At 43.3% G+C, this 262,375-nt stretch overlaps 8 protein-coding genes across 20 annotated transcripts; 4 read left to right on the top strand and 4 right to left on the bottom strand.

The window, feature by feature from the left end:
* The first annotated feature begins 63,035 nt into the window (after nt 1-63,035).
* On the top strand, nt 63,036-80,072 carry si:dkey-12h9.6 (macoilin). Of its 2 annotated transcripts, XM_036984795.1 has the most exons (11): nt 63,037-63,259; nt 65,915-66,056; nt 66,407-66,533; nt 67,189-67,324; nt 67,607-67,785; nt 68,750-69,248; nt 69,648-69,806; nt 70,823-70,996; nt 73,608-73,734; nt 74,881-75,058; nt 78,194-80,072. In XM_036984795.1, exons 1-11 carry the CDS (start codon nt 63,183-63,185, stop codon nt 78,382-78,384), a joined length of 1,989 nt encoding a protein of 662 aa, XP_036840690.1. In that variant the 5' UTR covers nt 63,037-63,182; the 3' UTR covers nt 78,385-80,072. The 2 variants fall into 2 exon arrangements, 1 of the variants encoding a protein (XP_036840690.1); XR_005052778.1 differs by lacking the exon at nt 73,608-73,734 and having other exon boundaries at nt 63,036-63,259; nt 78,194-78,326.
* An 8,643-nt stretch (nt 80,073-88,715) lies between these two features.
* On the bottom strand, nt 88,716-105,183 carry nrbp1 (nuclear receptor binding protein 1). 2 transcript variants are annotated; one of them, XM_036984791.1, is made up of 18 exons: nt 104,626-105,183; nt 104,029-104,280; nt 103,752-103,874; nt 100,878-100,979; nt 100,686-100,775; nt 98,585-98,625; nt 98,354-98,448; nt 98,026-98,109; nt 97,872-97,930; nt 97,575-97,673; nt 94,863-94,995; nt 94,686-94,776; nt 94,400-94,450; nt 94,136-94,271; nt 93,575-93,628; nt 93,300-93,363; nt 90,652-90,707; nt 88,716-90,500 (listed from the first exon to the last, which is right to left on the bottom strand). In XM_036984791.1, exons 2-18 carry the CDS (start codon nt 104,257-104,259, stop codon nt 90,405-90,407), a joined length of 1,605 nt encoding a protein of 534 aa, XP_036840686.1. In that variant the 5' UTR covers nt 104,260-104,280; nt 104,626-105,183; the 3' UTR covers nt 88,716-90,404. The 2 variants fall into 2 exon arrangements, with proteins under 2 accessions (XP_036840686.1, XP_036840687.1); XM_036984792.1 differs by having other exon boundaries at nt 104,029-104,277.
* A 2,606-nt stretch (nt 105,184-107,789) lies between these two features.
* On the top strand, nt 107,790-145,189 carry capn3b (calpain 3b). 4 transcript variants are annotated; one of them, XM_036984788.1, is made up of 24 exons: nt 107,790-108,359; nt 115,723-115,792; nt 117,859-117,977; nt 119,573-119,706; nt 119,956-120,124; nt 120,228-120,311; nt 120,801-120,898; nt 121,074-121,151; nt 121,279-121,439; nt 121,633-121,805; nt 124,428-124,439; nt 128,546-128,754; nt 130,041-130,077; nt 133,531-133,560; nt 135,004-135,096; nt 136,258-136,335; nt 136,432-136,489; nt 136,839-136,903; nt 137,206-137,274; nt 139,049-139,127; nt 141,927-142,043; nt 144,039-144,097; nt 144,213-144,269; nt 144,340-145,189. In XM_036984788.1, the coding sequence occupies exons 1-23, from the start codon at nt 108,066-108,068 to the stop codon at nt 144,237-144,239; spliced, it is 2,313 nt and encodes a 770-aa protein (XP_036840683.1). In that variant the 5' UTR covers nt 107,790-108,065; the 3' UTR covers nt 144,240-144,269; nt 144,340-145,189. The 4 variants fall into 4 exon arrangements, with proteins under 4 accessions (XP_036840683.1, XP_036840684.1, XP_036840682.1 ...); XM_036984787.1 differs by having other exon boundaries at nt 107,791-108,359; nt 144,213-145,189; XM_036984789.1 differs by lacking the exon at nt 135,004-135,096 and having other exon boundaries at nt 144,213-145,189.
* A 1,525-nt stretch (nt 145,190-146,714) lies between these two features.
* On the bottom strand, nt 146,715-171,340 carry znf106b (zinc finger protein 106b). Of its 3 annotated transcripts, none has more exons than XM_036984783.1 (20): nt 171,197-171,340; nt 170,605-170,690; nt 170,265-170,326; nt 169,520-169,711; nt 166,901-168,412; nt 166,245-166,611; nt 166,054-166,123; nt 164,057-164,211; nt 162,862-163,868; nt 162,582-162,631; nt 162,211-162,353; nt 159,644-159,778; nt 156,024-156,140; nt 155,550-155,741; nt 155,043-155,105; nt 154,755-154,874; nt 149,626-149,697; nt 149,371-149,442; nt 149,136-149,282; nt 146,715-148,722 (listed from the first exon to the last, which is right to left on the bottom strand). In XM_036984783.1, the coding sequence occupies exons 2-20, from the start codon at nt 170,686-170,688 to the stop codon at nt 148,666-148,668; spliced, it is 4,617 nt and encodes a 1,538-aa protein (XP_036840678.1). In that variant the 5' UTR covers nt 170,689-170,690; nt 171,197-171,340; the 3' UTR covers nt 146,715-148,665. The 3 variants fall into 3 exon arrangements, with proteins under 3 accessions (XP_036840678.1, XP_036840677.1, XP_036840679.1); XM_036984782.1 differs by having other exon boundaries at nt 169,520-169,720; nt 171,197-171,335; XM_036984784.1 differs by lacking the exon at nt 166,901-168,412 and having other exon boundaries at nt 169,520-169,720; nt 171,197-171,335.
* Nucleotides 171,341-171,361: 21 nt separating this feature from the next.
* Nucleotides 171,362-174,143, top strand: churc1 (churchill domain containing 1). The gene is made up of 4 exons (XM_036984786.1): nt 171,362-171,564; nt 171,778-171,913; nt 172,126-172,196; nt 172,543-174,143. Exons 1-4 carry the CDS (start codon nt 171,526-171,528, stop codon nt 172,633-172,635), a joined length of 339 nt encoding a protein of 112 aa, XP_036840681.1. The 5' UTR covers nt 171,362-171,525; the 3' UTR covers nt 172,636-174,143.
* A 1,059-nt stretch (nt 174,144-175,202) lies between these two features.
* Nucleotides 175,203-188,855, bottom strand: LOC110529396 (tau-tubulin kinase 2). 3 transcript variants are annotated; one of them, XM_021611553.2, is made up of 15 exons: nt 188,672-188,855; nt 187,368-187,493; nt 185,250-185,397; nt 184,975-185,048; nt 184,651-184,791; nt 184,132-184,236; nt 183,829-183,894; nt 182,036-182,128; nt 181,838-181,963; nt 181,457-181,614; nt 180,589-180,805; nt 179,923-180,140; nt 177,997-178,438; nt 176,976-177,694; nt 175,203-176,722 (listed from the first exon to the last, which is right to left on the bottom strand). In XM_021611553.2, exons 2-15 carry the CDS (start codon nt 187,437-187,439, stop codon nt 176,356-176,358), a joined length of 2,946 nt encoding a protein of 981 aa, XP_021467228.2. In that variant the 5' UTR covers nt 187,440-187,493; nt 188,672-188,855; the 3' UTR covers nt 175,203-176,355. The 3 variants fall into 3 exon arrangements, with proteins under 3 accessions (XP_021467228.2, XP_021467227.2, XP_021467230.2); XM_021611552.2 differs by lacking the exon at nt 188,672-188,855 and adding an exon at nt 188,466-188,662; XM_021611555.2 differs by lacking the exon at nt 188,672-188,855 and adding an exon at nt 188,466-188,662 and having other exon boundaries at nt 175,203-176,719.
* Nucleotides 188,856-190,014: 1,159 nt separating this feature from the next.
* Nucleotides 190,015-203,444, top strand: mideasa (mitotic deacetylase associated SANT domain protein a). 4 transcript variants are annotated; one of them, XM_036984778.1, is made up of 13 exons: nt 190,015-190,457; nt 191,165-193,053; nt 195,176-195,373; nt 196,189-196,537; nt 197,394-197,463; nt 197,706-197,851; nt 199,047-199,150; nt 199,367-199,442; nt 199,610-199,698; nt 199,864-200,007; nt 200,995-201,114; nt 201,784-201,959; nt 202,437-203,444. In XM_036984778.1, exons 2-13 carry the CDS (start codon nt 191,503-191,505, stop codon nt 202,687-202,689), a joined length of 3,276 nt encoding a protein of 1,091 aa, XP_036840673.1. In that variant the 5' UTR covers nt 190,015-190,457; nt 191,165-191,502; the 3' UTR covers nt 202,690-203,444. The 4 variants fall into 4 exon arrangements, with proteins under 4 accessions (XP_036840673.1, XP_036840676.1, XP_036840675.1 ...); XM_036984780.1 differs by having other exon boundaries at nt 190,016-190,457; nt 195,179-195,373; XM_036984779.1 differs by lacking the exon at nt 190,015-190,457 and adding an exon at nt 190,782-190,899.
* A 43,048-nt stretch (nt 203,445-246,492) lies between these two features.
* LOC110529393 (potassium voltage-gated channel subfamily S member 3) lies at nt 246,493-252,955 on the bottom strand. Its single transcript, XM_021611549.2, has 2 exons — nt 252,743-252,955; nt 246,493-248,783 (listed from the first exon to the last, which is right to left on the bottom strand). Exon 2 carries the CDS (start codon nt 248,663-248,665, stop codon nt 247,148-247,150), a length of 1,518 nt encoding a protein of 505 aa, XP_021467224.2. The 5' UTR covers nt 248,666-248,783; nt 252,743-252,955; the 3' UTR covers nt 246,493-247,147.
* Between the last annotated feature and the right edge of the window lie 9,420 nt (nt 252,956-262,375).

Below are 262,375 nucleotides of genomic sequence, written 5' to 3'. Positions count from 1 at the left end.
CCATCAGTAGTCAATGTGTGATAGAACCTACCAGAGCACAGGAGAGGACTATAATGAACGTGGGTGTTCTGTACATTGTTATCATGTATTGTCCATTCCATTGTTTGCTCAGCTTGTAATTGTAGTTGGTTATGTAAACATGATCAGAACAGGCATTGAATGACAAACAAAACAAAACATGGACCGATTCAGTGATTTCTTTTTAAAAAATGTACAATTGTCACGGCCGTTAAAAGAAGAGGACCAAGGTGCAGCGTGGTGAGCGTACATACTTTTAAAAGTAGATGTCGCCAACAAAACAATAAACAATACCAAAACAAACCGTGACGCTTAAGGCTATGTGCCATCAAACAAAGTTAACTTCCCACAAAGACAGGTGATAAAAGGGCTACCTAAGTATGGTTCTCAATCAGAGACAACGATAGACAGCTGCCTCTGATTGAGAACCACACCCGGCCAAACACAAAGAAATAGAAAACATAGAAATAAAGAAACTAGAATGCCCACCCTAGTCACACCCTGGCCTAACCAAAATAGAGAATAAAAGCCTCTCTATGGCCAGGGCGTGACAACAATTTTTTCCACATCTTCACTTTATCTCAATATTAAAATATTTCTGCTTGCTCAGCCTGTACTTGGTCTGCGACACACAGCCCGGGAGTCCTCAGTCCTGTAATAATCAACTAATCATCAAACTTTGATAATTTGAATCAGCTGTATAGTGGTAGGGCAAAAAACTAAAAATTCACTCCTTGGGATCCCGGGGAACGAGTTTGAGAAATGCGGCTTTGCAATTCCCAAAGCAGTTTTGGAGACAAAACTGGTAATAAAACTAAAGCATTTGGTAATAAAACTAAGGCAATGCGGTAGGGCTAGTACTGGTAAAGCAGTTATTCACTAATTGAGCTATACTGTATAGCTTACTTCATATGGATTGACTTTACTGCTCAGTTAGCTGTAGCTAGCTAGCCAGCCAAACTTGAATAATAAGTGAGCAACTACTACTTGCTAGCTAGCTACACTGTTATACTGTTGTTATAATAATATACTGTAGCTCTTTTCTTACTCACCGTTTCACCGGCGTCAGCCCATCCAACATCTTCGAACAGTCAAAGTGTATTGCAGACAGCAGTAAACCAGTAAAGCAACAGTTGTGAACTGTAGGAACAATAGGTTGTGAACAGGAAGTAAGAAGCAAACACGTGTTAGCTCCAAGAAGTTTGTACGTGGTTCCAAATGAACTAAAGCCAGCCCTATAACTCACGTAAGTCAGAAAGAACTTGCAAGTCATTGGCACCAATTTCCACGAAGTTCCCACTTCAGATTTCCAACTTCAAGCCCAAATATATCATATTTTGACTAAAATGATGACCTATTGACTTAAATCGTTGTGCAACATCATGGGTAATCTCTGGTCATAGCTTCCTGGAGGTGTGCACCAGGAGACCAACACCACACCCCCATGTAGTAGTACTGTACATCCTAGCAATGTCACACTCTGTGCGTTGAGCCTGGTGTCCTGTACAGCAGAAGAACATTTTAGCCTAATATGCCAAAACTTAAGCAATTTAGCTTGAGGGAGCCAATGGATTTTTTCTGATCTCAGGCAAAGTTACTTAACACATGTGCTTGTTCACCGAACCACTACTTCCTGGTTAGTCATTGGTGAGTAACCATGACTGATACCTGAAGAGTTTCATTGGCTACAGGCTTTGGTTTAGCGGACTTATGTAATCTTCTGATTTGCAGAAGACTCTTGTTTGAACCCTGTCAATCATATTTGGATCAGATGGGTCTCTGTAAGAGAAAGGATGGTGAATTTTAACTGAGGTGGTCCAGTTACCACACATGCATGATGAGTTAGCCTAACCTTGCTTGAGACCTGAAGAGTTGCATTGGCTCCCCGAGTCAATGCCTAAGCTTCATCTTAGCAGGCCTATGCTTTTCTGGTGCGCAGGAGACTTGAGTTCGTACCCAGTATGTTGGTTACACTAGACTAAGATTAATGTACAGAGAGCATGACATGGCTAGGATGTACAGTGCATTTGGAAAGTATTCAGACCGCTTGACCTTTTACGTAAATGTGATATTACATGTATTTATTTATTTCTAAGAACCTGTTTTTACTTTGTCATTGTGGGCTATAGTGCGTAGATTGATAAGGGGGGAAACGATTGAATCAATTTTAGAATAAGGCTGTAACAAAATGTGAAAAAAGTCAAGGGGTCTGAATACTTTCCAAATGCACTGTACTACTCCAATCCATACTAGTACTAATGCTACCACACACCCTTTGTATCCTAACGTGAAGCTGTCTCCAAAACTGCAAGGTGTCTCTTCAGTAAAAAAGAAAGTGCTTGCTGGCCAATGTGGTACAAAATGCTGCAAAGTAATAGTAAAAAGTGCAAACTACAGTTCATGTAAAGTTGTAAGGACAAAACAATTATGTTTCAATAGCTAACTAGCTTGCTTTCAAAATTGAGAGATTGTGTGTATGTAGCTAATGCAATGAGTTCATCCCTCAATTTTGCAATTCTGTGTTTAGCAGAGTAAAATGCTGTCCCATTCAACATGCAGCAAATGCGAGTACTAATATTGCCATTTTCTCTTAGGCTACCTATCCGAGCCCCCCTCTGCTATGACTAGCCACAGAAGTAAAACCATGGTCAGACAGAGGCCTTTCTCTCCACCCAAGCAAGATATTTATTTTTATTTTTATATATTACATGTATACTAAAGTATAGTAAATACACTACAAATTCTAATAATATACTTCAAATGCAAGATGTACTTTTCTAGTATATCTTAAGTATACTATAAATATACTATCATCACACTTCAAAACAATTATTAAAATGTTATTAATTAGTAGTGTTTCCAGACTATTAGTATGCAATTAATATAGTAATTGTTTTTGTTTTTCAGTCTGCATACTCACCAGACATGTCACCCATTGAGCATGTTTGGGATGCGCTGGATCGACGTGCACCAGTGGCGACCCATCATTCAGGGCACATTCAGCCCCACATTTTTAGCAACAAAAATGCTAAATATTTTTTGGTTTGTTTGTTTTTTTGCGGGGGGGGGGGGGGCTTGCCTGTTTTGCATGTTATTAAGGCATTAATACATGTCACATATCAGTTTACAAACAATGTAAAATAATATATACAGTGGGGAGAACAAGTATTTGATACACTGCCGATGTTGCATGTTTTCCTACTTACAAAGCATGTAGAGGTCTGTAATTTTTTATCATAGGTACACTTCAACTGTGAGAGACGGAATCTAAAACAAAAATCCAGAAAATCACACTGTATGAATACAGTGTATCAAATATTTGTTCTCCCCACTGTATATCATTGAGTTAATAAAGCCACATACAAACATGGTCTATTTTTTGTTTTCTTGAGTAATGGAGCTCCAAAATGCAGGTGTTTCAGCCTAGCTCAGTGCTTTCTGTGGTGGTGGGGCAAGCCAGCAGAAAATACGAAGCGTTGCACCATGATTGGCTCAGTCTTCTGTCACTCATGGGGACACCGCCTCACCGCCAAGTCTAAGGGTAGAGCTCGAATATTCAAGCCCGTTGGGTGCTGCCATAGAGTTAGATTAGAAGTGCCCATCCAAGAAGGCTCAAGGTCAAATCAAGTTATTTCTACAGTAGCTTTGATTGGACTGATCATGTCAACATCAAACTTTCCAAATCTTAATTAGCAGTCATCAACATGAATCAAGTCGACAATCTACTGGAAAATCCTTTTTAATCCCTGTCATATGAAGAGAAATAATGAAGAGAAATTATAGATCATCGGCCATTGGACATAAATCGCAAATTCAACAATGAGTGATTTGGAAGGAGTCAGTGGCTAACTGCAAGCATTGCAAAGCAATCATTAGCCTGCTATTCAGCGGAGTGGCTGTGTGGTCCCAAGTCTAAGATTAAGGGTCTCTTTTCCTAGATTAAAATTATGACATTCAACATTGGCCATACTGTCAATGAAGCATGAGTTGTGCCACGCTCAAAACAACTATTAAATCGGAACTGCAAAATCTGACTTTAGTGAGTTCAAGACATTGTAAAAAAAAAACTTGAATTGTAAATCGGAAACTCGGGCCACTTTCTAGAGCTACGACCTGAAGATCACTGACGTCATCACGATTCAAACTTTTATTCAGAAATCCCAGTTGTCTTGAAAGCACCATAAATCCAGAGAATGCCAGACTTTGATGACAAAGTTTGAGGACAAAATTTGCCCACGAAGGACCGCCGCCCCACCTTCCTGTTCAAGTGAGCACAGCACAACAAGGTGAGTCCAAAAATGTCTTGTATGCTGCTGCATAAATGATGTAATATGTCAGGGAGATATGTATACTGTAGCTAGTAAAGTAATACTAAATGTATGTTGTGTAGTAAGCTGTTAGTAGCCCATGTGCCTCACCATAATAATTTGGTCTATTTTCCGCTCTTAATTTTGACTACTGTTCTGACTTGGTGGTGCACATGGTGCATGAGACAAATGGTGGTCACACCAGATACAGTGCCTTGTGAAAGTATTTGGCCCCCTTGAACTTTGCGACCTTTTGCCACATTTCAGGCTTCAAACATAAAGATATAAAACTGTATTTTTTTGTGAAGAATCAACAACAAGTGGGACACAATCATGAAGTGGAACGACATTTATTGGATATTTCAAACTTTTTTAACAAATCAAAAACTGAAAAATTGGGCGTGCAAAATTATTCAGCCCCTTTACTTTCAGTGCAGCAAACTCTCTCCAGAAGTTCAATGAGGATCTCTGAATGATCCAATGTTGACCTAAATGACTAATGATGATAAAAACAATCCACCTGTGTGTAATCAAGTCTCCGTATAAATGCACCTGCACTGTGATAGTCTCAGAGGTCCGTCAAAAGCGCAAAGAGCATCATGAAGAACAAGGAACACACCAGGCAGGTCCGAGATACTGTTGTGAAGAAGTTTAAAGCCGGATTTGGATACAAAAAGATTTCCCAAGCTTTAAACATCCCAAGGAGCACTGTGCAAGCGATAATATTGAAATGGAAGGAGTATCAGACCACTGCAAATCTACCAAGACCTGGCCGTCCCTCTAAACTTTCAGCTCATACAAGGAGAAGACTGATCAGAGATGCAGCCAAGAGGCCCATGATCACTCTGGATGAACTGCAGAGATCTACAGCTGAGGTGGGAGACTCTGTCCATAGGACAACAATCAGTCGTATATTGCACAAATCTGGCCTTTATGGAAGAGTGGCAAGAAGAAAGCCATTTCTTAAAGATATCCATAAAAAGTGTTGTTTAAAGTTTGCCACAAGCCACCTGGGAGACACACCAAACATGTGGAAGAAGGTGCTCTGGTCAGATGAAACCAAAATTGAACTTTTTTGGCAACAATGCAAAACGTTATGTTTGGCGTAAAAGCAACACAGCTCATCACCCTGAACACACAATCCCCACTGTCAAACATGGTGGTGGCAGCATCATGGTTTGGGCCGGCTTTTCTTCAGCAGGGACAGGGAAGATGGTTAAAATTGATGGGAAGATGGATGGAGCCAAATACAGGACCATTCTGGAAGAAAACCTGATGGAGTCTGCAAAAGACCTGAGACTGGGACGGAGATTTGTCTTCCAACAAGACAATGATCCAAAACATAAAGCAAAATCTACAATGGAATGGTTCAAAAATAAACATATCCAGGTGTTAGAATGGCCAAGTCAAAGTCCAGACCTGAATCCAATCGAGAATCTGTGGAAAGAACTGAAAACTGCTGTTCACAAATGCTCTCCATCCAACCTCACTGAGCTCGAGCTGTTTTGCAAGGAGGAATGGGAAAAAATGTCAGTCTCTCGATGTGCAAAACTGATAGAGACATACCCCAAGCGACTTACAGCTGTAATCGCAGCAAAAGGTGGCGCTACAAAGTATTAACTTAAGGGGGCTGAATAATTTTGCACGCCCAATTTTTCAGTTTTTGATTTGTTAAAAAAGTTTGAAATATCCAATAAATGTCGTTCCACTTCATGATTGTGTCCCACTTGTTGTTGATTCTTCACAAAAAAATACAGTTTTATATCTTTATGTTTGAAGCCTGAAATGTGGCAAAAGGTCGCAAAGTTCAAGGGGGCCAAATACTTTCGCAAGGCACTGTACTAACCTACAGTATCTTTTAAGGTATCTGTGACCAACATGTGAAATCCATAGATTAAGGCCTAATACATTTATTTAAAATGACTGATTTCTTTATATGAACTGTAACTTAGTAAAATCTTTGAAATTGATTCTTTCAACAACAAGGAAATTTCGAAGTGACTCCAAACTTTTGAACGCTAGTATATATTCTACCAACGGGACATTAAAAACTGTAATATCTTATGTTTCACCGAGTCGTGGCTGAACGGCGACATTAAGAACATATACAGCTGGTGAGCTATACACTCCATCGGCAGAACAGAACAGCAGCCACTGGTAAGACACGGGCGTTGATCTATGCATATATGTGAACAACAGCTGGAGCTCGATATCTAAGGAAGTCTTGAGATTTTGCCTGAGGTAGAGTATCTCATGATAAGCTGTAGACCACATTATCTACCTAGAGAGTTTTCATCTGTATTTTTCATAGCTGTCTACATACCACCACAGACCGATGCTGTAACTAGAACCGCGTTCAACATAAGCAAACAGGAAAACGCTCATCCAGGGGCAGCGCTCCTAGTGCCCGAGGACTTTAATGCAGGGAAACTTAAATCAGTTTTACCTAATTTCTATCAGCATGTTAAATGTGCAGCCAGAGGGAAAAATGCTTTACTCCATACAAAGAGACACGTACATAGCTTTCCCTAGCCCTCCATTTGGCAAATCTGACCATAATTATTTTCTCCTGATTCCTGCTTACAAGCAAAAATTAAAGCAGGAAGAACCAGTGACTCAGTCAGTAAAAAAGTGGTCAGATGTAGCAGATGCTAAACTACAGGACTGCTTTTCTATCACAGACTGGAATATGTTCCGGGACTCTTCCGATGGCATTGAGGAGTACACCACTTCAGTCACTGGCTTTTTCAATAAGTGCATCGCAGGCGTCGTCCCCACAATGACTGTACGTACATACCCCAACCAGAAGCCATGGATTACAGGCAACATTCGCACTGAGCTAAAGGGTAGAGCTGCCGCTTTCAAGGAGCGGGACTCTAACCTGGAAGCTTATAAGAAATCCTGCTATGCCCTTCGACGAACCATCAGACAAGAAAAGTGTCAATAGAGGACTAAGATCGAATCGTACAACACTGGCTCCGACGCTCGTCAGATGTGGCAGGGCTTGCAAACTATTACAGACTACGAAGGGAAGCACAGCTGAGAGCTGCCCAGTGACACGAGCCTACCAGTCGAGCTAAATAACTTCTTTGCTTCTTTGCTACCTTCGAGGCAAGTAACACTGACACATGCATGAGAGCATCAGCTGTTCTGGATGATTGTGTGATCACACTCTCCGCAGCCGATGTGAGTAAGACCTTCAAAAGGTCAACATTCACAAGGCAACAGGGCCAGATGGATTACCAGGACGTGTACTGCGAGCATGCGCTGACCAACTGGAACGTGTCTTCACTGACATTTTCAACCTCTCCCTGTCTGAGTCTATAATGCCAACATGTTTCAAGCAGACCACCATAGTCCCTGTGCACAAGAACACTAAGGTAACCTGCCTAAATGGGAGATAGCAGATAGCCTAGTGCTTAGAGCGTTGGCCCAGTAACCGAAAGTTTGCTGGATCAATTCCCAGAGCTGACAAGGTAGAACTCTGTCATTCTGCCCCTGAACAAGGCAGTTAACCCACTGTTCCCTGGTAGGCCATAATTGTAAATAAGAATTTGTTCATAACTGACTTGCCTAGTTAAATTAAGGTTACATTTAAAAAAATAACGAACAGTAGCACTCACGTCTGCATCCATGAAATGGTGTGAAAGACTGGTCATGGCTCACATCAACAACATTATCCCAGAAACCCTAGACCCACTCCAATTTGCATACCGCACCAACAGATCCACAGATGATACAATCTCTATTGCACTCCACACTGCCCTTTCACACCTGAATAAAAGGAACACTTATGTGAGAACGCTATTCATTAACTACAGCTCAGCGTTCAACACCATAGTGCCCTCAAAGCTCATCACTAAGAAGGGCCCTGGGACTAAACACCTCCCTCTGCAACTTGATCCTAGACTTCCTGTTGGGCCGCCCCCAGGTGGTAAGGGTAGGCAACAACACATCCGCCACGCTGATCCTCAACACGGGGCCCCTCAGGGGTGCGTGCTCAGCCCCCTCCTGTACTCCCTGTTCACTCGTGACTGCACGGCCCGGCACGACTCCAACACCATCATTAAGTTTGCTGATGGCACAACAATGGTAGGCCTGATCACCGAAAACGATGAGACAGCCTATAGGGCAGAGGTCAGAGACCTGACCATGCGGTGCAAGGACAACAACAACTCAACGTGATCAAGACAAAGGAGATGATTGTGGACTACAGGACAAGGAGGACCGAGGATGCCCCCATTCTCATCAAAGGGGCTGTAGTGTAGCAGGTTGAGAGCTTCAAGTTCCTTGGCGTCCACATCACCAACAAACTAACATGGTCCAAGCACACCAAGAAAGTTGTGAAGAAGGCACAACAAAACCTATTCCCCCTCAGGAGACTGAAAGGATTTGGCATGGGTCCTCAGATCCTAAAAAGGTTTTACAGCTGCACCATCGAGAGCATCACTGCCTGGTATGGCAACTGTTTGACAAGGCACTACAAAGGGTAATGCGTGCGGTCCAGTACGTCACCGGGGCCAAGCTTCCTGCCATCCAGGAACTCTATACCAGGCGGTGTCAGAGGAAGGCCCTAACAATTGTCAAAGACTCCAGCCACCCTAGTCATAGACCGCACGGCAAGCGGTCCCGGAGCACCAAGTCTATGGTCCAAGAAGCTCCTAAATAGGTTCTACCCCCAAGCCATAAGACTCCTGAACAATTACCTCCACACCGGTGCCCCCGTACATTGACATTGACTCTGTACCGGTACCCCTTGTATATAGCACCGCTATTGTTATTTACTGCTACTCTTTAATTATGTGTTATTCTTATCTGCATTGTTGTTTAAGGTCGTATATGTAAGCTTTTCACTGCAAGGTCTACACCTGTTGTATTCGGCGCATGTGACAAATGCAATTTGATTAGATTTCTTTTAGTTGAATTGACAATCCCTCCTCAACCCACCTCTGACCCACATTGAATCCTGCCTCTCTGCAATAAAAACATGGATGCAACAAAACTTCCTAAAGCTCAACAGTGAGAAAATGGAACTCCTCCTCTTAGGCATTAAATCCACCCTCGCCATTGACATCACCACTGTCTCACCCTCCCCCCACGTACGCAACCTTGGCGTCATCCTGGACTCCACCCTCTCCTTTGACCCCCACATAGCACAGACCGTAAAATCCTCATTCTTCCACCTCCGCAACATTGCCAAAGTCAGGTCCTCCCTCTCCCGTCCTGCTGCTGAAACCCTCATACATGCATTCATCCTTCTCCCTTCTCCCTTCTTGACTACTGCAACTCAAGCTCTTTCCGTGAGCTCCAAATGGTTCAGAACTTTGCAGCCTGACTTCTCACTAGGGTTCCAAAGGGTCAGAAACTTTTCAGGAATTTTCAGGAATTTTGCAGGAAATTTTCCATGGGCAGTTATGCCAGGGAACTTTGGGCAATTTCTTAAATTCATCAAAAAAAGTTAGTTTACAACAGTGACCCTTTTTTGTGGGATACACATAAGGCAATTCTAGGTGTTGTGGCATATTTTGGTTAAACTATCCCCAATTCAATGGAATTGCAACACTCTGCACACACATTCTTCCATCACATGTGCAGTGCACTCTTCCATCACATGTACAGCTGATTCTCAAGATCTTGTAAGCTAATGAGATGCTATTGAGCCCACACTACTACACTGTCTGAACCAAGGACTACAAGTTTTGATGTCAATACTGGGTGGGTTAATATGTTTAATATGACATACATTAGTTTTTTGTTAACTAGTAAAGTGTGTTTAAATAATTTCTAACTTGTTGACAATTTCTGCTAGTTAGTTGTTGCTACCATGTGGGTTTTAGCTTGTTTGAGCCTGGGAAACTGAGGAGTGTTAATTCACCTGTTTCCATACATGTTTCATTTTAAAACATGTATCTTACAAAGGATTTGTTTAATCTAACTTTTTAACTATTTAACTGTACATGGAATTGTATTTGTTGTTTTTTTACTTATATTTTTCTAATGTTTACAGGAAAATGCCACGGGCACTATCTGATGTGTGGAGACATTTCACTGCAGCTAGTGTGGAAGGAAAAGCTGTCTACATTTGCAAATACTGTGCCAAATCATATGTGAAGAATGCAACAAAGATGTGGAATCATCTGGCCAAGTGCATAATGTTCCCTCAGCACTCACAACGAGCAACCTCTGACAAAAGTCCCCCTACTTCTATTCGAGGTGAAAATAATGAATCAGACACCTTATCGATAGCAACAGCTCATGGTCCTCCTTGAATCAGAAGTTTTTCTGACTCAATGGGGGAACGTAGTCAGAAAAATGCTGATGAAAGTCTTGCTCGAGCTGTGAATGCAACTGGTTCACCTCTGATGCTCACAGGCAATGTGTATTGGAAGAGATTTCTGAATGTTCTTCGCTCAGCATACCCCCCTCCAACCAGACATGCTTTATCTACTCATTTGCTGGATGCAGAGTTCAACCGAGTTCAAGTGAAGGTTAAGCAAATCATAGAGAAAGCAGACTGTATTGCAATCATCTCTGATGGGTGGTCGAATGTTTGTGGGCAAGGAATAATTAACTACATAATCTCCACTCCTCAACCAGTATTCTACAAGAGCACAGACACAAGGGACAACAGACACACTGGTCTCTACATTGCAGATGAGCTGAAGGCTGTCATCAATTACCTTAGACCACAGAAGGTATTTGCACTGGTGACAGACAATGCTGCGAACATGAAGGCTGCTTGGTCTAAAGCAAGCAGCTGACCAATACAAGGGTTGAAAAATTGGTGGCCATCCGGGCAAATTTGAGGCTTTTGAGCCTGACAACGAGCCATCCTCGTGGGGCGGCAGGGTAGCCTAGTGGTTAGAGCATTGGGCTAGTAACCGGAAGGTTGCAAGTTCAAATCCCCGAGCTGACAAGGTACAAATCTGTCGTTCTGCCCCTGAACAGGCAGTTAACCCACTGTTCCTAGGCCGTCATTGAAAATAAGAATTTGTTCTTAACTGACTTGCCTAGTTAAATAAAGGTAAAATAAAAAAATAAAAAATCCTCAACAAGGTTGGAAAGTGACAGTGAAGATGAGGCCTCAGAGTCTGATGTTCAAGAAGTGAACATTGAGGAGGTCCAGGGAGAAGACATGGAAGCCTGACAGGCAACAACCAAAGCTTTAGTTTACTATCATTTTACAGATGTATGTTGAAAAACGTTTTTGGGAGATGCGATGGATAATTGGGGATCATTCAATATTCCCTTTCTTTTGTTGTTCATTGAAATAATCCCATATGAAGAGTCAACTCATTTAATTATAGTTCAATTTGTAACTAAATAGTTTTTAAACATTTCTATTGGAAGGATTTAATCATTTGCAATTATGTCACTTATGATAAGGTGAAAGGTTTATGTTTCTGTCTCCATATGATATGGTAAATATATCCAATGCAAAAAACATCTACATTTAAATGGTATTAATATTCATTTGCATATATTCCCATATATTCCCGTTAATTCCCATATATTCCTATTAATTCCTATGTTTCCACCTCTGAAGTCGTGGCAGCACATCACCCGTGTCTTCTGTGAACTCCTTCCTCAGCTTGCCCCCCCCCCCCCCCCCCACCTCTCAGACCTTATTCTCCCATACGTTCACTACATTCCACCACAGCAGGCCACCTTGTCATCCCCAGTTTGAAGCTCCAGAGCTTCAGTGACAGGGCCTTCTCCAGGGTTCCTCCTGGGCTCTAGCACTCCCTTCATCAAGAAATTCATGACTCTGAGTCCATCACTATCTTTCAGTCCCTCCTAAAGCCCCACCTCTTTGACAAGCCTACCCCCACCGCCGCCACCCAAAAGACATACACACACACACATGTAAAGCAATACACTACAAAGACACTCCTCTCTCCACCATACTGAGCACCACTTAACCCTTACCCTACCCATTACCCTAAGCCGGGTTTGTATCCTAAACCCAATCCCTTCCCTTACCAATAAACCGGGTTTGTATCCTAACCCCGACCCTACCCTCCCCATACACTGATACATTGATACATCACTCTCTCTCCCTTCCTTGAGCCCACCCCTGTCTATGTTCATGTTTTTGTTTAGTCTGATGATTTGTTTTGACTCCATAATTGTAAAGCGACTTTGGGTTCTTGACAAGCTATTTAAGTCCAATGTATTATTATTATTATTATTATTTTATTAGAACTTATTAGCCTATTTTTTGCTCCTGCTGAAGTAGGCGCCGTTTAACGTTAGCTTCTTACTTCATCCTTCTAGCTGGCTAAATAATAATAGCCAGAGTCCTTCAATGTTACTGTAATAGAAGTCTCTGCAAGCAACTAGCCATCTGACTGACAGACATGTCTATTTTGTGCACTCCTTCTCTAAAACCAAAGCAAAACAAAGGAGTTGATTGCTGACTTCAGGAAGCAGAGGAGGGAACATGAACCGATCCATATCAACGGGATTGGAGTAGAGAGAGTCAGCAGTTTTTAAGTTCCTCAGCGTCCACATCACCGAGGACTTGACATGCACCAACAACACCACCACTCTTGTCAAGAGGGCACAAAAGAGTCTCTACTTCATAAGGTGTATGAAGAAATTTGGCATGCCACCCTGAGTACTCTACAGATACTACTGCTGCACCATCGAGAGCATCCTGACCAGTTGTATCACAGCCTGGTACGGGAACTGCGCGGTTCACGACTGCAAGGCCCTCCAGTGGGTGGTGAAGACGGCCCAGTACATCACTGGGACCGTGCTCCCACCCATCCAGGACAGCTTCTCAGAAGCAGTGCCTGAGGAAGGTCTGCAGCATCATCACGGACCCCAAACACCCCAGCCACGAGATGTTCACTCCCTTACCGTCGGGCAGACGATATCGGAGCATGAGCTCTGATACCAACAGGATCAGAGATAGTTTCTATCTACAAGCCATGAGACTGTTGAACACTTTAACTGGACTGACCACTTGCTCTGATTTTCCACACCGTAGCACACATTCACTCACTCACTCACACACACACACACACACACACACACACACACACACACACACACACACACACACACACACACACACACACACACACACACACACACACACACACACACACACACACACACACGCACACACACACACACACACACACACACACACACACACATTCACACACACACACACACACACACACACACACACACACAGACACAGACACACATCACAACTTTTGCTACCAGACTCTTTTTATGATTGCTAAATGCTGCACAATTTAAACACTTGTCCCCCAATCCTCTCTTCCCCAAAACATGTGTAAATATTGGACTATAAATTGTACCTTGTGTATTCTACTTATGCTAAAAAAAAATATATATTCTACTGAGCTATTTACTTTATGTTCGTATTCTTATCTTTTATTATTTGTTATTGATGTTGCATTGTCGAGAAGGAACCTACAAGTAAGCATTTCATTGGATGGTGTATACTATGTGTATCCTATACGTAAGACCAATACATCTTGAAACGTAGTGATGCGGAGCTGAAGTAAGAAGCTAAATATTAGCTAGACATTAGGCCATTTAGTTGCTAAATATTAGAGCTGTAGGCTAATTATGTCAAGTGCAAGAAAACAAAGTTAAAGTGACACTCCAGTTTCCTTTTCACTTCATTTAACACCTGATTTACTTAACAAAAGGTACATCTCCATAGGTGGTCCAGGTACGTCATCACCAAGTACGTCATCACATAGTGGGACGGGGGAGGGGCTTTCCTCTCTTGTTCTCTATTTCTCCTCTATTGTTCCTCAAGCAAGGGGAGAGGCTGATGACATCACAGATTTCTATCAGACCAGCTCGTTGACTGCCCTACTCCTTGAACTTTGCAGATGGGGCTAAAAAACATTCTTTTTTTGCTCATAACAGATTTTGTGACATTTTAGTGTGTGTACTTACTGTATTTATCCTTGTGTCACTTTTCAACAGTAACATTTCCAAAATCACTGGAAGACGTCTTTAACAGATTATGAAATGTCAGATCTGTGGGTTCCTCCAGTCTGTGCTCTGTGGTCCTCGGGCAATGCACAGCTCCACTATTGATTAGGTCTAGGCCTACGTTTTTAGACAGGTAAAGTATTCTACACTGCATGACCAAAAGTATGTGGAGCATCTCATTCCAAAATGATGGGCATTATTATAGATATGGTCCCCCATTTGCTGCTATAACAGTCTTCACTCTTCTGGGAAAACATTACACTAGATGTTGGAACATTGCTGCGGGGACTTGCTTCCATTAAGCCACAAGAGCGTTAGTGGGGTTGGGCACTGATGTTGGGCGATTAGGCTTGGCTCGCAATCACCGTTCCAATTCCTCCCAAAGGTGATCGATTGGGTTGAGGTCAGGGCTCTGTTCATGCCAGTCAAGTTATTCCACAACGATCCCGACAAACCATTTCTGTATGGACCACGCTTTGTGCACGGGGGCATAATCATGCTGAAACAGGAAAGGGCCTTCCTCAAACTGTAACCACAAAGTTGGAAGCATAAAATAGTCTAGAATGTCATTGTATGCTGTAGCATTAAGTTTTCACTGGAACTAAGTGGCCTAGCCCAAACCATGAAAAACAGTCCCAGATCATTATTCCCCCTCCACCAAAGTGGACGCCTAGGACTGGCGATATTTACGTGCTACACGCATCAGCACTCTGCAGTCCCGTTCTGTAAGTGTGTGTGGCCTAACACTTCGAGGCTGAGCCATTGTTGCTCCTAGACGTTTCCGCTTCACAATAACAGCATTCAGAGTTGAGCGGGGCAACTCTAGCAGAGCTGAAATTTGACGAACTGAATTGTTGGAAAAGTGGCATCCTATGACGGTGCCAGATTGAAATTCGCTGAGCGAATGTTTGTGTATGGAGATTGTCTGGCTTGTTTGTTCGATTTTATACACCTGTCAGCAACGGGTGTGGCTGAAATAGCCGAATCCATTCATTTGAAGGGGTGTCCTCATACTTTTGTATATATAGTGTATCTGGGCTACAACAACATAGTGCAATGATTCATTTATTATTGTTATAAACAATAGGCAGGTAGCCTAGTGGTTAGAGTGTTGGACTAGTAACCGTGAAGGTTGCTAGATCAAATCCCCAAGGTAAACATCTGCTGTTCTGCCCTTGAACAAGGCAGGTAACCCATTGTTCGTAGGCTGTCATTGTAAATAAGAATTTGTTCTTAACTGACTTGTCTAGTTAAAATAAATGTTAAATACATGTTGTTTTTTTAAATCAAGTGATTACACAATTATTGTCTATAGGGTGTGTAATGCAGTGATGTATGTTCATTTGAATAGCCACTCAAACATGTTTTGCTTCATGTCAAAGTAACTGCAAACAGACTAGGTCTGATTATGCTGTCAGCAGCGTCTCTAGTTGCCTACTTGAGCCGACTCCGACTTGGGATAGTTCGTTTCACGTCTCTGACCCTCCGCATGTGCTGCAAGAGGGCGGAGTTAGCTGTTTGAGAGAGTGGTGAATGTGCTGCTAAAAAGGTAAATCCGGGGGACGTAGGCGAACAAAACGAACAAACCACTGTTCATGAGTCCACTCTTTCTCAAAGAAGCAGGCGCATTTAGAACTCAGTTAGATCAAGAATATCCACTTCATTTTTTAATGTTGCTATGGGCACAGCTAGACAACAGAAGTGAGGGATTCGACTTCTGCTTTACTTCCCTACTGCAGTGCGCCGGTGCCAAATGCGCCAGAGTAAATTACTCAAAGGAGTCCATTTATAGCGCATTGAAGTGAAGTAAACAAGTATAAGTTTAAGTGTAATTTGACATTTATTTCATTCAAGCTGGCTAACGTTAGCTAGACCTACTTGTAGTTCTGCTATTATAATAACAGTGGGACTGACCACCTCCTCTGACTCTCAACACCTTAGAACGCATGCACTCACCCACATACGCACACACATCACAACTGCTGCTACGATACTATTATTGTCATGTGTGTCCTGTACACGTGACTAATACATCTTAAAATGTAGTGATGTGGAGCCGAAGTAAGAAGCTAAATATTTGCTAGACATTAGGCCATTCATTAGCTAAATATTAGGGCTATATGCTAATTATGTCCAGTGCAAGAAAAAGTTAAAGTGGCACTCCAGTTTCCTTTTCACCTCATTTAACACCTGATTTACTTACATATCCATAGGTGGTTCAGGTACGTCATCACCAAGTACGTAATCACATAGTGGGGGGACTTTCATCTTTTGATCTCTATTTTTCCGCTATTGTTCTTCAAACAAGGGGGAGATCGATAACATCACAGATTTCTATCAGACCAACTCCTTGACTGCCCTACTCCTTGAAATTTGCAGTTGTGTCTAAAAAAACACACAATTTTTCTCATCATTTACACTTTAGTTTGTGTATTTTACTGTATTTATACTTGGGATATCGCTTTTCAACAGTAAAATAAATACAAAAAATCACAAACGGCAGATCTGTGTGTTCCTCAAATCTGTGCTCTGCTCTGCTCTGCGGTCCTTACGGCACGCAAAGCTCCACTATTGATTTGGCCTACGTTTTGGGCTACAACAACATAGTGCAATCCAATGTCTTATTGTTATCAAGTGAGTACACAATTATTATGTATAGACTGTAAACTGCAGTGATGTAGGTTAATTTGAATTACCGCTCAAACATGCTGTCAGCAGCGTCTCTAGTTGCCTACTTGAGCCGACTCCGACCTGGAAAAGTTCGTTTCACGTCTCAAGCCTGGGATAGTTCGTTTCACGTCTCAGGTCCTCGCCTATGCCGCGAGAGGGCGGAGCTATTTGAGAGAGTGGTGAACGTGCTGCTAAAAAGGTAAATCCGGGGGACGCAGGCGAACATTCCACTCGTTCGCAAAGAGCGCGATTAGAACTCAGTCAGATCAATAATATCCACCTAATTTTCTAATGTTGGTATGGGCACAGTCAAACAACGGAAGTGATTGTTCGACTTTCACTTTACTTCCCAACTGCAATGTGCCAGTGGCAAACCACAAATACGATGACATTGCTACAGTAGGTGTACACTGAGTATACAAAACATATGAATCTATGGGGAAAGTTATGATCCCGTATGGATGTCACTTGTTAAATTCAATTCAATCAGTATAGATGAAGGGGAGGATATGGGTTAAAGAAGGATTTTTAAGTCTTGAGACAATTGAGACATGGGTTGTATGTATTCCATTCAGAGGGTGAATGAGCAAGACAAAAAATGTAAGTGCCTTTGAATGCGATATGGTAGTAGGTGTAAGGTGCGTCGGTTTGTGTCTAGAACTGCAGCGCTGCTGGGTTTTTCACGCTCAACAGTTTCCCATGCGTATCAAGAATGGTCCACCACTCAAAGGACATCCAGGCAACTTGACACAACTGTGGGAAGCATTTGAGTCATCATGGGCCAATATCCCTGTGGAACACTTCTGACACTTTGTAGAGTCCCTCCCACCGACAAATCTAGGCTGTTCTGAAATTTCACTACATTTCATCAGCCAGTGATTGTCAAGCAAATAACTATCCTCTCATGGTAATTGACCGTTAATTAACATAAACACATTTAGAATCTCCTGGCTTCCAAACATAGCCTACAAGCCACTGATGCAGACCTTTGGAACATTTTAAAATGTCTAATACATCCATGTAATATAGCCTACACCTTCACAATAAATCCATTATTTATTTTAGACAGGTCTAAAGAAACATGATATGAAGATAATGTTGTCCGTATCAGAAGAACAGAATAGCATACTCTTTGTTGTCCTTTTGTTAGGTCCTGATGTGGCTATGCCATTTCACTGTGGGCTACACTAGTTAATTTAGCAGACAAGTTTTTCTTAGAATTCCGTGGCATTGTTTTATATTAGTTTATAGTATGAAGAATACAATTGAACAAAGCTGAATAAAAATAATATAAATTATATTCTCTAAATTATTTGAGGGAGTGCGCACGTCCCTATTCTGTGTTGAGCAGTTAACAAAGAAATAGTTACTTCTATAAGCATAATTTAGAGTTATTAATGTAACTTTAGTTGTTCTACAAATGTTGGGCTATATGTTTTGATTTTATGTACATTGTAAGGCTGCATGATGCGACTCTAATGATGATTTGAAAAAAACAGCTTGAAAGGCATGAGCTCTGCTTTGTTTTTTTGCACAGGCTGTACACACTTCATCAGTCTCTCATTCACAATTTGTCAAGCACTTGATAATGCCTTGAATTTCTCGGCGGCATCCCCTTTGTGTGGACTTAATGCACCCCGAAAAAATCCATCACTTTTGTGATCAGTTGCCGTTGTGCCCTTGGCCCAGAGTGCTGCGTTGTGCCCTTCTCCTTGAGTGCTGCGTGCTCCGAAGCACCTCTCACTCGCATGGCTCCCCATCACGTGAACGGATCTTTCTCACAGGATACAAGTGAAGACAGACACATTGGGGACGCAAATGCACTCGTACTTATCCAATTCCGAGGTGCATATGGAAGATATTGGAAGCACTGTCCACATTTAATTTTTGTCAGCCAACAAGATGTGTAGGCCTAACAAACAGCAAAAGCACTAGCATATGTAAATCTACTATCCCCCAAAGTACAAAAGTTGACCTATTCTATTCTGTGTGAGAAATAAATATTCCAAACATAGTCTGAGACAGTTGTGGGATGCGATAGATCCCAAATTAATACAACCACTAGTATCCCAAAACTTTTTGAAGCAATGTGGCTAACGCAACAGATCAGAACGATAAACTATCAGGCTATTTCATCACATTATAAGCACAGCAATGCACTTTCGGCAGTAGGCTATAAGTGCCAATATTCCATTAGCTTTATCAAAAGTTACCACAAATGCTATCTATCACAAAATTTAGTTGTGATAGAAACCTTATCAAAACATATAGGACTATGGGCTAGGCTACATGAGGTGTGCGACTATTATTCGGAAAAGGTCATGTGTCTTGCCTTATTCTGGGCATTATTCACAAGTGATAATATATCATTCTCAAGTGACAGGCTAATATTGTCACCTATCCGACTATTCTTGATTTAATCTCATCTTTACATCTACTAAATAATATATGTGTGAAATTTGTTTTGATTTAGAATGGACCATTATCATGCATCTGTCTGGAAACCGGGGCAGAGGGGAAACAAATACATGTCATCAATGCACTTAAAGCGAATGGAGGACGCTTTTCCCGTGGTTCATTTTCATGCCAGCCAGGTAGGCAATACTCCTGTTGTAAAGATAAGCAATGTGCTTAATATTAGTAAAGTTGAGAAATAAATATAGTAGGCCTAGCCTATAGAAAGCTGATGGGAACCTTCTCTTGTTAATAGAGGCCATCACTCTGTTTTCTCATGCAATTGCATAGCCTATAGAAATGTTGCGCAACACGAGCTCATAGGCTCTCATGAAGTGTTTGATAAGATTTCACATCGACTCTGTACTGGTATCCCTTGTTTATAGCCAAGTTATTGTTACTCATTATGTATCTATTACTACTTTTATTATTACGAGTTTTACTTTTCTATTATTTCTCTTGTCTTTCTCTCTGCATTGTTGGGAAGGACCCGTAAGTACGCTTTTCACTATTAGTCCACACCTGTTGTTTACGAAGCGTGACAAATAAAATGTGAATTGATTTTATCCACAGTTTCCTCATTTCGTTTCTGTGTTTTAAAAGCGTTTGAAAATGAGGTGGGTAAGTGTTCAATGCTTTGATCAATGCTGGGGGCAATATTTAGACATTGACCCCTAATTGATTTTCTGTACAAATATAGGGGTACCATCTTTTTTAATGGCCCTGTTACAGGTACTCTTATGCTTGAAACAACTTTGGAACCAATTTTCCACAGTTGCTAACAGTTAACAGTAGCTACCTGGCTGGCTAGCTAGCAAGCTTTATTGGTCCAAGGAGTAGGTTAACTAGCCTCTAGCTTTACCGGTAAAACTCCAGTATTACCACTCAACTCTATTAATCTTTGATCATTCAATTCCATTGCAGAAGAGGGAGGAGGAGATTGGATGGTCCTCCGCTGTGCTGTTCTCCGTAGCGATTAGGAATGGATGGAAATGTACATAAGGGGTACCTGGAGGAAAATGAGGGAGTGTCATGCTTTTTTCAAGTTCAGTCAAGGGAAAGGTTTAGCATGTTTAAAATCTAGTCCAAGGAAGGGTCATGCAATTTGTAGTTGATGAATTTAAATATTTCTCAATATTTCTCACATTTTAGAATTAGTTGCTTATTAGGCTGTATATTGATGTGTGCCCGATGCCACCATGTGCCCAATGCCGCTGTGTGCCCGATGCCACCATGTGCCCGATGCCGCTGTGTGCCCAATGCAGCTGTGTGCCCGATGCCGCTGTGTGCCCAATGCCGCTGTGTGCCCGATGCAGCTGTGTGCCCGATGCCACCATGTGCCCAATGCCGCTGTGTGCCCGATGCCACCATGTGCACAATGCCGCTGTGTGCCCGATGCCACCATGTGCCCGATGCCGCTGTGTGCCCGATGCCACCATGTGCCCGATGCCACCATGTGCCCGATGCCACCATGTGCACAATGCCGCTGTGTGCCCGATGCCACCATGTGCCCGATGCCGCTGTGTGCCCGATGCCACCATGTGCCCGATGCCACCATGTGCCCAATGCCGCTGTGTGCCCGGTGCCACCATGTGCCCGATGCCACCATGTGCCCAATGCCGCTGTGTGCCCGATGCCACCATGTGCCCGATGCCGCCATATGCCCGATGCCACCATGTGCCCGATGCCACCATGTGCCCGATGCAGCTGTGTGCCCGATGCCACCATGTGCCCAATGCCGCTGTGTGCCCGATGCCACCATGTGCACAATGCCGCTGTGTGCCCGATTCCACCATGTGCCCAATGCCGCTGTGTGCCCGATGCCGCTGTGTGCCCGATGCCACCATGTGCCCGATGCCACCATGTGCCCGATGCCACCATGTGCCCGATGCCACTGTGTGCCCAATGCCAACATGTGCCCGATGCCACCATGTGCCCGATGCCACCATGTGCCCAATGCCGCTGTGTGCCCGATGCCGCTCCTCATCCATTGTAAACAAGACATACTGATTTGACATGGAGAAATATGATAAGATTAACACACAGGCTTATCTCTCTGTCCATTCTTAGCCTGTCATTTCTGTAATTTGTGTGGTTTTAAAAAAGATTTTGCTAATATGTAAAATTACTTGCATAAAATGTTTAGAAAATGTTTTTTTTTTAATCTGATCTGCAAATACAATAATAGATTAATGCAATCCTTTTAGAATAAAGGATATCTTTCCACCCCTACTCTTGTCTACGGCAGTCTGCGAACCCACAACCTTCTGGCCCGCAGCCCTGTGCGCTATCGATATTCCTGCATTGCTATGTAATGCCCGCAGGACTAAAACTGCATATCTAAGGCTCTGGTCTGTCCAAGAGGGTAAACCGTAGTCATGTTCTCTGCTATCCACTTCATGTTTTTATTATTATTTTAGTTATAGGGGAGGGTCACTTGTTTTTTTCCCCAAGTGTTCAGGGAGGGTTTAGGTAAAATATATTTTGTTGAAGGGAGGGCCATCCATTTTCATTTCAGAGAGTTCTGATTTTCTCCATGTAACCCTTATTATAAATAATGTTCACTCCCTGAGCAAAGCCCTTATTATAAATAACGGCCACTTCCTTAGTGAAGCCACCCTGACCCTGGATTGTTTGGTTTGTTTACTCTAGGAGTGTGGGATGTGCCAGAGACTGTATGGGCTGTGAACATGGAGGAAAGTGTAGATGTGCATGCCCGGTTAATCAATATTAATAATAAAAAATATATATAGATATGTTATTTAACCTTTATTTAACTAGGCAAGTTAGTTAAGAACAAATTCTTATTTACAATGACGGCCTACCAGAAGGCAAAAGGCCTCCTGCGGGGCTAGGATTAAAAATAAAATATGAAATAAAAATACAAGACAAAAAACACATCACGACAAGGGAGACACCACAACACTACAGTAAGAGAGACCTAAGAGAACAACATAGCATGGTAGCGTCACAACATGACAACAACATGGTAGCAACACAACATGGCAGCAGTACAACATGGTTCAAACATTATTGGGCACAGACAACAGCACAAAGGGCAAGAAGGTAGAGACAACAATACATCACGCAAGGCAACCCCAACTGTCAGTAAGAGTGTCCATGATTGAGTCTTTGAATGAAGAGATGGAGATAAAACGGTTCAGTTTGAGTGTTTTTGCAGCTCGTTCCAGTCGCTAGCTGCAGCGTACTGAAAAGGGGAGCGACCCAGGGATGTGTGTACTTTGGGGACCTTTAACAGAATGTGACTGTCAGAACGGGTGTTGTATGTGGAGAATAAGGGCTGCAGTAGGTATCTCAGAGAGGGTGGAGTGAGGCCTAAGAGGGTTTTATAAATAAGCATCAACCAGTGGGTCTTGCGACAGGTTTACAGAGATGATCAGTTTACAGAGGAGTATAGAGCACAGTGATGTGTCCTATAAGGAGCATTGCCGGCAAGTCTGATGGCCCGAATGGTAAAGAACATCTAGCCGCTCGAGAGCACCCTTACTTGCCGATCTATAAATTACGTCTCCGTAATCTAGTATGGGTAAGATGGTCATTTGAAACAGGGAGAGTTTGGCAGCTGGGGTGAAAGAGGAGCGATTACAATAGAGGAAACCAGGTCTAGATTTAACATTAGCCTGCAGCTTTGATATGTGCTGAGAGAAGGACGGTGTACCGTCTAGTCATACTCCCAAGTACATGTATGAGGTGATGAGGTGACCTTAATCTCTAAACCCTCAGAGGTAGTAATCACACCGGTGGGGAGAGGGGCATTCTTCTTACCAAACCACATTACCTTTGTTTGGGAGGTGTTCGGAACAGGGTTAAGGGCAGCGAAAGCTTGTTGGTCTCTAACAAAGCTTTTTTGTAGAGCGTTTAACACAAAATCCAGGGAGGGGCCAGCTGAGTATTAGACTATCATCTGCATATAAATGGATGAGAGAGCTTCCGACTGCCTGAGCTATGTTAGTCATGTAAATTGAGAAAAGCATGGGGCCTAGAATCGAGCCTTGTAGTACTCCCTTGGTGACAGGCAGGGGTTGAGACTTTATGTTCTGACTTTATACACTGCACTATATGAGAGAGGTAGTTAGCAAACTAGACCAAAGACTCCTCAGAGACACCAATACTCCTTAGCCGCCCCACAAGAATGGAATGCTCTACCCTACCAAAAGCTTTGGCCAAGTCAATAAAAAGCACAACATTGATTAGAAGCAAGGGCAATGGTGACATAATTTAAGACCTTTAAGGTTGCAATGACACATCCATAACTTGAGCAGAAACCAGATTGCAAACCTGAGAGAATACTATAGACATCAAGAAAGGCAGTTAGTTGAATATTGCCAAGTTTTTCCAACACTTTTGATAAACAGGGCGAAATAGAAATTGGCCTATAACAGTTAGAATCAGCTTGATCTCCCCCTTTAAATAAAGGATGAACCGTGGCTGCCTTCCAAGCAATGGGAAACTCCCCAGAGAGGAGAGACAGGTTAAAAAGGTCAGAGATAGGCTTGGTGATGATAGGGACAGCAACCTTAAAGTAGAAAGGGTCTAAACAATCTGAAACCAATGTTTTTTGGGGGTCAAATTTAAGGAGATCCTTTAGCACCTTGGACTCAGAGACCGCCTGCAGGGAGAAACTTTGTAGCGGGGCAGGGGAAAAAGAGGGAGGAGCATTGGGGATAGTTGCATTAGAAGGGGTGGGAGATGTGGAAATGTTGGACGGGCAAGGAGGCATGGAGTCAAATAGGACTCCTGACTTAATGAAGTGGTGATTAAAGGGCTCAGCCATGTGCTCCTTGTCAGTAACAACCACATCTTCAACATTAAGGGACATGGGCAGCTGTGAGGAGGAGGGTTTATTCTCCAGGTCTTTGAGCCTTTTCTGGAACTTCTTGGGGTTAGACCCACAGAGAGAAAACTTCACCTTAAAGTAAATAACTTTGGCCTTCTGGATAGCCTGAGTGCAGTTATTTCTAATTTGCCTAAATGAAAGCCAGTCAGCCTGAGTATGCGTGTGCCGAGTGAATTTACCAAATGGAATTCTTGAGGTGGAGTAACTCTGCCAAGTCACGGTCGAACCAGGGCTGAATGTTTTTGTTAACGGTACCACTGAAAATATCAAAAAAGAAGGTCCAAGTGTCTTCGACAGAGGGGATCAAGCTGATTTTAGAAGCCAGATTATGAAGGAAGGCTTGTTCATGAAAGTTTTTTAGCAACCGTCTATGACAGGTTGTTTCACTGAGCAGCTATTACAAACACAGGCTGTAAAACAGTGATCACTAAGATCATTACAGAAAACACCAGACGGATACCTATCAGGATTATTTGTAAGGATAACATCAAGGAGAGTAGCCTTTTCTGGGTGTTTGGAGTCATACCCTGTGGAATTGGTAATAATCTGAGAAAGATTTAGGGAGTCCCATTGCTTTAGGACCTGGTCAGGTGGTTTAAACATGTCCCAGTTTAAGTCTCCTAGCAGGAAAAATTCAGACTTAGTGTATGGGGCCAGGAGAGAGCATAGGGCATTTAGGGTACAAGCCGGTGCTGATGGTGGCCAATAACACCCAGCAACAGTCAACAAAGAGTTATTTGAAAGTTTAATGCGTAAAACCAGAAAATCAAATTGTTTTGGGACAGACTTGGTGGAGACAACCGAGCACTGAAGGTGTTCCTTGTTAAATATTGCCACTCCACCACCTTCGGAAGATCTGTTTTGCAGAAAAAGGTTATAACTAGAAAGGTCAACATCAGTGTTCAAAACACTCTTTCTTAACCATGTCTCAGTAATGACCAGCACATCTGGATTGGAGCTGTGAATCCACACTTTCAATTGATCCATTTTAGGTAATAAGCTTCTAGTGTTAACGTGCAGAAAACCCAGCCTTTTATGAGAGCGGAAGTCAGTGAAGCAGATATCAGAGCACAAATCACAATTGGGGTTAGCAACAATAGATGGGCCAGGGTGTACAAGCACATTTCCAGATATAATCAGCAGTAATACAATCAGGGCACGGCAGAGGACAGGGAGAGCTCTGCAGTGTTGATTTATAACATTTTAATGTGCATTAGATGGCAACAAGATCATATTGTACAGCAATTTCATCAGGTAACATGAATACAAAGCCAGCAAGTGTCACGCCCTGACCTTAGTTATCTATGTTTTCTGTATTATTTTGGTCAGGTCAGGGTGTGACGAGGGTCGGTATGTGTGTTTTTGTCTTGTCTAGGGTTTTTGTATATCTATGGGGTTTTGGTACGTCTAGGTAAATGTAGGTCTATGGTGGCCTGAATTGGTTCCCAATCAGAGGCAGCTGTTTATCGTTGTCTCTGATTGGGGATCCTATTTAGGTTGCCATTTTCCATTTTGGTTTTGTGAGTTATTGTCTATGTGTAGTTGCCTGTCAGCACTCGGTTTATATAGCGGCACGGTTGTTTTGTTATCTTGTTAGTTTGTTTAGTGTTCTTTCTTTATTAAAGGAAGTTTGTATTCATATCACGCTGCGCCTTGGTGTCATCAATACGACGAACGTGACAGCAAGACGTAGTTAGAATAGGATGGGAGGCCAAGAGTCCGTGTAACCAATATAGAGTCAGAGTCCCAAGTGTGGGAACAAACATAGACTGTCCCACGGTTTGGTAAACAAACAAGTTCATAGTCAACAAAGCATGAGGCAAATAGCATAAAGCCCAAGCAAAAAATATAACAACTTGGGGCTAGCCATTGTAAGGTCAGAGTCACTCGCCTCAACAGTACATGTGCGAAAGCTTGTAAGAGAGAGGGGAGTGTGGTGGTAAGGAGCCATACACCTGTGTTCGGAGGGTGAAACTAAACATGCATTTCTACACTGTATAAGAATTATGCCGAAATATTGGTGTTACTCCCTCTGGAGGGGCCCGTTAACATTCTGCAAACACGCGTCATACAGCAATTAGCTGCTACACACTAGCTCAGCGCCGGAATCAAAAACGAGTTCAGTTTCATGTCAAGTCAAACAGCAGCTCGAGTGCCTTCAGAAAGTATTCATACTCCTTGACTTATTCCACATTTTGTGTTACAGTCTGAACTCAACATGGATTGAATAAAAAACCCATCTACACACAATACACCATAATGACAAAGTGAAAACATATTTTTCAATTCTTTTGCAAATGTATTGAAAATTAAATACAGAAATGTCTCATTTATACACCCCTGAGTCAATATTTTGTAGAAGTACCTTTGGCAGCAATTCCAGCTGTGAGTCTTTTTGGGTAAGTCTCTAAGAACTTTGTACACCTATATTTTACAATATTTGCCCATTTATTATTAATACAATTCTACAAGCTCTGTCAAGTTGATTGTTGATCATTGCTAGACAGACATTTTCAAGTCTTGCCATAGATTCTTTGATCAAAACTGTAACTAGGCCACTCAGGAACATTACATGTTGTCTTGATTGTAGATTTGGCCTTGTGTTTTAGGTTATTGTCCTGCTGAAAGGTGAATTCGTCTCCCAGTGTCTGTTGGAAAACAGGCTGAACCAGTTTTCCTCTAGGATTTTGCCTTTGCTTCGCTCTTCTGTTTTCTTTTTATCCTGAAAAACTCCCTAGTCCTTGACAAGCATACGCATAACATGATACAGCCACCACCATGCTTGAAAATATGCGGAGTGTACTCAATGGTGTTGTGTTGGATTTGCCCCAAACATAACACTTTGTATTCAGGTCAAACAGTTAATTTCTTGGCCACATTGTTTCCAGTATTACTTAAGTGCCTTGTACATGCTTTCTTATTTTCACTCATTTAGGTTAGTATTGTGGAGCTACTACAATGTTGTTGATACATCCTCAGTTTTCTCCTATCACAATCATTGAACTCTGTAACTGCTTTAAAATCACCATTGGCCTCATGGTGAAATCCCTAAGCAGTTTCATTCCTTTCCAGCAATTGAGTTAGGAAGGACCCCTGTATCTTTGTAGTGACTGGGTGTATTGATAAACCATCCAAAGCCTAATGAATAACTTCACCATGTTCAAAGGGATATTCAGCATCTACCAATTGGCGCCCTTATTGCAAGGCATTGAAAAACCTCCCTGGCTTTTATGTTTGAATCTGTGCTTGTAATTCACTACTTGATTGAGGGACCTTACAGATAACTGTATGAGTGGGGCACAGAGATGGGGTAGTCATTCAAAAATCATGTTAACCACTATTATTGAACCACTATTATTGAACACTGAATGCAACAACAAAAAAATACGAACAAAATTCCAATTTGACATAATGGGGTATTTATTGTGTGTAGATCAGTGACACAACATCTCCATTTAATACATTTTACATTCAGGCTGTAACACAACAAAATGTGAAGGGGTGTGAATACTTTCTTAAGGCGCTGTATATTCAAACTCTGCCAGCAATACATTTCTGTTAGTCTTGGAGCTCAACCCAGTGGACCTATTCCCAGACCTATTGGGAATCGCTTCCACATGTTGAGGGATATTATAACCCCCTTCTAAACGTTCTATCCATTAAGTACTTCTATGGTTGGAGAACAGGCTGAGAGAGCAGCCATATTAGTTTCCACCAGCTTGTTAGAGTAATGTGCCACATGGGGGGAAAAAAGGTGCTGAATTATGATGTTAAGAAATGGGTGGTGAACATAAATGGACACACATTAAAAACATTTTGTTTAAGCGTTATCTTTTATTTGAAGTGTATACGGAAATATAATTAGTGACTTTGAAATATTATCATATGCATTCATTATAATGATCATACCTTGGTTACCTGCCACCTGATAGGTGGACAGAAACTGTAAAGGTTCATGTTGATTCAAATAAAATCAAATCAAACGTTATTTGTCACATACACATGGTTAGCAGATGTTAATGCGAGTGTAGCAAAATGCTTGTGCTTCTAGTTCCGACAATGCAGTAATAACCAACGAGTAATCTAACTAACAATTCCAAAACTACTACCTTATACACACAAGTGTAAAGGGATAAAGAATATGTACATAAAGATATGTGAATGAGTGATGGTACAGAACGGCATAGGCAAGATGCAGTAGATGGTATCGAGTACAGTATATACATATGAGATGAGTATGTAAACAAAGTGGCATAGTTAAAGTGGCTAGTGATACATGTATTACATAAAGATGCAGTAGATGATATAGAGTATAGTATATACGTAGACATATGAGATGAATAATGTAGGGTATGTAAACATTATATTAAGTAGCATTGTTTAAAGTGGCTAGTGATATATTTGACATCAATTCCCATTATTAAAGTGGCTGGAGTTGAGTCAGTGTGTTGGCAGCAGCCACTCAATGTTAGTGGTGGCTGTTTAACAGTCTGATGGCCTTGAGATAGAAGCTGTTTTTCAGTCTCTCGGTCCCAGCTTTGATGCACCTGTACTGACCTCGCCTTCTGGATGATAGCGGGGTGAACAGGCAGTGGCTCGGGTGGTTGTTGTCCTTGATGATCTTTATGGCCTTCCTGTGCCATCGGGTGGTGTAGGTGTCCTGGAGGGCAGGTAGTTTGCCCCCGGTGATGCGTTGTGCGGACCTCACTACCCTCTGGAGAGCCTTACGATTGTGGGCGGAGCAGTTGCCGTACCAGGCGGTGATACAGCCCGACAGGATGCTCTCGATTGTGCATCTGTAGAAGTTTGTGAGTGCTTTTGGTGACAAGACAAATTTCTTCAGCCTCCTGAGGTTGAAGAGGCGCTGCTGCGCCTTCTTCACGATGCTGTCTGTGTGGGTGGACCAATTCAGTTTGTCTGTGATGTGTACACCGAGGAACTTAAAACTTAATACCCTCTCCACTGCTGTTCCATCGATGTGGATAGGGGGGTGTTCCCTCTGCTGTTTCCTGAAGTCCACAATCATCTCCTTAGTTTTGTTGACGTTGAGTGTGAGGTTATTTTCCTGACACCACACTCCGAGGGCCCTCACCTCCTCCCTGTAGGCCGTCTCGTCGTTGTTGGTAATCAAGCCTACCACTGTTGTGTCGTCCGCAAATTTGATGATTGAGTTGGAGGCGTGCGTGGCCACGCAGTTGTGGGTGAACAGGGAGTACAGGAGAGGGCTCAGAACGCACCATTGTGGGGCCCCAATGTTGAGGATCAGCGGGGTGGAGATGTTGTTACCTACCCTCACCACCTGGGGGCGGCCCGTCAGGAAGTCCAGTACCTAGTTGCACAGGGCGGAGTCGAGGCCCAGGGTCTCGAGCTTGATGACGAGTTTGGAGGGTACTATGGTGTTAAATGCTGAGCTGTAGTCGATGAACAGCATTCTCACATAGGTATTCCTCTTGAACTCAGTCAGTTACATGCCACCTCACTGTTATTTGTATAAATATGTGTCTTGCCTTTGAACTGCCTTGGCTTTCACACAAAAATAATATATTTGCTTGATCAATAAAGTAGTTGCTTGACTTTCTTTTGGAGCTGTAAGACATCTCAGGTCACAAGTGTGGAATTCCCGTTTCACCACAAACAGAAACAGACAGAAACTGAAATACTGTATACATAATGATTAGAATATGAACAATAGAGATTTAGCTGAGTAAGTAGCTGATTTGTCATGTGTCATCTCAGTGCTTGGAAAGTGAACAGGATGGTGCTGTGTTGAAATGTGGGATGATTCAGTTTAGAATTTTTTTGGTTAAAAGCAGTTTGTGGAAATCAACCAAGGAGTGCAAATAGATTTCAAATAGATTGCAACAGAAGGGAAAATGTACAAATCCCACTGAAAGGTGACTTTCAAGCTGTGTGTTTTTAAGAATGCAACTGTTTTTGCCACAATAACAGGTTGTACTTTTTATTTTGAAAAAGCAGATTTTAGAGTGGACTGGGTCAATCAGATCACTTTAGGGGTTATTATTTCTAAAAATCTATAAGAATCGGAATATGTAATTTGAGTTTGGCCAAATATACTGTATCATAGGTTTAGTAGCAGAGCTTGTACAAGAAATTAGATAATCAAAAAACTATAGAGTAGTCAGGTTCATTTCCCATCACCCTTTAAGAGAAGATAGTTAGCTGTGTTTTCTATTTCTCACGTAAAAAGTTTGTAAATATCGCTCTATTGCTACTAAAAGCAGTGAAATACTATGTTCCATGTAAACTTTATTCTTGCACTAAGTCGGAATTCTGTTGTTTAAAATATATCTTTGTACATAAACTCAATGGAATGTTCACCGTAATCTTGAGCAGGAGCTGTCAATGGGGTTTTTAGCATTCTATGCTAGCTAGCTAGCTATGCAGCTTTGCTGTTAGCTAGCATTGTAGCTGTTATTTGGTTTTGAGATGGTATACAGCTCCGGACAGAAGTCACTTTTCATAGGAGGTTTGAAGAATTAGGAAACGGAGTGGCTGCGCATCCAACTTTTTACAAAGGTCCCAAGATGTTCTACTTTACGCACAGTTTCTGCTCTACTTGTAGAGAACAGGCTATTCTGACTGATTTAATAAAATTTACATTTTAGAATGATTGAGATCATATCGTCATATTTTTCTCTAGTGTGGCCAAAACAGAACAGCGTGCGCCACTTGGCAAAATATGTACTTTGATTAAAACTAAACACAGGTAGGCTATGTTACAGTTTGTTAACAATCTGCTCTGAAATTCGCTTACGGTCCATAATTCAAAACAACACTGTAGGCTACTTTGAAACGTTAGTCTATAACTGAAGAAGATCTAAATGCGTATACCATTGAAACTGATTCAGATCAAGTGGTTGGTATGCAGATGTTGCATGGAACTTTCACCTGTAAAACTTGAAGAATCATCATTCACGATTGACAGTGAGAAAGGCACAAGGGAAGGTTCTCCACAAGAGGAGTCGAGACTGTGTGTTAAGTTGAAAATCCTGCACATGCTCAGAAGATACTGGGGGGGGGGGGGGGGGGGGGGATTACTACTAGATCAAAGTAGATCCTAGATCTACTAAATCATATTTTGGTTGGGGTGGCAACAATTTAGCCTAAATTAATATAGGGGAAACACTGTTAAAATGAATATTTTAATGTTAGTGTAAATTATGTTACTTCTCTTGTCTTCTGCTCCCGTTGGAGAAAGATGTCCTGTTGTAATTCAATGTGACATACATGTTGCGTTTATATTTTTGTTCAGATATGTTCAGACCCTGATAGAAGTTGTGATGTCATCTTTACTCAAAACATCACGACTCAGAGTGTCACCTGTTACATTTATATCCAAACACACTGGCCCACACATATGGGCTGTATATGGGGTCTTAAAGGGTCAACACACTTTCAACTCAAACTTGAATTTATTAATGAAATGTCTTTTCAACACCATGCAAGCCTCTGCACTGATAACACAAGAAAATGCCATTCTTCTTGCACTGTTTTGATCAGTAGCTGGAAGAGTGTTTGTAGTCAGACTGTTTAATGAGTGTTCATGTATTCACTTTTCACTGTGGAGACTCTCTTGTACCCCACTTTAATTATGTGGTTGTTTCTTCTCCAAACACATTTTTTTCCCCATTTTTGAATCAAGTCCCCGTGGGGCAGCCATTGGTGGCTGGAAGCTGTAGTTGTCAAGGGTCATGGATCCGGCTGTGATTGGCTGGATACAGGGTGTGTCTGTGGTTGGCCAGATCCTCATCCTGAGAAGAGCAGGTGTCTGGCACCGTAAGGTAAAACCAAGCTGTCCTGAGATTCAATCAAGTTACGGTGGCCCCAATGGGACAACACTGCAAATGGTATTGTATCGCCATTAACACTGATTCCACTAAACGGTAGTACTACGCACTATTAGTCTTTAAAAACCTCTGTAGAATGTACTATGTATCATGGAAATGGTTTAGTCTATTACCTTGACTGGAGAAAAATCTGCCACATCAAAGTCTCAAGTCGGCACAAAAAAGGCCCACACAAAAACAGCTGGTTATTTTTATCAGGACCAATCACTATCTGAATCTAGCCTGTCTGTGAACTCCACATTCCAGGAAAGCCATTAAGCAATTTATCTTCGTTCAGTCACAAGCCACCATAAAAGGCAGATTTGTGGAAAATATACAAGTCCTTGGCCCCAAAAGGCGTTCCTTTGTCTCGGAGCCCCACGTGCTGTCACCTTACGCAACTTACACTGCATAGACATCTCCAATGATTTTACTATTGAAGCCTGTTAAGTTGATATTCCTAGTTTACTCAGTACTGTATATCTTTCTAGGAATGATAGCTTGGCCTGGGAGAATGATAGTGGTTTGAGGGGAGATGATAAGGGGAACGTATCAGAGAAAAGAGGGAGGATGATGATGGTCTTTCATGGGATTCAGAGTGGCGCAGCGGTCTAAGGCATTGCATTGCACTACTAGAGGCATCACTACAGACCCTGGTTCGATTCCAGGCTATATCAAAACCGGCTGTGATGCGGCCTCCCGGGTGGCGCAGTGGTTAAGGGCGCTGTACTGCAGCGCCAGCTGTGCCATCAGAGTCCGTGGGTTCGTGCCCAGGCTCTGTCGTAACCGGCCGCGACCGGGAGGTCCGTAGGGCGACGCACAATTGGCCTAGCGTCGTCCGGGTTAGGGAGGGATTGGTCAGTAGGGATCTCCTTGTCTCATCGCGCACCAGCGACTCCTGTGGCAGGCCGGGCGCAGTGCGCGCTAGCCAAGGTTGCCAGGGGCACGGTGTAGCCTCCGACACATTGGTGACACATTGGTGCAGCTGGCTTCCGGTTTGGATGCGTGCTGTGTTAAGAAGCAGTAAGGCTTGGTTGGGTTGTGTATCGGAGGACGCATGACATTCAGCCTTCGTCTCTCCCGAGCCCGTACGGGAGTTGTAGCAATGAGACAAGATAGTAGCTACTACAACAATTGGATACCACGAAATTGGGGAGAAAAAGGGATAAAATTCAAAAAATAAATAAAAATTAAAAAAACGGCTGTGATTGGGAGTCCCAAAGGGCAGCGCACAATTGGCCCAGCATCGTTAGGGTTTGGCCGGTGTAGGCTGTCACTGTAAATAAGAATCTGTTCTTAACTGACTTGCCTAGTTAAGTAAAATAGAAATTAACAATTACCCTAATTAACTATATTCTACAGGGCCATGACATACATTTACAGCCGTGATGGGCTCTCAACTAAAAGGGATCACCTGGGATCTTTGTTATTTTACAGTTCCCAAAATCAATGTCTTTTTACAGAAATCTACAGATTCCAATGTGTTTGTTTACTACCAACTGTTTGCTACCAACTGTTGTTATCTATTGTCCTCCGCTGTAGATTATCAGTAGTCCCAAAACAATGGGTTATGTGGCTGAACATGTTCAGTGCACTAACATGCTTTGAGGCAGGTAAACTGGGGACATCTTGATCCATAATTGTGGGCGAGATGTAACTTGTAATGCATGGTGGGTGGTGGTCTTAATTGTGTTTTCCACATTTGTATAGTGTTATTGTAAAGATAAACAACATGCTCGACTCCACTTTATATAAACTTAAATCGGGTGCTGCTGGATCCTCGTATATAATCCAAAGAACACAAATAGGACAGCACTCCGGTAGATAAACGTACATTTACATATTAAGTTGATTTACCAAAGTGCTGTCCTATTTATGTTCTATAGTGGTATTGTATGGAAGCATCATTTCTGACATGGTTTGTTTATGTTGAAGAAACAATGTGCTCTTTATTAAACGGTGTGTCACATATTCGTCAGGTCTAGATACTAGACGGCTTCATCATACGGCTTCATCACCAGCGGGATCATCTGCGACCAGCTACCCGGACAGCTGATGAAACTGTGGGTTTGCACAACCAAATCATTTCTGCACAAACTGTCAGGGAAGCTCATCTGTGTGCTCGTCATCCTCTCCAGGGCCTTGACTTGACAGCAGCTAGGCGTATTAACCGACTTCAGTGGATAAACGCTCACCTTCGATGGCCACTGGCACGCTGGAGGAATGTGTTCTTCACGGATGAATCCCGGTTTTAACTGTACTGGTCAGATGGCAGACATGTGGGCGAGCAATTTGCTGATCTTAACGTTGTGAACAGTGTACCCCATGGTGGCGGTGGGGTTATGATATGGGCAGGCATAAGCTACAGACAACGAACACAATTGCATTTCACCTATGACCATTTGAATGCACAGAGATACTGTGATGAGATCCTAAGGCCCATTGTCGGCCATTCATCCACTGCCATCACTTCATGTTTCAGCATGATAATGCACATTGCAAGGATCACAATTCCTGGAAGCTGAAAATGTCCCAGTTCGTCCAGGGCCTGCATACTCACCAGACAGACCACCCATTGAGCATGTTTGGTATGCTCTGGATCGACAAGTACGACAACGTGTTCCAGTTCCCGCCAATGTTCAGCAATTTCGGACGGCCATTGAAGAGGAGTGGGACAACATTCGACAGGCCACAACCAACAGCCTGATCAACGCTATGCGAAGTAAATGTATTGCACTGCATGAGGCAAACGGTGGTCACACCAGAAACTGATTGCTTTTCTGATCCACGACCCTACCTTTTTTGTTTTAGGTATCGGTGTCCAACATATGCATATCTGTATTCCCAGTCCATTGATTAGGGCCTAATTAAATAATTTAAATTGACTGATTTCCATATATGAACTGTAACTCATTAAAATATTTGAAATTGTTGCATGTTACGTTTATATTTTAGTTCAGTTTAGTTATATTTTGTCAAACAAGCTGTCCAGTTTACTGAACACCCCCTTAATATCTGTGTTCACAGCTGCCTTCCTTTCTCATGATGACTTATATCTATTACTTACCACTTAAAGCACCAATTTCTTATCTCCCCCACTAAAAGCCTGGTACAGTTGTTTCCCCCCCACTGGACGATACAGTCTCGGCGCTCCTTTACGGACCAGATGCCTATTACATGAATGTCCGATGATCACCCCCCCCCCCCAACATTCCAGGGTTTTCCAATAATCTTGAACAGGATTCCCGGAGTGTTCTGTGCAGTGATCGGAATGCACAGCTTTGGTGACCCTTCGCAGTGTTGATTAATTATTTTAATTGCCAATGTCTCACTGCCAGTATTAACTGGGGGTTATTGTGCAGAGTGTTGCTTGGTGGAACCTGAGATCCTGTGCTTCTAGATCTGCATTTCTTGTTTTATGGAGTTTTATGTTGGGTTTCTGTATGAGCACTTTGTGACATCTGCTAAACAAATTAGTTTGGATTTGTTACAATGATGGAAAAAGACCAGGCCCCATCTCCTTCCCACAGTAACCTCTGCCTGACATTATTTCCCCCCCCCCCGTGTTGAGTAACCCTGTGTGATTCACAGGCCGCATGTCTGGTGGTTGTGATTCACAAGTCACACACCCCCGACCCACCTCACTCCACCCTACGCCTCAGAGCACTGTGCTTTAGTTGGTAGAGGTTCTGTTTACACTAGCGGTGTGTTGGGAGTCTTCTGACTTGGGGAAAGTGCACAGAAGGTCAGTCTAGATTGCCATTAGAGTGAGGCTGCAGGGGTCTATGATTTGCACCAGTGAAATATTATGACTACTTTTATGCTGTTATTGAGTTCTTCTGCTTCAGCTGCTGCTCATATTACTTTTGATTCTACCACCGTGGATACCACTGTAGAATTATTATCATGGCCTAAAGACCCTTACAATTACTCCCAATAGGATTACTGCTATACAGCATATCATGGTGCTGATATAACTGTTATGAAGATTTGACTGAGGAGTGAAGTAGAGGAGTGGAGAACTGTGCAGCCCCATTAACAAGCACACTGTGCATCTATCTATGTAGCTTCGTGATGGAGTTTAGGCTTAGTGGCTGGGGTTAATAAAGCTTGTAGTGTGAAGGAAGAAGGAGAATGTCACGAAGATGGCCCATTGCAGCTGCCGTAGGCTGAGGAGACAATGGACAGACAGAAGGGGTTTCATAACTTAGAAATTTCTGAGGCTGGACATTTAAAATAGAATGCATGATTGACGTTCCACATTATTGACAGTATACTTGATCATTTAAACTGATAAGAACTGTGTAGATTTGTTTCCTTCAATGTAGGGATTAGAGTGATACGAGTAGGTTGAAGATAATTACCACTTAGACATTTCTTGCAATGTCTCTTATGTACATACAGTACCATTTCAAACTAAAGCGTAAAGCAAACTGGAGTATTCCTTTCATGCATGTGTAACCATGGGGACTGTAGTATTTACCCAGGGGTCTCTGAGGGGTCACCATCACTCATATACTGCTACGTCCCAAATGACAAAAATGGGGTCCTCCCAACCTTGAGCTCTGATCTGCAGTGCATCTGTTGCCCATCTGTAAGGGGATCCGCTTTGACCCACTCCCGGAGAGCAACCCCAAGTCTATCCATCACAAACCAGGCCTTCTCTTGCACTCTCAGCCTGCAGCTGCTCCACAGAGTTACCTTTCCAGCAACCGGCCCAGTGATGAAACTACTTTCAGCTTGGATATGAGCAAGGACTACAGCTATGTGACTATGCCTGAAAATGAATGTGTATGGTAGGCTTATATGTGTGCTTGAAGGTATGTCGGCACCCTTCTGTTTCACATGGTTTCCATCTTTAGAATTTAGGCCGCTTTGCAATGACAGGTGTTGTATAATGTATGGTTTTGGGAAAAGCTGTCTATAGTTTGATGGTGGTGAGGGCTACAGTTTGTACTCCACAGACGCATGGAGTACATGTTGTCCATAACATGGATTGCCAAGAGTATGCAAAGCTGTCATCAAGGCAAAGGGTGGCTACTTTGAAGAATCTCAAATATAAATATATTTGGATATGTTTAACACTTTCTTGGTTACTACATGATTGTGTTATTGATGTGTTATTTCATAGTTTTGATGTCTTCACTATTATTCTACAATGTAGAAAATAGTAAAAATAAAGAAACACCTGGAATGAGTAAGTGTGTCCAAACTTTTGACTGGTACTGTATGTTATATGATGCCAAGTGACCTTCTCTCTAGTTTAGACACCTTCAACCAATGGAATGGGTGAAAATATTGTCACAAATGATGAACATGATCATCTAGTCTATTCTGTGAACACCTAAACCCCACAGTCTCCCAGGAAATGCATTGCCTTGCTGCTGGAGGGGCCCTCTCCTTTCCTAGAAATACTATAAAAAGTAATGCATAACCCGTGGGGGATGGGAATGGACAGGGAGGTAGCCTGGCCCCGGCACGTTTTCATGGACATTTCTGTGATGGAATGGCAGAATGGTGTGCCTGGCGGGCAGTGGTGTAAAGTACTTAAGCAAAAATACTTTAAAGTACTACTTTAGTAGTTTTTTGGGGTATCTGAACTTTACTTCACTATTGATATTTTTTTACAACTTTTACTTTTACTACATTCCTAAAGAAAATAATGAACTTTTTACTCCATACAATTTCCCTGGCACCCAAAGTACTCTTTACGTTTTGAATGCTTAGCAGGACAGGAAAATGGTCCAATTCACACACTTATCAAGAAGAACATCCCTGGGTATCCTTACTGCCTCTGATCTGGAGGACTCACTAAACACAAATTATGTCTGGCTATCCGTAAATAAAAAAAACAAGAAAATAGTGGTTTCTTGTTTGTTTAATAAGCAATTTGAAATTATTTGTACTTTTACTTTTGATACTTAAGTATATTTCTGCAATTACATTAACTTTTTATACTTAAGTATATTTTAAACCAAATATTTTTTTAAACTTTTACTCAAGTAGTATTTTACTGGGTAACTTTCACTTTTACTTGAGTCATTTTCTATTAAGGTATCTTTAATTTTACTACAGTATGACGGTTTGGTACTTTTTCCACCTCTGCCGGCGGGAGCAGGTGGTCGGAATGAGGAGGACAAACTGGCGTGCCTCAGAGCATAATAATTCCGCCTGCTGTCCCCTCACTGTCCACACACACACACACGACCCCACCCCCCTTAAAAGTCACCCCACCCTTAGTTTCCTGTGGCCCACGCAGGAGGAGAACAGTTGTGCACCCTGATAAGGGGGCTAAGAGGAAGGCCTATGCAGCCGGGCAATCAGCATGTTAGACGTTGGTAATCAAGAACAATCGCAAGCCAGGATCTTGTTTATATAGCGTTGGACCTACATGCTATTTAAGTGAGATACACACACAATGTGTATAACATTCTATAGTGCACCATAGAATGTGACTCCATAGCACCTAGTCAAGTATACCCCAGGCACGTATTAACAGCTGGAGGGAATTCGAGCCCAATCCGACCCGAGTCACATACACTATTAAACTACTGTCCAAGACAATACTCGAGCAATGGCAGTTCTTATGTGGTAACACAGAACCAGTATATCTCATGTCATTGAAGCAATTCGTCTGACTCACCATTGGAATCCAGTTGAAGTTAAATGATTGCATTAAATTCCATTGTATGATTTATCTGTGCATACTCTTTGTATTGATGGTGGTTCTTGCATTCCCTCATTTGTTAGTACCCACAACGCATTCCCATACTGTATTACCTACATCTGTTCCTCTCTATGCACATGTTTGGTTGCGCAGATCCGACCTGGGTTATAATAGTATTTGTTTTCTTTCAAATACCTTGAGCAGAACCTGCCTGGAGTGCCTGATGGGCAGTAGATTGAACCTGCCTGGAGTGCCTGGTGGGCAGTAGATTGAACCTGCCTGGAGTGCCTGGTTGGCAGTATATTGAACCTGCCTGGAGTGCCTGGTGGGCAGTAGATTGAACCTGCCTGGAGTGCCTGATGGGCAGTAGATTGAACCTGCCTGGAGTGCCTGATGGGCAGTAGATTGAACCTGCCTGGAGTGCCTGGTGGGCAGTAGATTGAACCTGCCTGGAGTGCCTGATGGGCAGTAGATTGAACCTGCCTGGAGTGCCTGGTGGGCAGTAGATTGAACCTGCCTGGAGTGCCTGGTGGGCAGTAGATTGAACCTGCCTGGAGTGCCAGATGGGCAGTAGATTGAACCTGCCCGGAGTGCCAGATGGGTATGCTCTTTTAGGACTATTCCAAGGGTTCATTACACCAGGAAAGCTCAATGAAATGCAGGTAAAGTATTTGAATGAAAACGAATACTACTTGACCCCCTGGATCTGGTGTAGCTCACCCTGGAAGTCACACGGAGTTTCATATGGGCTGACTGCTTGAAGAAAGCCGGGACTACCTGCATATTTGACAAGTGAGACTTAGTACCGTGTTTATAGCGTGACCCGCTGTGTGTGCAACATACTGGTTATGATGACAGATCAGAGCGGGGAGCTACAAATGTAACTTTCCCCGTAACACTCCTTGAAATGATTTTATTTTAACACCCATAGGTTTGGTTAAGAAACAAAATGACTGCTAGGCCTATGAGTATTATACTTCAGATCCCCAATTGAGGTTTGATGAGTAATGATATGTACTATTTCTATTTTGTTTTAGGTGAATGCTCAGTAGGCAGGTTTCCATTTACCCAGGGTTATTCCACTAAAGCAATGTTGCAAACAAAATCTTTGCGATATTTGTAATGGAAACGGCAGATATAGGCTAGGAGAAATGTTTATATAGATCGACAACATTTTTGTCCATTCGACAGGGGTGGATTTTAATTTTGTCTAACTTTCTTTATTGTGACAAATGATGATGGAAACTGTGTTTAAAAAAAACAAAAAATGATTACCGAATCATTTTGAAGGCAAGAGATGTCAACGCGTAGCTATAAAGCTCCTCTGCACATTTAATTCTAAATGCCTACTAATTGCAAAATAAAAAAATTCAACTACAAAAATAAAGTTTCTTTACAGGACAAGGATTGTCCTGACTTTCAAGAACAACACCCGTGCCAATATATCCTCCAAACACCGGCTTCGTGGGCGTTATCACTTAACTATACATGCTGGCTTTCGCAGGCTACCTGAGACATGAAGCATATATGGGAGGGTATACAGACTGCCGCCAATGTATTATTGCGTCATTCGCCTAAATGACTAATGGAAACAGTTCAACCACTATATTTTTATTCAACGCTAGTTTTTTGCTTTTTTGTGTGTATTTTTATTGACACAGGATAGTTACATTTAAACGCAAACTAGCTGGAAATTATCACATCTATTTTCAATGCGAACTTTATTCAATGTCGAGAAAAAAAATCAAGTTAAAGGAAACACAGCTACTGACGTCAGAGGTTTGCGAAACCTCTGAGGAACAAATCGTTGCCATTTGGAACCTAAGTGAAAAGAAAGGGGTTGTGGGAGGTTGGGATAGAAAAAGGAGAGAAAACACTAATTTGGTCATTAGCTGATGACATATCAGTTAAAGACTTTGGCTCTGTGAAGACATACTGTACTTCCCTGTCATACAGAGCCAGCCTCAATGGTTAGAAAGTGATAATATGTGGCCCGAGGACAGCCTGTAGGCTTACATGTAGTTTGACAGTCAGGTGGAGGAGGGGGACTTAGTTCAGTTACACTACGCAGGAGGAGGGGGACTTAGTTCAGTTACACTATGCAGGAGGAGGGGGACTTAGTTCAGTTACACTATGCAGGAGGAGGGGGACTTAGTTCAGTTACACTACACAGGAGGAGGGGGACTTAGTTCAGTTACACTATGCAGGAGGAGGGGGACTTAGTTCAGTTACACTACGCAGGAGGAGGGGGACTTAGTTCAGTTACACTACGCAGGAGGAGGGGGACTTAGTTCAGTTACACTACGCAGGAGGAGGGGGACTTAGTTCAGTTACACTACGCAGGAGGAGGGGGACTTAGTTCAGTTACACTACGCAGGAGGAGGGGGACTTAGTTCAGTTACACTACGCAGGAGGAGGGGGACTTAGTTCAGTTACACTACGCAGGAGGAGGGGGACTTAGTTCAGTTACACTACGCAGGAGGAGGGGGACTTAGTTCAGTTACACTACGCAGGAGGAGGGGGACTTAGTTCAGTTACACTGCGCAGGAGGAGGGGACTTAGTTCAGTTACACTGCGCAGGAGGAGGGGACTTAGTTCAGTTACACTACGCAGGAGGAGGGGGACTTAGTTCAGTTACACTACGCAGGAGGAGGGGGGCTTAGTTCAGTTACACTACGCAGGAGGAGGGGGACTTAGTTCAGTTACACTACGCAGGAGGAGGGGGGCTTAGTTCAGTTAAACTACGCAGGAGGAGGGGGACTTAGTTCAGTTACACTACACAGGAGGAGGGGGACTTAGTTCAGTTACACTACACAGGAGGAGGGGGGCTTAGTTCAGTTACACTACGCAGGAGGAGGGGGACTTAGTTCAGTTACACTACACAGGAGGAGGGGGGCTTAGTTCAGTTACACTACACAGGATGAGGGGACTTAGTTCAGTTACACTATGCAGTGTCTAGGGACCCTTCTAATTGCTCACACACCGAGATAAAGCATATTTTGCTTTCTAGTTTCCTCAATTACAAAGATAATGAAAGCAAAATCTCAGAGTCTCAGTCTGTTGCATGAAATGTAAGCGATAAGCTCCAATTCTCCTTACTTTGAATTGTGGACTAGTGGTAAACTACAGTATTTGGGGGCAGCACATTGTAATACTACTGTGTGTTGAGTTGAGTTAAAAGATTAATCCTTGCTTTATCAATTTTTATTCAACTAGAAATTATCTAATTTCCTTCTCTTTATTCTAAAAGTTGACTGTCAGATTCAAAATCTACTCCAACAAACAGGAAAAAAATCCATATAATTCTTGGATCAAAGATCACGACTTCCTCTGTTGTGGATGCTGATGCTGAGCTGCCTTTTATACAGAGGGCCTCCCTGCAACAATGCTCTAATTGATTTATCTTACCCAGGCTGCTTTAAAAGAGGGCTAATTGATGGTCCCCCACCCTTTTCTCATGCGGCTCCATGCCGCAATCAACCTGCGACCCGGCTGCCTTATCGGCACATCTTAGTAAAAAATCAAATGATTGGGCCGCAACCCAGCACTTCCCATAGAAATCGGAAAGCCAGGGATAAAATAAGAATGAAAAAACATCCTGACTTGAAGAACATGGGGAGTGGGCTTTCAATGCACAGGATGTAGAGAGACTGGTTAGAGAATCATGTCGGTAGAACCAAGAGGATAAAAAGGGCAGAGTGAGTTGTCACGCGAGCAGTATGATAATCCGTATATCTAAGGGAGAAAATTCATGTGCGAATATGTTTCAATGTCATAATTAATGAGTCGTGTTAGCTAAGCCTCCAACCAGAGTATGTACAACAATGTCACTTTGGAATGCGGTTTTAACCAATCAGCATTCATGATTTAAACCACCCGTTGTATAATACATCATAATACAGAGTAAGCCCTCTTCACACAGAAATTATAGTAATTCCAACTATCAATTGATCAGTTGAATAATGTAGGTTAATTCCCAGCTGAATGTAGAAATTGCAGAAAACGTGCCTCTTTTTTTAGGGGCCAGACATAAACCATTTGTGTAAATGTTTTTCCACATGTAAGGGATTACGGGGTTTGCTAATTGCTAAATGAGGCAGCACCCAGATGTACAGTATACATATGGGCCCTTTGTGATTGCATGCATATGGATGGAGGGCCATAATGCTCGCTGCTTTGCTTAAAATCTTCTCACCGAAATCTCACGACTGTCAAAATGGCCCTAGCCTTGCATACAAAGCTGCTGAGAAAAACCTTAGCATCAGTCTGAACCACAGGAGGCTGCTGAGGGGAGGACAGGACTTAATAAGGGCCGGAACGGAGCTAATGGAATGGCATCAAATACATGGAAACCATATTTGATACCATTCCACCTATTCCGCTCCAGCCATTACCACAAGCCCGTCCTCCCCAATTAAGGTGCACCAACCTCCTGTGGTCTGAACATGGGAAATTAATGGATCATCTCAAACTCAAAGTCCCAAGATAGTTTGGAGGCATTGTTGATTGCTGTGAATTGGTAGATGGCAATTGTTTGTTATGCGAAAACACAAGATAAATTAGCTTTACAGAAAACTCCCACATTCCAGTTGTCAAGTCTCAGCGGTTTACAGTGGTGTTGTAATTACTGTATATCTGGTGACAGAACCATAAATGATAGAACAATGTAACAGTATCCCACAACAACAACTTGTTTAAATGTGTTTACTGTGATGCAGGGAGCAGTGGAAGGATTTCCCCACAATGCAAAACTCTATGTGTTATGTAGTTTCAAATCTATTCTAGAAATGACAGAGCAAACATTTGAGTACATGTTTATTGTTTACCAGAGTGTGCATACATTCCTAACCTGGTCCTAGAGATCTGTTTGTGTTGTCTTGCCAACTCCAATGGTCATTGTCAGGAGTTGGCAGGACAGCACAAACAGATCTGGCACCAGGCTATCAATTTCTGCTCTAACGTTCAGAGTGATACTCTTTGAGCTAGTCTTCCAGATGGGGCCCCACCCTGAAAACATATCCCCACATCACAGGAGGTTGGTGGCACCTTAATTGGTGAGGACGGGCTCATGGTAATGGTTGGAGCGGAATTCGTGGAACGGTATCAAATACATCAAACACATGGTTTTCATGTGTTTTGATGCCATTCCATTTGCGCCATTCCAGCCATTATTATGAGCCGTCCCCCCCTCAGCAGCCTCCATTGCCCCACATCAAACACCACGGTTTCCAGAATGCAGTGTCTGCCGTGCTGTCGAGATACGATGGCATGAGGGATTGACCTGTGCTTGACCAAGCCATTCCTGAGTGAAGCGTATGCATTTAGTTCCTAGGCCAGAAGGACACAGCGTAATGGCAAACAGATGAAAACAGGAATGTTAGCCCCCTCCCCTTCCTAAAATGTTTTACACGACTGTCAGGCCTGGCGAGCGTCTGCGTCAGATTACCCAGAGAGCCTCAGATAAGCCAATGTAAAGTCAGGGACTATTTATTATTGAGGGGGGAGCTCTGTAGTGAGAGCGCCGGCGCGAGAGAAAAATAACCCACTCTCATGCGATATTTGGATGGCATTAGGCATCTCTCAGGCCTGACATGTATATTTGTGAATTTTGCCCCGTCATGCACTTTCCACATGTTTTCCGAGCGTAGCGATTTGCACTCATTCGCAGAATCTGAATGTTGAGGTAGGAGTTTGCATGAAAAACAAACTGCTTCTGAGGAATGGGCTTTTACAACTTAAGCCATCGACAGGCCTATTCCTCGCATGTAAGGGGAGAAACAGGTCTCTGAGGACCACAGGAGAAGTTCCAGGCTTTCACTGTATGGTTGAGTAATGAAGCCAATGAAATGATTCTGATCACAAAGATAAAGGACACAGCTTTGAACATGATAATGCGTTGACGAGTGACTTGTTCATCAAAACGACATGCACGCTAAATTGAAAACCGGTAATTAAGTCCTGACTCAATGCTGGTAATGCACTGTTGAAATGCTAGCAATGCCAACAAAACAACAAATCAAAAAAAGAAGAGAGTACAAATACGAATGATATCCAGTTCATCGTTAGTGACAGAAACAGACTCTAATGAGAGCTTTCTCCCCCACCAACAATGCCAAGAATTTTTGCTTCACTCGGTTATGCTCAGGGATAGGGGGGAATGCATTGCAATGCATTGTGTTTAGATTCACTCCCTCTGTTTTTGAATTGGGACAAGGGTTACGCCCAACAATGGGCGTGATGGGCAGTCTTTTTAAAGGGTCCATCTCGTCGTGAAATGGAAACATTGTTTTCATGTGAGCCCCTGATGGTGTTAATGCTTTATTGAGAAACCACTACCCTAAACCAGAGGCCTTAACTGAAATCTTAGTGACATCCACAACTCTTGTTGCTGAATCGTCCTATTTCTTCTATCTTGGGGCCAAATGTTAAGCTCAAATTCATTTGTATTTATTATGGCAAAATTAAGGCAGTTATACAATCTCTCTCAACCAAATGTGGGGCCAAAGATCTACCCCCACGTCCACTCTTGGGAAGTACAGGTCAACAACGATGAAACAGGGGCCCCAGATATACTGTACAGGCCAAAGGGTTTGAGATACCCCGGATAGGACAATGTAGGGAAGCGTAGTGTTGACATCGAGTGACCTTCCGCTCCCTGACATAAGGCGTAGGACATGGCAGGCGGCTGTTATTCGAGAGACGTAGTATACGTGAAGCCCAATGTATACCTCTATCACATTTTAAGGAAGACCCAGATGCAGACAGTGTCGATGTAACAAAAATGTATTACTAGAACGTGGGGATGCAAAACGACAAGTCAAGGGCAGGCAGAGGTCGGTAATCCAGATCAGAGTTCCAAAGGGATAGAACGGCAGGCAGTCTCAGGGTCAGGACAGGCAGAGGTCAGTAATCCAGATCAGTTCCAAAGGGACAGAACTGCAGGCAGTCTCAGGGTCAGGCAGAGCTCTGATCTGGATTACTGACCTCTGCCTGTCTTGACCCTGAGACTGCCTGCCGTTCTGTCCCTTTGGAACTCTGATCTGGATTACTGACTTCCAAAGGGACAGAACGGCAGGCAGCTTTAGGGCCAGGACAGGTAGAGGTCAGTAATCCAGTGTGACGTGACAAGGTACAGAACGGCAGGCAGACAGGGTCATGGCAGGCAGAATGGTCAAAACCGGGAAAACTAGAAAGCAGAAACAGAAACAGCAACAAGGGGTAAAACGCTGGTAGTCTTGACGAACAAAACGAACTGGCAACAGACTACACAGGTATAAATACACTGGGCATGATGGGCGACACCTGGAGTGGGGTGGAGACAAGCACAAAGACAGGTGAAACAGATCAAGGTGTTACAACCTCAGTGAGCAATGAGAGCTTTAGAACCCAGAGAGGGTGTCAGTTATGATATTTGAACCTTTATTTAACTAGGAAAGTCAGTTAAGAACAAATTCTTATTTACAATGAAGGCCTACCCCGGCCAAACCTGGACAACGCTGGGCCAATTGTGCACCGCCCTATGGGACTCCCAATCACGGCCGGATGTGATACAGCCTGGATTCAAACCAGGGACTGTAGTGATACCTCTTGCACTGAGAATCAGTGCCTTAGACCACAGCGCAACTCGGGAGCCACACCTACAATCTCAGACCAATGGATGAAAGGAAGCTAGCAGCGCTGTTGCCACTCTATGCTTCAGTTGGAAACTGACTTGGGCTCCATTAACGAATGAGAACCTATGGAATGAGTGTTTGTGAAGGGATCTACTCTGATTTTGATTATGGGAAATGGTATATAATTTCTCCTCTGAGAGTCAAATCAAACACTGAGTACAAAATACAATGTAAACAAGTGCTGAAGTATCTAACTGAATTTGTTTTTACTTTATTTGAAGTTAGGCTCAAACTGTTCGATCGAGTTCAAATCAATTGTCCTGCCTTTTGCATCCTGCATTCTAACTCAATCTCCACCAAGTTAGGAAAACCTGCTTTTAGTTTTTTTTGCGCCTCTCATGTGGAATGATCTCCAGAGTCCTTAAAATTGATGCCTCAGGTAATTCAGGCGGATGTTGGAGGGCCTTTTTACTGAAGAATGTGTATGTTTCGGATGATTGCGTTTTGCTTTTCATGTTTTGTGTTTGCTTTTAATGTAATTGATGTGTACATAGATATGTATAATGTAATTGATGTGTACATAGATATGTATAATGTAATTGATGTTAATTGATATGTTCATGCAGGGCTCATCTGCGAAAGAGACTGTGGTCTCTGCTTCCCAAACCTTTTTGCATCTATTACTTTTGGTTTTCTAGACCTGTTTCAAACAGCTGGAAATACAATATTTTGGGTTATGGAAAAGATATTTCACAGTGGTTCGGCTTGTTTTGACATAGGAACTGAAATTAAGAAAATAATAGAATTTTAGCAACCAGGAAATGGCGGAGCGATTTTTGCATAGTACACTTTTAAATTAAGATGATATATACATTTCCAGTCAAACGTTTGGACACACCTACTCATTTCAGGGTTTTTCTTTATTTTTACTATTTTTTACATTGTAGAATAGAAGACATCAACACTATGAAATAACACATATGGAACCATGTAGTAACCAAAAAAGTGTTAAACAACACTACTGAGTTGTGACTATAGTAGGTAGGGGTGGTATACAGAAGATAGCCCTATTTGGTAAAAGACCAAGTCGATATTATGGCAAGAACAGCTCAAATAAGCAAAGCGAAAAGACAGTCCATCATTACTTTAAGACATGAAATTCAGTCAATGCGGAACATTTCAAGAATTTTGAAAGTTTCTTCAAGTGCAGTTGCAAAAACCATTAAGTGCTATGATGAAAGCAGGCTCTCATGAGGACCGCCACAGGAAAGGAAGACCCAGAGTTACCTTTGCTGCAGAGGGTAAGTTCATTAGAATTAACTGCCTTGCAGACCAAATAAATGCTTCACAGAGTTCAAGTAACAGGCACATCTCAACATCAACTGTTCAGAGGAGACTATGTGACTGTGCTGCAAAGAAACAACTACTAAAGTAAACCAATAATAAGAAAAGACTTGCTTGGGCCAAGAAACACGAGCAATGGACATTAGACTGGTGGAAATCTGTCCTTTGGTCTGATCAGTCCAAATGTTTGATTTTTGGTTCCAACCGCCATGTCTTTTCGAGATGCAGAGTAGGTGAATGGATGATCTGCACGTGTCACGAACGTCGTCAGGGAAATGACCAGACCATGGTGCAGCATGGTGAGAGTACATTTATTTTATTTATGAATGTCGCCAACTAGAAACAACAAACCGACCGTGACGCTTACTAAGGCTATACAGGCCACTAACAAAGTCAACTACCCACAACTAAGGTGGCAAAACAGGCAGCCTAAGTATGATTCCCAATCAGAGACAACGATAGACAGCTGTCCCTGATTGAGAACCATACCCGGACAAAACATAGAAACAGAAAACATAGAAATAAAGAAACTAGAATGCCCACCCTAGTCACACCCTGGCCTAACCAAAATAGAGAATAAAAGCCTCTCTATGGCCAGGGCGTGACAACATGTGTGGTTCCAACCGTGAAGCATGGAGGAGGAGGTGTGATGGTGTGGGTGTGCTTTGCTGGTGACACTGTCAGTGATTTTTTTAGAATTCAAGGCAGACTTAACCAGCATGGCTACCACAGCATTCTGCAGCAATACGCCATCCCATCTGGTTTGCGCTTAGTGGGACTATTAATTCGTTTTTCAACAGAACAATGACCCAACACACCTCCAGGCTGTGTAAGGGCTATTTGACCAAAAAGGAGAGAGATAGAGTGCTTCATCAGATGACCTGGCCTCCACAATCAACCCAATTGAGATGGTTTGGGATGAGTTGGACCGCATATGTGTTATTTCATAGTTTTGATGTCTTCACTATTATTTTACAATGTAACATGAAACTCCATGACAGTAATCTCACTCTGACAGAAATTCATGATTTGTGACACATTTCAGCCATTAGCGGCACTACTAACGGTTTCCTGGGCAGTTTCAAACAGATAATGCCGCCAGTCTGTTTCCTTTAGCTTCCTGTCTTCCTGTCGTAGTGAGATGATGCGTTGCGATAACAACATAGACTAAATGAACTGCCTGTCCATAGTCTGGACAAAAACTCAGATATTTCTCCCACTGTCTAAGATGTATCTTTATCTCACACACATCACATTCCCCTACTCTCTCTGTCTCTCTGTCTCTCTTTCTCTCTCTCTCTCTCTCTCTCTCTCTCTCTCTCTCTGTCTCTCTCTTTTTTTCTCTCTCTCTCTTTTTCTTTCTGTCTCTCTTTCTGTCTGTCTATCTCTCCCTCTCTCTATTTTCTTCTCAGAATTGTTTTGATTTGCTGTAAGACTAACTGTCGAGGTGCACTGGTACACGTGATAAGGCCCACAGGATGGCATAGCTGGGCTTATCATGTGTGGCCGAGCCCAGTGCCCCCACTCCTATCGCTCGGACCATTGGCACAGGAAAGACTCATCCCCCTTATCTTCCCCAGCTGATGAAATAACACTTGACTCCTGCCCTCTCTGTAGCTTCCTGCTCGGATGGGCCATGTTTCTCTCCTACTCAGAATATTTTTTTTTACTTCATAGGGATTGGGTTCTGAAACATCTCAGGCAGTCTGATATTTGAGTCTCAAAAATTTGCTGTTTGTTAATCTGTAAACATTTGTTCTAAAATATCAGCTGTTTTTGGTCATACATTTTAGTCTCTAACAGTCTCCAAAATCACTTGGATTGATTAATGATTAGCATAGTATTAGTCGGCATAGTCAGCGATCTTTCACTTTGTTTTGGCTACCAGATGACTGTGTTCTATGGTTGGGACAATGCTCGGGGAAAAGGCCAAAAAAACTATACAGACAATGCCTTCATCAAACAACACTGTTTCACGACGCATCAGTTACATGGCAGGAGATGTTTTGAAACAATTACTGCTTTGCATACAAGCCAGTGAATTATATGCGTGAGGCGGGCCTGGCACAGCTCCTGGTATATGTCTGTTATGTTTATGGGGGGTCAAATAAGGAAGACATCCTCTTCTGCAAACCACTGGAAACCAGGACAACAGGAGAGGATATTTTTAAATTACTGGACAGCTTTGTGACATCAAATGGACTTTGGTGGTCAAGATGTGTTGGTATCTGTACTGATGGTGCAAAAGCCATGACAGGGAGACATAGTGAAGTGGGAACGTGCGTGCAAGCAGTTGCTCCCGATGCCACTTGGGTAGTACACTGCAGCATCCACCGAGAGACTCTTGCTGCCAAGGGAATGCCTGACAGTTTGAAAGATGTTTTGGACACTACAGTGAAAATGGTTAACTTTGTTAAAGCAAGGCCCCTGAACTCTCGTGTATTTTCTGCACTATGCAATGTGGGCAGTGGCCATATAAGGCTTTTATAACATAAAGAAGTGCACTGGTTATCAAGGGGCAAAGTATTGACACATTTTTTTAAATTGAGAGACAAGCTTAAAGTTTTCTTTACTGACCATAGTTTTCACTTGTCTGATCGCTTGCACGATGACGAGTTTCTCACACGACTGGCTTATCTGGGTGATGTTTTTTCTCACCTGACTGATCTGAATCTAGGATTACATGGACTCTCCGCAACTATATTCAATGTGCGGGACAAAATTAAGACTATGATTAAGAAGTTGGAGCTCTTCTCTGTCTGCGATAAGAAGGACAACACACAGATCTTTCCATCACTGTATGATTTTTTTGTGTGCAAATGAACTCAAGCTTAAGGACAATGTCAAATGTGATATAACGAAGCACCTGAGTGAGTTGGGTGCGAAATTACAGATGACACAAACAACTGGATTCGTAATCCCTTTCATGCTCTGCCACCAGTCCACTTACCGATGTCTGAACAAGAGATCCTCATCGAAATTGCAACAAGCAGTTCTGTGAAAATGTCATTTAATCAGAAGCCAGTGCCAGATTTCTGGTTTGGGCTGCGTTCAGAGTATCCTGCCTTGGCAAATTGCACTAAGACACTGATGCCCTTTGCAACCACGTACCTATGTGAGAGTAGATTCTTGGCCCTCACTAGCATGAAAACTAAATACAGGCACAGATTGTTTACGGAAAATTATTTAAGACTGAGACTCTCTCTAATACAACCCAACATTGCAGAGTTATGAGCATCCTTTTAAGCACACTCTTCTCATTAACCTGTGGTGAGTTATTCACAATTTTCGATGAACAAATAAGGTTTAATATATAAGATGGTTAAATAAAGAGCAAAATGATTGATTATTATATTATTATTATTGCCCGGGTCCTATAATAATTCTTTGTCACTTCCCATGAGCCGGGTTGTGACAAAAACTCACACTCATTCTTATGTTTAATAAACGTATCGTATAGTGTGTGTGTGGCAGGCTTACATTATCATGCTGAAATATGAGGTGATGACGGCAGATTAATGGCACGACTATGGGCCTTAGGATCTCATCAAGGTATCTCTGTGCATTAAAATTGCCATCAATAAAATGCAATTGTGTTTGTTGTCAGTAGCTTATGCCTGCCCATACCATAACCTCACCGCCACCGTGGGGCACTCTGTTCACAACTTTGACATCATCAAACTGCTTGCACACACAATGCCATACACATGGTTTACGGTTTTGATGCCGATTGGACGTACTGCCAAATTCTCTAAAACGAAGTTGGAGGCGGCTTATGGTAGAGTAGTGAACACTCTGGCAACAGCTCTGGTGGACATTCCTGCACTCAGCATGCCAATTGCACGCTCCCTCAAAACTTGGGATATCTGTGGCATTGTGTTGTGTGACAAAACTGCACATTTTAGATGGAATTGTTATTGTCCACAGCACAAGGTGCACCTGTGTAATGATCATGCTATTTAATCAGCTTCTTGATATGTCACACCTGTCAGGTGGATGGATTATCTTGGCAAAGGATAAATGCTCACTAACAAGAATGTAAACTAATTTTTGCACAACATTTTAGAGAAATAAGCTTTTTGTGCGTATGGAAAACTTCAGGGATCTTTTATTTCAGCTCATGAAACATGGGACCAACACTTTACATGTTGTGTTTATATATTTGTTCAGTGTATATCCAACCCAACTCTATTTGTTGCCACTATCATGTGTCCCAGTGGTTTTCCATAACCCCCAAAAAAGGAGTGGCATAACATTTGCGACCCCCGAGCACGCATATGGACATAGACGTAAACACACGCGAGCATGTTGGAAAGTATACACAAACGCAGTTTATTGGAAAGTATTCAGACCCCTTGACTTTTTCCATATTTTGTTACATTATTAAAAAATGGATGAAAAAAAAATGCCCTCATAAATCTACACACAATACCCAATAATGACAAAGCAAAAACAGGTTTTTAGACGTTTTTGCAAATGTATATATATGTTTTTTTAAATATCAGATTTACAGAAGTATTCAGACCCTTTACTCAGTACTTTGTTGAAGCACCTTTGGCAGCGATTACAGCCTTGCGTCTTCTTGGGTATGACCCTACAAGCTCGGCACACCTGTACTTGGTGCAGATCCACTCAAGCTCTGTCAGGTTGGATGGGGAGTGTCGCTGCACAGCTATTTTCAGATCTCTCCAGAGATGTTCGATCAGGTTCAAGTCTGGGCTCTGGCTGGGCCACTCATGGACATTCAGAGACTTGTCCCGAAGCCACTTCTGTGTTGTCTTGGCTGTGTGCTTAGGGTCGTTGGCCTGAAGGAAAGGTGAATCTTCGCCCCCCAGTCTGAAGTCCTGAGCACTCTGGAGCAGGTTTTCATCAAGGACCTCTCTGTACTTTGCTCCGTTCATCTTTCCATCGATCCTGACTTGTCTCCCAGTTCCTGCCACTGAAAAACATCCCCACAGCATGATGCTGCCACAACCATGCTTCACCGTAGGGATGCTGCTAGGTTTCATCCAGGTGTGACGCTTGGCATTCAGGCCAAAGATGGAAGACTGTGTCTGTCCCCTTTTCAAAGCACATGGAGGCAGAGCGGAGGGACGGAGAGTCGGGTGAGAGGCAGCGTTACCTCTGCTCTCTTCATCCCTGACCATCAGATGCAGGCCATCAATCCAATAAAATGACATGTGGGGGGTGAGCATGGAGGAGTAAGACACCCAAGTAGAGCCTCATTCAAAGGGGATCAGTGAGTCTGGATTCTGTCTACTTCAAACTTCAAACATCTGCGGCCAAGCTCCTCACTTGAAGAGTTCTGACCTTGAGGAGTTACGTGAGAGCTCTGAATGCCTCAATTAAGTCCTCACCTCAGCAGACAGGAAGTCCTCTCTCCAGCTTCCTGTGTTACTGAGACACTTCCTATGTTACTCCTCGTATCCTGCACTTCACTGTCAATTACACTCATCTAGTCTGCTTTGCCTTGTTTTCACTGGGAAGGGAGTCATGTAGTTTTACAAGAAGAGGGTGGGAAGTTCCACTGACACATTTATACCTACTTTGCAGAAATGTTCAAACTAATATACCTTGTTAAATTTCATCTGACTTTGAGTCAGGGCCACGGTCAGAAGGTCAACATTGTGGAAAGTTCCAGATAGACATATTTGTTCTTTTATTTAGCGGATGCAAAGTCCCTGAACCAAGCGGTTGCTTCCGGTCCTACTGTGTTAAGCCCAGACTGATGGGATGCGCCAAAGGGTGTGAATAGAGAGGGGTCATCCTTTCTTTTTCTTTTTTTGTTGTTGAATTTTACCCCGTTTTCTCCCCAATTTCGTGGTATCCAATTGTTTAGTAGCTACTATCTTGTCTCATCGCTACAACTCCCGTACGTGCTCGGGAGAGACGAAGGTTGAAAGTCATGCGTCCTCCGATACACAACCCAACCAAGCCTTACTGCTTCTTAACACAGCACGCATCCAACCCGGAAACCAGCAGGACCAATGTGTCGGAGGAAACACCGTGCACCTGGCAACCTTGGTTAGCGTGCACTGCGCCCGGCCCGCCACAGGAGTCGCTGGTGCGCGATGAGACAAGGATATCCCTACCGGTCAACCCCTCCCTAACCCGGACGACGCTAGGCCAATTGTGCGACGCCCCACGGTCGCAACCGGTTACGACAGAGCCTGGGCGCGAACCCAGAGTCTCTGGTGGCACAGCTGGCGCTGCAGTACAGCGCCCTTAACCACTGCGCCACCCGGGAGGCCCCCGGGGGTCATCCTTTCTGACGTTGGGCTCTGTTGGGGTGGCTCCATTGTATGTGAAGTTTTACTTTTCCGTGTTGGACCCTACCAAAAGTAGATCTCTATCAGTTGGTTCATCCCTCCCCCTCACCTAACACCTCAGATGAAGTCATCAGTTTTGTCCCTGTGCGTACTGTTTTGCCAAGATCATTGGGGTGCCAGGGGAGAATTTACCATAGGTTCTTTGCCCTACGTCACCTGAGAACAGTTTAGAAATTGCTTTCATTATACGACTGGCAGAGAAGCAGCCACAAACCTGAAAGGGAAAGAGTAAGTATTGTCCCTTAATTGCATTTTACAACTTAACCAAAGGATGATTATTTATTGCAGGACGGAGGACACCTTAGTCATGACCAGGTTTATTAGGAGATTGTTGTTGTCTATCAGGATGATTGTTGTTATCTATCAGGATGATTGTTGTTGTCTATCAGGATGATTTTTGTTGTCTATCAGGATGATTGTTGTTGTCTATCAGGATGATTTTTGTTGTCTATCAGGATGATTGTTGTTGTCTATCAGGATGATTGTTGTTGTCTACCAGGATGATTGTTGTTGTCTATCAGGATGATTGTTGTTGTCTATCAGGATGATTGGTCAGAACATGTCTCTGGCTGATCAGACCGTCTGATGAGTCCTGCAGGAGACAGGACACCAGGAGGTGACATGACTGTTGCTGCAGCCCCGGCTGCTTGGCCGTGTCAGCACAGTTAGTGTACTTATCAGCATAGAGGCAGGGGCTGGCTATGAGAAGGGAGGGACAGAGAGTAAGAGAGAGAAACAAATAGATTGTGAGAAACAAAATAAATGGCTTAGATTAACTTTATTGTCTGTCATTAGCAGAAAAAGCAATGTGTTACAAAAAGAACAAAATAGATAAAGTTGCAAATGGAATTTGAATCATATAATTCTGGCAAAGGTAATTGAGTTCAATAACAAATGTGAGTTTGATTGTGTTGCTTTTTTCACAGGCACCAGGACAGTCTCCAGAGGTGCATCATGACTTGTAGGGGTGATTGTTGTAGTTTCCACTGTAATAGGTCTGAGCATAAAACATTAAAACATGGTTAACACACACACACACATTATCGGAACCATAACATGCCACAGTATAGCAGGGATAAACAGTACTGGAGAGCCACAAAATGTATAGAGACTGAGAAGGACAATGCCATGTGAATGGGTGGCTCATGTACAGTATACATGAAATATCTTATATGGTATGATCCTGTTGAGAAGAACAGTAGTGATTGACATAGAAGTCCTTGTAGTAGGAGCAGGGTATCACAGTACAGCCGATCTGGATGGTCATGAGAGCAGAAACAAAACACAGGCTCTTACAAGAGCGTGTCGATAGTATGATCATGACGCTCTGTGAGAAGCCTACAAATTGTTGTGATACCCTGAACAGTATGTTTTGTTTGTAATAGAGTGAAATATGTATACTGAATCAATATGATAAAGGCAAATGTTTTTTCAAATGGTGGGTGGTGGATGATAGGTGAGTTAGCCTTTCAGAATGGAAAGCATTATGAGACCTTGGTGAAAAGAGCTACATAAAATGCTATTCATTGCTATAATATGTTTATATACAGTACACAGATGCACCTTCACCTCGTCAGTCCAGGAGTGGATGATATTACTCCAGGAGCTATTGTAGCTGGCCTTACACAGGTTATCTCCACAACTGCTGGCTGGTTGAAAATAGAGAAACGGTAAAGGGGGGAGGATGGTGTCAGTATTAGGTGAGCCATATGGTAAAGCAATAAGATTCTTCCCTCACTTGAGGATTAGGCATCAAGGGAAACACGTCCCTCCTGTGCACAGTGACTGGATCTGTCTTTGTGAAGGCAGGAAATTGAAGAAACCCTCCTACCTTTCCCCTGGGGTCAGATGATTACTTTAACTCAGCCTAATATCTGTAAAGCATCTGAAATATGGTATATTCTCTAAGTCGTCCATTCATACCTTCTCTACGATTTACAAATTAGACCTTACAAGTCTCAGAGTCTGGTCTCCCACAAAACTGACAACCACAAGTATTTACAGTTCTGCTCATAAGTTATTCATGTGTCTCTGATCTGATGATCATGTAGACAATGGAATCTGTCTATTCAAATACTTTAGCTACGCTTGACTCAATCAAAATCTTAACATATTTGAAAGAAAACAAATACTATTAGAACCTGTCTGTCTGTCTGTCTGGCTGGCTGTGACTATTATAGGAGTAGAAGGAGCTGTTTTCAGGTGATGTTGCCAGTGCTTCAGATGTGCCATGTCTGTGCAGTATGTGGCTCTGAGAGGGGTGGTGGAGGAGGAGGGAGTGTACTGCTGATCTCTCTTTGGTTCCAGGGGCTGTGGTTCATGGAGCAGGTACTATCTTGGGCTTCCTTGTTCCTGCTCTGAGGGAGAGAGAAAGACGCCAGGGGAACAGTGAGACTAGTCCCAGCACAGACAGCTAACAACAACCTCAGTAAGCCAATTATGCCAGTTTCCAGATTACCCACTGTTGATTGAAGAACTGCTTATCATGATGTAGCTAAGAAAAATTGTTGGGAAAAGCATTACAAGCATTAGAAGTGCTTTCCATTTTGTAGGTTTATCTTCACCACCATCTGAACAAATAATAATCCGCCTGGACCACGAGGTCAAGAGGGAGCTGGATGTAAGGTAAGGTGGCTGTCTCCTGGGTACGTGCATTCAAAACCTGGTCACACATGCTTACCTCTCACATTTGTGAACACATCAAATCAGGTTCTAGACCATGTAGCTAGGCCTTAGACCACTAGACAGAACGAGTCAGGTTCCAGACCATGTAACTAGGCCTCAGACTGCTAGACAGAACGAGTCAGGTTCCAGACCATGTAACTAGGCCTCAGACTGCTAGACAGAACGAGTCAGGTTCCAGACCATGTAACTAGGCCTTAGAACCCTTAGACAGAACAAGTGCAGCAAAATCAGTAGGCTAGTTACTGGTTTCATAACAATTGCCAGTAAAATCTTATCATTGATGTTCATTATCAAATGTATTATATGATATACAACCAGCTCAATATGATAAAAGTGGTATGAAAATGTAGTAATATTAATATTAAGGCAACTGATTTATTTTCAACATGTTGCTGGTCGTAAATTGGACTCCTCTCCTCAGGTCGTTATGCTTATTGACCGCTCTGAGGCTCTGATGAGATATAAAATAAACAAGAGACCAGTTAGTTACTAGCTACTAAGACAAAAATAAAGGCTTCTTGGATGACAGAGAAAATGACTAGATATGGTCCTACACTCATCATCCTTCAGGTCAAGATAGACAATATAGAAAAGTCAATAGATTTCATCCAGACATCAGCAATCTAAATGTTATATACTACTGACTGACCATATAAACTGAGTGTACAAAAAATTAAGAATACCTTCCTAATATTGAGTTGCACCCACTTTTACCCTTAGAACAGCCTCAGTTCGTCAGGGCATGGACTCAATAAGGTGTTGAAAGCATTCCATAGAGATGCTGGCCCATGTCGACTCCAATGCTTCCCACAGTTGTGTCCTGTTGGATGGATGACCTTTGGGTGGTCAATCTCTGAATGGAACACATACACAATCCATGTCTCAATTGTCTCAAGACTTAAAAATCCTTCTATAACCTGTCTCCTCCCCTTTATCTACACTGATTGAAGTGGATTTAACAAGTCACATCACTAAGGGATCATAGCTTTAACCTGGATTCACCTGATCAGTCTGTGTCATGGAAAAAGCAGGTGTCCTTAATGTTTTGTACACTCAGTGTATATTCAGCATAGAGTGAACATTTTTTGCTCCATTACTTGATGTAGGCTAGATGTAGTGATGAGATAGATATCGATATTCATGTTATACAAAACATAAATATTGAGGTGATTCTAAAGCACTGCCTGGGCTATAGAATACCCACAGAACAACCCACTTACAGTTGAAGAGTCCTCTACATTATCCGCCCAGGTAGCTGCCACCTCTAGAACAGCAAGGAGACCCAAACACACAGGAAGGTGAGAGTGGACATGACAGCATTGGGAACAGTCCTCAGTGTGTTGGACATTCTGTTATATACCCCCCAGCTCCCGCTGACACGTGGATTAACCACACAACACAAGTAGATTTAACAGAAATGGAAGGACAGATTTAAGATAGTCTATTTCAATTCCCTCCGTTGTCATCACGTCCTTGAAAGGTTTGTGGAAAAGTCTCATAACACATACAATATGTATGGTTTGTGTCTGTGCATGTTTATTTTACCTTTATTTAACTAGGCAAGTAAGTTAAGAACAAATTCTTATTTTCAATGACGGCCTAGGAGGCCTGTTCAGGGGCAGAACGACAGATTTGTACCTCGTCAGCTCGGGGGTTTGAACTTGCAACCATCCAGTTACTAGTCTAACCACTAGGCTACCCTGCCGCCCCCGTGTGTGTGCGCATATAGTGTTGTTTTGGCATACACTACATTACCAAAAGAATGTGGACACCTGCTTGACGAAAATCGAATTCCAAAATCATGAGCATTAATACGGAGTTGGTCCCGACTTTGTTGCTATAACGTCCTCCACTCTTCTGGGAAGGCTTTCCCCCAAGATGTTGGAATATAGCTGCGGGGACTTACTTCGATTCAGCCACACGAGCATTAGTGAGGTCGGGTACTGATGTTGGGCGATTAGGCCTGGCTTGCAGTCAGCATTCCAATTCATCCCAAAGATGTTCAATGGGGTCCGGGGTCTGTGCAGCCAGTCAAGTTGTTCCACACCGATCTCGACAAACCATTTCTGTGTGGACCTCGCATTGTGCACGGGGACATTGTCATGCCGAAACAGTAAAGGGCCTTCCCCAAACTGTTGCCACAAAGTTGGAAGCACAGAATTGCCTAGAATGTTATTGTATGCTGTAGAGTTAAGATTTCCTTTCACTGGAACTAAGGGGCCTAGCCCAAACCATGAAAAACAGCCTCAGACCATTATTCCTCCTCCACCAAACTTTACATTTGGCACTATGCATCCAGGCAGGTAGTGTTCTCCTGGCATGCGCCAAACCCAGATTAATCCGTCGGACTGCCAGATGGTGAAGCGTGATTCATCATGGGGAATAGTTACAGGGGAGAGGAGGGGGATGAATGAGCCAATTGTAAACTGGGGATTATTAGGTGACCATAATGGTTTGATGGGCAGATTGGGAATTTATCCAGGACACCGGGGTTAACACTCCTACTCTTACGATAAGTGTCATGGGATCTTTAATGACCACAGAGAGTCAGGAGACCCGTTTAACGTCCCATCCGAAAGACGGCACCCTACACAGAGCAGTGTCCCCAATCAGTGCCTCCTAATGGCCCTCCAACACCACTTCCAGCAGCATCTGGTCTCCCATCCAGGGACTGACCAGGACTAACCCTGCTTAGCTTCAGAAGCAAGCAAGCAGTGGTATGCAGGGTGGTATGCTGCTTCATGAAGCTCCAGACAAACAGTCCTTGTGCTGACATTGCTTCCAGAGGCAGTTTGGAACTCGGTAGTGAGTGTTGCAACCGAGGACAGACAATTTTTACTCGCTTCAGCACTCAACAGTCCCATACTGTGAGCTTGTGTGGCTTACCACTTTGCAGCTGAGCCATTGTTGCTCCTAGAGGTTTCCACTTCACAATAACAACATTTACAGTTGACCAGGTTAACTCTAGGGGCAGAAACTTGACATCCAATGACTGTGCCATATTGAAAATCACAGAGCTCTTTTTTTTTAACTAGGCAAGTCAGTTAAGAACAAATTCTTATTTTCAATGACGGCCTAGGAACAGTGGGTTAACTGCCTTGTTCAGGGCCAGAGCAACAGATTTTTACCTTGTCAGCTCAAGGATTCATCCAACGCTCTAACCACTAGGCTACCTGCTGCCCCAGGCTACCTGCCGCACCTAGCTCTTCTTTAAGGCCATTATACTGCCAATGTTTGCCTATGTAGATTGCATGGCTGTGTGTTCGATTTTATACACCTGTCAGCAATAGGTGTGGCTGAAATAGCCGAATCCACTCATTTGAATGGGTGTCCACATACTTTTGAATATATAGTGTAGCCCGATGATCTTTCAGACTGATCACTTATGCCTGGATAATCCATATATGTGGAATTGTTTCCATTTGGAAGGAAGAGATTGGAAATGTACCTATCAAGTACATATCATGTAGTCCCAAGTCCACAGTACTGTTCAGCAAGAGAATCACTCAACCCAGTCACCCAATAGCTACAGTATACTTTAAACTAACTTTCTACACCATTGATGAACACAGTGATTGGCTGGTAGTAGAAAGTGTATAATGTATAGAGGAAGGTCACAACGAACCCCGCTATGTAAACGACACATCACTTAATTTGGTTGTCCTTGAATGTCATGCTATAACTACTCAAGTCATGCTATAACTACTCAAGTTAGCTCTATACAATATTGACCTCTCTGGGCCAATGAACAACACTGCACCCTTTTATTTTAAAGGCACAGTCTGGGATAAGTAATGCTGCTCAATGGTAATTCTTGGAGAATATGACCTTTAAATGTCCCATGAGCTTAGAACCCCATCATAATGCAAAGGTTGTATCACTAAATGTTTAATGTTTTGAGTTTTTGTAAACATTGTATCGCCTCCAAATATGTTTAGAACTATCACGTTGATCAGTTGAGTGGTTACATTCCTCCATGCCCTTCCTTCAGCTGTATACCAAACCAAGTTGTTTTATCAACACATAGCTCAGTGGCCTTGTTAAGTGGCTGCACTTGTGTCTTTGCATAACATTGCAAACTCTTATCATGTCCTTGATACATATATATATATTTTTTTAAATCTTGAGTGAAGTTGTAAAAATAAGTGTACTTGTAGTTTGATGCTTGAGTCAAAATGTAAACTACAAGTCATTATGATACACATGGCCGTCCAGCAAACCAGTCCCCCAACAGTCAAACTTGAAATGTTCCTAGTCTAATTTGTTCTGTAGAGAGGATAGAAAGGGCTAAAATACAAACGTACAGCTTACAGCTATATTAAATAAAGTGAAGTTGATTCATTAAGTTGACAGGTGAGCCTATCATCTCATGGTGTCTCAGGGCAGGCGATCAGTTGGTGCACTTGGACGCAGGACGCCAGGTGGCAACTTGAGGGTGGTTCAGCTCCACTTCTTTGCCAGGCTAGAGCAGTTGGAGTACTTATTCCTGTAAGCGCAGGAAGTGGTGGAAGTGGCTGTAGAGAGAGGAGACTGCACAGGGAAATTGTATTTTTTGCTGAGAATGTTTTTGTTGATGGGGGGCCTGAACAAATCTTTTTGCCCGCACTGACACTGCACTATATCCGTCCAGTAATACAGTTTACATTTTTGATTTATTACAAATTTTTACTTTGATTTACACCCTCAGCACCCCTACTTCCCGCGGCTATGCATAGCATACACAAAAAGTATAACAAATGAAATGAGTGGCTGTAACGTGTACGCTGGGAGTTGGGAAGCAAGTCCAGGGAGTGTATTTAATGAATAAATGAACATAGAACAAAACAAGAGACACAGGTAGTGTACAGACATGAACACTGGAACAGAAACAATAACGCCTGGGGAAAGAACCAAAGGGAGTGACATCAGGCAGGTGATGGAGCCCGGGTGAGTCTGATGAGTGGCTGGTGCGCATAACGATGGTGATAGGTGTGTGTAATAATGAGCAGCCTGGTGACCTCGAGTGCCGGAGAGGGAGTATGTGTGACAGTACTCTAGGGCAGATAGTCTAGGGCAGGTAGCAATGTTGATTGTAAGGACAAAAGATGACACAAGCACACAAAGCATGTTTTTCAAATATGGTTGGATAGTTGCACAGATCAAACAATAAAATTGAATTCACCATGGTTCCAGTTCACCAGATAACCATGTCTGTGTGTGAAAGTGTCTGTGATGACGTTGAATCAACATGGAAAACACATTGGATTTGTAAAAAGTAATCAACATAAGAGCATTTTGTATTTTCTTTTTAACCCAACTTTTAACCTAAATCTAATGGCATGGTGAAATGTTTGATTGATTTCACGTTGAATTCACCTTAGTTGATAACTCAACCAAATGTAAATCAAAACTAGACGTTGAACTGAGTTTGTGCTGAGTGGGTATGCCCTAGTGCACTATTTTGACCAAAGCAATGGGCCCTGGTCAAAAGCAGTTCACTATATGGAATAGCATGCCATTTCAGACACATCAATTATTCTCCCATGAGATGGGGAGGGACATAAGTGAATAGTAACTACCTAAAGACTTTATGAATATGTTGAATATATCTTTTGCACGTTTATGATCTATGCACTTACAGCTGAGGCTGACATGTTTGAAGTTAAGCCTAAATGTACTTCCAGAAAAGACCGAATTGAAATGGAATTGATCCCAGCCTTGATGAGCATACCCCTGATAAAGGCTCCAGATCAGGTTTAAGTACCTACTAATGTAAATTGATGTTTAGGGCTATTTAGTAGGTCTACATGTGACCTACACAGCTGTTCTCTACTTTCCTCTATTTCAAAAAAGTATACTCCTTACATGAAAACGAGTCATCCGAATAGGGCTATGACGAGACACATATAGGCCTAGAAGACACCTAACCTATGACCTGGAATAATCCCTTTAACTCAAACTGTATCAGTGAGAGAGCTGATAGCAAGATTCCGTACCTGAGCTGAAAGGGGAATATTTTGTCGTCCTTGTCCAGCTCCTCGACTATTGGGCCGTTTCTCTTTGCTTTCCAACATTTTTCATAGCCTAAGTACTATGATTCTCCCCTCAGCTCGATGTAGCCACTAGTTTATAATAAAAGGATGTGGCCACAGAAGGGTCCGTGCTATCCGGAATCCTAGGGTTTGGGGTAGCGACATCCCAATGATCCCGTATAGCACTCATGTGAGTGTTGTCTCCATCGCGCGCTTGAGACGTCGAAGTACTGCACATGCGCACAGTAGCATCCGTGGTGGAGTTTCATTCATACACAAAGACTCAAAATATCAGGTTGTTTTCTAACAAGGCCATCCATATTCGTTTTTTCCTACATTGATTGCCGCTTTTTGCGGTTTATTAGAGCACAAGGAATAGAAGCCATACAATGAAGAAACGTTATGTGGACGCAAGCAAGCTACGGAAAATGAAAAAGATAAAAATTACGGAGGAGATATCTGAAAGGTATAGTGAGGTGACGCATCGACCGGATGCCGTTGCTTTTGTTGTTGCTAGGCTTTGTGTAATGCGCATCTTCGTCATTCTCACCTGATGTCTATTTTTATCACAATAATTGCTTCTTCCCTTTAGCCTACTCTTGGACGCTGTATGATATGGAAAATGACATTGTGGTTGCTAAATAGGCCTACAAACATTATAGTGGAGTCAACTTGAAAAATAAGCCTTTGCAACTTGATGTGGGTAGTTTTTACAGTACATGATTCAGGCTATCTTCTCTCATTTGAAGGCTAACCATTCAATTATGCTACAATAATCAAACATCGTGTAGGCTATCATTATTATTATTATATGCTCTGACCTTAATAGATATAGGCCTACTTAAACCTATTCGTACAATGTCAGCTTACTACCAGGTAAGCATTTCAGGCATTTAGTTACAGACAGCGTGTCTAGACCAATAGAGAATTCGCGATGTCCGCTTTGTGACGAGACAAAGCGCTGAGGTATGTTCAGTGTATGAATGCACGAACTGGAAGTTGCTCTGGAAAAGCGCGTCTGGTAAAAAGGACTAGAATATACATTTCAATTGAGATCATCTCCTCTTTAATTTCCTTTGTGTGTGTGTGTGGGGGGGTTGGTACCCAGTATCGCGGATGAAACGTTGTCATGGTTACCAAACAAAAAAGGGGTTGATGTAATAACAGTACGCTATGTAGGTGTCGAGCGCACGAACAAAGGAGTTGTTGAAAACAAGACGGGAGTGTAGTCTATAATGAGAGAATGTAGGCATTATCTTATCCAAGTGTCTATTTTCTCCAAGATGATAGCCTATATAAAACTAGGTTGGGTTCCCAAATGTAAAATAATGTAATGAATCATGATTTAGTGATTACATTATTTGCCTAATGAGATGAATCCCTATATGAGTCTATGGATCACCTAATTTAATGAAGCTTTATATGCATAAGTCCGTTTATTATATTTAATGAAGCAAGACTTCAAAATGTTTTGCACACCTTTTACATAAAAGTAACAGTATCTTTCACAGTTTGCCAATATTCCTGCCAAATGCATGATAATAACGGGCTCAGGCCTATATCGTGAGAAATAAGCTACATTTAGCTCTTCCAGTAGATTTAGAAGTTTTTTTAACCTTCAATCACAGATCATCAGCATGACATTTTTACCATTATTCCATAAAATTATAACACACACATTTTACATCAGAAGAGTTTATTTACAAAAAGCTATATCCACCAATTTTCACACTTGTGTTTTTTCATCAGAAATGAATGCTTATGGGTACCAGTATGTAAAATATTACAGTCCTCTTAGATGTATATTGTAATTGGTTTTGTTGCAAAACACTAGACTGCTCTTTCCATGACATAGATTAACTAGGTGAATCCAGGTGAAAGCTATGATACCTTATTGATGTCACTTGGTAAATCCACTTCCATCAGTGTAGATGAAGGGTAGGAGACAAATTAATTGATTTTCAAGCTTTGAGAAAATTGAGACATGGATTGTGTATGTGTTCCATTCAGAGAATGACTGGGCAAGACAAAATATTTAAGTGCCTTGGAATGGGGTATGGTAGCTCACCGGTTTGAGTCAAGAACTGTTAACAGTTTCCGGTGTATATCAAGAACGGTCCACCACCCACCATCTCATATTACTGTACTGATTCATTTTAAAATATATATATTTTAAAATTATGATGTCACAAATGTATCATTTGTACAGCTCGTTACAAAAAAATGTTATTATTTGTATCATTAGACGGTGTAAAACCTTGCAATGCTAACTTTTTATATCTGGGGGTTTTTCAACAACATGTGATTGTTTCATTTCATAGAGACAAACTATCTAGTGATATGTTTCAAACAAATACATGTCTGTCATTGAACAACCCACTGCCATGATTAGATAGTGAAAAAACACACCAGTCTCTTTCCTATGTTCGGTGGTGGTTAATTTCTTTACTATCAAATGAGAAGAGATAAACTTATCACACAAGTCAGAATTATACTTAAACATCTTTAAACACTTATTAATAAGGGAGCAGGTCAATACAACACACACATATAATGTGAATAGATGTAATGCTCTACGATAATGATGGCTGCTCATGGCCGGTCGAAGATTCACGCTCAGATGATTCGTTGAGAGCCCCGAGACAAAAGTACAAAGGACTTTTATAGCTAAGATACACCCCTTTCAACCTACATGACGAACAACAGATATATAGAATGGGTCACAAGGTTAAGATCTGTATGAAAGATACCTATAATACATAGCAGACAGCATCTGCTGTGTCAACAGTTTTCATTGTGTAGAGAGACCAGTGTCTGGCCCCGTGTAGAACTCATGCTCTGGAATGCTCTTTAGGTTCTATCACCCAAAAGACATCGTAAATCTCCTGTCAGGGTTATTTCCCATCCTCAGTAGAACACACATGCAATAGTTAACAAAATACTCTATTCTGTTGGGTAAAACAACCATTTGATGCAATAAAAGTATTATAACATGATCTTGACATTTTTCCACTATAGTTCTTTAAACAAAAAAAACCTAATTTACCAACATTTCTGAAAATGGATATATAGCGTTTTGGAATTAAACTCTTCATATCCTCCTCTTATGCCTGTTTTGCAGCGCTTACACCTTTCTGAAGTTTATGATCGTGTGGACTCTGGTGCTCCTGGCAGATTTTATACTGGAGTTTCGATTGGAATACCTGTGGCCCTGTTGGCTATTCTTCAGGAGCGTCTACACCACTTTCCACTGCCATGGGCTGGTGAGGACTTTATCAGTTATCTTGTGTCCCAAATGGCACCCTATTCCCTATAATATAGTGCACTACTTTTGACCAGAACCCTACTTTTGAAAGTAGTGCACTATATCACAGGGAATAGGGTTCCATTTGGGATGCAACCCTACCTTAATGGTCTACTAGATGGAAGTCAATAACAGTAAAGTATTGAGATCAAAATATTGTTGAAAATAGTTTTAGGCCTTGCAACCTGTTATATAAATGTTATAAACCTGTTATATACCACAGCCATTGTCATCTTGTTCGAAACTCAAGCAGACAGAATAAAATGTAGCTGTCCAACACAGCACCAACATAATGTCTCTCTATTGCAGGTGATTTGTGTGGTGTTTGTGTGTGCGGCGTTCACCCTGGACATCTTTTGTTTCATTTTTGTCCCCCTCCACTGGTTGTTCTTCGCAGCCAGCACCTATGTCTTATTCAATTACATTTGGCACACAGGTAAGTATATCAAGCCTGTTTTACAGCTTAACAATATGTATTGTATTGCCTAGCTGTGGAATGCCTTAGATAAGGATAATGTGGAATGTTATTTAATTGATGTCTAACAAGTCACACGTTTCTGTAAAGAGGTGAAACAAACCATTCCGGTAACAGATGAAACTTTCCATTATGTAAACTTTTACAATTATGAAATCTGACATAATATAAATGATGAAATTTGACGTAATATAAATTATGAAATCTGACATAATATAAATGATGAAATCTGACATAATATAAATGATGAAATCTGACATAATATAAATGATGAAATCTGACATAATATAAATGATGAAATTTGACGTAATATAAATTATGAAATCTGACATAATATAAATGATGAAATCTGACATAATATAAATGATGAAATCTGACATAATATAAATGATGAAATCTGACATAATATAAATGATGAAATCTGACATAATATAAATGATGAAATTTGACGTAATTGAATGTTTCAACCTGTTACATAGAAATGGAACCACATTATGCTGTTTTGTTTGTAAAAGCACAGTTCTGGTGGTAGCTACACTAGCTATGAACATAAGCTTAGTATTTTCTCTTGGTAAGTTGATGATGTTTTTTATAATAATTGATTTATTATTCTCAGAGAAAGGCATCTGTATGTCAACGGTGTCCCTGTGGGTGTCCCTGTGGGTGATGCTGGTGTACACGGATGCTTCGTTGAGGCTCAAAGATCTGAACAACTCCCACGCCAACCTGTCTCATCTCTTCGCCGCGCACTGGTAGGTCGATTGAAACACAAAGCACTTCTCACCAAATATTCACCCTCGAGCAGAATCTTCCAAACAAACCCAGTTTATACGCTGTAGATACTTTCTAAATGCCAAGGATTTTCACAACCGCTTGAATTGAGTGGGTTTAAGCTAACGTCTTAAAATCGCAATGAATCACAAGTGGCGTACTCTGCTCATGCACGTGTTTGTCATCATGACACACAATAATGTAGGCCATTATTTAATATTTATTTTCTCTCTCCTGCTCCCCCCCCCCCCCCTTCCCCCCAGCATTGGCTACCCTGTTGTCTATCTGGGGTTCGACGCCACATGTTACTTCACCAGCATCTTCAAACTGCGGACGCAGAAAGCTGTGCAGAGCGAAAACAACTTCCATATGCACCTCCTGGAACAGTCCCTACCTCTGGGCCTGCAGCTTTACCCCAAGAGCATCACAGACGACAATGGCAGTAAGTACAGCTTTACCCCAAGAGCATCACAGACATCAACGGCAGTAAGTACAGCTGCAAAGGCAGTAAGTACAGCGGAGATTGTGCCTACTGCTCACCCAATGGTAGTACTACTTTGTTTGGTAAGTCAGTTGTTTCCAGGTTAAACCCATTAGATGGGCCCTGGTAAGTCAGTTGTTTTCAGGTTAGACCCTTTGGATGGGCCCTGCCAAGGCAGTTGTTTTCAGGTTAAACCCATTAGATGGGCCCTGGTAAGGCAGTTGTTTTCAGGTTAAGCCCTTTAGATGGGCCCTGGTAGATGGTCCCTGGTTTTCAGGTTAAACCCTTTAGATGGGCCTTGCTAAGGCAGTTGTTTTCAGGTTAAACCCTTTAGATGGGCCTTGCTAAGGCAGTTGTTTTCAGGTTAAGCCCTTTGGATGGGCCCTGCTAAGGCAGTTGTTTTCAGGTTAAACCCTTTAGATGGGCCTTGCTAAGGCAGTTGTTTTCAGGTTAAACCCTTTAGATGGGCCCTGCTAAGGCAGTTGTTTTCAGGTTAAACCCTTTAGATGGGCCTTGCTAAGGCAGTTGTTTTCAGGTTAAACCCTTTAGATGAGCCTTGCTAAGGCAGTTGTTTTCAGGTTAAACCCTTTGGATGGGCCCTGCTAAGGCAGTTGTTTTCAGGTTAAACCCTTTAGATGGGCCCTGCTAAGGCTGTTGTTTTCAGGTTAAAGCCTTTAGATGGGCCCTGGTAAGGCAGTTGTTTTCAGGTTAAACCCTTGAGATGGGCCCTGGTCAAAGTAGTTCAGTACATAGAGAAAGTGGAGCCATTTGGAACTCATATAATGCCAAAGGAGGACATTTTTAGTTAATGCTCCACTTTAATATCTCTATGCGTGTAGGAAGCAGATAAATGTTACATCTCACTGTGAGTCCAATACTCTGTAGCTATATATTGTCTTTGAAATATAGCTCTTTCCCCCTGCAGACTCAAAGTGGAGGCCTAAACCTGAGTCCAGTCAGTACCAGTGTCAGAACGGTGCTGTGGCGTCTGACGAGAGACTCACCATGGACTGCCTCCAGATCCACAGTGGAGTGGAGCAGGGAGGGACCGAGAGGGGTGTGGAGGCAACAACGCTGGGAGACTCAAATCCCCAGCCACCCCCGTCCTCCAAACCCAGAGATCCCCCCACCGACGGTGGAACAGGAGGAAGGTCGACAGGAGGAGGGTCGACTGAGTCTTCGGCCACCACCGAAAATCTACCTCAGGAGGAGCAAGGCGGCAAAGTCCCCCGTGCTGCCAAAAGCTCATCCTCCTCCCCCAAAGCACGCAGGATGTCCCCTGGCGCCGCTAACATCCCTTCGCCTCCTCCCACTGGCAGGTCTGAAAGGAAGCAGAAGAACGGGTCCAAAACGGTCAGCCCCAATCGGCACGCCACAGACAAGGGCCCCGTCGCGCCAAATCCTCACGCTGACCAAATCACTAAGTAGGGATACTCCGCCGCCATTCACTTTGATTTCATTGGCTTTGGAGACACACAGAGAGATGTCTCTTCTTATTCTTTACCTCTCTCTCTATCTCTACCTCCCTCTCTCTCTACCTCCCTATCTCTCTACCTCCCTCTCTCTCCACCTCCCTCTTTCTCCACCTCCCTCTCTCTCCACCTCCCTCTCTCTCTACCTCCCTCCACCTCCCTCTCTCTCCACCTCCCTATCTCTCTACCTCCCTATCTCTCCACCTCCCTCTCTCTCTACCTCCCTCTCTCTCTACCTCCCTATCTCTCCACCTCCCTCTCTCTCCACCTCCCTCTCTCTCCACCTCCCTCTATCTATTTCCCCCTCTCTCTCTACACCCCTTCTCCCTCCCCCTCTCCCCCATTTCCCAGGCTGGAGCAGGAGATGAGGAGGCTGAAGGGTGAGCTGCAGGCCAGCAGACAAGGTGAGCAGGAGCTGCGCAGCCACGTCTGCAACCTGACCAACAGCGAGCACAGCCTGAGGCCCGAGGTGTCTTTGCTCAGGCAGAACAATGATCTGCTCCAGAGCAAGTGAGTGATAACATTGCATTTTATGGTCTATTTTGTTTTGCCTCACATAGTGACCCTAGTGCCCTGTCTGTCTGCCATACACTGTTTTTGGCTCCCCCTGCTGGTTACTAGGCAGGTAGCCTAGTGGGTAGAGCATTGGGCCAGTAAACGAAAGGTCGCTGGTTTGAATACCCGAGCCGAAAAGGTGAAAGATCTGTAGATGTGCCCTTGAGCAAGTCACTTGCTATGGCTGACCCTGTAAAACAACACATTCCATGCACCTCTCTAGTGGATGTGACAATAAAACATTTACTGTTTATAATTATCATATGCACTGACACTCTGTTTGAAATGTTATGTCATGTCCCCCCTCTACCCCACCACCCTCCACATATGGCACTATTACACTGAGTATTGTACTCAAGCCAGGTTAGCACAAGTAAGCAAAGTGGTGCAGTACCTTGATGCAATAATGTGATTATACTAAAATGAAATAACTATGTTAAAGATGCAGTCTGGGATCTTAAGCACTTACAAATTCATAACATATTTTACACATTGGAATTCAAAACATTTCATACAAATTGCCCAAAAAAACAGGACGGAACATGAAATGAATTACGTAGTACCCAATTGTGCAACATTTTCAGGGACCCGTTTTGGCTCGTGAGCACTTCTTTCAAAACTACTGGCTGAAATTATACTTTAGCTTTGGAGAATCACATGAGTGCTACTGAAATCTTTTTCACATTTTGAACCTTCTAACCAATTTAGTGAGAATGGAATGTATTGATTCACATACACCAATGCTGCATGCAAAATGCACCTTATTGGGCCCATAGGGTTCTGGGTACCATGTAGGTTACAGACCAAATAGTCTAGAACAGGGATGGGCAACTTTGATGGGGGTGAGGGCCACCACTAGGCCGCAGTGGCTCATGAGTCTGCGTACCCACAGGCCTCAGGCCTACAAAAGGGGGAATGCGACAGTTGCCCATCCCTGGTCTAGAACATTGTGGTTTGACTCTGTGTTTCAGGATCTTGTCTCTGACCAAGACCAAGCAGAAAGACAAGCAGATCAGCGCCGTGCTAGAGAAGAAGACCAGAGCAGAGACAGAGGCCAGGCTCTCCATAGAGAAACAGCTGGCCGAACTCCAGGCTCACAAACTAGAGGAGGCGGCCATCTTAGCCCGTAGTAGTCTACCAAACAGGTATGGCACTCACTCTCTCACCTTCCGCCATTATATTGTATTCAAATGCATATAAATGTATGACTTGCATGTAACGCAACAACCTTTACCCTCAGATGCTATTGAGGCTGCGTACCAAATGGCACCCTATTCCCTATGTAGTTCACTATTTTTGACCAGGGCCCATAGTACTATGGTCAAAAGTAGTGCACACTATATACAGTGCCTTCAGAAAGTATTTATACCCCTTGACTTATTCCACATTTTGTTGTGTTACAACCTGAATTCAAAATGGATTCAATATTCTTTTCTCACTCATCTACACATAATACCCCATAATGACAAAGTGAAAACATGTTTTTTGAAATTTTTGCAAATTTATTGAAAAAGAAATAGAGAAATCTAATTTACATACTGTAAGTATTCACACCCCTGAGTCAATGCTTTGTAGAAGCACCTTTGACAGTGATTACAGTCTTTCTGGGTAAGTCTCTAAGAGCTTTCCATACCTGGATTGTGAAACATTTGCCCATTATTATTATACACATTCTTTAGCTATGTCAAATTGGTTTTTGATTATTGCTAGACAACCATTTTCAGGTCTTGCCATATATTTAAGTAGATTTAAGTCAAAACTGTCACTCGGCCACTCAGGAACATTCACTGTCTTCTTGCTAAGCAACTCCAGTGTAGATTTGGCCTTGTGTTTTAGGTTATTGTCCTGCTGAAAGGTGAATTCATCTCACAGTGTCTGGTGGAAAGCAGATTGAAACAGGTTTTCCTCTAGGATTTTGCCATGATCATTGCTCTATTCCATTTATTTTTTTATCCTGAAAACTCCCCAGCCCTTAACAATTACAAGCACACCCATGGCATGATGCAGCCACCACTATACTTGAAAATAGGGAGAGTGGTACTCAGTAATGTGTTATTTTGGATTTTTCCGAACATAACACTTTGTATTCAGGATAAAAAGCTAATTGCTTTGCCACATTTCTTTGCTGTATTACTTTAGTGCCTTGTTGCTAACAGGATGCATGTTTTGGAATATTTTTATTCTGTTCAGGCTTCCTTCTTTTCACTCTCTCATTTAGCTTAGTATTGTGGAGTAATTACAATGTTGTTGATCCATCCTCAGTTTTCTTCTATCACAGCCAAACTCTGTAAGAGTTTTAAAGTCACCACTGGTTTCATGGTGAAATCCCTGAGCGGTTTCCTTCCTCTCCGGTAACTGAGTTAGGAAGGACGCCTGTATCTTTGTAGTGCCTGGGTGTATACCCATCCACACTTCACCATGCTCAAAGGGATATTCATTGTCTGTTTTTACATTTTTACCCCTCTACCAATAGGCGTCGTTCTTTGCAAGCATTGGATAACCTACCTGGTCTTTGTGGTTGAATCTGTGTTTGAAATTCACTGCTCGACTGAGGGACCTTACAGATAATTGTACGTGTGGGGTACAGAGATGAGGTAGTTATTTAAAAAATAATGTTCAACACTATTATTGTACACAGAGTGAGTCCATTCAACTTATTATGTGACTTGTTAAGGACATGTTTACTCCAGAAATGATTTAGACTTGACATAACAAAGGGGTTGAATACTTATGGAGCCAAGACATTTCAGCTTTTCATTTTGTATTAATTTGTCAAACTTTTATCTCAACTTAATACATTTTAAATTCAGGCTGTAACACAACACATTTTGGAAATAGAGTGAATAATCTGAAGGCAGTCAATGTTCCAGATCAGGGGTTCTCAAACTTCTCAAACTTTTTGGAGTCTGAGAAAATTCATCAGGGACCCTCATAATCAAAACACAAAAAATAGCATACAAAGAGTTTTACTATGACTTCGGTAGTGCAAGGCCAGACTAACCAAGTTTCAGGCCCTGGGAAGGAACATTTTAAAGGCCTGCCTCTTGGCATCGGAGCGAAAATGTTGGAGTTTTCAAGCTGAAATTACAGTGCATTTATGTATGGAGAATTATTCAATACAAGACCTTGAAAAAATATAATTGGTGGAGTACTGTGGATACCAATAACATTGTGACCCTCCCAGGCCCATGTTGCCCAGGGTTAAGAACATACGTTGTAGATTAATAATATTGCATTGTATTGTATAGAGCACCCTCTAAAGTTATTTGGATCGCTTGGCCAAAATGAATTTCATCTCTTGTTGTTAGTAATATTCATTAAAAAAACATTTGAGATCTGACAGCGGACCCCCTGCAGTACCTCCAGGGATCCCTGAGAACCCCTGCTCCAGAACCTAATTTCACCAACACTTGCTTTTCTTTCTTTTATTTGCTGTACTATTAACTTTCTTTTTATTGCAGCCGGTAACAACAATCATAGTAAAAAAAGCATAATATTTAGTGAAGTATAATATTTGTTTTACGCAAACAAAATGCCCCCCCCCCCCCCCCCCCCCCAAAAAAAAAATCACAAGATCGCTTGCTGTTGATGTTGTCCTGTTTCTTTTGTCTTTGGACTACCCCACCTCCCCAACCACCTCCCAACCACCTCCCCAACCACCTCCCCAACCACCTCCCAAATCCCACAAATAAGCAGCACCTCTCTGACCACCTGAAACAAAGCATGTACTATTCTCTCTATCTTCCACCACACTAGGCAGGAACACTCTGTGACCCTAATGTTAAGGAAAAAAGAAAAAGATCTAGAGACAGAGTACAAACAACTACAGCTGGAGAGTCAAGGGAAAGAGGGCCGTCTAATAGCTCTAGTGAATGAAGTGGAGGTAAAAACAAAAAAAGTACTACTCTTTCACACGAGTGGGTTCCGTACGAATGTACGTGTCGAGTTTGTGAGTTTTCACGTCTTGCTCGTTGTTGAAGTGATACTCCGTTGTCTTGTGTTTTTGGATATGCCGTTTTGTAGACTTGTGGCTTGTTGCGTGTGACTATCTGTGTCATTATTTGTGTTTGTGGATTTGAGTAGCAGGAAATGGTGTTTGGGCCGGTGCTTTGAGGACTTTCAGATCTTCAGTTTTGTTTGTGTTGGCCTGAACTCAACGTACTGTAATGTGGGAACTTTGTATTTGCATTCATCGATACTGTATGCTAACTGTATTCGTTTCACATATATTTAATATCTTGTTGTTTGTGATTATTGTTTTCTTGTGGTGACATATACATCATGAAGCATGCAGACATTGCAGAGGCAGAAGCCAAGTCTTTCATAAAACATTGTACATCTTAAAGTGAATTCATCATAGGTTACTAGTTAGTTATTTAGTAATACAACCCAATACAACTGTTACTACTTCCACTTAACTTGTGAATATCTAAAAACCTCTTTTACAAAAAACAAAGAAAGAATCATGTCCTTAGAGCGTTTAAAAAAATATTCAGCTCACATTGTTTTTTGAATGGCTGGCCATCCACCAATCCACCATCACTGTTGGAAATAGATATTGTGGTCATGTGGTGCATTGGTTCCCGAACTGGGGAAATTGGCTTTCTAATGAGGGCGTTGCAATTCTTCAGCACTCAAAAAAAATGCATTCTACAAGTTTGGGGAACCAAAGCACATCCTGTTAAAAGCACCTCAGAATGACTGCTAAACCACCAGGGTCATGTTCAGTAGGACACACGTTTAAAACGGAAAACGAAACCAATCGTTTCTTTTTGGACAACTCCAGGCACAACCACCACCTTACACTCAATTCCAAACCGTGATCTCCTGTATCGTACCTACTGAACACGGCCCTGTTAGTCCACGCTCCTTTGTTAGCCTGACATCCAAACTGAATTCGCTACGTTTCACCATCGCTTCGCTTTACAACAACAGTGAAATGTAGCTTAATCCATTTGGGTGCCAACCAGTCTGCTTCTATGTAGCCCTGGGGCTATTGCGAGTGTCTCTCTCCCTGATCCCATCCCAGGCCTTGGGGAAGTATCGTTATGTGGAACAGGAGGAGCAGGATGTGCTGCTCTCTGCCCTGTCAGCCCTGCAGGACAAGGCTCAGCACCTGGAGTACAACCTGAGCGCAGAGACGCGTATCAAACTGGACCTGTTCTCAGCCCTGGGAGACACCCGCAGGCAGCTGGAGATAACACAAGGTCCCCCTCCCCATTTATGTTAAAGCGCTATATAATCATTTTATAGCTTTATAGAATTATGTTATAGCTCTAGACTTATGTTATAGCTTTGTAGAATTGTGTCATAGCTTTATAGAATTATGTTATAGGTCTATAGAATTATGTCATAGCTTTATAGAATTATGTTATAGCTTTATAGAATTATGTTATAGCTCTATAGAATTATGTTATAGCTTTATAGAATTATGTTATAGCTTTATAGAATTATGTTATAGCTCTATAGAATTATGTTATAGCTTTGTAGAATTATGTTATAGCTCTATAGAATTATGTTATAGCTTTGTAGAATTGTCATAGCTTCATAGAATTATGTCATAGCTTTGTAGAATTATGTCATAGCTTTATAGAATTATGTTATAGGTCTATAGAGTTATGTCATAGCTTTGTAGAATTATGTCATAGCTTTATAGAATTATGTTATAGGTCTATACAATTATGTTATAGCTTTATAGAATTATGTTATAGCTTTATAGAATTATGTTATAGCTTCATAGAATTATGTTATAGCTCTGTAGAATTATGTTATAGTTCTATATAATAATGTTATTGGTCTATAGAAATATGTCATAGCTTTATAGAATTGTTTTATAGCTTTGTAGAATTGTCATAGCTTCATAAAATGATGTTATAGCCTTACAGAATTATGTTATAGCTCCATAGAATTATGTTATAGCTTTGTAGAATTATGTCATAGCTTTATAGAGTTATGTTATAGGTCTATAGAATTGTGTTTTTAGCTCTGTAGAATTATGTCATATCTTTCTAGAATTATGTTATAGGTCTATAGAAATATGTCATAGCTTTATAGAATTATGTTATAGATTTATAGAATTATGTTATAGCTCTGTAGAATTATGTCATGGCTTTATAGAATTATGTTATACGTCTATAGAATTATGTTATAGATTTATAGAATTATGTTATAGCTCTGTAGAATTATGTCATGGCTTTATAGAATTATGTTATAGATTTATAGAATTATGTTATAGCTCTGTAGAATTATGTCATGGCTTTATAGAATTATGTTATACGTCTATAGAATTATGTCATAGCTTTATAGAATTATGTTATAACTTTATAGAATTATGTTATAGGTCTATACAATTATGTTATAGCTTTATAGAATAATGTTATAGCTTTATAGAATTATGTTATAGCTTTGTAGAATTATGTCATAGCTTTATAGAATTATGTTATAGCTCTGTAGAATTATGTTATAGGTCTATATAATTATGTTATAGCTTTGTAGAATTATGTCATAGCTTTATATAATTATGTTATAGCTTTGTAGAATTGTTTTATAGCTCTGGAATTATGTCCAAGCTCTATATAATTATGTCATATAAATATGTTATGGCTCTATAGAATTCCATCATAGCTTTATATAATTATGCTATAGCTCTATAGAATTATGTCATAGCATTATAGAATTATGTTATAGCTCTATAGAATTATGTTATAGCTTTATAGAATTGTGTCATAGCTCTGTAGAATTATGTCATAGCTTTATAGAATTATGTTATAGCTTTATAGAATTATGTTATAGCTTTATAGAATTATGTTATAGCTCTGTAGAATTATGTCATAGCTTTATAGAATTATGTTATAGATTTATAGAATTATGTTATAGCTTTATAGAATTATATTATAGCTTTGTAGAATTATGTCATAGCTTTATAGAATTATGTTATAGCTCTGTAGAATTATGTTATAGTTCTATATAATTATGTTATTTGTCTATAGAACTATGTCATAGCCTCATAAAATTATGTTATAGCTCTGTAGAATTATGTCTTAGCTTTATAGAATTATGTTATAGGTCTATAGAATTATGTCATAGCTTTATAGAATTATGTCATAGCTTTATAGAATTGTGTTATAGCTCTGTAGAATTATGTTATAGTTCTATAGAATTATGTCATAGCTTTATAGAATTATGTTATAGCTTTATAGAATTATGTTATAACTTTATAGAATTATGTTATAGGTCTATACAATTATGTTATAGCTTTATAGAATCATGTTATAGCTTTATAGAATTATGTCATAGCTTTATAGAATTATGTTATAACTTTATAGAATTATGTTATAGGTCTATACAATTATGTTATAGCTTTATAGAATAATGTTATAGCTTTATAGAATTATGTCATAGCTTTATAAAATTATGTTATAGGTCTATAGAATTATGTTATAGCTTTATATAATTATGTCATAGCTTTATAGAATTATGTTATAGCTTGGTAGAATTGTCATAGCTACATAGAATTATGTCATAGCTTTGTAGAATTATGTCATAGCTTTATAGAGTTATGTTATTGGTCTATAGAATTATGTTATAGCTTTATAGAATTATGTTATAGCTTTATAGAATTATGTTATAGCTTTATATAATTATGTTATAGGTCTATAGAATTATGTTATAGCTTTATAGAATTATGTTATAGCTTTGTAGAATTATGTCATAGCTTTATAGAATTATGTTATTGGTCTATAGAATTATGTTATAGCTTTATAGAATTATGTTATAGCTTTATATAATTATGTTATAGCTTCATAGAATTATGTTATAGCTTTATAGAATTATGTTATAGCTTTGTAGAATTTAGTCATAGCTTTATAGAATTGTTATAGCTTCATAGAATTATGTTATAGCTTTGTGCAATTATGTTATAGCTCTATAGAATTATTTCATAGCTTTATAGAATTGTGTTATAGCTTTGTAGAATTATGTTATAGCTCTGTAGAATTATGTTGTCTGTCTATAGAATTGTTAAAGGTTTATAGAATTATGTCATAGCTTTATAGAATTGTGTTATAGCTCTGTAGAATTATGCCATAGTTCTATATAGCATTTATTTGGCCGATTGCCAATTTGAGATATGCACGTGTAGCTTGAACTTGAATTTAAATCTTGCATTGATATCAATGGAAGATTTGCTTGAATATTCCAGTTATACTGTATGCCCGATTATTATGTGAGGATTTGACACTGTAAGGAGAGTTCAGATACAGTAATTCAGTGACTTCATAAATTATATTTTTAATCTATAACTCCATCGCTTATCGTGACTCTACTGTACCTCTGTCCCACAGGAAAAGTACTCAAGCAGGATAAGGAGATTGGCGAGATGAAACGCAAGATCGCCGAGGTCATGGCTGTCAGTCCTGGCATGTCCTTCATGACGCCGCGGCCCGCCGTACCGCAGTACCTCACCAAGTTCCTCAACTCAGAGCGCTATGTGCTCAACCCACGGGCGCTGATGTACCAGTGTCTTAAGAAATAAGAATCCACCACGACTTGTTGAAAACATGCGGTAGACCATCTTAAGCCTTCTCTTGAGCAGGGCTCCGCCTGTGCGGTCACTTGTAACACGTCTATCTCCTAGAAACGGGAGAGCACCCAAGAGACTTCCTGGTTGTGGCGATGATGTCACAGTGCTCAACAACATTCTCAGTCTCAAGGATTTGTATACGGTAGTTCTCACCAAACATAAACTGTCTGAGATGATTACCTTCTCAGTAACATTCCAGAAATCATTGACGAGGTGGGAAACAAAAAAGCCTTTGGCTGCTTCACAGGTGCTTAATTCACAAAGCAAATATTCCTCAGTCTTTCCTCTGAATAAGTATTAGAGTTTAGAGGACTTGTGAGATTACTGACGCCTACGGCGATGTGTTAATGTAACATTGAGCTCCCTTGGCTACAGTAAATATGACATTTCATAGATGCTTGTCCGTTTGGACACTGTTGGCTTTTCAATTCAGAATCCTGACACAATGTACCGTGTAATGTGATTTGGGTTGAGCAAGATTAGGTTGGAAGAGAATTGGGCTGTCTGAGCTCACTCTTAGCAACTCTGTCCTTATGTCGTTGTTTTCGGTTTCTCTCTCTTATTCATTTGCCTTATATTGATGGGCAACGTTTATTCAATGCATGTATTGCCAGTGGACAAACCCCTGGCCTTGATTATAAAACTTTTGGGTCCTTTGGACAGTGTCACTTCAAGTTAAAGGATGATCAGGTCGTACCAGACCTGGGTTCAAATACTATTTGAAATCAATACTTCCTTGAGCTTGTCTGGAACAATTGAACCAATAGCTTAGTTGCAAGAGTTCAAACCCAGACCATCTGGGTTTGAACTCTTCGAGACAGACTAAAGCAAACACTACAGTATTTCAAAGATTTCAAATAGTATTTGAACCCAGATGTGGTTGACACCACTGTACCATTTACCAGTCATGTTAAGTAATCTGAAAATTGATATCGTCTATAAAAGTTGGGCAGCGTTGTGAATAACATGGATATAACATGGAATTTTGTGGACCAAAAATTGTGTAGCGATGTGCAAAATTACCCGTAAATTGAATGTGCCTATACACATTACTTTCTAAATATGAGGTAAAACACTATTTAATGTGAGACAGTAATGTGTTTGAATTGAAGTGATATGTAATGTTTTTGTAGTCTTTTTTACACACACACACACACACACACAAACACACACACACACACACACACACACACACACACACACACACACACACACACACACACACACACACACACACACACACACACACACACACACACACACACACACACACACACACACACAAAATGTAAAGAATTTGAAAACACACCCCGAATTGTTTTTCAAATTGATGAATACTAATGAAATTGATCTTACCATTTTTTGGTCTCTTTTTGTTAGAATTCATGTTTCCCGTTTTCTATCGAAACAATACTTTTTAGGCTTGATGTACTTTTCACATGGAAGTTTGCTGCTTTAATTTAGTAAATCAATGTTTCTGTCAGCATGACACTGGTGTGTGTAATACAGTACTAGTTGTTTGGGCACAATGTCATTGGTGACTAAAGATTGTGCAGTACATAAATATTATAGTTCAAGGGCTCCAGCTATTCTTACTATTCTGATGAAACAGTTGATAATAAAAATGTACACATTAACCAGTTACCACAGAACCTGATTTTTCTTAAGTTTGAAATTCACTGCTTGACTGATGGACCTTACAGATAATTGTATGTGTGGTGTACAGAGATGAGGTAGTCATTCAAAATCATGTCAAACACTATTATTGTACACAGAGTGAGTCCATGCAACTTATTATGTGACTTGTTAAGCCCATTTTTACTCCTGAAATGATTTAGACTTGACATAACAAAGGGGTTGAATACTTATTGAGCCAAGACATTTCAGCTTTTCATTTTGTATTAATTTGTCAAACTTTTATCTCAACTTAATACATTTTAAATTCAGGCTGTAACACAACACATTTTGGAAAAAGCGTGAATAATCTGAAGGCAGTCAATGTTCCAGATCAGGGGTTCTCAAACTTTTTGGAGTCGGAGAAAATTCATCAGGGACCCTCATAATCAAAACACAAAAATAGCATACAAAGAGTTTTACTATGACTTCGGTAGTGCAAGGCCAGACTAACCAAGTTTCAGGCCCTGGGAAGGAACATTTTAAAGGCCTGCCTCTTGGCATCGGAGCGAAAATGTTGTAGTTTTCAAGCTGAAATTACAGTGCATTTATGTATTGAGAATTATTCAATACAAGACCTTGAAAAAATATAATTGGTGGAGTACTGTGGATACCAATAACGTTGTGACCCTCCCAGGCCCATGTTGCCCAGGGTTAAGAACATACGTAGTAGATTAATAATATTGCATTGTATTGTATAGAGCACCCTCTAAAGTTATTTGGATCGCTTGGCCAAAATTAATTTAATCTCTTGTTGTTCATATTCATATTTTTTTAATGAGATCTGACAGCGGACCCCCTGCAGTACCTCCGGGGATCCCTGAGAACCCCTGTCCTTAGAGCGTTTAAAAAAATATTCAGCTCACATTGTTTTTTGAATGGCTGGCCATCCACCAATCCACCATCACTGTTGGAAATAGATATTGTGGTCATGTGGTGCATTGGTTCGCGAACTGGGGAAATTGGCTTTCTAATGAGGGCGTTGCAATTCTTCAGCACACAAAAACGAGTATTAAAAAAAATGCATTCTACAAGTTTGGGGAACCAAAGCACATCCTGTTAAAAGCACCTCAGAATGACTGCTAAACCACCAGGGTCATGTTCAGTAGGACACACGGTTTAAAACGGAAAACGAAACCAATCGTTTCTTTTTGGACAACTCCAGGCACAACCACCACCTTACACTCAATTCCAAACCGTGATCTCCTGTATCGTACCTACTGAACACGGCCCTGTTAGTCCACGCTCCTTTGTTAGCCTGACATCCAAACTGAATTCGCTACGTTTCACCATCGCTTCGCTTTACAACAACAGTGAAATGTAGCTTAATCCATTTGGGTGCCAACCAGTCTGCTTCTATGTAGCCCTGGGGCTATTGCGAGTGTCTCTCTCCCTGATCCCATCCCAGGCCTTGGGGAAGTATCGTTATGTGGAACAGGAGGAGCAGGATGTGCTGCTCTCTGCCCTGTCAGCCCTGCAGGACAAGGCTCAGCACCTGGAGTACAACCTGAGCGCAGAGACGCGTATCAAACTGGACCTGTTCTCAGCCCTGGGAGACACCCACAGGCAGCTGGAGATAACACAAGGTCCCCCTCCCCATTTATGTTAAAGCGCTATATAATCATTTTATAGCTTTATAGAATTATGTTATAGCTCTATAGAATTACAGTACCAGTCAAAAGTTTGGATATACCTACTCTTTCCAAGTTCTTTATTTTTACTATTTTCTACATTGTGGAATAATAGTGAAGACATCAAAACGATGAAATAACACAGAATCCTGTAGTAACCAAAAAAGTGTTAAACAAATCTAAATATATTTTATGTTTGAGATTCTTCAAAGTAGCCACCCTTTGCCTTGATGACAGCTTTGCACACTCTTGGCATCCTCTCAACCAGCTTCATGATGTGCCTTGGTGTGCCTTGTTAAAAATGTATTTGTGGAATTTCATTCCTTCTTAATGCGTTTGAGACAATCAGTTGTGTTGTGAAGAGTTAGGGGTGGTATACAGAAGATATACCTATTTGGTAACAGACCAAGTCCATATTATGGCAAGAACAGCTCAAAGAAAAATAAAGAGAAACGACAGTCCATCATTAGTTTAAGACATGAAGGTTAGTCAATAGGCAACATTTCAAGAACTTTAAACGTTTCTTCAAGTGTTGTCGGCAAAAACCATCAAGTTTTGTGATGAAACAGGCTCTCATGTGGACAGCCACAGGAAAGAAATACCCAGAGTTACCTCTGCTGCAGAGGATAAGTTCATTAGAGTTACCAGCCTCGGAAATTGCAGCCCAAATAAATGCAGTATAGAGTTCAAGTAACAGACACATCTCAACATCAACTGTTCAGAGGAGACTGTGTGAATCAGGACTTCATGGTCGAATTGCTGCAAAAAAACACTACTAAAGCACACCAATAATAAGAAGAGACTTGCTTGGGCCAAGAAACAGGAGCAATGGACGTTAGACCAGTGGAAATCTGACCTTTGATCTGATGAGTCCAAATTTGAGATTTCTGGTTCCAACCTCTGTGTCTTTGTGTGACACAGAGTAGGTGAACGGATGATCTCCGCATGTGTGGTTCTCACCGTGAAGCATGGAGGAGGAGATGTGATGGTGTTTTGCTGGTGACACTGTCAGTGATTTATTTATAATTCAAGGCACACTTAACCAGCATGGCTACCACAGCATTCTGCAGCAATACACCATCACATCTGGTTTGCGCTGAGTGGGACTATAATTTGTTTTTCAACAGGACAATGACCCAACACACCTCCAGGCTGTGTAAGGGCTATTTGACCAAGAAGGAGAGTGATGGAGTGCTGCATCAGATGACCTGGCCTCCACAATCACACGACCTCAACCCAATTGAGATGGTTTGGGATATGTTGGACCGCAGAGGGAAGGAAAGGCAGCCAACAAGTGCTCAGCATATGTGGGAACTCCTTCAAGACTGTTGGAAAATAATTCCAGGTGAAGCTGGTAGAGAGAATGCCAAGAGTGTGCAAAGCTGTCATCAAGGCAAAGGATGGCTACTTTGAAGAATCTCAAATATTAAATATACATTGATTTGTTTAACACTTTTGGTTACTACATGATTCCATATGTGTTATTTCATAGTTTTGATGTCTTCACTATTATACTACAATGTAAAAAATAGGAGAAATAAAGAAAAACCCTTGAATGAGTTGGTGGGTCCAAACTTTTGACTGGCACTGTGTCATAGTTTTATAGAATTATGTTATAGGTCTACAGAATTATGTTATAGCTCTATATAATTATGTCATAGCTTTATATAGTTATGTCATAGCTTTATAGAATTATGTTATAGGTCTATAGAATTATGTCATAGCTTTGTAGAATTATGTCATAGCTTTATAGAATTATGTCATAGCTTTATAGAATTATGTTATAGGTCTATAGAATTATGTTATAGCTTTATATTATTATGTTATAGCTTTGTAGAATTGTCATAGCTTCATATAATTATGTTATAGGTCTATAGAGTTATGTCATAGCTTTCTAGAATGATGTTATAAGTCTATAGAATTATGTTATAGCTCTGTAGAGAGGTTGGAATCAAGTATGATGCCAAGGTACTTAAAATCAGATACCACCTGGAGCTTCTCCCCTGACATATAGACATCTGGCTCAGTAGCATCTGTTGCCCTCTTTGTGAAGAACATGCAAACAGTTTTTTTCACATTGAGATGCAAACACGAGTCACTGAGCCACTTTGTAACCTGGACCATTACAGTAGTGAGTTCTTGTGCAGCTTGTTGTTTGCTCTTTGCATGCACATATACGTATCACTGTATCATCTGCATACATTTGAACTTCAGACCCAGTACAGACAGAAGGCAGATCATTAATGTACAGGCTGAACAGCAGGGGCCCCAGTATTGACCCTTGGGGCACGCCCACATCATAGCTAAGAGTGGGCGACAGCTCATTGCTCACTCTGACACACTGAGTTCTGCCTTCAGGGTATGATTTCATCCATCTCAAGGCATCAGGGGAAAAGTTGAACTTGGACAATTTTGTGATGAGAATCTCATGGTTAACAGTATCAAAAGCCTTCCTTAGGTCCAGAAACACAGCCCCAACAACGCCCCCTTTGTCCATCTTGGACTTCACATTTTCCAGAAGAAAGCAGTTGGCCGTTTCTGTGGAGTGTTTCGCTCTGAAGCCAAACTGCATGGAGTGTAATGTGAAGGGGCTGTTGTTGAGGTGGGCAATCAGTTGTTCTGCTACACACTTTTCAACAACCTTTGACACCACAGGTAGTATACTAATGGGCCTGTAGTTACTCAGGTCGGCAGGGTTGCCTGATTTAAAGATGGCCGTTATTATGACCGACTTCCATACCCTTGGAAACATCCCGAGACCAATAGATGTGTTGGTGACCTTAGTAATGGGGCCAATGAGTGACTCTTTGTAGTTTTTAAGAAAGGTAGAGTCCAGCCCAAACACATCTTTGGCTTTAGAGTTCTTTAGTGAGCTAATCACCTTGTTCACCTTTGACTCAGAAACCTCCCTTATGATGAAGACAGGTTGAGCGTCATTCACTAGCACTGAGCCCAAGAATCTAGTGGAGGGGTTCTGTGTCAGTACCCTGACAGAGTCAATAAAGCAGGAATTGAAGGCGATTGCTATTTCGACTGCATCCTGTGTTAGATTGTTATTCACCATGATTTCTAATCTTTTTGCAGTGTTACTATGGTCTTTCCCTGTTAACTTCTTTAGATTCTCCCAGATCAGTTTAGAATTTCCCTTTGCTTCACCAATTATGTTAATAAAAAAGTTGGCCTGTCTGATTTCTTTCATCACCTTATTTCTCAACATGGTAAACCTACGTCTGTCATGCTCTGATTTGGATTTTAGGGCTATTTTTAGAGCATAATCTTGTTCTTTCATCAATTTCCAGATTTCTCCATTTAGCCAAGGAAGAGTGCTCTTTTGGCCAGGTTTGGATTTGATTTTCTTTAGGAAACCATTTATTGTAGTCTGGATTGTGGATAGAAAAACTTGACTATCAGCTTCCACGTCTGTATAGGACAAGAGATCATTCCAGTTAATTCCCTTAATTGCGTTTTCAAAATAGCTTAATTCACTCTTAGGTATTCTTAGTTGATCCGGCTTTCTAACAGTAGAAAGGTTAAACCTGCTCTTAGACAGCTTTCTGGCTATAAGTGTCAGATTATGATCAGATAGCCCAGTAACCATATTGAATGATTTAGTCACTCTCTCTGGTTTATTACTGAACACCAAATCAATCTGTGTTTTAGAACAACAAGTCACCCTGGTTGGCCCTTTAACTAGCTGTGTAAGGTCAAAGGTATTAGTGATCCGTTTGAGGGTTTTCCTACAAGACTTGTCTTCATAATTAATGTTAAAGTCTCCCATTAAGTTTACCTCTTTCCCAAAGTCACATTCCCTAAGCATGTTATTAAACCGATCAAAAAACACACTTTTGGTGGAAGGTGGCCTATACATTCCAATAAGGGTAAAAGACATTTGGGGAGACAGCGTAACGTTCAGGCCAATACATTCTAGTTCATTATCACATGACCACTCAATTTGTTTACATCGGATATGTTCTTTAACGTAAATCATCAGACCCCCTCCTCTTCCTTCAGTCCTGTCTCTCCTGAAGACATTGTAGCCAATCACAATCAAAGCAGCATATGGAGAGTTTTTATGGAGCCATGTCTCTGAGAGGCAGAGGAAGTCAAGGTTGGAGTCCGTGAGTAGATGTTGAATTTGATCACTTTTTGGAATGACACTACGAATGTTCAAGTGCCCCCCTAGTAGTCCCTTGGGTTTAGCTCGTGGGTCCCAGATGACTCGAGAGTGATTGACACATTGAAAAAAGTAAAATTTTCTGTGTTTTCTGACGGCTGGGTTTAGCTCATTTTGTTTCGTTAGCATTGTCATAGCTTCATAGAATTATGTCATAGCTTTGTAGAATTATGTCATAGCTTTGTAGAATTATGTCATAGCTTTATAGAATTATGTTATTGGTCTATATAATTATGTTATAGCTTTATAGAATTACGTTATAGCTTCATAGAATTATGTTATAGCTTTGTAGAATTATGTTATAGGTCTACAGAATTATGTCATAGCTTTATAGAATTATGTTATAGCTTTGTAGAATTACGTTATAGGTCTATAGAATTATGTTATAGCTTTATAGAATTATGTTATAGGTCTGTAGAATTATGTTATAGCTTTGTAGAATTATGTTATAGTTCTATATAGCATTGATTTAGCCGATTGCCAATTTGAGATATGCACGTGTAGCTTGAACTTTCACTTAAATCTTGCATTGATATCAATGGAAGATTTGCTTGAATATTCCAGTTATACTGTATGCCCGATTATTATGTGAGGATTTGACACTGTAAGGAGAGTTCAGATACAGTAATTCAGTGACTTCATAAATTATATTTTTAATCTATAACTCCATCGCTTATCGTGACTCTACTGTACCTCTGTCCCACAGGAAAAGTACTCAAGCAGGATAAGGAGATTGGCGAGATGAAACGCAAGATCGCCGAGGTCATGGCTGTCAGTCCTGGCATGTCCTTCATGACGCCGCGGCCCGCCGTATCTCACCAAGTTCCTCAACTCAGAGCGCTATGTGCTCAACCCAAGGGCGCTGATGTACCAGTGTCTTAAGAAATAAGAATCCACCATGACCTGTTGAAAACATGCGGTAGACCATCTTAAGCCTTCTCTTGAGCAGGGCTCCGCCTGTGCAGTCACTTGTAACACGTCTATCTCTTAGAAACGGGAGAGCACCCAAGAGACTTCCTGGTTGTGGCGATGATGTCACAGTGCTCAACAACATTCTCAGTCTCAAGGATTTGTATACGGTAGTTCTCACCAAACAAAAACTGTCTGAGATGATTACCTTCTCAGTAACATTCCATAAATCATTGACGAGGTGGGAAACAAAAAAGCCTTTGGCTGCTTCACAGGTGCTTAATTCACAAAGCAAATATTCCTCAGTCTTTCCTCTGAATAAGTATTTGAGTTTAGAGGACTTGTGAGATTACTGACGCCTACGGCGATGTGTTAATGTAACATTGAGCTCCCTTGGCTACAGTAAATATGACATTTCATAGATGCTCGTCCGTTTGGACACTGTTGGCTTTTCAATTCAGAATCCTGACACAATGTACCGTGTAATGTGATTTGGGTTGAGCAAGATTAGGTTGGAAGAGAATTGGGCTGTCTGAGCTCACTCTTAGCAACTCTGTCCTTATGTCGTTGTTTTCGGTTTCTCTCTCTTATTCATTTGCCTTATATTGATGGGCAACGTTTATTCAATGCATGTATTGCCAGTGGACAAACCCCTGGCCTTGATTATCAACCTTTTGGGTCCTTTGGACAGTGTCACTTCAAGTTAAAGGATGATCAGGTCGTACCAGACCTGGGTTCAAATACTATTTGAAATCAATACTTCCTTGAGCTTGTCTGGAACAATGGAACCAATAGCTTAGTTGCAAGAGTTCAAACCCAGACCATCTGAGTCTTCGAGACAGACTAAAGCAAACGCTACAGTATTTCAAAGATTTCAAATAGTATTTGAACCCAGATGTGGTTGACACCACTGTACCATTTACCAGTCATGTTAAGTCATCTGACAATTGATATTGTCTGTAAAAGTTGGTCAGCGTTGTGAATAACATGGAATTTTGTGGACCAAAAATTGTGTAGCGATGTGCAAAATTACCCGTAAATTGAATGTGCACACATTACTTTCAAAATAGGAGGTAAAACACTATGTAATGTGAGACAGTAATGTGTTTGAATTGAAGTGATATGTAATGTTTTTGTAGTCTTTTTTTACACACACACAAAATGTAAAGATTTTGAAAACACACCCTGAAATGTTTTTCAAATTGATGAATACTAATGAAATTGATCTTGCCATTTTTTGGTCTCTATGTTAGAATTCATGTTTCCAGTTTTCTACTGAAACAATACTTTAGGCTTGATGTATTGCTTTAAATTTAGTAAATCAATATTTCTGTCAGCATGACACTGGTGTGTGTAATACAGTACTAGTTGTTTAGTCACCAATGACATTGTGCCCAAAGATTGTGCAGTACATACATACTCCAACTGTTCTTACTATTCTGATGAAACAGTTGATAATAAAAATGTACACATTAACCAGTTACCACAGAACCTGATTTTTCTTAAGTTTGAAATGAGCTTTGCAGAAAAAAAAACCTTCATTCAGGTTATTGAGACCAAAACGTTGGTTATAAGATCAATTCCATCAGTGGCGCATCATCAGTTACCTGGAGTTCTCATTTGAGCATACCGTTTTTCTGCATGCACCTGGTAATGATAGGTATGCAAGCAGGGCTGGGGTCAATTACATTCCCGAAGTAAACTGAAATTCCAATACCAAATTCTATGAAAAAATGTGAAATTTGAATTTCAGTTTACTGACTGAACCGACCCTAACCCTGTGCAAGACATCAGTTTATCTATTCTTCAGCAGACAAACATTCAAAAGGAAAACACTATTACATAAAATACAAAACAGACAATCAACAGAAACCAGAAGGGAGTCAAACAAGTCATTGAAGTGCTAGGTGTCGTGTTTATTTCAGGAAGTGAAATTTAAAAAGGAGAAAGGTGTTGCAGAGCCAGATACAGCAGAGGCATCCCTGTTCCTGGAGTGCATTGACATTCTGTTCCAACTAGGCACCACACCTGACCAACGGAGCTAATTGATCAGTTCGGTGATGGCAAATATTCAACACACCTGGCCCTCCAGGACCAGGGTTGCCTACCCGAGACACAACATTATGTCCAGCATGACACACTATAGAAGAAAAATACCAACCCATGTATCCCGCTTACCAAACCCACACCCCTCCCTCCCCCTAACACATGCAAATCGTTACGTTGCTGGTTAAAACCATACCTAAGCAGTAGTAGTTATTGTATTTGAAAAGACGAGTTAAAACAACCAAAACAGTACATTAGTGCAAACTAGCAGCAAGTGGACTCGACAGATACTAGGAAAGTGGGTGTTTGTGACTTCTTTGTATATTCTGTGCTGCATCTGATTTCAAGCAGAACATGTGCTTTCAGAGGATCAGCGATACAGTCCTGTAACTCCCACACTGATACTGTATGTCTTATGACAATACGTTATTCTCAGTTTAACATACAGGCCTTCGCCCACACCACATTCCTCACTTTAGTTTCTGTAAAGAAAAAATATCTTCCCTTCACAATGGTTGATTGAATAGGAATGTAGTGTTAATTAGGGAGTGATAATTGTTAACTTGCAGCCAGTTTAGTTTAAGGTATAAAGAGTGCATGCATGTATTCACTACACGTTATGAGTCAATTTATTTGTTAAGGAATGTGACTATTGAGGTAAGCCAATAGTCTTAAAGTGTAAACCAGAGGTCTTTACGTGAATACTGTTTCACTGCGTCTGAAATGGCACCAAAACATACATTGGAAAAAACACATGACCACTTTAACATTTGCAAAATAAAACTTTAAAGAGTAAGAAACAGTCGAGTGACAAAGTTCCTTCTCATAGAATAATTCAAATTGAAACGTTTGTATGTGGACCCCGGGAAGAGTAGCTGCTGCATGGGCAACAACTACTGGGGATCCTAATGAACTAAACATTCACGAAAAGAACCAACCGGCTCCGTGCTGAAAGTTCATGATAGACCATATTGATAAATAACTTATTAATAATCCCAACATTTGGACTGCAATCAGCTCTCCCACTCCCCACCTGAGCTCAGGTAAAGGTGTCGTCATAACTACAGCTACATCTCATTCTGATAATACAAAAGGAAGTTGGGGGGGGGCGCATCACACTCACATCAAAGGAAGATGCCCACACACAGCACCATGCATAAGTACATCGGAACGCGAGACCGAAGATATTTTCGCTCACAGACCGAAAATTCTGATAGTTGTGTGTAAAAACTCCTTAAAAATGTTCAAAATATAGCTCATAATACTGACTAAAGTGACAACGAGTCGTTTTTCTTTTAAAACAGAAGCAAATGGCTACACAAAATATACTAGAAGCATAAGTACAAAAAAAATACTAAAACACCTAGGGGGGTGGGGGTGGGGGGTGGGACAGGGACAGGCCAAGACCTTCCCCTGTGTCCCTGCAAAGCTTTCCCAATTTTTTTTGTGAATGACAGCAAAGTCCTGTGTGAGAGGATGAGGACAGGGGGGGGGGGGGGGGGGTGTGTGTTGAGGACAGAGGGGGTGAGGCTCCTCTGCTATGAGGAGACGGTGACCGGATTCAAGAATCCGTTCCGGCTGTAGAACTTAGAGAAGGCCTCTTCCAGAACCGAAGCGAGTCGTGGCTGGTCGCCCTGGACGAGAGAAAAGAGAATTCAGGACCCCATTTGAAAGGCAAAGTGTCAGAATGCCTCATCCTCAGCCCTCTGTATCCTGCTGGAGTGTTTTGAGCCTGGGGCTGCAGGCATGCTGTGGGGTCACAGGGATTGTGATCCCTTGTCTTACCTCGCTGATGAATCCCAGCTGAACGAGCTCCACAGCCAGCTCCTGCACATTCTCATCTGTACACAAAACACACAGGTCAAAAACCCTGTGACCTGGCTGGTCTAGTGATAATGTTACACCCTCCGGCAAACATATCTACAGTGTTGGTAAAGGTTTGAATCTGGCCTTCTGCCCTCAAACAAAATCCATCTCTCACCACAGTCACTATTTCTACCTGTTCAAGAAAAATCTGAAAATACATTTAAAAGGTAAAGTACAACTCTTGATGTGTCCATTTCTTTTGTATTTAACCTTTATTTTGACAGGGAAGACAGAGACCTAGGTCTCTTTTCAAAATGCACCCTGTATAATAAAATACACACAATCATGGTATGCACAAATATAACATCACAAATCACCCTGAAAAACAGTTATATTTATCCACAAATAAATCCCCAATCAATACTTTAAATTGCCCAGACGGCCCCAGAACATCAAGATGAACTCTATTTCAAATTTTGTTCCAGCAATAAGGTGCATTAAAACTAAAAGCAGATATAGAGTGGGGAGAACAAGTATTTGATACACTGCCGATTTTCCTACTTACAAACCCAGGTCTGTCATTTTTATCATGGGAACACTTCAACTGTGAGAGACGGAATCTAAAACAAAAATCCAGATAATTACATTGTATGATTTTTAAATAATTAATTAGCATTTTATTGCATGACATAAGTATTTGATACATCAGAAAAGCAGAACTTAATATTTGGTACAGAAACCTTTGTTTGCAATTACAGAGAGCATACGTTTCCTGTAGTTCTTGACCAGGTTTGCACACACTGCAGCAGGGATTTTGGCCCACTTCCTCCATACAGACCTTCTCCAGATCCTTCAGGTTTCGGGGCTGTCGCTGGGCAATACAGACTTTCAGCTCGCTCCAAAGATTTTCTATTGGGTTCAGGTCTGGAGACTGGCTAGGCCCTCCAGGACCTTGAGATGCTTCTTACGGAGCCACTCCTTAGTTGCCCTGGCTGTGTGTTTCGGGTCGTTGTCATGTTGGAAGACCCAGCCACGACCCATCTTCAATGCTCTTACTGAGGGAAGGAGGTTGTTGGCCAAGATCCCCCGATACAGGGCCCCATCTATCCTCCCCTCAATACGGTGCAGTCGTCCTGTCCCCGTTGCAGAAAAGCATCCCCAAAGAATGATGTTTCCACCTCCATGCTTCACGGTTGGGGTGGTGTTCTTGGGGTTGTACTCATCCTTCTTCCTCCAAACACAGCAAGTGGAGTTTAGACCAAAAAGCCCTATTTTTGTCTCATCAGACCACATGACCTTCTCCCATTCCTCCTCTGGATCATCCAGATGGTCATTGGCAAACTTCAGACGGGTCTGGACATGCGCTGGCTTGAGCAGTGAGACCTTGCGTGCACTGCAGGATTTTAATCCATGACGGCATAGTGTGTTACTAATGGTTTTCTTTGAGACTGTGGTCCCAGCTCTCTTCAGGTCATTGACCAGGTCCTGCCGTGTAGTTCTGGGCTGATCCCTCACCTTCCTCATGATCATTGATGCCCCACGAGGTGAGATCTTGCATGGAGCCCCAGACCGAGGGTGATTGACCGTCATCTTGAACTTCTTCCATTTTCGAATAATTGCGCCAACAATTGTTGCCTTCTCACCAAGCTGCTTGCCTATTGTCCTGTAGCCCATCCCAGCCTTGTGCAGGTCTACAATTGTATCCCTGATGTCCTTACACAGCTCTCTGGTCTTGGCCATTGTGGAGAGTCTGTTTGATTGAGTGTGTGGACAGATGTCTTTTATACAGGTAACGAGTTCAAACAGGTGCAGTTAATACAGGTAATGAATGGAGAACAGGAGGGCTTCTTAAAGAAAAACTAACAGGTCTGTGAGAGCCGGAATTCTTACTGGTTGGTAGGTGATCAAATACTTATGTCATGCAATAAAATGCAAATTAATTACTTAAAAATCATACGTGATTTTCTGGATTTTTGTTTTAGATTGCGTCTCTCACAGTTGAAGTGTACCTATTGATACAAATTACAGACCTCTACATGCTTTGTAAGTAGGGAAAACCTGCAAAATCGGCAGTGTATCAAATACTTGTTCTCCCCATTGTACCTAGTTTGGTGGAGACCCTAGGAACCTCAAGAGTTTACCAACCCTGTGAACGTGTTAGGCAACTCAGATGTCTATACTTTAGCAGCAAAGTTAGATAAGACAGAAGTTTCTGAAGTACGGCCTTGTAAACAAAGAGTAATGTAGAGATCTACATGTCTTTAGCGAAGTCCAGCCAACCTTTTGATACAGGATACAGTGATGGGTATCAAAACTGTCGTCTAACAAAACGAAGGGCACTATGATAGATGGCATCCAAAGGTTTAAGAGTAGTAGCAGCTGCACTTTGATAAATAATAACACCATAATCAAGAACAGACAAAAAGGTTAATTGAATAATCTGCTTCCTACTGCTTAGAGAAATACACGATTTGTTTTGGAAAAGGCAACTTTAAATCTCAGCTTCTTAAGCAGCTCATGTATAGGTTTGTTTTTTAAATCCATGTCAATCCAAATGCCTAAGTATTTATAAATACAGCACGCTCTGTACACCCCCAAATCAACCCTAAAGACGTGTGGATACTTACTTGGTAACAAATCACAACTTAAGTGCCTGTTCAACTTGTCCTCAAGTTTCAGCAACAGCGTAAGCTGGAAAAAGACGTAAAATAGAGATGTGTGTGTATATAGATTATCTATTTTTTTTAAAGGTTTGAAATCTGAACAGGACAGGCTTTACCCCGGGCTGTATTCACAAAGCGTCCCAGAGTTGGAGTGCTTTTAAATCATAATGAATAAGATTACATGGACGGATGGGACCTGATCCTAGATCAGCATCGATGAATAGTCATGAGAAACTTACGTGATGTTTGGCGCCCTCATCAACAGGCTCGATGTTGCACTGCATCTGTAGGACCTGGGCAGAAAGATTTTTGTAGTCCAAAGCCAATTCAAACCAGTAGATAACACATATTTGGACAAAAATATATCTCTCCCTTTTAAAAAACACACACGGATCTATTTCATTTATATGTACTACATTTGTCTCTTGTATCTACTACCTACACTTGTTGATTTTCTATATTATGCCTATGGAGTTCAGCCTGTATTCACTGCAATGTGGGTCTCAACAATACCTGAAATACTCAATTCCCCAATCAATCCCCTTTTCCTTGTCCAGTGTGCCTTTCAATCCAGCTCTGTACTTCCCCCTCCTCCTTTAGGACTTACCTTCCTGGTCTCCAGCTCTGTACTTCCCCCCTCCTCCTTTAGGACTTACCTTCCTGATCTCCAGCTCTGTACTTCCCCCTCCTCCTTTAGGACTTACCTTCCTGGTCTCCAGCTCTGTACTTCCCCCTCCTCCTTTAGGACTTACCTTCCTGATCTCCAGCTCTGTACTTCCCCCTCCTCCTTTAGGACTTACCTTCCTGGTCTCCATCTCTGCAGGCTCAGGAGTGGGGCTTTTGGTTGATGGGGGCACGATGGGGGACTTCACTGCTTCCTGCTCAGGTTGCTTGGGGCCGGGTACCCCAAAAGCTGTCAGCGGGTAGATCCCATTCCTGATACACCAGAGAGAGAGAGAGAGAGAGGGGGGGGGGGGGGGGGGGGGGAGTTAGACGCCCCACACACACACACACCTCTACAAAAACACACACCCCTCTACAAAAACACACACACATTCCCCTACCTCACATCTTCCAGGAACTTGTCCAGCTCAAGAGCAGGGAACTGGGAAAGCCTGTGGACATCAACAGATTGTGAACAGCAGACTAACCAGGAACACACTGTCCAAGGCACAACAACATCAAGCGTGTCTCAATAGGAGACTAAACAGCAGTTGGGAACCATAAGTTCCTTCCCTTCTCAGTTATGTGCTAGTGGAGATGGCTAAAAATCTGAAATTAATTTAAGATTTTAACAGAGTCATTTCAATCTTTTTGGGATTCCAAGAGATAGTTGGATCTAAGACTCACTTCATCTGAACTCCGTCCTTGACCTCCACGATCACCAGGTTGAGGTCCATGTTCTTCGTCATGTCCTCAAGAGCATTTTCTGGAATCATGTCTACATGACAAGATAGTGATAGTCCAATGAGTTTGTGTGTGTCGCAGTGTGTTTCAGTGTCTGTGTGCGTGTGTCTTGTTACTCACGCTGGTGGCTGACGATGCAGTGCGCTGCCAGCAGCTTCAGTAAGGGCACCTCAAACAGGGCCTGGTGGAACAGCAAATCTTTGGCCGTGGGCCGCTTGCTGGGGTCCTGTTCCAGACACTTCTGGATGAACTCCTACCACAAGAAAACACCGGTACTAAGAAGACAAGGTTCAGTCCTGGACAACACCGGCACTACCAAGACAAAGTTCAGTCCTGGACAACACCGGCACTACCAAGACAAGGTTCAGTCCTGGACAACACTGGCACTACCAAGACAAGGTTCAGTCCTGGACAACACCGGCACTACCAAGACAAGGTTCAGTCCTGGACAACACCGGCACTAACAAGACAAGGTTCAGTCCTGGACAACACCGGCACTATCAAGACAAGGTTCAGTCCTGGACAACACCGGCACTACCAAGACAAGGTTCAGTCCTGGACAACACCGGCACTACCAAGACAAGGTTCAGTCCTGGACAACACCGGCACTACCAAGACAAGGTTCAGTCCTGGGCAACACCGGCACTACCAAGACAAGGTTCAGTCCTGGGCAACACCGGCACTACCAAGACAAGGTTCAGTCCTGGACAACACCGGCACTACCAAGACAAGGTTCAGTCCTGGACAACACCGGCACTACCAAGACAAGGTTCAGTCCTGGACAACACCGGCACTACCAAGACAAGGTTCAGTCCTGGACAACACCGGCACTACCAAGACAAGGTTCAGTCCTGGACAACACCGGCACTACCAAGACAAGGTTCAGTCCTGGACAACACAAGGTTCAGTCCTGGACAACACCGGCATTAAAGAGCAATGACATGTCTGGATGAATTCCTGCCACAGGTAAACACACACATACAGGCAATAAAGAGAAATGTAAATAATAAAATCAAAGTTTCTCAAATGTTTTCAGAGATCAAAAATGGTCTGGTGACATGTTGATTTTGGAGTGAACTATCCCTTTAAGAACACTACGGGCTATAGTGGGTTGTTTAGCGGGATGGCTTAAATTTGAAGGATTACGGACAACAAGTCAACTCTATTTAGTCTCCAAATGTTTATTGAAAAAATACAGTCGCACAATAAGCACTTGTCTCTCAAATACCTTGTTGGTTAGGTAGCTAGTGTCTCTCAAATACCTTGTTGGTTAGGTAGCTAGTGTCTCTCAAATACCTTGTTGGTTAGGTAGCTAGTGTCTCTCAAATACCTTGTTGGTTAGGTAGCTAGTGTCTCTCAAATACCTTGTTGGTTAGGTAGCTAGTGTCTCTCAAATACCTTGTTGGTTAGGTAGCTAGTGTCTCTCAAATACCTTGTTGGTTAGGTAGCTAGTGTCTCTCAAATACCTTGTTGGTTAGGTAGCTAGTGTCTCTCAAATACCTTGTTGGTTAGGTAGCTAGTGTCTCTCAAATACCTTGTTGGTTAGGTAGCTAGTGTCTCTCAAATACCTTGTTGGTTAGGTAGCTAGTGTCTCTCAAATACCTTGTTGGTTAGGTAGCTAGTGTCTCTCAAATACCTTGTTGGTTAGGTAGCTAGTGTCTCTCAAATACCTTGTTGGTTAGGTAGCTAGTGTCTCTCAAATACCTTGTTGGTTAGGTAGCTAGTGTCTCTCAAATACCTTGTTGGTTAGGTAGCTAGTGTCTCTCAAATACCTTGTTGGTTAGGTAGCTAGTGTCTCTCAAATACCTTGTTGGTTAGGTAGCTAGTGTCTCTCAAATACCTTGTTGGTTAGGTAGCTAGTGTCTCTCAAATACCTTGTTGGTTAGGTAGCTAGTGTCTCTCAAATACCTTGTTGGTTAGGTAGCTAGTGTCTCTCAAATACCTTGTTGGTTAGGTAGCTAGTGTCTCTCAAATACCTTGTTGGTTAGGTAGCTAGTGTCTCTCAAATACCTTGTTGGTTAGGTAGCTAGTGTCTCTCAAATACCTTGTTGGTTAGGTAGCTAGTGTCTCTCAAATACCTTGTTGGTTAGGTAGCTAGTGTCTCTCAAATACCTTGTTGGTTAGGTAGCTAGTGTCTCTCAAATACCTTGTTGGTTAGGTAGCTAGTGTCTCTCAAATACCTTGTTGGTTAGGTAGCTAGTGTCTCTCAAATACCTTGTTGGTTAGGTAGCTAGTGTCTCTCAAATACCTTGTTGGTTAGGTAGCTAGTGTCTCTCAAATACCTTGTTGGTTAGGTAGCTAGTGTCTCTCAAATACCTTGTTGGTTAGGTAGCTAGTGTCTCTCAAATACCTTGTTGGTTAGGTAGCTAGTGTCTCTCAAATACCTTGTTGGTTAGGTAGCTAGTGTCTCTCAAATACCTTGTTGGTTAGGTAGCTAGTGTCTCTCAAATACCTTGTTGGTTAGGTAGCTAGTGTCTCTCAAATACCTTGTTGGTTAGGTAGCTAGTGAATGTTTGCCATATAAGCATAGACAGTCAAAACACTTCAAAAGCAAGACATGGTGTAAAGAACAAGATACGAGCTGGAATGAGCAACCTACGATTCCCTACATGGCTGCTACTTGTCATTGTTGCTGGCCATCTGTCCGTTCAGAATCATAACACAGCCTTTTACCCCTGCGATGCGAGCGCATCGTTTTCGTGACGTTGTCAGGCAACCTGTCTATGCAGACTATAGTTATGTTATGGCTGGACTGGGTAATACCCTTCAGGACAGACCCATTTCAGCAACAAGCAGCGGGTGTTAGCTGCTAGGCCAGGGTCCCCGACTCACCCTCTGCAGTGGATCCTCCAGGAACTGAATGGCACTGTTGATGGCTTCTTGGGACACATACGACGACTCGCCGTTGCTCTGGATCTCCAGTACAGCCATCTGAAGAGACGAGGAGAATGTGGGGAATAGAAGATTTGAAACAGGATAAGAAGTACACAACAAAACTGTTGGACTACAAAACTTCCAGTTTCCATTGAGCAAGGCTAGTCATCGACTTCATGATTAAGTTGATTTGCATCTCATTTCTTTCAGTTGTCCGTCATACGAGTGTGAGAATAACAAAACCACTTCACTCACCTCTAAGGCACACATTCCAAAGGAATAAATGTCCACTGCAGTGGTGACGTCTGCAACAGCTAGAAAAAGACGTCAATCAATGTCAGTAGAAAAACAGCTCAACTACATGGTTTCTCAAAAGGGACCATTTGTCTAAGGTCAAAAGGTTATCTACCTCCATACTCAGGAGCAAAGAAATGCAGGCTCTTCTGCTCCTCCCGACAGGTCTTGACGTGGTTGTTGATGGTGTCTGGGGCCACTAACAGATGAGTCACAAATTAGTCCGAAGAGAATGGGGAACGTTAGGTTGCAAGGGCCACCTGGGGTATGTTCAGTAGGGTGCACCGTAGCAAAACATTTCTGCAATGGATAATGAAATCTGTGTTCAGCTACTCCATTTCAAAATGTTTCCTCCCTACTGAACAAGGCCCCGGTTTTAACCCTTCAGACCAACACCTCTGAAAAGGTTGACATTTAGCGTGATTGACAGATCTGAGACCCACCTGAGCCAATCTTAATGAGACCATTATGCTGGATGAAGATGGTGTCACAGGTCAGGTTGCCGTGGATGATGGGAGGGTCACAGGAATGCAGGTAGCTGGGGAGAGGAGAGAAAGGTTACAGGAAGCTTCAAGAGAAGTGTGAAATTTGTAGAATTTAGCGTTTGGAAAAACAGAACTGGCTCTGTCCAATATGGATATATGTACTGCTGTGTGTGAGAGAGAGAGACTGACCTGAGAGCAGACAGTATCTGTGTACACCAGCGCTTCCAGGCCTGATAGACAGACAGACAGCAGAGATGATATTCAAACCTAATTGAAATGTGATTACCATGTGGTTCTTGAAGTGTTACTTCTGTCAAATGACCAGAATTGGCTGCAATTAATTGCAAAAAATGTATAAATTGCAACAGCGGGAAAGTTCTGCATTAACAGTGGGCTTTTGTAGGTTCGGTTAAAAATAGGGCTGTCACAAGATGAAATAAAATGGGACACTGCCCAGCCTGCAGCCAAGAGGGGGATTTTTACTGAGCTACTGGGAAACCAGGAAGAGCATACAGGTGACATACATTCTGCATACAGCTTTTTCTGTGTCAGTCCTGTTTCCTGGTTTCATTTTTGTTTGTTAATTTCAATTTAAAACCAGTTCTTTAAAAGGGCACGGCTCAAACAATAGCAAAGCGGCCACCCAGCCACTTCTTCAGTAAAAATCTGTGTATGCGACCAATAAACTTTGACTTGGGTGGAGCTGGAGAAATGGAACCACTCAGTCATATACAAAGCTATAGATGCAAGGACTGCCCATCAATGACATCAACATTTTACACCATGTCTAGAGGCTATACAGTGTTTACACTTACATTTCTAACAAACAATATTGTAAAAACAAATAAAAAATGTATTTGTCACATACACATGGTTAGCAGATGTTAATGCAAGTGTAGCTAAATGCTTGTGCTTCTAGTTCCGACCATGCAGTAATATCTAACAAGTAATCTAACAATTTCACAACAACTACCTTATACACACACACAAGTGTAAAGGAATGAATAAGAATATGCACATACAAATATATGGATGAGCGATAGCCGAACGGCATAGGCAAGATGCAGTAGATGGTATAGAGTACAGTATTTACAGTGGGGCAAAAAAGTATTTAGTCAGCTACCAATTGTGCAAGTTCTCCCACTTAAAAAGATGAGAGAGGCCTGTAATTTTCATCATAGGTACACGTCAACTATGACAGACAAAATGAGAAAAAAAATCCAGAAAATCACATTGTAGGATTTTTTATGAATTTATTTGCAAATCATGCTGTTGGGGAGTTTTTCAGCAGCAGGGACTTGAACCCGATCGAACATCACTGGCGAGACCAGAAAATAGCTGTGCAGCAACGCTCCCCATCCAACCTGACAGAGCTTGAGAGGATCTGCAGCGAGGAATGGGAGAAACTCCCCAAATACAGGTGTGCCAAGCTTGTAGCTTTATACCCAAGAAGGCTTGAGGCTAATCGCTGGCAAAGGTGCTTCAACAATGTACTGAGTAAAGAGTCTGAATAGTTAAGAGTACCAGTCAATTTAATCATAGAGCTTGATGGTTTTTGCGACTACACTTAAAGATGCTTTCAAAGTTCTTAAAACGTTCCGGACTGACCTTCATGTCTTAAAGTAATGGACTGTCATGTCTTCACTTGTTTGAGCTGTTCTTGCCATAATATGGACTTGGTATTTTACCAAATAGGGCTAGCTTCTGTATACCACCTCTACCTTCTCACAACACAACTGATTGGCTCAAACGCATTAAGGAAAGACATTCCACAAATTCACTTTTAACAAGCCACACCTGCTAATTGAAATGCATTCCAGGTGACTACCTCATGTAGCTGGTTGAGAGAATTCCAAGAGTGTGCAAAGCTGGCTACTTTGAAGAATCAACAATATTTTGATTTGTTTAACACTTTTGGTTACTACATGATTCCATATGTGTACATAGTTTGTCTTCACTATTATTCTACAACGTAGAAAAAAGTTAAAATAAAGAGAAACCCTGGAATGAGTAGGTGTCCAAACTTTTGACTTTTACTGTATGTAACTGTTTTAGATTTTTTTTAAATAAATATTATCAGAAATTTCTAAACCTGTTTTTGCTTTGTTATTGTGTGTGTAAAAACATGAATCAATTTTAGAATAAGGCTGTAACGTGATGAAATGTGGAAAGAGTGAAAGGGTCTGAATACTTCCCGAATGCACTGTATCATTCATTTAAGTTGTTTTTTAAATGATGTAGCAATAACAGCCCTTTTAAGATCCAAACAGACGAATAATCCACCCCGTACCTTCTCATTCATTGTCTTGTGGTTTTTCTTGGTCTTTTTCAGAAACTGCTTCAGGCTTCCTGAAGACATGTATTCTGTGATGAAAATGACCTGCAAGTGGAAAAAAGTTGTTCATTTCCTGTGTAATACATTCCATTTATATTTCTTACTATTAAAAAAGGTAGTTATTTTACTGCATTTGAAATCTCTTACCCTGGCCCTATTTTCCTTCACATCAGCCCAGTATTTGTGAAACTTGACAATGTTCAGATGCTCCAACTGGATCAAGTTGTCAAACACCGCTTTGACTTTCTCCTGGACAGTGATAAAAATGAGAAGGGAAAATATACATATTTGCAATCAAACATACCTCAATCTTCAACTAATAAACATGATTGATGTCAATGAGCTCAACTGTTCAGTCCAAATTTACATTTTCTCATCATCCACTAAGTTAAGGCCAATTAAGACAAACTCAATATAACAAACAAAACCCCTTAACCTGGGTTAATGTCTGTTCCTGCTTTTTTTCTCCATGGGGATGTCATTTATTTAAACATTGTCTAACCCGGTCTACATTTGTTTGTGGGTGATGTGGCCACAGGATATTTTTAATAACTAGGGCTTATATGTCTGATAACAATCCTGACTTGTAAGAAATGCCAAGAATGTTCTTGCACATATTACATTGGAGGGTATTGCAACTCAGAATATGATCTGGTCTTGCTCTTGCCAAGCAAGAGGTAAAGCAAAGGTTAGTTCAGGATCTCTGCAAGTCATACTTTCCCCACAGAGTCAAACAAACATATATATTTTTAAAGTTGTCACATACACCGGATAGGTGTCGTAGTACATAGTATGTACTACAGGGGGAAATTAGGGTTAAGTGCCTTGCTCAAGGGCACATCGACAGATTTAGTTTGTCGCCTCGGGTATTCGACCACTGCGGTAACCACTAGGCTACCTGCCACCTAAACTCAGAAACGCAATATCGGGAGAATTCTGGGAACTATTAAAAATTATCAACAAAAACTAATCAAACTAAAGGGAGCTCATTCTACTCAATGCTCAGCCTGTATTCAACACACACCAACACAGCATGTTGACATGCAGAACAGAAGGCAGACTACACTGCCTGAGAGCACACTGACAAGCTCCAAACAGACTGCTCAGTGCCTAGACAGTCAGAGAGGAACACAGCCAAGGACAGGGTCTTGTTTATTCATCAAACAGAAGACGGACCACCATCTGGACTTGTCTAATAAGAAATGCTCATTTTTGTTTTGCGTTCAAAACATTTTTAAACGTTATGCGCCCTTATGACCCAGCCCACAGACAAAGGTTTAAAAACAATGTGCGAGAGGATTGTGCCTGAGGATTATGCAACAACCTCTGTGAACGGTTTTCATAACACTTTGTAAAGAGTACTTTGCTATATGTTTGGCAGCAACAGGTTGGAACACTTTGCCTAAGGCTCGCTCATGTCGCACCAAATGTGGATCTTTAGCGACCATATGCTGTAGACATCTGACTGCAGACATTTTCACGTGAATCTACATGCAAAAATAGGTGCTCCGTCGGTTCACAAATTACACCCCGCACTCTGTTCAGGAGGTGCTAAGTACTCTGGGCCAGCAAACGCCATTGGTGTGTCTGAGCACTAAGGAGCTTAGGCAAATCTTACCATAACTCTATCCTCCTGATTCCGGCTTACAAGCAAAAACTCAAGCAGGAAAAGCAGTGACACGCTCAACACCAATGATTACAGGCAACATCCACACTGCGCTAAAGGCTAGAGCTGCCACTTTCAAGGAGCGGGACACTAATCCAGACGCTTAGAAGAAATCACGCTACACACTCTGACGAACCATCAAAAAGGCAAAGCATCAATACAGGGCCCCGCAAGGGTGCATGCTTAGTCCCCTCCTGTACTCCCTGCTCACCCATTACTACATGGCTCACGACTCCAACATTAAGTTTGCCAACGACACAATGGTGGTAGGCCTGATCACATACAACGAGACAGGCTACAGTACCAGGACAACAAGCTCTCTCCCTCAACGCCAGCAAGACAAAGGAGCTGATCGTAAATTACGGGAAATGGAGGGCCGAGCACACCCCCTTTCACATCGACAGGGTTGTAATGGAGCGGGTCGAGAGCTTCAAGTTCCTCTGTGTCAACTTCACTTAGGACCTATTATGGTCCAAACACACCAACACAGTCGTGAAGAGGGCATGACAATGCCTCATCCCCCCTCAGGAGGCTGACAAGATTTGGCATGGGTCTTCAAATCCTCAAAGTTCTACAGTTGCACCATTGATAGCATCTTGACTGGCTGCATCTCCGCTTGGTATGGCAACTGCTTGTGCATCACTGGGGCCGAGCTCTCTGCTATCCTGGACCTTTACCAGGCAGTGTCAGAGGAAGGCCCTAAAAATAGTCTAAGACTCCAGCCACCCAAGTAAAAGCCTGTTCTTTCTGCTACCGCACAACAAGCGGTACCAAGCGGTACCAGAGCGCCAAGTCTGGGTCCAAAAGGCTCCTGAACAGCTTCAACCCCTAAGCCATAAGAATGCTGAACAGTTCATCACAAATCTGAAGGGGGGCACTGACTCTACACATACGCTCACAACACACACACCGGCTGCTGCTGTTTTATCATCTATCCTGATTGCCTTGCCACTTTTACCCCTACCTGCATGAACATATTACCTCAATTATCTCTTACCCCTGCACATTTCGGTACTGGTACTCCTTGTATATAAAATCGTTATTTTGTGTTACTATTCTTTTTTTTTCTTTCTACAAATTGTTCTTACTTTTTAACTCTGTCTGTAATGAACAATGCAATCTCAAAGTGTATGTTAACCAAATAAACATCAGGTAATTTAAAAATAAATAAATGCTACAACAGTAGCTTGATAAAGTCTGTTTGAGTGCTTTTTGAAGCAGATGGGCATCCGCAGTCATGAGAAGATCTGGAAGCTCATAGCTAGACGGTCAGCAGAGGTGGTGATGAATGGGTGATAACTGATCATAGAGCATGGTTCTGTTGCAGCTGAGCCCTGGTTGAGAACCCAACCCACCTCTTGCAGTTTGAAGTTCTTCCGCTCTGAGAACATGACCTCATTCCACACCACCTCCACACCCTCCTCTGTGTCCATGGCCAGGTAGGCATTGTCAATCCCAGGGACATTGCGCTGGTTCACCTAAAATTAAGAACAGTGTTGGATTACACTAATAATTCTCCATCTGATTCAAAGTAGTTGTGTAAAAAAAACAAGTTCAAAATTTGTGGGGCCAAAAGTCTAACTACACAAAGAGTAACCCTTTTCCTTTCTCCAGCACATGCTCATTGAATACCTCCTCTCTGCGTTTCTGCCAGCGTCCACACGGGCTCTCCTCCAGAATCTCTGACTCATCCTCGCTCTCCTCTTCCTCATCCTCTGTCGCCGCTGTTGCAGGGGGCTGTGTCACAGTGGACACTGGGGGGGACACGGATGACACACTCTGACCGGTGGGGGAAGCAACCATTGACTCTGGTTTCCCATCCTGGACAGAGTCCAACACCTGCTTCCCTTCTCCCTCTGACATCTTGTCAAGCTTGGACACCTACTGCAAAACCCGAACAAATTGTAGACTCAAAGGCTTCATGCATCATTGCCAGAAGAGTGAATGTATTGTGTACACACACACAGTATTGCCACCCCGGATATTACATGTATGTCAAAGCCTGAGGCACTCTTAAATTCAGTTGAATTTAGCTACGTTGCTTCACACTTGGCTGAACCTGATATTGTCCACGCACCTGATACGACGTGCTTGACTATCTGACAGCTTATTTCAGACATTGATTCAGTCAGAATAAACTAGTTAGGTAACGTTAGTTCTCCTCTCCAGCGTAACATGAAAAAGGGCCCCTCTAAAAATGGCTAACATGAAGTTAGCATAGTTACCTACCTTGTAAACTTGAATGATGTTGTCAGCTCCGTATCAGTAGACTCCAACTACAAACTTCTTTCAAATCCTTGTGGAAATACGATTTGCTAACAAGCTACTGTAGCTAGTTATATCCGCTAGTCAGCTAGCTATGTAGCCACCACCGGTTACCGTAACTATAATGTCGTGATTTGCCGCCTTGAGGATATTAGCTAACCAAAAGGCAAGATGACAGTTAGTTAACTAACCTCCCCAACTACTTAACACGCCGAATTGCTGTTAAAACAAAAATGACAGATTATGCTAGATTTTTGCTAACCTTGTCCCTAGCTGGATGGCCAGTCAGTCAGTCAGCCAAACTAGCGAAAAACAGTTAGCTAGCTAGATACTATAGTACTGCGGTTGTTGCAAAAATATCAAAGTCCTATGTTGGAGAAAAAAAAACAATCGAAATGAAATCATTTTTTTAATATCACAATTATAAAGCAATAGGTTACTATGAACCGAGGTCTACACGGTTGATAAAATAATGGCGACATACACACACCGGCTCAAATCACTACAAAAGTAATCAAAACGGAGACGGCAGTGGGCGTGGATTTTCCTTCCACGTTGGTTTATTACTCGATGATAGTCTAGATTGACATTTCATAGGCCGAATCATGGTACCAATAAGTAAAATATGCTTTTTGATTGGTCAGAGTTACTGTTGTCGTTCTAATAGGCCACTCCCACAGTAGGGGAGAAAACCAATTATTGGGCCAGACATGCATTCTGTTGTCATCGCCACTAGAGGTCAGTATAGTGCTCACTGTGGGTTAGGCCCATAGGGCCCAAGATACATCTATGGTGAGGCCAAGCTACCTTTTCACAGAGGGATTACGTTTTTTGTAGGTTCCAAAGGGAAAACACGCGGTGTAATTTACTTCGTTATACAACAAGATATCAGCTATCAAGTGCATCTCAAACCGAGATTGCGATATACAACACACTGTCCTGCAACTCTCTGCTATGAACTGACAGGTTGCAACCAGGGTAGATGAGTCAGGACTTCTGAAAACATAAAGATCAGCTGCTTGAAGTGGAATTAGTAAGCCAGTAGGGGACACTCATGCCCTTTAGCATGCCCCACGCAGAAACATTCTTATTCTACAGAATCAAATTAAGACTAGCAATTAATCCTTCAAATAAGTCATTCTGAGAGCCTGAAGAGAGAGAGAGAGAGAGCGAGAGTGTGTGTGTGTGTGTGTGTGTGAGAGAGAGAGAGAGAGAGAGAGAGTGAGAGAGAGCAGGAGTTGCCATATGACATTGGCCCTATCATAGTGTGTATTCTAAAAGTATTCAGACCCCTTGACTTTTTCCACATTTTGTTATGTTACAGCCTTATTCTAAAATTGATTACATTGTTTAGTTTTCCCCCTCATCAATCTACACACAATACCCCATAATGACAAATCAAAAAACATGTTTTTATACATTTGCCAATTTTTGAAATAAAAAACCCTGGAAATATAACATTTACATAAGTATTCATACTCAATACTTTGTTGACGCACCTTTGGCAGTGATTACAGCCTTTACAGTCTTCCTGGGTATGACGCTACAAGCTTGGCACAGCTGTATTTGGGGAGTTTCTCCCATTCCCTCTGCAGATCCTCTCAAGCTCTGTCAGGTTGGATAGGGAGCATCACTGCACAGCAATTGTCAGGTGTCTCCAGTGATGTTCGATCAGGTTCAAGTCTGGGCTTTGGCCGGGCCACTCAGAGACTTGTCCCGAAGGCACTCTCGTGTTGTCTTGGCTGTGTGCTTAGGGTCGTTGTCCTGTTGGAAGGTGAACCTTCACCCCAGTCTCTGGAGCAGGTTTTCATCAAGGATCTCTCTGTACTTTGCTCCGTTCATTTTTCCCTCGATTCTGACTCGTCTCCCAGTCCCTGCTGCTGAAAAACATCCCACAGCATGATGCTGCCACCACCATGATTCACCACAGGGATGGTGCCAGGTTTCCTCCAGATGTGACACTTGGCATTCAGGCAAAAGAGTTCAATATTGGTTTCATCAGACCAGAGAATCTTGTTCTCATGGTCTGAGAGTCCTTTAGGTGTCTTATGGCAAACTCTAAGCAGGCTGTCATGTGCCTTGTACTGAGGAGTGTCTTCCGTCTAGCCACTACCATAAAGGCCTTATTGATGGAGTGCTGCAGAGATGGTTGTCCTTCTGGAAGGTTCTCCCATCTCCACAGAGGAACTCTGGAGCGCTGTCAGAGAGACCATTGGGTTCTTGGTCACCTCCCTGATCGAGGCCCTTCTCCCCCGATTGCTCAGTTTGGCAGGGCGGCCAGCTCTAGGAAGAGTCTAGCTGCCCGGTTCCAAACTTCTTCTATTTAAGAATGATGGAGGCCACTGTGTTCTTGGGGACCTTCAATGCTGCAGACATTTTTTTGGTACTCTTCCCCAGATCTGTGCCTCGACACAATCCTGTCTTGGAGCTCTATGGACAATTCCCTCGACCTCATGGCTTGGTTTTTGCTTTGACATGACTGTCAACTGTAGGACCTTTATATATACAGGTGAGTGCCTTTCCAAATGATGAGGAAAATGTTTTATTTGATCCATTTTAGAATAAGGCTGTAATGTAACAATGTGGAAAAAGGGAAGGGGTCTGAATACTTTCTGATGGCACTGTATTATCCTATGGCTATTGTTTCCCTCAGATCAATACGGTTCATGTTTATCAATGCTCTGCCTGGGGCATACTGGTAAAGGCCACAGTGTACACCACCCAGATGGACAGACTAAACATTGGACACAGAGAACGACAGAGAGTCATGGAAAATGCTTTTGCAATCCACAGGTTCAATTCATCATCCTCATCAGCTACACTACAGGCCCACCACACATCCATTTCACAACCCAACAACTCAAATTCAATCAGCAAAATTGTTCTTGACTGTAGCTGATATCAGGGAGAGACATGGTAAAGTTAGTGTAGGTATCATTACATGGTATGTATAATATTGGTATGTGGGGCCTGCTTGCCCACGCCCAAGCCTGCTTTCCCAATCTGCCATCTCCCACCTAGTGAATTGTAGACCTACACTGTAGACTTAGAAATGTTCGGAGCGGGAGTCCTTTTCAGAGCGGCCTCCTCCCCACTTTTCAAGGGGCCTATTTATAGACCTGCAAAGGCAAAAGTATCAGTGTGTGTTTATGAGTGTGGGTTGGAGGGTGTGTTTCGTATTGTGAGTGCCCCCAGCATATAAAGGAACTGAGAGTGAGAGGAAAGCACGAGGAAGGACGAAGGGAAGTTTATCAGGGATGTTTTGCAAGTTCATGCTCTTGCATTGAAATCTGAAAAGAATCCTCACTTTCATTCATTTGGACTGACTAGCGTACATACTAAAGGGGGCAGCTCACACTGATAGGGGGAACAAGGACACGCATAAGGGGAAAAACAAAGCCAAGATGGCCCTTGTTGAGGAAACTTCAGTGAAGGTGGCGTTGGAAACTGAAGCATCACCTGATGTACCTGAGGGTAAGACTGACTACCCCTTCACGGCCAGCAACAGTATCTATACTGCCATTTTGAGCAGAAACGAGGCCGTCAAAGATGCCAAGCGCCTGAAGAACTTCTTGGAGTTGCGAGACAAATACGTACACAAGAAAGTCCTGTTTGAAGACCCTCTGTTCCCACCCAATGATTCCTCTCTTTGGTACAGCAGCAAATTTCCCATTGAATTTGAGTGGAAGCGCCCAACGGTGAGTGCCATCTGTTTTCCCACTAGCAGGGGTGAAGTACACCTTGCCTCAAGGTTGGAACTTATATTGCAATAAAGACTGGACCACAGTATCACAAAAGGAAAATAAATAGATAGTTAGATTCTACTAAAGAACATCTCTGTCCTTTTTGAGTAAGAAATGCTTTTGGTCAATGTGTCCCTGGTTTGAGCCCAATTCGGGCCAGGGATGGGACCTACTCTGTTACACCTACCACCCCAGCTCTTGATGAAGTGTGTAAAGTTTTTTTTTTAAACATATTAGGGCTGAAGGCTGCAGACAAGTAGATTAAAAAACAGCAACCCACTTGTGGTAAAGTATTATCACTCAGCCTAAGATCAAATCTCTCTTCATTAGCTGCAAAAACATTGTTATGACATCACTTCTGGTAAATAACCTGGGGGAAAGCGAGAGCAATTCTGCTGAATATTTGTAGGCTCATAGCTGCGGATCATCAGGTTCTAGAATCACAGACAGCTGAGACTCTGCAACAGGCAGGCCTCACTACAGTACCGCCAGTCACGCCACGAGGCTTACAGCGAGAGAGCAGAGGGAGATTTGGGATATTATAGTCAACCAATAATCAGTCTTGTTAGGCAGTGTGCTGTTACAAGACTCTCCGACTGGCAAAACCAGTGTATTTTTGAGTTTGCAGTCTTGGTATTCAAGTAAGTCAACAGTATGCGAATCTTATGTTGTAGTTGTTGGTGGATTCTCATTCCTAGATGAAAATAATGATAGGGTAACGTTACCTCAAAGCCTGCAAGTGTAATGCAGTTACAATGCATCATAATGCTGTTATATTGCGTAACACTTGTCGTAAGCATGCATGATCCCTTACAATGTCTTATTATCATCTCTTGATGATCCTGACTAAATACAATAACATCCATTTTGAGTCAGTTGAACATTTTACTTCAAAGAGAGATAACATATTATAAACCTCACAAGAGTCCTTGTAATAAGACATTGTGAAGGCTCATACATGGGTCTGTTTGCATTTCTATGGAACATTTTAGTCATTTAGCAAAAGCTCTAATCTGGAGTGACTCATGTTAGTGCATAAAATTGCTTAAGTCCACAGTTGGTGTTACTCAGATGTTTTCCAGTCATGGAATGTCACAGGACTAATGGTGTCTTACTGACTTGCAGTCATGATAGCTTGACCTCGATGTGACCAAGTTTAACTTAAAGCCAAAGGGTCAACATTATCCAAGGTCTAAATCAGGGGTATGAGGTTAGCCTTCCTGTGAACCCATGGGGCACCTCATGTGATGAGGTAGGTGCCAAAGAGGGGTTTACTGCTGGAGTGGACAGGCTGACCTGACATTCTATCCACCATAACTCAGATCTTTACTAACTTGATATTGAAAACTTGGTTGAAGGCCCAGATTTACTAAGCCTTTGCATCAGATGCAAACGTTGCACCTGCCTCATTCAGGGATTTAGCACCTAAAACAATGCTAAAACTCATTCTGGGATAGTCACCTCATGTAGTGTCCTGAGGTAAGAAATGCTTTTTTTGGATTATCAAGGCCGTCATTTGAACACTTGATTCCCTTTTTTTGTTCAAGCTGGTCTGAATTGTGTTACGCTTTCGTCCCATGTGTACAAAACTATACCACACCATGTCAACCATACATGTACCCATCCATAACCATGCCTTGAGAAGTTAAAAGACATGCCTTCAAAATGTTTCTTAAAAAGGGGCAATCTGCAGTTGCTACATCATTTTTTTTAACTTATAAATTAATGATATGTACCCACTGATTATTGAAGAATATTAATGCCTCAAGAGCTTAGTTAAACGTTCGTACCCCATAAGAACCTAAAGTATAAGCTTGTGTAAACAATGTATAACCTCAGAATATGGTTAAAGCTATCATTTTGATCTCTTGGCTGGTCAGTCTTAGCTCTGTCTATGTTGATTGGTTACATTTCTCCAGGCCCATCCCTCAGCTTTTTACCAAAACAGAGGCAGGGTGGCCCACTTTTGTATTGTTTTCTAATGCGGATTGCACCTTTAAATGTATTTAGATGTCTTGAAAATGTGCAATGTCTCAAACTGTCTCAATACATCTTAATTTTATGTCTCAAGATGTCTCGAGACATCTTAAGACAAAGATGATGTCTTGGTATGTACCAACAGTATATCCAACCTATTTTTCCAGATGGTGTATATAATTAGAACTACTGTACTGTATGTTATATATAACCACCCCGGGGAGCTCTGGAATTTGGTCCTGATCAGGTTACAGAAAAAAATTGATACATTTGCCATTGGGTCAAAATTGTACCTTTATAAATCCACCAGCACTGATGAAGTTGAACCATTTTAAGCCCATGCGAGTTCAACTCTCTCACAAGGTCAGCAGTAAGACTGGTCTAAGTTGGTGGTGAAGCAATCGTTCTTCGCACACTTAAAGGTGTGGAGAAATCATGTTGGTGCATATGGATCCGATCCAAGTATTTGTCAATTTGCTGACTCGTCCCCTTGAGCCATGACTGAGTCGTGAAACTCAAGCCCTTTTAATAATGACCTCCTCCAATACTGCTTTAACATATGCTTCCATAAAACAAGATGTGACCACTACACACTCCTACAAACACGGAAATATATCCACACCAATGACAGAACATTACATTTCATTCAGGCATTATTATGGACTGTCGATGGACTTTCACTTTCTCTATCGTCAATAATGAGCTCAAGACCTGGGTTCAAATAATATTAGAACAATATTTCAGCTGTGTTTGATTGAGCTTTTCTTGTGTAATGGAACCAATGGAATAGTCCCTAAAGCACAAAGCCCACCCTTCTTGCACTACAGGCAGGCCAAACTATTTGAACATGGTTGTAGTTCAACTCATTCCCCTCAATGTAGATCCTTTGGCATCCATTTGTCCAGGTTAAGTGAGAAGTCCAGAGGTATTACCAAATACATTAACCCTTGGTAGGAAAACTCTAGAGGTTGTGACCTGTGACAGCTGCTTTTAATGGCAGAGGTCATAATTCACTAAGTTGTCTCATTCATGGTTGTAACTAGTATTCTTCAACCCAACCAGAGAATAAGAGCAACCAACCAGACTCTGAAACAACCCCAGGGGTCCAGTCCTCTCCCCAGAGGTCAAGTCCTCTCCCCAGGGGTCAAGTCCTTTTCTCTCCTATATAATTTCCTGTCGCCAGACTGCTTCGGTGCAAATTCTTCCTATTTTTGTCATTTCGTTTTTAAGAAAAACCTGCACACTGCGTTTGCCAGGTGGTATCATTTGTTTATGTGCATGATCTTCCTACTTTTAATCCTGTCTTGAAATGACTGTGCAAGCAAACCTACAGTATGTTTATACTGTTAGGCCTTTACATGACAGAGTTTACATCCGGTCACCAGCTACGTTGTACTGTAAAACTGGATGTAAAGTTTAACACAATACCTCTTTGTGCCAGCCCTTCCCAGCTCTGTTGGCATCCTAGAAATACAGTAGAATAACTATTTCTATGTTTGGTATGAGAACTCCACTTTAAGGCCGCTACTGCATTTCGCTGTATCACTTAAAATAGCTGTGAGCAGATGACTTGGTCTACTGTTACTATGTTTTCCCTATGGATCTATCACTTATCACTTAGGTTGTGCAAAGAGTTTTTTGGCAGGGCCTTGCATCCCTCCTTCATATTCCACTCATGAAGACATGATTATAAAGTGAGGTTGACTCCAGTTTTGAATGCATGTGTTTTGACCAACGTTTTATGCCTGGGCAACACCTGTTAATCACTATAGGAGATTGTATAAAATAAACGTCTCTTAGTTGCTGCTAGGGTTGCAACGGATCGGAAACTTTCCCGGAAATTTCCGGAATGTTTCCGGAATTTTTCATGGTAAATTAAGCTTAAATTCATCAAAAAAGATTGCTCATAACAGTGAACTTTTATTGTGGGATACATATAAGGCAATTCTTGTCAGGGGTGCGTGAATGAGGACCCAAAAGCGAATTAACAAAACAGAGTTTCTTTAATGACGAAACACATGTAGGCTCAGATGGACAGGCAGATTCCGACAGGACAGGACAAGGTTAGATGAACTGGCAGATTCCGACAGGACAGGACAAGGTTGCAGCAAACACGACGATAGTCTGGTTCAGGCATGAGAAACACAAACGAGAATCCGACAAAGACAGAAGCAGAAACAGAGAGAGATATAGAGACCTAATCAGAGGGAAAAAGGGAACAGGTGGGAAAAGGGGTGAACGAGGTAGTTAGAGAAGACAAGGAACAGCTGGGGGAAAGAGGGGAAGAAAAGGTAACCTAATACAACCAGCAGAGGGAGACAGGGTGAAGAGAAAGAACAGGAACAAGACACAACATGACAATACATGACAATTCTAGGTGTTGTGGCATATTTTGGTTAAACTCCCCAATTCAATGGAATTGCAACCCTCTGCACACACAGTGCACTCTTCCATCACATGTACAGCTGATTCTCAAGATCTTGCACACTAATGAGATGCTACTGAGCCCACACTACTACACTGTCTGAGCCAAGGACTACATGCTTTATGGTAAGCTTTGATTACAATACTGGCTGGGGTGAATATATTTTATATGATATAAATTATTTTTTTGTTAACTAGTAAATAGTAGCATACAGAAAAGTGTGTTTAAATCATTACTAACTTGTGAACAATTTCTGCTAGTTAGTTTTTGCTACCATGTGGGTTTTAGTTTGCTTGAGTTGGCTTACTGAGGAATGTTAATTCACCTGTTTCCATACATGTTTCATTTTAAAACATTTATCTTATAAAGGAGTTGTTTAACTTCTTAACAATTTATCTGTACATGGAATTGTATTTTTTTTTTTTTTACTATTTTCTTTCTAATCTTTACAGGAAAATTCCACAGGCGCTATCTAATCTGTGGGGACATTTCACTGCAGCTAATGTAGAAGGAAAAGCTGTGTACATTTGTAAATACTGTGCCAAATCCTATATGAAGAACGCAACAAAGATGCAGAATCATCTGGCCAAGTGCATAAAGTTCCCTCAGCGCTCACAACAAGCAGCCTCTGACAAAGGTCCCTCTACTTCTATTTGAGGTGACAATGATGAATCAGACACCTTTTCGATAGAAACAGCTCAAGGTCCTCAAATCCTATGTTTTTTTGACTCAATGGAGGAACGCAGGAATGCAACTGGTTCACTTCTGATGCTCACAGGCAATGTGTATTGGAAGAGATTTCTGAATGTTCTTCACCCAGCATACACCCCTCCAAACAGACATGCTTTATTTACTCATTTGCTGGATGCAGAGTTCAACAGAGTTCAAGTGAAGGTCAAAGCAAATCATAGAGAAAGCAGATTTGCAGTATTGTAATCATCTCTGATGGGTGGTTGACTGTTCGTGGGCAAGGAAAAATTAACTACATCATCTCCACTCGTCAACCAGTATTCTACAAGAGCACAGACACAAGGGACAACAGACACACCGGTCTCTACATTGCAGATGAGCTGAAGGCAGTTATCAATGACCTTGGACCACAGAAGGTATTTGCACTTGGTGACAGACAATGCTGCGAACATGAAAGCTGCTTGGTCTAAAGTGGAGGAGTCCTACCCTCACATCACACCCATTGGCTGTGCTGCTCATGCATTGAATCTGCTCCTCAAGGACAACATGGCACTGAAAACAATGGATACACTCTACAAGAGAGCCAAGGAAATCATTAGGTATGTGAAGGTTCATCAAGTTATAGCAACAATCTATCTCACCAAGCAAAGTGAGAAGAATAAGAGCACCACATTGAAGCTGCCCAGCAACACCCGTTGGGGTGGTGTTGTCATCATGTTTGACAGTCTCCGGGAGGGGAAGGAGTCTCTCCAAGAAATGGCCATATCCCAATCTGCCGATGTGGACAGCCCCATCAAGAGGATCCTCCTGGATGATGTATTTTGGGAGAGAGGGGTAAGCAGCCTGAAACTCCTGAAACCTATTGCAGTAGCCATTGCACGGATTGAGGGAGACGATGCCATCCTGTCTGATGTTCAGACTGCTTGCAGATAGATGTAAGAGAAGAAATCTGTACTGCCCTGCCCACTTCACTGTTGCTCCAAGCAGAGGAAACTGCAGTTCTGAAATACATCAAAAAGCGTGAAGACTTCTGCCTGAAACCCATACACACCGCAGTGTACATGTTGGACCCCAAGTGTGCTGGCAAGAGCATCCTGTCTGGTGCAGAGATCAAGAAGGCCTATGGTGTCATCACTACCGTGTCTCGCCACCTTGGCCTGGATGAGGGCAAGGTTCTTGGCAGTCTGGTGAAGTACACTTCCAAGCAAGGGCTTTGGGATGCAGATCCAATATGGCAGTCGTGCCAATGTATCTCATCAGTCACCTGGTGGAAGGGACTTTGTGGGTCTGAGGCTCTTTCCCCTGTTGCCTCCATCATCCTCTAAATCCCACCAACATCTGCTGCCTCAGAGGGCAACTAGTTCTTGTTCGGGAACACACGCACCAAAGCACGCAAAAGGCTGACCAATACAAGGATTTTAAAATTGGTGGCCATCTGGGCAAATTTTAGGCTTTTTGAGCCTGACAACAAGCCATCCTCAACAAGGTTGGAAAGTGACAGTAAAGATGAGGCCTCAGAGTCTGATGTTCTGGAAGTGGACATTGAGGAGGTCCAGGGAGAAGACATGGAAGCTTGACAGGAAGACAACCAAAGCTTTAGTTCCTAGACTATCATTTTACAGATGTATGTTGAAAACGTTTTTGGGAGATCATTGGGAATCATTCAATATTCCCCTTCTTTTGTTGTTCAGTGAAATCATCCCATGGGAAGAGTCAACTCATTTAATGAAAGTTCAATTCATAACAAAAACAAAAAATATATTGGAAGGATTTAATCATTTGCAATTATGTATACTTATGATAAGGTAAAAGGTTTCTGTTTCTGTCTCCATATATGGTACATATTTCCAATGCAAAAAAACATCTACATTTAAATGGGATTAATATTAATTTGCATATATTTCAATTAATTCCCACGGAAAGTTTCCACCTCTGAATATTCCCCAAAATGTGCAACCCTAGTTTCTGCCAAAGTACACCGGACTATTTTAGGCCTTCAAGCTGTGCATAAGACAATCATTTATCCATCTAGTAGTGTAGCGTGATATCTTTGTAAGTCATGTTATTATCATGGTACAGTCAAGATATTCCCCAGAAGACATAGTACTATCTGATAATAGATTGACCCTCTCACAAGACGTTCCACACCCCGTAGCACATCCCAACAACATTACCATGGCTACATTACCATGGCTACAGCTGTTCTTCTGGTTCTTTGTTTGGCAGGAAATCTGTGACAACCCCCAGTTCATCATAGACGGAGCTAGTAGGACAGACATCTGTCAAGGAGAGCTGGGTAAGACCACAGAAATCATGCACTGTATGACATCACTGGGAAAGACCACAGAAATCATGCACTGTATGACATCACTGGGTAAGACCACAGAAATCATGAACTGTATGACATCATTGGGTAAGACCACAGAAATCATGCACTGTATGACATCACTGGGTAAGACCACAGAAATCATGAACTGTATGACATCACTGGGTAAGACCACAGAAATCATGCACTGTATGGCATCTCTGGGAAAGACCACAGAAATCATGCACTGTGTGACATCACTGGGTAAAACCACAGAAATCATGCACTGTATGACATCACTGGGTAAGACCACAGAAATCATGCACTGTATGACATCACTGGGTAAGACCACAGAAATCATGAACTGTATGACATCACTGGGTAAGACCACAGAAATCATGCACTGTATGACATCACTGGGTAAGACCACAGAAATCATGCACTGTATGACATCACTGGGTAAGACCACAGAAATCATGCACTGTATGACATCACTGGGTAAGACCACAGAAATCATGCACTGTATGGCATCACTGGGAAAGACCACAGAAATCATGCACTGTATGACATCCCTGGCTAAGACCACAGAAATCATGCACTGTATGGCATCTCTGGGAAAGACCACAGAAATCATGCACTGTGTGACATCACTGGGTAAAACCACAGAAATCATGCACTGTATGACATCACTGGGTAAGACCACAGAAATCATGCACTGTATGACATCACTGGGTAAAACCACAGAAATCATGCACTGTATGGCATCACTGGGAAAGACCACAGAAATCATGCACTGTATGACATCCCTGGCTAAGACCACAGAAATCATGCACTGTATGACATCACTGGGTAAGACCACAGAAATCATGAACTGTATGACATCACTGGGTTAGACCACAGAAATCATGCACTGTATGACATCACTGGGTAAGACCAGAGAAATCATGCACTGTATGACATCACTGGGTAAGACCACAGAAATCATGCACTGTATGACATCACTGGGTAAGACCACAGAAATCATGCACTGTATGACATCACTGGGTAAGACTCTTGTTGCTAAAAGTATGCTCATGGTCGATGGTATGAAGCAGCAACATCTGACTAATAACATCTGTAGAGTACTGTAGACAAGTACAAGTAGACAGTGAGGATTCAGCATTGAGTCATGCCAGACTTGGATGTGAGAAAATCAAAAGTTAGACAGGTGTTATCTAACAGCACAAATAGCATTCGCTAATTAGCGGCCCCTGTTCAAACTGAAGCCATAGTGTCTCGGCACAGTGAAAAAGGAGAGGGCAGACAAAGTTTACGACGCACAGACAGCTGGGGATGCAATTAAGGAGCTCTCGTGTTGACAGTGAGGATGGAAAGATGGTGTGAGAAATTAAGGCACGAGAGACAAAAAGTTACCCCCCTAGTAACCACACTGTTCACTGTAAAATACTGACACCTGCAGCAGGGTGTGTGTGTGTGTGTGCACAGCGTGTGTGTGTGTTGCGCGCGTGGCATGCACTTGTGTTTGAGTGCTGTGTAACAGAAACCCCTCTCCCATAACATCTGCTAAATGCCTGCTTGAGAACGCACTGGGGCTGCCGCAGTGCTACACCAGACCATGTTTTTGACATAGTTCAGAAAATAGCCATGCAAGTAGATACCCTTAAGCTGGGCGTAAGGAGTCAGTAGCATATAGGGATCCTGACTCAGCCATGGTACTATGTACTTACCATATGGTCTCACCCTCTTTGCTGTAGGTAGATGTAGCACTGTAGGCTACTGTTTCTGTCTGGGGGTTCATTCCCTCTAGATCACACCTCAAGGAGCAGTGTCAATAAAGAATGAACATACACATTCCATAGCGCTACATAGTCCTATTATATAGTCCTATTATATAGTCCTATTATACAGTTGATTTCAGTGCTATGATCAGGGTCATATTCATTCGGCACCAAAGGGAAGAAAGCTTACTGAAATGGGCTGGGTGTACCTGAACTTGTACAACAATAAAACGCTCATTTTTTCTTTTTCGAGGCAAAACGTTTTGTTGTTCCCTGCAGGTGACTGCTGGCTGCTTGCTGCTATTGCCTGTCTGACACTGAATGACAAGCTGCTGTACAGAGTTATCCCATCAGACCAGAGTTTCACAGAGAACTACGCTGGTATCTTCCATTTCCAGGTACTGTATGGTCATGGTCAAAATCACCTGGGAACTATTCAATCGATATATGTAGACTCAGGACCTACTAAACTCTACTAAAACCTACTAAAAAGAAATGTCCTCACACTGTCAACTGCGTTTATTTTCAGGAAACTTAACATGTGTAAATATTTGTATGAACATAACAAGATTCAACAACTGAGACATAAACTGAACAAGTTCCACAGACATGTGACTAACAGAATTTTAATAATGTGTCCCTGAACAAAGGGGGGGGGGGGGGGGGGTCAAAATCAAAAGTAACAGTCAGTATCTGGTGTGGCCACCAGCTGCATTAAGTACTGGATTGGATCTCCTCCTCATGGACTGCACCAGATTTGCCAGTTCTTGCTGTGAGATGTTACCCCACTCTTCCACCAAGGCACCTGCAAGTTCCCGGACATTTCTGGGGGGAATGGCCCTAGCCCTCACCCTCCGATCCAACAGGGCCCAGACGTGCTCAATATGGGATTGAGATCCGGGCTCTTCGCTGGCCATGGCAGAACACTGACATTCCTGCCTTGCAGGAAATCATGCACAGAACAAGCAGTATGGCTGGTAGCATTATCATGCTGGAGGGTCATGTCAGGATGAGCCTGCAGGAAGGGTACCACATGTAACGCACAGCGTTGAGATTCCCTGCAATGACAACAAGCTCAGTCCGATGATGCTGTAACACACCGCCCCAGACCATGACGGACCCTCCACCTCCAAATCGATCCCGCTCCAGAGTACAGGCCTCGGTGTAATGCTCATTCCTTTGACGATAAATGCGAATCCGACCATCACCCCTGGTGAGACAAAACTCGTCAGTGAAGAGCACTTTTGCCAGTCCTGTCTGGTCCAGCGACGGTGGGTTCATGCCCATAGGCGATGTTGTTGCCGGTGATGTCTGGTGAGGACCTGCCTTACACCAGGCTTACAAGCCCTCAGTCCAGCCTCTCTCAGCCTATTGCGGACAGTCTGAGCACTTATGGTGGGATTGTGCATTCCTGGCGTAACTCGGACAGCTGTTTTTGCCATCCTGTACCTGCCCCACAGGTATGATGTTCGGATGTACCGATCCTGTGCAGGTGTTGTTACACGTGGTCTGCCATTGCGAGGATGATCAGCTGTCCGTCCTGTCTCCCTGTAGCGCTGTCTTAGGCGTCTCACAGTACGGACATTGTGATTTATTGCCCTTGTCACATCTGCAGTCCTCATGCCTCCTTGCAGCATGCCTATGGCACCTTCACGCAGATGAGCAGGGACCCTGGGCATCTTTAATTTGGTGTTTTTCAGAGTCAGTAGAAAGGCCTCTTTAGTGTGCTAAGTTTTCATTTATTTTTTTGCTGAGTTTACATCTTATTCATGTTTGCCAAAAAATATTCCCTGTACTGAATATAAATCACTGAACCTTCAGTAGGGCACACTTAAAAAAAATGTTGCAATGGGAATATGAAACTCTGTGATCTAATTGGAAAAGTACAGGTAGAACCTCCCTGTGTCAATATTTTCTTCTCATTTTCTCCCTACTGAACACAACCCAGCTCTCACTCCCTCTCATCACCTCCCTTGCTTCCATTATCCCTCAGTTCTGGCGTTATGGCGAATGGGTGGACGTCGTGGTGGACGACCGTATCCCCACCTCCAATAACCAGCTGGTGTTCACCAAGTCCTTCAGGAAGAACGAGTTCTGGAGCGCTCTGCTGGAGAAGGCTTACGCCAAGTAAGTGTGAATGATGATGCCACAACACAAGTCTATTAATAATACACCTTGGGGAAAATAAGGGTGCTCAACAACAACAACAGCAGCAACGACAACCCAGCCTCTGCGTCACTGTTGACCTGCATAACCTGGTTCAGATTGACCAAAGTGAATTCACACCTTTGTATTCTCCACTTAATCATACAAGATGATGTACAATTTGTAAAGTTTACTACGAAATCATAAACTGTATGGTTGTCTCCTGGTCAGGTTGCACGGTTCCTACGAGGCCCTGAAAGGTGGCAACACTCTGGAGGCCATGGAGGACTTCACTGGGGGCGTGACAGAGTTCTTTGAGATGTCCGAGGCTCCAAAAGAACTCTACAAGATCATGAAGAAAGCCCTGGAGAGAGGCTCTCTGATGGGCTGTTCCATAGACGTGAGTCAGTCTGCTCCGTGCTTTCTACTGTGACTGAACCCAGGCACCACACAACCCTGTATCTCTGTTCTGATGGTCTGTCCCCATCCTATCTCTCTCGCAGGCCTTGCTGCCGAGTCACTGCGAGACTGAAACTGCGAATGGACTGGTCAGAGGCCACGCCTACTCTATCACTGCACTAGAGGAGGTATGGTTATGGTCATGGAGCCACTAGAGGAGGTACGGTTATGGTCATGGAGCCACTAGAGGAGGTACGGTTATGGTCATGGAGCCACTAGAGGAGGTACGGTTATGGTCATGGAGCCACTAGACGAGGTACGGTTATAGTCATGGAGCCACTAGAGGAGGTACGGTTATGGTCATGGAGCTACTAGAGGAGGTACGGTTATGGTCATGGAGCCACGGTCAAAGCCAAAGCCTCTGGTCAAACCTCTACCAAACTGGAACGTAGCACTTTACATTATTAGACAGATGAACAACCTGAATTAATGTTATTGTATTGTTGTTGATTGAATCTGTACATTGCACTCTGAAAATAGCATAAAATAAAACCTGGCACAAAACAAATAAATAAATAAAGAACAACAACTCTATGAATATGTAACAACACAGTATCTACTAATATGAGGTGCGGGCCGAACTGTCTTTCACTGCTGACCAGTGGTGTCTTTCTTAGTGTGACAAGCTTAAGGTTACCAAGGATACCAAGATTCGCCTAGTTCAAATGCGGAACCCCTGGGGAATGGTGCTATGGAAAGGGCCGTGGAATGCCAAGTGAGTGCAGAATCAATCAACCAACCAATCAACCCTTCAAATCAATAAACAATCCATCATTTGTATTCTTCCAGAAACTGGTTGTGCAGCAAGAGAAACATAAAATACATAACATAGTCACAACATAACAACGTGGCCTACACGTAACAAGGGGACTTTTATTTTCTCTCCGCAGGTCCAAAGAATGGTCCACCATCTCCAGCTCAGACAAGGCCAGGCTGAAGAAGAAGACGGTTGAGACGAGCGAGACTTGGTGAGCTGAACGAAGCCCTCTGATAATTGTCAATGTTTCTGACATCAGGGCTGGGCACTGTATCAAAGGATTCCTGTGCAAATGGATAAACAACAATCTATTCTATTCTACTATATTCTCCGTATAGGATATCCTTTGAGGACTTCAAAAAGAACTTCACCAAGCTGGAGATCTGTAACCTGACCCCTGACACACTTCTGGACGACAGGTCCCATAGCTGGACGGTGGCGGTCAACGAGGGCCGCTGGGTACGAGGCAGCTCCGCCGGGGGCTGCAGGAACTTCCCAGGTACAAGGTTGACTTTGGGCTGGAAAAAATAGTGTTTGAACTACACTGATTTGTAGTGGTGCACATCATGGTTATAATGCCCTCTTCATTCTGCTTCAACTACACACTTTCTCAGCTGCTTGTTAGCCAAAACTAGTACCTAGTAAGAATGAAGACATTGACCCCCACTGACCACGTCTCTGATGTCCCACAGACACGTTCTGGACCAACCCGCAGTACCGCATGCGTCTGTATGAGGAGGACGACGACCCCGACGACCCCGAGCATGTGGCGTGCACCGTCATGGTGGCCCTGATGCAGAAGGGCCGGAGGAAAGACCGCAGCAAGGGTGCCAAGCTTTACACCATCGGATTCACCATCTACGAGGTGGGTTATACCCCCTGATAAATCACAGGACCCAACTGGAGGTATTCTCCATCTACGAGGTGGGTTATACCCCCTGATAAATCACAGGACACAACTGGAGGTATTCTCCATCTACGAGGTGGGTTATACCCCCTGATAAACCACAGGACACAACTGGAGGTATTCTCCATCTACGAGGTGGGTTATACCCCCTGATAAATCACAGGACACAACTGGAGGTATTCTCCATCTACGAGGTGGGTTATACCCCCTGATAAATCACAGGACACAACTGGAGGTATTCACCATCTACGAGGTGGGTTATACCCCCTGATAAACCACAGGACACAACTGGAGGTATTCTCCATCTACGAGGTGGGTTATACCCCCTGATAAATCACAGGACACAACTGGAGGTATTCTCCATCTACGAGGTGGGTTATACCCCCTGATAAACCACAGGACACAACTGGAGGTATTCTCCATCTACGAGGTGGGTTATACCCCCTGATAAATCACAGGACACAACTGGAGGTATTCTCCATCTACGAGGTGGGTTATACCCCCTGATAAATCACAGGACACAACTGGAGGTATTCTCCATCTACGAGGTGGGTTATACCCCCTGATAAATCACAGGACACAACTGGAGGTATTCTCCATCTACGAGGTGGGTTATACCCCCTGATAAATCACAGGACACAACTGGAGGTATTCTCCATCTACGAGGTGGGTTATACCCCCTGATAAATCACAGGACACAACTGGAGGTATTCTCCATCTACGAGGTGGGTTATACCCCCTGATAAACCACAGGACACAACTGGAGGTATTCTCCATCTACGAGGTGGGTTATACCCCCTGATAAACCACAGGACACAACTGGAGGTATTCTCCATCTACGAGGTGGGTTATACCCCCTGATAAATCACAGGACACAACTGGAGGTATTCTCCATCTACGAGGTGGGTTATACCCCCTGATAAACCACAGGACACAACTGGAGGTATTCTCCATCTACGAGGTGGGTTATACCCCCTGATAAATCACAGGACACAACTGGAGGTATTCTCCATCTACGAGGTGGGTTATACCCCCTGATAAATCACAGGACACAACTGGAGGTATTCTCCATCTACGAGGTGGGTTATACCCCCTGATAAACCACAGGACACAACTGGAGGTATTCTCCATCTACGAGGTGGGTTATACCCCCTGATAAATCACAGGACACAACTGGAGGTATTCTCCATCTACGAGGTGGGTTATACCCCCTGATAAATCACAGGACACAACTGGAGGTATTCTCCATCTACGAGGTGGGTTATACCCCCTGATAAATCACAGGACACAACTGGAGGTATTCTCCATCTACGAGGTGGGTTATACCCCCTGATAAATCACAGGACACAACTGGAGGTATTCTCCATCTACGAGGTGGGTTATACCCCCTGATAAATCACAGGACACAACTGGAGGTATTCTCCATCTACGAGGTGGGTTATACCCCCTGATAAACCACAGGACACAACTGGAGGTATTCTCCATCTACGAGGTGGATTATACCCCCTGATAAATCACAGGACACAACTGGAGGTATTCTCCATCTACGAGGTGGGTTATACCCCCTGATAAATCACAGGACACAACTGGAGGTATTCTCCATCTACGAGGTGGGTTATACCCCCTGATAAATCACAGGACACAACTGGAGGTATTCTCCATCTACGAGGTGGGTTATACCCCCTGATAAACCACAGGACACAACTGGAGGTATTCTCCATCTACGAGGTGGGTTATACCCCCTGATAAACCACAGGACACAACTGGAGGTATTCTCCATCTACGAGGTGGGTTATACCCCCTGATAAATCACAGGACACAACTGGAGGTATTCTCCATCTACGAGGTGGGTTATACCCCCTGATAAACCACAGGACACAACTGGAGGTATTCTCCATCTACGAGGTGGGTTATACCCCCTGATAAATCACAGGACACAACTGGAGGTATTCTCCATCACCTAACCAGGATAAATGCTGGGACATTCTTCTGGGTGGTGACCAGTCGGTACAAAACAAGATACATATTTTCGAAATTGAGTGGAAGGGGGCGAAACTACTGAAGAAATATTCACATTTATTTACCATTTCAAAACATGTTGCTACGGTGTGCCCTACTGAACATGGCCCAGGTCAGGTGGTATGGTTAGGAAAACTCCTAGCTCTAGCATTTCAAATCAAATCAGTCATATATTCATCTTGGTTAACCCAGAATTAAAAGAGTGCGTAATTTGGTCAGATGCTCAATTAGGTTCTGGAGGGAAGCGTGTTAGAAATTGAGATTTCTGGTTTCCGAAGTCTCCTTCCTCGCGAAAGTAAACTCTAAGCCAAAGAGCTAATCGCTCAAAACTTAAGCCTGTTTGTATGTTCGTTCAATAAATGATCAGATCTATACATAAACTGAGTGCTCCCTTTTCTTTATTTTCCATTGGCGTGTCCTGGGGCAAGGAATGTTTTGGGGATTTTCAAGTCCCTCAGTCGAGCACCTAATTCCCGTTCTGTTCAAGCTGGTCTGGAGTGTGTTTGTGTACCATATAGGCAATGTAGTCATGGTGATAGTGACTTATGTTCTTGTCCTCAGGTGCCCAAAGAGGTATGATGGCCAAGGATTGGAGGACATTGTTGTGATGATGTCAGAGCTATCCAAGTAGTCACCTGACTGTGGTCAAAGTGCTACTTATGTGTGTCAGTCTACCTCCGCTTCAGAACGTAAAACTTGGTGTACCTCTGTCTTAACTTGTAGCTCTGTCTTGGTGTGTTCAACATGAAACCTTAGTTATAAAATTGCCGACACACAACACACCAAAAACACACAAGAGACTTTCAGATAACAACACATATTCTTTTAGCAGAACTGCGTCAAATACATATGTGAAATACTTGAAAATATTCTACCCAGGTCTACCTTAGACATTTGTTTTATTCTATTATACTGATTCAGTACTTTTTTAAATTCCTTTATCTAGTATGATAAGTCAGTGCCTGTGCATCCCTCCTCTGTCCCTCTTCTCTCTCTATCCCTCCATCCTCTGTCCCTCCTCTCTCTCTATCCCTCCATCCTCTATCCCTCTCTCTCTCTATCCCTCCATCCTCTGTCCCTCCTCTCTCTCTATCCCTCCATCCTCTATCCCTCTCTCTCTATCCCTCCATCCTCTGTCCCTCCTCTCTCTCTCTATCCCTCCATCCTCTATCCCCCTCTCTCTCTCTATCACTCCATCCTCTGTCCCTCCTCTCTCTCTATCCCTACATCCTCTATCCCCTCTCTTTCTATCCCTCCATCCTCTATCCCCCTCTCTCTATATCCCTCCATCCTATGTCCCTCCTCTCTGTCTATCCCTCCATCCTCTGTCCCTCCTCTCTCTATCCCTCCATCCTCTATCCATCCTCTCTCTCTATCCCTCCATCCTCTGTCCCTCCTCTCTCTCTATCCCTCCATCCTCTATCCCTCCTCTATCCCTCCATCCTCTATCCCTCCATCCTCTATCCCTCCATCCTCTATCCCTCCTCTCTCTCTATCCCTCCATCCTCTATCCATCCTCTCTTTCTATCCCTCCATCCTCTATCCCTCCTTTCTCTCTATCCCTCCATCCTCTATCCCCCTCTCTCTCTATTCCTACATCCTCTATCCCCTTCTCTTTCTATCCCTCCATCCTCTATCCCCCTCTCTTTCTATCCCTCCATCCTCTATCGCCCTCTCTCTTTCCCTCCATCCTCTATCCCCCTCTCTCTATATCCCTCCATCCTCTATCCATCCCCTCTCTCTATCCCTCCATCCTCTATCCCCCTCTCTCTGTCTATCCCTCCATCCTCTATCCCTCCTCTCTCTCTATCCCTCCATCCTCTATCCCCCTCTCTCTTTCTATCCCTCCATCCTCTGTCCCTCCTCTCTCTCTATCCCTCCATCCTCTATCCCTCCTCTATCCCTCCATCCTCTATCCCTCCATCCTCTATCCCTCCTCTATCCCTCCTCTATCCCTCCTCTCTCTCTATCCCTCCATCCTCTATCCATCCTCTCTTTCTATCCCTCCATCCTCTATCCCTCCTTTCTCTCTATCCCTCCATCCTCTATCCCCCTCTCTCTCTATTCCTACATCCTCTATCCCCCTCTCTTTCTATCCCTCCATCCTCTATCCCCCTCTCTTTCTATCCCTCCATCCTCTATCGCCCTCTCTCTATCCCTCCATCCTCTATCCCCCTCTCTCTATATCCCTCCATCCTCTATCCATCCCCTCTCTCTATCCCTCCATCCTCTATCCCCCTCTCTCTGTCTATCCCTCCATCCTCTATCCCTCCTCTCTCTCTATCCCTCCATCCTCTATCCCCCTCTCTCTTTCTATCCCTCCATCCCCTATCCCCCTCTCTCTTTCTATCCCTCCATCCTCTCTCCATCCTCTCTTTCTATCCCTCCATCCTCTATCCCTCCTCTCTCTCTATCCCTCCATCCTCTATCCCTCTCTCTCTCTATCCCTCCATCCTCTATCCCCCTCCCTCTATATCCCTCCATCCTCTATCCATCCCCTCTCTCTATCCCTCCATTTTCTATCCCCCACTCTCTCTCTATCCCTCCATCCTCTATCCCCCTCTCTCTTTCTATCCCTCCATCCTCTGTCCCTCCTCTCTCTCTATCCATCCATCCTCTATCCCTCCTCTCTCTATATCCCTCAATCCTCTATCCCCCTCTCTCTTTCTATCCCTCCATCCTCTGTCCCTCCTCTCTCTCTATCCCTACATCCTCTATCCCCTCTCTTTCTATCCCTCCATCCTCTATCCCCCTCTCTCTATATCCCTCCATCCTATGTCCCTCCTCTCTGTCTATCCCTCCATCCTCTGTCCCTCCTCTCTCTATCCCTCCATCCTCTATCCCTCCTCTCTCTCTATCCCTCCATCCTCTGTCCCTCCTCTCTCTCTATCCCTCCATCCTCTATCCCTCCTCTATCCCTCCATCCTCTATCCCTCCATCCTCTATCCCTCCTCTATCCCTCCTCTCTCTCTATCCCTCCATCCTCTATCCATCCTCTCTTTCTATCCCTCCATCCTCTATCCCTCCTTTCTCTCTATCCCTCCATCCTCTATCCCCCTCTCTCTCTATTCCTACATCCTCTATCCCCTTCTCTTTCTATCCCTCCATCCTCTATCCCCCTCTCTTTCTATCCCTCCATCCTCTATCGCCCTCTCTCTTTCCCTCCATCCTCTATCCCCCTCTCTCTATATCCCTCCATCCTCTATCCATCCCCTCTCTCTATCCCTCCATCCTCTATCCCCCTCTCTCTGTCTATCCCTCCATCCTCTATCCCTCCTCTCTCTCTATCCCTCCATCCTCTATCCCCCTCTCTCTTTCTATCCCTCCATCCTCTGTCCCTCCTCTCTCTCTATCCCTCCATCCTCTATCCCTCCTCTATCCCTCCATCCTCTATCCCTCCATCCTCTATCCCTCCTCTATCCCTCCTCTCTCTCTATCCCTCCATCCTCTATCCATCCTCTCTTTCTATCCCTCCATCCTCTATCCCTCCTTTCTCTCTATCCCTCCATCCTCTATCCCCCTCTCTCTCTATTCCTACATCCTCTATCCCCTTCTCTTTCTATCCCTCCATCCTCTATCCCCCTCTCTTTCTATCCCTCCATCCTCTATCGCCCTCTCTCTTTCCCTCCATCCTCTATCCCCCTCTCTCTATATCCCTCCATCCTCTATCCATCCCCTCTCTCTATCCCTCCATCCTCTATCCCCCTCTCTCTGTCTATCCCTCCATCCTCTATCCCTCCTCTCTCTCTATCCCTCCATCCTCTATCCCCCTCTCTCTTTCTATCCCTCCATCCTCTGTCCCTCCTCTCTCTCTATCCCTCCATCCTCTATCCCTCCTCTATCCCTCCATCCTCTATCCCTCCATCCTCTATCCCTCCTCTATCCCTCCTCTATCCCTCCTCTCTCTCTATCCCTCCATCCTCTATCCATCCTCTCTTTCTATCCCTCCATCCTCTATCCCTCCTTTCTCTCTATCCCTCCATCCTCTATCCCCCTCTCTCTCTATTCCTACATCCTCTATCCCCCTCTCTTTCTATCCCTCCATCCTCTATCCCCCTCTCTTTCTATCCCTCCATCCTCTATCGCCCTCTCTCTATCCCTCCATCCTCTATCCCCCTCTCTCTATATCCCTCCATCCTCTATCCATCCCCTCTCTCTATCCCTCCATCCTCTATCCCCCTCTCTCTGTCTATCCCTCCATCCTCTATCCCTCCTCTCTCTCTATCCCTCCATCCTCTATCCCCCTCTCTCTTTCTATCCCTCCATCCCCTATCCCCCTCTCTCTTTCTATCCCTCCATCCTCTCTCCATCCTCTCTTTCTATCCCTCCATCCTCTATCCCTCCTCTCTCTCTATCCCTCCATCCTCTATCCCCCTCTCTCTCTCTATCCCTCCATCCTCTATCCCCCTCCCTCTATATCCCTCCATCCTCTATCCATCCCCTCTCTCTATCCCTCCATTTTCTATCCCCCACTCTCTCTCTATCCCTCCATCCTCTATCCCCCTCTCTCTTTCTATCCCTCCATCCTCTGTCCCTCCTCTCTCTCTATCCATCCATCCTCTATCCCTCCTCTCTCTATATCCCTCAATCCTCTATCCCCCTCTCTCTTTCTATCCCTCCATCCTCTGTCCCTCCTCTCTCTCTATCCCTCCATCCTCTATCCCCCTCTCTCTCTACAGATGATTGGGAGCCAGCAGCACCTGCAGAAAGACTTCTTCCTTTACAATGCCTCCAAGGCCAAATGCAAGTCCTACATCAACCTGCGTGAGGTGAGCGAGCGATTCTGCCTGCCCCCTGGGGAGTACGTGATCATCCCTTCGACCTTTGACCCCCACGAGGAGGGAGAGTTTATCCTCAGAGTCTTCTCCGAGAAGAACAGCACCTCAGAGTGAGTGACTGGGAGTCGAGGGAGAGAGGGGCTGCTATGGTAGAAGGGTTAGGGGAGAGAGAGAGAGAGAGAGAGAGGCAGCTATGGTAGAGGGGTTAGGGGAGAGAGAGAGAGAGAGAGAGAGAGGGGCAGCTATGGTAGAGGGGTTAGGGGAGAGAGAGAGAGAGAGCGAGAGAGAGAGAGAGAGAGAGAGAGAGAGAGAGAGAGAGAGAGAGAGAGAGAGGGGCAGCTATGGTAGAGGGGTTAGGGGAGAGAGAGAGAGAGCGAGAGAGAGAGAGAGAGCGAGAGAGAGAGAGAGAGAGAGAGAGAGAGGGGCAGCTATGGTAGAGGGGTTAGGGGAGAGAGTGAGAGAATGGCAGCTATGGTAGAGGGGTTAGGGGAGAGGGAGAGGGAGAGGGGCTGCTATGGTAGAGGGGTTAGGGGAGAGAGAGAGGGGCAGCTATGGTAGAGGGGTTAGGGGAGAGAGAGAGGGGCTGCTATGGTAGAGGGGTTAGGGGAGAGAGAGAGAGGGGCAGCTATGGTAGAGGGGTTAGGGGAGAGAGTGAGAGAAGGGCTGCTATGGTAGAGGGGTTAGGGGAGAGAGAGAGGGGCTGCTATGGTAGAGGGGTTAGGGGAGAGAGAGAGAGAGGGGCTGCTATGGTAGAGGGGTTAGGGGAGAGAGAGAGGGGCAGCTATGGTAGAGGGGTTAGGGGAGAGAGAGAGGGGCTGCTATGGTAGAGGGGTTAGGGGAGAGAGAGAGGGGCTGCTATGGTAGAGGGGTTAGGGGAGGGAGAGAAAAGGGGGCTGGGTTGCTATGGTAGAGGGGTTAGGGGAGAGAGAGAGGGGTTGCTATGGTAGAGGGGTTAGGGGAGAGAGAGAGCGGCTGCTATGGTAGAGGGGTTAGGGGAGATAGAGAGGGGTTGCTATGGTAGAGGGGTTAAGGGAGATAGAGAGGGGTTGCTATGGTAGAGGGGTTAGGGGAGAGAGAGAGGGGTTGCTATGGTAGAGGGGTTAGGGGAGAGAGAGAGGGGTTGCTATGGCAGAGGGGTTAGGGGAGAGAGAGAGAGAGGGGGGCTGGGCTGCTATGGTGGCGGGGTATTTCAGTGTGTTGGTGTTTCTATGAATGAGTGTGTGGATGAATTTGTTTCTGTGGATGGCCATTTATGTGTGTGTGTGTGTGTGTGTGTGTGTGTGTGTGTGTGTGTGTGTGGCATGCCAGTCAAGGGTGACAGAAAAAAATGAAGCTTCCATGCCTTTGATCTTGTGCCTTCAATGGTGATGAGTAATGTCTGTCTGTTCTCTTTCAGGGAAACCGAAAATACAATTAGGTCAGACCATATAGAGGTTAGTAAATGGACTTGTGTCTCTCTCTCCTCTCTCTGACTTGCCACAGGCATTAAACAAAGCATGTGTGTCCATGTATACTGATAATTCAACCATAAACACATCATCAACCACAGCTAATGAAGTCACTGAATCCCTTAAAGAGTTGCAGTCTGTTTGGAATGGGTGTCCAGTAATAAACTGGTCCTGAACATCTCTAAAACTAATAGTATTGTATTTGGTACAAATCATTCCCTAAGTTCTAGACCTGAGCTGACTCTGGTAATGAATGGTGTGGCTGTTCAAGTTAAGGATACTAAATTACTTGGCGTTTCCTTAGATTGCAAACTGTCGTGGTCAAAACATATTGATTCAATGGTTGTAAAGATGGGGAGACGTCTGTCAGTAATAAAGAGATGCTCTGCTTTTTTGACACCACACTCCAAAAAGCAAGTCCTGCAGGCTCTAGTTTTGTCTTATCTTGATTATTGTCCAGTCATGTGGTCAAGCGCTGCAAAGAAAGTCCTAGTTAAGCTGCAGCTGGCCCTGAACAGAGCGTCACGTCTTGCTCTTCATTGTAATCAGAGGGCTAATATAAATACTATGCATGCCAGTCTCTCTTCGCTAAGAGTTGATGAAAGAATGACTGTGTCACTTCTTGTTTTTATAAGAAACATGAATGAGTTGGAAATTCCAAATGGTTTGCATAGTCAACTTACACACAGCAGTGACACATACACTTACCCCACCAGACATGCCACCAGGGGTCTTTTCACAGTGTCCAGGTCCAGAACACACTTACCTCACCAGGCATGCCACCAGGGGTCTTTTCACAGTGTCCAGGTCCAGAACACACTTACCCCACCAGACATGCCACCAGGGGTCTTTTCACAGTCCCCAGGTCCAGAACAAATTCAAGGAAACGTCCAGTATTATACAGAGCCATGTGGAACTCCCTTCCATCTTACAGTGCCTTGCGAAAGTATTCGGCCTCCTTGAACTTTGCGACCTTTTGCCACATTTCAGGCTTCAAACATAAAGATATAAAACTGTCTTTTTTTGTGAAGAATCAACAACAAGTGGGACACAATCATGAAGTGGAACGACATTTATTGGATATTTCAAACTTTTTTAAAACAAATCAAAACTGAAAAATTGGGCGTGCAAAATTATTCAGCCACTTTACTTTCAGTGCAGCAAACTCTCTCCAGAAGTTCAGTGAGGATCTCTGAATGATCCAATGTTGACCTAAATGACTAATGATGATAAATACAATCCACCTGTGTGTAATCAAGTCTCCGTATAAATGCACCTGCACTGTGATAGTCTCAGAGGTCCGTTAAAAGCGCAGAGAGCATCATGAAGAACAAGCAACACACCAGGCAGGTCCGAGATACTGTTGTGAAGAAGTTTAAAGCCGGATTTGGATACAAAAGATTTCCCAAGCTTTAAACATCCCAAGGAGCACTGTGCAAGCGATAATATTGAAATGGAAGGAGTATCAGACCACTGCAAATCTACCAAGACCTGGCCGTCCCTCTAAACTTTCAGCTCATACAAGGAGAAGACTGATCAGAGATGCAGCCAAGAGGCCCATGATCACTCTGGATGAACTGCAGAGATTTACAGCTGAGGTGGGAGACTCTGTCCATAGGACAACAATATGTATTAACAATTTGTATATTGCACAAATCTGGCCTTTATGGAAGAGTGGCAAGAAGAAAGCCATTTCTTAAAGATATCCATAAAAAGTGTTGTTTAAAGTTTGCCACAAGCCACCTGGGAGACACACCAAACATGTGGAAGAAGGTGCTCTGGTCAGATGAAACCAAAATTGAACTTTTTGGCAACAATGCAAAACGTTATGTTTGGCATAAAAGCAACACAGCTCATCACCCTGAACACACCATCCCCACTGTCAAACATGGTGGCGGCAGCATCATGGTTTGGGCCTGCTTTTCTTCAGCAGGGACAAGGAAGATGGTTAAAATTGATGGGAAGATGGATGGAGCCAAATACAGGACCATTCTGGAAGAAAACCTGATGGAGTCTGCAAAAGACCTGAGACTGGGACGGAGATTTGTCTTCCAACAAGACAATGATCCAAAACATAAAGCAAAATCTACAATGGAATGGTTCAAAAATAAACATATCCAGGTGTTAGAATGGCCAAGTGAAAGTCCAGACCTGAATCCAATCGAGAATCTGTGGAAAGAACTGAAAACTGCTGTTCACAAATGCTCTCCATCCAACCTCACTGAGCTCGAGCTGTTTTGCAAGGAGGAATGGGAAAAAATTCAGTCTCTCGATGTGCAAAACTGAGAGACATACCCCAAGCGACTTACAGCTGTAATCGCAGCCAAAGGTGGCGCTACAAAGTATGAACTTAAGGGGGCTGAATAATTTTGCACGCCCAATTTTTCAGTTTTTGATTTGTTAAAAAAGTTTGAAATATCCAATAAATGTCGTTCCACTTCATGATTGTGTCCCACTTGTTGTTGATTCTTCACAAAAAAATACAGTTTTATATCTTTATGTTTGAAGCCTGAAATGTGGCAAAAGGTCGCAAAGTTCACGGGGGCCGAATACTTTCGCAAGGCACTGTATATAGAGCAAGTGAACAGCAAACCTGGTTTCAAAAAACAAATAAAGCAACACTTCACGGCACAACGCCTCTTTCTCATGTGACCTACTAGTTGTGTGTATGTACTGACATGTATGTGGAACTGATAGATGCACACACACACTACATGTTCATGTTTTTAAATTGTAAAGTGTTTTGTCTGTAATGTCTTTTTCGTGTGTCGGACCCCAGTAAGACTAGCTGTTGCCATTGGCGTCGGCTGATGGGGATCCTAATAAATCAAATCAACCTGTTGTCCATATGCACCTGTTCATGTCTGTATGTCTGCGTCTTTGTCCTCCGCCTACAATTAATACATCACTCAAACTTGAATGAAAAATATAGTCCCACCACTGACAATCTCTCTCTCTCCATCTCCCCATCTCTCTCTCTCTCTTTCTCCCCTCCCCCTCCCCTCTCTCTCGCTCTCTCTCTCTCTCTCCCCTTCTCTCTCTCTCTCTCCCCTTCTTTCTCTCTCTCTCTCCCCTCTCTCTCTCTCCCCCCCCCCCTCTCTCTCTCACTCCCCTTCTCTCTCTCTCTCTCCCCTTCTCTCTCCCTCTCTCCCCCTTCTCTCTCTCTCTCTCTCCCTTTCTCTCTCTCTCTCTCCCTTTCTCTCTCTCTCTCCCCTTCTCTCTTTCTTTCTCTCTCTCTCCCCTTCTCTCTCTCTCTCTCTCTCTCTCTCCCCTTCTCTCTCTCTCTCTCCCCTTCTCTCTCTCTCTCTCTCTCTCTCTCTCTCTCTCTCTCCCTCTTTACTATTACTGACCAGGGTTTGATGGTTCATTGTTCATTTCAATGTTAACTTCTCCATTTCATTTTTATGTTTATTGTCCATTTCTTCCTCACGCCGACAGCAAGGCAAACACAGGACAAAGAAAGGAAAGGTACAGTGTGTGCATCATCATCATAGTTTCTTTTGATTTACCCAAATTATGACGAGACATTGAATATTGGATGTTTTTCATGACATCCTCTTTCACTTCTCGCAAGATTAAATAAATTACCATTGCGACCAGTGTCATTTCACATGTAGACTTGAAGCCAATTGAACATTAGCCCGGTGGCCCCTGATCTCTTCGAGCTGTGAAGCCCAACTCCTATGGCCATTACTATACCAAACACAGGAGTTGGCTATACAGCACAAACAGAAAGGGATCCAGGCTAATGGAAATGTTGTTCTACGTCCAGTGAGTTTACTGTCATTTTCTTCTTCTATTCTGTGTCTTTCCCCTCTACCACCAATCATCTCTAACCCCTGTGTCACATGTCCACCTCTACCACCAATCATCTCTAACCCCTGTGTCACATGTCTACCTCTACCACCAATCATCTCTAACCCCTGTGTCACGTCCACCTCTACCACCAATCATCTCTAACCCCTGTGTCACATGTCCACCTCTACCACCAATCATCTCTAACCCCTGTGTCACATGTCCACCTCTACCACCAATCATCTCTAACCCCTGTGTCACATGTCTACCTCTACCACCAATCATCTCTAACCCCTGTGTCACATGTCCACCTCTACCACCAATCATCTCTAACCCCTGTGTCACATGTCCACCTCTACCACCAATCATCTCTAACCCCTGTGTCACACGTCCACCTCTACCACCAATCATCTCTAACCCCTGTGCCACATGTCCACCTCTACCACCAATCATCTCTAACCCCTGTGTCACATGTCCACCTCTACCACCAATCATCTCTAACCCCTGTGTCACATGTCCACCTCTACCACCAATCATCTCTAACCCCTGTGTCACATGTCTACCTCTACCACCAATCATCTCTAACCCCTGTGTCACGTCCACCTCTACCACCAATCATCTCTAACCCCTGTGTCACATGTCCACCTCTACCACCAATCATCTCTAACCCCTGTGTCACATGTCCACCTCTACCACCAATCATCTAACCCCTGTGTCACACGTCCAACTCTACCACCAATCATCTCTAACCCCTGTGTCACATGTCCACCTCTACCACCAATCATCTAACCCCTGTGTCACACGTCCAACTATACCACCAATCATCTCTAACCCCTGTGTCACATGTCCACCTCTACCACCAATCATCTCTAACCCCTGTGTCACACGTCCACCTCTACCACCAATCATCTCTAACCCCTGTGCCACATGTCCACCTCTACCACCAATCATCTTTAACCACTGTGTGTCACTTCAACTACCCCCACCCACCACCACGTCTACCCCTTCTCCCACATTACCACCCCCCAAAACACCACCGTCCACCCCACCACTACCATCCACCCAACCATTACCACCCCACCCCCACCCCACCCCCACCATCCACCCAACCCCCAGCCCATCGTGTTTGTATCAGACAGAGCGAAGGCCAACAAGGAGATTGAGCAAGATGACATCGAGGTTCAGAAGGAGAAGAAAGAGAAAGTCAAGGTTTTTCTCCTTTGAGAGAGGAGGGGGGCAGAGGGGAGGGGTGTTCTCCTTTGAGAGAGGAGGGGGGCAGAGGGGAGGGTTGTTCTCCTTTGAGAGAGGAGGGGGGCAGAGGGGAGGGGTATTCTCCTTTGAGAGAGGAGGGGGGCAGAGAGGAGGGTTGTTCTCCTTTGAGAGAGGAGAGGGGCAGAGGGGAGGGGTATTCTCCTTTGAGAGAGGAGAGGGGCAGAGGGGAGGGGTATTCTCCTTTGAGAGAGGAGAGGGGCAGAGGGGAGGGGTATTCTCCTTTGAGAGAGGAGGGGGGCAGAGGGGAGGGGTATTCTCCTTTGAAAGAGGAGGGGGGCAGAGGGGAGGGGTATTCTCCTTTGAGAGAGGAGAGGGGCAGAGGGGAGGGGTATTCTCCTTTGAGAGAGGAGGGGGGCAGAGAGGAGGGGTGTTTGTGGTGAAACCTATTGTGAAGGCATGTGTTTGTCAAGGTGTTTGTCAAGATAGGGAGGGGATTGGGGGGCAAGTGTTTAAATTGGGCTGGAATTTGCATAATAATAAGAGTCTAGTAGCATCAGTTGTGATGTGTGTGTAGCAAGAATGTATATGTGTGTAGGTGTGTGTTTATGCGTGTGCACGCACCCAAACCATGCCAGTGAAGTTGCACTTGACACAATTCCACCTGTAGGTATTTTACACCATTTTGCCAATGTAGCCATTAGCCCAGTGTAACCTCTGACCTACTAAAATACGGGGTCAGTGACAGGGCTGAAACCAAATCTACCCCAGGCCACATAGCATCTCCTGTCCTGACCAGGGAGAGACTTCCGGACACCCCCACTGATCCACAATCAGCTCTAAAAGGTCAACCTATCTCCAGTAACAATGCACCTGTTTTCAGAACTGTGTATTTACATATTGATATCTGCCATTGTTTGGTTACCATGGATCCTCCTCTGGTGGAAAGGGGTAATGAATAAACAAATGATAGACATTTAGGGCAGATTTTACTTTTGCCATTTGTCTATGGATGTCCACAATTCAATCAAAATTAGCATGGCTTTGTGTAGTGCATGTTGGGATATACCACTTTTTAAACCAGCCTGAAACCTGATAACATCATGCCTTCACTTCCATCGATCTTCTCTAAATGTTTCTTTCTTTCACTTTCCCAATCAGCCAAAACCACAGCAACCGGATGAGGAGAGCGGAGAACACAAAATGTTCAGGGCCATTTACCAGCAGATTGCTGGGGAGGTGAGTGATGGTGTGACACCCGAGGGGGCGATAAGGATAGGTTATACTGAGGGGTCTACATGCACACAGCTCAAAGGAGATATGTTCCCTCTCTAGGACATGCAGATCTGTGCCAACGAGCTCAAGGTGGTCATGAAAAGGGTACTGGAAAAACGTGAGTGCTGTCATGATCCCTCATTTTTAATGCCAGACCCTCCCTCTTCCCTTGTGCCCACTATGTCCATCAGTGGAGGCTGCTGAGGGGAGGACGGCTCATAATAATGGCTGGAATGGAGCGAATGGAATGGCATCAAAGACAGGGAAACCATGGAAACCATGTGTTTGACATATTTTATACGATTCCACCTATTCCGCTCCAGCCATTACCACGAGTCTGTCCTCCCTCAATTAAGGTGCCACCAACCTCCTGTGATGTCCACCTGTCATGTCCTTTTTGTACACTTGTTACGTAGTGTCCACTCTGTAGTATGCACTTGTCTTCCAAATGATATTTTTCTCCACAGATAATGACATGAAGACGGACGGCTTCAGCTTAGAGAGTTGCCGGAGCATGATCGCTTTGATGGATGTATCCTCCCATATGATTAATACTGGAACTCTATTTGAACGTTTCTAATGAAATGCAGTTCTTCACACCAGAGGAGGCTGGTGGGAGGAGCTATAGGAGGACAGGCTCATTGTAATAGCTGGAATGGAATTAATGGAAGGTATCATACACATCAAACATGGAAACCACATAAATGGTCTCTGCTCCATTAATTCCATTCCCGTCAATACAATGAGCCCATCCTCCTATAGCTCCTCCCACCAGCCTCCACTACTTCACACGGTAAAATATTGGCTGGTGTTTCTTCCTTAACTACTTCTCAGACGGACGGCACAGGAAAACTGAACCTGCAGGAGTTCAAACACCTGTGGAGTAAGATCAAAGCCTGGCAGGTAGGATCCTCCTGTCCATAACTCTCCAGAGCCTGATGGTTTAGGGGAAAACTTCCCCTTAAATCGCATTTACCCTTAGTCTCCCGTTGCCATCACTACTAAGTGAAATGTTGACTTAAATGGAAGTTAGGATGAAGGAGTCTTCTGCATTTTTTTTGTTAAGAGCCCCGATGCTCGGTCTGAACATTAACATGCATCACTTGCAGTACGGTTTTGGAAGCATAAGGACATCTTTCATGTCAGCGAGAAATAATATAAAAAATATTAAAAAGTGTTAAATTGAAACCCACCTTGATAGGATTAGTGTTCCCACATGGCCATATCTCCATGTTACAGCGCTTGTTTACAGAAAACAGACGGAAGACAAGAGGTGACCACCTGTGCGAATTAGCTATCTAGCATGCTCCGAACACCTGTGCGAATTAGCTATCTAGCATGCTACGAACACCTGTGCGTAAGTGTAACTCAGGAAGAGTAGCGGAAGTGTAATTTCGTCAGATAGAGGCGCCTACTGTATAGCTGTATGGATCTTTGCTTAACTACCTTATCTTAACCTATCTGTAACTGCTACAGTGTAGTTTAGTAGGATGAAGGCTCTCTAGCTGTATGGATCTGTAACTGCTACAGTGTAGTTTAGTAGGATGAAGGCTCTATAGCTGTATGGATCTGTAACTGCTACAGTGTAGTTTAGTAGGATGAAGGCTCTATAGTTGAATGGATCTGTTACTGCTACAGTGTAGTTTAGTAGGATGAAGGCTCTATAGCTGTATGGATCTGTAACTGCTACAGTGTAGTTTAGTAGGATGAAGGCTCTATAGCTGTATGGATCTCTAACTGCTACAGTGTAGTTTAGTAGGATGGAGGCTCTATAGCTGTATGGATCTGTAACTGCTACAGTGTAGTTTAGTAGGATGAAGGCTCTATAGCTGTATGGATCTGTAACTGCTACAGTGTAGTTTAGTAGGATGAAGGCTCTATAGTTGTATGGATCTGTAACTGCTACAGTGTAGTTTAGTAGGATGGAGGCTCTATAGTTGAATGGATCTGTAACTGCTACAGTGTAGTTTAGTAGGATGGAGGCTCTATAGCTGTATGGATCTGTAACTGCTACAGTGTAGTTTAGTAGGATGAAGGCTCTATAGCTGTATGGATCTGTAACTGCTACAGTGCAATTTAGTAGGATGGAGGATCTATAGCTGTATGGATCTGTAACTTTTACAGTGTAGTTTAGTAGGATGGAGGCTCTATACCTGTATGGATCTGTAACTGCTACAGTGTAGTTTAGTAGGATGAAGGCTCTATACCTGTATGGATCTGTAACTGCTACAGTGTAGTTTAGTAGGATGAAGGCTCTATACCTGTATGGATCTGTAACTGCTACAGTGTGGTTTAGTAGGATGAAGGCTCTATACCTGTATGGATCTGTAACTGCTACAGTGTAGTTTAGTAGGATGAAGGCTCTATACCTGTATGGATCTTTAACTGCTACGGGAAGTGAATCTTTTTTATTTGAAGGATTCTTTCTTGATGATGAAAGATAAGGGCCATATGTGTTGAAAACCATATCGTAAGCAATGCTTATTAAACATTAAAACACAGCGTGGGGATTGTAGTTCACATGAGGTAGTTGTGGGCAAAGGTAATAGCTGTAGGGAGAAGGCAGAATGCCAGCTGGATTTTGAGAGAGATGGATTCACAGTGATCATCAACAGATAATTTTCAGCCCAATATTGAAATTCATTGAGATTGACCGTTATGTGTTCACTGTGTGCAGCTGATCTTCAAGAAGTATGACAAGGACAAATCAAGCACCATCAGCAGCTTTGAGATGAGGAACGCAGTCAATGACGCAGGTGAGTTCCATGGACAAACTTGTTCAGCCGTTTAGTCCCAGCAGGGCCACGTTCAGTTGCCAAACGTTTTCTAATGTTACAGATAGCAATACCATGAATCGAGCCGACGCGATTTATTATTCTACATGTCAGACGCATGTTTGTTCTACATATTTGTATCTGAACGTTCCAAAATGTTTCGTCTTGCTGAACGTGCCTCCAGGTGAATGGACTTAGAAGTCTTCCCAGAGAGCCATGAGTTGATTACTCCTTTCACACTAGAGTGCTGACCCGAACCATGGCACACAGTGTTGGCTTAGATATTTTATTTTCACATTTTCCTTTCCAGCATGGTTCCAATCCAACAGCTATAGTGGATGTTTAACCAGGCCAGTGAAGCTTGGCTTGGCTCAGTACTAGTGTAAAAAGGGTATTATGAACCACACACACAAACAGTCAGGTTGAAAGGATTGGGCATGGGCCCTCAAAAGTTCTACAGCTGCACCATTGAAAGCATCTTGACTGGCTGCATCACGGCTTAGTACGGAAACTGTACTGCCCTCGATTACATGGTGCTACAGAGGCTTGTGCAGACAGCCCAGTACATCATTGGGGCCGAGCTCTCTGCCATCCAGGACTTCTATATCAGGCGGTGTGAAAGGAAGGCTCGGACTCCAGCCACCCAAATCATAGACTGTTCTCTCTGCTTCCGAACCGCAACCACTACTGGTGATTCAAGTCTGACACCAACAGGCTCCTGAACAGCTTCTATCCCCAAGCAATAAGACTGCTAAATAGCTAATAAAATGGCTACATGGACTATCTGCAATGACCCTTCTATTTACATTTGCACTGTCTCTATGCACACGCTACACACTCACTCACACGGACACTCTAGCACACATTCATACAGACGCTACACATACACACACACACACAATCTTCATATACGCTACTGCTACTCTGTTGATCATAAACTCAGCAAAAAAAGAAACGGCCCTTTTTCAGGACCCTGTCTTTCAAAGATAATTCGTAAAAATCCAAATAACACAGATCTTCATTGTCAAGGGTTTAAACACTGTTTCCCATGATTGGTCAATGAACAATAAACAAATAATGAACATGCACCTGTGGAACGGTCGTTAAGACACTAACAGCTTACAGACGGTAGGCAATTAAGGTCACAGTTATGAAAAATTAGGACACTAAAGAGGCCTTTCTACTGACTCTGAAAAACACCAAAAGAAAGTTGCCCAGGGTCCCTGCTCATCTGCGTGAACATGACTTAGGCATGCTGCAAGGAGGCATGAGGACTGCAGATGTGACCAGGGCAATAAATTGCCATGTCTGTACTGTGAGACGCCTAAGACAGCGCTACAGGGAGACAGGACGGACAGCTGATCGTCCTCACAGTGGCAGACCACGTGTAACAACACCTGCACACCTCGGTACATCCGAACATCACACCTGCGGGACAGGTACAGGATGGTAACAACAACTGCCCGAGTTACACCAGGAACGCACTGTCCCTCCATCAGTGCTCAGACTGTCCGTAATAGGCTGAGAGAGGCTGGACTGAGGGCTTGTAGGTCTGTTGTAAGGCAGGTCCTCACCAGTTAGTCACATGTCTGTGGAACTTGTTCAGTTTATGTCTCAGTTGTTGAATCTTGTTATGTTCATACACATATTTACACATGTTAAGTTTGCTGAAAATAAAAGCAGTTGACAGTGAGAGGACGTTTCTTTTTTTGCTGAGTCGATATCCTGATGTCTCCTTACCCGTATACATATATAGCAGTATGTGGACACCCCTTCAAATGAGTGGATTCTGCTTTTTAGCCACACTCATTAATGACAGGTTCATAAAATTGAGCACACAACCATGCAATCTTCATAGACAAACGTTGGTAGTAGAATCTCAACCCCCACTAAATGCAAACTGTAAGGGCTCTTATTTACATTCAAACCTTACTGAAGATCTCCGTGATGTTCAACGTGGTACTGTCATAGGATGCCACCTTTCCAACAAGTCCGTTTGTGAAATTTCTGCCCTGCTAAAGCTGCCCCTGTCAACTGTAAGTGCTGTTATTGTGAAGCGGAAACATCTAGGAGCAACAATGCCGCAACATGGTAGGCCACACAAGCTCACAGAACGGAGCCTGGCGCGTAAAAATTGTCTGTCCATGATTTTTTACATTTTTATGCCCATACACTACATGACCAAAAGTATCCCTGCATTGTAAATATGGTACTGGCACTGACCCTGGAACTTTGACCCTGTATATAGCTTACTTTCTCTTGATCTTTCTATTCTTGTGTATTTTTGTTCTGTCGTGGAACTTCTACACAGGGACATTCAAAGTCAAACTTAACTGACAATAAAGGATGATTGATTTAACTGGAGAGGTTCCAGCAAACTTGATGCACCACAGTACACATCTGTCAGGAGCTCTGCTGGTTCATAGGGTTGGTTCCTGCATGTGTTTGGGACCGTCTCCTCTTTTAACTTATAGAACATATTCAGGGCATTCTGCCACATATCTTTACTAAGCACAGGCAGGACCAAGGATTAAGTATGACACTGAAGACAAAAATAACATTTAAGGCTGACTCTTCACACAATTTTCCATCACAGTTCTTCTTGACTTTTGTATTTTTTTGAGTACTACATACAGTGTATTGATTTATTGTATTGTTGGGAAAGAGCATGCAAGGCATTTTACTGTACTTGTGCACATGACAAAATATCTTCCACTGTGGTTACAGCAAATCCTTCATCTTGTATCCATTCCACTTCCCCCCCCCCCCCATTCCATTTAGGGTTCCGCTTAAACAACCAGCTGTATGACATCATCACGATGCGCTACGCTGATGAGCACCTCAACATCGACTTTGACAGCTTCATCTGCTGCTTCGTCAGGCTAGAAGGCATGTTCAGTAAGTACACACTGGACTTTGACACCATTTCCTGTTTCGTCAGGCTAGAGGGAATATTCAGTTAGTACACACTGGTTTGATAAATGTAAATTCCACCAGAAACATCAACAGGCATTCATCTCATTGAACAAGAGTCAGAGATAGAGAAAGAAAGATAGGTGGCGGTCACAGGAGGTTGGTGGCAACTTAATTGCAGAGGAAGGACTTGTGATATTGACCAGAGAGCTACAGTGCCTTGCGAAAGTATTCGGCCCCCTTGAACTTTGCGTCCTTTTGCCACATTTCAGGCTTCAAACATAAAGATATAAAACTGTATTTTTTTGTGAAGAATCAACAACAAGTGGGACACAATCATGAAGTGGAACGACATTTATTGGATATTTCAAAAATTTTTAACAAATGAAAAACTGAAAAATTGGGCGTGCAAAATTATTCAGCCCCTTTACTTTCAGTGCAGCAAACTCTCTCCAGAAGTTCAGTGAGGATCTCTGAATGATCCAATGTTGACCTAAATGACTAATGATGATAAATACAATCCACCTGTGTGTAATCAAGTCTCCGTATAAATGCACCTGCACTGTGATAGTCTCAGAGGTCCGTTAAAAGTGCAGAGAGCATCATGAAGAACAAGGAACACACCAGGCAGGTCCGAGATACTGTTGTGAAGAAGTTTAAAGCCGGATTTGGATACAAAAAGATTTCCCAAGCTTTAAACATCCCAAGGAGCACTGTGCAAGCGATAATATTGAAATGGAAGGAGTATCAGACCACTGCAAATCTACCAAGACCTGGCCGTCCCTCTAAACTTTCAGCTCATACAAGGAGAAGACTGGTCAGAGATGCAGCCAAAAGGCCCATGATCACTCTGGATGAACTGCAGAGATCTACAGCTGAGGTGGGAGACTCTGTCCATAGGACAACAATCAGTCGTATATTGCACAAATCTGGCCTTTATGGAAGAGTGGCAAGAAGAAAGCAATTTCTTAAAGATATCCATAAAAAGTGTTGTTTAAAGTTTGCCACAAGCCACCTGGGAGACACACCAAACATGTGGAAGAAGGTGCTCTGGTCAGATGAAACCAAAATTGAACTTTTTGGCAACAATGCAAAACGTTATGTTTGGCGTAAAAGCAACACAGCTGAACACACCATCCCCACTGTCAAACATGGTGGTGGCAGCATCATGGTTTGGGCCTACTTTTCTTCAGCAGGGACAGGGGAGATAGTTAAAATTGATGGGAAGATGGATGGAGCCAAATACAGGACCATTCTGGAAGAAAACCTGATGGAGTCTGCAAAAGACCTGAGACTGGGACGGAGATTTGTCTTCCAACAAGACAATGATCCAAAACATAAAGCAAAATCTACAATGGAATGGTTCAAAAATAAACATATCCAGGTGTTAGAATGGCCAAGTCTAAGTCCAGACCTGAATCCAATCGAGAATCTGTGGAAAGAACTGAAAACTGCTGTTCACAAATGCTCTCCATCCAACCTCACTGAGCTCGAGCTGTTTTGCAAGGAGGAATGGGAAAAAATGTCAGTCTCTCGATGTGCAAAACTGATAGAAACATACCCCAAGCGACTTACATCTGTAATCGCAGCAAAAGGTGGTGCTACAAAGTATTAACTTAAGGGGGCTGAATAATTTTGCACGCCCAATTTGTCAGTTTTTGATTTGTTAAAAAAGTTTGAAATATCCAATAAATGTCGTTCCACTTCATGATTGTGTCCCACTTGTTGTTGATTCTTCACAAAAAAATACAGTTTTATATCTTTATGTTTGAAGCCTGAAATGTGGCAAATGGTCGCAAAGTTCAAGGGGGCCGAATACTTTCGCAAGGCACTGTATTGGTGGAACGGTATCAAATACATGGTTTCCATGTGTTTATGCCATTCCATTTGCTCCATTCCGGCCATTATTATGAGCCGTCCTCCCCTCAGCAGCCTCCATTGATAGAGCTACTGTTTGATCTGTATGAGGTCTCTTTGCAGGGACGTTCCATGCCTTTGACAAAAACGGAGACGGCACAATCAAGCTCAACGTCCTCGAGGTAAAAAGGTCACGTCACGTCCATACAAAGAGGAATTCACTCCATTAACTCCTGTCCTCTTCTGCTTTCTTTCATCTCGTCTTAACCTGTTTTTGTTTTTCATCTCTTGTTACAGTGGCTCCAGTTGACCATGTATGCTTAGATCACCCAGCCATCAGAGTCCTGCTCTCTGGTCTACCCTCAGCCATGCTTCTACCAACATCGCTTAGATCACCCAGCCATCAGAGGAGTCCTGCTCTCTGGTCTACCCTCAGCCATGCTTCTACCAACATCGCTTAGATCACCCAGCCATCAGAGGAGTCCTGCTCTCTGGTCTACCCTCAGCCATGCTTCTACCAACATCGCTTAGATCATCCAGCCATCAGAGGAGTCCTGCTCTCTGGTCTACCCTCAGCCATGCTTCTACCAACATCGCTTAGATCACCCAGCCATCAGGGGAGTCCTGCTCTCTGGTCTACCCTCAGCCATGCTTCTACCAACATCGCCTTCCTCTACCTCAGCCAATTCCCCATGTTCTCTCTCTCTCAAGACATTGCCATTACTCTCATTCTAGCATAGAAAACAAATGAAATGCAATGGTGATATGTTCTGCAGTCACGCTGCACAAATGATATATCTCACAACGCCGAGAGAAGTGTGTAATGTCTCAAGAAAGTATATTAACACGATGTAGCGATCTTCTAAGACACACAGGTTGGCTGGAGAGAAAGACCACCTGGAATGTCAACTTGTGTCGACTGGTGAGAGGTATCACCCTGGCAGCACCGAGGGACTTGAATGGGGAACCCTTGCTCCAGTACATTTGGCTAGTGCTTTAAATTACAAGCCTTCAAGTGTTATTGCCTGTCCTGTAAATAACATGTTTAGCATTAGTGGATTGAATACATATCATTGCTTAGCTTTACTTCCTGAAGTGTTTCCATTCCCCTTTAAGTCATTGGTGGTAACTACATTACAAGATCAATGTTGTGTTCCTGTAAGTCTCTGTGATAATATCATGTGGATACTTAGATCTCGAGAGACAGTGATGACGTTGTTGGACTGGATTGTTTCAGAAGCATTTTTTTTTCTTCCATTAAATTCAAACTTTTACGAATGTGTCCCAGTATGTACAGTATGGGATGAGAGTTGTTGAGTCTTGAAAGCTAAACCAAATCTCTTAATGTTGAATTGTATAATGAATGTTTAGGATTTCAAATATATATGATGTAAATTAAGCATTGCCACAATTACCCGATAACTCATCTACCCAATAAGGCGGATTGGTTTTCTCCAACAGAACTGAACATTGATGTGAACAACGGTTAGATGGTCTATAATGAACAGGGCTCTAGTCTAACATTGTTCCCACACTTTTTTTTAGTTGGTGGTACCAAAAATTATTTTTTCGTGCAGTGTCACACAATAGAATACATTTGAGTAATCTTTTAAAGTCATTCACAATGCTTTAAGGATGGTATTAGAAAAATAAGTTGTTGGGTTGACAATTAGGATGCTTTTATATTTTATGGTCAAAATAGGGCTCCTGAATTTTCAGATGTTTTTGTTCAGGAGAGATGAATTTGCCTTAATCTTTATGTGCGCTAATATTATATATAGGCCTAAAGTCAATTAGTGCTAATTCACCACATGAGGAAGTGGAAACGCAAAACACATTAGCTAGATCGTCAACTCTAATCATAAACTGGATGGTTCGAGCCCTGAATGCTGATTGGCTGACAGCCGTGGTATATCAGACCGTATATCATGGGTATGACAAAACATTTATTTTTTACTGCTCTAATTACATTAGTAACCAGTTTATAATAGCAATAAGGCACTTCTGGGGTTTGTTATATATGGCCAATATACCACAGCTAAGGGCTGTGTCCAGGCACTCCGTGTTGCGCTGTGCATAAGAACAGCCCTTAGACGTGGTATATTGGCCATATACCACACCTCCTCGGGCCTTATTGCTGAAATATAACACCTAACTAGCCATGTCTTATAGTAAATGTAATGTCCCCCATTTTGTTTTTGCAACTGGGCCCAGTGCACTTGCGATGGCCGATGCACAAGGGCGAGGCTAGCATGCTTAGATGAGTGACACCTGTACAGTGTAAATGGCTAGTTAGAACAGAAACCTGCATGGGTTTGAACAGTTATGAGTGATGGACTATTCACAATGCCCATCTCTTACGCCCACCTCTTAAAATTATACATTAAACTAGTGGAAAAAGCCAGCCTACGTCACATTAGTGTCCATTTCCCCACTGTGTATCACCAAAACTCCATATCAGTCTAGTTGGTCCTAAGTAAGCTCATATAGCCCTCAAGCTCTGGACTTCAAAGCCAGTTCCACTGTGTTTCATTGTTCCCCTCGAATCAGGGACCAATTTAGACCTGGGATACCAGGTGGATGCAGTTAACTCAGGTAGAACAGAAAACCAGCTCTGGACCTCATAGGGTAAGAGTTCAATACCCCTGTCATATAGTGTTTCCATCAAATATTCAGAACTCCACTGTGGGGCATTTAAAGCTGCCATACGGTATTATTATTATGTATTTATTTCACACGCCTGAGAAACGGGTGGTCTTTTTTAGACATTTAAAAAGTACTGCAGAAATCGCGCCCCCATTTCCTGGTTGTAAAATGTTTTAATAGTTGGCCTAATTAAAGTTTGACAAAACAAGCCATGTATGATGTAGAGGATCATTGCACGATTTAAAACACTGAAATATCTTTTCAATAACCCAAAATATTGTACATTCAGATGTTTGAAGCTGGTGTACAAAACCTCAAATAAAAGACGCAAAAACGGGAAGCAAAGAAATTGCGCACATAGAACAGATCTGCTTCTAAAAACTTGCTTTCAATGAGAATGACAGATCTCACATTTCTATGTGAGAAAAATAAAAAGTGACATACTGCAGCTTTAATAGTGAGCCCCTTCCAATACAGACTGGAAAATAACATGACAAATCATGTCTAAACAGACGTGTGTGTGTTAGGAGTTGGTCTCACATCACAGCAAATCCAAAACCATAAAAAAAAAAAAACAGTGTGTCAATCATCCTTATGTCCGTGCTTTTACAGTAAGCATTGGTCTGTCTTACACCACTGAAATGGGAAATATTATCCTTCCCAACCAAATAAAATCCTATACATTTTTCTGAATTAATAAAACACGTTCCTATTGTTGCTGTACATGTGTGTGCACGCTCAGCATATCAATACATACAGGTAACTACCAACATAAAGGAGACACCAACATAAATGATCTTAATAGGGGGTTGGGCTACTATGAGCCAGAACATCTTCAATGCACCTTGGCATAGATTCTACAAGTGTCTGGAACTCAATTGGAGGAATGCTCCATTCTTCCACAAGAAATTCCACCATTTGGTGTTTCGTTGACGGTGGTGGAAAACGCTGTCTCACTCGCCACTCCAGAATCTCCCATAAGTGTTAAATTGCACTGAGATCTGGTGACTGAGACACTTCAAACCCCCTATGGTCCTTTGAGACCTCTATTTCAGTCCCAGAACTCTTCTAGCCTAGGCAGCCCAAATAACCACCATGGGATGTTAATTGCTTAATTTACTCAGGAACTACACCTGTGTGGAAGCACCTGCTTTCACTATACTTTGAATCCCTCATTGACTCAAGTGTTTCCTTTACTTTGGCAGTAACCTGTACATGCGCCATAGATGTCTGAATGTATGTATGAAATAGAAGTCCCTACACAAGACTGTGTATAGTAGTTATGTATGACCAGCCCATGTCAACAGATCAGTTACAGTGTGGTTATGCAGTGATAATCTATACGCTGTGTGTAAGTGTTAGTGTGTGTGTCCAGTATGGGCTATTTAGCAAGTGTTCCAATACAATTGCTGACGTTGAGCCACAGCCTTGTAGAACGGTGTAATCCAGGGTTCCCCAACTAGCAGCCCACTGATTTTATTTAGCCCATCCAAGTTCTGAAAATTACTATTTTAAATTGTTGACCATAAGACTGTTATAACACCAGCCAATCAGGTCCCAAGTTTTAATTTTGGAAATCTGTCCCACAATATTCCCAGGCATAATACAGAGATATATGTGATCATATACAAACATATGCCAGGTTTGAAATGATTATGTTTTAGTCAAATATATTTGTTTGGGCTTCTTGCGGTCAATTTGCAGTCAACAAATGATTTGTAATTATGTTAATCCGCTCATGAAAAATCATGCCATGGCTTAATCTAGTTGATGATCCCTGTTGTAAACCAAGGTCCATTAAAAACATGTCACAACCTTTAGTCGTACTGGTGTCCTCTTACCAGGGAAGAGCAGGGGGTTAAAGGCTGAACAAAGTGAGAAATTACTCTGAACAAGAAAACAGTTCAGTTCTATCTCCTTCCCTCGTCAACATTTGCCTACTGAATGGGGTCCCAACTCCTACTATCCAAGAAGAATGAATGCCAGAATTCCAGCCCGGCTCCATGTATGGAGCCATTGATTCTAATGGTGAGAGATCAGTGTCAACTCAGCACCACACATCCGCAGAAGTAAGAACTGGGGAAACAGCATGTCTTCTCTACTGTCATGTTTTCAGCTTGCTGTCCATCTCTACATGTGTCTGCATGTGGCTAGGCAGGTCCTGTAGAGACAAGGGGGAGACAAGGTACTGAAACATTGACAATAACCCCCCTCTCTTCCTTATATACAATTCTGCATTTCTGACAGAATAATCATCTGTAATAACAAGATCTGTAATTCAGGCAGAGAGTCTTGTAGACAGACAGGTTGACTGTTTGTCTTTGTCCATCAGTCAACCTGTCTGTCTACAAACCTGTCTGCCTGTCTCTTACCAGGTGGGAGGAGTCTCGAAATTCAGGTAAACCAAGCAGCTACTGTTGGTCTTTGTCCATTAGTCAACCTGTCTGTCTACAAACCTGTCTGCCTGTCTCTTACCAGCTGGGAGGAGTCTCGAAATTCAGGTAAACCAAGCAGCTACTGTCTGTCTTTGTCCGTCAGTCAGCCTGTCTACAAACCTGTCTGTCTGTCTCTTACCAGGTGGGAGGAGTCTTGCGTGGCGAAGGCAGCGTCGCAGTTCCTCCAGCGACACCTGAAGGTCTGCAGGTGCGGGTTGCTGTGGTCGGTGAGCAGGTGCTGCAGGAGGTGTTCCCCCATGCCAAAGATCAGCGAGCAACCGTGCCACTGCACACAAAGGTCAGGTCAGAAAATGACCTGTCAGACAAAACGATAGGAAATATTCTGAAGGTAAATCCCAGCGTGTTTCTCTTACCCAGCAGCGGGAGTTTTGCATCAAGTTGAGTTTCACGGCCTGGACGGTCCCGTCGTAGCAGCCTGTGTAGATCTAGGAGAGAAGAGTAGTTTATTGTCCACAACTTCTCTTTTCAATTTTGTCAATTCTATCAACTGTACAATGCATTCACAGTAGTCCCCTTTCCAATGTACTGGATGTAGATGTTATTCATATTGCCTCTAGGCCCACAGGCAGGAGGGTTGGCTTCTGGGCTGACTAAACAAGCTCACTTACCACGCTCTTATGGATGGCCATACACATCACCATGTCATGGTGGCCCCCGTACACCTGCAGCCGGTCGTGGGACTGTGGAGAGAAAGAAGGGTTGAGGGAGGGAGGAGAGAGAGACAGAAAGAGAGGATCGCAGGACAGAGATGGTTCACCATCTTATATTGTGTGTCTGTTCTTTTATTAAGTGTGTTGCACTTTAAAATCAAGTATGATTTGTTTCAGAGAGACAGAGGGGAGAGAGAGCGAAAGCGAGGCGGACGGACGGAGACCGAGCGAGACGGCCAGGCTGAGACACTGAGCGAGAGACAGACGGAGACCGAGAGAGACAGACGGAGACCGAGAGAGACAGACGGAGACCGAGAGAGACAGACGGAGACCGAGAGAGACAGACGGAGACCGAGAGAGACAGACGGAGACCGAGAGAGACAGACGGAGACCGAGAGAGACAGACGGAGACCGAGAGGGACAGACGGAGACCGAGAGGGACAGACGGAGACCGAGAGGGACAGACGGAGACCGAGAGGGACAGACGGAGACCGAGAGGGACAGACGGAGACCGAGAGGGACAGACGGAGACCGAGAGGGACAGACGGAGACCGAGAGGGACAGACGGAGACCGAGAGGGACAGACGGAGACCGAGAGGGACAGACGGAGACCGAGAGGGACAGACGGAGACCGAGAGGGACAGACGGAGACCGAGAGGGACAGACGGAGACCGAGAGGGACAGACGGAGACCGAGAGAGACAGACTGAGGCAGACAGAGAGAATTGGCCACTATTCTAGAAAAATCCTCAGCCCCTGGTGTTAGTCTCCACAATTCAGAGGTTAAATGTCTAATCTTCGCAGATGACCTGTGCCTGCTGTCCCCTACAGCACATGGCCTACAGCAGAACCTGCTAGAGCAGTACTGCCAGACCTGGGCCCTGGCAGTAAACTTCAAAAATACTCAAATAATTATTTTCCAGAGAAGAACCAGATCTCAGGGAACTAGGAACAAAGTTCTCAATTGGTACAAAATATATAGAGTACTACACACACTACAATTACATAGGTTTAAAAATAAGCTCAACTGGACACCTTAATGAGGCAGTGAATGAACTGAGAGAAAGTACACAGGACATTCTACACTATTAAAAAACAAATTCAAATTGAAAACACCTATTACAATTTGGCTAAAACTAATCAAATGTGTCATTGAACCAATTGCACTTTATGGCAGTGAGGTGTGGGGTACTCTTGCAAAACAAGATTTCACCAAATGGACAAATACCCCATTGAAACCCTGTATGCAGAGTTCTGTAAGATTTTCCTACATGTCCAGAGGAAAACTACAAACAATGCATGCAGGGCAGAATTGGGCCAATATCCACTAATAATAAAAACTCAAAAAAGAGCAATTAAGTTTTAGAAACATCTAAAATACAGTGACCGGCTCTCATATCATTAACAAGCCCTGCAATGTCAAGAGTTGAGCATAGAAAACAGTCCCCTCATCCAAAACCTTCTGCCCCAGCTGTGCCCTGGACACCGTATGTGAATTGATTTCCCCCCATCTTTCTTCAGAGCTCGTGCTGTTAGGTGACTTAAACTGGGACATGCTTAACACCCCGGCCATCCTACAATCTAAACTTGATGCCCTCAATCTCACACAAATTATCAATGAACCTACCAGATACAACCCCAAATCCGTAAACACAGGCACCCTCATAGATATCATCCTAACCAACCTGCCCTCCAAATACACCTCTGCCGTCTTCAACCTGGATCTCAGCGATCACTGCCTGCGTCCGTAATGGGTCTGCGGTCAAACGACCACCCCTCATTACTGTCAAACGCTCCCTAAAACACGTCTGCGAGCAGGCCTTTCTAATTGACCTGGCATCCTGGAAGGACATTGACCTCATTCCGTCAGTAGAAGATGCCTGGTTAGTCTTTAAAAGTGCTTTCCTCACCATCTTAAATAAGCATGCCCCATTCAAAAAATGTAGAACCAGGAACAGATATAGCCCGTGGTACACTCCAGACCTGACTGCCCTTAACCAACACAAAAACATCCTGTGGCGTAATACAGTAGCATCGAATAACCCCTGAGATATGCAACTTTTCAGGGAAGTTAGGAACCAATATACACAGGCAGTTGGGAAAGCAAAGGCTAGCTTTTTCAAACAGAAATTTGCATCTTGTAGCACAAACTCCAAAAAGTTCTGGGACACTAAAGTCCATGGAGAATAAGGGCACCTCCTCCCAGCTGCCCACTGCACTGAGGCTAGGAAACAGTGTCACCACCGATAAATACGCAATAATTGAGAATTTCAATAAGCATTTTTCTACAGCTGGCCATGCTTTCCACCTGGCTATCCCTACCCCGGTCAACAGCCCTGCAGCCTCCACAGCAACTTGCACATGCCTACCCCATTTCCCCTTCACCCAAATTCAGATAGCTGATGTTCTGAAAGAGCTGAAAAATCTGGACCCCTACAAATCAGCCGGGTTAGACAATCCTTACCCTCTCTTTCTAAAATGATCTGCCAAAATTGTTGCAACCCCTATTACTAGCCTGTTCAACCTCTTTCGTATTGTCTGAGTTTCCCAAAGATTGGAAAGCTGCCGCGGTCATCCCCCTCTTCAAATGGGGAGACACTCTAGACCCAAACTGCTACAGACTTATATCCATCCTGACCTGCCTTTCTAAAGTCTTTGAATGCCAAGTTAACAAACAGATCACAGACCATTTCGAATCCCACCGTACCTTCTCCGCTACGCAATCTGGCTTCCGAGCTGGTCATGGGTGCACCTCAGCCACGCTCAAGGTCCTAAACGATATCATAACCGCCATCAATAAGAGACAATACTGTGCAGCTGTATTCATCGACCTGGCCAAGGCTTTCCACTCTGTCAATCACCGCATTCTTATCGGCAGACTCAACAGCCTTGGTTTCTCAAATGACTGCCTCGCCTGGTTCACCAACTACTTCTCAGACAGAGTTCAGTGTGTCAAATCGGAGGGCCTGTTGTCCGGACCTCTGGCAGTCTATGGGGGTGCCACAGGGTTCAATTCTAGGGCCGACTCTTTTCTCTGTATACATCAATGATGTCACTCTTGCTGCTGGTGACTCTTTGATCCACCTCTATGCAGACAACACCATTCTGTATACTTCTGGCCCTTCTTTGGACACTGTGTTAACTAACCTCCAGACGAGTTTCAATGCCATACAACTCTCCTTCCGTGGCCTCCAATTGCTCTTAAATGCAAGAAAAACTAAATGCATGGTCTTCAACCGATCGCTGCCCACAACTTCCGCCCGCCTAGCATCACTACTCTGGACAGTTCTGACTTAGAATATGTGGACGACTATAAATACCTAGGTGTCTGGTTAGACTGTAAACTCTCCTTCCAGACTCACATTAAGCATCTCCAATCTAAAATGAAATCTAGAATCAGCTTCCTATTTCACAACAAAGCATCCTTCACTCATGCTGCCAAACAAACCCTCGTAAAACTTACTATCCTACGACCCTTGACTTCGGCAATGTCATTTACAAAATAGCCCCCAACACTCTGCTTAGCAAATTGGATGCGGTCTATCACAGTGCCATCCGTTTTGTCACCAAAGCCCCATGTACTACCCACCATTGCGACCTGTATGCTCTCGCTGGCTGGCCCTCTCTTCATATTCGTTGCCAAACCCACTGGCTCCAGGTCATCTATAAGTCTTTGCTAGGTAAAGCCCCGATTTATCTCAGCTCACTGGTCACCATAGCAGCACCCACCCACCATAGCACGCACTCCAGCAGATATATTTCACTGGTCATCCCAAAGCCAATTCCTCCTTTGGCCGCCTTTCCTTCCAGTTCTCTGTTGCCAATGACTGGAACGAACTACAAAAATCACTGAAGCTGGAGACTCCTATCTCCCTCACTAGCTTTAAGCACCAGCTGTCAGAGCAGCTCATAGATCACTGCACCTGTACATAGCCCACCTGTAATTAGCCCATCCAACTACCTCATCCCCATACTGTTATTTTTCTCCTTTGCACCCCAGTATCTCTATGTGCACACTCATCTTCTGCACATCTATCACTCCAGTGTTTAATTGCTATATTGCAAATATTTCACCACTATGGCCTATTTTTATTGCCTTACCTCCGTTATTCTACCTCATTTACACACACTGTATAATAGACTTTGTATTGTATTATTGACTGTATGTTTGTTGATTCCATGTGTAACACTGTTGTTGTTGTTTGTGTTGCATTGCTTTCCTTTATCTTGGCCAGGTCGCAGCTTTAAATGAGAACTTGTTCTCAACTAGCCTACCTTGTTAAATAAAAGGTAAACAAATATGTTTTAATCAAATCCAGCTGGTCCTGGGGTTGTGTTCACAAACCTGTTCTAATAAAACAAATTACAACACAATCAAAACTACATAGCTTAATGGGAAAAACAAGCACAATGCAGTGCTATCTGGCCCTAAATTGACAGTACACCGTTGCTAACTATTTGACCATAATTACTGATCAAAACCTTGACAAAGTACAGGCTCAGGGAGCACAGCCTTGCCATTGAGAAGGGTAGACCAGGAATACTTAGCTCCCTGTAAAGGAAAGGCTTTGCAACCACCGCACCACAGCAGAACAGAGCTGCATTTCCTGACAAAACATCAAAAATATAAAACAATTAGATAGTGTCATTTACCCCAAATTTGAAACCCTTATTCAAGGTTTCAAAGACCTCTCTGATGAGGATAGGCAACCTGTCCTGTTGGGGGAGGACGCAGAGAGCTGTGGGTTGGCAGCGCACTACATTGCTGCCTGCCATCAGATGAGGGACAGTGTCTGACAGACCAATCAACCAGCACATGTCCTCTACTGTATGCTTATTGTTATTGTTGAATGTATGGTTATTTTGACCCTTGGTTATTGTTGTTACCGTTGTCCCGTTGACAATTTTGATTCTTATTATTTTCATATTGTAAATATCCAAAGTATGCTTTGGCAATATGTACCAATAAAGCATATTGAATGGAATTGAGAAAGAACGAGATAGACAGACAGACAGAGCGACAGATAAGCTAGTAATCTGAGTGAGTGGATAAAGCCATTGAAGGAGAGTAGGATGAGGCAGACCCACCTGTAACTCGTAGACACGCACCAACTTGTCCAGGCAGGCTGTCACCATGACCTTCCCCAAGATGGCTAACGCTGTGACTGCGTGGCTGTGACCCTTATAGATACGGACCAGCTCACCCGTCTACGCATGGACAGACACAGAGGCAGCGAGGAAGATGTCAAACAAAAAGACTGAAATCAAATAAATCAACTACATCCACAGATTATGTGACTGTTCCGTCATACAGGAATGAACGTGTTACGATGATTATGTGAAAAAGGAAAGTGATGGGAGGGGTTAGACACTCACGTGGATGTTGTGGGCGTGGACAGACGTATCACTGGAGCCGCTGAAGACCAGGTCATTCACCACCTGACATCAGACAAATGGGGAAAGAATGATCATACCTGACAGGCAGAGTCAGTTGTCCGTTCAAGACCACCAACAAATTAACATTACATTAACATGCCAAGTGTTAACTTTAGTGTCCAAAATGAGAATAAAACACTGATTGCATCACATTCAGAACATTACAGGAGAACAAACCCTGAAATATGCCGTGTCAGCGTAGGAATGCCGACCCGGGATCAGCGTAGGAATGCTGACCCGGGATCAGCGTAGGAATGCTGACCCGGGATCAGGTCCCTCCTGTCCATATGGTCTAAGAGGGAAATGTGTTCTCGGTAAAAGGTCGGGGTTGACTCCCCAATTGACTGAATTCAAATGGAATTGACCCCTGACCCTGGACCCAAGGACACAGTGGTGACACACGATAAGATTTCTATTTTAGATCATATCAACTACCCGACTCCTCACCTTCATACAGAGGACGGTCTTAGTGTGGCCCTGCAGTGAGCGCAGCAGCAGACCACTCTTGGCGTCACGTACGCTGATGGTGCTGTCGTAAGAGCCCACTAGCAGCACCCGCCGCGCACCCTCCTGGGACGTGCCCAGGCAGCTCACCCCCCGTGGGCCGTGGCACTCAAACACATCCAGCTGCCTCTGGGTCTGCAGGGGAGAGAGGGAGGGAGAGGAAGGAGAAGAGGAAGAGAACAACTGTTTGTATCATATTCTGATCCAAGCTATAACTAGGAACTACCATGTTGAATAGAGGACCAATCAAAGCGTCTCAGAGAAGGAGTGCCGATCTAGGATCGGTTGTGCCTTTTTGATCGTAATGGAGAGAGAATAAAATCATATGGATAAGGGGGACCTGATCCCAGATCAGCACACCTACTCTGAGATGCTTTATGATTTCAGGACCTGGACTCCAGGCTTAGACACACTCACCTTGACCTCAAAGCTGACCACAGATCCATTTGCCAGGCCTACGTACAGGATGTTCCAGTGAATGTGCAGACACAGCACCCGGTCGGACAGAGAGATCTGCTCAAGGCACTTCTTTGACTGAAGAGGGAAAGGAGGAAGATGAGGACAATAGATATACAGTAGGGAGAGGGGAGGTGATGTATAGGAAGATGAGGACAATAGATATACAATAGAGAGAGGGTAGGTGATGTATAGGAAGATGAGGACAATAGATATACAGTAGGGAGAGGGGAGGTGATGTATAGGAAGATGAGGACAATAGATATACAATAGAGAGAGGGTAGGTGATGTATAGGAAGATGAGGACAATAGATATACAGTAGGGAGAGGGTAGGTGATGTATAGGAAGATGAGGACAATAGATATACAATAGAGAGAGGGTAGGTGATGTATAGGAAGATGAGGACAATAGATATACAGTAGGGAGAGGGGAGATGTATAGGAAGATGAGGACAATAGATATACAGTAGGGAGAGGGGAGGTGATGTATAGGAAGATGAGGACAATAGATATACAATAGAGAGAGGGTAGGTGATGTATAGGAAGATGAGGACAATATATATACAGTAGGGAGAGGGGAGGTAATGTATAGGAAGATGAGGACAATAGATATACAATAGAGAGAGGGTAGGTGATGTATAGGAAGATGAGGACAACAGATATACAGTAGAGAGAGGGTAGGTGATGTATAGGAAGATGAGGACCAGAGATATACAGTAGGGAGAGGGGAGGAGATGTATAGGAAGAGGACAATAGATATACAGTAGAGAGAGGGTAGGTGATGTATAGGAAGATGAGGACCAGAGATATACAGTAGGGAGAGGGGAGGTGATGTATAGGAAGATGAGGACAATAGATATACAGTAGAGAGAGGGTAGGTGATGTATAGGAAGATGAGGACAATAGATATACAGTAGAGAGAGGGTAGGTGATGTATAGGAAGATGAGGACCAGAGATATACAGTAGGGAGAGGGGAGATGTATAGGAAGATGAGGACAATAGATATACAGTAGGGAGAGGGGAGATGTTTAGGAAGATGAGGACCAGAGATATACAGTAGGGAGAGGGGAGGTGATGTATAGGAAGATCATTCTCAAATCAAAAGATAACCCATCTACACACAATACATCATAATGACAAAGTGACCAGAAATATCAAATTTAAATGACCCCCCCCTTCCCCCGAGTCAAACCTTTGAAGAAGCATACCCGTCTTTCTGGGTATGTTTTTATTCTGTACATACTTCCTTCTTCCCACTGTCAATTAGGTTAGTATTGTGTAGTAACTACAATGTTGTTGATCCATCCTGTTTTCTCCTATCACTAGGGCTGTCCCCCAGGGGGGAATGTTGAAACTTATTTTCCATATATAGACAGACACCTTATGTGTTTGAATAAAACCAACTACATATGCACTGAGCTTGTCTGATGCTTCAAGCACATATTTTGATTAAATAATTAAGACACAAATGACTAAAGAAAGAGCCTGATGGTCAGACTAAAACATTTTTATAGCGAGTGCCTGTGTGATTGGCGCACGTTGTCTCGCTCTCCTCCCTACTGCAGTGAAGGCACCACAGCAAGTGTTAATTGCTCTCTCTGTGCTGAAGCTGCAACAATTTCAGCCATTTAGTTTCTTACTCGTTTCTGAATGAAAAGTTGTTACCATAATCCCTAATTTGTTCAGGAAAAACATTCCCTATTCCCTCAAACCTTGCTCTCTTTACGTGAAACAAATACGCATGGCATGCGACCAATAGGGCCTGACCTATAGCATATCATTATCACATCGATAAACAAACACCAAAAAACAAACACGTGACAGCAAAATGGATGCGGAGGACGTGAAAAAAACACTTGAAAACGGGAGAATGTTTACTGGTTGCTCAGGAAAACAAAGGGAAGACAGATCTGTGGGAGATATTTGACTTGGTTGTGGAAATGACTGGAGATGGAGGGTATAGGAAACAGGCGTTGTGTGAGTAGTGTCCCAAGCTGTTGCTGTTAGATTACAATATTATTTCTTCTGACAATTTGGAACAGTGTAAACACGAAGTGTACAAGAGAGTCATAACAAAAAACATGTTTATAATATATATAAAGCCTTTATTACAGCAGACTAAAAACAGCTGCATGGATTAGTGAATTGCGTTTTACTTTTGTTTAGGCTAATTATTCAACGCTCCCTTTGGTTATTTAATTTTTAAACTAAAAATGCTTGACTGTATTTCAAAACGTGAATGTCTCGCTGTGTGATGGAATTAACAAATGATCCAGTAGCCTATATACTGAAATATAGGCCTAAGTAACTTACGGTATTAAAGACTAAACAAGATGCTCTCTGAGGCCTACAGGTGGTTATACAAGGCTGCTATACTAAGCCTACTAATGAAAACGGCATTACTTATTACAAAGCTCATCATCATCATCATCATCATCATCATTATTGGAACAAGAAAAAGGAGGCTATAGGCTATAAGAGTTGTGTGCATATTAAGTGTGACAAACTGGTGCTGTTAAATTACAATATACCTTTTCTGTCTGTTTGGAAAAGAGTAAACACTCAATAAATAAGTAATATCAGTCTGCCGTAACAATTTTTAGCGTCCCACATATCCCAGAAGGGTTAACTGACTTGCCTAGTTAAATACATGTCAAATAAACCATTTGCTATTATGCACATAGCAACATAGGGAAAGGTGACAATTCTACAGGGCACTGAAGATCATGTTTCAGAACCGCGGACAGCGAACATATCCAACACGGGAGAAAGAACATTTGATTTATTTGTGTGGCACCATTATTTTTTACATAATATAACTCACATACAATTTCAGTACAACATGTCTTAGTGATGGACTATGCCATCCCCGTGGCCTCCACAATGGACTAGTCCACTGAGACAGGCGCGAATCAGACAGGTGTCTTATACAACACAAAAAATAAACATTGCGACTGCTCAACTAAAGAAATCTTGGTCAACCAACAGCCTATCGACCAAACAATCGACCAGTCAACTACCTATTGCAGCCATTAAACGCTCTAAAAGTTTTAAAGTCACCATTGGCCTCTTGGTGAAATCATTAGGAAGGACGACTGTATGTTTATTGATACACCATCCAAAGTGTAATTAAAAACTTCCCCATGCTCAAAGGGATATTCAATGTCTGCTTTTAAAATGCTCTACCCATCTACCAATAGGTGCCCTTCTTTGCGAGTCATTGGAAAACCTCCCTGGTCTTTGTGGTTGAATCTTTGTTTGAAATTCACTGTTCGACTGATAATTGTATGCGTGTGGGTGCAGAGATGAGGTTGTCATAAAAAAAAAAATAACGTTAAACACTATTATTGCACACAGTGCGAGTCAAAACATTTCAGCTTTCATTTTTTATTAAATGGTAAAAAAAAATTGAAAAATATTATTCCACTTTGACATTATGGGGCATTGTGGATAGGCCAGCGACCGAAAATATCTAAACCTAATCAATTTCAAATTCAGGCTGTAACACAACAAAATGTGGAAAAGGTCAAGGAGTGTGAATACTTTCTGAAGGCACTGTGTGATGAAAGGGGTGTGGTACCTTGATGCTGAAGCAGCGGATGGTGAGGTCACTGGAGCCGGTGTAGAGACGTGCTGGCAGGCCGGGCAGAGATGACACCAGCAGGCAGTTGATCTTGTTGGTGTGGCCCTCAAACACAGCTTGGCACGCTTTGCTCTGAACACCCCAGGGACAAAAGTACAGTATCTCAGCATTGTAAGCCTGCCTGCTAGTCAAATCAAATTTATATTGTAGAATAATAGAAGACATCAAAACTATGAAATAACACATATGGAATCATGTAGTAAACAAAAAGTGTTAAATCAAAATATATTTTATATTTGAGATTCTTCAAAGTAGCCACCCTTTGCCTTGATGACAGCTTTTTACACTCTTAGCATTCTCTCAACCAGTTTCATGAGGAAGTCACCTGGAATGCATTTCAATTAACAGGTGTGCCTTGTTAAAAGTTCATTTGTGGAATTTCTTTCCATCTTAATGAGTTTGAGCCAATCAGTTGTGTTGTGACAAGGTAAGGGTGGTATACAGAAGATAGACCTATTTGGTAAAAGACCAAGTCCATATAATGGCAAGAACAGCTTAAATAAGCAAAGATAAATGACAGTCCATCATTACTTTAACTTCTTATGGGCAGGTGGGACGGTAGCGTCCCACCTGGCCAACATCTGTTGAAATTGCAGAGTGCAAAATTCAAACTACAGAATTATAAATGTTTAACTTTCATAAAATCACAAGTGTAATAGATCAAAATAAAGCTTAACTAATCCAGCTGCTGTGTGAGATTTCAAAAAGGCTTTATGGCGAAAGCACACCATGCAATTATCTGAGGACAGCACCCCGCCATGAAAAACACATTTCAACCTGGCAGGTGCGACACAAAAGTCAGAAATAGCGATATAAAATATGCCTTACCTTTGATGATCTTCTGTTGGCACTCCAAAAGGTCTATTGCAAATAGTGGTAGGCTGAATTTTTTTTGGGGGGGGGGTTGGCCTCGGGGTTTCGCCTGCCATATCAGTTCTGTTATACTCATAGACATCATCTTAACAGTTTTATAAACTTTAGAGTGTTTTATATCCAAATATACCCATTAGATGCATATCCTAGCTTCTGGGCCTGAGTAACAGGCAGTTTACTTTGTGCACGCGTTTCATCCGGATGTCAAAATAGTGCCCCCTACCCCAGAGAGGTTAAGACATGAAGGTCAGTCAATCCAGAACATTTCAATAACTTTTAAAGTTTCTTCAAGTGCAGTCGCAAAAACCATCAAGCGCTATGATGAAACTGGCTCTCATTAGGACAGCCAGAGGAAAGGAAGACCCAGTTACCTCTGCTGCAGAGGATACATTCATTAGAGTTACCAGCCTCAGAAATTGCAGCCCAAATAAATGCTTCACAGAGTTCAAGTAACAGACACATCTCAACATCAACTGTTCAGTGGAGACTGTGGGAATCAGGCCTTCATGGTCGAATTGCAGCAAAGTAACCACCACTAAAGGACATCAATAAGAAGAGACTTGCTTGGGCCAAGAAACGCGAACAATGGAATGTCCATTGGAAATCGGTGGAAATCGGTGGAAATCTGTCCTTTGGTCTGATGAGTCCAAATTTGAGATTTTTGGTTCCAACCGCCATGTCTTTGTGAGACTCAAGAGTAGGTGAACGGATAATCTCAGCATATGTGTGGTTCTCACCGTAAAGCATGGATGAGGTGGTGTGAGGATGCTTTGCTGGTGACGCTGTCAGTGATTTATTAAAAATTTAAGGCACACTTAACCAGCATGGCTACCACAGCATTCTGTAGTGATACGCCATCCCATCTGGTTTGCGCTTAGTTGGTCTATCATTTATTTTTCAACAGGACATGACCCAACACAACTCCAGGCTGTGTAAAGTCTATTTGATCAAGAATGCTGCATCAGATGACCTAGCTTCCTCAATCACCCGACCTCATCCCAATTGAGTTGGTTTGGGACCGCAGAGTGAAGGAAAAGCAGCCAGCATGTGTGGGAACTCCTTCAAGACTGTTGGAAAAGCATTCCAGGTGAAGCTGGTTGAGAGAATGCCAAGAGTGTTCAAAGCTGTCATCAAGGCAAAGTGTGGTTACTTTGAAGAATCTCAAATACATTTTTATTTGTTTAACACTTTTTTGGTTACTGCATGATTCCATATATGTTATTTCATAGTTTTGAAGTCGCACCATTATTCTACAACGTAGAAAACAGTACAAATAAAGAAAAACCCTTGAGTTAGGTGTCCAAACTTTGTACCAACATATGGCAAACCTTTGTTTTAGCAAACATGTGTTTTGAGTTACCTTTCTAGCTAATAAGCCATGTTAGAGTTCAGACTTCCTGCAATTACAATGTGGGTAGGTCAAAACATTGAAAAACAATCTACCAAATCTATTAATTTTAAAATGTTGATTACTTCTCCTTGCCGTTATCAATCACCTGAGATGACAAGACGTGAAATGTTGCTAACGTATAACAGGGGTCTCTGGGTCACCGGTTGTCAGGGGGGGTCTTAATTGCCTGCAAGGGGGTCCCTGGGCAAGAAAATGTGTAAGACCCCTGTCATATACGCACCAATAGGCAATATGCTCGTGCTGTGTTATCCCCTGAACATGTATACAGGAAGCCCCCGTGGATCTGGAGGTCATGGACGGTGCCAGTGTGGCCCTCGAAGCTCCCCAGAGACGGCTCCTGCTCCTCAGCCACGTCGGCACACTCTGAGGGGGGAGAGATAGAGGGTCAAAACCAGGAAACGGAGCCATATCACAAACACTAGTTATGGAACAGACAGAAACTCATACACTGTGTAGACTGGCTTACAAACAGAAAGACATATAATACACTCACGCTGTGCGGTATTAACATTCAATGTTTATGACTAATTGACACATTTTCATTTCAGCCCAAAAAATGGTGGAAGTGGACATATGAAGCAGGTAACTCACTTGGGGGACTATGTTTCTCTTTCACAGTTACAGGGGGTAACTTCATTTTGCTGGGGAAACAGAAACCACAGGTATTTCACATTAGGGGGGGTGTGTGGGGGCATTGCATTCAAAAGAGGATTCTAATGCAACAATGTGGGTTGATACTCTGATAACATAACGCCTGGAAACACTGATCTAGCAATTACCAAACAATTTAGCTTCCATTACTGTTATTGATACCTAGGTCCTTGAGATATTGTTTATTCCTTTATGGTAAATGTACAGTAAAGAGACTAACCCGTAGCTGGTGTCCTTTAGTTTGATGTCCTTCTGGTCCTCCTTAACCCTGACTGTCTGGGTACCGCTAGAGTTCACCTCCACACACACAGACCTAGGTGGGGCAGGAGAGGTGGAGGGGAGCTGTGCGGGAGCTGGGGTGTGTGGAACAATGGCCTCCGGCTCTTCCTCGACGTCCGAGTCATCGATGGCGACGACGTCCATGTTGGATCTCAGCTGGCGCTCTACAGTGACTGTCTCGACGTAGCAGTCGCTGTCTCCTTCGTCACCCCCTTTACCCCCGTCCTTCTCCTGCCCCAATAGAGGGTCTTTCCGCCCCTGTGTGAGGTGGACAGAGGTGAGGGTGAGCCCCTCTTGGTCCTCTTGGTCCTCCCAGTCCTCCGAGTCACTGGTAGTGGAACTGGCCGTTGAACTCTGGTCTTGAACATCTTCCTGCTTTGACTTGGTCCTCCTGTTGGCCTTCTCGTTGCTCTGCTTCTTTTGCCTTCCCCTCAGCTGCTTGGTGCTGGTAGACAGTGAGGTGGAGCTACCCACCACCCTCTGCTGGCCGAGTGTCGCAACAGCAGGTGGTGTAGTTGCAGGAAGGGTTACTGTGGTGGAAGGGGGTTTGGCGGATATGGGGATGGGTAGAGGTGAGGGAACGAGGACAGGGGTGGTGGAGCGAGGGTTCACGAGGGGATAGGAAATGACAGGACTGCGCGAGGGGGTGGCACGAGACTGGCTGTTGAGAGAGGCAGGCTCTTTTTTGACAGGCAGGCTCACTGAGGTGGAGGGGGTGGGGTTTAGGATGGGTATGGCAGAGGGGGTGGAGTGGTAAGCCGGGGTCAGATTGGGATAGGGCGACATGGGTGCCGCAGAGGTGGGCCCAGTGGGGGAGGGGATACGGAGGTTGGACAGAGGAAGGAGTGAGGGGTGTTGGGTAGGCACCGTAGCTGCTGCCACTGCCCCTTGCATCCCCTGCAGGATCTCAATACGCTTGGCTCGGAGACCGTTAATCTCTGTGGTAACCTGCAACACAGACAACAAAAGTGAAACCGATGCCACACTTCATCTATTCATCCTCTATACCAGGGTCGTGTTCAGGGTCGTTCCTATGTGTATCTTAATAAAAATCCAGGTAGAACCTCTGTTTCCTTCCCTTTCATCCCTACTGATCACAACCCAGGTAGATGTAGTGAGCATCCCGGGCGTAGTACCTGCTGTTTGACCAGTAGGAGGCGCTGCACCTCTGTGTAGGCGACCTGCAGGGTGTTGCGGGCCTGGATCAGGGAGGTGTCTAGGCTCTGTAGGGAACCGCTCAGCTCCTCCTCCATCAGAGACACAGCTAGCAGCTGGTCCACCTGGACATTCTCTACAGAACAGGGAATGGAGTAAATCTGGATGTAACGACCACACAGACAAAGTGTGAACCTCAATAGTCTAATGTGGGGGTCTTCACCAGTCTCATCTCCTTCATCAGTAAAGACTGGAAAACACAGGACATGTCAAAGCAATATACTGGGGAGTGTCTTTCCCCTTCCCGGTTCAACAATACTGGGGAGTGTCTTTCCCCTTCCCGGTTCAACCCTACTGGGGAGTGTCTTTCCCCTTCCCGGTTCAACAATACTGGTGAGTGTCTTTCCCCTTCCCGGTTCAACAATACTGGGGAGTGTCTTTCCCCTTCCCGGTTCAACCCTACTGGGGAGTGTCTTTCCCCTTCCCGGTTCAACAATACTGGGGAGTGTCTTTCCCCTTCCCGGTTCTTTCACAGTGCAGGTAAAGGAGGGGAGACAAGGAAAGAAAGACACTTCGGACTATTGAGATGCACTCACAGAATTGTGATCACACCGACTGACTATGGAAATGAGTTACAACAGTGACATGGAACATGGAGCGAAGAAAAAAACGTTGACATATCTCTATTGCAAAGTTATAAACCGTTGGATTCTAGCTTGAAATATATTTATTCATGTTAAACATACCAGAACTTGGCGATTACTTTAGATAAGAAATGTATATGTTGGGGGTCAAGGAAGGGCAAAGAGGAACTTTGTGTATGGAAAGTTAAAGTGAGGAAAAAGGGGAAGAGCAGAAAGTTAATATTCTGCTCAAACATGCTATTGTTGAATATAAATGTTTCTGAGGAGGGAGGCAAAGGGCAACAGTCTAGTTTCAGTTCTTAATAAGGCAGGCCAGTTGCTGCGGAACCAGCCTAAAGACAATCTGATTACAGTCCTCTCTCTCACACACTTCCACGAGGGTCCTGACAATACCAGTAAGAGGAGCCTACTGTGTTTCTGACTAACAACAGAGAAGGACCGTCTTAGACATGCAAGGAGATGACTACGCCTACTCGAAAGGTATAAATGTGTGCTTGTATGTTGTGTTTGCAGCTGAAGCACTCAGTGGATTGAATAAACTTGGTTTGAGCGGAGCCAAAACTGCTATTGCAGGGACGGTGGACCAACCCTCCACATGGGCGGAGATAGTTCAATTAATCTAATTCCGCTGACTTTGCAGTGCTTGTAGTCATGGCTACCCATACCCAAGGCACCGGTAATGGACCCGAGTAACAACAATACAAGCAAGCCGAGAGGTAAATCTGACAAATAAATTTGGCGGTGAAAACCCCCGAACCTTGTTCCCAATGCGGCTCATTTGGCCATGGGTGGTGCCTGAGCCCTCTGCACCGGCTCATTTGGCCATGGGTGGTGCCTGAGCCCTCTGCACCGGCTCATTTGGCCATGGGTGGTGCCTGAGCCCTCTGCACCGGCTCATGTGGCCACGGGTGGTGCCTGAGCCCTCTGCCCCCCCGGCTCATTTGGCCATGGGTGGTGCCTGAGCCCTCTGCCCCCCCGGCTCATTCCGGGGTAAGTGCAGCTGTTCAGACATTTTTTTCACTGACTAGTGAGCAACAGCAAGCACTCCTGAAAGCAGCCGGAGTTGGAGATAACGCAAATGGGTATTTGGTCTATGTGCGGTCGTCAAATTGGCTGAATTTATGACGAAAAATCATTAAGTTCAGTGAGGTTACAGGGATAGAATCTAAAGCTATGCAATTACTACCCATGCTCTTTACAATAGGTCCAGTGACAATACCGGGCTCATTCTTTATGGTAACACGGGGTAGAACCGATTATAATGTAGACACAGAAGTAACAATATGGGCATATTTCAGGAAGGAGGGTACCACAAATTTTAAGTGACAACTTACCGCTGTTTGACTTAATCTTTTGCTTTTTCCCACTCTGATCCACACCAGAGGTGTCTAACAAGTCACTATCCTGAGACAAAGACAGAGGAAAAAAGAAGGGTGAACACTAGATGGCACATTTGTTAACATCAATAGACTTGAAAGAAGCAGGAAAAGTAGCAGCCTGATTGTCTAATAACTCCTCCCCTTACCACTTTCCGCTTCTTTTTCCTCTTTGTATTCAACTGTCTCTGCTCACTGTCCACTCCTGCCTCCCTGTACTGCTCTGGTTCAGTCTTCACACATAAAGACTGAGGGGCTCGGGATGACCTGCTATCCCGCAGCACAGTGCTAGGCTGCTCCGATCCCAGCGTCCGAGCCTCTGACGGTTGCTCTCTGATGACATCACTAGCAGGCATTGTCTGTGGGAGAGAGGGAGTGGGTAGGGCTGCAGGGGGCGGGGCTCCGTCGGGGAAACCAGACTCCCATTGGAAGCCCTCTGTTAGGGGGAGGTCCTCGTCTTCGTCCAGGGCCAGGCCCTCTGGGTCAGAGAGGGGGTTCACCAGTTCAATGCCAAACCTGCAACATGAAACCAATACCTTCCAATTACAGATAATATTGTAGTGAGTAACACAGATGCATGCTCCCAGAGCAACAGTCGAAAGAGACAGTTTGATCTTATCTTAGTCTTAAACGGCATTGTTAAAAAAAAAATACACAGTTGTCCAGAATAATCTAATTGCTTTCCTGGTCATGGACTAAAAACCATCCATTCTAAATGAAGAATATCCATTGAAAGTATGTTTTTGTCCAAGACAAGACATAACCTGGGTTTAGTAAACCAGTCCTAAGTGCTGCCCTCCCTCACCTGGGCATGCCTTTGACTTTCTCCTGCTTCTTCCGGTTGGCCTCCTGATACATCTCCCTCCAGTTGACCTTCCTCTGTGACCCCGCGGAACTGAGCAGCTTCTTCAGTGTGGGTTTGAGCCCTGCCCCTGTCCCCGTCTCCTTCTCTCCCTCGCCCTTCCGTATCCGGCGAGCTGCATTCAGGTTAGGCTCGTGGGCTCCGGGTTTGCTGATATGTCGGGTCAAGTCCCTCTTCAGAGAGGTAGGTCGTGGAAGGGTGCTCAATCGGGGCACAGTTGAACCTTCCTGAGGATTGGTTTGGCTGCTAACCGGACCGTATGTGTCTGAAGCCAATCCCTCACCTTCCTTGGTCAGTTGTGAGTTACTGGTTTCCTCTACCTTGGGGTATCGGGTTGATCTTCGTTTAGCTTGGTTGCCAGGGAGAGGCCAAGTTTCACTTGAAGCCACAGATCTGGTAGTGCTAACCTGTGAGGACTGCAGGGAGGTGGTGGTGGAGGGGAGGCTTTTGAACTGGCTGACTGGGGAGCTGGAGTTGGGAAGTGTGGAGGCAGCGCTTGGTCCGCGCTTGGTCCTCTGTGTCCTTCTGGTTAGGCCCTCCTCGGCCTCGACCTCTGCCCCCCTGCAATGGCCTCGAGTTGTGGTGAGAGTCGGGGTGACGGAAGAGGCTCTTGGGGGCTCCCTCACCCCCAGGGCTCTCCGGACCTGACGTAGCATCACAGTGACGTCCACGCTCCGTATCCGGCCCTTGTCGCTGTCACCCTGACCAGAGGGACCTGAGCTGGAGGTAGAGACGGGGGCAGTGGTACTACCAGAGAGTCTCTCCTCTGGGCTGAAGATGATTGCTCCTTTTGGAGGTAGGTGATCACTAGTGAAGTCCATATCCTGGGTCTTTCTGGGTGCCTGCCCATAGAATTCGTAACCCAACTGGCTGGTTTTAGGCCACCTCAGCTGGCCTGGTGGTAGCGTCACAGGATTTACTCCGGCTCCTCTAAGGCTCTTATGAAATGTGTTGGGCCTGCTAGCTTTGAAGCCCCTTCCTCTGACACTAGTGCCCAGGCTCTGGATGTCAGGACTGCCAGAAATTGGAGGATTGTCCTCACTGCCAACTTGATGGGGATGGGACAATGTAGACTGGGTGTGTTGTTCACTATAGGGGTGGCATGTTCCACCTGGGGGTCCCCTAAATTCTGGCCAGGGAGGCTGAGCTCCACTCTGCCCCTGTGGTGTGGCTGGCTGACTGGGGGGCAGAGACTTGAGTTTACAGGCGAGCCGGTTCTCCTTGTTTTGTACCAGCTTACCACTGAGTGGCTGTGATGTCTTCTGCTGGGGTTTCTTCTCTTTGGAAAGTTTTTTGGGCGTTTTCGATTTTAGTTTAGCTACTTGCGGTATCCATTTCAGTGCTTGTCCCTTTGGCTTCTTTGGAAATTTCCGCATGGGAGGTTTCTGCTTTTCCGGGTCTTGCTGCGCTTCCATTTTTAGATTTAGTTTCTTTTTCTTCCTCTTTTTCTTTTTCCTATGTTGGAAGACAAACGGAATGACGTTCAAAATGAAGCCAGTAGGGATTTAACAAAAGGCATCGGTTCCTGGCTCAAATTTTTATGAAATTAGTGCGTTGGCCCGCAGGGCCCAAACCGATCCAAATGTAGCATGGACCCAAGGCGATCCAAATGTAGCATGCATCGGTCAGAACATCGATTCAAACATTACGAATCACAGGTTCATAATTTTTGGGTTGCTCAAATTACTTTATTTTTACCTTCCAAAAATACCTCCTCTTTTGTGACAACTGTGTCCTCTCCTTCATTGTCGAACTAAGCAAGTAATTGTGTTGACAGTCATTGATCTACTAGTCATTTGGCATCAACCCCAAGCAATATCAGTAGCATAGTCAAACAGTGCTCAGCTTCGCGCGCTGACCAACAAGAGGTAGGCCTATTCCTGATCATGCATGTCACCTTGAGCATTCAAATGTTTGTTCAATGGCTTGCGCAACATTGTGCTTTATTAGTTGAGTAACATCCAATGTCATTTGCTAGGTTATTTTTTTAATCAAGTGTGCTGTTGAAAATGGTGTTTTACCGGCATAAAAGTATTTAACCCTTTCTTAACCGGTTAATGGGGGTTGTTTATTCAACAACAATGGACCAAAATTTGCATCCCTAGTCATATCCTTAAAACACACACACACACACACACACACAGCGAGAGGACCAGCTCATGAGCTCTAGATTTTCATTTAGAATGGAAAATGTATGTGTTAGTGCAACAAATGTTAGTTCAACGAATCGTAATCCTATCGAATGGCATCGATTCATTCCTTTAATCAAACGAATCGCACAGAATCCTTTAAACTGAAATTTATCATATCCCATGTATCAAGATAATTTTGGAATTGTCTTGAAAGGAAATATGCACATCCCTAAAATAATGGCTTCTTCGCTAAGCAAACTCTAGTATCTCATGTCTTGTACAACAAAGACAATGTAGTGTATGTAGCTGCTTTACATCAAGGAAGCTGTAATCATTTTTTCAACTGGCACAACAATTTATATTTTACCAAGTACTCTCAGGTCTCCTGTTGTTTAAAATGAAGAGACAATGTAATAAACATGGAACTCACTCCATCTTATGCAGTTCTTTGTTCCTTTCCCTGACTTTCGAGAGCAGCTCTGCGTCGAGGTCTTGTTCCACATACATAGGCTTAGTCTTCCGTGGCGGGTTCTTGATCTTGTCTCCGTGCGACTGGGTGGAGATGTGCTCGGCGTACTCAGTCAAACCTTGAGAGGACACTTTGCACACTTTGCACCAGTGCCTACAATCCCTGGGGAAGAGGAGGGGTGGCATATTTCTCTAGCCCTGGCCATGCTTTCAAATGTTTGTTAAATGGCCACATTTATTTCTCTAGTCCTGGTCGTGCATATTTATCTAGTCCTGGTCATGCTTTCAAATGTTTGTTAAATGGCCACATTTATTTCTCTAGTCCTGGTCATGCATATTTATCTAGTCCTTGTCATGCTTATTTCTCTAATAGTGATTATTTATTTATGAACTTTTAGTTACTCGGCGCAGCTCAATTGAGACCAGGATTTCATTCCCAATGGTGCCCTGAGTGGAAAAATGTTCTCACAACAGGAAGAACAATTGATATTACAATTAAAACATAATGCATATCAATGTAATATCAGGTCTAGAAACGGAAATTAGACGGTGTGTGGAACTAACCACTACCAAGTAATAGAGTCAGTCTTTACACTTGAAAGCATAATTTTTTGTAGGGACGTGGTACTAATTATTACAGACATGTCTGCATTAAGATAGGTTATTCAGTTCACAAAAGACCTGTATGGTTGGGAATTGAATCTCACCTGCCCTTCACATTCTCAAGCTCTCGGTGGTGTAGCATGCTCTGCATGTGCTTGTGCGCGTCCTGTAGGATAGTTAGGAGAAGATTTAAAAAAAAAAATCTGAACTTGAATAACATCTCTCAAGACATGGCAATAATGAAAAATGCCAATCAACAGCATGCAATTGGCTTCAGCCTGGAATCGCTAAACCAAATCACAGTATCTGACACAGTAGCCAATATTGTATGGACAATTATAATTGGTTATCATCTATAAAATACTGTCTAACACTGTACAAGTAATCCAGTTGAAATGTGCTCTGTTCTGGGAAATATAATACCAATAATAAGATTGATCTTACATTTTTCAGGTAGACCTTGCGACATAATATACAATAGCAAGACACCTCCACCTTCACGCTTGGGGTCTTCTTAGTCGGTGTCATCTCTGGAAAGGGAAAATGATATGCAGCTAAGGAGCTAATGACAGTTTCAAACCTAACTACCTTGATTTAAAACTCCAAAGACAAGGCTTTTTACAACGTAAAGATTTCCTCGTCTTTGGAGTTATGAATCACTGCCTACCGTGCAATTTCTTACCACCTGGAGCCAACAATATAATATTTGAGTGTCTGTGAGATGGTGTGTCATGACAATCAACCTATCCAATACACACTCACTTACAATTTAATTTACAAACAGGTAGATGCAAACAATGGATTATATTGTTCGCTAGCTATTATATTGTTCGCTAGCATTGTATTACTACTGTCCGTTTGTCAATGTTTAGATAGCTAACGATAGAGGTTGGTTGGTTGGCTAGCTAGCTAGCTAGCTTCGTTTTCAAAATATGACAAACATGTTTTCAAAACATTCTCAAGATACCAGGACCACAGACATGTTAGTTTATGAATTGTGTAGAAACATACATTGCAGTGTAGAAACCATACTTACCTCCTAGAGTTTTTTTTATATATTATTGTACTCAGCAAATCTCACATGGCCAATTTGATCGCCATGCTGGTGGTCCACAAAACACCCGACCGCTGCTGATCCACCTCGTCATAGTTGGCCCGAAGAGCCAATCAGATGCATCCTCTAGTTATATTCCCGGAAGTTAAGAATAGCCTGTCATTGCGGAAGTAGCTTCAGTGAAGAAAACCTTTTTTATTGAGATTTGAAAGATAATAATTTACTGTCGTGAGAAAACGAGTCACGTCATATAGTTAGAGATTACTACCCGTTTTACTGTGTCTATTGCTGGCTTTTTGAAAAGGAGTAAAATGTGTAATGGTTGTGTGCAGAAAGAGTACCCCGACAGGGTGAGTCTGGTTAAAAAATCGGACCAAAACTGAGAATCTAGTGTAAACATATTTGCAGTAGTAGTCACCTAGTAACCGTATATTACTCTGTATTTTATGATGACTGCTTGTATCAATTTTACGTTGAAGAGGATCTTTCTGTCAAACTGAATATGGAATCTAGCTTAGATAATTGTTTGTCAACTGTAAAATACCTTCATCTCTGGTTGTCAGGGGAACACATGTTTGGAGAATGGCTCCTACCTGATGAACTACCTGGGCTGTGCCAACTGTCACCAGAGGGACTTTGTGTTGATCAGCAACAAGGCCACAGAGGATGAGGATGGAGAGGAGATAGTCACCTATGATCGTGAGTCAATGTTGTTCCAGTGATGTTTCGGGTCAAACGTTTTTGCAACAGCAAACAAAACAAGCATTTCTAATTGGACAATTTCGGATAGTATCTCCCAGTTTCTTCTGTTTTGTGTCTAATGAACATGGTCCTGAGAAAGGTGTGTGTGTGCGTGGCTGTGCTGGAGATGTTTTTCATCTTACTAGTGGCCTTTCTTTACTACCTGGCAGATGTGTGTAAAAACTGTGACCACGTCGTAGCCAGGCATGAGTATACCTTCTCTGTGGTGGACGATTATCAGGTAAAGACTTCTCCTTTGAAGGTTAAATACTCACTGAATAACAGTGCAATAGTACCCTGTTCACGCTACTGAGCCAAGCCGAACCAAGGCAAGTTGTACTGTGCTAGCCTGGTTACACATCCACCAGAGTAATAATAGAGAATATATCCGAGCTAGCACAGTAAGGTTCAGGTCGGCACAATGGTGTGAAAAGGGCTGAAGACTTCCATACCATTATGTGAAAGAAACTATTTAAAAAATGTTGGTCCAAGGTGGGTGTCACAATGGTAAATACCTCATAACTGCATTGACTATTCTCTGTGATTTCTCTCCTGACGGTAACGTCATGGGCCTCTATCCACTCCAGGAGTACACAATGTTGTGCATGCTGTGTGGGAAGGCGGAGGACTCCATCAGTGTGCTGCCAGATGATCCCAGGCAAACCGCCCCTCTCTTCTAGAAGAGTACAATGACAGACTGAGATGACCAGATGTAAACAATCAAGAACTGCAAGCTCAACATGGACCAGAAGTCCCATGAAAGAGATGGACTATTAGCATTCTAGAAAATAGACCAGGTATTCTAGAACACATATCACTTCTCAAAGCCATATAGCCATGCATCTCTATATGGCTCTGCCCAGACATAACATTTCACTTATAGAACACAGAGCTTGTCTAAGATGGCAAGTCCTATATTCATCAAATTGAAGGAATAATACCAGTCTTCTTTAACATAGACTTTTCATCAGCATTAAGGGTAAGCAAAGACTACATAGTATAGTACATGCTACTCTTCATTGACCACAGATATATACTGTCCAATTTTGCTAGAATGAGATTTAGGGCCTAGTTCACTCAGTAACAACCCCAACCCCCACCCCATAAGCACTATTAGAGATTAATCTTGGCTTATCAGAGCGCAAGAAGAAGCTACTACCATATCACATATACCTAAGGATCTACATTAAGTTTATTGAAGGTTTGGGGGCTAAGGGTTGTTTCTGTATAGGGCCTATGTTGGGGGCTAGGGGTTGTTTCTGGACAGGGTCTAGGTTGGGGACTAGTGGTTGTTTCTGTATAGGGTCTAGGTTGGGGCTAGGGGTTGTTTCTGGACAGGGTCTAGGTTGGGGACTAGTGGTTGTTTCTGTATAGGGTCTAGGTTGGGGCTACGGGTTGTTTCTTGACAGGGTCTAGGTTGGGGCTACGGGTTGTTTCTGTATAGGGCCTAGGTTGGGGCTAAGGGTTGTTTCTTGACAGGGTCTAGGTTGGGGCTAAGGGTTGTTTCTTGACAGGGTCTAGGTTGGGGCTACGGGTTGTTTCTTGACAGGGTCTAGGTTGGGGACTAGTGGTTGTTTCTGTATAGGGTCTAGGTTGGGGCTACGGGTTGTTTCTTGACAGGGTCTAGGTTGGGGCTACGGGTTGTTTCTGTATAGGGCCTAGGTTGGGGCTAAGGGTTGTTTCTTGACAGGGTCTAGGTTGGGGCTAAGGGTTGTTTCTTGACAGGGTCTAGGTTGGGGCTAAGGGTTGTTTCTTGATAGGGTCTAGGTTGGGGCTAAGGGTTGTTTCTTGATAGGGTCTAGGTTGGGGCTAAGGGTTGTTTCTTGACAGGGCTTAGGTTAGGGTTATTTTTTTAGGGCTTGGAACCCTAGTTAGACTGCTGTTAAGGATAAATAACTGTTACAGATCACATGTCTGTTTAAATAGATGTGACAGTATTGTTTTTTAAATATAAATATTAAGTAAAACAAATGTTTGTATGTTGGGGGGGGGCAATGGAACTTGACACTGTACGCATTTGTTGGTTGCATCATAGCGTAATAAAGACAACGTGTAGGTAGTCTACTATTTTGAAAATCGATTCTTTCATATATACTTTACAGAAATATAAACGCAACATGTAAAGTGTTAGTCACATATTTCATGGGATGAAATAAAATATACCAGAAATATTCCATATGCACAAAAAGCTTTTCTCTCAAATTTTATTGCACACATTTGTTTACATCCCTATTAGTGAGCATTTCTCCTTTGCCAAAATAATCCATCCACCTGACAGTTGTGGCATATCAAGAAGTTGATTAAACAGCATGACCATTACACAGGTGCACCTTGTGCTGGTGACAATTAAAGGCCACTCTAAAATGTGCAGTTTTGTCACACAACACAATGCCACAGATGTCTCAAGCTGAGGGAGCGTGCAATTGGCATTCTGACTGCATGAATGTCCACCAGAGCTGTTGCCAGAGAATTGAATGTTAATTTCTCTACCATAAACTGCCTCCAATGTCATTTTAGAGAATTTGCCAGTATGTCCAAACAGCCTCACATACCACGTATAGCGTTGTGTGGGCGAGCGGTTTGCTGATGTCAACGTTGTGAACAGAGTTCCCCATGGTAGCAGTGGGGTTAAGGTATGGGCAGGCATAAGCTATGGAAATTGAACACAATTGCATTTTATTGATAGCAGTTTGAATGCAGAGAAACTGTGATGAGGTCATGAGGCCCATTGTCGTGCCATTCATCCATCATCACCTCATGTTGTAGCATGATAATGCACGGCTCAATGTCTCAAGGTACTGCACACAATTCCTGGAAGCTGAAAATGTCACAGTTCTTCCATGGCCTACATACTTACCAGACAAGTCACCCATTGAGCGTGTTCCATTTCCCACCAATATCCAGCAACTTTGCACAGCCATTGAAGAGTGAGACAACATTCAACAGGCCACAATCAACACCTGATCAACTCTGTGAGAATGAGATGTCACGTGGCATGAGACAAATGGTGCTCACATGTGAAGTCCATAGATTAGGGCCTAATGGATTTATTTCAACTGACTGATTTCCTTATATGAACTGTAACTCAGTAACATCTTTGAAATTGTGGCATGTTACCTTTATATTTTTGTTTCACTAAATGCCATATGTACACCCGATTTGATTTTCTGCAATCCTGAAATTATGATAAATTATTCTGCAGTGGGGAAATGAAAAATACTCTTATTTTGCTGGTCTGCATCATAAATATATTTGATCGGGACCAGTTTATTAAAAAATACAGATTTTTTTTAAAGCGGACACTGTACAAATGATTAAAAAAAATAATATATTTGCAATGATATCCATGCACTTTTTTACATTAATTCAGTATGAGTTGTAATTTTTCTTTACATTCCAACATTGTGACACCTCTGCATGACCGAAGAGATTTTCTCACAACAAAAGCATACAAATACATTGTAAATATGCCAGAGTGAGTGACACTTTAAAATAGCTCAAATTTCAATTTGTTTCATCTACTGTAGTGGTTTCTAAAGGGAAGGAGGAATGAAGTTTACATACCCTGGTCCTCACAAATGAAGGCTGATGTGTTGGTGCAATAAGAGGAAAACGTAGTTTGATTGAACAGCATTAAAGTGCTCTCTATACTAGGGTAAAATGGTCCATATATACACACTAGGAGACCTCCTTTCCATTCCTCAAATATGATACAATACAGATATTTTTGGTCTCATTGCATACACACATACATAGTGTTAAGAGCACAGGACTAGGGTCGGGGAGAGAAGAGTTGGCATTCAAGGTTTTTTAGGAAACCTTTTCTTCGTTTCGACTGCAGAATCGAGCTACATTTGTCAAGTACTTTCAGTTCGAGACGCATCCAACAAATAAATAGACACATTCTATCATACATTTTACATTACATACAGTACATTCCCTGGAGTACAGTAGTAGATAATAGATATTTACACATGCTATCAAAGACCAGATACAGTATATTCTCTGTACATTCATTATTAAAGTCTTAGTCATCATTGCCGCCTGGGTCGCGTGCAGTGGGGAGAAAACGTTTTGAAACGGAGAGGTACATCCTGAACGTGTATTAACCGGAGCAAAACGTTTTACTACAGTGTGCCCTTCTGAACAGCAGGTTGTCATTTATTGGGATGACTCATGTACTGGAGACAGCTCTGCAGGTTGGTCACTAGCTGACACAGCCACAAAGTACAAAAATATAATTAACCCTATATAACTAACCCTATGAAGATCTAATTGTTACGATATATAGCCAATTTTTGACTTTGCAGCCGGCCTATCTAGTGGAAATCGCTGAGCTCTGCCTCCAGGACAACATTCATCCTCCTTCTGCACAACAACCTGTTGCCAATTCTGTCCACTTATCGGCTCACTTTGCCACTGCCTTTGCCCTCGTGGCTGGAGACCCTTCCTCGGGCACCGGGCCCTGCACCCCATGGTATTCCCTGCTGCCCGCTGAGCCTGTCCTGGGGGTACCGTGGAGGGGGAGGGGACCCCGAGAAGCTGGACGGAGAGCAGCTGCGCTCCACGAAGACCCCACCCCCCTCGCGGTGCTCGTGACGGGAGGGGGAGGAGCTGAGTGAGCGCTGCAGCAAGGAGGAGGAGCTACGGGGGCGCGGCGGTGGACTGAAGAGTGCACCGCCGCGGTCCTTCATCAGTTGGGTCAGGCTGGCCAGGAAGTCAGCATCGCTGGTGCTGCTGGCGCGCACCCGGAACCGCCGGTGCCTACTGGAGCAGAGAACAGAATAAAAAATAAAAAACTGCAACCCTTACTATTACAGCCTACCAAGGTTGCGTTTGGCAATGTTGTGGAACTTTCAGACACGGCTATGTAATGTAGAGCAGACAGAATGAAAAATAAGAGGCTGTCCAATGAGAAATTTGCCAGCGGAATTCATCACATTTCTATATGCAACGTGCCATAACGCTTGCCCTACTGAATGTTGCCCAGTGCTGTGACATCATGCCATGTTTTTTATACCTGTTGTCTACAGCCGGGCGGGTGGGCGGTTTCCCGGGAGGCGGGCGAGGCAGGAACCTGCCGGAGGAGGAGAGCTGCTGATGCTGCTCGGGCCCCAGAAGAGGGGAGTTAACGGGACGCGGGATCTTACTCCTGCTGCCCGAGGAGGAGAGCGAGAGGGAGAGGGGGTCACGGTCCTCCCCAAGCCAGTCGGAGCGTGAGCCGCGGTCCGAGCAGGACAGGAGACGCTCTCGGACACCACAGGGTAGCAGGTTGTCGCAGGAGAGGGATGGTGAGGGCGAGTGGGAGGGCGAGCCGGGCACAGGGCTGCTCCAGCGGTGACGGCGATCCGTGGTGAGGGGGGTGGGGGAATCCGGGGCGGTAGTTGGGTCTCGTACAGGGATGCGGCTCAGTCTGGACAAGGAGGGGGATTCCCTTTGCAGGAGGACCGGAGGGGGTGAGGAGGAGACAGTGACGGCATTCTCTGCGGTGCCTCTAGCTTTCTCAACCTGGGGGCGCTGGTTGGGTTCAGAGGAACGGTCGGGGAGGCCAGAGTCGCTCTCTGGGTCTTTATCGTTGGTGAGGTGGGCTGGGATGAGGCTTGGCACAGGGCTGGGGGCTGACTGGACCGTCTCACCAACCTTGCCCTCTTGGGGGTCGGTGGGTCTGGTGAACGGGGCCTCTAACGGTATGGCTTCACTCTTCTCTGTCACGGGGGACTGCGGTACGGGGTTGGGAGACTGTAAATAGAGACAGAAGGCAGAGATGATTGGGAGACGGGTTTGAGGAGGCACAAGTAGAGCAAAGTACAGATTTCTCTGTGTATCTGGTGTGTGTGTACAGTTCTTAGAATTCAAAAAAGAACCTGCAGTAAAGTAAAAAACATTTCCTTCAAAGTGGATGTAAATGCACCGTCAGGGCCATTTCTAAGAAATGCTGCACCAAAACATTTAGAAAAAGTAACATTTGAATTCCCAGAATAGATCTGTACGTATGCATGGAGTATCTGTGTGAGCATTTCTTCTGCCAAACCTTCACTCACCTGCTCCATCTGAGCTCGGCCCAAGTGGCCTAGCATCCCAGGCAGCCTCTTGCCGCCCAGTAACCAGGTACAGGGCAGGGCCATGTGGGACTGGACGGGACTGATTGGGCCTGAGGGAGGCTGTTGGTCCTGGGCCTCTGCTTGGGTCCCTGGTTTATCCCCATCCAGAGCGTCGTCTCCTGGAGGCTTGGCTGCCCCCAAGGCCCCGCTGCCTCCCCCCTGTTCCAGCTCCAGCATCACCCACTCCTGGGAGTCTCCCTCCTGGGGTACAGTGCTAAGGTTGAGGGCCACAAAGCCTCCACTGCTGGCCCCAGCCCCCTCCTCCTGGTCGGGGGTCCCTGTCGCCTGGTCATCATCGCAGGGGGTGTCAACCTGCTCCCCTTGCCCACCGCCGTTCTCTGGGATGGTCTTCTCTCGCTCCTGAGGACGCTGCTTCCCCAGACTGGAAATATAGAAGACATTTGGGAATTGACATTTGCGTAATCGTTCAATTCATCTTTAAAGTTGACTAATGGAAATTAGATCTGCCTAACTTGACAATGAACAGTCCAACAAAATAGAGCTTGGCTGAAACAAAAACCTGAATACAGAAGGGAGTCTTAAGGACTGTTCATTTGTTATAACAAATCACTCTGCCTTGTGCCTGCCTCGTCCTAGTGCAGTGGTTCTCAAACCTGTCGTTGGGGACCCTCAACAGTTCCATGTATTTGATCTCTTCCAGAGCTAGAACACTGATTTTACTTTTCAACTAATCATCAAGCCCTTGACTGGTGAATCAGGTGTGGTAGTTCAGGGTTAAAACCATACTGTGAAATGTCTAGCGGTCCCCAAGAGGTGGTTTGAGAAGCACTGTCCTAGTGCATATTGTAGCACAATATAAACAATTCAACTACTGTAGCACAATATAAACGATTCAACTACTGTAGCACAATATAAACGATTCAACTACTGTAGCACAATATAAACGATTCAACTACTATAGCACAATATAAACGATTCAACTACTGTAGCACAATATAAACGATTCAACTACTGTAGCACAATATAAACGATTCAACTACTGTAGCACAATATAAACAATTCAACTACTGTAGCACAATAAACAATTCAACTACTGTAGCACAATATAAACAATTCAACTACTGTAGCACAATATAAACGATTCAACTACTGTAGCACAATATAAACAATTCAACTACTGTAGCACAATATAAACAATTCAACTACTGTAGCACAATATAAACGATTCAACTACTGTAGCACAATATAAACAATTCAACTACTGTAGCACAATATAAACGATTCAACTACTGTAGCACAATATAAACAATTCAACTACTGTAGCACAATATAAACAATTCAACTACTGTAGCACAATATAAACGATTCAACTACTGTAGCACAATATAAACAATTCAACTACTGTAGCACAATATAAACAATTCAACTACTGTAGCACAATATAAACGATTCAACTACTGTAGCACAATATAAACGATTCAACTACTGTAGCACAATATAAACAATTCAACTACTGTAGCACAATATAAACGATTCAACTACTGTAGCACAATATAAACGATTCAACTACTGTAGCACAATATAAACGATTCAACTACTGTAGCACAATATAAACAATTCAACTACTGTAGCACAATATAAACGATTCAACTACTGTAGCACAATATAAACAAGTCAACTACTGTAGCACAATATAAACGATTCAACTACTGTAGCACAATATAAACAATTCAACTACTGTAGCACAATATAAACAAGTCAACTACTGTAGCACAATATAAACAAGTCAACTACTGTAGCACAATATAAACAATTCAACTACTGTAGCACAATATAAACAATTCAACTACTGTAGCACAATATAAACAAGTCAACTACTGTAGCACAATGGTAAAAGGAACTGACTAGGCCTCGAGGAAGCGTTCAATGGTGGGCTTGGGTTCGGGGGCCAGTCTCTTCTCAAAGGCCAGGCTCTGGCTGTGTCTCATTCTCCGGAGCAGGGGGGCTGCCCGGTCTAGGAACATGGTCTCTGAGCGCACCCGTCTGGGAGAGCTCTGGACGGAACCTGTGTTGGGGCTCTGGTTACCCCCCTGGTTCTGGCTGTGCTCGTCCTCACTCACCACCTGGAGAAAGGGTAGGAATGTGTCACAAAAAAGGTGTTGGGAGTAGGAAATACTATTTTAAAGGTAGATTCCACGATATGAAGTTAACAAAGCCAGGTGACTTCCTACACACACACACAAAGAGAGGATGAGGTAAGAGGCTAATCTCATTCAGCCCCTTGCTTCTCCCTTAGTAATATATTTGATTGCTGTTGCTGTCTATGCTCAGGTCATATCGTCACATAATTGCGTCTCAGTGGTGTTCTGCACATTGTTAATGTAGCTGGACTAAGAACAGTAGAGTAGCTTGAAAAATGCTGCTGGTGACGTAGACAAGGTTAGCTGAACTGCAGCAGTTAAAGGAAACTAACAGGGGTGTTTCTTTCATAGCATGTGTTCCTCTGTCTCAAACCCTGTATTTATTTTTATGGTCAATACATTTTAAAAGTGTGTGTGTTCCAATCCGGACCTTCCTGATGAGTGTTTTTTGTTGTTTCAGGGCTGCGGTGTGTTTTCGGTTGCGATTGCGGTCCATCTCCTCCCACACGTCGGCACCCTGGGCAGCACGTTGGTGCTGGGCCGGGATGGGGGGACAGTTGTCGGCGTCGCTTAGGCGCTCGCCCTGCAGTACGTCCTCAGTGTTCTCCCTCTGCAGCTCGCCGGGGAGCACCGAGGCGTTGGCCATGCTGGGGGAAGAGAGAGAGAAGGACAAAGGGAGAACGAGAAAGATAAGAGAGAGTAAGAGACAGCAGAGAGAGCGAGGCAGGGGGGAGTGAATGAGAAAAGGAGAGAGATGAGATAGAGGAAAAAGAGGTGGAAGGTCATTCAGCTGCTACTTCTCAGAGCACAAATTAGGACTGTGGTTTCCATGGGGATCTCTGACTGACTATGAAGGTTTCCCCTTCCCCCTGAAAAGCTTGGAGTGTAAAAACAACCTATGGGTTGACTGGCATGAGTCGGACACAAGTTGGATCCCGTCAATTTGAAGGAAGATATTATAGTCCAATCAGCAAATGCTGACCAATGAGGCATTAATTACAAGCATTCACACAAATATTCTGCATCCCACCAATCAACAAGAAGCCAGACAAAGTACATTTCTGAATCTTAGAATAGAACAGTTACTACTTTGGATCTGAGTTGCAAAATTTCGTGAACTTTCCCAAAATGACCAGGTTTTCCAGAAATCCAGGTTGAAAGATTCCTGGAATGGGGATGGAATAAGCAGGAATTTTGATTAAGTTACCCAACTTTTGCAACCCTACTTCTGATACCACACAGTTCTACCTTTCCCCTACTTTTTTAAACAATTAGTCCACCATTATTTCAGTTCTTACCCCATGTAAGCTGGTGTGAGGCGGGTGAATTGCTGAGCGGTGGTGGCCGAAGCGGTGATGGTTAGCATATCCTCCGAGTCGCACCTCTCCCAGTCATACGGGTCGTTCTCCAACACACTTTGACTCTTCATGGCATTCTCAAACACTGATATTAGTAGCTGGAACAGAACAACCCAAACCATTGATATTTAGCATTACAAGACAACAGGAAGATAATCTATTGTCGGCAGACAGAGGCACAGGGGTTGGGGTCTTTTCCATCCAAATTCAGTCAAATTAGGAAGTAAATAAAAATTCAAATTCCAGTTTGAGAAAGATTGGAATTTCAGTTTATTTACTGGATATTTATGAGGTAACGAGCATATATGGAAAGCTATAGACCTGATAGTCAGGCTTAGTGTAGTAGTCCAAGGTCAGGATATGATCCAGGAAGACGCTGAACTCTGAAGGGAGATGTTTGAGCATTAGGTGATGGTCGTAGGCCTCCTTCAGGTTCCCCACCTGTTCCTGTGAGTAGAGAGAAAAGAACATGAACACACATGCACGTACACATACACATGCACACACACACACACTTACTTTGTCTTTGACCTTCCTCCATGGTAGCTGGCCCACCATGAACTCCACCAGCATGTAGAAGAGAGACCAGAGGTCGTCATGGCGACCCATCTCCTGCAGACCCCAGACACACACATCATGTGTGAGCAAGGTGAGAACAGTCATACAGCTGTATATATATACACACAGTACCAGTCAAAAGTTAGGACACACCTACTCATTCCTACCTGGTTAATTAAAGGTTAAATAAAAAATAAAATAAAAAAATCCTGGGTTTTTCTTTATTTTTACTATTTTCTACATTGTAGAATAATAGTGAAGACGTCAAAACTATGAAATTACACATATGGAATCATGTGGTGACCAAAAAAGTGTTAAACAAATCAAAATATATTTTATATTTCAGATTCTTCAAAGTTGCCTTGATGACAGCTTTGCACACTTGTAGCATTCTCTCAACCAGCTTCACGAGGAATGTTTTTCCAACAGTCTTGTTGGCTGCTTTTCGTTCACTCTGCGGTCCAACTCATCCCAAACCATTTCAATTGGGTTGAGGTCAAGAGATTGTGAAGGCCAGGTCATCTGATGCAGCATTCCATCACTCTCCTTCTTGGTCAAATAGCCCTTACACAGCCTGGAGGTGGGTTTTGGGTCATTGTCCTGTTGAAATACAAATTATAGTCCCACTAAGCGCAAACCGGATGGGATGGCGTATCGCTGCAGAATGTTGTGGTAGCCATGCTGGTTAAGTATGCCTTGAATTCTAAATACATCACTGACAGTGTCACCAGCAAAGCACCCCCACACCACCTCCTCCAAGCTTCAAGGTGGGAACTACACATGCAGAGATCATCTGTTCACCTACTCTGCGTCTCACAAAGACAAACCAGTTGGAACCAAAAATCTCAAATTTGGACTCATCAGACTAAAGGACAGATTTCCACTGGTCTAATGTCCTTTGCTCATGTTTCTTGGCCAAAGCAAGTCTCTTCTTCTTATTGTTGTCCTTTAGTAGTTGTTTCTTTGCAGAAATTCGACCATGAAGGCCTGATTCACGCAATCTCCTCTGAACAGTTGATGTGTCTGTTTCTTGAACTCTGTGAAGCACTTATTTGGGCTGCAATTTCCGAGGCTGGTAACTCTAATGAACTTATCCTCTGCAGCAGAGGTAACTCTGGCTGTCCTCACAAGAGCCAGTTTCATCATAGCGCTTGATGGTTTTTGCAACTGCACTTGAAGAAACTTTAAACATTTTTGAAATGTTCATGTCTTAAAGTAATGATGGACTGTCATTTCTCTTTGCTTATTTAAGCTGTTCCTGCCATAATATGGACTTGGTCTTTTACCAAATATCTTCTGTATACCACCCCTACGTTGTCACAACACAACTGATTGGCTCAAACACATTAAGGAAAGAAATTCCCCAAATTAACTTTTAACAAGGCACACCTGTTAATTGAAATGCATTCCAGGTGACTACCTCATGAAGCTGGTTGAGAGAATGCCAAGAGTGTAAAAAGCTGTCATCAAGGTGGCTACATTGAAGAATCTCAAATATAAAATATATTTTGATTGTTTAACACTTTTTTGGTTACTACATGATTCCATATATGTTATTTAATAGTTGTGATGTCTTCACTATTATTCTACAATGTAGAAAATAGTACAAATGAAGAAAACCCCTGGAATGAGTAGGTGTGTCCAAACTTTTTACTGGTACTCTGTGTGTGTGTGTGTGTGTGTGTGTGTGTGTGTGTGTGTATATATATATATATATGGTTGACCCCAAGTAAAGGAGAGGGGGAGAGACTCACCTTATTCTTGTGTGCATTGACTGAGGCATAGCGCACAGTTCCTCTGAACCCTGCCACGGGACGGGGCTGAGAGAAAGAGAAGAGCGAGAGAGAAAGAGAGAGAGATAAGAAATTAGATTCAAGCTGGAGTATTTACATTAGCATACTACTTAGAATGCATCCCCAATACATTGCTTCATTATAAGTGGACATTGGACTGTAGCCAGAGAATTGCACAAATGAAACTGGGACCTAATACATAAACACACACACACACACGCACGCTGCAGGCAGGCACGCACACACACAGGGAGGAATACTTACAGGGCGCACTTCCTGACAAGAGTTGGTGAATTGCCGGGCCAGACCAAAGTCAAGCATGTAGCAGCATCGGCACGTGCTGGCCAGGCGCCCCATGGCAAAGTTTGACTGGAGCGGTAAAACACACAGGTAACATCAGTCAGTGCTACTCAGTCTCGTCCTTAACATTAATCTGATTGAACAGGCAATTATCTCAAGGTAAACCCGGTAACACTTTTCTGCAGAGCCTGGTATAAAATAAGTACCATGTACTATTATTGTCTCATTAAATGTTCCTTCTTAATAAAAATGTCTGGGATTTAGTCAGGATCATTACGAGATGACCAGGAGACATTATAAGGGGGTCATACATGCTTATGACAAGTTGTGCAATACATTATTACTGGATAATAATGCGATATACCTGCATTAATGATTTAAGTTAAGGTGTTACTAGGAAATCCTTTATGCTCTCATTTGGTTCCCTCACTCCTGATGCATCACCCCCCATTGTTCCCTCGTCGTGACCCCATGACCTCTCACCGGTTTGATGTCCCGATGCAGGAAGCCCACAGAGTGGATGCTCTCGATGGCTTCCAGCATCTGCCTGCCCAGCCTCAGAGTGGTGGAGATGGTGAAGGTGCCACGAGACATAGTTCTGCGCAGGTCTGCCAGATTCCTCCCCTATAGGACACAGAAAAGCAATGTTTGTGGGATGGAGTATGGGACATTGTCATGGTCACCCAAGGCTGAGCTACTCAATCATGCATTTACACACATTTTTAAATACGTTATTTGAATCCACAAATAACATTACAATCAAAATGTTTCAAATATTCCAATGCGCGGACACGCTGCACAGCCTACCTGAAGCTCCATCACCACATAGTTGAAGCGGTCATTACGACCACAGCCCACAAAGCGACACACGTGATCTTTCCCTGAAACAGAGAAACATAAATGTAGCTTACATGTCCTAAGGCACACCAGGTATGTACCGTATCTGGCTAAATGATTCATCTAAATATGCAATCAATATTTTCCATAAAGGTTTGATGCAGGTTTTTAAGTGAATTTCCTAGTTATGGACATTTCGGTGTTTTACTAACGATGTCCATTTTAGACGTATTCCTCTCTCTCACCCTGGAGCTTCTTTAGCACAGCCACTTCCATCTTCAGCACCTGTTTGGGCTGCTGTGCAGACTCCACCTTCAGGGCCACGTTGACCTGGCTCAGTTGATCCAGTACCTCGTAGATCTCCCCGAAGCCTCCCCCGCCAATCTTCTTCACCTGCAAATGGAATGGAGGAGAAGGTAGAATTCAGGTAGTAAAGAAAGAAGAGAGGTGGTGAGAGGAGAGAAAGCGACAATGAAAATCTAAGTGTCCTGTGTGAAAAGTTACGTACTGTACCTAGGTGGAAAACAATGGTACACACACCAGCAGTCCATATCCTACGTTGAACATGATATTCTAAAGAAATGTTGAATTAATGAACACTTACGTAACACATTATAGAAAGCCGCCTTGAAAATACAGTGCCTTGCGAAAGTATTCGGCCCCCTTGAACTTTGCGACCTTTTGCCACATTTCAGGCTTCAAACATAAAGATATAAAACTGTATTTTTTTGTGAAGAATCAACAACAAGTGGGACACAATCATGAAGTTGAACGGCATTTATTGGATATTTCAAACTTTTTTAACAAATCAAAAAAAAATAATTGGGCGTGCAAAATTATTCAGACCCTTTACTTTCAGTGCAGCAAACTCTCTCCAGAAGTTCAGTGAGGATCTCTGAATGATCCAATGTTGATCTAAATGACTAATGATGATAAATACAATCCACCTGCCTGTGTGTAATCAAGCCTCCGTATAAATGCACCTGCACTGTGATAGTCTCAGAGGTCCGTTAAAAGCGCAGAGAGCATCATGAAGAACAAGGAACACACCAGGCAGGTCCGAGATACTGTTGTGAAGAAGTTTAAAGCCGGATTTGGATACAAAAATATTTCCCAAGCTTTAAACATCCCAAGGAGCACTGTGCAAGCGATAATATAAGTATCAGACCACTGCAAATCTACCAAGACCTGGCTGTCCCTCTAAACTTTCAGCTCATACAAGGAGAAGACTGATCAGAGATGCAGCCAAGAGGCCCATGATCACTCTGGATGAACTGCAGAGATCTACAGCTGAGGTGGGAGACTCTGTCCATAGGACAACAATCAGTCGTATATTGCACAAATCTGGCCTTTATGGAAGAGTGGCAAGAAGAAAGCTATTTCTTAAAGATATCCATAAAAAGTGTCGTTTAAAGTTTGCCACAAGCCACCTGGGAGACACACCAAACATGTGGAAGAAGGTGCTCTGGTCAGATGAAACCAAAATTGAACTTTTTGGCAACAATGCAAAACATTATGTTTGGCGTAAAAGCAACACAGCTCATCACCCTGAACACACCATCCCCACTGTCAAACATGGTGGTGGCAGCAACATAGTTTGGGCCTGCTTTTCTTCAGCAGGGACAGGGAAGATGGTTAAAATTGATGGGAAGATGGATGGAGCCAAATACAGGACCATTCTGGAAGAAAACCTGATGGAGTCTGCAAAAGACCTGAGACTGGGACTGAGATTTGTCTTCCAACAAGACAATGATCCAAAACATAAAGCAAAATCTACAATGGAATGGTTCAAAAATAAACATATCCAGGTGTTAGAATGGCCAAGTCAAAGTCCAGACCTGAATCCAATCGAGAATCTGTGGAAAGAACTGAAAACTGCTGTTCACAAATGCTCTCCATCCAACCTCACTGAGCTCGAGCTGTTTTGCAAGGAGGAATGGGAAAAAATGTCAGTCTCTCGATGTGCAAAACTGATAGAGACATACCCCAAGCGACTTACAGCTGTAATCGCAGCAAAAGGTGGCGCTACAAAGTATTAACTTAAGGGGGCTGAATAATTTTGCACGCCCAATTTTTCAGTTTTTGATTTGTTAAAAAAGTTTGAAATATCCAATAAATGTCGTTCCACTTCATGATTGTGTCCCACTTGTTGTTGATTCTTCACAAAAAAATACAGTTTTATATCTTTATGTTTGAAGCCTGAAATGTGGCAAAAGGTCGCAAAGTTCAAGGGGGCCGAATACTTTCGCAAGGCACTGTATCTCTGCTGCAGTCTGGCTATGAGAAAGGGCGCAGCAACAAAACAGATTTGACGCAAGCTAGCTGTGCCCTTTCTGCAGCCGGAAGTATTTATAGTCACTCACCACTCTCCATCTCTCCCGGACCAGGTCTGTCACTGACAGGATGTCTGCCGCCTGCTCTACAACGCAACTCATCTCGAGTGCTCCCAACGAAGGTCTGAACCTGGCATTAGTGTCACTGGCTTCTTACTGCAGTAAGGGAGAAAGGACAGAGAATGAGATGTTTAATCTGACAAAACATGCAAAAGTATTGGAGACCTTGGCTACCTCCATCTACATGTGTCCTCAGTGAGATGTCATAATTTGCGTGCTGTCACTGTCATTCACCAATAAACTAATGTAAAGGACGTATTGAAAGATTTTAATCTATTTGTTTATACCCACAGCTATAACAATTATTATTGTTTATATCAAACTGGATAATCACTGAAAATATGAATAGCCCAATCCGCAGAATCTACAACCTCTATTGCACGCTAGCTACTTTTTTTTGTCAAGTCCTTTACTGCACTAGGTGGTTTTAAGAATGGTAATGCATGAGTATTACACACTGACAGAATGACATTAGAGCTGCTTGTTCACAACTTCCCTTAACCCTCTTTGATGCTTCAGTTAGCCAACAGACATAGCTAGCTAGCAATTTACCAAACCAACATATCAATCCTATTCCAGCATACTCAGCACATTTAGACAAACTCTGTCAATAAGAATTTGATTTGATATTATCGGCCAAGCTGGTTGGATCGCTAGCTAACGTTAGGTCTAATGTCTTGCAGTAGAGGGAGAAATTGTACAGTTAACTGGCATTGATACAATTTGCTAGCCTGCACCAGGACGACCTTACCTTGCTTCGCTTAACAATAAAGCGCCACCCTCTGGCTCTGCATCCACTGCCTGGCAGCGTTAGCTAGTTATCAACAAACCAATGCTAGCGAAGCTATCTTTCTAGATAACTAACGTTAGCTAGTTACAGTACATACCTAACTATCCGACATGTACCAGCTAGTTAGTTGGTACAAGCAAATGTTTTTTTCTTATCTCTTTCTTGTCTCTTAGCTACCTAGCAAAATAGCTAGCATGCTATTTAACGTTAGCTAGCCTAGCTAGCAAGGCAGATGCACATGCGGCAGTTTCATCCTAACTTATTACATCCAAACCTACCTTGTTTGATTGCACCATTTCCAAACATGTAGCTACTATTTAAAATGCAGGCAGTTAACTGACATATCCACATATCCATTGCTGTGAGTCCTGCTTTCAACTCTTAAAACATGTTATTGTGCACATAACGGAATGGCTAGAAGGTTTCTCCTCCGCTCATTCACCCAACAGCATCGGTTACGTCACGGGCAAGCGCTCCCCCTTACATTGATCATCCCTCTGCATCTTTGCAGAGTTCTCTCTGTTTATCTCCGCTGCCGGGGTAGGAAGACGGAATATAGATGTCACTGTCACAGCATTATCAGAACCAACAGTGTTTCCTGGCACATGCGGAGAATGTGATGAGATTGTGAGAGTACAGTATTATGCGCAAAAAAAAGTGGCACCCTCAGGACAGCAACGCAGAGTCAATGCAGAGTCAGTGCAGTACTGCATTGACACCTGAATATTATTGACAATGACAGGGTACTGGCATTGAACAAATTGCAGTTCAGACAGCCAATTAAATCAATGCTAGTTGTGCAATAAAATGCTACAATAGATATCTTTGGAAATTCAAATGATGCTTTATGATATATATCCACATATCCAAAGTATGACGGCGCGGCAGGTAGCCTAGTGGTCAGAGAGTTGGGTCAGTAACAGAAAGGTTGCTATATCGAATCCCCGAGCTGACAAGGTACAAATCTGTCGTTCAGCTCCTGAACATGCCAGTTAGCCCACTGTTCCTAGGCTGTCATTGTAAATAAGAATTGTGTTCTTGACTGAGCAGTGACGCTTTCAAAAAGAGAGAAGTTAAATGCACTCCGGGGGCTTATGTGTTTGACTTGCCTAGTTAAATAAATATGACATTGCCTAGTGTACTACCCAAATGAGACACATGTATTTGGCCGTGCATGCACACTTCAACATGTGACCCATTTGGGAGCCCCCCTGAAGGAAATCCCCCTCAGAAGCACTGGGTAGAATCGATTATGCTGAGCTGCGGGGTACCGGTCCATGGCCCATGACGGGATCGGCAAAAGCGGTGAGGGAGGATCTCAAAAATAACAGTATTCTGCGCCGCTCGGTCATGTTGTCAACAAGGCAGCGTGGAGCATCTTCCAGAAACACACATCTGTTACAATTGTTAAACTAGTTTTCATTGGAACGGCATATATCAAACTCAATCACTTTTGCATGTGAAAATACAGAATCCGACTAATTACTTAATGTTTGTTTGGAGCCGGCTTTGAACGGGGCACCTGGCTCACGCCCGGGAGTCAGACGGTTTCATAACAAATGCAAAATCAACTTTCGAACTGTGCAAAACACGCCTACCATGGCGCCCAGGCCAGATTAATCGAATCCCCTCATTGTCAGGGTGTGCTGCAATTTACTGGATGATGCCACAAGCAGTGGGACAACCTTATAAGGATATGGATATAGGCGTGGTCAGACAATCGGATTGGACAGCAGACGTCAGTTGAGCGGTTGAAGGGTGAGGCGGAGCATTCACGAGCTCAGAACTTTAATGCGCTGGCGCAGCTTCACAGATTTATAAATGCTATGTGTAGTCTGATGTTTCAGTGAATGCAATAGAGCCAATGCATTTGACAGACAGATCTATGAAAAATACGCAAATGACCAAATGTACTTGACATTTTGATCATACCCAACGGAATCAGTGGTTTATGTACGTACACACTCGATGCGGGGAGAAAGTTGCTGGACATGTTTTCCTGAAAGTGTGTTATTATTTCACCGTGTGCAACATTGTAGCCACTGTACTTACATGGATTTGTGGTTGAACAACAAATATCCCAAATCCCGTGTTTGAATGGTTTCGATGCAAGTTGTTTACTCAATGGCCTGAAGAAAAGTTGTCGAACTCGAAGTATATGTTATCTGTTGCGCACGATCCCGTAGTGGAGCTGCATGCATTCGACTTTGGCCCAGAGGAAATTGGCTCCGTAGAACTCGCTGTCATATACATAAAATGATATTGAAACAGTAAGTGTCAATTAATTTAATTAATGGTATATCACGTGTGTTGTCGATCAACATGATCGCAAAATATGGAGTTGCAATAGTAAACACAATCCCATGGGAGTATGCACTTCGTGTTTTGTAGGTTTAGTTTGACTTTAATGAAGCCACGATGTGATTTTAGTGGCCTGGCCATATTTATTGCACATAAACTCGTGCGCAGATTGTTACTGTATGTAATTTTCGAAGGCAACAGTGTGGCAACAATACTCTACTACAACACAAAAGGTTGCCTGAAATTTGCATCCAATTGGCTGGGACTGGGGGCTCCGAGAGGGGGGTGGAAAGCGACTCTACTTGTTTTCTCTCGCTTCCTGTATTTCTCGTTGTCAAATGGCAGTTCTGTAAAGTCCACGCCTCAAATTGTCTCTGCCTGCTATTATCACAGTCGAAACCAACATCTACGGTGTGTAAATAATGGGCCGACACGACTACTTTTGTGTCTGTGATGTCACTATATTAATTGGATTTGGAAGTATTTCAGCATTATTAATACTTTGCTTCTACAATACTTGTACAGTGCATGCTCTCTGAACGTATTTTACTTTAAATATAATTAGCCTCGTTCTTTCCTCTGAGCCAAGCAAACAGGCCTGTCCTGCACACATGCTCGTTGAAAACTTACTTCACACATATTTTACCAGTCATTTCCCTCACCCTCTATCTTTCAGGGCCCCACACATGAATGAGGGACATCTGGGGATCCAGGGCCGCCGTGACCCTTAACAGCAGCAAACTTCTTCAGATCTGACTTGAGGGAGGAGGTGTGTGTTCTCCGCCCTCTACTCTTTCCTGTAGGACTTATGTTTCCTCCCGAGTCCCTCTGTTCTCGCCGTTAAACAAAGCAGGACACAGCGGTCCCAGACCGAGGCAGTGTAGGCAGAAACACTTGGCCTCGTCCTTGTTTTTTACTCAAGTGACTGGGGATATATATAAAGGATATATATATAAAGGACCTCAACTTTTTTACCCGCTGTTTTATTTATTTTTTTAGCTTGATGATTATAGTATGAGTCATCCTCCCCAGCAGAAAGTGATCCCTGATAAGAGTGGGGGCAAACATCGGGCTGCAGCTGCCATGAAGGAGCCCACAGTGCAGCACGCGGGGGATGTCTTCTATGGCGGTATGGGCCCCCCGGCTCTGGAGTCTGCTCACAGGGTAGGGGAGCCTGGAGGCCACGGCTCTGGGGTCTTCAACCCAGAGAAGGGGCCCCAAAGTCGTGCACACTATCAGCAGACTGCCTCTGTCAAATGGATGCACCAGGACCACATCCAAGCCGCTGGCTGGTCTCAGGATGCTTCCGGGCCCCTGCCAACCAATTCATGGGGGCAGAACTTTAGCCCGTATATGGACGGCTTGAACAACGTTAGGGTCCAGATGGCCTTCCCCAAAGGGAGCCACGATGAAGGAGCTGCTCTGCAGATGGGGCCAGCAGAGAAACAGGCTCCAGGTTCCATGGAGGTTTACAGGGAGGCAACCCAAGCTCAAGCCCAGGCTAGGGGCTTAGAGTGGGGGCAGCAAGCTGCGGCAGCCGCCATGCGTCAAGCCCAGCTCCAGGCCTTCCAGCAGGGCCATAAGGGTGTAGATCTCCAGGCTCAGCCCCCCCATGCCCCCTCCTCTCACCCCACCATGCAACCAGGGTCCTTGATGCAGCCCATCCAGCTGGCGTTCGGACCCACCAAACAGCACCTTCCATCTGGGTACTACCCAGTGTTCCAGGGGGGCACCAAGGCCATGCCCAACCTGAGCTACAACGAGCAGCCAAAAACCCAACAACAACACCAACTGATGCAGCTTCAGATGCAACAGCAGCAACAACAACAGCAGAAGCAGCAACAACAGTTACATCAGCAGCATCATCATCAACAACAACAACAGCACCAGTTGCAGCAACAGCTCCAGCACCAAATGCAACAGCATCAGATCCAACTGCAGCTGAATCAGCAGTATCACAAGCAGCAAATACAACAGGAGCAACGGCAACAAATGCACCAGCAGCAGCTTCAACCGACACACAGTTTACCACCGCAGGAAATACTGCAGCCGCAGTCTCAGCAAAAGCAGCAACCAAACCAACACTTCCTGAGTTATAACCAGCCCCCTGACAACTGTCCATCTAGAGCTAGCCCCTCAACCCCTCAGAAGGACATGCCTCTGTCTGTGGAGACTCAGGGACAGGGACATACACCGGATGTAGAGACCCCGTCCGCTGACCCATCAAGCACATCCTCCGACCCCTGCCCCCCAAAACTCACATCGGACCCCATGTCACCCTCAGACGCATCTCCGGCTGCCCCCCGTCGCTCCCGCCGCCTCTCTAGAGATGGGCTATCACCACTCGTGGACCCTCCCTCACTATCCCCCTGGAACCAGACCTTCAGAGAGGTACCCCAGAACGGTGTGGTAGCCAGACGAGAAGGGGGGGAGAGACAGGGGCCGACTGGGGGGGTTATCCAGAGTACGCGACGGAGGAGGAGGGCGTCGAAAGAGATCAACTTGGAGACTCTGGCCCAGAAGGCTTCCGAGAGGGAATCACTGCCCTCCTCCAAGATGGCCAAGGTTTGTTTGCACTCTTTTGTTTAGTTCAACCAGGCCTAAAACCTGTTCCAAGTTCATCTCACATTGTGGCCTAGGGTAGTCCAGTGGTCTAAGCCCCTGCGTCTGGATCACATGTACTGTGTATTGCTGCAAGCATTGGTGTGAATCTGACCCACTGCTCTAACATTGACCTCCTATCAACTTTTCTCTCTATCATCGGTCCAATAAACACAAAATACAAAAGGTGTGGCTCTGCCAGACTCCTTTTAAAGAAACACTCAAAAAACAATCATTCACATAGACCTCTGAACAGCAAGTGTTAAGAATTGTCGCTGTACGCGAAGGCCGACACAATGGGCCAGGGAAATAAGGATGTTGATTAAATACCTCATGTATTTCCTGAAGGTAGTAATAATGTGACTCCTGAATCCTACCAACCCTCCCCTGATTGGAGTAAATTAACAGACAACAATACTTCTACTGCTATTTTCGCTCACTTGTACAGTACATGCAGTTAAATAATTATACATATATTCCTAATTTCATCTTTCCGCAAGTGCTGAATTTTCACACACAGCGGCCTGACTATTGAATTTAGATGAGTTCCTCGGATGACAGGTAAACTGATTGTCTTTCCCCTACTTTGCTGCTACTGTGACCACTGCAACACCCTGTTCCTCTTCCAAGAGGAAGATCATGCTTTATGTGCAGGACTTCCCCTTATGCTGTACTTCTGTGAGAAAAGAGTAGTTCCTAGACTTGCTGTCAGGAATTTATGATGTTGACGTTTCCCTTAGGCACACCCACTAAAGCAGCTGCATTTTTTTCAGGACTTGTTTTTCAAAGGCAAAACATGTTGGTTATTGAATAAATCGGCAGAGAGGGGGGGAGAGAGAGAGGGACTGTGCTGGGTGCAGGCTGCAGGGGGGAGACTGGGTGCAGACTACAGAGAGAGAGAGAGACTGTGCTGGGCGCAGGCTACAGAGAGAGAGAGACTGTGCTGGGTGCAGACTGCAGAGAGAGACTGGGTGTGCTGGGTGCAGACTGCAGAGAGGGAGAGACTGTGCTGTGTGCAGACTGCAGAGAGAGACTGGGTGCAGACTGCAGAGAGAGGAAGTGTGTGCTGGGTGCAGAGGGTTGAAGCAGCTACATGTCTGCACACCTCTACATTCCTCAGGACTCTCCCTCCCCAGCCATTCAGCTGAGCCAGGGAGGGGCTGTGGCCTGGAGCCGCTCCGGACTCTCCCTCCCCAGTCATTCAGCTGAGCCAGGGAGGGGCTGTGGCCTGCAGCCTGCAGCCTGGAGCCGCTCCGGACTCTCCCTCCCCAGCCATTCAGCTGAGCCAGGGAGGGGCTGTGGCCTGCAGCCTGGAGCCGCTCAGGACTCTCCCTCCCCAGCCATTCAGCTGAGCCAGGGAGGGGCTGTGGCCTGCAGCCTGGAGCCGCTCAGGACTCTCCCTCCCCAGCCATTCAGCTGAGCCAGGGAGGGGCTGTGGCCTGCAGACTCCCACTCCTCCACATTCTCTCCCCAACCAGGTGCCTTAATAAAACAGTCATACCACTGTTATTCACAATCCCAAGGTTCAGCTTCTTTTATTTTCATTTTTTTGTTGAGTTGGCTGTGTGGGGTGGAGTTCAATGGTGCAGAATTGAGATTTGAGGCATTTACTGTAGTCATTTGAATAAGATTTCAAATGTATTTCTCTGGCCTGGCTTGAATGTAGTTGCTAATGTTGTGTATTTTCACTAGTACCGGATTTTCAATACGTTTTGTAAGCTGACAGTAACCATTTGCTGCTTCTAAGTAACTGGTTGTTCATACAACGTGTGCAGAGCTTTCTTGATTCTATTTGTGAAACGGGATCTTGCAACACTGAAGACTGCCTTTAAGCAATGTCCATAAATTGTCTGTGACATGCATACCTACAGTCTGAGATGAACAATTGCTGCGGGGGTTTCATTTCATTTGTCAAGCATGTAGAATGGAAAGTTCACTATTTGCCATATTTACTTCCACTTTCTATTCTACTCCCTTACATATTGTCTATATTATATATATTATCTATATTATATCTATATTATCTCCTTTCTCTACTTATTTCTATCTCTGTTGTTCCCCTCTTCTACCCCCCCCCCCCCCCCAGCAGCAGGGGGAGGGTCTTATGGGCAGACAAGCTGGTATGGTGCCCCTGGTTATCCCCGTGTCTGTGCCAGTGCGCCAGGGTCAGACAGGCCCTCCGGGCCAGCACGCCCTGCTCCCACCCCAGCCCCAACACAAGCCCTCGGTCATTGTAGCGAGCCGCCGCTCACTGAGGAAGTCCCTCTCGGAGAGCTTCAGCCAGGTAGGTCCTGTGGCATGCAGACCTTGGTTGTATTCATTAAGCTAGGCGTAGTAAAAATGTTTTGCAGCATTTTAGTGTTCTTTGTTGGACAAGTCCACATAGTTCCTCACTGTTTTCTTCTGTTTTGGTGCCTAATGAACACAATCTAGGGTTCAAATAGTATTTGCTTTCTTTCACATACTTTGAGTGTTTGTTTGAGCCTGCCTGGAGTTCCAGGTGGGTGCGGTTTGCCCTTTTCTGTTTGTTCTGTTGTGCCAGCCAGGCAAGCTCGATCAAGCACAGTTAAAGTATATGAAAAAAAATACTATTTGAACCCAGATATGATGACCTGCTGGGGGAACATGTTTTAGTATGTAGAAATTAGGCCTTAACTCCACAATGGGTTGGGTTGTCATGTGCTATCGTTCAATAGTGCTATTGACTGTATGTTTGTTTATCTCGTGTAACTCTATGTTGTTATTTTTGTCGCACTGCTTTGCTTTATCTTGGCCAAGTCTCAGTTGTAAATGAGAACTTGTTCTCAACTGGCCTACCTGGTTAAATAAAGGTGTTCTCACCTGGCCTACCTCGTTAAATAAAGGTCAAATAAAAAATAGGACTCGATGGAGCCACTTTGATGTAGAGGCCAAAAACATTCAATGTGGTTTCACAACGTTATTATTTAGCGACTTCATTCATCCGGCCGGTGACTTCCCACACAAGTCATAATCTCCCTCCCACCTTCCACTGAACCAATGCAGTTGGTTGTTTGTCTATTTGTCCTTGTCATTCTCTGAAATATCACTGAACTCCTCACAATCATCTCACCCAACCAGGACTTGGAGGGCGATGCTGGTCAGGACGACGATGGGAAATTGGCCAAGCACAAATGGCGGCCTCGTCCCGAGCCCCTCTTCATCCCACCACCCAAACCGGCTACGTTCATCGCCCCCTCAGTCTACTCCGCCATCACTCCCTACCAGAGCCACCTGCGGTCGCCCATCCGCCTGCCCGACCACCACTTCACCCTGCCGCCCTACACCCCGCCGCCCATCCTGTCGCCGGTGCGCGAGGGCTCTGGTCTCTACTTCTCCACCTTCCTGTCTTCCATCGCCGCCAGCAACCAGACCCTGCAGCCGCCACCCAACACACCCAAGTCGGCCTCGCGCAGCCTTCTGCGATCCAGTAAGTCTTGTCACGGAAGCTCGAGAAGTCTCGCTGTATCGTTCTCTCTCTTTCCCTCCGTCTCTCTCTTTCTCTCTTCTCTGTCTCCTAGTTGTCCCCTACCTCTATTGTTATTACGTAAAATAAAAATCTGTTCCTTTCTTTTCCTATGCACTGAATGCATCCTTGTCACAATGTATTTCTCCTGTCAGTAGTCCAGGGCTGGTTTCCCAGACAATAGTTAAGTCTAGTCCTGGACTAAAAAACATTTTCAATGGAGAAATTGCTATTGAACATTGAAACCAGCGCTTAAAGTGTAGGATGCTTCACAAATGGCACCCTATTATCTATGTAGTGCATGACTTTTGACCAGTCCTATGGACCCTGGCCAAAAGCAGTGCACTACGTAGGGAATAGGGTGCCATTAGGAACACTTTCCCACAGTCCTCCAGAGTTAAATGACCCCATGACTTCCTGTGTTCTGAGATCAGATCAACTTCTATATTCTAGTCTCTCTACCTCTGTCCAGATGGTTTCTCTGTCCTCTCTGTTCTATATACCTCTGTCCAGATGGTCTCTCTGTCCTCTCTGTCCTCTCTGTTCTATATATCTCTGTCCAGATGGTTTCTCTGTCATCTCTGTCCAGATGGTCTCTGTCCTCTCTGTTCTATATACCTCTGTCCAGATGTTTTCTCTGTCCTCTCTGTTCTAAATACCTCTGTCCAGATGGTTTCTCTGTCCTCTCTGTTCTATATACCTCTGTCCAGATGGTCTCTCTATCCTCTCTGTTCTATATACATCTGTCCAGATGGTTTCTCTGTCCTCTCTGTCCAGATGGTAGCGTCCTAAAGGTGCTGTGTTAATTTGTGTTCTCCAGCCAGCTCTACAGACATCACGCCCCCAGTCCTCCCTTTGATCACCGACGCCACACCTGTCAGCTTTGAACCGTGAGTACAAACCTCTGTAACACTGAACTCAGGTATAATGCATTATGATGCAGTTATAATGTATATGCCATTTAACAGACACTTTTATCTATAGCGGCTTACAGTCATGTATGCATACATTTTACATATGGGTGGCCCCAGGAATCAAACCCACAATCTCTCTCGCTCCAACCGCTTGCTGTCTCCCTCGTTCTCCCCACCATCTACCTCCCTCCGACCCTCCCTCCCTCTCCCCACCCCAGGCGTATTAACATTGGCCTGCAGTACCAGGCGGAGGTACCAGAGCTGCAGTGTGACCGCTCGCTGACCCAGTGGGACCAGCACAAGGCTGACCTGGTCTGGCTCCCCATGAAGGCGTCCCTGCTACGCCACGTGGAGCAGGAGACCGGTAACTACACTGCCTCTTACTCAAAACTATAGTAATCTAATACCGTTTTCACAGAATAGGGCCAACCCGAACCATACTGTTCTGGCGTGGTTCCAGAAACTCTGTTGAATGCATAGTCAGGCCAGCTCAGTACATCTTGGCTCGGCTCAGCTCGGCATGGCTCTGTGGTGTGAGGCATACAGAGCTGACTTTAAAAAGGGTTGTATGGAAGTTGAAGTACGCACATTTGAATAACTTGGGCGGTAACGTCCTGAAGTAGTGCAAAATTATGACGTTTTGCTTTCAGTGTCTTTTTTTGTCTTTCTCTCCCCCGCTCTCTCTTTCTCTCCCCCGCTCTCTCTTTCTCTCCCCCGCTCTCTCTCTTTCTCTCCCCCGCTCTCTCTCTTTCTCTCCCCCGCTCTCTCTCTTTCTCTCCCCCGCTCTCTCTCTTTTTCTCCCCCGCTCTCTCTCTTTTTCTCCCCCGCTCTCTCTCTTTCTCTCCCCCGCTCTCTCTCTTTCTCTCCCCCGCTCTCTCTCTTTCTCTCCCCCGCTCTCTCTTTTTCTCTTCCCCGCTCTCTCTCTTTCTCTCCCCCGCTCTCTCTTTTTCTCTCCCCCGCTCTCTCTCTTTCTCTTCCCCGCTCTCTCTCTTTCTCTTCCCCGCTCTCTCTCTTTCTCTCCCCCGCTCTCTCTTTTTCTCCCCCGCTCTCTCTTTTTCTCCCCCGCTCTCTCTCTTTCTCTCCCCCGCTCTCTCTCTTTCTCTTCCCCGCTCTCTCTCTTTCTCTCCCCCGCTCTCTCTCTTTCTCTCCCCCGCTCTCTCTCTTTTTCTCCCCCGCTCTCTCTCTTTCTCTCCCCCGCTCTCTCTCTTTTTCTCCCCCGCTCTCTCTCTTTTTCTCCCCCGCTCTCTCTCTTTTTCTCCCCCGCTCTCTCTCTTTCTCTCCCCCGCTCTCTCTCTTTCTCTCACCCGCTCTCTCTCTTTCTCTCCCCCGCTCTCTCTTTTTCTCTCCCCCGCTCTCTCTCTTTCTCTCCCCCGCTCTCTCTCTTTCTCTCCCCCGCTCTCTCTTTTTCTCTTCCCCGCTCTCTCTTTTTCTCTCCCCCGCTCTCTCTCTTTCTCTCCCCCGCTCTCTCTCTTTCTCTCCCCCACCCTCTCTTTCTGTCCCTGCACCTCCTCCCACTCCCTGTCTTCCTACCTCAAAATTGCCTCACTCTTTCCCCCTAGTGGACGACCTGATGAGCTTGGCCTGCTCCAGCGCTCTGTACGGCGGTGGCACCAATCAGGAGCTGGCCCTCCACTGTCTGCATGAGTGTGGGGGCAATGTCCTTGTGAGTAGAGTGACTCACACAGTGATTTAACCCAGTGATTCCATGATAATCCGCTCTGTGGCAAAGTTTCTCCCAGGTTTCATAAATAGCTCCCTATTAACTTTTTATAGTGTGTTTTTTTTTATTTATTTTTTATTTTTTACTAGAGCCTTTATGGCCCCTGGTCAAAATAGTGCACTAGATAGTACCGGTGATGAATTGTGTTGCTCTCCCCAGGAGACCCTGGCGTTCCTGCTGCTCAAGGAGCCCGTTTTCTCTGATGGCCACCACCTTGCAGACTATCACTACTCAGGTGGGAAGACATTTTGTTTCCTCAATTGCTTCTTTCTCAAAAGTGTGCTTGTTAAAGGGGAAATGGAGGGGGCCATTCATTCACTTCCAAATTACACACACACACACACACACACACTGTGAGGCCTCATTGACAGAATGGTGAATAATCCCCCCCCCCCCCCCCAGGATCAGACAGTTGGACTCCCTCAGAGAAGCGCTTCTTCAATAAAGGCATCTCTACCTACAGGAAGGACTTCTTCATGGTGCAGAAACTGGTACGCTCACTTCTAACCAGGCCATGTCGGCCATGACGCTTTTACCACATGGCATGAATCAGCACCACCTGGGCAAACACTGGGAATACTATAAGAAATGAATAACCTTTTAATAACTGTCTATTTGTGTCTGTGTGCGTGTGTGTTTTGTCTATCCGTATACAGGTGCAAACAAAGACAGTGGCCCAATGTGTGGAGTTTTACTACATGCATAAGAAACAGGTGAAGATCAGTCACAGTGGAAGCGTTACCTACGGACCTGCAGAGTCCCCAGCAGATAGACACACAGAGGCAGTAGTGGATGTTAAGGTAAGGCTTTAGTTAATGAAAACAAATAAACTCAGCCAAAAAAGAAACGTCCTCTCACTGTCAACTGTGTTTATTTTCAGCAAACTTAACATGTGTAAATATTTGTATGAACATAACAAGATTCAACAACTGAGACAAACTGAACAAGTTCCACAGACATGTGACTAACAGAAATGCAATAATGTGTCCCTGAACAAAGGGGGGGTCAATCAAAATCAACAGACAGTATCTGGTGTGGCCACCAGCTGCATTAAGTACTGCAGTGCATCTCCTCCTCATGGACTGCACCAGATTTGCCAGTTCTTGCTGTAACATGTTACCCCACTCTTTCACCAAGGCACCTGCAAGTTTCCAGACATTTCTGGGGGGAATGGCCCTAGACCTCACCCTCCATTCCAACAGGTCCAAGATGTGTTCAATGGGATTGAGATCCGGGCTCTTTGCTGGCCATGGCAGAACACTGACATTCCCGTCTTGCAGGAAATCAAGAACAGAATGAATATAGTACGGACATTGCAAGTTATTGCCCTGGCCACATCTGCAGTCCTCATGCCTCCTTTCAGCATGCCTAAGGCACGTTCACACAGATGAGCAGGGACCCTGGACATCTTTCTTTTGGTGTTTTTCAGAGTCAGTAGAAAGGCCTCTTTAGTGTGCTAAGTTTTTATAACTGTGACCTTAATTCCCTACCGTCTGTAAGCTGTTAGTGTCTTATCGACCGTTCCACAGGTGCATGTTCATTAATTGTTTATGGTTCATTGAACAAGCATGGGAAACAGTGTTTAAACCCTTTACAATGAAGATCTGTGAAGTTATTTGGATTTTGAAGAATTATCTTTGAAAGACAGGGTCCTGAAAAAGTTTCTTTTTTTGCTGAGTTTATTATAAAACAAGTCGTTCATGAGTTCGTAAAAAAATATATTTACATTACAAAATAAAATTGTATTAAGATGACCATTTATTGTATTATTTGTCTCTTTTTCACAGAGCTCTCAGGGATCAAAACCAAGTCAGGAAGAAGTTGACAGGAAGTGGCAAGGGTCATGTGACAGGGGTCAAGATTGCAACCAGTCCAGGGTTACTCAGACACTACAGGCTCACGACAATGTAAGTGTTCATTTTCACTTTAAGTTACATTTTTTTTAAAATTATTTTTAAACCTCATTGTACCATGTTTAAATCTATCCCTTATCTATTTATACTTGCTATCATATGTCCTTTGACCAATGTTCATTAATTTTTATGGTTTATTGAACAAGCATGGGAAACTGTGTTTAAACCCTTTACAATGAAGATCTGTGAAGTTATTTGGATTTTTAAGAATTATCTTTGAAAGACAGGGTCCTGAAAAAGGACAGTACAACACTGGTTTAACAGACTGATTCACCAACAGGATAGTACAACACTGGTTTAACAGACTGATTCACCAACAGGACAGTACAACACTGGTTTAACAGACTGATTCACCAACAGGACAGTACAACACTGGTTTAACAGACTGATTCACCAACAGGACAGTACAACACTGGTTTAACAGACTGATTCACCAACAGGACAGTACAACATTGGTACTTTCTGGAAAAAATGGCGCCATCAGAGGGCTGCCGTGCTTCTAGCTCTAAGGAAACTTTGCAGTATTTTTTTTTTTTAAATTACAAGTATTTCGCTACACCCGTAATAACATCTGCTTAACACGCGTATATGACCAATAAAATTGGATTTGATTTTGATTTGGTATACTAGACAAACACAATGATTTAATGTTGGGTCCACCAGACAGGAGCAGTGCTAGGGTGCAGGGACCTGGATGCTGTACACAAGGTTGGTCCTCCCCATCCAACCCTTCCCTCTGCAGCCAGAAAACCTCGTCCCGAGGCGGGGAAGAAGAGCCGAGCGCCCCCAAAGCCCCCCGGCGACCCAGAGGGCGTGTTCCCCTGCAAGAAGTGTAGCAGGTCAGTGTGTGTGTGTCCCTTTAAGATTATGTTTAGATGATCTGCAAAAAGATACACATTTTCCACCATTAATACTTTTCCCCGCCAATTTTTAATTGAGTGAAAGAAAACGGTGAAAGACAGGGATTGACCAAGAGTATTATAAACCAGGCATCTCTCTTAGAGATCAGTGTTCGCTGGACATATCTCAGACCAGTGTGGCAACAATGGAGACAATAGCCATTGGTAGCGTTTCAGGTTGTCTTAGTTGCAGTCGCGCTGCACAGGTAATTAGACCTTACAACACCTGGAGAAGAGTTTACGTCTCAGTAACCACATTGATATACTTTAGCAATCTTCTGAGATGCACAACTGCAAAAAATAGGTGACCTGGAACGTCACCTGTGTGGCTGTAGGTTTGATCGGAGCCATAGGTCTCTCTCTATATAGCTCTCTGGGTTCAATTGTCCATGTATCTATCTGACCTTTGACCTCCAGGGTGTTCTACAAGGTGAAAAGCCGCAGCGCCCACATGAAGAGCCACGCTGAGCGGGAGAAGAAGGAAGCCGCACTCAAACTCAAAGAGGAGGAGGAGCAGCGGGCGGTTGAGGCGGAGGCACGGGCCAGGGAGGCAGCAGAGGTTATGCAGAATGGGAACGGGGGTGGGAATGGAGCAGGAGAACAGGATGAGGTCAGTGATGAGGATGTGCCTTCAGAGACAGAAGATGAAAAGGATGAGGACTGGCAGTGAGAGAGGGGAGGAGGGAGGGGGGGCTTGAGAGGGATTGAAAGACATATCCCACTCCCGGAAAAACAAACGAGTACAAATAATCTTTGTACCTGAAACAATGAGATTGAGGATGGAGGTGTTCCCGGTCATCATTACAGATGTGCTGCACAGACGATCAGATCTTACAACATCCAGGGAGGTGTTTAGAGTCTAAGGAACCACATTTACAGAGCCTTCAGAAAGTATTCATACCCCTTGACTTATTCCACATTTTGTGTTACAACCTGAATTCAAAATGGATTACATTTATTTTTCTCACCCGTCTACACACAATACCCCATAATAACTACCGTAAGTGAAAACATGTTTTCAAATGTGTTGAAAATGAAATACAGAAATATCTCACTTACATAAGTATTTTCAGTTCTGAGTCAATACAAGTTAGAATTACCGTTGGCAGTGATTACAGCCGAGTCTTTCTGGGTAAATCTCTTAGAGCTTTACACACCTGGATTGTACAATATTTGCACATTCTTTTAAAAATTCTTCAAGCTCTGTCAAGTTGGTTGTTGCTCATTACTAGACAGCCATTTTCAGGTCTTGCCATAGATTTTCAAGCCGATTTTAAGTCAAAACAGTAACTAGGCCACTCAGGAACATTCAATGTCGTCTTGGTCAGCAACGGGTTATTGTCCAGCCTTTCTCTCTACGATTTTGCCTGTGCTTAGCTCTATTCTGTTTCTTGTAATCCTACAAAAAAAAAAAAAATCCCTAGTGACAAGTTTATCCATAACATGATGCAGCCACCACCATGCTTGAAAATATCAAGTGGTACTTAGAGATGTTTTGTTGGTTTTTCCCCAAACAACACTTTGTATTCACTACAAAGTTCATTTCTTTGCCACATTTCTTTCAGTTTTACTTCGGTGCCTTGTTGCAAACAGGATGCATGTTTTTGGAATATTTTTATTCTGTACAGACTTGCTTATTTTCACTGTGTCATTTAGGTTAATATTGTGGAGTTACTACAATGTTGTTGATCCATCCTCAGTTTTCTCCTATCACACCCATTAAACTCTGTAACGGTTTTAAAATCACCATTGGCCTCATGGTGAAATACCTGATAAGTTTCCTTCCTCTCCGACAACTGAATTAGGAAGGACGCCTGTGTCTTTGTAGTGACTGGGTGTACAACATCTAAATTGTCTTCAATAACTTGCTCAAAGGGATGTTCAATGTCTACATTTATTTACATTTTTAACCATCTACCAATAGGTGCCATTCTTTGCGTTGGAAAAACCTCCCGGGTCTTTGTTGTTCAATCTGAGTTTGAAATTCGCTGCTCCACTGAGGGACCTTACAGATAAATGTATGCGTGGGGTGCAGAGATGAGGTTGTCATTCAAAAATCATGTTTAACCCTTATTGCACACAGAGTGAGTCCATACAACTTATGTGACTTGTTAAGCACATTTTTTATTCCTGAACTTATTCAGGCTTGCCATAACAAAGGGGTTGAATACTTATTGACTCAACACATTTCAGCTTGACATTTCAGCTTGAATTATTTGTGAAAATGTCTAAAAACATTAGTCCACTTTGACATTGAGGCATTGTATGTGTGTATAATAGGCCAGTGATACACAATCGAAATGTATTCCATTTTATATTCAGGCTGTAACACAACAAAATGTGGAAAAAGTCAAGGGGTGTGAATACTTTCTGAAGGCTCTGTATATGATTTAGCAAACTTCAGAAATGCCCGGTGCGACCTGCAATGTCCACTTTGTCTCACATCAGTGCCACAACTTGTCTTGTTTTTGATTGCTTTTCCAACTCCACATATTTCAAACCATTTTTTCGTGTTTATTTTTCACAAGGAAATGTGAAATGATTTGTAAATGCACTGTATTCTATTCTACTGCTTTTGCCGATCTCACTTCTTTTATATCACTTTAATTGAATATCTATATTGGAATATCTATTTTGCTATTATTGGAATATCTATATTGCTAATTCTTTGTGTGGACTATTTAGGTCTAATGGTTGTTCTTAATAGTTTGTACACATCGGCCGTTTAAACAAACTAGCTATACTCTGTGGATACCTGTTTTTCGTTACTAAATCATGATCAAAGAGACTTCACTTTTATAATATCCATCTGTGTTCTAAAATTGGGGCTAATGTAGATATCACCTTGTATGAATTCTTCTTAACTTTTTTAAAGGAAAATATTGTGGGGACATTTTTAAGAATTGTCAGCAAACTCTAAGGTTGAATTGCACATTTTAAACTACAAAGGGACCTTTAACATCGAATGTGTGTGTTTTGTGTATAAAAAAATGTTTATTAAAAAGTAATATACTGTACCTGTATACAAAAAAGTACATATCTCACACAACCAGATTTAGACTAAATCCTCTCGCTTCACATCTTCATCTCTGGGAAATCCCACCCATTTGACTACTTTAAAATGGTGAAGCCCTTAATGCAATGTCCGTGCCAAATGGATTTTATTCATCAAGACCTTTATCTGACTTTATGGTACTTCCCCATTTCAGCCTGTTTACTTCCATTTTCTTCCAAGTTAATCCAAGTATGCTGTTAACACAACCACCAGTAGAGGGAAGTAGTGCTTCAATATCATCAATGGACAATATTCCCCCTTGAGTTTCAATACATATGCTATATGATTAGTAGGACAACATACTACACAAAACTATAGACATAACAAAACTAATCAATCATAGCAAATGTCAAAAGTGACTTGATCTGACACATTATAACAGAAAACAAGTATACAACAAGGTTACATTTTTTTATTCATTTACAGGAATGTTCTTTGGCCTGTTATTTCAGCCATAACCAGCACCGAAGTATGAGTGCATTAACTTGGAAGCAAAAAAAAAAAAGTCCATATATACACATTTTGTCAAGGACTGTAGAAGAGAGAACCTCATAACTATCCAACAGGTCATGCCAGGTTTTTATTTATTTAACTAGGCAAGTCAGTTAAGAACAAATTCAATGACAGTCTACCGGGGAACAGTGGGCCTTGTTCAGGGGCAGAACGACAGATTTTTACCTTGTCAGGCTTGGGATTAGATCCAGCAACCTTACTGTTACTGGCCCAACTCTCTAACCACTAGGCTACCTGCCGCCCCTACATGGTCATATTCACCAAGCGCAGGAAAACTGACCAAAATGGGTGGGAGAGAACCACAACTTGTCCAATAAGAAACAATATATATATATTTTTATTGCAAAGCATTTCCCATTTAATTTTTTTTTGTTGCTGCGGTATGCACTAATACAACCCAGGTTCCAATCCGTCTACACAGCGGGAAGGACAGAGGGCAAACTCGTCTGAGCCTTGGGGGCGTGGCAAGTGTTTTGCGACTCTGCCAAGGTGAAATAACTAGCCGTTAAAAAGAACACTGGGTAAGAGCCAGGGCAGCCTGGTGCGCGCACACACAGAGAGACACACAGAGACGCCTGGGCAGCAGCAGCACTTAGGAGATTAAATGCAAGGCCTGGAGGAGAAAATAAAATGGCCTGCCTTGCCTTCATCCTACACTCATCATGCAGGGGGGGCCCTGACAGCCACCGTTCTCTCTCCTGACAGCCACCCCTCTCCCTCCCAGCACTCGTTTACATCTTCACTTTTCTGAAAACGGGAGAGCGAGAGAGAAGCACCTAGGACACAGCCGAGACTGCTCCATCAGCCCTGAAGAGAGGGCTATAGAGCTTTTCTTTTCCTCCAGTCTGGGTGTCTTTAGTGTGGGGTTGAACTACCTAATGTACCCTCCTGCTTCTCTTTTCCTTTAGTGTTTACAGTCTGTCAAGGGGACAGATTTTTAAGATGAGAAATTAGTAGTTTTGTGGCTCAAGGGTAAGACTCGTCCCCTTCTTGTTTCTGTCAACACAATTGATCCATTATGATCCCTACTGATTGGGAGTACCTCAGGCATATGGTCCTCCCCTGTGTCTGACACTCTATTCCCTGTATCAGTGCTTCCCAAACGTTTTCACTCCTGTTATTTACTATTTGAGAAGGTCCGGTCACACAAATTTCCTAGGTGGCAAATATCCGGATGTAAGTTGTCATTTATCAGCGTAGTAATGACCCGACTGAATAAAAAAAAAATTATGTTTGTTCTTCTCCCCTTATCTCTCTGAACCACTGCCCTATCTAGTGCACTATGTTTAGTGTTAGGATGTGGACCTAATGTTGTTTCTCTTGTCCTATAGCCTTCAGTCTCAATGACCTTACCCAATGTGGCTTCTCCACGTCTCCTTCCCCTCTCGTCGCTTAAGAAGCTAGCATCGGTCCTATTTCCTTGTGGGTCGTGCTGAGGCCTTCTCCACATCTCCCACCCTTCTCATCACTTAGGGAGCCAGCGTCGGTCCTCCCCTGTGGGCCGTGCTGAGGCAGCAGGGGCTAAGTGGGGATCAAGTGTCCTCATCGAGTCCTCCCACTGCTAATCAGAACCATTAGGAGCAGAGTCATACCCAGGCTATGATCCAAATGGCACCCTATTCTCTTAATAGCGCACTATGGTTTGGTCTAAAGTAGTGCACTATGATGATTGTTTATGTTAGGGACGGGGAACCAGATGGATGATTTTATTGTGAGAACTTTAAAGAGAGAAGATAAGGGCAGGAAGAGGATCAATGTCGCTGTAATGTTTTAGAAGACTTATTGGCCAATATATATATCTCTGGATCAGCAGCAAAGTCTAGGTTGAAATCTACATCAAGGGGAAATATGCAGTCATCATTAATACGTATGCTTAGGGCATTTACGCCTTCAAAGTTCATCTCTATGGGGTTTTTACTATAAGCAAAATGCCAGGATACTTTTCAGAAAATGATTCAAGAAAGCATGTCAATGTCATAGGCTTACATGGGGGGAAAATGTCAAAGGACGAACACACGTGTGGATGTGAGAACAGAACTTTTATAAACTCAGCAAAAAAAGAAATGTCCTCTCGCTGTCAACTGCGTTTATTTTCAGCAAAGTTAACATGTGTAAATATTTGTATGAACATAACAAGATTCAACAACCGAGACATAAACTGAACAGATGTGACTAACAGAAATGGAATAATGTGTCACTGAACAAAGGGGGGGGGGTCAAAATCAAAAGTAACAGTCAGTATCTGGTGTGGCCACCAGCTGCATTAAGTACTGCAGTGCATCTCCTTGTGGACTGCACCAGATTTGCCAGTTCTTGCTGTGAGATGTTACTCCACTCTTCCACGAAGGCACCTGCAAGTTCCCTGACAGTTCTGGCAGGAATGGCACTAGCCCTCACCCTCCGATCCAACAGGTCCCAGATGTGCTCAATGGGATTGAGATCCGGGCTCTTCGCTGGCCATGGCAAAACACTGACATTTCTGTCTTGCAAGAAATCACGCACAGAACGAGCAATGTGGCTGGTGGCATAATCATGCTGGAGGGTCATGTCAGGATGAGCCTGCAGGAATGATACCACATGAGGGAGGAGGATGTCTTCCCTGTAACGCACAGCGTTGAGATTGCCTGCAATGACAAAAAGCTCAGTCCGATGATGCTGTGACACACCACCCCAGACTATGACGGACCCTCCACCTCCAAATCGATCCCGCTCCAGAGTACAGGCCTCGGTGTAATGCTCATTCCTTCGACGATAAACCCGAATCTGACCATCACTCCTGGTGAGACAAAACCGTGACTCGTCAGTGAAGAGCACTTTTTGCCAGTCCTGTCTGATCCAGCAACGGTGGGTTTGTGCCCATAGGCAACGTTGTTGCGGGTGATGTCTGGTGAGGACCTGCCTTACAACAGGCCCACAAGCCCTCAGTCCAGCCTTTCTCAGCCTATTGTGGACAGTCTGAGCACTGATGGCGGGATTGTACATTCCTGGTGTAACTCGTTGTTGTTGTTGCCATCCTGTACCTGTCCTGCATGTGTGATGTTCGGATGTACCGATCCTGTGCAGGTGTTGTTACACGTGGTCTGCCACTGCAAGGACGATCAGCTGTCCGTCCTGTTTCCCTGTAGCGCTGTCTTAGGCGTCTCACAGTACAGACATGGCAATTTATTGCACAGCTGCAGTCCTCATGCTTCCTTGCAGCATGCCTAAGGCACATTCACGCAGATGAGCAGGGACCCTGGGCATCTTTCTTTTGGTGTTTTTCAGAGTCTGTAGACAGGCCTCTTTAGTGTTCACAGTTTTCAACTGTGATCTTAATTGTCTACCGTCTGAAAGCTGTTAGTGTCTTAACGACCGTTCCATAGGTGCATGTTCATTAATTGTTTATGGTTCATTGAACAAGCATGTGTTTAAACCCTTTTACAATGAAGATCTGTGAAGTTATTTGGATTTTTAGGAAGGATCTTTGAAAGACAGGGTCCTGAAAAAGGGTAGTTTAGTAGATTTGACGCCATGAATCTCATCAAATATTTAAGGTTACAGATGTGTACGCGACCTGCAATTCATCAATACAGCAGTCCTCAGTGTGGACTCAATATGATTTGAGGGAATCATTTCGGCAATGGAGTCATAAACCTGTAGTCATTGGCCTTCGGGGACCAAGGACCCAATCTGCCTCAATGACCCCACCACCTATGAATCCCTTCCCAGCAAACCGGGAACATTCCCAGAACATTATCTAACATTTCCATTATGTTCTAGTTCGTTTTTTTTTTTCTTCTAACATTTAGTTGTTTGTTTATTTTAAAGGAAATGTCCTCAGAATGTTCTCCTAACGTTCACTGAAGTGTTGTGCACAACATTTGTAACAACCACCACAGAACATTCCCCAAATGTTCTGATTAGGTTTCCAGGTAATGTAATGTTTATAGAACAGACTACTGTAATAGAAATGGTTCTGAAAAAAACATTACAGGAACATTATGTAGATGTTATTAAAGACACCAACAAGCTGGTGTGACATTGACATGGTTGTAATAGCATTCCCTGAACATACTTCAGCAATAGAAGTTGTTCTAAAACAAAACCATTCCTTAAGTTAATGTTGATGGCGATAGTACTACTGACACCTGTAACAACAAACAAGACACATTCCTGTGAGACTCACAAAGTTATTCTGTGAGGTTATGACAAGATGATCCAGAATTGTTCCAAAAACATACTTCAACGATAATGGAAGTAGATCTGAAAACATTGCTGCAACGTTCTGCTAATATTGATGTGTAATGTAACATTGTTATATGAAGTTGCCAAACTATTTTTTTTTTTCCTACAGAATATTTTATTAGGGTATTGTCCAAACATCACTATTTTAAAGAATTGTAATCGAGTAGATTTGAACCTGCAATCTTCCAACTTCAAGCTCAACTATTATCCAAACTATGGCTATATGTCTTAGTACATATTCACATCTATGTACATCTATCTCACCGCAGTCTGCCAGGCAATACATTTACATGATTTCTTAAGTCAAGTTTGTAGGAAAAAATACATGCCAACTTTACAGTAAGAAATGATAGAGGATACTTATCCTCTCTCTGCAAAGACGATGACCTGGAAGTCAGAGTAAAGGTGTAAACAGCTTTATATTTGTGTTCGTCCCATCCCAGTGGTGCAGTGGATTCATTCCAGGGAGATAACACTCCAATGCTCCCAGGTTTCAGCAGTGCTTGTGACTATCAACACAATATGGTAAAACAACAACTATGTGTGTACGATGAATGTCTAATATTTTGTCACGTGATTCCAAATAATTGCCATATGCTTTTCTACATGGATTGTTGCACAACTAACTTCCTCAAAAGTGAGATCACAGTAAGACACACAATAAACCTCCATGGACTGTTTAAAATGTATTTAAAACATTCTGGGATCATAGGAAAAACATTCTAACAACATTGAGGGAATGTTTTGTGCACTCTGATATGAAGAATGTCATCACAACTGGACAGATTTATGTGTTGAGATCCTATCTCTTGTCATATCCTCACAATGTTCCCACAACCTAGATAAATGTTTTAGGAATTTCTAAAGAACGTAAAACATTTGTTCTGGGAACGTTCTTGCAACACCAGGCAAATGTTTTTTCAACCTAATAGAAACATTGTAATCAATCAGCACAACTGGAAAGTTTCTGTGTTTTGGGAACATCTGTCCACACAATATTACAACAACCTAAAGAAATGTGTTATGAACTTTTAAAGAACATAGAACAATTTGTTCTGGGAACATTCTTGTAACAACAGGTGAAAATAAACATTGTATAATCATCAGCACAGCTGGACAGTTTTTGAGTTTTGTGAACATATCTTTTGTGATGTTCCCACAAGACTGTTCCCACAACCTATTGAAACATTCTGGGAACATTTTAAAGAACAGACTAAATGTGTTCTCGGAACGTTCTTACAGCATCAAGCGAACGTTTATACAAACATTGTATAATCATCAGCACAACTGGACAGTTTTTGTGTTACGAGAACATTTACCCCAACCTAACGAATGTTCTGGGAACTTTCAAAGAACCAACTTTTTGTTTGCTGGGCTCTCTCATATTGCCTGCTTGTAAACCACATTCGCCTCGCTTCCTTAGTCGCTGTAGGAGACGTTCCAGGTCACCTATATTACAGTCGCACACAGCAAATCTCACAATGCCTGAATATATGTTTAAAATGGAACCTATCCTATAGCTATAGGTTCTGACTCAGGTCTGTAGTGTTTACAGAAGTGCTGCTGTGCACCGTAGATCAAGCCCTGACAGGCTACTCTGCCCGTATACACTAACTCACTTAACAAAATGAAATCCATCAGTCAGTGTTTCCATCGACGTCAGCAGGATAACTCTCACTCGTGTATGCAAATAGCCCCTCTGATGGAAGGAGGACGCTGTCGTCCATTCATCTCCTCTCACTCTCCTCCCTTGTTCCTGGAGGAGGTATCAGAAATGCGATGGGGGAATGGGCCGGGCCCGTCTGCCTGATGCCTGAGGGAGATGCTACAATGCTACCTTCCTCAACGGAGTGCTTAGGGTGACTGAGTGGGCCTTGACTCAGAGGCTATGAAGTGTAAAGTAATATGTAGAGGGTCCCCCCACTCTGATTCAGGGCTTCGGGGAAGAGCTATATTACCTTGTCGTACACGCCTGGGGGCGCGCGTACACGTATACACACACACACACACACAGTTACAGACACACAATTAACTTGCACACAAAAAACGTGCCCTGCGGCTGTCTTCTAAGCGATGCTGAGGGTGCAGAGACAGGTTGTTTAGAGGTTGTTTGATGGGGGTATCGCTGACAAGGCACAGTGACTCATTGAACTCTTTAATCAAAGAAGTGCAAACTGTGGTGAGGTGTACAGAGGCAGAGAGGGCACTAGGTCCATTATGCACTAGGTCCATTTGCTGAACGGTCGGATAACATCCTATCCAAATTGATGAACAATTTAGGATAATAGAAAAGCAGCAATACTGGGCCTCTTATCTCTCTCTCTCTCTCTCTCTCCTCTCTCTACCTCTCTCTCTCTCTCTCTCTACCTCTCTCTCTCTCTCTCTCTACCTCTCTCCCGCTCTCTCCCTCTCTCTCTACTAAGGGTCAGTCCTTTTAATTTGGGTAATGTCAATTCGGCAGAATAAAGAACAGCGCCTGATCCACCTTGCTCAGATTTTACATTATTTATGACTGAGATGATGATGATGAAAAATATCCGGTGGCCGTCGCCAAATGCACTTACTAAAAGTACGACCTGTTTCAGACCCTGATTTACTCCGATTCCTGCCAATCGGGTGATGAGAGAGCAAGAATACGTCCCAAATGGCACCTTTTCCCCATTTAGTGCACTACTTTTGAGCAGGGATCTGGTCAAATGTAGTGCACTATGTAGGGTAGAATTCCCCAACAGGAACCGGGATTCGTCGGACCAGGCAATGTTTTTCCACTCTTCGATTGTCCAGTGTTGGTGGTTGTGCCGTCATTTGACTGTTTGTGGCCTGCCTGTTAGCTTGCATGATTCTTGCAATTCTCCTTCAACCTCTCATCAACAAGCTGTTTCATGCCTACAGGACTGCCGCTGACAGGATTTTTTTTTTGTCGCACCATTCTCTGTAAACCCCCAGACACTGTCGTGTGTGAATAGCCCAGGAGGTTTCTGAGAACCGTTTCTGAGATACTGGAACCGGCTTGTCTGGCACCGACAAACATAAGGTTCATAATCACGCTCAATCACTTATGTCACTCATTTGGCCCATTCTAACATTAAATAAAACAGTAACTGAATGCCTCGATGCCTGTCTGCCTGCTTTATATAGCAAGCCAAGACCATGTGACTCACGGTCTGTAGGAGCTAATTATTTTCACGAATACGGTGGTGTACCTAATAAACTGGCCACTGAGTGTATGCGATCGTACAAATGTAAGCAAAGTTTGACATTCGTTAATGTCTACAAATGATTTGTAATTATGTTCTGGGCCACCTGACCATCCACTCAAGAAAAAAACTGCCCCCGGCTGAATCTAGTTGATGATCCCTGATGCAGAGAACAGGCTGCCATTTGGGATGTAGCCCAGGACTCTTGTTAGCCCTTCCTTTGCTGAGTCACGGTTTTAACAAAGACGTTCTATCGATTACATCGGGATGTTGCTTCCTTAAGTTAATGCTCATCTTGAAACGTGAGGAAATGAGGGGATAAGAGCATCGGCAAAACAAAGGCGAGCAAGGCACATTGGCATCCGTCAACGCCCTCGTGATTTTATTAGCAAGGGCTTGGTCACAGTTATGTGGAGTTTTGCACAAAGCACTTCCTCAAGACAACTTAGAAACTGTCTTTTTTAAGTGAGGGCATAATTGGAAGATTACATTTTTTTTTTTACATTTACGTTTCAGATTAAAGTTCATCCTCACAGCCATTATAACTCTTTCAAAAATGCTTTGTGTGTTGAAATAGGATCCACACACTGAAAAAACAACTGCATAGCTCAACCAACAGACGATCCATAAAAACGAATTGCACAAAAAAAATGTCCTTAGGACAACTTCAAAACAGTATGTACTCCTAGGGTGAAGTCAGAATTGGAAGAAAATGAGAAAAAAAATACATTTAATTTCAGATAAAAGTTTGTCCTTACTGCCTTTCTAAATCTTCCAAAGATGCTTTGTGTGTTGAAATATTACGACCCACACACTTAATAAACAACATATAAAACCGTCAGCATATGCAGGTCTACGTTTCAATCTGCATCGCATCTGTGTCTTCCTAATCTAGCCTAGCCTATTCTGAATGGCGTTTCTCTCTTTCTGGTCCTGATAAGATAAAAAAACTGTCGGGGAGGTTCTCTTCTGCACTGTTGAACCAATCCGGGTAAATGTGGAGGAGGAGTTAAAGAAACATGTAAACATTTTTCAACTTCATATTTCCACTGAAAACTGAATGCATCCGGTTCATGTCACCCGCAGAGGGTAGTGTCTTCTCCAACCCCTGAGCAGACAACTTTGGAGGTAAACTTCCCATCTACTTACCGCGATCCATCAACCCATCTGTTTGAGTCTGAATCGGCCCTCCACCTTTCTCTCCTCAGCAGGGAATGTGATGTATAGGTACAACCTGTGGATGTGTTGATTTATCTGTGTGATTCACCGTCGGGGTTTGTTCGCCTGTCACACACACACAGTCGAATCTCTTCGTTTTGGCTCCGCTGTCCTTGCGCTGGCGTGATTAAGCGGTAATGGGTAGTACTTCTGCCTCCAATCCAGGACCATGATGGATTGTGGGTACATATCAGCCAGGGGACGGGCGTCCAGATTCAGAGAATTCATGGATTCTTCGACATTATGGGCTCCTGATCGATTCTGGAAGCCAGCCAACGATCCTTTAGGAATGCTGTGGATTAGAACAGAACACACCAAATAGAACTGGATTTGTGTCCAAAATGACACCCTATTCCCTATATAGTGCAACCAGGGCTCATAGAACTCTATATAGGAAATAGGTTACAATTTCAGACATAACACTTTACACTTTATTACTATCACCAATGTTTTTCCAACAGGCTTTCTATAGGTCTACATTCAACAGTATGGGTATGGATCAGTGCTTAATAATGATGTTGTCTATAAAAGCTAGCCAGACCTGGCAGGGTTAATAATGATGTCTATAGTAGCTAGCCAGACCTGGCAGGGTTAATAATGATATCTATAGTAGCTAGCCAGACCTGGGTGAGGGGGTTAATAATGATGTCTATAGTAGCCAGCCAGACCTGGCAGGGTTAATAATGATATCTATAGTAGCTAGCCAGACCTGGCAGGGTTAATAATGATATCTATAGTAGCTAGCCAAACCTGGCAGGGTTAATAATGATATCTATAGTAGCTAGCCAAACCTGGCAGGGTTAATAATAATGTCTATAGTAGCTAGCCAGACCTGGCAGGATTAATAATGATATCTATAGTAGCTAGCCAAACCTGGCAGGATTAATAATGATATCTATAGTAGCTAGCCAGAGCTGGCCGGGTTAATAATGATATCTATAGTAGCTAGCCAGACCTGGCAGGGTTAATATTGATATCTATAGTAGCTAGCCAGACCTGGCAGGGTTAATATTGATATCTATAGTAGCCAGCCAAACCTGGCAGGGTTAATAATGATATCTATAGTAGCTAGCCAGACCTGGCAGGGTTAATAATGATATATATAGTAGCTATCCAGACCTGGGGGAGGGGGTTAACAATGGTGTCTGTAGTAGTTAGCCAGAAGTTTTGATGACTTGTGTGTAACAAATGTGCCATTTTATTTTTCTAAATGTTTCAAATGAGGTTTTCTTTAAATTAATGAGGGGGACCATCCTCTTCCTCCCTTCATGAGCCTCCTCTTTCTGAAAGAAAGGTTTCTATATCTGTGGTCTCATTAAATGTATTGAAAGTCATTGAATGGTGGTGATGCGCCGTAATGAGTTGCCCTTCAAACAATAACAGTGCATCATATTTTTGAAGGACCGTAAAAAATTGCTGGGGTCACCTTTTGATATTGCCATGTTCTGGGGTGGGTGTCCCAGACAGGATCAACAACCCCAGCTTGCTCAATGGACTGTAAATCTTTTAAAGAAATGTCAAGGTCAACGTGATAATGAAAAGAGACATTTCTGTACGATGACTGGAACTGTCTTGCACTTCTTCAGTTCCTCAGCACAAAAACGACGCTCTTATTGAGTTTCGGAAGTTGCTGACCCGACTAAGAGCATGATTTGTCTCCAGCAATCACATCATTTTCTCCATCAGTAGCGAAATTAAATCTGCTCTGAAGCTGATTTCATCAGAGACAGAGTGGAACAACATCATACTAGACAGGAGGCGTTTATCTGCCCTCCGTAAATCATTCTGAGAAGTGAGTACACCGCGTCAAAGCAGAAACGCTGATGTATGTTTTATAATGTTCCCGTTCGATAAGCCACAGAGGGGTGAAAGAGGCCTTGTCAGCCCAAGGGTGATTAAATCAAGAGATTAGTGACAAAACATGAAAATGTTTGCTGTTACACGAGCATCCCTTGCACCACCTATAGCATACAGTATATGAGTCTATTAACTCAATTTATTTAACAAAAGCCTCCACACCCCGTATTTATCCAGTTCCAGGGATGTTGACTGCTGACAAAATGGAATCAACCATGTGCACCAATCCTCTTCCTCTTGAAGGATCACTGTCTTTTGTTGAATTACAAATAGACTTTTACTCACTGCTATACTCCTGAACCGGAATGAAATATCGCGTGAGCTTAAAGTCTGTTACAACTCTCTGAACAAAACAAAAGCCTACACATCGTGTATCTCCCCAGCACCATTAGCTCACTGGTGTCAGCAAATACTCTGACCTCTGGTGTCAGTGCGTCAGTCCATATGTTTACTGCAACTGGGACTTGTCTGGACTCCATTTTCGCTCAAGGGGTCTGATTGCAAACACATGATAGGGGTCTTTGACAGACAGGACAACCTGATCCTAGGGCAGACTGGACTGACCAGTCTCATTTTACCTGGGTCGTTCAAAAAAGCATATTTCAACACAGTAAGGACATATTTTTGTGAGAGGATGTGTAGTTTTGTACTTACCAGGGGAGAACGACTGCCCGTCTCATTGAAGCCACTGAAGTTCAAGGCCGACTGCAGAACTGAAAGTAGTGTTTGCAGAAAACAGGATCCTCCATTGTAGTGAATGGAAAAATGTCAATATTTGTAGTCAATCTTTGTTTAAAAAAATATATGTATATACAGCAAATTATTGGTACCATGATTGTGTGTATATATATATATATACACAATCATGGTACCAATCATTTGCTTCTAATACACCAGATGTATATCCTTGAAATGTTTATTTTTAAATCACACACAAAAGAAGGATAATTTAGTTGCTAATGGCAGCTTGCCGTATCCCGGTCGGCCTTCAACTTGAGCTGAAGCTTTACAGATTCCGCGATTGCCCTGACATGACATATGCAGCATTTACCGTGAAATCCAAGCGGGAACATTGCCTTTACATTTCAATCACGCTGTAAGCTGAATTCCCGTGATGCGGATTGAATAGAGCCTTTACAACAAATTGGTACAATTAAGGCCATGTGGCAAACAATAATGGAGCCACTAGGGATGGAGGTGTGAGCATGCGGATCTGGCCAGATGAGATGTAGTCACTGTTTGTGTGTGTCTGTAAGTTGATGTTCGTATGTGTATGCTTGTATCTGGTGTGGGATTTTTAAAAATTAATTTAAAAAATGTGAAAAAAGGAAACAAAATATGCAATAAAAAATAAAAATGTAACACATTTACTCAATGAGAGGGGGCAGCACTGAGATAGCCTGCAACGTCAGTTCCTGGAGTAGCTCACACTGCTCATGTTATGTCTCCATAAGACGCCATCTTAACCGACTTATTTTGGCTTCAATGCACTTTTGAGTCTTCACATAGGAATGAATGGTGTCATGTGATTAATGCCACTGTCGGTTCATATATACAGCCATTGGTATGCACATCCAGTGACTTGCGGTTGCAGGGTACAAAAAGTAAAGGAATTCAATATAGGTTTCATTGTCACATACACCGGATTGGTGCAGTGAAATGTGTTGTTTTACAGATAGGTGCAGTTCTACAGGGTCAGCCATAGTAGTACAGCACCTAAGGATACATTTTTCACCTTGTTGGCTCGGGTATTCGAACCAATGTCCTTTCAGTTACTGGCCCAACGCTCTAACCGCTAGGCCAACTGCCACCCAACAATGGTTTTGTGGAAGCAGTTTTGCAAGAGCAGTCATCACTGTGAGGGTATCTATCTTTATTTCAGTTGTTTTAGAGCAGCATTTTCCAGTCAGACACAAACACAGTTACACACATTTGCCTCACATCCAACATCTCCTGCCTGGCCTGCCCACTTTATGTTTCCAAATATAGATGATATCACATAAAAACTATTTTAGTTTCGTTTTATTGTCCATTAGACTGGACTTGAGTCTGGCGCCTGGAACTAGAATAAATCCAGCTGCTTTTATTTGCCCACAATGATCACAGTCACACAGTATATCGATATAATCTTTCTGGCAGTGTAAGCCACTCTTTTTCCTCTCTGGTTCTATTTGTTTTAAAACAGTGGTAATAATGTCGTTCTTCAAAGAAGCCTTTATGTTTCAGGTCTCCACCCTGTACCCTGCCTTGAAATTAGTCACTGTCACTAGCCGCCGACCACCCAGTACCCTGCCCTGAACTTAGTCACTGTCACTAGCCGGCTACCACCCAGTACCTTGCCCTGAACTTAGTCACTGTCACTAGCCGGCTACCACCCAGTACCCTGCCCTGAACTTAGTCACTGTCACTAGCCGGTGTCATGACGTTGCCCTCTTTGGGTACAGCGAGCACCATCCCCCTCACTCTGTCTCCTACACTCAGGCTGCTGCGACCTCAGGTCATAAATTCCTGGAGGAGATTATCTCCTCATGGCCACAGTATAGAGAGAGAGTGAGTATTTCATAGAGAGAACAAAGGAATTTCTTCCACCTCACAGAATTTGAGTTTCGAGCAACATTTATGTTCTGGAGAAGGTATAAAAGATCGGTGAAGAATCCAGCTACGAACTGGTCCATTTGGTACAAGTTTGTGAAACTCATGAGAGACAATACATTACCATAACGCTGTTTATACAATAGCCTCAGTAATGAGGCTTACATCTAATTGTTGTATAAAATGAATGAGTGAGGATGGAACTGTTTGTGAAATTGTGTAATGTGATTTTGGACTGTTTAATGAAGGAAACTCCAATTCCCTAAAAAGTTTCACTAAGTCCTTGGGATGCCCCCAGGGGCACAGACAGGACCGGGCGTCATGAGACAGCCCTTTTCGATGTTCCGAATAAAACCCCTACCTGGGTTTTCTATCACCAGACCATGTTTCTTTCAATTACAAGAGGACTAAGGTTGAGACCAGCTTACCCCACCACGAGGGGGCAAAGGTTTGAGACCAGACCAGTTTGCCTTCTAGGAATTCGGTATCATTGAACACGAAGACCGACAACCGCCGAAACATCCATTCTACAACAACATCGCTGAATGTAACTCTGAAGTATCCATTCTGACCACGGCAGAGAGAGAGACGGATAATTCTACAAAAGAAACAAACTTTTCAACGGGGATCAAGAACGACACACTGAGTGTAAATATATACAGTGGGGAGAACAAGTATTTGATACACTGCCGAGTTTGCAGGTTTTCCTACTTACACCGTCGCTGGAGGTTCCGGACTGTGGACCGTCGCTGGAGGTTCCGGACTGTGGACCGTCGCTGGAGGTTCCGGACTGTGGACCGTCGCTGGAGGTTCTGGACTGTGGACCGTCGCTGGAGGTTCCGGACTGTGGACCGTCGGAGGTTCCGGACTGGGGACTGTCGCCGGAAGCTCTGGACTGTGGAGGCGCACTGGAGGTCTGATGCGTGGGACCGGTACAAGTGGCACCGGGCTGATGACACGCACCTCAGGGCGAGTGCGGAGAGGAGACACAGGACGTACTGGACTGTGGAGGCGCACTGGAGGTCTGGAGCGTAGAGCTGGCACAATGCGTCCTGGCTGGATGCTCACTTTAGCTCGATAAGTATGGGGCATAGGCACAGAACACACTGGGCTGTGAAGGCGTACTGGCGATACAGTACGTAGAGCCGAGGCAGGATATCCTGGTCCGAAGAGGTGTACTGGAGACCGGGAGCGCTGAGCCGGCACAACCCGTCCTGGCTGGATGCCCACTATAGCGTGGCAAATGCGGGGAGCTGGAATAGAGCGCAACGGGCTATGAATGCGCACTGGAGACACAGTGCGCATCACTGCATAACACAGTGCCTGACCAGTCACACGCTCCCCACGGTAAGCACGGGGAGTTGGCTCAGGTCTAAACACTGACTCCGCCAATCTCCCCGTGTGCCTCCCCCCCCAAAATATTTTGAACCTGTCTCTCGGGCTTCCGTGCTAGCCGTGTCCCCTCGTATTGTCGCCTTTCCTCTTTCGCTGCCTCCGCCAGCTTCCATGGCAGGGTCTTGTCCCCTGCCATTACCTCCTCCCAGGTCAATGTTTTACCTCCTCCCAGGCAATTTCTCGCATGGAATAGCCTTCATTTCTCAGAACAAGAATAGACTGACGAGTTTCAGAAGAAATGTCTTTGTTTCTGGCCATTTGAGCCTGTAATCGAACCCACAAATGCTGATGCTCCAGATACTCAACTAGTCAAAATAACGCCAGTTTTATTGCTTCTTTAATCAGGACAACAGTTTTCAGCTGTGCTAACATAATTGCAAAAAGGTATTCTAATGATCAATTAGCCTTTTAAAATGATAAACTTGGATTAGCTAGCACAACGTGCTATTGGAACGTGATGGTTACTGATAATGGGCCTCTGTATGCCTATGTAGATATTCCATAAAAATCTGTTTCCAGCTACAACAGTCATTTACAAAATTAACAATGTCAACACTGTATTTCTGATCAATTTGATGTTATTTTAATAGACAAAAAATAGCTTTTCTTTAAAAAAAAGGACATTTCAAGGTGACCCCAAACTTTTGAACGGTAGTGTTGTACGTACTGTATATATATATATATATATATATATATATATATATATATATATACACAGCACAAGTCAAAAGTTTGGACACCTACTCATTCAAGAGTTTTTCTTCTTTTTTTCTTCTTTTTTTACTACATTCTACATTGTAGAATAATGTAGAAACTAAAAAAGTGTTAAACAAATCAAAATATATTTTATATGAGATTCTTCAAAGTAGCCACCCTTTGCCTTGGTGACTGGTTTGCACACTGTTGGCATTCTCTCAACCAGCTTCATGAGGTAGTCACCTGGAATGCATTTCAATTAACAGGTGTAGCTTGTTAAAATTGTATTTGTGGAATTTCTTTCCTTCTTAATGAGTTTGAGCCAATCAGTTGTGTTGTGACAAGGTGGCGATGGTATACAGAAGACAGCCCTATTTGGTAAAAGACCAAGTCCATATTATGGCAAGAACAACTCAAATAAGCAAAGCGAAACGACAATACATCATTACTTTAAGACATGAAGGTCAGTCAATCTGGAACATTTCAAGAACTTTGAAAGTTCCTTCAAGTGCAGTTGCAAAAACCATCAAGTGCTATGATGAAACTGTCTCTCATGAGGACTGCCACAGAAAAGGAAGACACAGAGTTACCTCTGCTGCAGAGGATAAGTTCATTAGAGTTACCAGCCTCAGAAATTGCAGCCCAAATAAATGCTTCACAGAGTTCAAATAACAGACACATCTCAACATCAACTATTCAGAGGAGACTGCATGAATCAGGCATTCATGGTCGAATTGCTGCAAAAAAAAACACTACTAAAGGACACCAATAAGAAGAAGAGACTTGTTGGGCCAAGAAACACAAGCAAAGGACATTAGACCGGTGGAAATCTGTCCTCTGGTCTGATGAGTCCAAATTTGAGATTTTTGGTTCCAACCGCCATGTCTTTGTGAAATGCAGATTAGATGAATGGATGATCTCCGCATTTGTCATTCCCACATGAAGCATGGAGGAGGAGGTGTGATGGTGTGGGGGTGCTTTGCTGGTGACACTGTCAGCGATTTATTTAGAATTCAAGGCACACTTAACCAGCATGGCTACCACAACATTCTGCAGCGATACGCCATCCCATCTGGTTTGCGCTTAGTGGGACTATAATTTGTTTTTCAACAGGACAATGACCCAACACAACTCCAGGCTGTGTATGGGCTATTTGACCAAGAAGGAGAGTGATGGAGTGCTGCATCAGATGACCTGGCCTCCACAATCACCCAACCTCAACCCAATTGAGATTGTTTGGGATGAGTTGGACTGCAGAGTGAAGGAAAAGCAGTCAACAAGTACTCAGCATATGTGGGAACTCCTTCAAGACTGTTGGAAAAGCATTCCAGGTGAAGCTGGTTGAGAGAATGCCAAGAGTGTGTAAAGCTGTCATCAAGGCAAAGGGTGGCTACATTGAAGAATGTAAAATATATTTTGATTTGTTTAACACTTTGTTTCCTACATGATTTCATGTGTTATTTTTTCTACAATGTAGAAAATAGTTTAAAAAAATATGCACTAGGCCTATTAGTCGCTTTGGATAAAAGATGTTGTGCCATAGCATATATTAAAGTAACACAGTCGGTCTTGATAGACTGACGGTGTCAGACAGAGCAACTCCACTGTTCATTATTTTACAATGATGCTGTATAGCCCCATTTGATAGCATCATAGATCAACCAATGGAGTGTCTGTAAGATAAATGCATATACAATACATTATTTAGTGTCTCAAATAAGGATGCAGAAACTGCTGTACGTACTAGCCTTTGGGTTGAACACCTGACCTGCCTGAGTAAACACTTAGGGGTCACTCTACTCAATCAGACCCGCTTTATCCAGCATCTGCATAGCGGTTGTTTTGGCAATGTCAGAGGTGGAACTGTGTTAGAGCTGTCAAATCCACAAGTGGCTCCTGGCATTGTACCTAAAGTGGACATCCCATGCAGCCTTGTTTACAAGTTTGAACACTGGAATGTGTGATGTAATCTACACCTCCATTTGGCTGATAGAAATCCTCATTGTTTTGTTGAACGGGTGTGGCTTCCTGAAAATGATCAAGAGCAGCTGTTCACCAATTTGACAGCTCCAAAGCAGTTACACTTCCGACAACGGCAAAACATCAGCTATGCGTGTGTCGGCTATCGCTGGTTAACGCTTGATCTCATTGAATGTAGGCCTTAGCTAATTAGGTGGTTAATATAATTTGGCGCAATGCTGGAGGCCAACAAGGTGACGGTTACATTTCAGACACCTCCAGATTGGTTGGAACAATAATGATGTTCAATTAAAGCAGGTAAATAATGTGTATAAATACATTTTTGGCAAGGTCTTCTGAGGGCTATCAAGACATTTATGTGGACAAGAAAACTGCATTGAATGCATTAGGGAATCTATCATTGAATAATTGCTTCTGAAATGCCTTTGGCCTGCCGGAATACAGGAGTCTTTTTGAACTTTAAATGTTTCCTTGACAGCAAAAAGCCAAAAGCTCCAGGCTTGTAATTGATATTGATATTAACACGGTACCACATTAACAAATGTTTGGAGAGTTCTGCTGTTTCACAACAGTCAGGCAACACCCGGTTCGTGTTCAGTGGGGTGCACCATAGCATTAGGTTTTGCAATTTACAATGAAAATCTGTGTAGTACCTCCCCCTGTTTCACTCAGTTTCAAAAGTTTTTTTTTTGTCTTAGGAACACAGCCCAGGACAGCAATACCAACATGGACAGAGGGCAGATGAGCCCTTGAGACAGAGTTGACCTTTGAAAGATGACTCTGCAAAACAACATCATTTGTTACTCGGGATGCCAAGGAGCAATGGTGCCAAAACTCGGAAATCCACCCCCCCCCCCATTTTTTTTTATTTCATGGCATTTGAAAGGGGGTGGTGCTCACTCCTTCAAGGTAGAATTGATCCATCTATCCAGCCTCTAAAACTTCAGCGCTGACGTTGCATTTAATCTTTTCTATGCCCTTGTAGTAATGGAAAGGCTGAAGTTCTCCCCTGAGGCCTCCTGTGTATGGGAGGGTGTGTGAGACAGAGAGAAAAATGCCCTCCTCCCATGTGCTTGATAGCTTGTCGCCATTAAACATTAACCTTTCTTCATGGAGGGAACGGTGATTCTGTCGCCTGACTCTCAAAAAATATGAGTGATGACAATGGCCATCTGGGCTCGAAGCTGTGGGGGAATAGAATGGTGTGCATCAGATTGCCGTATTGGGGTACTCTGGCACAATTACAGTGGCAAAGGACAGGAATCTATGAATATCCTATATATCATTATAAAGTAAGTTCCTCATTCACTTTCAGCAGACTGCGAACTGACTTATGCATCACCTTGATAGAGATACTTCTATATTGTAACACAATCATCATTCTCAATGACAATAGATTTGACAGAGTGCTAATTTGAGAAGAAATACAACACTACAAATTGCGTTATCTCTGTCATAATGTGAAGTCAATGTGTACAGGCAGAGAGAAAGATAGAGAGAGGCTTCCCACTGGGCACAGACGTCAGTTGAACGTCTAGTTTTGGTTTACATTTGGTTGAGTTGTCAACAAACTTGAATTCAGCGTGAAATCAACAAAACATTTCACCATGTCATTGGATTTAGGTTAGGTAAAAATAAAGACGATTACTTTTTGCAAACCCAATCAGTTTTCCACATTGATTCATAGATTTTTGGGGTTGAAATGACGTGGAACTAGTTTTTGCCCCGTGGGTTGATCAGGGTCGAGGTCATTCAAATATATAATGAACAAAAATATAAACGCAACATGTAAAGTGTTGGTCCCATGTTTCGTCAGCTGAAATAAAAGATCTGAGAAATGTTCCATATGCACAGAAAGCTTATTTCTCTCAAATGTTGAGTACAAATTAGGGAGCATTTCTCCTTTGCCAAGATAATCCATCTACCTGACAGGCGTGGCATATCAAGAAGCTGATTAAAGAGCATAATCATTACACAAGTGCACCTTGTTCTGGGGACACTCTAAAATGTGCTGTTTTGTCACACAACACAATGCCAAGTGCAATTGACATGTTGACTGCAGGAATGTCCACCAGAGGTGTTGCCAGAGAATTGAATGTTCATTTCTCTACCAAAAAACCGCCTCCAACGTCTTTTTAGAGAATTTGGAAGTACATTCAACCGGCCTCATAACTGCAGTCCACCTGTTTGGTGTCGTGTGGGCGAGTGGTTTTCTGATGTCAACGTTGTGAACAGAGTGGTGGCAATGTGGTGATGGAATGGGCTATGGGCTATGGGAATGGGCTTATAGGAATAAGCTATGGACAATGAACACAACTACAGTGCCTTGCGAAAGTATTCGGCCCCCTTGAACTTTGCGACCTTTTGCCACATTTCAGGCTTCAAACATAAAGATATAAAACTGTCTTTTTTTGTGAAGAATCAACAACAAGTGGGACACAATCATGAAGTGGAACGACATTTATTGGATATTTCAAACTTTTTTAACAAATCAAAAACTGAAAAATTGGGCGTGCAAAATTATTCAGCCCCCTTAAGTTAATACTTTGTAGCGCCACCTTTTGCTGCGATTACAGCTGTAAGTCGCTTGGGGTATGTCTATCAGTTTTGCATATCGAGAGACTGAAATTTTTTCCCATTCCTCCTTGCAAAACAGCTCGAGGTCAGTGAGGTTGGATGGAGAGCATTTGTGAACAGCAGTTTTCAGTTCTTTCCACAGATTCTCGATTGGATTAAGGTCTGGACTTTGACTTGGCCATTCTAACACCTGGATATGTTTATTTTTGAACCATTCCATTGTAGATTTTGCTTTATGTTTTGGATCATTGTCTTGTTGGAAGACAAATCTCCGTCCCAGTCTCAGGTCTTTTGCAGACTCCATCAGGTTTTCTTCCAGAATGGTCCTGTATTTGGCTCCATCCATCTTCCCATCAATTTTAACCATCTTCCCTGTCCCTGCTGAAGAAAAGCAGGCCCAAACCATGATGCTGCCACCACCATGTTTGACAGTAGGGATGGTGTGTTCAGCTGTGTTGCTTTTACGCCAAACATAACGTTTTGCATTGTTGCCAAAAAGTTCAATTTGGGTTTCATCTGACCAGAGCACCTTCTTCCACATGTTTGGTGTGTCTCCCAGGTGGCTTGTGGCAAACTTTAAACAACACTTTTTATGGATATCTTTAAGAAATGGCTTTCTTCTTGCCACTCTTCCATAAAGGCCAGATTTGTGCAATATATGACTGATTGTTGTCCTATGGACAGAGTCTCCCACCTCAGCTGTAGATCTCTGCAGTTCATCCAGAGTGATCATGGGCCTCTTGGCTGCATCTCTGATCAGTCTTCTCCTTGTATGAGCTGAAAGTTTAGAGGGACGGCCAGGTCTTGGTAGATTTGCAGTGGTCTGATACTCCTTCCATTTCAATATTATCGCTTGCACAGTGCTCCTTGGGATGTTTAAAGCTTGGGAAATCTTTTTGTATCCAAATCTGACTTTAAACTTCTTCACAACAGTATCTCGGACCTGCCTGGTGTGTTCCTTGTTCTTCATGATGCTCTCTGCGCTTTTGACGGACCTCTGAGACCATCACAGTGTAGGTGCATTTATAAGGAGACTTGATTACACACAGGTGGATTGTATTTATCATCATTAGTCATTTAGGTCAACATTGGATCATTCAGAGATCCTCACTGAACTTCTGGAGAGAGTTTGCTGCACTGAAAGTAAAGGGGCTGAATAATTTTGCACGCCCAATTTTTTAGTTTTTGATTTGTTAAAAAAGTTTGAAATATCCAATAAATGTCGTTCCACTTCATAATTGTGTCCCACTTGTTGTTGATTCTTCACAAAAAAATACAGTTTTATATCTTTATGTTTGAATCCTGAAATGTGGCAAAAGGTCGCAAAGTTCAAGGGGGCCGAATACTTTCGCAAGGCACTGTATGTTTTATCAATGGCAATCTGAAGGAAAAGAGATACCGTGACAAGATTCTGAGGCTCATTGTCGTGCCATTCATCCGCTGCCATCACCTCATGTTTCAGCATGATAATGCACAGCCCCATGTTGCAAGGTACACAATTCCTGGAAGCTGAAAATGTCCCTGTTCTTCCATGGCTACATACTCACTAGACATGTCACCCATTGAGCCTGTTTGGAATGCTCTGGATTGACGTGTATGACAGAGTGTTCTGGTTCCTGCCAATATCCTGCAATTTTGCACAGCCATCGAAGAGGAGTGGGACAACATTCCGCAGGTCACAATAAACAGCCTGATCAACTCTATGCGAAGGAGGTGTGTCGCGCTGCATGAGGCAAAGGGTGGTTACACCAGATACTGACGGGTTTTCTGATCCACTACCCTACCTTTTTTCTTAAGGTATCTGTGACCAACAGATGCATATCTGTATTCCCAGTCATGAAATCCATATATTAGGGCCTAATTAATCTATTTCAATTGACTGATTTTCTTATATGAACTGTAACTCAGTAAAATATTTTAAATTGTTGCATGTTGCCTTTATATTTTTATTCAGTATAGTTGCTCTAATGAAACTGTCCTTTGTCAAAAGCCACTCTGATTCCAAACATGGCTGTGACCAATTGTCAGATCAAATTCATATTATGAGTCCGATTTAATGGATTTTTGGTTAATAAATCCTCTTTGGGCTGAGATCCCGCTAACGGGATCGATATGACAACAGCCAGTGAAAGTGCAGAGCGCCAAATTCAAAACAACAGAAATCCCATAATTAATATTCCTCAAACATACAAGTATTTTACACCATTTTAAATATACACTTCTTGTTAATCCCCCACAGTGTCCGATTTCAAAAAGGCATGAGTGCCTAGTCACAGAAAAACACAGCCATTTTTCCAGCCAAAAAGAGGAGTCACAAAAAGCAGAAATAGAGATAAATGAATCACTAACCTTCGATGATCTTCAACAGATGACACTCCTAGGACTTCATGTTACACAATACATGTATGTTTTGTTCGATAAAGTTCATATTTATATCAAAATATCTCAGTATACATTGGCACGTTATGTTCAGTAGTTCCAAAACATCTGGTGATTTTGCAGTGAGCCACATCAATTTACAGAAATACTCATAATAAACATTGATAAAATATACAACTATTATGCATGGAATTATAGATACACTTCTCCTTAATGCAACCGCTGTGTCAGATTTCAAAAAAGCTTTACCGAACAAGCACACCATGCAATAGTCTGAGTACAGCGCTCAGAGACCAAAACAACCCAAACAGATATCCGCCATGTTGTGTAGTCAACAGAAGTCAGAAATAGCATTATAAATATTCACTTACCTTTGATCAAATCAAATCAAAACTATTTATATAGCCCGTTGTACATCAACTGATATCGCAAAGTGCTATACAGAAACCCAGCCTAAAACCCCAAACAGCAAGCAATGCAGGTTTAGAAGCACGGTGGCTAGGAAAAACTCCCTAGAAAGGCCAAAACCTAGGAAGAAACCTAGAGAGGAACCAGGCTATGTGGGGTGGCCAGTCCTCTTCTGGCTGTGCCGGGTGGAGATTATAACAGAACATGGCCAAGATGTTCAAATGTTCATAAATTACCAGCATGGTCAAATAATAGTAATCACAGTAGTTGTCGAGGGTGCAGCAAGTCAGCACCTCAGGAGTAAATGTCAGTTGGCTTTTCATAGCCGATCATTAAGAGTATCTCTACCACTCCTGCTGTCGCTATAGAGTTGAAACCAGCAGGTCTGGGACAGGTAGCACGTCCGGTGAACAGGTCAGGATTCCATAGCCGCAGGCAGAACAGTTGAAACTGGAGCAGCAGCACGGCCAGGTGGACTGGGGATAGCAAGGAGTCATGCCAGGTAGTCCTGAGGCATGGTCCTAGGGCTCAAGTCCTCCGAGAGAGAGAAAGAAAGAGAGAATTAGAGAGAGCATACTTAAATTCACACAGGACACCGGATAAGACAGGAGAAGTACTCCAGATATAACAAACTGACCCTAGCCCCCGACACATAAACTACTGCAGCATAAATACTGGAGGCTGAGACAGGAGGGGTCAGGAGACACTGTGGTCCCATCCGATGATACCCCCGGACAGGGCCAAACAGGAACGATATAACCCCACCTACTTTGCCAAAGCACAGCCCCCACGCCACTAGAGGGATATCTTCAACCACCAACTTACCATCTTGAGACAAGGCCGAGTATAGCCCACAAAGATCTCTGCCACGGCACAACCCAAAGGGGGGGGGGGGGCAACCTAGACAGGAAGATCACGTCAGTGACTCAACCCCTGTAATAGGGTTAGAGGTAGAGAATCCCAGTGGAAAGAGGGGAACCGGCCAGGCAGAGACAGCAAGGGCGGTTCGTTGCTCCAGAGCCTTTCCGTTCACCTTCACACTCCTGGGCCAGACTACACTCCGTCATATGACCCACTGAAGAGATGAGTCTTCAGTAAAGACTTAAAGGTTGAGACCGAGTTTGCGTCTCTCACATGGGTAGGCAGACCATTCCATAAAATGGAGCTCTATAGGAGAAAGCCCTGCCTCCAGCTGTTTGCTTAGAAATTCTAGGGACAATTAGGAGGCCTGCGTCTTGTGACTGTAGCGTACGTGTAGGTATGTACGGCAGGACCAAATCAGAAAGATAGGTAGGAGCAAGCCCATGTAATGCTTTGTAGATTAGCAGTAAAACCTTGAAATCAGCCCTTGCCTTAACAGGAGGCCAGTGTAGGGAGGCTAGCACTGGAGAAATATAGCAGCCGTATTTAGCACTAACTGAAGTTTATTTAGTGCTTTATCCGGGTAGCCGGAAAGTAGAGCATTGCAGTAGTCTAACCAAGAAGTAACAAAAGCATGGATTCATTTTTATGCATCATTTTTGGACAGAAAGTTTCTGATTTCTGCAATGTTACGTAGATGGAAAAAGCTGTCATTGAAACAGTCTTGATATGTTCGTCAAAAGAGAGATCAGGGTCCAGAGTAACGCCGAGGTCCTTCACAGTTTTATTTGAGACACCTGTACAACCATCAAGATTAATTGTCAGATTCCAAAGAAGATCTCTTTGTTTCTTGGGACCTAGAACAAGCATCTCTGTTTTGTCCGAGTTTAAAAGTAGGAAGTTTGCAGCCATCCACTTCCTTATGTCTGAAACACATGCTTCTAGCGAGGGCAATTTTGGGGCTTCACCATGTTTCATTGAAATGTACAGCTGTGTGTCATCCGCATAGCAGTGAAAGTTAACATGATGTTTTCGAATGACATCCCCAAGAGGTTAAATATATAGTGAAAACAATAGTGGTCCTAAAACAGAACCTTGAGGAACACTGAAATGTACAGTTGATTTGTCAGAGGACAAACCATTCACAGAGACAAACTGATATCTTTCCGACAGATAAGATCTAAACCAGGCCAGAACTTGTCCATGTAGACCAATTTGGGTTTCCAATCTCTCCAAAAGAATGTGGTGATCGATGGTATCAAAAGCAACACTAAGGTCTAGGAGCACGAGGACAGATGCCATTAAAAGGTAATTTACCACCTTCACAAGTGCTGTCTCAGTGCTATGATGGGGTCTAAAACCAGACTGAAGCATTTCATATACATTGTTTGTCTTCAGGAAGGAAGTGAGTTGCTGCGCAACAGCTTTTTCAAAACATTTTGAGAGGAATGGAAGATTCGATATAGGCTGATAGTTTTTTATATTTTCTGGGTCAAGGTTTGGCTTTTTCAAGAGAGGCTTTATTACTGCCACTTTTAGTGAGTTTGGTACACATCCGGCGGATAGAGAGTCGTTTATTATGTTCAACATAGGAGGGCCAAGCACAGGAAGCAGCCCTTTCAGTAGTTTAGTTGGAATAGGGTCCAGTATGCAGCTTGAAGGTTTAGAGGCCATGATTATTTTCATCATTGTGTCAAGAGATATAGTACTAAAACAATTGAGTGTCTCTCTTGATCCTAGGTCCTGGCAGAGTTGTGCAGACTCAGGACAACTGAACTTTGAAGGAATACGCAGATTTAAAGAGGATTCCGTAATTTGCTTTCTAATCTTCTTTTCCTCAAAGAAGTTCATGAATTTATTACTGCTGAAGTGAAAGCCATCCTCACTTGGGGAATACTGCTTTTTAGTTCCCCACTTAGCTTCGGCTGTTGAAGGTCCTGACGAACCATGTCCAGATAAAGCGTCCGGAGTGAAAAAGTTTAATGAAAAAAAGTTGAGGGAAAAACTACAAATATAAATGGTAATTAAAAAGTAAAAACCATAAAGTTGTCAGGTGGCAAAGTAAGAATGGCAACAAAGCGCACAGCAACACGTAAACGAGTCTGCAAGTTGTGACCGGAAATGACAACACCAACACTTTGATGATCTTTATCAGAATGCACTCCCAGGAATCCCAGTTCCACAATAAATGTTTGTTTTGTTCATTAATGTCCATCATTTATGTCCAAATACCTCCTTTTTGTTTGCGCATTTAGCCCAGTTATCCAAATTCATGACGCGCGATCACTAGGTCCAGACGAAAAGTCAAAAAGTTCTGTTACAGTCCATAGAAACATGTCAAACGATGTATAAAATCAATCTTTAGGATGTTTTTAACATAAATCTTCAATTATGTTCCAACCGGAGAATTCCTTTGTCTTCAGAAATGCAATGGAACTCAAGCTAACTATCACGTGAACGCCCGTGTTCAGCCCATGCCTCTCTGGCAGACCTCTGACTCATTCCCCTCTCATTCGCTCCCACTTCACAGTTGAAGCATCAAACAAGGTTCTAAAGACTGTTGACATCTAGGAAGCCTTAGGAAGTGCAATTTGACCCCATGGACACTGTGTATTCGATAGGCCAAGAGTTGAAAATCTACAAACCTCAGATTTCCCACTTCCTGGTTGGATTTTTTTCTCAGGTTTTTGCCTGCCATATGAGTTCTATTATACTCACAGACATCATTCAAACTGTTAGAAAGTTCAGAGTGTTTTCTATCCAAATATGCATATATTAGCAACTTGGCCTGAGTAGCAGACAGTTTACTCTGGGCACCTTATTCATCCAAGCTACTCAATACTGCCCCCAGCCATAACAAGTTAAATGAGACACACTTTATTGAAATGGTGCCAAAACTTTTGTCTCACTAATTGTTTTCACTGATTACAAATGAAACCGGCGCTGGTAAGAACTAGTACAGAATCATAGTTGATTAGATGGAATTCAACTACTGATGAAAACATACCGCATAAAATACATTGAAATATGACTCTGTAAGAGAAAAACCAAACGAGTTCCATTTCATTGATTTTCCATTACATTGTTTTATTGGAGTTGTGAGAGGTTGAGTGGGCTCAATTGCAAGGTAAAAACCACCACCCCAGAGATACGCTCACTCCTGTGCATAATTCATACAAGGGAGGGTTGTAAACATTGCAATTATGGTAAAATACTCCTGCAATATTTTATATTACACTCCAAGCCCTGATGAGTTTGAATGGATACCTAGATCTTAGGTAAGCAAAGCATGCACAATAATTAAAAAGGCAGTATATAACTTTCCACTCAGAAATCAATCAATAGATAAATATACACTATATATACAAAAGTATGTAGACCCCTTCAAATTAGTGGATTCGGCTATTTCAGCCATACCCGTTGCTGACAGGTATATAACATCGAGCACACAGCCATGCAATCTCCAAAGACAAACATTGGCAGTAGAATGGCCTTACAGTAGAGCTAAGTGACTTTCAACATGGCACTGTCATAGGGTACCACCTTTCCAACAAGTCAGTTGGTCAAATTTCTGCTCTGCTAGAGCTGCTCCGGTCAACTGTAAGTGCTGTTATTGTGAAGTGGAAACGTCTAGGAGCAATAATGGCTCAGCCCTCGAAGTGGTAGGCCACACAAGCTAACAGAACGAGACCACCGAGTGCAGTAGCATGTAGCATGTAAAAATGGTTTGTCCTCGGTTCCAACACTCATTATCGATTTCCAAACTGCCTCTGGAAGCAACGTCAGCACAAGAACTGTTCGTCTGGAGCTTCATGAAAGGGGTTTCCATGGCCGAGGTTCGGCTGGAGTGGTGTAAAGTTCACCACCATTGGACTCTGGAGCAGTGGAAACTAGTTCTCTGGAGTGGTGTAAAGCTCACCGCCATCGGAATCTGGAGCAGTGGAAACGCGTTCTCTGGAGTGATGAATCACGCTTCACCAACTGGCAGTCCGACAGACGAATCTGGGTTTGGAGGATGCAAGGAGAACGCTACCTGCCCCAATGCATAGTAACAACTGTAACGTTTGGTGGAGGAGGAATAATGGTCTGGAGCTGTTTTTTATGGTTTGGGCTAGGCCCCTTAGTTCCAGTGAAGGGAAATCTTAGTGCTACAGCACACAATTACATTCTAGATGATTATGTGCATCCAAATTTGTGGCAACAGTTTGGGAAGGCCCTTTCCTGTTTCAGCATGACAATGCCCCTGTGCACAAAGCGAGGTCCATACAGAAATGGTTTGTCGAGATCGGTGTGAAAGAAATTGATTGGCCTGCACAGAGCCCTGACCTCAACACCGTCGAACACTTTTGGGATGAATTGGAACGCAGACTCTGAGCCAGGCCATCTGACCACTTCCACTCAATACGGAAGTGGTCAGATGACGCGGTTGCTACGCTACAGGACTGTTCTGCTAGCACAGACTGGAATATGTTCCGGGATTCATCCAATGGCATTGAGGCGTACACCACCTCAGTCATCGGCTTCATCAATAAGTGCATTGACGACGTCGTCCCCACAGTGACCGTACATACAGTGCCTTGCAAAATTATTCACCCCCCTTGGCATTTTTCCTATTTTGTTGCAATACAACCTGTAATTTAAATTGATTTTTATTTGGATTTCATGTAATGGACACACACAAAATAGTCCAAATTGGTGAACTGAAATGAAATAAATAGCTTGTTTAAAAAAATCCAAAAATTAAAGATAAAATGGTAAAGTGGTGTGTGTATGTATTCACTCCCTTTGCTATGAAGGCCCTAATAAGATCTGGTGCAACCAATTACCTTCAGAAGTCACATAATTAGTTAGATTGCACACAGGTAGACTGTATTTAAGTGTCACATGATCTCAGTATATATATACACCTGTTCTGAAAGTCCCCAGAGTCTGCAACACCATTAAACAAAGGGGCACAACCAAGCAAGCGGCACTACGAAGACCAAGGAGTTCTCCAAACAGGTCAGGGACAAAGTTTTGGAGAAGTACAGATCAAGGTTGGTTTATAAAAAAATATCAGAAACTTTGAACATCCCAAGGAGCACCATTAAATCCATTATTAAAAAATGGAAAGAATATGGCACCACAACAAACCTGCCAAGACAGGGCCGCTCACCAAAACTCACGGACCAGGCAAGGAGGGCATTAATCAGAGAGGCAACAAAGAGACCAAAGATAACCCTGAAGGATCTGCAAAGCTCCACAGCGGAGATATGAGTATCTGTCCATCGGACCACTTTAAGCCGTAGACTCCACAGAGTTGGGCTTTACAGAAGAGTGGCCTCTTTGCTTAAAGAAAAAAATAATCAAACATGTTTGATGTTCGCCAAAAGGCTTGTGGGAGACTCCCCAAACATATGGAAGAAGGTACTCTGGTCAGATGAGACTAAAATTGAGCTTTTTGGCCATCAAGGAAAACGCTATTTCTGATGCAAACGCAACACCTCTCATCACCCCAAAAACATTATCCCCACAATGAAGCAAGGTGGTGGTAGCGGTATGCTGTGGGGATGTTTTTCATCGGCATGGACTGGGAAACTGGTCAGAATTTAAGGAATGATGGATGGCGCTAAATACAGGGAAATTCTTAAGAACCTGTTTCAGTCTTCCAGAGATTTGAGACTGGGACGGAGGTTCACCTTCCAGCAGGACAATGACCCCAAGCATACTGCTAAAGCAACACTCGAGTGGTTTAAGAGGAAACACTTAAATGACTTGGAATGGCCTAGTCAAAGCCCAGACCTCAATCCAATTGAGAATCTGTGGTATGACTTAAAGATTGCTGTACACCAGTGGAACCCATCCAACTTGAAGGAGCTGGAGCAGTTTTGCCTTGAAGAATGGGCAAAAATCCCAGTGGCTATGTGTGCCAAGCTTATAGAGACATACTCCAAGAGACTTGCAGCTGTAATTGCTGCAAAAGGTGACTCTACAAAGTATTGACTTTGGGAGGGATGGGGGTGAATAGCTTTGCATTCTCAAGTTTTCTGTTTTTTTTGTCTTATTTCTTGTTTGTTTCACAATACAAAATATTTTGCATCTTCAAAGTGGTAGGTATGTTGTGTAAATCAAATGATACAAACCCCCCAAAAATCCATTTGAATTCCATGTTGTAAGGCAACAAAATAGGAAAAATGCCAAGGGGGTGAATACTTTCGCAAGCCACTGTACATATCCCAACCAAAAGTAATAGATTACAGGCAACATCCGCATCAAGCTAAAGGCTAGAGCTGACGCTTTCAAGGAGCAAGACATTAATCCGGATGCCTATAAGAAATCCCGCTATGCCCTCAGGTGGACCATAAAACAAGCAAAGCGTCAATACAGGATTAAGATTGAATCCGACTACACAGGCTCTGACGCTCGTTGGATGTGGAAGGGCTTGAAAATGATTACGGACTACAAATGGAAATCCAGATGCGAGCTGCCTAGTGACGCGAGCCTACCAGATGCTCTAAATGCCTTTTATTCTCACTTCGAGGCAAGCAACACTGAAGCATGCACGAGAGCACCAGCTGTTCTGGATGACAGTGTGATAACACTCTCGGTAGCCGATGTGAGCAAGACCTTTAAACAGGTCAACATTCACAAAGCCGCGGGGCCAGATGGAGTTCTAGGAAAGTACTCAAAGCATGTGTGGACCAACTGGCAAGTGTCTTCACTGACATTGTCAACCACTCCCTGACGGAGTCTGTAATACCTACATGTTTCATGCAGGCCACCATAGTCCCTATGCCGAAGGAAGCGAAGGTAACCTGCCTAAATTATTACTGCCCCGTAGCACTCATTTCAGTAGCCATGAAGTGCTTTGAAAGGCTGGTCATGGCTTACATCAACAGCATCCTCCTGGACACCCTAGACCCACTCCAATTCGCATACCGCCCCAACAGATCCACAGATGACGCACTCTCAATCGCACTCCACACTGCCCTTTCCCACCTGGACAAAAGGAACACCTATGTGAGAATGCTGTTCATTGACCACAACTCAGTGTTCAACACCATAGTGCCCACACAGCTCATCACTAAGCTAAGGACCCTGGAACTAAACACCTCCCTCTGCAACTGGGACCTGGACTTCCTGACGGGCCACCCCCAGGTGGTAAGGGTAGGCAACAACACGTCTGCCACGCTGATCCTCAACACTGGGATCCCTAAGGGGTGTGTACTTAGTCCCCTCCTGTACTCCCTGTTTACCTATGACTGCGTGGCCAAACACAACTCCAACACCATCATTACGTTTGCTGACGACACAACAGTGGTAGGCCTGATCACCGACAATGATGAGACAGCCTATAGGGAGGAGGTTAGAGAACTGGCAGTGTGGTGCCAGGATAAGAACTTCTCCCTCAATGTGAGCAACACAAAGGAGCTGATTGTGGACTACAGGACCGGTTGCATCCTGACCGGTTGCATCACCGCCTGGTATGGCAACTGCTCGGCATCTGACTGGAAAACGCTACAAATGGCAATGCTTATGGCCCAGTACATCACTGGGGCCAAGCTTCCTGCAATCCAGGACCTACAGTTTAAGTTAAAAGTTTACATACACCTTTGTCAAATACATTTAAACTCAGTTTTTCACAATTCCTGACATTTAATCCTAGTAAAAATTCCCTGGCTTAGGTCAGTTAGGATCACCACTTTATTTTAAGAATGTGAAATGTCAGAATAATAGTAGAGATAATTATTCCAGCTTTTATTTATTTCATCACATTCTCATTGGGTCAGAAGTTTATATACACTCAATTAGTATTTGGTTTCATTGCCTTTAAATTGTTTAACTTGGGTCAAATATTTCAGGTAGCCGTCCACAAGCTTCCCACAATAACTTGGGTGAATTTTGGCCCATTCCTCCTGACAGAGCTGGTGTAACTGAGTCAGGTTTGTAGGCCTCCTTGCTCGCACATGCTTTTTCAGTTCTGCTAGCAATTTGTCTATGGGATTGAGGTCAAGGCTTTGTGATGGCCACTCCAATACCTTGAGTTTGTTGTTGTTAAGCCATTTTGCCAAAACTTTGGAAGTATGCTTGGGGTCATTGTCCATTTGGAAGACCCATTTGCGACCAAGCTTTAACTTCCTGACTGATGTCTTGAGATGTTGCTTCAATATATCCACATCATTTTCTTTCCTCATGATGCCATCTATTTTGTGAAGTGCACCAGTCCCTCCTGCAGTAAAGCACCCCCACAACATGATGCTGCAACCCCGTGCTTCACGGTTGGGATGGTGTTCTTAACGATGGTCATTATGGCCAAACAGTTTTATTTTTGTTTTATCAGATCAGAGGACATTTCTCCCCCCAAAAAAATTCTGAGGTCTTGGTTGATTTCCCCATGATGTCAAGCAAAGACGCACTGAGTTTGAAGGTAGGCTTTGAAATATTTCCACAGGTACACCTCCAATTGACTCAAATGATGTCAATTAGCCTATCAGAAGATTTTAAAACCATGCCATTTTTTCTGGAATTATCCAAGTTGTTTAAAGGCACAGTCAACTTGGTGTATGTACACTTCTGACCCACTGTAATTGTGATACAGTGAATTATAAGTGAAATAATCTGTCTGTAAACAATTGTTGGAAAAATGACTTGTGTCATGCGCAAAGTAGATGTCCTAACCGACTTGCCAAAACTATAGTTTGTTAACAAGAAATTTGTGGAGTGGTTGAAAAACTAGTTTTAATGACTCCAACCTAAGTGTATGTAAAGTTCCGACTTTAACCGTATATAATAGGCGATGTCAGAGGAAAGCCCATAAAATGATCAGACTCTAGTCACCCAAGTCATAGACAGTTTTCTCTGCTACCGCACGGCAAGCGGTACCGGAGCGCCAAGTCTATGACCAAAAGGCTCCTTAACAGCTTCTACCCCGATTGGCCACCAGACTATTTACATTGACACCCCCCCCCCCCCCCCATTTGTTTTATACAGTGCTGCTACTCGCTGTTTATTATCTATGCATAGTCAGTTCACCCCTACCTACATGTACAAATTTCCTCTAACCTGTACCCCTGCAAACTGAATCGGTACCGGTACTCCCTGTTTAAAGTCTCGTTATTTTATTGTGTTACTTTTTTATTATTTTTACTTCAGTTTATTTGGTAAATATTTTCTTAACTCTTCATGAACTGCACTGTTGGTTAAAGGCTTGTAAGTAAGCATTTCACGGTAAGGTCTACACTAGTTGTATTCAGCACATGTGACAAATAGTTTGATTTGATTTGAATCGCCCAACATTATTGCCTGACCTCACTCATGCTCTTGTGGCTGAATTCAATCAAGTCCCAGCAGCAATGTTCCAACATCTAGTGGAAAGCCTTTCCAGAAGAGTGGTGTCCACTCTCTGTTATAGCAGAAAAGTGGGGGACCAACTCCATACTAATGACCATGATTTTGGAATGAAATGTTTGAGTAGGTGTCCACATACTTTTGGTCATGTAGTGTATGTTGTATGTCTGACCGTATTGACTGTCAATAGCTAGATGGGATCTGATGATTGGACTTATCCCCCCTCCAATCCTTATAACTCTTCTCTTTATTAAAGAGCTACAGATGAGAATGTATAGGCTCTGTTTGAAACGCCACCCTAATCCCTCTTTAGTGCACACTACTTAGGGTGCAAAGGCATAATATACTATCTTTCTATGTGAGTTGTGACCCCCACTTCTCTCTGCCACCCGCCCACCTTCCTCCCTTCCTCTCTCACCCCCTCCCTCCCTCCCAATCATTAGCAAGGCTCAGAGAGTTCTCCTTCCCTCTTTTTAGTACCTCCATAAAAGCCTTGATCTCTCCACCTCAGACCACCGTGGAGAGAGAGAGAGAGAGAGAGACAAAGTGTGTGTGTGTGTGTGTGTATATGTGTGAGACAGAGAGAGAGTGTCACTCTATCATCTGAACTCATGGCAGCCTGGCCACTCTCTCATACACATTTTTCAACCTATTCATTTTAACCCAGCACGTCTTGGCTCGGCTCAGCTCGTTCAGATTGGTTCATCAGGATTGTTGGGGCCAGATTAATGAGGTGTACATTTATACCGCGTCTGGGCTGCTGATGCATGCCGTGTAAAGGGTATGACCCAATCTGTCCCTGACTGACATCTGATGATGTATAGTGTAGGTAAAGTGGAGATAAATGTGATGTGGATCAGTGAAATATCTCCCGAATTTCCCCTTCAAAAGTTGCTTTAAACTTTGACTGTTGCATTTATAATTGATTTCAAACCTCTTCATATTCAATATATGCCATTTAGCAGACGATTTTATCCGAAGCGACTTACAGTAATGCGTGCATACATTTTAAGTATGTGTAGTCCCGGGAATCGAGCCCACTATCCTGGCATTGCAAGATCCATGCTCTACCAACTAAGCTACAGAGGACCACTCTTCAGTTTCACTCTTCTTATTTGACTTAGAAAATAAATAATTACATAACAACCTCTGCTGCAACCTCACACAACCTTTACTTATCTGCCAGTACAGTTGAATCAGCAGGCGGTAAGTACCAAAAGCCCCAAGAGATGGGGGGGTGTGTAACTGTAGCGGGGCATGTGGACTCCCCCATGGGAGTGTATAGTAGGGCCCACCTGGGACAAGGCATTCTCCCTCTAATCCCCAGCCTCTTAATTGGTGAGGCTTCCTGGACACGCCTCTGATTGGAGGACAATAGAAATGCCTGTGTACAAAATGGCACCCTTTTCCCTGTATACAGTAGTACACTACTTTTGACCAGAGCCATATGGACCCTGTTCAAAAGTAGTGCACTAAACAGGGTATAGGGTTTCATTTGAGATGTACCCATGGTCAAAGAGGTTAATTGAAAAGGCATTACTTGTTTTCTTGTCTGTGATGAAGTGAAATGAGATAAGTCACACTCACAGTTCAAGGAGACGAGGTAAGGAGAAGGTCTAAAAGGACTCGAGGGGGGACCTGAAGTTCAGTTAAAATATTAAGCTAATGCTTTTGGGATATAAACATCAAGGAATACTTCTGTATGAAGGGAAAATGTAGTTTATGGTGTTGCACCAACAACAACCGCAGCACAAGCTGTGGTCAATGCAGTAAATAATGATTAAGTGGCACAATAAAAAATGTTTCCAAACGCAGTGTGACAAAATGGAGCTGGGAGCTTTCCATCTGCACTGAGAAAGTAGAACTGAGAAAGGGCAAGACAAAAACAATGTAAACAGTTTATTTCTTGCAACACAAGCCTATAGCTAACAGACAACCATCAGTAATAGCCTTTGATGTTGGACTGAATACAAAGTACACCGATCAATATTCTGTTTATTAGGCTGGAGTCCAGAAATGTAATAATCAAAACCTTACAAAGAGTCATCGGACCAAATCGGAAAATGAATGCACAGATCAAACAGCTTCCTGGCACCAAACCTTGTTGTTTTCTTTCCTCTTAACCCCCAAAAGGAAAAGTAGTACTGTATTTTCTTCCCGCTACTCCAGACCTGGGTTCAAGTACTATTTGATATCTTTCAAATACTTCTAGCGTTTGCTTTAGTTCGAGTCAGCCCGAAGTGCCAGATGGGTGGGGATTGCACTTTTGTGACTAATCTATTAGTTCCATTGTGCTAGGCAATCTCAATCAAGCCCAGATAGTCTTTGAAATGATATCAAATAGTATATGAACCCAGGTCTGCTCTACATCTGAGTTCAGCCAAGCACCACCGAACACTTTCCAGCTCATTACGACTTCAAAAAGACATAAACATATGAGGTTGGCTGAGTGCTTTTTCTCGGCTATAGGGCCATTATCTCGCTGTGGGCTAATACTGTATGCTGCTGAACTACAGGCAGTGTGTTCTTGGAAACGCATTTTATATATACCATGATATAATACATTAATGTTTATATATCCATCTGGGTCATTGTGTGCTCAAGTGAAGTGAAATCCAATGTTTTTTATGGAGATGATTGGCACAGGTCTGTTTGAGTTACCTCAGGGGTTGTGCCACCTCTATCCATTACATCTGACGGTTAACTGGTCCTGCTAGCTCTGAGGAATGTGGCCTGGTATTTCTGGTATATTCTGTGGGTGAAATACAAACCCACAAACAGTAGACACATAACATAAGGACAAACATGTACATTCCCCTCTGCTCAGGGGTCAGTGACCTTTTCCCAGTCCAATCTTGGAGAGCTAAAAAGGTAACAATAGTTTTTGCAAACCCCGGGGCACTTTTTGTACATTACATTACTGTATGAATTCTGGTTCTTACCGCCCTGAAAGGAAATAGCTCTTTAGGAAATGGAGAATAGATTTTTCTGATATACAGCTGCACTCATCGATATAACTTCCATTGAAACTGAGCCATATACTGAAATATTAATATTCTTGATGGATGACATGAACTCCCATTTTCTTACTCTGTAAATCAACTAGTAAACAAGACAGTGGTTGAAATAAATGTAATTCATGTCATTCCTGCTTTATGATATTGTCACTGTGAAAGGACAGTGTTTTATCCTTCTTCGTAACTATGTCTGAGAAACCAGATTGATAAAAACTCTTACCCATGCACTGTATCCAAGCATATAAAGGAAGGGAACTGAATGGTTATTTGCCACTATAGTGTATGCATTTGGGGGGCCGCCATCGCAGATTCGATGGGTTTGCAATGTTCACATTCATCAATATAAAATAGCCCCATGTGTCAGAAGGTTTCCCCGGTCTCCCATGTACTTCATTCTCCCGTTCATCAACAATACCAACAGAGGCCAACTTTCTGTTTAACATGTCGAGCCATAAAGCCAATATAGCTCCACGGCCTTTATAAAACAAGGCCGACTACCCTGAAACACACTGACATCTGAGAAACAACAACCATCTTTCTGTTAAATCCACTAGGACCACTTGGTTAGAAATTGAAGAGTCGCACTGTTGGGCATTGATTAGAAATAAAAATCATAATGGAAATAGCTGCCACAAATTCCTCCTCCTTCCCTGAAGAACCTTTGGTTTTAATGGCCATCTTGACCACAGTGTCTTTGACTGAACTTTTTCTAATTTTAATGACACTACATACACTATTAATTGAATGCCATTAAACCACTACCACATCCAAACAGTAATGGCTGTAAAAATCCGATTTCCTGTGAAAGAGAACTGCGTATGAACGGTAAAAACAAAAACCCAGACTCTCTATATATAAATATAAGAGAGAGAGAGAGAGAGATGACTCTGCATAAACCCATGTACTGAAGATTTACCTGAAACCGAGAAAACACACAACCACCACACAACATTGTCTCAAAGTTAGGGTTGCAAAATTCCAGGAACCTTCAATAAATTACCTGGTTAGAGGAAATAAATTACCTGGTTAGAGGAAATAAATTACCTGGTTAGAAATCGCAGTTAGAGGATTCCCAGAAGTAATAAGCAGGAAATCCAGAATCCTTCAACCAGGATTTCTGAGGAAAAAAAAGTGAATTTATTGAAAGTTCCCTGAATTTTGCAACCCTACTCAAAGTTGACTTAAAGTTATTGACCTCAACGTGAAGGTGCATAAAATCATTTAAAGATCCTTCCAGTCTATGGCTACTAGCTGTGGGTCGTGTTCATTAGGGTGTGCAATGGAAAATGCATTGAATTGACTATGTTGCAGTGGTTTGGATTCATTGCCATCTGAAACTCCAGGGATGGTTTCTATCAGAACCAGACTGATCTCACTGTCAACTAAAACACAGAATCAAGGACAGTTTCCTTGATAACGCGCTGTGATTAAAAACTAATTGAAACCGAAGGTTGTACTATGAATGGTTGTACTAACTGTTAAGTCATATGTTGGTAGTTTGGCATTTGACATCAGCAGAAAATAAGTAGATTAAGTGATTAAGCAATTAATATAGCTTAAAAGGGATGATTTGCCCAAATTACATATTGGTTATCCTGTTAGCAGTCCTTGGACAAGGAGAGACAGCAATCAATGCTTTGGTTTGGTTTGCCTGGCTGCTGTCACCAAAAGATTGCTAACTTTAGCATTTTTTTGTCCAAAAACCAATGCAAGTCAATATCCCAAAAGTTAGCATAGACTATTTATACAAAATTATGTTGACACCCCTTAAAATTAATGCATTCAGCTATTTCAGCCACACCCGTTGCTGACAGGTATATAAAATCGAGCACACAGCCATGCAATCTCCATAGACAAGCATTAGCAGTAGAATGGCCTTACTGAAGAGCTCAGTGACTTTCAACATGGCACTGTCATAGGATGCCACCTTTCCAACAAGTCAGTTAGTCAAACCTCTGCCCTGCTACAGCTGCCCTGGTCAACTGTAAGTGCTGTTATTGAAGTGGAAACATATATGAGCAACAACGGCTCAGCCGCGACGTGGTAGGACACACAAGCTCACAGAACAGGACCGTCGAGTGCTGAAGCGCGTAGCACGTAAAAATCATCTGTCCTCGGTTGCAACACTCACTACCAAGTTCCAAACTGCCTCTGGTAGCAACGTCAGCACAAGAACAGTTCGTCGGGAGCTTCATGAAATGGGTTTCCATGGCAGAGCAGCCACACACAAGCCTAAGATCACCATACGCAAAGCCAAGCGTCGGCTGGAGTGGTGTAAAGCTCGCTGCCATTGGACTCTGGAGCAGTGGAAACGCATTCTGATGAATCACGCTTCACTAACTGGCAGTCCGACGGACACATCTGGGTTTGGCGGATGCCAGGAGAATGATACCTGCACGAATGCATAGTGCCAACTGTAAAGTTTGGTGGAGGAGAAATAATGATCTGGCGCTGTTTTTCATTGTTCGGGCTAGGCCCCTCTATCGCTTCAACATACAATGACATTCTAGACGATTCTGTGCTTCCAACTTTGTGGCAACAGTTTGTGGAAGGCCCTTTCCTGTTTCAGCATGACAATGCCCCCGTGCACAAAGCGAGGTCCATACAGAAATGGTTTATCGAGATTGGCATGGAAGAACTTGACTGGCTTGGACAGAGCACTGGCCTCAACCCCATCGAACCCGACCCCCCACAGCAACTGGCCCAAGCCCCCCCCCTCCCCCCCTTCACCCAAATCCAGACAGCTGATGTTCTGTAAGAGCTGCAAAATCTGGATCCCTACAAATCAGCTGGGCTAGACAATGTGGACCCTCTCTTCCTAAAATTATCCGCCGCCATTGTTGCAACCCCTATCACTAGTCTGTTCAACCTCTCTTTCGTATCGTCTGAGTTTCCTAAAGATTGGAAAGCGGACACGGTCATCCCCCTCATCAAAGGGGGAGACACTCTAGACCCAAACTGTTACAGACCTATATGCATCCTGCCTTTCTAAAGTCTTCAAAAGCCAAGCGAACAAACAGATCACCAACCTTTTTGAATCCCACTGTACCTTCCCTGCTATGCAATCTGGTTTCCGAGCTGGTCACGGGTGCACCTCAGCCACGCTCAAGGTCCTAAACGATATCATAACCGCCATCGATAAAAGACAGTACTGTGCAGCAGTCTTCATCGACCTGGACAAGGCCTTCAACTCTGTCAATCACTGTATTCTTATCGTCAGACTCAACATCTTTGGTTTCTCTAATGACTGCCTCGCCTGGTTCACACACTACTTCTCAGATAGAGTTCAGTGTGTCAAATTGGAGGGCCTGTTGTCCAGACCTCTGTCAGTCTCTATGGGGTGCCACAGGGCTCAATTATTGGGCCAACTCTTTTCTCTGTATATACCAATGATGTCGCTCTTGCTGCGGGTGACTCTATGATCCACCTCTATGCAGACGACACCATTCTGTATACATCTGGCCCTTCTTTGGACACAGTGTTAACAAACCTCCAAACGGGCTTCAACGCCATACAACACTCCTTCCGTGGCCTCCAACTGCTCTTAAATGCTAGTAAAACAAAATGCATGCTCTTCAACCGATCGCTGCCCGCACCCGACGGCCCGACTAGCATCACTACTCTGGACGGTTCTGGACGGCTTCTAACACTCTACTCAGAAAATTAGATGCAGTCTGTCACAGTGCCATCCGTTTTGTGACCTGTATGCTCTCGTTGGCTGGTCCTCGCTACATATTCGTTGCCAAACCCACTGGCTCCAGGTCATCTATAGCACTCGATCCACGCGCTCTATATTTCACATTCCCAAAGCCAACACCTGCTTTGGCCGCCTTTCCTTCCAGTTCCCTGCTGCCAATGACTTGAACGAATTGCAAAAAATAACTGAAGTTGGAGACTCTCCCTCACTAACTTTAAGCGTAAGCTGCCAGAGCAACTTACCGATCGCTGCAGCTGTACACAGCCCACCTGTAAATAGTCCATCCAACCAACTACCTACCTCATCCCCATATTTGTTTGTTTTTCTGCTCACCAGTATTTCTACTTGCACATCCTCCTCTGCACATATATCACTCCAGTGTAAATTGCTAAATTGTAATTACTTCGCCACTATTGGCCTATTTATTGCCTTACCTCCTTACTTCATTTGCACACACTATATACAGATTGTTCTATTGTGTTATTGACTGTATGTTTGTTTATCCCATGTGTAACTCTGTGTCGTAGTTTTTGTCGCACTGCTTTGCTTTATCTTGGCCAGGTCGCAGTTGTAAATGAGAACATTTTCTCAACTGGCCTACCTGGTTAAATAAAAAAATTATAATAACAATCAAACACCTTTGGGATGAATTGGAACACCGACTGCGAGCCAGGCCTAATCGCCCAACATCAGTACCCGACCTCACTAATGCTCTTGTGGCTAAATGGAGGCAAGTCCCCGCAGCAATGTTCCAAACATCTAGTGGAAAGCCTTCCTAGAAGAGTGAAGGCTGTTATAGCAGCAAAGTGGGGACCAACTCCATATTACTGCCCATGATTTTGGAATGAGATGTTTGACAAGCATGTGTCCACATACTTTAAAAAGTCTGAAATTGACTTTAGCTAAAACATGCTAATTACATAAATACATGTAGCCTAATTATTATTTTCAGCAAAGCTATGTCTACTGAGGGAGAGGAGCTTCTTAACATCTTGACAGAAGCCTTTGTTTCTGGAATCCAGTTATCTTGCTCATTGCACCATATCATTGTTCTTATGGCCGGGAGAACACCACAATGGTTACTACGTAAATGTGCCAAAACCTACAGTGGTTTGGGCTCATTTCCCACATTTCTGTTCTACTGGGACAGCAGCTCATCCTTCCAGAGAAGATGACACATGACAGGAAATCAGTGAGAAGAAGCCAGAGAAACGTATAAGGAGTCAAGAACACTGCCTAGGAGTTGAACGGGTATTGTTTTTTTTTTTTACAGGATTTTACGACCCGTGTTATGACTTTTATTCTGATGTAATCCCAAAGTTGATTTGTTCGAAATGGTTTGATTTACTGTACCGCTAAGTGTAACCACTAATGTAAAGGGAATACGCAACTAATTCGTGTACATTCCTAGTCCATCAATGACTTAAAACGCATGAGCAAAGGCTCCGATCGATGTCAAAATAAAGAGACATAATTCAGCTTTCGCAGGTCTGATTTTATTTGATTATGACGTCCATACGGCCTAACCCAGGGAGTTAGCATGCCATCATACATCTCTAAGACAATGTCTCAATTACTTTCTAATCAAATGACCTGTACATCAGTGCTTATAGCATGGGAGGTTTTGGAGAGAGGTCATTTATTTCTCTTTATCTACAGTAACTGTGGTCTCAAAGTAATGATCCACTACCCATGATTGATGACTTGTCTTATGTGTTTTTATTCATGCAGAGATTGAAACATCAATCGAACCCGGAATCTGATGTCACTCTTTTCTTTTTTTCTCAAATCAATTTAGTTTTTCATTGCATATGCAAACCTTTACTGAACTTTTGAGCGGATGAATCTGTACGATATAGTGCAAATTCCTTAACATACGCATGCAACGTTGCAATATCTGGCCTAATAGATGAATTACATTCAAACCTTTATAAGGGGGATCCAAGTCAGTCATCTGTGCCCTCTCAGTTCAGGGATATATTTATCAGAATAGAAAAAATCCCATGGCCACAGTGTTGTGAAAGTCTAGAGTCAGCCATGAAAGGAAGACATTAAGAGTTAACGATGGAGAGCTTGACCCTGAGAACCATAAAGGGCTCCTTTGAGGTGTATTGAGCTTTCTAAAGCCTCAAGCTTCATTTCGCTGCCCCATTGTCCAGAGTGTCTGTGTCACACACCTCCTCTATGTCCTGTAGGCTGGAGGCGTCCGTATCATCCCCACCGCTACTCTCACTGTTCTTGAAGGCGAGGCCGCCCATGAAGGGGTACACGCCCAGACTCTGGGCGTAGAGGTCTCTGATGTTATGGTAAGGGAGCTCCAGGTCGTGTCTCTCGGACGCCTTTTGACTCAGACACAGGCCCTCCTCAATGGCTTTGTTCCTCTGGTAGTACTTGGAAAACTTGTTAAAGATTATGGTGATAGGCAAGGCAACCACCAGCAAGCCGCAGAGGATGCACAGGGTGGCCACTAGCTTCCCCAGCAACGTAACCGGGCAGGTGTCACCATAGCCCACGGTGGTCATGGTGATGGTGGCCCACCACCAGCCCATGGGTATGGTGCCCAGCTCTGTGTCCTCCTCCTCTTTCTCTGCCGAGTAGATGAGCACGGAGAAGATGGAGATGCCCACAGATAAGAAGAGGAGCAGCAGGCCCACCTCGTGGTAGCTATGGCGGACAGTAGCGCCAAGCGCACGCAGACCCACCGAATGGCGGGCCAATTTTAGGATCCTGAAGACGCGCATCAGCCGGAGGACCTGCACCACCTTGCCCACGTTCTCCAGGTTCTCGTTCTCCTCGCTGTTCTCATCATCCACCGTCTCAAAGGCCAGCGTGATGTAGAAGGGCAGGATGGAGGCCACGTCGATGATGTTCAGGGTGTTGCTGAGGAACTTCCTTGGGGAGGGGGCTACGATCAATCGGATGATGAACTCGGCCGAGAAGCAGACGATGCAGACCACCTCCAGGATGGCCAGTACGGGGTCCTCGATGTGTCTCTCGTTCTCGTCCAAGATCTGAAACTCGGGCATGCTATGGACGCACATGGCCACGATGGAGGTGAGCACAACGCTCAGCGAGGCCACAGCGATGATCTTGGATGAGAGCGAATGACCGGGGTCCTCTAGCCTAATCCACACGTAGCTCCGCACCTCGGCGCACCACGCCCCCTTGAACTTCTCCAGGTCCTTGTCCATGGCTGAGAGCTCTTCGAAGGACGAGTCCAAGCTGGGCGGCTGCACGTCGTCACTTTGGACGTCCCAGTCGCGGTCCTCAATGTACTCCTTGCGCTCCTGGAACCAGTTGCTGCAGCAATCCCCTAAGTGGAGCTCCTGGATGCCCCAGTACTCAATCTCCTGGCTGAAGGAGAAGACGCATACCTCCTCCATGATGTGGATGCGGCCTGTGCGGTAGAAGTTGATCACGCTGATGAAGATGTGGGGATTGCGGTCAAAGTAGTACTCGCGCTCGGTGGCACTGTAGTCGTCGCATAGCTCCAGGATGGCGTCCTCACTCCGGCAGTGCAGCAGGCGGCCCAGGCGTGTGTGGGGGAAGCGGAGCAGCGTCTCCTCTGCCACCTCGTGCCGGACACCTCCCACGTTGAGGTATACCTGGTCTTCCTCATTTCCGCATCGGTGGAGGACTTGCCCATATCCCATGTTGGTGATGATGAGCCATAGGCCACATGGGCAAGGAGGGGGAAGTGCTGGTGGGAAATGTAGTTTGGGATGATCAGCCTCCGGTGGCTGGCGGTGAGGTTAAGGTTCAAGGGTCCATCTATGAGGAGGAGAAACATTCCAATTATCAATAGTCATTCGACCACCCATTTTAAGTTTAAGAAATAGGGTTGTTCCATGTGATATCAATGACTTTCTGACTGCACCCCTTTTGATTTGAACAAAACCTTCCATACATGCTTTCCCATGGTAGAAGTGGTCAGAAAGTGACTTTTAGGGCCTGAATGCCATAACCTTTAGGAGATAACGGTGCTCATATTTCACACATTTTTCACACTGCACCCTACCATTAGACATCCATGTCTGAAATATCACTGAAAATGTCACTGAAAATGATAAACGGATGAGTTTGACATCATTTGAAAGCCTACAAACATGGTTGTCAAACACTTAGATAATTTCTTGAAAAAAAAAAAAAAACATTTTTATAATAATGTCTTTAACCTTTAACATCAATTATCAAAAAGCTTCATCAGAGGTGTTTGTACCCACCATCAGTTGAGACACAGCGTGTTCTTGAATGGGTGTCATGTTTTGGCTGATAAATGTACTACAGTGTCAATAAAATGTAAATTTCTACTTTAAAATGCTACCACAAAGATGGTTATAGGTCCACACATCAGATTATGTTGACTTGAGAGGGAATATCCATGGTCTTCAATGAAACTGTCCATTTTGAAACATTTCCATTCAAGTGGATATCTTTCTGGTAGTAATTGGAAGTTCAAATTTAAATTAAATTTCAATGGTGTACCATCTAAATGGCATTGGTCTGAAGGGATAACTCCATTCTATGAATTCTGTTTCTCTGATTGAAATGACACCCACCGTGTATTCAAGAATATGCTGTCTCAGCCATGAAATGTACAACACAAACACCTCAGATGATGTACAATAGGGTCTAAGATACACGACATGACCAAAAGTATGTTGACACCTGCTCGTCGAACATCTCGCTCTAAAATCATGGGCATTAATATGGAGTTGGTTCCCCCTTTGCTGCTATAAAAGCCTCCACTATTCTGGGAAGGCTTTCCACTAGATGTTGGAACATTGCTGTGGGGACTTGCTTCCATTCAGCCACAGGAGCATTAGTGAGATTGGGCACTGATCTTGGGCGATTAGGCCTGGTTCGGAGTCGACGTTCAAATTAATCCCAAAGGTGTTCCATGGAGTTGAGGTCTGGGCTTTGTGTAGGCCAGTCAAGATCTTCCACAACGATCTCGACAAACCATTTATGTGTGGACCTTGCTTTCTGCACGGGGGCATTATCATGCTGAAACAGGAAAGGGCCTTCCCCAAACTGTTGCCACAAAGTTGAAAGCACAGAATCGTCTAGAATGACATTGTATGCTGAAGCGATAGGAAGGGGCATGGCCCGAACAATGAAAAACAGCCCCATACCATTATTCCTCCCCCACCAAACGTTACAGTTGGCACTAGAGGGTCTCAGAGGGTTGAGGGGAAGCTCTCGGGAACTGTTGGGGGATCTTGGATGATTGGTGGCCTAGCTGTTGGGAGCTTGGGCCGGTGGCCAATAGGTTACTGGTCTGGCTCCCCGATTTGACTTGGTGGGATATCTGTTTGATGTGCCCCTGGGTGGGGCACTTGACCCTGGTTGCTCCTGTGGGTTGCTCTGGATGGGAGTGTCTGCTAGATGACTGAATGTAATGTAAATGTTGAGCAGTTTCACAGCAGGTAGATTGAATATTAAAACATACAATCAAATCAAATAAAAATTAAATATTTCCGTTCACTGGCCTAGCCCCAGACCATTATTCCTCCTCCACCAAACTTTACAGTTGTCAATATGCATTGGGGCAGGTAGCATTCTCCTGACATCTGCCAAAACCCAGATTTGTCCGTTGGACTGCCAGATGGGGAAGCGTGATTCATAGAAGGGGTTTCCACTGCTCCAGTGTCCAATGGAGGTGAGCTTTACACCATTCCAGCCGACGCTTGGCATTGTGAATGGTGATCTTAGGCTTGTGTGTGGCTGCCCGGCCATGGAAACCAGTTTCATTAAGCTCCAGACGAGTTGTTCTTGTGTTGACGTTGCCTCCAGAGGCAGTTTAGAACTCGGTAGTGAGTTTTGCAACCAAGACTATTTTTACGCGCTACGTGCTTCAGCACTTGGCGGTACCGTTCTGTGAGCTTGTGTGGCCTACCACTTCGCGGCTGAACCGTTGTTGCTCCTAGACGTTTCCACTTCACAATAACAGCACTTACAGTTGACCGTGGCAGCTCTAGCAGGGCAGAATTCTGATGAACTGATTTGTTGGACAGGTGGCATCCTATGACAGTGCCACTTGGAAAGTCACTGAGCTCTTCAGTAAGGCCATTCTACCGCTAATGTTTGCAAATGAAGATTGCATGGCTGTGTGCTCAATTTTATACACCTGTCAGCAACGGGTGTGACTGAAATAGCCAAATACACTATTTTGAAGGGGTGTCCAAATGCTTTTGTATATATAGCGTATTTTTGCATAATTGTTTATTACAAAACATTCAGTAAATTATAAAATAGTTTGATAACCCCATTGGTAAGCTTTCAAATGATATCAAACTAAACCGTTTCAGTAATGAAAACGTGGATGTCTCATGGTAGTGTGGACTATGTTAGAACTCCGAGCACCTCATCTTGTTTTGGTGTTCAAGTCCAAAAAGTTAATTTATGACCACTTCTCCCATGGGCAAACATGTTTGGAAGGATTTGTTCAAATCAAAAAGGGTACAGTCAGAAAGTGACTGAATTCATATAGAATGAGTCAATTGCTGTATAAACTTATCTGTCCTCTTGAATCAGCCTGGTGTCATAGACTAGACATAGTAAATGTAAATCCAGGACACTGAAATAGTATGATATGTTATGTTTGGTATGGTTAGACGTAGACGTATAACAGGAACATCTAGTAACCCAAAGGTTGCAAGTTTGAATCTCATCACGGACAACTTTAGCTGCTAATTAGGTCATTAGAAACTTATAAACTACTTACTACATTTTAACTACTTAACATGTTAGCTAACCCCTTTCCCTAACCCTAACCTTAACTATTTTAGCTAACCCATCCCCTAACCTTAATCCCTTTAACCTAACTCCTAAACTTAACCCGTACCCCTGCCTAGCTAAACGTTAGCCACCAAAGCTAGAATTCGTAACATATTATACGTTTTTGAAAATGGGTAACCTATTGTACGTTTTGCTAATTCATAACATATAATATGAATTGTAATTTTAAACATATACGAAATGAGTGATGGACAGCCACAAATGAATACATACCATACGTGACATAACATATCATACTAAATGGTGTATTTCGATCGAAGTACTGAATAATACGAAATGCTCTGAGACCAGGTTGCTTGATTAGCATTCCTAGGACACATTTGACTGCTTTTAAAACCAATAATATATTACACCATGAAAAGTTTCTGCCCTGAGCCCACCAATGTTTATATCAACATGCAATGGCTTGCATCAATGGGAAGAATATAAGAATAGAGTGCGTGTGTGGTGTGTTGATAGTACTGAATCACCGTTCGATGCCTATCACTTCCTCAAGCAGGCTAAAGTACTAGATTATCACCAAGGGAATCGAATTACAGGCCCTCAGCACCAGAGAAATAGGACTTGACAACAGGATGAAATGGGACTTAACGTCGAGCAATTATTTGAAAAATATATCTTGTTTTTTTGCGGACAACAAACTATTTCGACAAGTGTTATCCGACACGGGGCAGATAAAGGACTATTTTGGTTAGTCTTGAATGGCGACTGTAACTTTTATGTCAAATTAAACCTGATAGGCTACAATTGTTTTATTTAGGATATACTTGTTTTTCTCTTACATTTGCCTATATACAGTCTCAAATACCAATTAGACACAACAATGTAGGCAATCAATTATATTATATTCTATATTAGGCAAGCATGTTCAAACAAATCGACATGGGCTCCCCGATAAGTTCAACATGATAATAATACATAAAGCATACCTGTTCCTGTGCCCTTTCTTTCCATTAAAATAACTTTCCGAGTACTGATTATCCGATTATTCTCATCTCCAAATAAATAGTAGTCCCATGCTTCAGAAGGAATTATCCCTAAACCGAAACGTTGTTGGTGCTCGGAGCGCGCCCGCAATAATGATCGGACGGGGAGTGTAGCAGGCTGAATCACGCAGTCCGCTACTCCGACAAGAACTCACCAATAAAAACGGCGCGAGGATTTTGTGGTCCAAAGCCAAGCAATGGTTTCCTTCAATCTCCGAGAGGGGAGGTGCATCGGATTTGGTGGAGATTTTAGCCTTATGATTAAGTGTGGCAAATGTATTTTTAATGCCTCGTTTTTTATTTCAGTAAAACAAATCGGTAAATATTTGACCTGCATCGTTGAATTTTCCGTTTTCACCTTTAAATCCGCATAGTGATTGTCTGGCCCACCATTGATGGGCAGATAATCAATTATGAGTGTCACCTGTTGTGCTGCTATATAAGTAAGTATAAGGTACAGGAACTGTAGGATATACCTTTGGTCAAATATAGGTCACAGCTATAGCATGGTTCAGACACCTTCTACAAGTAAGATTACCGTATATTCAGGCACTAAATGTTTGAAAACATTTGGACTCCCATTTCCAGATGACCTCAACCCTGAATGCCTGGGGAACATTATTTGTTTGATTGTGTATCCCCTTTACAGGAGGTTTGAAGTTGACGTTATTGTCGGTCAGTTTGACTCTTTGAATCTCTTTCATAATTCATGCATTGTAATTGTACATGTATTTGAAATCTTATGCTTACACCCTCGCCAACCCTTCCAGATGACCTGAAAGTCATAAACCTGATGCCCAGCCTGGCTACTCTGTGTGGAATGAGCGTGAAAATGGACCCGATGGGCAATGTCATGTTTGCTTCTGTTCTCCTCTGAGCGAGTACTCTGTCAGTGTTGCCAACTTAGCGACTTTGTTGCTATATTTAGTGAGTATTCAGACCCCTCTAGCGACATATTTAAAAAAAAAATCGACTAGTGACAAATCTAGCAGTGTTATTGGAGACTGACGTGAAAGCACTTAAGGTTCTTACTCTTCTCAACGAGCAGCGGGTGCTGCCGTGGGCCCCACCCCCGTCCCAAAGCACTCACAGGTGGCCCAGTCCTCACGCAGCAGTCCCTCCCAGCTGCAGTCAGAGCAGGAGATGTTCACCCCTCCGTGTCCAGACTGCAAATGAATCGTGCATGCGGGAAGCCGCCGCTGGCTGATCTCGCCCTGGCTTACATTCAAGGCAGGATGTAAAATGTTCTTTGTCTAAAATAAATCGCTGCACAAAAATAAATCACTGCATTTGACTCACACAGCCTCAGTCACTTACTCACCTTGTCCACTGTGTGCCTCTCTGTGACATAAGCTAAACATCTAGCTGGCTAGCTCATGTCTCAGTCTAAACTGTACGCTCAAAAATACAGAAAGTAGTGAGAATCAAACCCTGAATTCAAAGGCTGGTTGAAGCTGTTTATTGAAGATGATACACGGGCATACTGCCTGTATTGTAAGGCTGATTTCTACACTTAACTTAGTGATGCAAAAAAAACACATGACACCTCAAACATACTCAAAAGGCAAAGCCTTAAAATGGTTCCAGACAAAACAAGCTGCCATTTATGGTTAAAAAAAATGGACTGCAAAAAAAGGCTGAGGCCACATGGCATTTAGCTATCACTGAACACTGTCCCATGCTGGCATGTGATCACATTGGACAAGCATATAGAGCTGCTTTCTCAGACTCCACTGCTGCTACCCACTTCAAAATGCACAGGACAAAGTGCACCAACATGATTAATGGTGTTCTAGCACCATACTTTCTGAAAAAGTTGGACGCAGATGTGGGTGACCAGCGTTTCAGCCTCGATGAGTCCACGAATGTAAGTGTTTTCTAAGTACCTGGGGGTTGTGATAAGGTACTTTAGTGACACCAAGCAGACAATTGTATCAACATTTCTGGGGCTTGTTGAGTTGGAAGGAAGAGATGCCAAATCCATAGCCCATGCTGTTGTGGCTTTTCTCGAAGTGATGTCTTAAAGAGAAACTCTTGGGGATAGGGACTGGCAATGCCTCTTATGACAGGGATTAACAATTGGGTCCATAAAGTGCTGAAGGATGAGTATGGCCTCATATCTGATTCTTATTCGCTGTGTGTGCCACTCTGCAGCTTGCTGTAAGTCATGCTTCCAATGACACCATCCTCTGTAGTGTGGAGTACTTGGTTCGAGAGACTTAACTGGTTTTCAGTGTCTCCAAAGCGCAGGGAGACCTACAAGGCCATATATGAAACCAACTGTGGGGAGAAACCTGTACAGATAACCAAGGTGTGTGCCACACATTGGCTCTCCATTGAACCCGCGGTTTCACGCATTTTGGACCAGTGGGAGGAGCTTAGGCTGCATTTCACAGTCACCAAGTCCAGTGAACACTGCTACATGGCTGAGGGTTTATACTCCACGTACAGTGATCCTCAAAACATATTGTATCTGACTCTTTTGAAGATAGTGCTAGGTGAGGTACAGTTGGCCATCAAGGCTTTTGAGGGAGAGCAAGTAGATCCTCTTAAGCTACTTGACAGCTTGGTTAGCCTGATCCAGTCTGTGAGCAGCAGGGTGCTGAATCCACTGGCAAATGTTGATGTACTCAAAGGGCCAAAAGATGGATACATCAGTCCCAAACCGTACATTGGTTACCTTTTTGAGTCAAAGGCAGCTGAGCTCCACCTTGCGCCTGAGGATGAAAACAATGTCCGAAAGCGTTGTGTAGCCTTCACCATCTCCCTCACTAATGAGTTGAGGGTGAGACCTCCAGACAACATCGAAGCATTGCAGTACATGTCAGTTTTCAATGTGGAGGAAACTCTAAAGCACAATAAGAGCCCTGGAGAAATAGAAGAAATAGCCAAGCTCCTTGGCTACTCCCCTGCAGAGATAGACAAGATTGTCCAGCAATGGTGTGCCATCCATCTTAGTAAATGGAATGAGACAAAAAACACAATTCACCTGAATTAGGGCCAGACTAGTTACCATAATCTTTTCACATTGCCATTGACAGTTTTTTCTATGGTCTCTTTTTGGTCCATTTAGATTGTATACAAAATTTGTAAAAAATGTTATGGTTAAAAATGATCATGTTTTAGTGTGACTTGTTGTAGGCTCCTAAGTGGACCATAAGGTTTAAAACCAAACCAAATTAAGAAAACAAAAACATTTAATGAAAAACTAAGTAACTCCACCAGAGTGTCTCTTTTGGGTCACTTTTCCCGGTCCCAAGCCCAGATAAAGGAGGAGGGTTAGAATTGTGACAAAAAAAACACAAATCGACAGAAGAAAGTTCTTTGTAGTTCTAAACATATTTAGGGTGTTTTTTACTCACTTTTTTTTGTCTCTCCTACGACGTTATCCCTCTCTCCTACGACGTTATCCCTCTCTCCTACAGCGTCCATCACAATTACATGCACAATTATGCAAATTAGGTGATGGCGTCATTTAGAGACTTCTAGCGACTTTTAGGACAGCCAATAGCTACTTTCCTTACTAAGGAGTTGGCAACACTGCTCCGTGTACAGAGTAAGCAAAACCTGTAGCTACACCTTATGGTCCTCCCGAGAGATTCTGTGTGACCGTACCTACATGGAGGTAAGTGAGCAGAGCATGCCCCAATGGACTACTGGGGGCCAATGTTACGCCAAAGGCCTTACATGTTCTGTTTTAAAGGCAAATATGCGCTGGAAGCCAAATACTCCATCTACATGTGACTCGGTTATTATTGCAGTATGGTTCTAGAGACATACATCCCACTACTTTCATATCGCATCAATAATTTCCCTTGCAAATTACACACTTGCTGTACACTTAACAGTTGCAGCGGACAGTATTTTTCAGTAACATGTTTGTGGCGTCAATGTTGTGTACATAGATGTTAGGAGACGCAGATGACTAATTAGCACAGATGACTGTCTTGTCTGTTTTCTGTAACAAGGCGGTGTGTGAGCTTTAACCCTACAATAGTATGTAGTAATCAAACCATGTTTTTTGATATGTGATGTTCCGTATGTTTCTGAAACCGTACTGCAGCGACTAGAGTTAAACTTTTTTAGAGCAATGTTAACACTAGTCGCTAAACAACTCACCTGGCTAGAATATGTTATCGTCAATAGGCGCTTAAGGTGGTTGACGGCTGACTGGGCTAGCCCCTATGGAGAACTGTCGCGCTTGTCCTAAATGCCTGTAGGAATGATCTGTCTAGCTCTACAATTCTCCACTTTAGTTTATTCTGCAACAAAGCAGATGTCTTGGCTTTTTCTCAACTGTTCTTGATTTCACTCACCACCTCAAATTGCTTACAGAATATAGTCAGAGGAACATTGGCTCTTCATTGCGTTTTTAAAAAAATTGACAAGACTATTAAGAAATTAGTTTCCTATTTCCTATTGTATGGGAGGGAGAATATATTGCCATATACTCTATGGGGAGTAATGGCCTTTCTCCCCTAGGTGTAGGTCAGGAGTATTCCAGTATTCCAAACCGTCCTTGAGCTTGAGGCAAGGAGCGGCAACCTCAGAGGTGCTGAGGTAGCCACGTTTCTTTAATTCCACTGCAAAAAGTTGGCACCGAACAGTTTGCCTTTAGTAAGAACTTGGTTAATTCATGTTTCCATTTCCTAAAACAGGATCTTGCTTCAGGATTCATGACAGCAGTGGTCTTCAGTCCTAGCAAGAAGGTCATGAAGGTGGGTGAGCTCCAAAGAAAGGGCTATGCAATAGGCAACACTCCCACACAGCTAGTGTTGAGGAGCCCTGATAATGCAGAGGAGACGTATCTACAGGATGTAAGCAGACTTTCTCCACCTCCTCCATGAGCTAACTGTTTATCCCCCTATGTTTTCTATGACTGGGTTGTGTTCAGTAGAGCAAACGTTTGGAAACCAAGTGGCCCTACCTGAACTTGTCAAAGTTTTTCGCTCTGTGCAACATTTTACTACACAGTGCCCTACTGAGCACAGCCCTGGTGTAGTTGCCCCCTGAACAGGTTGCTGGGGTTCCGATGAGGCTGATCTCAACCTTTGAGCAGAAGTGGCTGGTGACTCGAATAGATGCCACTGCTGATTGTACAACACCAGGTTGAGTGAACTAATGGCACGACATTCATTTTTTGCTTGGTCTACCTAGGTAGTGTTCAGTTGGGAGTTTTGAAACAAAGAACTACCTGAATTTGTGAAAGGGCACATTTTTAATTTGCTACAAGGTTCCCTGGTCAACTGAAGATGTGCTTGGCATCTTGTTTCAATGCAGGGGCAGTGGCCTTCACCCCAGAAATAATCACCTGGTACATGCCCAGGCACCTAGACCCACTGATCTCCTCTGATGCCTTCACCATGTTGGACGTATACATGGGGATTGATGCCAAGAGACTGGACGCTGAGGAAATGGCTGCCAGAAAATACTACTTTTCAGTCAGTGACGCACTTGTCAGTGCTTTGCAGTAACACTTCTCCCTTTGCCTTCTTTCAGGGGAAAACTCTTAAACCTGTCTTGTGTAAAATATATCTTATCAAGCAATATTACTAAATGATCACTTGACTATCTAACCGAGCCATATTCAGGATGACCACTACTTCGTCACTTACACCATTGAGTCCATGCTTGAGTTGCTGTGGATTGAGGAGGATGCAAACAAGGACAACAGATACAAAGTCCTCCTCCCTATCACCACACCTCTGGCCAGGCCTCCACAAGTTCGCAACTGAGTAAGGTTTAGTTACAAGGTGCTGTTGGGATGCTGGGTCCTGTTCATTAGGCACTAAAAGGTAGACAATGTACTGAAACATGGTGGGATTGTCCCCAAAATGCAGGTTTCTGCTAAGCATTTTAAATGATTTATTTTGTGCCAATTAACAGACACGCCCTTGGACGCTGAGCAGCCAGTGTTTGTGTTTGAGTTGGGGACTTTCAACATTGATGTGGAGCTGCTGAATGTCACCTTTCCCACCGGCATGCTAACTGTTGCAGAGTGCAATACCAGAGGCTTTAATGTTCAGGAGCACAGATCCCTGGACAACACCTTGAAGACCTTCACAATGGAAGTTCCCTTTTCTGACCCAGTGGTCTTTAAGGAGGTACTTTTCGCTCTCTAAACACAAAGCCGCATTGCCTAATAGGTGTGGGTCAACAAATTGAGCGACTGTCATGCCGTCTTCACATGCAAATGGTGCTTGATTTTAAGATGTGTAGTAGTTGAGGAATGTGGCAACATTACTTTTTAGAAAGATTATAACTCGTATTCTTATTCCTCAATGTACTTGACATTATCCCTTGATGTTGAATAGTTACAACGCTATCAGTTGACCAATGCTTTTAATTTACAGTTGAAGTCGGAAGTTTACATACACCTTAGCCAAATACATTTAAACTCAGTTTTTCCACAATTCCTGACTTTTAATCCCAGTAAAAATTTGGTTAGGATCACCACGTTATTTTAAGAATGTGAAATGTCAGAATAATAGTAGAGTGATTTATTTCAGCTTTTATTTCTTTCATCACATTCCCAGTGGGTCAGAAGTTTACATACAGTCAATTATTATTTGGTAGCATTGCCTTCAAATTGTTTAACCTGGGTCAAATGTTTCATGTAGCCTTCCACAACCTTTCCACAATAAGTTGGGTGAATTTTGGCCAGTTCCTCCTGACAGAGTTGGTGTAACTGAGTCAGGTTTGAAGGCCTCCTTGCTCGCACACACTTTTTCAGTTCTGCCCATAAATGTTCTTTAGGATTGAGGTCAGGGCTTTGTGATGGCCACTCCAATACCTTGACTTTGTTGTCCTTAATCCATTTTGCCACAACTTTGGAAGTATGCTTGGGGTCATTGTCCATTTGGAAGATCCATTTGCGACCAAGCTTTAACTGATGTCTTGAGATGTTGTTTCAATATATCGACAATTTTCTTTCTTCACGATGTCATCTATTTTGTGAAGTGCACCAGTCCCTCTTCCACTCCCGTGCTACGTGATGATTGGGATGGTGTTTTTCAGCTTGCAAACATCCCCCTTTTTCCTCCAAACATAACGATGGTCATTATGGCCAAACAGTTCTATTTTTGTTTTATCAGACCAGAGGACATTTCTCCAAAAAGTACCATCTTTGTCCCCATGTGCAGTTGCAGTCTGGCTTTTTTTATGGTGTTTTTGGAGCAGTGGCTTCTTCTGTGCTGAGTGGCCTTTCAGGTTATGTTGATATAGGACTTGTTTTACTGTGGATATAGATACTTTTGTACCTGTTTCCTCCAGCATCTTCATAAGGTCCCTTTGCTGCTGTTCTGAGATTGATTTGCACTTTTTGCACCAAAGTACGTTCATCTCTAGGAGATGTCATCCTGAGCAGTATGACAGCTTAGTGGTCCCATGGTGTTTATATTTGCGTACTATTGTTTGTACAGATGAACGTGGTAGCTTCAGTCGTTTGGAAATTGCTCCCAAGGATGAACCAGACTTGCAGAGGTCAACCATTTTTTTTTCTTCTGAGGTCTTGGCTGATATCTTTTGCTTTTTTTCCCATGATGTCAAGCAAAGAGGCACTGAGTTTGAAGGTAGGCCTTGAAATACATCCACAGGTACACCTCCAATAGGCTAATTGACATTTAAGTCAATCAGAAACTTCTAAAGCCATAACATGATTTTCTGGAATTTTCCAAGCTGTTTAAAGGCACTTAACTTAGTGTAAACTTCTGATGCAGTGAATATCTGTCTGTAAACATTTGTTGGAAAAATTACTTGTGTCATGCACAAAGTGGATGTCATAACCGACTTGCCAAAACTATAGTTTGTTAAGAAATGTGTGCAGGGGTTGAACAAGGAGTCACTTCCTTCACTCTTCAGCTGATCTACGGCCTGGTCATCTTGCTGGAGTACGCCCCTTTCTCTCACCCTGCCGTTGTGTACGCTGTACTGCAGGACGTTGTGTACGCTGTACCGCAGGACGTTGTGTACGCCGTACCGCAGGACGTTGTGTACGCCGTACCGCAGGACGTTGTGTACGCCGTACCGCAGGACGTTGTGTACGCCGTACCGCAGGACGTTGTGTACGCCGTACCGCAGGACGTTGTGTACGCCGTACCGCAGGACCTTGTGTACGCCGTACCGCAGGACCTTGTGTACGCCGTACCGCAGGACTGTGCACCACTTATATTGACTGTTGCCTTTTGTTAACAGTGATTGCCGTGAATGCCATATTTGACTTGAAACCATGTTTTCTTTTTTCCCCATGCAGTCTCTGCAAAAAGTGTTCAGCTGTGTATTTGGAACCTGTTCCCAACTTGCCAGGGTCGTGTTTATTAGGGCGCACTGTAGAAATCAATGTTTTATCATGGACAAGTTCAAGTAGTGCCTCCCTGTTTTTGTACTTTTAGTTTCACCATCAGTCACTGGAAAAAGTTATCCTGATCAGTTATCACTTTGAACAATGGCAACCAGGAGCCCTTCGTGGTTGTGGTTGGCAAGCGGCTGCTGACCAAGGAGCTTGCTCAACAGTATTTAAGAGGGTGACTCAGACATTACTATCACAGTGCCCTTCTCTTCACCAAATACAGTGTTTGAGGTATGACGCGCTCCCTGAACACGTTAAGCTAAAATTCTAAATGAAATTGACTAATGAATGCTCTAACTGTTTCCCAGTCTGTTCACTCTTCATTTATCAGGAGCAGACTGGATGTGACTGAATCCCTACAACATTACCATAAAATACTTCACCCTGGCTTGCAGCTTCAAAACTCTAACTGGTTGGTTCTAAAACTAATACAGCAGAAAAATGGCCATGACATGACTACCAAACCTGGGTTCAGATATGAATTGTTTTCTTTAATCTGAGCCTAATTGTAGAGCCAGATGGGCATAGACTTTACTTCTGGACTGTTGCCCTGTGGGAGGCAAGCTCAAATGAAGCAAGTATTGGAGCATACCATTTGTTTGATACCTGATGACTACCTGTCCTTTGCCCCAGAGTGTTTCTCTAACAGGACGATGGCTGCACTGGAGGTGAAGGTGGAGTATGCTCCCAGTCTGAACCCTAGTCAGCTGAACCTGAGTGACCCTGCCTGTGGCCCCACCTACAGCGATGACCGCTTTGCCTACTTTCACTTCACTGTCAACTCGTGTGGCACCACCCGGAAGGTACAATAACCCTGAGGTGATGGGGACTTCCCTTCTACAGGCCCTAAAGTAAATGCTACTCTTTATAGTTCATCAACAATGTCACGCTGTATGAGAATGAAATCTCATTGCCAGACGAACTTGAGGGGAAGACTAACGCAGAAACTTAAGACTCAGAAGAATATCAGTCAGTGGTTACACAAATCATAACATTTATAATTAATATTTGTATGCTTTTATCGGCAGTTGCTCAATAATCTAACCTCCATCTTCTGCCAGTCATAAGCTCTGGAATTACGGGTGCTGCAGTACCCCCACCCAAAACATCTTCCTGTGGCAATACTAGCAGTGTAGGCATGTTTCCCTTAACCTAATGAGGGATGGTAGAATACTTGACTGTCCTGCTGCTACGTGGTCAATGTCACCGCCACGCTTTCCTTCCTCATC

The sequence above is a fragment of the Oncorhynchus mykiss genome, chromosome 8 (genome assembly GCF_013265735.2).
Source record: "Oncorhynchus mykiss isolate Arlee chromosome 8, USDA_OmykA_1.1, whole genome shotgun sequence".
Taxonomy (NCBI): Eukaryota; Metazoa; Chordata; class Actinopteri; order Salmoniformes; family Salmonidae; genus Oncorhynchus; species Oncorhynchus mykiss.
Note: the sequence above shows the minus strand (reverse complement) of the source record. Positions and strands in the feature narration are given on the sequence as shown.

Bases quoted from the DNA above. Each gene is read 5' to 3' on its own strand.
- si:dkey-12h9.6 (XM_036984795.1), top strand. From the start codon at position 63,183: ATGAAGAAACGTTATGTGGACGCAAGCAAGCTACGGAAAATGAAAAAG. The intron at 66,057-66,406 runs GTGAGGACTTTA...TCTCTATTGCAG, and splicing joins CTTTCCACTGCCATGGGCTG to GTGATTTGTGTGGTGTTTGT. The intron at 69,249-69,647 runs GTAGGGATACTC...CCCATTTCCCAG, and splicing joins CACGCTGACCAAATCACTAA to GCTGGAGCAGGAGATGAGGA.
- nrbp1 (XM_036984791.1), bottom strand. From the start codon at position 104,259: ATGTCAGAGGGAGAAGGGAAGCAGGTGTTGGACTCTGTCCAGGATGGG. The intron at 103,875-104,028 runs GTATTCAATGAG...TCTTAATTTTAG, and splicing joins GGCAGAAACGCAGAGAGGAG to GTGAACCAGCGCAATGTCCC. The intron at 98,449-98,584 runs GTCAGTCTCTCT...TCCTCTCCCCAG, and splicing joins CAGATACTGTCTGCTCTCAG to CTACCTGCATTCCTGTGACC.
- capn3b (XM_036984788.1), top strand. From the start codon at position 108,066: ATGGCCCTTGTTGAGGAAACTTCAGTGAAGGTGGCGTTGGAAACTGAA. The intron at 115,793-117,858 runs GTAAGACCACAG...TGTTCCCTGCAG, and splicing joins CATCTGTCAAGGAGAGCTGG to GTGACTGCTGGCTGCTTGCT. The intron at 139,128-141,926 runs GTGAGTTCCATG...CATTCCATTTAG, and splicing joins GAACGCAGTCAATGACGCAG to GGTTCCGCTTAAACAACCAG.
- znf106b (XM_036984782.1), bottom strand. From the start codon at position 170,688: ATGACACCGACTAAGAAGACCCCAAGCGTGAAGGTGGAGGTGTCTTGC. The intron at 163,869-164,056 runs GTACTACGCCCG...TCTGTGTTGCAG, and splicing joins TCCTACTGGTCAAACAGCAG to GTTACCACAGAGATTAACGG. The intron at 149,443-149,625 runs GTAAGTGAGCTT...CTTCTCTCCTAG, and splicing joins TGGCCATCCATAAGAGCGTG to ATCTACACAGGCTGCTACGA.
- churc1 (XM_036984786.1), top strand. From the start codon at position 171,526: ATGTGTAATGGTTGTGTGCAGAAAGAGTACCCCGACAGG. The intron at 171,914-172,125 runs GTGAGTCAATGT...ACTACCTGGCAG, and splicing joins GGAGATAGTCACCTATGATC to ATGTGTGTAAAAACTGTGAC. The intron at 172,197-172,542 runs GTAAAGACTTCT...TATCCACTCCAG, and splicing joins CTGTGGTGGACGATTATCAG to GAGTACACAATGTTGTGCAT.
- LOC110529396 (XM_021611553.2), bottom strand. From the start codon at position 187,439: ATGAGTTGCGTTGTAGAGCAGGCGGCAGACATCCTGTCAGTGACAGAC. The intron at 185,049-185,249 runs GTGAGAGAGAGG...TCTCTGTTTCAG, and splicing joins TGTGCTAAAGAAGCTCCAGG to GGAAAGATCACGTGTGTCGC. The intron at 178,439-179,922 runs GTCAGTTCCTTT...CTATATTTCCAG, and splicing joins GAACGCTTCCTCGAGGCCTA to TCTGGGGAAGCAGCGTCCTC.
- mideasa (XM_036984778.1), top strand. From the start codon at position 191,503: ATGAGTCATCCTCCCCAGCAGAAAGTGATCCCTGATAAGAGTGGGGGC. The intron at 199,443-199,609 runs GTGGGAAGACAT...CCCCCCCCCCAG, and splicing joins TGCAGACTATCACTACTCAG to GATCAGACAGTTGGACTCCC. The intron at 199,699-199,863 runs GTACGCTCACTT...ATCCGTATACAG, and splicing joins TCTTCATGGTGCAGAAACTG to GTGCAAACAAAGACAGTGGC.
- LOC110529393 (XM_021611549.2), bottom strand. From the start codon at position 248,665: ATGGGATATGGGCAAGTCCTCCACCGATGCGGAAATGAGGAAGACCAG.